Source organism: Manacus candei, unplaced genomic scaffold, assembly GCF_025592945.1.
Source record: "Manacus candei isolate 608988 ecotype Guabito, Panama unplaced genomic scaffold, ASM2559294v1 h1tg000039l, whole genome shotgun sequence".
Lineage (NCBI taxonomy): Eukaryota > Metazoa > Chordata > Aves > Passeriformes > Pipridae > Manacus > Manacus candei.
The window spans coordinates 2,338,933-2,594,292 of record NW_026138087.1 but is presented as its reverse complement, the minus strand read 5'-3'; the positions used below and the strand labels follow the sequence as shown (position 1 = coordinate 2,594,292).

Genomic DNA, 255,360 nt, shown 5'->3' with positions numbered 1-255,360 from the left:
GTAGCCAGAACAGATGTTTAACTGGATTCTCCTGGGATTTAAGAGTCCTTTCAGGAAAAAAAAAGCAGTACATCTTGAAGCAATCAGGCAAAGGATTGTAATTCTAATTTAAAGATAACCATTGGTAAATTAAGTCTATCAGTTAAACAAACTTTCCTAAGGAAACAATGCCTAGTTTTCTTGGGCTTTACAGGTTTATCCTCTTGCTTCAGGCCAGAACAGCTTCCATAGGCTGCTGCTCTCTGGTTTTTGAGATAGACTCTGCCTTCTTTTTTGTACTGCTGCTCTGCCCTGGCCTCTGCTCACACCTACCCCCCCCCCCACGACCTGCAGAGAATAGCTTGTACCTTACAGCTCTAGAAATAATGCAAGTTCAGAGGGACCTTTGGAGCCTGCTCCATAAACACTGAATTTGGCCTTATTCAGCATTATTCCTGTATGAACTTAAAAAGAGAGATAAAAGAGGTCTCACTGAATCGAAATTCTCCAAGCTCTCTCCAACAGAAGATGTACACAAAGTTCAAATGAATTAAGGCCAGAGTTCTGAGGATGTACACAAAGTTCAAATGAATTAAGGCCAGAGTTCATGTTCTCCTGAAAAGCCAAACCAAAATGACAGAAAGCCCCTTAGAAGCCCGAAGGAATGTAGGAAACCAGAAAGGCTACTCCTGTTATGCTTCCAAGGCTGTCAAAACCAGGAGTTGTGAGAAATCTTGTTCACCAGCAATTTCCAGCATGATTTCTCACTGAATAAATTTAATCCAGAGGCAGTTCCTAAATTATAGCTTGATAAAATATCTGTAACAAATATAAAAATAGCTTAAAATCTGTCATAAGCTTTAGAATTACATTTTCCATGGAGCAGCTGGAATGTCCGGGGCAACGTGGATACACTTTCTTGTGGAGTGTCTATAAAGTGGATTAAAGATTGGCCATGCATCCTTCAGCCAAGTTTTGGGATTTGCTGGATCTCTGCAGTAATATCAGGAATGGCACGTCATGTTGCCAAAATCCAGAGTACTACAGGAGAAGAGATGGGCCTTAGTAGTTTCTGTTTGAACCCCGATAAATAACAGTTCCCTTTTGATGCAGAGGGAACTTTAGGAATGGAAGAGGAGAAAACAGAGGTTTTCTCTATAATCCTGGCAGAGCTGTGGTCCTGCTCAGGCTCAGACCTACCACATCCCCAGCCTACCTACATTCAGAAGTCACCAGGAACAACTTACTATCATATTCCAATAATACTTCCCAAAGTAGACAAAGAGCCTGACTTACTCCTCTCTTCATCCAGTACAGAAACATTTCTTGCAGTGAGGTTTGGTTAAAGGCCAGTTCTTATAGACTTGAAAAAAAAAACCAAAACCCAACAAAAAAAGAGCCATTATCTGACTCCAACCACAGGAACATCTGAATGCTAAACATGGTGAAAAAAGGGCGTCTTAATAGCAAAAACATCTGCTCTTTATAAAGTGAGATTTTGTGCCAGCAGTGCAGAAAATGAGTGAAACACTATGGCAGTGCTACCAGTTCCATGTGGATTATGGAGGTCCTCAATTCCCCAAGGAAACCCATCCTAGAAGCTCTTTATTTTTGACTTGGAGCAACCTGGTCTAGTGGAAGGTGGCCCCGCCCAGGGCAAGGCCTTGGAACAAGAGGGGCTTTAAGGTCCCTCCTGACCCAAATCACTTTAGGATTCTATGACTTGAAGCAGCCTGGCTTTAAGCAAACCCAGCAGCACTTCCTTCTGAGCACCTACAGCAGGTGAAACCTCACTGCTTTGCTTTCCATGGCCTCTACCAGGTATAAATCCATCAGAGGGAACAGTGGATTGGAAGCTGTAGGAAGGAATGACCATTCCTGACCACATCGTATTTCCTTTCAACAGATTCTGGACAGATTTCCTTTTGAAAATGAACATTCCAACTAAAAGGGATAAACAGCACTGGAAACACACCCTTGGCATCACTAACATCCCTGGGATCAACAGGGGAATGAGTTCAGTGAGATTATTCCAAGTCAAACTTTGGCTAGGGATGCTGAGCAGCTCCAGAAGAACATACAACAGGATCCAATCGGAATTTCTGCCATCAAGGCCTTGGGATTTCCAAGGACAAGGACAAACCTGTCATTGAAGGTACCAAAACATAAAGCCCCTTCCTGTCTGCCATCCAACTGCCACACATATGGAAACCTGGGACACAGTCCTCCAAAATCCAGCACCACTCTCCAGACTGGGAATAAACACCCCCAGATGCAGAAGCCTTTAATAATTTTTAAAAGTATAACTTCATTTCCTCTGTTCTGCTTAATTCTGTTCTGGGTATGTAGTGGAAAAGGTCAGAGAAAATGAGATTTCATTCAGGGAACTGATTCATTCTCACAGAGTTTTTTACAGAATGGGGCAGAAAAAGATGGAAATGGATATTCCCAGAGGACAGTGATGTAATATTCTTGCACACGCTGATGAGTATCTCAAGAATCCAGTCCTTAGGAGGAAATATTTACTTTTTTCTGGCTAAACTGAAGTGGTTACTCTTTTGAGGACTACAAGATGCATCATTCAATATGACATTGCTTTCATGCTGACTTTTTTTCTCCTTTTAAAGCAAAAAATGCAAAATAAATACTTAATATCTGTTGGACTTAATAACCTCATTATGAGCAGGATTCCCTGTGTTCACCAGCACGTTTCTGAATCTGTGTCTGCCACTCCATCCTAACCCTGGCATGCCTTGCCTCAGAGGTAGCCCACTGTGCTCACATACCTTTGCTGCAGTCCTGAAGACCATCTGATCACGTACCGAGGGGGCAAGAATTAAAAAAACCCATGCTTTGTTTCCTAAGAAAAATTTATTTCACACAGGGGAACTTAGGATGTGGATTCCCTGTAGAAGGAGAATTTAATTTACAACAAGCCAGTTCAGGTGAAATCAGGATGCTCTGTATTCCTTTGTGGAAAGAAGTGAGAAAAATGGGTAATCAAATTTAGACTCGGAATTGAACTCTTGAAGTTCTGATATATGTTGTCAAAATTAGCAGAAATATCAGACCCTGTTAATTCCTCCACTCCTTAATTGATGTGGGCATGATAAACTGCTATTTTATTTTGTTCCTGTGACTGTGAACTTCAGAAAGACCCAAGCAAACAAGGTGCTCAGAGAGTGGGGCGAGCTCTGCCAGGTGAGGGTTCCCAGGGATTCTCCAAGCAGCAGTACTGCCCAAAGCTCCCTGATTTGTCTGGATGCAGCTCTTCAAGCATTTCAGGGAATGGCTTCTGATCTCAAAGCAAGAGAAGAGTCAGATTTAAATTGGTTTGATTTGCTGTTACGGCTGCTGGCAGACAATAAAACCCAGCACACCTGCAGAAGCACTCACCTCCCTAAACCTGGGACCTTTCCAACTCATGGTGTTCATTCAGAGGATATGCTGAATGTTCCCATTCAAACCCCAAAAGATGGGCAAGTGTAATTGTAAAATGTTTAAGTTTCTGTATGGAGAGACTACGGGAGATTGGAAAAGTTCACAAATCAAACCAGTTTTTCCTCAGATTTGCCTCCACACTGCTACCCCTTTCCAGGAACTCCAGCGTGTTGTTATAGAAGGAGATGAAGGAAAAACCGGGATGAATTAAAAACCCACACAACTAATAAGAAAACCCAACTTCAGCCAACCACCTGACACAATAAAAGAAGAGCCTTCCTTCTGCTTCTCTTGACAATTCCATAAGGAAGCAGCTGGCACATCACATCCTGTTCTCAGAAGACTTCCATCTCCCAAACTGTGAGATCCAGGACCACTTTTACCTCTTTTAATGGAACAGCAAATCAGAAAAGATTATCACAATGTTGCCTTTCAGCCTCTTCTCCTAAACATGGAAAAAAGTCTGGACATTTTCTGGGAATGTCAGTCACTGCTGAGAAAAAGTCATTTCCTCCCTGATAACCTGCACTCAAAGCCTGAAGTGATTAAAGTGATTACAGGTCTGCCTGGAAAATGGACATGTCTGTACTTTCTGGGAGAATTCTTTCCCTTTTAATTTGGTAGGAGGAGACTCAAATCCCAGAAAAATGAACCAGTTTTGTATTTCTGAATATAGTTCCAGAAATTCTGGTATTTCTGAAAATAATCAAGTTCAATTTGTTTTGTGGTTCTAGAAAAAAAAAAAAGTCTTAATTTATAGCTGTTAAATTCATGTACAAATACAACTAAAACCAACAAAATTCCTCCATCCAAAAGATGGGGGGAAAAAAGGGAAATTCTTAATTGAAAAAAGTCAATTATTTCAAAACAGATGACGTGCTTTTAAACAACTTTGGGGTTTGTGGATTTTTTGTCTCTACAAGCCTCTAAGATGGGAGGTTTGTCTGTAGTGTGACTCCCTGCAAGCCAGATTTAGCTGCAAGAAATCCATGGAGTTTAGTTGCTTATCTTAGATTGTCCAGACTTTAATGGCCTGGAAACACACAGAGCAGTTTTGCAAGATCAGATTTTTCAAAAATTCCAGTATTGGTTTTGTTTCAAGCTGGCTGGAAATCTCTCCAGCACAGATTCTTTTACACTGGTTTAATAGTTTGAGTTTCAGCTGAAATCTGGAATTTTAAAAGCATATTGCAGGCTTTTGAAATTTCTGCTTGAAAATCAGAAAGCACTTGGATTTGGGTGTGATTTGAGCGGTGACAAAAACATATAAAACTCAGCCATTTCTCAGTATATTTCCCTGTCACTTTGCTTCCAAGCTCTGCTTCAGGATTGAAGAATTTATCTTAATGCTGCAATGCCATTTCCCACCATAAATACTGGAAATGTGTCAGACCCCAAGACCTGTCAGCAGAGTGACAAACCTTTAAAGGTAGGTCTGAAAAAACTTGACAGTTCTCAATGTCAAACTTCTTTAAGTATCTTTAACAGTTTTTGTCCCATATACAGGACTCTACGAGGTCAGAAGAAATTATTTGCAAATTATACAGTTATGCACAAACAGAATGCCAGATCATGTTTTTTTTCATGATCCATGAAAAAGAGGTCAAAATTAAAACAGAGTATTTTTGACTTAGACTCCTCAAAAACCCAGCAGCTACCAAAAGTGTCCAGCAACAAAGAATCCAAGTAGTCTCTTTGCTGCAAAAATATGAATTAATAGGCTTTACTGAGCAGGCAAAACTGCATTTCAACATAAGAGCTAAAATTTTTACTGTACCTTCGGAAAAAAAGGGTTTCGATTTCACAAGGTTACAGGCCAGCTCCTTTCATCTCTGACCCACAAGGCACAACTCTACCATGGGGCAGCTTCCAGAAAAAACTGCAGAGGCAAGAAATCAATCCATCAGGATTCCAGGAAAACACATTTGATTCAGTCAACAGCACTGTTTGCAAGCCTCCTTTCCAATGATGAAGCTCTACTCTGAAAATATGCACAGGTTATGTGTGTACGTACCAGGAGAAGCGTTGGAGGAACTTGCCCAATTGTGTTAGGAAATGTGGCTGAGATCATTATTTAATTATAAACCCATCTTTTAACCACCCTTGCAGCACAGAACATCCAGGGTATAATGCACATCCTGTGCATCCCTCCACCTGCTTCTCATCTCTCAGGGACTCTGTGACAATAGAAAGAGTGAGCAGGAGCAAAGGCAGGGCTTGTGTTCAGGCATCCCGGCAATCCCAGCAAAACCCAGGCCCTCGAGACACATTCCTTTGGACAATTTTGGGACCACTGTGATCTGTGTAAAGCATGAGAAGATGGACTGTGCAACAATCACAGGACCTGTCTGAAAAATCTGTTCCTGTGTACAGGAACACCAAAGTGCCAAAAAAGTAAACAATAAGTTGCTAATTAAAGTCAGTAGTTGAGAATATTTGAAGTTAGTATTTCAGAACATCAGGTCATTTCTCCAGACTGTGTTCTACTGTCATCTAAAACTTCCTCTCAGCCGAGTTTTTAAATGTTTTGTTGTAGAGAGAAGTTCAGACTGCTTGGGATCACAGGACAGAAGGGCTCATGCTCATATAAAGGAGCGTTAGTGAGATTTTAAGTCTTCCCTAAGTATTTCCAGAGGCTGGATTTTATTGTGTTTAAAACAATGCTACTCCATTAGCATCTCGTTTGGCAATATAGACTGGAGCTGGGTGTCAAACAAAGGGCTAATGACTGAAAATACTTTGGACCAAGTGGACAGTCAGCCTATCCCCACAGAACCAGTCCCTCTCTAGCACAGTTTTCCACAGGAACACAGGTAGTGTTTATTCAGGGCAGCTAGAGGGGTCTGATCCACACCTTTGGTGGTACCTGGCAGCTGCTGGAAAGCACCCCAATATCACCTCTCGCCACTGCTAATGGCCAGAGAACACAGCAGCAATGTAAACAAGCCATCCTTGAAAAGCTCCCCAAAATGCAGTAAAAAAAAAATAAATCATTCTTTTAATGCACAAAGTGGTGCCAATCCACAAGAGTTCCCCTTTCAGCAGCTGCCAGGATAAATTTCCCCTTTGGGCAGACAGTCCGAAACCTGAGCCCGTAGTCCATGAGAATGTGCAGCTTGACTTGAGCACACAGGGAAAAAAAACCCGAGGAATTCTGCCCAGAGAAATTAATCATTCTCAGCACCTCTGCAGATCCAGTCTGTCCCTTCAGCCCTGACCTACATACTGCACACACGGCGCTTCAAAACAATCTGACATTTAAATCAAAACTGCCCAGCTTCCCGCTCCCTCCCTTCATTCCCACTGGACAATCGGTTGACTGCCTGCCCTTGGAATAACTTATTTAGTAGTGTCTCAGGACATTCATGGTCTCCACTGGATTTTTTGCACCCTGGGATTATCCTGAACTGAGATTAGAGTTGTCACCCAGTGTGGAGTTTGTTACACACCAGCTGGGTTTCAAAGCATATGGGAAAGGTGCTGAGCAATGGACAGGGAACATTTAAGCAGAATCACAGAATCCCAGAATGGTTTGGAGTGGGACTGTAAGGATCATCTGGTTTCACGCCGGTGCCATGGACAGAGAACCTTCCATCAGAATAGGTTGCTCCAAGCTCCAAAGCAATGTTGTCACACCCACCTGCTTTCTTGGAGCTTCCTTGAGAAAAGGGGCTGCTCAGAGAAGAACTTCACTGTGCAGAACCTCTGCAAAATCAAACAAATTTTCCAGTTAAGGTAGAGCAAAGCTGATTCAGGAAACTTTTTGTGATGAATAAGTCAAAGATAGCAGGCACAGACCAAGGTGAATGAAGTGAACAGAAATGTGAGCTTTTATTGCAAAGAATGGCAAGCATCAGAATATGGTTGTTTTAATTTTCTTTTTAGTTGAGACAGTAAAACTTAACACATTTACATTTCCCACTATGCCCACATGCATTATAAAACAAACATCATCCCAGCATTAGTGGGAGAAAGGTCCACTCTTAGCAAATCACTTCTGCCTCCTTTCAAACAGTTAACTGCAAAATCCATAAGGCTGGGGCCCATAAAAATGGGATGGAGCAAACAGTAAAACAACATGGAAGTGTAAGTGTTCAACTAGGAACAACTCCAGCCAATGTGGCTGTGATTTCACGCTTTTCCACTGTAAAAGAGAGGAGCCCGTCCCCATTTCATAACTCCAGGGGGAACGAGTTCCACATTTTCAGGATTGCCTGGAGCCGTAAGTGAATCACCCCTCACCTGAGACACTCAACAGGCAAGGGAAGCTTCTGGACTAACTGATGTACTGAGAGGAAGGAGAGAATCCAAGAAATTGGAGTGTCTGTCCAATGCTCTGATCACTCACCCTCTCCCCCTCCACTTGGTAATCATTTTATTCTTACACTGCTGCTTTGGGATTTATGATGGAATAATGCCTGCTCCTTTACCTTTAACTTGCAGAGATAATTGCTAATGGGTAAAATTTACTGTACCTAAGGAGGCTGTTTCCTTTCCTGTCCCACACTCCTCTCCCACAAAAGGAAAGCATTAATTGAAGCCCCAGCAGTCAGAGCAAGAGCAACGTTTTCCAAAACTGTTTCGTTCCCTTTGTTTCAGCGCTATTAAAACAACGTGTGGCACACTCCATGTGCAACCCTCAACAGTATTGACTGTTGCCTTCCCCCACATTCTGTAGCACGAGGAACGGCCCTGTGAGAGCCCACAGTTCCCCTGGTGTGGAGATGTGCTCACCCACACCTAGTTGCCTGCGCATTCCCAAGTGCCCGGAGAAAGTTCCAAAGGGATGCACTGCTGTTCCTTGACAGTGGGATCCGCTGTGGAATCACTGTAGTCACACAAACAGATAAAGCCTGGAAAGTGAACAACGTCCTACGTGCAACATTTGCTATTAAAGACCTGAGGATGAAAGTGGAACGAAAAGAAAATTCTATAAAAGTTGTGATTTTAATAGTCTCACTTACTAAGTTCAGTTTTCTGGAGACTTGGCAGGCTTTCCTGGAATGGACTGGGATATCTGAAACCTCTTTTGTTCTCTTTTTCCTTTTTTTTTAGCGTAGCTATTTGCAACCGTCAATGAGTAGTGGCAAAATATGACATTTGGAATTAACCCTGAAATCCTGGAATTGTCCAGTGACCAAAAAAAACCAAAGCAGAATGCCTCAGTCTTCAAGCAGAGTATCCTTAATCCTATTTTAATAACTGGGTTTCACTGTGTTACCATATTATTTTATATTATATCAACCTCTTGATGGCTGACACGCTCAAAGAGCACCAGGGAAAGGGTTTTTACTTCAGTATTTCACAAGAATTTTATATGGGCTGTGAACTCTTCTTGCAATCTACATCAAAACATTTGTGTGTTTTCATTCCAATGGAATCTGCATTAATATCTTTCCTTAATTACAAATTATCTGCTCGTCGCAGGGAGTCCAAGTGCTTTGGAGGTTACAAACCCAGAGCATTTTGATTTTAATAAAAATAATAAAATTTGCACAGTGCCCCTGCTATTTTTTTTCCAGCCATCAGATGTCTGGACTAACTGCACATTCCAACACTTTGGAAAAGAGATTCTGCCTCATGTAATAGCTAAAGGAATGTTCCAGTGTCATTGCTGGGGAGGATGCAGAGGGCTGAATGCATTTAAAAAACAACTTGAAAAACCTACTCTGTGTATTTTTTATGAAGTCACCTAAAAACCTTGTGTTTCCTGGGTATGTTTTAATCTCCAGGCAACACAGTTCTCCTCTGCCTAGGACAGATCCCTGGGTATTTCAATCCACATTGTGCTGCTCAGGCAGCCAAATGGCAGGGAACAGAGTCCAAAACCAGCCTCAATCCACACGATTTTAAGTTTGCCCATCACCAAAACATGTAAATATAATGGGATACAAACTCTGCCCTCAGTCACCTGACATTAGATATTCCTGCTCCATCCAGTAAACCTATTTTTAAACAACTTTTTATTGAAACAGGCTTCTCATCGATAGCAAAATGCAGATGATCTGAATAAAATGTGCAAAAAAATAGGCTAAAAATCTGAAAATTTGTTGATTAAACTTCAAAATACCAGGATTTATGTTGTATTTGGGTTTTGTCACTTCCTGTTGCCTTTACATGATAAAATCAATGTAAATTGTCTGTTAAGTGCAGATAGATCAGCTCATTTTATCCTTAGTAGAAATGCACGAAAGGACCACAGACTTTTTGAACAGACCTATGAGGAATGAAAGCAAGATGTTGTTCATGGGCTTTAATAAGGCTCTGTAGAAATTATGAAACCTTGACAAATCAAACAATTAGTCAGATCATGCCAGCTTTGAACAACATCCCACCAAAACTTCTGCCAAGGATCTCATTTCCTATGAAATTTGCCGCAGCAATGCCCACATGCAGGAAAGGTTATCGATTTCTCTGAGTGCTAAAACCTTTCTCAAATGAGAATCCATAAGGGAATATGTTCTAAACTGAGGGAAAGCTATTTTTAGGCAGGGTAAAATTGCAAACTTACTGTACGACGTTTCAGAGCATCTTTGCAAATATCCTAAAGCCACGAGGGGCTGAGGGGTAGACAACACTCTGTCCTTATCTGATCTGCCAGCTCAGCTCCTGCTTCTCCAAGACCAAAGGGAAGAGTGCCAGAGAAAATCCAGACTGCAGGTAGCCTGCATGTTTGCCATCATTTTCATAAAAAAACCAGTCCAAATAAAATGCAAATCAAGGGATTCTGTGTAGAAATGTCTCCCAGGCACAGAAAAACCCCCAAAGACCTGAAGTATCAGGAAAGGAGATGCTGGTCCTACCTTTGCTGGCACCTTGTCCTGCGTAAAGAACATGAAGGTGCAAAGTCCAGAAATGTCATTCTGGGGCTTTATGGCAAATTATTAATTGGTTTGGTGAGTAATGTCGAACTTCTAATGTAGCAGAAAACCAAAGTATTTGTAAAAATGTATACATAAACTCCATTTCTCCCTTAAGGGTATAATGTGTGATTGTAAAGCATTTTTGCAAGTCCTCAGCAGCTCCCAGCTCTGTCCTGCCTCCATCACTTATCCCAAGGAAAAGCACTGGGGTGAGTGCACAGGCCACAGACACACACACGGAGCAGGAATGGGCTCTGCCCCAGTTTTCCTCCCATTCCAGCAGCCAGGATGAGGCTCCACACAATCTGGCAGAGTGTGGGGCTGGGCACTGTGCTTGGCTGCACGGTGCCACCTGGGCTGGCCCACTGTGCACTGGGCTAGGAAAATAGCAGTATCACATTTTCCAGCTTCATTCCAGCTGATCCCAAGAGCAGCAAAGTTTCCACATAAAGCAAATGGCACTTTTTCTTTGTATCCTGCCAGTCCTTGCAAATGGTACAGTTGAGAGCAGGGGTGTTTAAGTGATGAGAGTCATTCTGAGAAGAAAGGAACCATTTGCTATAGACCTTTTGATGTTTTACCTCAGGCTGATGTCAGTCTCAGGATGAACAGATACATAAATAACAAGTAAATATACAAATAAATATACAAGTAATTTGCATGACTGTTTATAAAATAAGAGGCATTTTTCCTGTATATCTGAGAGAAATCAATAGGAAGAAATAAAGACCAGCCCCACAGTACCTAGTATTAACAGAATGTCTTATTCCTTCACTCTCTAAAGGTCATATTCCCAACAAACCTTGAACTTGCAGTTGACTGGTCTTGTGGACTTGACTGGAGCTGGGGAGGTTCAGGAAGCGTAGGGATTTTTATTTTAAACAGTGTTTAAACCAGCCATACATCCTGTGGAAGGGGAGGGGAGATGGCTGACCCAGGGTGAGATAACACTGCTTTTCATCACGTTTAATTGCCCAAGAACATCTTGCACTTATCAAATAGAGAGGGGAGGAAGAGGTCACCCCTGCGCTCTCCCATCTGCTTTTCCAGAAGATTCCTGCTTCCTCTCCCAAAGCACTGTGCAGTCCCACTTTCCTGCTGGGTTCCAGTCCCAACAACTGCACCAAAGAAGGGGTTGCTGAGGGTGGGCAGTACAAGGGGAAGTATCACCAGTCACATCATCCCTGCTGTGCCCATGAGGATGCCATCCCGGATATACAGTCAGGAATATACCAGGTGGGAGCTTTTGGGGCTAAACCTGCTACACAAATGCACATTACCGTGGCCAGCATTTCATTTCAAATGGAACATATTTGTCTACCAAACAACTGAGGCACTGGGGGACGCTGGAATTAAGTCAAAACATGAGATTCATGGCATGCTTGCCAATCCTAGTAGCAATCCGAGGGAGGGCCAGGTTTGGCATCTAAAAGGATTGGTTTTCACTCCGATAATAGCAATGAAAATGAAAATTGGTCCATCAAGTCCAAACGTGGCAATGGATCCCATGGCCCTGGGACTGAGACTTCTTCATGGTCTGTGAATGCAACACATGCTGGAAAAAGGCAAACAACTGAAGTTTGATCCCATCTCCAGGTCTGACAGAGAAAATTAGAGGCCTCCCATGTGGATCTTGTTTGGAAAGATAGAAGGGAAGGCAGAGGATTGAAAAACTAGGTACAAATAGCACTGGGCCCCATTTTGAGTGAGAGACATCTCCACTGAACCACAGTCCAAATTTACAGTGGATTTACAGTTCCTGTTGAACACTGGTTGCACCACAAAACATGGAAAGAGAAGAACACAATAAGGGCCTTGGGTCCTGATGGACATCCTGCTACAGGTTAAATCGGGTTCCCTGGGTTTGGAAACTATAGAAAATAAAAACCACGAGTGAGAAATGGTATCTGTTTTCTATTGGAAAGCCAACCAATGCCTGTCACAGAAGTTTGTCAACATTGCCAGGAACTGAAATTAGGGCCGTTTGTAACTATTTATAAATCAGATATCTAAGGTTCATAGACACAAGTCTGAAGGGATTCCTGCACAGGGACAAGGAACTTTATGAGGACATCCCAAAAAGCTCTTGCCTGCAGGTGAGACATGATAACTGTTGATACGGACATTCTCATTCCATTACATCAATTTTAAAAAAAAGGTGAATACTTTACCCCGAAGGCCCACGGACGCTGCAGCCACATCGATGGACTGCGTTGAATTTCCAGGTTGGAGGCAGCCAGGCTTCTCTCTTCCATCTTTGATCTCCTCCAGACAGCTGGAACCTGCCTGTGAAGTGCAATGACATGTAAGATATGGTTGTCACTGACACTTCTCTCTTTTCATCTTGGTGACCTAAGGCAAGACTGAAGTGGGTGCTGCCAATGCTACAAACAATGTTTTGATCCTGTTTTTTCTCTTACAAAGTCAGGACAATGCTAGATTCCAAAGGCATGGGGCCTTGTCCAACCCTACATTCCCTGGGAGATAAGGAAGGCATTGACTTTGGCTGAGAATATACAGATGGAACTGCCCAGATGCTTCAGCCAACTGACCACAAACGAGACAGAACCGAGTTCTGTTTGTCCATTCACATTCCAGCACTGGAAAACTCCTACCCAGACAAAGTGCCTAATAACCTGGACCAGACAACTGTGACCAGAGCATCATTTCAGCATTCAAACAGGGATACAGCACAAATGATTTACAATATGAGCTTAATGAAGATACTCATTGGGTCACAGCTGCTGCTTGGACTAGACTGGAAGGAATCCAAAAACCAGGAGGAAGGGAAAGCATTAGTTAATTAGAAGGGGAGATCAAGAGCTGGCTTCTGTAAAGAAATCTCAGCTTTGAAATCCAAAATATTTAATCCCAACTACCAGTGACTCTTCCAGACCAATGGAAGAACACCTGGAGTCTCTGTAGACCAACAAAGCCCCACCACAAGTTCTGTGTGTCCTTGAACTGAGCCAGCAAATAACAGGAGTGCTCATGCTCCTGGTGACTGCTCATGTTATCCACAAAATCAGAGACTTTTTGGAGTGAGGAGGAATATTGGTGACTGAAATTTGTACAGATGGAACATTGCCTGCCGTGTGGGGGGAAAATTGGGGTCAATCTTATTAGACATAATAGGACTTTATTCATTATGGATGAAAAGATTTGGCTCTTACCATTACATGAGAGGATCGGTGCAGCTGTGGTTTAACCAAACTCACAAGAGGGTGAATGAAGCTACCGAGACAAACTAGACAGCAAATTTCCAAAAGCTGCTGGAATATTTAAGATTCCACCTCGTCTGGTTGATGCCTGTAAAACATAAATGCAATTTCCATTATGAGAAGCAATAACTATCAAACTGCTGCTGGCTTATATAAGAATTATTGGGGCTATCAATCCATATCATCAAGGGATAAGCTGCTCACCAGCTGGGATCAGGAAGAAATCCCCTCTGCTCCAAGCCCACCATGGCTACAGTGTTGGATAATTAACAGGATATTGAGGAAAGGCAGATTAACACCTTGCTTTAAAGCATCCAGAAGTGGAATATTAGGCCAGATGGTCAATTATCTGTTCTACTAATGCAACTCTTCTACTCTTAAAAAAAAACACACCATTGCTCAACAGAAATTCCCAATTATTCCTGGGTTTGGTGCCATATGAATCACTAACCGCTTGAACCACTGACATTTCAGTGGTTTTACTACAATCTGTGGCTCCTGGGATGTCTCAAAGCCAGGATCTCTCCTGCCACCCTCACTAATCACCACTGCAAACCAGGGAAGAGCCACCTCTGATTGCCATGGCAAAGCCATAAACAGATTCCTGAGTCCCCAGGATGCACAGCCCTGGTTTCTTGTCCTTCTGAAATCAATCTGGATCACAGCACAGTGCTGCCATTCTGCTCCAAAGTGAGAGCCTGAACTGTCTAACAGAGAAGAGTCACCTTTTTTTTTGAGATGAGATGCTCATGTCAAAGAACTTAGAGAGAATAAGAGACAGCGAGTATTCAGCCCACATTAAATTATTTTGGCAACGAAACTGATGAAGAAAAACACAATAAAAATGCTGAAAAGAACTTTTCCAAATGTTTCTTTGAAAGAATTTGTACACAGACAAGAGCTGCTGGTCCCACACCAGACTCCTGGGCCAACCTTTTCTTCTTCCCTTTTCTTTTTCTAAAGATTTTATTGGCTCCCTTAAATTTTCAAGGTTTTTATAGGCAGAGAGAACGTCCTGCCAATTACTATTCCTCTACAACTCTGCAAAGTTTGTTTTCAGTGTTTTACCGTTATTTTTTGGTATTCTAAGGTTTTGAATGGTACTAAAACTATAGATCATTAAGACTCTAGTTGGACTTTGGCCTAATAATATTTGCCTTTAATTCTGTATAAAATGGGACAAGAGTTTCTGAGCTATATTTGCTTCTAGAAAAATTATTTTCTTTTCCTTAGGACAGAAGAAATACCTGCTTACTGCTATTTTACTCAAAAAAAGTGTTTTCAGAAAAATGCTTGGGAAATATTCAAATCATGTCATGTAATGGAAAGCTTTACCAGGATATCCTGGAAGTTTTGGAAAGTTCCAAGCTGTTTTGGGTTACACAGCCTACAGTAGGCTGTGAAATATATACAATACTGGGAAAGAGATCACGTTAGCTTTTAACCACTGTGCTGGATGAGCACAGGACAAGCAAAACTCATGTCAGAAGCTGAAGAGATGAAGTCATGTCACACTTGAGCTGCACTGAACTTCCTCAGCACTTTTGGGAGCTGTCCTGACCGGTCCCTAAGCTGCGTGTGCCTTCCCCAAAGCAATTCAGAAGTTCTTTACAGGACCAAAGACATGCTCGGACATTCCCTCGGGACTGGCCTCAAAGCAGTGGAATTCTCCTCCCTCCCCATTAATCCCTGATGTACAACAAATGACATCTTGCAGGGTTAGGAAAAAATCTTTTTTACCAAACAAACCCTATTGTCTGTTTGATTCTTGTGGTTTCCTGATGCTGGCTGCAGTTTGGGGACAGCAATAATTCCGTAGGCTCTAAATCAGCCAGTGGGCTGGTTTGGAGGCTGCTCTTGTGAGGACACCAAGGAGCCTCTAACCACACTCTACAGCAGCAGCTCTTTCACACACACACACAAAAAATCTTAAAAATCAAGAATGCTTTCATTAACATCCTGTGTGCCAGTCCCAATTCAAGCTCTCTCAAGGATTAGGAATGCCAGTATAATTCTATAGGAAATGCTGGAATCTACCCCAGAAAACTCCATGGTGCAAGTTAATACAGTAAACCTGTAAATTCAATACATCTAAATCCAAACTTTTAGTTATGCAATAATACAAATTGCAGGAACACTTTCCCTGGCAGTGTTCAAGGCCAGGCTGGATGAGGCTTGGAGCAACCTGGTCTAGTGGAAGGTGTCCCTGCCCCTGGCAGAGGGTTGGAATGAGATGACCTTCAAGGTCCCTTCCAGCCCAAACTATTCTGCGATTCCATGATAAAATTTACTGCTTACATTTCCTTGGAACTTGCTAAAGCCCATAAGAAGATGGTATATGTTTTATAATTGGAGCAGCACAAGAAATACTAATGAAATTAATGATGATCCTGTTATGCTAACATTAGACTAATAAATAGCTTGAGTCTGCTATTCCCCAGAACATGGTTATTTTTCTAAAGACTTGTTAGTTTTGGAAACACTTACCATGCACGTTGTGTATTTTTCAGGAACAGAACAACACTTCTTCTACCCTTTATTGGATGAGACATAAAATAACAAATGCTAAAGAGGTGTGGCCATCAAAAATCATGTGCTATCACTGGCGAGAGCTCCAGCAATCGAGCCAGCTCCCCAGGGTAGAAAGAAGAATTCTGTCTCTTATCCACTTCCCAGGTTATTCCAGATCCCGAGTTCAGGCAGATCTAATATAAAACTGCACTTGATGACACCTGCAGTTTTGAAGCCAAACCTTCTCTCTCTGCTACATCATAACTTTCCTTCCACAGCAAGGGGAAATTCCTGACTCTTCACTGACATCTGGCATTCACCTGTCACCCACAGTACTAAATCATCTCTATGGTCCCTTCCAACCCAAACCATTCTATGACCTTAAGAATTAGATTCTTTTCTATAAAAAATTATTGCTATTAGAAAGAATATTTATATGTAGAATATAAATATTTTTAAAAAAGAAAATCTCTTCCCGACATCTTCACTTGAGTAAGGGGCTTACGCCTACCAGACAAAAATGCCTGAACTATTTCTAATTGAAGCTTAATAAAAGTCCAGAATAGGTTCTGAATTGGTGATGATAATTTTAAATCTTGAACTTTATTCTGAATAATTTTGAGACACGTAAATGGTTTAAGCTTGACACCATATTACATAGAGAGAACTGTAGAGCACCTTGTATCTATTCTTTCTCGTTTTAATGTATATCAAACTGTTATCCATTTCCAACTTTATCGCCCCTCTTTTTTTCCTCCTCTGGCCAGTGATTTTTTCCCCTACAGTATGTAAATCTAATCCTCAGGTAGATTCTTTGTCCTGCTGAACTGAAGTCAGAGAAATACACCGACTACGAAAAGGCCCCTTCCAAGTTTCTCTTTCCCCATTAGCTGCCATAGCTCTCCCCCCAGGATACTCATTTATTTACTAAGACCTGCGAATTACAGCCCTTGACAGTGAAGTATTGGTGCTTTAAATAATTGTTACTGGAGACACATCAGCCAGACAAAGAGGCAAAACCTTGGCTGGGATAGTTTTGCCTCCTCACAACAAGATTTAGTTGCTGTGTCCTTTCTGGAGAGTGGTAAAACCTTGGAGCTGGGGATGTAAATATCTTGTCTGGCTGAGCTAAGTGCTGCTGTAGAATACATTTACTAAATGTTCTAGCAGAGGTCAGAAAATTGCTTGGAATGGCTTCGAAGCTGCTCTTGAATTAGAGACAGTTGGTACAGAAAACAGTTTCATGATAATCAGAAAAATATTAACATCCTGAATGCTTAAGAGTGTTACCTGGTGAGGGGAAAAAAAGGAGCAATTTAAAACTGATTTACTCACCTGACTGTAAGAGACAGTGCATTTTTATTGCATCATTCACAGCCAGGTGACATGCAGAAGAGAAGAGCCTGGATGTGCCAGCACTTCCCCCCCAGGTGTTTCTGTCATTCCTCGCCTCTTGCCTGCCTCCCTGTCATCTCCTCGCTCCCTCCCACCTGAGACAGCCTCGCCGTGGCCTTGTACTCCTGCTGCACCTTCGAGTCCATCCCTTTTCCACCTGAACAAACACAGTTTATTTCCATTCTGCAAACTGTCAGAATATCTACTGATTTCTCTCTACTTGTCTAGTGTGACTCTAGCAGAAAGTTGATCTTGGATGCACCAGAATATCTCCAAAAACTATAAATCACGGTGCTGCTTTTCCAGCTACAGAGCAGACAGCACTGAAGCCTTGTGGAACAAGTCTGTTCTCTCCTCACCTCAGCATGAAGGTTCAAGAGTTCTGGGTTATAATCTGGATAACTGGGTAAATTCTGGAAAATTCCACTGTAGCGTGAAATGGAATTTTCAAGTGGATCTTTTCTTTCTAAGTATTATACACACCTCTCTGCTCCTGCAGTGTCTGCCCCAAAATGGCGGGGACTGACCCAGGGGCTGCCCCAAAATGGCGGGGACTGACCCAGGGGCTGCCCCAAAATGGCGGTGATTGACCCAGGGTTTTGATAGCCCCAAAATGGCGGGGACTGACCCAGGGGCTGCCCCAAAATGGCGGGGGCTGACCCAGGGGCTGCCCCAAAATGGCGGGGGCTGACCCAGGGCTTCGATAGCCCCAAAATGGCGGGGACTGACCCAGGGGCTGCCCCAAAATGGCGGGGACTGACCCTGGGGCTGCCCCAAAATGGTGGGGACTGACCTTGGGCTGCCCCAAAATGGCGGCTGACCCATGGTCTGGTCCAAAATGGCGGACTTCATGGATAAAATGGATTTAAAAAGCAGCTAAGCCCACGTTGGATCCCAAGGGGGTGAATATATATCTTTCTCTCTCATTTTTCTTTCTGTGTTTCTTTCCTCTCATAACTTCTTCCCAAAATACATTGTAAGCCAGGCCAAAAAATTCCAGTCAATGCCTCAGTAAGGGCCTTGTTGTGTCTAGATAAATTCAAGTTTATGAAGTGCCCCTATTTTGTCGGGATGTTGTTTTAAAATTTGCCAAGTACCTTATTCTACCTTAATGTTCTAAAGTTTGCAAGTAAAAGTGTGTTACAGAATCTCCTGAGAATTCTGTTGTTTCTTCCACGCCTCCCCCTAAGCTTGCTGAGGGGCCCGGGGTTTAACGATCTTTAATTCTAAATTAGTTCTTTAAAAAAACCAACCAACCAATGAACCAACCAAACCAAACCCAGGTCTCCCCGAAAGGAGATCTCATCTTGTAAATGGCTCTTGATAAAAAACCCTGCCTTTTATCCCACTCTGGTGTTCCCAGGTGCACCATTCCTGGCTCCCCTGTGGCGCGAGGTACTTAAAACAAAGCCGTGTGGCTGTGGCACCTGGGGGACACGGGTTAGTGGTGGCCTTGGCAGTGCTGATCCTGGAGGGCTTCTCCAACCTTAAAGGCTCTATTTCCATGACAAAAGAAACTTGCGATGTATTCCTTGGGACCGCACCTTCAGGCTCCTTAGGGCAGGGGTGCCCTCTCCTGGGCACTGACTCTGCGCTTCCCACTCAGCTCTCCTCTACTCCGAAACTTCCCAAAACTGAGCTTGAAAAAAAACCAAAAAGGCCAATTATTTGCAGCTGGCTCAGAAAAGTCTGCGAAACAGTAGAAGGCACTTCATTCTATCAGTGTTTGTGAAGGGAAAAAAAAAATAAATCAGTGTTTTTGAGAAAAAACAGTTAGAAAACACTGATAGAAGGAAAATGTGGTTTTGGGGTACCATAAAATATTTGGAAAGTTGCTAACTCCTGGATAACCCATCCCTTACCAAATACTCTGCTCCGGCTGGGTTCAATTTCAGCTAAGAACTGTCTGAAATTTGGAAGTCAAGCACAGAAGAGTCTTAGCTAGAAACCAAGTTTTTTTCTAGAGCATTATATTAGGGCCTAAAATCAAAAAGGACCACGAGGACTGCATTTTTCCCCAGTACAGCAGCAGTATGGAAAATCTGGGAAAAAAAATAATTCAGGATTGCTCTTTGATTATTGAAAACCTTGAAAAAAAGATTTGTTTGTTCTAGACAGTGAAATACTTGGATCAAGTGTTGCTTACAAGATGAGCAGCCTGAAAATAAATCTGAGAAGCCACTTCATAGTCATTACAAGAAAGCCCCAAGAAAAAGGTTCAGAGTAACTATCAAAAAAGCTACAATTTACCTTCTCTACAATAGAGTTTTCCCTTGGAATTCTGGATAAAATAATTCTAAATAAAAACATGAGTTTCTACTACAGCCCAATTAAAAATCTCATTTTTTCCTGTTACAGACAGGAAATCACTAACTAGATCAGCAGCAGAACTGCAGATCATGTTAAAGCTCACACGTACAGACCCAGACTGAGGGGTGTGTATATATTTAGGCACTAGAATATACCTATTACACCAGTGTTTTCCAACTTCATTTAAAGCCCAGCCATGTCTCTCTCAGCAGGGGGAAGCTTTAGCCACCCCCGGGATGTTCTATTAGAAGTGGTGACACCTCTTTGCATAAAAACAATGCTGGAATGCTCAGCGCTGAGGGATCCATTTCCCTGAGCACTCAGACGTGGCTAACGAAGGGATTAATTCACCCCAGGTATAACTGCAACCGCCGCAATAAGAGAAAAAGAGGCCAAACACGTTTCAAGGTCAACGCAAGTTTGTTCAGAGTTTGCACTTTTTCCACCGCCCATTCTCTCACACGTCTTTTTACTGGTTTGTGTTGGGTTTTTTTGTTTGTTCCCTCCACCCAACAACTGCAAAATGCAGCAAGTTTCAGCAGTTAATTCTCCCGGGATAAAGGATATTTTCTGGCTATATCAAATACATATCACTGTTTCTCAACCCACCTTGCTGCATCTGGCAGAAGTCTGTCTGTTTGTCTTTCTAGGGAACGAAATCATTACAAATGTTTCCTAACCTGATGCTTTCAATCTGGACTTTACCAAAAAGTGGAGGTTTTTATGGATTTGAGAGAAGACAAATGCTTTTGAGCATTTCTTCACCTAGCAAGTATGAGGGAAACACAGAAAACCCTAAAATACTGCGGATTTTTCAGTAAAGAGTACACATAGAATACAGGGTCTTCTCTCACATCTGGCATCTCCAGGATGTTTGGATGCTTGAAAAATCCTAAGAGCAGAAAGCTGGAGTATGGAAGCTTAGCTAAATCTTACCTTTTTCTCCCTGAAAACTCTGCGTGCTGAGGTTTGGGTTAACCCTCATTAACAGGAAGATGGGAGAATCAATGGAAACTAATCCATAATTCCTGTCTCTGCCTTTACCTGATGCTGTATCCATATTTTTAAAGCAATTTCACCCTTTGGATAGAAGTCAAAAGGATCCATGCAAAAAATTTAATACTCCAAGGAGGAGAAAAAATTGGTGCTGTGCTTTTTCAACTTGCCAAGTTAAAGGAATGTTATTGAGGACTCTCTTACATAAATGTTCCTCGACCTCTGAATGAACCAACAGGTCTTAAAAACTGCATTAGCCAAAGCAAATTCCCACAGCAAATGAAACATTTAGCCGAGTGCATGGGGTTTTTCTCAGAGCAGCACAAAGGAAACTCCAAATGGCAAGTTAGTGTTTCCTGTTTGGGTCTAAATGAGCTCAATAAACTCGTGGTGAGCAGCTGCCAGCATCTAGATAGTAAAACTGGAATACACCACACTAATCCTCCAGGACGACACGGCTAAAGCTGATGGGAGTAGTTTAAGGCAAGTGTGGAATGCCTGAAGTCCAGATTGCTGCTAAACTACCTATTGCTCCTCAAGGAAGGCAGAGAGCATTAGGAAAACATTCCTCATTCAAACCTGGCATCTCATTCCAACTTCATTCCCCACAGCATGTCCCAGAGCCTCGTGCAGTCCATAAACCCCTGAACATCCATTATTCTGTGCACTGAGGCAGAGCTGCCAGGAGTGACACAGTCTGTGGCCATTTAACACTGCACTGTGACACATTTCCTCTTTGGGTCTGGAGTAAAATATATATCAACATACAGTCTATTACATAAAAACTAAAATTCAGTACAAACCAACCTCTGTGTGGATGTTACAAAAGAATTTTGCAGTCATCCAGATGCACCGATCCAGGGTGATGAATACACACCTCAAGAGGTGAATTCATGTCACATGTAACATTAATGAAGTTCCCTGAGTAAATTCCTCAGAGCAAAACTGTCTTCTGCACTCAGGAAAACAGCTCTTAGAAGTCAGGTCCTGTTTCCAGGGTTCAGTGAACTACTATGACATGCAGCAGAAAAACCTGTCTTATGGCTGTGCTCATGGTGTGAAGGAGCAAAAAACTACAAATACAACTTGCATTTCAAAATTCCTTCATTAGTTTTGATTATGCTCCCCTACACAAAGCTTTTATGGCATCGGAATCAGGCCTCTCCCGTGGCTTTGGGGTGGTTACACCCTCGGGTTTACAAAGATACTTAGCATCCCAACAGTACATTTCAGCAATAAAAGGTAACACAGGCTGCAAGCCTGGAACAGCAATTAAGTTTGTTCCCAAAACAAAATAAAGAGTCTTTGGGGATTTAATCAGTGATAAACTTCAGACAGCTCACACAGTTGACCTCTCAGAGCTTTTGTTCTGCAGCTTGAAGGATATTCTAAACTTTGAGAGAGCAACTGTGAGGAGCGGTTTATTTGCATAACTTCCTTCCATAAACCAGAAATATTTAGATGGAAACAGGAAGAAAGGATTCTACCAAGCATGCTGGAATGCTTATCCATAAATCTTAAGGTACGGGCAAAAACAACTGTTTGTTGTTAAATCATGTCAGTATTTCTGGCAATCATTTTACACAGGGAGCAGGAGAAATGCTTCTTTGCCCTATAGCTTCCAAATTGTGGCATCTTCAAAGGGTAAAAAAGAAACAATATTATTCTACTCTTTGGAGGGAGAAAATGGAGAAAAAGGACAAAAGATAAATGAAATCTTTATCCCATTGAAATCAGTCACAGAATTCCTGCTGGCAGCAGCAGGTTCAAGATTTCAGATTCTCTGGGAGGATGAATTTAGATTAATTCAATCAAGTGAAGCATAAAAATAAACACACTTGGCCAAAATTTGGAAAAACTTTGGCCCATAACAGGTCCAAGTGATGCTCATCCAAAGGGCAATGAGGAAAAACAAAACCCCATTCCAAACCCAGGGATTCTGACAGCACAGGAACACAACAGCTTCTTTGGTCAGCCCCCAAATCTGTGTTCGCACTATTTAACTGTGTAAGAACATCCTCTTGCCTCACAGGATGTGGAGGAGAAAGATTCTAAAAGCCTAAAGCACCAAAGAGATTTCATTTGGCCAGAATATGGGAGTTAGTTTTCCCTATATCCAATATTTCCCTATCTTTAGGATTTCTAAAGCCTATATTGTGGTCAAGGCCTCCCCGCTGCATTTCAGCGCCTCCCCGATTTCAGCCTGATCTTCCACCCACATCTTCAATCCAAACTTTGAATTGCCACAAGAGCAAACAGCTTCTGACAGCAAATAACATGCTCTAGAGTCGCTCCTGAGCCAGACTGTTCTTCTTTGGAATCCAATCCCTGGGGAGCTGGCAGCACTGGAAAAGCAAACACACTTGGAGCTTCGCTCCACGCTCTCGCAGTCTGTCAGCTACACTCTGGTCCGGTGTGACGCGCTCATGTCAACATCCCCATCCTGCAGCACTGGGAAACATTGGGAAACAACACAAACACAGCCCTGGGAATGGGAATTACCTGCAGCACCAGCTGCTATGCTGCATTAACCAACTCAAAGCATCACTGCTCCTATTTTCTCCCGACTTCTAGAATTAGTTCACTCCAAACAATCTGCATCAGAAAGGGGAAAGGCCACAGAATATATTTTTAAAAATTGCAGTCGTGTGCACAGTCAGTCTCTGGGGACTTATTGCAGAAACCATTACTCTAAAGATCTCCAAACAAAGCTTATCTCTCAGCCTTCCAGCAACAGCATTTAAAGTGGAAAAATGCAAGCCTAGCAAAGCTTTTATTAGCAAATTAATCTGAGCTTGTTTATGTTGTAAAATACAAGAGAATTATTGGTTGCACTCTGGAGCAAGCACTTAAACAGGCAGTAATGAAATAAAACCCATGAAATGCACAGCAATTACAGAGGAGAATCAGGGATTCTTGGCAAATGCCCCCACTTGGGAATCAATGGACCCACTTCCAGTCCCTCCCTTCCCATTTTCTTTCTGACAAAGCCGCACCTTCTCCGCTTACAAAAGTTGATAAGGACCTAGTGCTCAACTGTAATTCTGGCCATGCATTAAAGAAATTCCTAAAAATAAGGAACAGAAATATTTCCAAACAGTTGAGTGAGTATTAAGTACCTCTACTTTACAGAACCTTCAAAAAAAGTATCTTGTTTCATTACATGGCCAGCTGGACTTTAACAAAATGCACAAAGAACTCGAGTTCTAAACTAAATCTAAACTAAAATCCCTTTAGTTTAGTACCCACAAGATTTAGGCTACATTGATATGGAACCTCTAAAAAGTTGCTCTTTGCCAACTTCCAATTTCCAACTCCTCCTCAAAGCAGAAATAACATGCCTAGAGTACTGCCACTATTTGTATTTTATTAGATACATTTCTAAGCAACTGATTTCCCCCCAGTAAGAGACTTTATTGTTTATTTTCTAGACAGAAGGGGCTCGAGGTCAGGAATTCATCCAGAAGAACATGTTCTCTGCCTGCAGCAGTTCCCATTAAGGTATGTTTGAAAAGCCTCTGTCAGCCACCCCAGCAGGACAGGGGTCAGTTTTCTGTTCAAACCGAGGTGCTGAAAGAAAATCATTGCACTTAAGTGCTCTGGTACCTCCACTAGACCTCTCAAATCCAGCCCAGCCTTTCAAAATTTCCAGGAAATCCATATTTAAAATGTTATCCTATCAGAGACAGTTCAGGGTTCACTGTTTTCTAAGACACGCTCCCAAAGTGAAACACAACACACAGGGACAAATGGGAATCCAGCACAGCCCTCAAACAGGGAGGAGAACTAGAGCCAGGCAGATGATCTCCCCTGCTAAAGTTTAAGTGTTTCCAAATTGACCAAGTCTCTGCCTGAAGATTCCTGGCCCATCTCAGGCCATCTTAAAACACGAGAGCGGAAAAGCAACTTCTTGGCTGGCTTTACTTGGCTGCAGAAGCACATTTCAACAACTTGTGACAGCACCCCAAGTTCTCAGCTGGACTCAGTAACAAGTACTTTTTCACTGCTCAGGTGTGCGTACAAAAGTGTGGGTTCCCTGCAGGAAGACAGGGTATTTGGCACAGGGAAATGTGTTTTCCTTCCCTACCCTCCAAGCCTAAAAGGACCAGGTATTATTAAGCCTCAGAGCACACAGTACAATACTCCACATTTTCATAGGGATTTGAGTACCAGGGGTTCTGAGGGCTGGAAGATTTCATTCCAAAGCCAAATCCCTATAAATAAGGCAGCAGCAGTCTTTTTCTTTCTTCCTTGAAACAGAACTAGGGGATTATATTAAGTAAAGCAGGTTAAAAAATGTTATTTACCACTACTCTAATTGCAAAGTTAATTAGGCAGTCAGATTATGAGCTGGCGGCTTAACAAATGAGTCCACAAAGCTCAGCTCCTTAAATAAAGGAACATATGGATGTGTGCACTCACCTTAACCATGAACCAGGTTTACACAGGCTTCTTACCCAGACCCAAAGCCCACGGCCCAGAGGATAGATGTGTGCACCAAAAATTGATCAAAACCATTACAATGCCACTGATGAAAAGCTGCAATCCCTTATTCTCAATTTTCTGTGATCCCTCAAACTTGAAAAACAGAGCAAAACCCCTCACTCAGGAGAGCAGCAGCTGCTGTTGCTGAGTGCTACACTGAGCTTCAAAGGAACAAGGTATTTTATTTACTGCTAGAAATCAGATCAATTAAGTGCAGGTAGATATATAGATATAGATATAATATATATCAAGAGAATCAAGGAGGAGTCCTGCTGCCAGCTGGCCACATGGCTGCACAAAGGGAGGGCTTTGCAAAGACAACCAGGGATTGTCCTGACACCTGCCTGCTTCCCTTGGGCGTCCTCAGCCACAAAGAGGGAGCAGTGAGCAAGTTCTGTCCATTATTTTCAAGCTCAGCAGTGTTCAACACTGGGCTACTTCAAAGGGGCACGGCGGCGAGGTGGAAAAGCAGTGTACACTGCGAAGGACAGGCTGATTAAGTTCTGAAACAGCACCAGGATGAAAGACAGAGGAAGAAAAATGTTTTAATCCCATGCCTGCTTGCCCTGGATTTCAGAACCTGGCAGCCCCACAGCTGACAGGAGCTGGAGCACCCCCCTGTGTACAGCAGCACGTTCAACAGTACTTCAGCCCTTTTTTCTTTCCAGAAACCATGGAACCGTGCCAAAAACCACACTTTGCCCTCGAAAAAAATTCTTGCACCTCAAGGAATCCAACCCAGTAACTCGGCTTTGGGTGAAGAGTTTGGATTCCCCACTAAAACACCTCCACAGAACAAGCAGGTGGACTGGTAAGGTGCCAAGTTCCCTGGCAGACAGCAGCACTCCCCTCCAGCACCCTGGAAGAGGTGTTGGATCACAGTGACATCTCACTCCTCAATGGGACACAGACCAACTCCTCTCTCCTGCAGTATTTCAGGCTAATAAGCAGAGGGAAGTTAGGACCTCCTTTCTAAAACCTCAATTCTTTTATTACTACTGGCTTTGTATCATTTACTTACCATTCCTTTGTTTTTAGCAAAGCCAGAACAGGAAGCAAACAGAAGAGGCGGTGACACAGTTAAGCCAAACAGAGCTCTAGATCACGTTACTTCAGTGATACGGTGCCATTCACAAAGAATCCTGCACGGGCTTTCTCAAGAGCGTGTTTCTCAGACAACACAGCAACAGGTTTTTCTGATTTCTCCTCCAGAAACCCTCCTCAGCCCTTCCACAGCCAACCTCATTCGACCTGAGACAGCTCGTTACATTTTTCTTTGATCATTAATCCCAAATTAAGAAGTGTGCAGTGTGTGCTCTCCCACCTATATGCACAGAAAGGGATCCCAGCCAGGATATTTCAGCAATTCGGAGTTCTGTCACAACAGAACCCATTCAGGGAACTTGTACTTCACTCATTTCAGTTCCCCAAGTTCACGCTCCCTCCTAAGTACCTGCAGTATTCCAACAACCCTCTTCTAGAGTCAGGGTTCACCTCAAATAATGCTGTAAGAAATCCACCTCCAAAATACACTTGCTAGAGGAACCTTATTCCCTTTTAACTGGCACTGGCAGATCTCAGGTTTGGTTTTGTAAGATAAAAAGGGTGCAAAACGAACATAAATAAATGGAGAACTGCAAATCTAACACAGCCAAGTTCCTGCACTGAACATTCCCTCAGAGCTGTATGGAGCACCAGCTCCCTCTACTGACACTCTCCCAGATAAAAATTCACTCCACCTTTGCACCGACTTTTTCCAACACCTTCGGCGGAAGCAAAATGACAATATGACATTCAGAGAAACCCGTAACACCCTTTAAAAATCTAGAAAGCATTTCCTACCTATGATGCAGACCTGGAAAGGGCTTTATCACATCAATTCTGACCTCCTTGCCTGTGGGTTTTGAATTTTTAAGACACCATTAGATGAGACGCATTTTTCTGCTTGCTTTGACTCGCAGTTTCACATATGTTTTTCTTTTTGGTACAAGAATATCCTGCCAGCATCCAGATGTAACTCTAACACTGATGTTCTGAGATTCATAACCAGACAGTGAAAACATGCCCACAGGTAAAGGGCAGCATTATTAGTACCGTGACATCTGCACTTTTTCTCCAAAACTGCTGCTTTTCGTCAGAAACTTTATCTCAGCCCTACCTGTTGAGTTTCACTAAGCTATCACCACAATTCAAATAAATGCTTCCAAATCTGCATTAAAAATTCCAATCCCAATTTTTTGTTAGTTTACATCAAAATATTAACTTGGAATATTAAAAAACTTAAACAAGTATTTCATGAGCACTTTAACAAAAAAACCTCAAACAACCTCTTTACCTTTAGGACTTACAGTAAAAAAGAGGCAGGCTTATATGAGTCACGTTTTATTTAACACTCACCTGCACAGCTCCTTACAGTAATTCAGGAGACAAACCTGGAGTATTGGACTGCTGTAGTTGCAAAACAACCACCCTTGAAACAAAGCTTCCCAATGAGGACACATCTGTGCAGACCAGTACCCTCCCTATGGCCTTCAGTGCTTTATTTGGAAAATAAATACACAGCAAATAAGTACATCTCAGTAAAACAGCACTGCTTCACTCCTGAGACAGCTCTTCCTGCAGCTCAGGGATGTCATTTCTTAAAGCTGTACTTGGCAGCCAAGGCAGCCACAATGTCCCTGTAAGGAGTATCCGAGTCGGATTTGGTCCTTGGAATGCAGCAGAGCCGTCGGAAGGCGGGCGAGCGCAGCAGGAGGTTGTGGGAGAGCCCCACGAGGCTCGAGGACATCCAGTACAGCGCCATGGACTGCAAGGAGACAAACAGAGCTTGCTCAGCTCCCTGGACTGAGGAGAACACCAGCTTTAGGCAGCTCTTCCCCAAGCACAGCCATGGGCTACCCCCAGTTACTGACAGGAATAACTCACCTAAACCACTCCTCCTCTCAACAACAACAATGGCTTCTGTGTCAAATGTAACTGTCTGTGTCTCTGAACTCTTCTGGGCAAAAGTGTCATCTACACTGAGGCTTGCAGTTCATAAATTAAGGCATGTTAAACTTGTTTCAACTTCTGTATTCCAGACTATAAACTGATGAGAAAACAACCAGACACTTTGTTTTTGCTAAGAATATTCTGCAGTAGAACACCTGGTAAAAATGAGAAGTGTTTGAAGAAAACTCTGAAACATGTCCCCATTTAAAACTAGCCTGGTTTCCTCTTTCACTTAACAAACTCTTGCCTATATGACTTTATACATAGAGTTTTCCTCTCGGTTTTGAGACCACACAAAGGACATTAACTTGCTCTGAACATCCTTCCAACTTTGCAAATTCTTCCCTCTTGGACAAAAATATTCCAGAGGCATGATGAATTTAAACACGCTTGTAGACAAAACATCTGATGTGTTTTTAGGCAAACAGCAGCAGAAATAGAAACCCGTGAGGCACTCGGGCTGCCCTTTAGGCACCACAACACACCAGTCATGGGTGAAGAGTCATGAAAGTCACGTCAGTACTTACAGAGGGGACTGTGGCAGCCACAGGGATCATCGCCACGGACACCACGCGGAACAAATTCGTCACAAGCTTCTGGAACCTGGACACTTGCATTTTTTTTTGCGAAGAAAAGATCTGAAAGAGGAGACACTCACAGTTATAAACGGGTTCTTTTTGAAACGACCAAGCTGAGGGTTAACACCCAGAAAGCTCATTAGAACATCATTCTAAGAGAAATTTCAGTCAAAACTAAATTTTACCATGGCTCAAGTAAATCTGAGACATGTCACATCACAGTTTGTCATCTCTGAACAAGACGCCGACACATTCAAATGCACAGAACAAAGAGGTTATTTTCAGTTCTGCCCAGTGCATTTAAAGCAGTGATAATCTTATGTTTTAGAACTGGGTAATATTGTCTAAAAATTCCGTGAAAAGAATTATCCCTTTGCAATCACTGTGTTTATTCCACTAACGTACCTCCACTATCAGCAGATTCACCAGCCCCAGGGAAACGGGCAAAATCCACGTGGAATCAGGTGCCGTGAGGTCTGTAAACCACAGTGCTCCTCCTGATGAAAACTGCTCTTGAACTACAAGAACAATTTAAGGCAAGTACAGAATTGAGTAGGATTTGCTGCCTCAAGTGAGCCAGAACCGTCCCATGCATTACAATCCAACCACACAACTTTCTAGGTACATTTTAGCTACGGGATAAATGCTGTTAAAGCAGAAATCTGTGGTTCAACAGATTTTAACAGTCTGCTATCAATACAAGTAAAAACAGGTAGGAGATAAAAGCTGAGAGCCAGCTTAGCTCTCAACAGCCACTGAGAGGTAAACCCACAGTAAAAACTACTTTGATCTCAACCACCACTTTACAAGTCAATGAGGAAAATAAGAATTGTAGTAACCTACAGTGTTTATTTCATGTTTTTGAAATAATTATATATAATATACATATACTTATATATATAAATATAACAATTATATTTTTATTACTAACTGCATAACTAGCTACATTTTTGTTTAGAAGAACAAACTATAAACTCATCTCTAAAGAAAATATATATATTTTTTTTATTTAAAAGCCATCACACATTCACCTTGTCTATAGTATTTCACAAGGAAGAAAAATAATACAGATTAATAGTGAGTGTGCCGTGGCATGGGTAATATTACTTGCTAAATTGGATTATCAGGCTATATTAAGTTTAAAACTAAGTTCAAACTATATTAAGTTTAAAAACTCAGTAGCTGACTTTTTATATCAGCTGATACACCCAGTTCAAGAGGTCGTGTTCTGTAACCAACAGAGGGTCTGTGAAAACAGTAAATGAGTAAAACATGACAGTGAAAGAAGCCACCTGTGCACGTTAATCACCTTCTGAGCCCGCGGCACCGACGCTGCAGTTGCGCAGGGCCAGGGACACGCAGACCCACATGGGGATCTGCACCCACACCAGCAAGGTGGCTTTGAAGGGGTGGCAGTTGTCCCGAATGTACAGCTCTGTAACAATCCTCCGCAGGTTCTTCTTGAAGTGGAACCTTCGAGAGAGAAAAACAACAGCTCAGAGCTTTAAAACAGATAAAGGCTGAAAGGGAAAAGAGCAAATGAATCATAGGAGGGGAAAGGAAATCTAAGCTTTGGGCACAGTGGCAGAATCTTTGTGGGCTGTTCCCTCCTGCCACCCCTCGCTCTGGAATGGGTTTGTGAGCTGGGTACAATCCCCCTCGTACCTGGCCACCTTTTCAGACCAGCCCAGCTGCTTTCCTCGCACTGAAACCTCATAGCGAAGGCGCTCGGCGAGTTCTTTAATCTCAGGCTGCAAGTTTTCCAGCTAGCTAAAGAAAACGAGAAATGTTTGGGCAAAGTTGCAGGCAACAGCCACTTCCTCTTCTCTCCTCTGTTATTAATTATCCCTATGTAATTAAAAACCTGTACAGACATTAACCGTATTCATTGTCACTCTATACTATAACTTAACAACTGTACAGATGTTAAACATATGAATTACCACTGTGTAATTTAATACCTGTACAGGTATTAAACATGCCTGTGAACGACAGGGCATCTTGTGAATGTCTCGGAGACAAGGCAAGTGAACACCTTTTATCTTTAAACAATATAACCATGTGAAGATAAGAGTGGCAAGTGTAACAGTGACAAGTATTTACAGTAACAATCCAAGATACTGCTACATGAAGCGAAGACAGAATTTTATTAGATTTTATACGTTTTTAAGAAGAAAATTGTTTCTATCCCAACTGAAATCAGAGCAATTCTTAACAAGCATCTTTTTGCCTTCATTCAGGACTTGTGACCAGCTACTTTACTTACAAAGACCCACCACCTTCAATGCCACCTCAATGGTAATCAACAAAAGTACTTAAAAATCTCCGAAAACCGGCGGAAGAATTGTTACGTTTATTCCTCGCCCCCCTCACCCTCTCCCTCACAGCCCCTCCCGACCCTCAGAGACCCCTCAGCCCACCCCTTATAGCTTCCTCTGCCCCTCTGAGCCCCAAAAAAGCAAAACTCCCGCTGCAGTAAATGAATTGTTATTAAGAATTGTTTAAAAGACGCTTATCCCACGCCCCCTCGCTTCCCCCGCCCTCAGCGCCCCGACCTTGGCGAGCAGCCGCCCCTGGTGCGCGGCCAGCGGGAGGGTGACGGCGGTGCGCAGCAGGGCGGCCCCGCCGGCGATGGCGGCCCACCAGGGCAGCCCGGTGGCCGCCTGCAGCGCCGCCAGCCCGCCCTCGGCCCAGTGCACGGGCTCGGAGCTCGCCGCCCACTCATACCAGCCGCCGTCCCCTCCGCGGCCGCCCGGCCCCGCTCCCGCCGCCGCCGCCGCCGCCCGCGGGGCCCGCGCGCCCGCCCGCGCGAGCCGCCACATGGCCAACGGCGACCCCACACACCCAGGTGTGCGCATGCGCGGCCCGCCCAAGGGCGGAGCGTCCAACGCCGCGGCCGCCATGGCGGGTAAGGGCAAAGGGAAGGGCAGCCAGCGCCGCTGTGCCGCCACCCTCACGGGAAAGAATGTCTGCCCCTCCTTCACTTCGTACCCATCACTCCTTGTACAATTCCCCAGGAGTCCCGCGCCGGCTTCCCTGCAGGCCCCTTCAGGTACTGGAAGGTGCTGCCACGTTCTCCAGGCTGAACAGCTCCAGCTTTCTCAGCCTGAAAACTATATTCATTAATGAGCAATTACTCATTCCACATCAGCGGTGTTCTCCTGCCCAGCCAGGTTCTGAACTGTGTCTCCTCACCTCTTGTGTATCAAGGAGAGGTCTAAATACCCCTTAAAACCACACACTCCACACCATGTTCTCCTCTCCATGTTCATCATAACCCTGGTTGTTCCCTTTTCTCAAATAAAGAGCACCTACCAGCTCCCAAAAGAGCATGTTCCTTGGTTTATTGGACAAATAAAAAGCATTATATTGTGGAAGAATTTAAAAAAAAAAAATATCTATCTGAGAAAAAAAAAAAAAAGGTCCAATTCCCTCCACCCAGGATTTCCCACTGTCCAGCCACAGTGGTGGCATCAAGCCTGTGCTGCCCCAAACATGGATTGAGCTATCAGGTCAACAAATACTCTGGAATTCAGTCTTAATCAAGACTGAGTACTGTTTCTCAGCAGGATTAACAATTGGTAACCTCAAACAGCACTAAAGCCTTAAGCAAATGATGTAGCAGAGAGCTGCTGGTCACACAGCAGAGGGGAAGGACACAGTACCACCACAGTAAGGTGTGAGATGGAGTTGCGATCCTTTTTCTGAGCAGTTCTTCATTTCAGGATCCACGCTGTTCCCACTACATCTTCACAGGACGTACTTGCAGCTGAAAAAGGATCTTGCTTTTATTTAGAGCACCACCTAAGGGCAGGTATATGGACACGGGTATGTACAAGGTTTGTGCCCACCTCAAATACCACAGGATGTAAAAGGCAAGTGGGGAATTTTTTCTGGTTTTCAAAGGAGCACCATAATAAAAACAAATAGTGCTTCTTAAATCTGAGTTGTACATTTCCTTTAAACACTATGCACAGGAACTGCAGGGGGATCTTGACTGGATCAGTGCCACTGCTCACCCAGTCTGGCCTCAAAGGACCCCCCAGACTTTACCTCCTGGTACTGCTGTTCACACGTGACTGCTCCTGGCTGTAAGGGAATTCCCACCTGAACTTCTCCAAATAAACCTTCACAGGGCTTTTTCTGGAATAAACTTGCCTTTGGAGCTTTCAGCAGGGAAGCTCTCATTTCAAGCAGAGAATGTATGTATTCTCAAAAAAATCCAACACATATTTATTTGGGAAAAGCCCTCTGATAATGCCTAGGGTTTTTGTATTTTTATAACGTACTTAAATTACACAAGTAGAAAAGTTATGCTTATTAATAGTTTAATGTATGAAGGAAACATCCAGATTTCTGAATATGAAGGTACATATCTCACATTAATTTAAGTCTACATAAAGTAGAGCCTCTATAACTGACATATTGAAATTTACTTTCTGCTTAGCCATTTGTTATGTAAACAATTGTACATTTATTTGCCATTCTAAAACTTCAGGATCAAGTTTACATAATTTTGCTAAATTTCTGTGTTTGCTCAGAAGCAGTTTACAGTACTAAAACCAACCAGCCAAAGAACAGCTTCAACAGAAAGTTATGTCAGAAAAAAAAAAAAAAGAGGAGGAAAGGAAAGAAGAAAGTCTAACTAAGTTGAAACATATGATGGTGGGGAATGGGTGGTCACAATGTTCACAGAAAAAGGTCAGTTAGTAAGTTCTTCTGCAAAAAGCCTACACACTTCAGTCAAGCACATCAGTAGAATGATCTGGGAGCACATAAACTGTTTCTGCCATTTGTGGTTTCCTCTGCAAAACAAGGAATCTCAAGGCCAGCACGTTGATCCCACTCAGCCCAGTTGGTTCATATGCACACTGTTCATGTGAGGTGTCCAAGTTCCAGTCCACACCTGCAAGAGAGACCTGTGTTAACCCTTTGCTTGGGGCTGCTCAGAGCAGGGCACAGGTCACAGGGACACTGCGGGGCCCAGGAGAACTAACAGGACTCTGTGCATGTGCCAAAGCACTTGCAAGGCCTGAATCCCTCCAGCTCCCAGAGCAAGAGACTCATCCTCCTTTTCGAGTTTAGATCTGATATCAATCAATAACTTGATTTCTGGCACCTTATCTCCCTCCAGCACCCTCAGCTCTGAGGAAAGCCAAGTCTAACCAAGTGAAGCTTTCTCTGGGGGACAAAGTTTCCTCATTAAATCAGAAACCACCTCACTGTGGTCAGGAGCCACTTCAGAGCAATACCTGAACTGTGGCCAAACCCCCTCTTCCACACACCTATGGTCTGCCAGAGCTGGGAGCTGTTCCCTGGAGCTTGGATCATTCCCAAGCAAATTAAGCCTAGAAACATCTTTATTTAGTAACAGTGTAACAGAGCTCACTGTCTAATTAAAAATAAACACAGGATACAATCTAACAAGAGCCACTGATGTTCCATTAGAGTATTAGTTGCTGAGTAGGAACAAGAGGTTTAGGGGAATTAAACGCGCTGCCTAAATTATATTTAGTGGACAAGCCAGGCAAGATCAGAGCAGCAAAGAGCTACTTACTCCCTTCCTATTAGCACTCCTAACACAGTCAGGAGTCCAGCAACAACCCCCTGCTGTTTTCCATTTCTGGGAAGGGAAAGCTTCACTAACAGCAAAAATAAATGGCTTTTCCTACCAAATTTTGCCCCAAAATTTGTTTTCCCAAATGCACAACCGCACAGACAGGAATCACGATGGTTTTGGGTAAAATACACAGTGTAAAAAAAGGGAACAAGTACCGTCTGAGGCCCGTTGTTCTCTGTGGAATTTGAAACCATCTTTATCAGCGAGTTCCAAGATGGGTCAGCAGCATGAGGCCCGTTAAAGATGGGGCCTCCAGTACCATCTGTGATGGGGGCTACGGGAGGAATCATGGCGTTCCCATACACAGAAAAAGGCATTCCCTGAGGGCAAGGAAAAGCAACAGTCAGGATGTTTTTGTGGACGCTGCTATCCCTGCACAGACAGAAGGGTTAAGAGGGCTTTGTGCTGCCTATCAGGCACAAGGTCATTACCCCGACTTTTGGGAAGTCCATGTATCCTGCAGGAACGGGCTGATGGAATGTACCGGAAGGCGTGACGATTCCCGTGCTGTCCCTCTCCATGGCTTGGTGGGAGAACACGCCCGGGTCGGACATGGGCCGGTGGATCATGTGGCTTCCCATCCCGCTGTGACACCAGTCCACTTTATCTGACAGCACAGAGACACAGCATTACCCACACGACACCCCCCCCTCCTGCATCCCCCAGCCTCAGCTGTGCCCCCTGCTCAGCCTGCAGCTCCTGCACCCACGAAAACTCTGGCACGTGTGGGATGGCGAGCACCACACCGTGCCCCTGCAGCCCCCCAGCCAGAGCCCTGAGGCGGTGCCAGGAGCTGGGAACAGTTACCTGTGACCAGGGTGCTGCCCCTGCCATTCTCCTCCACCTCAACAGCAAAGCTGGCATCTGGGCTAACTCTCCCTCCTCCAAAAACCTCAATTCTTTGCGCCTTTGGTGCTGTGAAAAGGGTATGTATGCTACGAAGACTGTTTGCTCCACTTCATTACCATTCTTCCATCTATTATTTAATATTCTAAGAGACAGAGAAGTACTTTTGCAAAGCAAAACCAGAGAATGACCAGTTCCAGACACGTGCTCGTGTACTAATTACATGAATTCACCAGGGGGAGCTTGGTATTGGTGCTACAGTTCAAACCTCAGACATTCATAAAGCCAATTTTCAAAACAAAACATAAGGAAATTGTATTTGGAGAAGGGATACAAAAACATTTCTGAGACATCTCATTAGTCAAGAAAAGCCAATCCTGTTGTGAACTGAAAATCAAAATATTCAAGTAATTGAAAAAAGTAGAAAGCAAGAAGCACTCTGAAGACCAAGACAGGCACAAAGGACAACTTCTACAGCCAGACAATATAAACAAATATTACATTTCTAAAGCCTTACCTGGGAGAAGACCACTAGTGAAGTAAAATGAGGTTTGTATTTGGGGATAAACCCCAGGGCAGTCAGTCAGTTAAAACCTTAAGCTGCCTGGACTCAGTCAAGCAGCAGAACAGGTTACTTAGAGGGGCTGAGCAGTTTCCATTCCCGTTCCTGCAGGTTTTCCCAGGCAGACTGGATAAAGCCCTGAGCAACCTTGTCCAGCCTCATGGCAAACCCCATTTTGTGTGGGAGGCCAAGAGGACCTCCAGAGGTCCAATCCAACATGGTCTTATGATTCACACCTCCCATCCCAAGAAAAAACTCCCACAGAAACTAACAATCAAACCCAAACCCCCCCCATCAATATGACAAAAATTCATCAGTCTCCTCTAAGTTGCGTCCGAGATTCCAGGCGAGTTTGCTGAAGTTATTAATAAATTATGAAATACTGAATTCTATGTGACTCCAGGAGAGCCAAGAGCTTGTGTTGGTAAAATGCAAATGGCTGGAAAAAACAAAAAAAACCCAAACGTAGAACATTACCACTTAAGAGAAGCACCATCCTCAGCACAAAAAGCTCTACCTTGGCTACAAATTAAATATTATCTCCTACTGTACAAACCATCTCTTTCATCAACAGAAAACCCCCAGACAGTTATCTTGAGACACCTTAATTTCCCCTCTTCCTAAATCCAATGATCCTCACCCAGTTCACCCCTGTAAACCCTGTGGTTTTATTTTTCCTGTTACTTCTTACTTGGAGTACCAGATCTTCACAGCCAGGGCGTTTCAGAACTGTTTTCTGAGACCTCAGTAAAACACAAATAACTGGACAGCAGGGCAAACAGAAGTCCCCGCTCCAAATCCCTCGGGAAGAGCACTCCTGTATTTTGAGGCACTCACTTCTGCATCATCCTCCAGCACTGGAGTGAGTTTGGGAAACACAACACTGTGATCAACTCAAGTGCACCTATGAACACCACATACCTTGACTGCCACCTATACCTTCGAAGGACCAGATCCCACTATGTCCCACTGGAGCAGCCAAGTTGCTCCCAATAACAGAAGGAGTAGACGTTCCAGTTTGTCTAATACGTGCAGACCGTTCAGTCCCGATGGGAACAGGAACTTTTCTGTCCTGAGAAACATTACTGGGCTTTTCTGATCCCAAGGACACTGCTGAAGGGGTGGGAGAGGGTGCTCGTACTCCAGAGGACACGGACTGAGCAGGAGATTCTGCAAGGAGAGCAACAGGAGCACTTAGTGGTGGCAGCTAGATCCCAAAAACCCACCCCTGAACGTCCAGCAACTGACAGTGGGGAGCTGGTCAATGCCTGGTTCATCCAGCACACATTTCAGGATAAATTCAAGTCTTACTTTCAGATCAGAGAGACATTTACCATTGATTCAGTCCCTTATATCAAGTGCTTATCATGCCCTGGCAGCCCAGCCACTGGACACACAAGACAAAACTTTAAATGAGCATCACTCTTTATCAGAAGCAGAGGATTTGAGCATTACAACCAGAACCAGAGTTGAAAGAAACCCAAAGAAATCCATGCTGCCGTTGGGTTTATTTTTTTCCTCTTTTTTTTTTAATCTCCTTTTTTAAATCCTGATTTGTTCCCTGTGGGCTTTTTGTCATTATTTTTGCCAATAAATCAGACTAACTCATTCCCTGAATAAGCCAACACTCAACAGCTTCTTATTTTTTTGCCCACAAAACTGCCCCGCACAGGCAGAGCTGGAGGAAGGCACCAGAACCTGCCCCAAGGATTTTCTCTCGGAATTCCTTACACGGATCTGTGAGATCACTGTATTTACACGGCAGCTTCTCACCCGCTGCCCGCTGAGCAGAACTCACCGTTGGATGCTGATGAACACGGGGGCAACAAACTAAGAGGGGAAAAATGCTGTCTGTTAAAATTAGCAGCTGCAGGTGCTCCGCCGAGAGGTGCCCCGGGCGCGTAGATCTGCCCTCCCGAAAGGTTTGAGGCAAAGTTCCCCAGGTGTGTAGAAGAAGGTGTTACAGAAGCATAGGGGGAATCCATACTGACAATACCTAAGAGAGAAACGGGCACAAATGACTCCCAGGACTCCAGTACCTCCCTCAAGACCTTGCCATACTATGGAAATAAGAAGGAAAGAAGGAAAACTTTTATCCCGTGCATTTTGGGGGGGTGCGTTACTATTTTCCAAAGAAAACTGGGAGTCTCAAGCTTTCCACTTTGCAAGTCTGGACTGCACGTGGCAATTGTGCTGTACATAAAAACCAAGAATGATTCCTATTTTATTAACACCAAATGGCACCAATTAGCCAAGATATTTGAAATACAAGATTTACTGCTCCCTTCAGTCCTTTTCAAGGAAGAAAGGGGAAAATCAAATCTTAGGGGTCTAAGATTTATATTCTGTATATCTTACGGTTATTGTCATATATCAAAATGCTGACAAGTATATTAAACTGACAAAACTCCACACCATCAGATTCACAAAACAGGAAAAAGCCTGCTGTTGTATTGATTCATAAACAACTCAGAGGTCCTACAAAAACAGGCAAAGATGGCCCAAACCATATCTGTACTTTCTGAAAGCTACAGAACAGGTTCCATGACAACCCCCTGGCCTCTGCTTTGGGCAGAGGGCTCAGTGTTTCCCTACAAATTTCAGGCAGTGAAGGAAATAACATTTTTTGCTCAAATTTAGTAATTAAGAGAACACATCTCTTTTAAGTTATAAGTTCGCACCTAGAAGACACTGCATATTTTTTTACAGCCTCAGGACATGTTACCACAAACCAGAGCAGGCATTAGGTGGTGGTAGGGAAGAGAGGTGGAAACAACAGTGAAGTGTTTTATTATCTCACCTATCAGAGTAGAGCAGACTGCAATGGCAAAAAGTGACTTTTATCAAGCTCATCAGTTGCCACCCAGTTATTAGATTTGAGAGGGGGCACTTAAAAAGGAAAATGAGCTCTACTTGGCTTGAAAAATCCAGAATAAATTGCGTTATTAAGGTGTGGACACAAAACACACTTACCTGAGGGACTTGGAGCTGGCCTCTGTAACGGTGGCCTAAAACCTGGGGCTTTGGAAGTGTCAGACTGATGTAACGGATCTGAATTTGGCAAAAATGAGGACTTAGTGGAGAGCATGGATTCTGGTGGCGTCTGAGATGAAACGACAGACCCACCCCAGAAGGCATGAGCAGACGTGGGGCTGTTCTCAAACAACGTACTAAAGGGCCCGAAAGGCAGAGTAGCACTGAAGTTGTTCCCCATGGGCTTGTTCGCCGGGTGGGCTGAATTCTGAGAAGCACTTTGTGTACTTAAGGTAGAAGGAAGCTGCACTGAAGAAGGAACGCTGTGGGGCCTTTTGATGTGGTTCACGTTGAGGACTGCGACGGAGGAGTTTTGCACAGGAGCTGGATTCTTGTGGACGCTGCCGGTTGCATGGACAGGCGGTCTGATGGCCGGGGTTTCCATCTTGGCTGTGGGCTGGGCAGACCCCATGGACGTCTGGGACACGGGGTAGGTCATCGGGGTGTTGGTCGGACCCGCCACGGGAGCAGATGAGCTCGTCGCCGCTAAATTTGGAGGCACAACCAGCCGAGGATCTGGAGCAGGAACCTGAGGTTGCTGGAGAGGGGGCCTGGCCTCTGGCAGAGGAGCTCCTGGAGGCTGCTGATGAGCAGGATGCACGGAGGAGCTGCCGGTGCCGGGGTTGGGCTGCCTGCTGCCGGTCGAGCCGCTCGCTTCCACCGCGGGCGGGCTGCCCGCGTCCGCGTCAGACGAAGGCGCACCTTTGTTGGGAGAGGCCGCGGCCGCGCAGTCGGAAGGACTGCTCCTGGCGACGCCCGCGGGCTGCGCGGGAGGAGAGGGAGACGAGGGGGAAGAGGCGGGGTAGTGTTCTTTGGCAGTAGGAGTTGGATACGTGGCGTTGGTGGGCGCCGTGCTCGTGTTGCTCGCCGTGGTGGTCACGGTGGTCGTCGTGGCGTTGGACGTCTTCACGACCGTGACGAAGAGCTGTCTCCTGACCGAGGGGGAACTCGGGCTGCCGCTCGCGGAAGAACCAGGCACAGTGGAGGCCACCGAAGTTGTGGTCGCCGTGGGACTCGTCGTCAGAGAACTCGCCGGGTTCCCCTGAGCACCGCTGCTGTTCTGGCTGTTGTGGCGAGGCACCATGTGAGGTTTCGGCGAGTTCGTGGCTCTCGCGGGGCTCAGCGGCCGAACGGGAAACGGGCCCCACGTGGACTGGGCTGGTGGGAAAGTACCTCCAAAGTGTGTCATGGGCAACCGAGGCGGACGGATCTGCTGGAAGGTCTGAGCGGCGAGCAAAGCGTGTGCAAACTGCGGAGGAGGATATGCCAGCGGGAGGGAGACTTGGAAACCAGGCCGCACATTGTTCACGGGGTTCTTAATGCTCTTGTGAGTGGAGGCTGAGGAGATGGCAGGCACGGAGAGCGCGGAGGCAGGCTGGGACGCCGACGAAGCAGCTACGGTGGTCACTTTGATGCCCACGAGAGAACTGTTAGCAGCTGTGGTGGTGGCAGGCGCTGAGGACCCCATTTTGGAGTTTGCGGTCGAACTTTTCAAACGGTTCTTTGGAATAAGTTCATCGATTTCCTTATCCGGATCCTTAATCAGAGCGTTGATCAACTGCGTGGCCTGCCTGGTTGATTCTGTGCCACCCCTACGGAAAGGAAGGAAGGGGAAAGCACATCTAAGCATTTACATACATTATAGCCAAGAACCTCCAACACACGATCCACCATCCAGCCTGCCTTCTGTCATGCTAACACAGACAGGAAAATAACTCTCCACCTGTAAACTGAGCTTGGCAGGTTCCTGCTGCTGACAATTGCTCAAGAAGCTCAAGTTGAAAACTCTGACTCTCCCCAAAATGCCAAATGGTTAAAATATTTACTTCCCTAAACAAGTCTACCTATTTAACCATGTCCCAGCGTTTATGCTTTGCCTCATCTCACAACTTGTATTTAGTACCAACACACGGTGGTTGTACTCGTGCTTCCCCATTCACCTCCCCTGCCTCAAAGTGATCTTCCAAGGAGCAACCAGATCAAGCCTTTTCATTTTTCTATACAGGCACGTGTTCTACAATGAGAAGATCCCCGCAGGAAGGAGCAAATGAAGGCTCCTGCTCACCTAATGGTGATTATCCGATCTCCAGTTTTATCCTTCTGTTTGTCAATGTCTATGTGCGCTCCCGTGCACTCCCGGATCGCGTTGATGTTACATCCTCCTCTGCCAATGACTCTAGAAATTACAGTTGATGGAACAGAAACCTTCTTGGATCTGTAGAAAAAGAAACAATATTTAGTGGGAAACACTTCCAAGGCAAGAAGCTGTGGGCAGGTTGGTCAAAATAATCTTCCATTTCCTGATTCAAGCTACGTAGCAGCAGTTTTGTGAAATCTCAGCCCCCCTAAGAAGGTCATTCAGTAACTCCAGGGAGGGCTACACAAAGGACAGCAACAAGGGGAAATAGGGGAGAATGTTGTTTACCTTCTCACAACTTCCTTCCACCCTTCTTCTCTTTTCTGACCACGTTTGGGACTAGCAATGGTTAGCTTTCCGTTTGGAGAAGAAAGGGGAGAAGGAGTAGATTTTGTGCAAGTAGACAAGGAATTATTTGTCACTTCATTAATAACTTCAGACAACCTGTAAAAGAAATGAAATGCTGTTATTATGTGGGGAAGAAAAACAAAAAAAAAAGGATGACTTGTACTTTGCATGCAGGGTCCCAGGGACTTACTTGATGGATGACTTGCCAGGAGCTGCTTTCCTCTCATCCTTTGGACAAGTGACAAGCACCGATGGTTGCTTTTTGTTACTCTGAGTGTTAGTGCTGGCCGTGGAAGAATGATTGTCACTCTTGTGGCTGCTGTTGCTATTGCTGCTCTCATCGCTACAGCTGGAGATCCTCATGTTGTCACTGTCGCCACTCTCACTGGTGCTGCTGCTCTTGGATTCCCCGTTCACCTTCTCGGGCTGGCTATAGGAAATTGGGAGCTGATCATCAAATATAATCTGAACGTTATCAGGGGTTACTTTGTTTTTCCTGTTTTTCCTCTTGGAGCTTGTTGTGGTGATGGTGTTATTCCTCTTCCCATGGGATCCTGCTAGTGTTGTCCAGGTGGCAGATATACCTATGGTGGTGGTGGTGGTAGCACTGGGAGGCTCCATTGGGACTTCAGGATCATCTGATGGAAGAATAAAAAAAAGCAGAAGTTAGCTTGTGTGGTTTAGCTTTCCAAATCACACCTGTCCTATCAAACAACTCAGGAATAACTTCACAAGGCTCCAAACACCACCCAAACCCAGTAACTGTGCAGACATGCCTAAAACTATAGGATGTCATAACATGGAGCTTCTCCCCTTTTTCTATCAACTCATACAGAATTTAATTTTTTTCTTGGAATAAATGCAGTAGCAATTTAACGAATCACCTTCAGCTTTTAACTTCTCTTTCTCCTGAGCAGCTTGAAGTTCAAAATTCTCTTTATTTTTTGCTTCTATTTCTTCTAGTTTTCGCCTTTGTTCTTCTTTTTTCTTCCTCCTCTTCTCCTTTCTTTTCTCTCTTTTGGCAGCCAAAGCCAGTCTCCTGCTTTCTTCCCTCAGCTACAAGTCAAGCACATGGAACAGCATTACAAGATTGCCCATGCATTTCAAGAAATCCAAATGCTTTCTATTTCCTAGGATGTTACACTTGGATTTTTCTTTTAACTTCCTACTACAGTATTACGGTTTCTAGTAAATCAGTGTATTTTATTTAAGACACAAAACAGGGTTTAGGCCTAAAATCCATATGACTGGAAAATGCCCATCTGTCTTGCACTTGACAAAAACACATTCAGAAATCCTTCTTTTGGGTACAATATTATTCCAGAGGAAACAGTTATACTGACGTTTCCTGATACTATTTCTCTGAATCATAGCAAAGATGAAAGATTACCTGAACAACAAGATGCTCATCTGTAGACACTCCAATTATGGTAATTACACAAACCCCTATACACTCAATACCTACTTTCACTGACCTCATCATCCTGAAGGAATGTGAAACTGGAATTTTACCAAAGAAGTATTCCCAGTTCCAAACTCTTCCCACTTGCCTTCTCCAAGTCCAGTTCCTCCAGCAGAATGCTTGCATTTTTGTTGGCTTCTGCAGCCTGTCTATCTTTGGCTTGAACAATTGACTCCATACACAGGTGGCACTTCTTCAGCATCTCCTGAAATGACAAAGTACACCAACCCTCAGTTTTCCAAAGTGTTTGGATGCATGGTGTCCAGCCTACACTAATAATTTACTAACCATTTTTTTGCTATCTTTCTTCTCAAGAATCCCCATGGGACTCATCCTCTGGCTGAAAGCTGGTGGCCAGCAAGCTGACGAGAACTCACAACGTGGCCTCTAAAGCTGAGGCACAGCACTATTCCCCCTCCCATCTTCCCTCCCATCTTACCTTGTCAGTGATGGTTGCTATGTATCGCATGCACTCCGAGTCAGATGGGAACTGGTTCACCTCCTTCACCAGGTAACGCACCACCTTCACGTGCCCCTGCAAACACAGTGCAAGGATGACTCTTTCAGCCCAGCTGCCTCTGGTTTGCTGACAAACACTGCAGTCCCAGTGCTCTCAACCCTTCTTTTTTACACCCTTCTCACCTCCTCAACTAGTGGGGCATGCTTCTGCACACTTCTGACAGCAGAGAAGGCATGGAATTGCAGTACCTGTCATCAGATTGCCCTTGCTCCAGCTGTACTTCCACAAACTTCTGCTTCTGGGGTTTTTTTTGGGTGGCTTTCAGATGCCCAGCTCTCACAGCTGCAGGCTCCTACACTCATCTGCGATCCTCCCAGTACTGCAGCACCTCAACTCCACTCCCTGGCTAACAACAATCATCTCTAGACTCAAACTGGGCTAAACTGCACTTTTTTAGACCAAAGTCCTCATCCTCTCTTGCATAAAGAACCAATCCAATTTCCCCCCAGTTCTACCACACACAAACGCCCTGCAATTCTCACCCCTCACACACTCCAGAACCAGCCTCAGTAAACTGCCTATAAAGCAAATTCCTACTAGAATTTAACACAGATATTACACAGGTGACACACACACCTATTTTGGAATATTCAAGGCCAAGTACTAAAATGAACTGACATAGTGTCTGACAGCTACATTCTACTTCTAACAACTGTGTAGGGATGATCAAGACAAGCCCAGACGAGAGCCAAGCTGAACTTCACGTCCTACCTTTCGGAAGGCTGCCATGAGAGGAGTTATTTTCCTGTTATCAGCTGCATCCACGTCAGCTCCAGCCTGAACGAGCAGCTGGACGACATCGAGATGCCCCCCATTGGCTGCCAGCCAGAGCGGAGTATTGCCCTTCTTGTTCCGCACATCGATGTGAGCTCCCCTACAACACCAAGCACACCCCTTCAAACCCCTGCTTCTGGGCAAAAGGAAGCACTCTGACACCAAAGAGAACTTCATCTGAGCACCTGTGATAAATGCAAATTCACAGGAATGGTCCCAGACACAGAAACTTTCCCATTTCCTACCCTGGCATATATTAGGAAATATTATTGCATATTGGGAAAATTAGTCTAAGTAAGGGCCATATTTCTCTTTAAGCTGTTCATTTACAAATCCAGTACCTGCTAATGAGGAGCTCACAGAACTTGTAGTGCCCTTTGTCTGCTGCAATGGTTAAAGCTGTGTCTCTGGAGGAAGGTACCGGGGGAGCATTTACATCTGCACCTTTGTCCAGCAGGACCCTGCCCACTTCTGCGTATCCCCCTGAGGCTGCTTCCATCAAAGGAGTGAGACCAGTCTGGGACAAGCAGGCAGGAAAAAGAAGCAATTATTCAGGGGGGAAAGGGGGTTCACTTGACAGCAAGGATTTATTTCAACTTCCAGGAACATAATGGTTTATTATTCTTATGCTTATAAGTACCTTAAGATGAATTAAGGCTTCAGAAGAAACACACTTTTTGATGAACCGTGTAACGACAAAAACCCTCACCCCTAAGTGCAGCCATTTTTTTCTATACAAATTTTTTTTCTATACAGAATTTCTATACAATATACATTTTGTGTAGAACTGTAGAACTGTAGAGAACTGTTGTGTAGAACTGAACTAGAAAAGTTAACTTGCACAAAAAGGCAAGAAAATCAGGTAACAACAGCCAAGTGAAGACTTACAAAGCAGCACTTTTTGGAGACTTCTGCAGTGTTTGGTCCTTACCTTGGCTCTGTGTTCCACATTGGCTTTTCTGTCGAGCAGCAGGCTGACCACCTCAGTTCTCCCCTGGAAACAGGCCAGAGTCAGAGCTGTATTCCTGTTGGTCTCGATCTGGGCATTTATGTCGGAGCCCATGTCCAGTAACAGCTTGACAGCAGCAGTGTGCCCGTTCATGGCTGCCAGCATCAAGGGGGAAATGCCCAATTTGCTACCAGTTCTGAAAGAGAACGAAGAAAAAAAAATCCCAAAACTCTTTAAAAAAGTCATTTCATAAACGTGATTATGATTAACTAGTGAAGGTAGAGTACTTATACAAGACTGAAAAAATCAGCTACACACCAATTACTACTGAAGAACCTACAAGAGGTTCTCCACAGTAGCATCACATAGGACTAGTATTTCCACTTAGAAACACCACGCACGTCCCTTTTTAATTGCTTTAAATTTATGGGCATCTCTTATGAGGAGCACGACTTGTGCTTGGCCCTTCCCTTTGACCTGTGCAGTGCACACCTGAGCTGCTTTCTACCTCCCAATGGATGCAAAAGCATCACCTACACGCCCACACAGAGTAAACTATGCAGGGAAAACAAAGGGATAACACATGCTTTCTTCACATAACTCACAGCTAAAATCAGGAGAGGAGGGGTGCAAAGGGAACTTGCCTGGAATTGATTTCTGCCCCAGCATTCAGCAGAATCTTGATAATGTTCACGTAGCCACCCGAGGCGGCGAGGCTCAAAGGTGTGTAATCAGAAACATTCCTGTGCTCCTTGTTTGCTCCTCGAGCGAGCAGCAACTCCACCACCTGCAGGGTGTCAAGAAAGAACATCTGGTTTTCTCCAGAACTTACAAATCTATCCAGGACAAATGGTTTTCAAGCCTGAATATCCTGTTGGAAGATGTCAGTGGTAAGAAAGCCATTTCAGTCACTTGCTTCCCTACACTCCTCGCCTCCATGAACAGATGAGGCTGCAACCATGTTCCTAAAGCCCCTGGAAAACTTCCTGTAAAAAATCAATTGCTCATTGGCATGCTTCAACCATTCACACCAAATTGCACAACATAGCAAGAGAACCCTTTTTATGATTATTTCAGCAGTCTTTAAAGACTGCCAAAGCCACAGATTCAATGTGAACGCAGCCTACAAAGTACTCCTGCTTTTTGTCCTCCCCTGCAGAGGACTTCACAAGAAACTCAACTGTCTGGCAACTTAAAATAACAATGTACACCGAGGTGAAAACCCCTTGTGTTATCTCTCGTGCAGTGTTTAATTTGCTCCACTTTCAGTTCTTAGGCATAAAAAATGTTTAGATTAGACCTGCACAATTCTCAATCAGAATGTTTTCCCATGAAATCACAGGACAAATATAATGTCAAACACTAAAACTGGGGCAGGAGGGCATCCTGACATCACCTCTACTGCCCTAAGCCCAGTGTCTTCCCACTTTCTTTCCCAAAAGCCATGATGTGCCTCATATATGGAACCCACTTGTGTCTAACCCCTGCTTCTAAACAACACTCATCACATTCACTTTCACACCTAATTATGCTGGCAAAAGGCCCATAATGAGGCACTAATGACGGTAGTCATGAGGACACCTGCATAGTTATCAAAGGAGAGAAAGCAATCTATAGAAGACTTGGTTTAAAGTATAAATTGGAAAATGGGGACAATGTGAACATCTTAGCATCCTTCTAAACCACACCATCCTGAAATAAGAGTGCTGAATTAAGTGACTGTAACTTTTCTGGAAGGTTGCCTTGCTCTACTGACACAATATATAATTCACACTCTGCTTTTGAAGACTAAAGTTTTACTTCACCTCTTGTCTCCCTCCGGAACAAGCCAAAGACAAGGGAGTGTCCTTGGTTCTCTCAGACTGGGCTTCAATATCAGCTCCATTATCCAGTAAGATTTCCACAACTCCCACATGACCAGCTGTAGCAGCCAAAATAAGCGGAGTAAACCCTGAAATGGAAAAGGATGTTTGAAGAGTCCATGTTCATATCTCAAGTGATGCGAGTTAAACCACCTGAAAATCAAGCCTAAATAGGCTTCACAAAAGGACTGGGTTTACTGGGGATTTATTTGGGATGAGAGGGTGGAAAAGCAGAGATGGTCTGTACTGCCATGGTGAGACACCCACCTTTCTTGTCCCTGTGCTCGATGTTGGCTCCTCTCTCCAGCAGGGTCTGCACCAGCTCCTCATGGCCTCCAGCACAAGCCAGTGTCAGGGCTGTGTCATGGTTACTTTCAGTCTAAAACAGACACCACGTACACAAGATAAAGATTTGCTTTTTCAAGGACAGCCCATGTTATACTGTACATTAGCCAAAACAATAAAAAAAATTTATAAGCTAAAGATGTGTTTATTGATTCCCGTACAACTATCTTCTGTGTGCTAGTTCCTAACAGGATTCTACCTCCCGAGTCAGCTCTGCTGGGAGATTTAAGAAAAATCCTGACAAGAACTGAGATTCTTCAGGAACTAAGTTGTCATCTGTGCTCTCCTAACCAGATTAACTTCTTTACCACTGCTTGACTGTGACCTTTAGATGGTATAATGAAGGTAAGAATTCTATCTTTAATCTTAACACTCCAGTTCAACCTAAGGCTTGGTCACAGCAGAAACCAAGCCAAGTGCCACAGGCAGCTGAGGTACCCAGGACTGGCTTTCCAGAGGTTTCTCTCCCTTCCTCCACAAAGATCCCATGCCTTTCCTCTACTGCATGCTGCCCAAACCTCAGCCGTGTTATGTACAGCCCAGAGTTTTGCACACATGGATGCCCAAGCAGTATGTGCATGCTTTTTGGTGACGGCCAGCTAGCTCTAAGTCAAGACGAAGTCGCCCTTTTAACAATTATTTTCAGTGCAAAAAAGCCCTTTCTTTAGTGGAAATGAGAGCTTGAATTATTTCCTCTTGTAAAAAAAAAAATTCACGGAAATTATTAGTTTCAAGACTTCCATATGTCTGTGATCACTGGCCAACAACTTCAAGCACAACCAGAAAAATCAGTGTGCAACATTCTAAGGCTTATTTTTGTCTTAGCGTATTAGGCCAGAAACATATTTAATTTGTCAGTAGACAACTTTGCTGTTTCTCATAAGCCTGACAACAAAGGAATAAAAAATACAAGTGTTCAGTCATTCAGAGACCTTCTCTTTTGTTTGGTGAGAGCACAGAGTAGAGTGAGTTGCAACTCTCCAGGGAGTTGTTCGGGCTTTCCAAAAGCAGCAAATCCAGTCCCCAGACCCCAATCCATTATGCAAGAGAGCTGTTTACCACTGCTGAATTATTCAGGGTGCAGAGAAAAACAGCTCTGTGGCTCTGTGAGAGCAGCAGGCTCACCTGGGCATCGATATCTATAGCAGGGTAGATGGGCAGCATGGCTGAAGGAGAAATGATGGGACTCGGAGTCGGCGTCTGAGGTTGGGACACTGAGGTTGCAATGCTGTGGGTAGGAGTGTTTGACATTGCAGATGCTCTTCCACTCACTGCTGTTGGACAGAAGAACCACACTTAGTCAAAGCAAAACACCTCCAAGTTTGACGTGACAATAAAGGGAACTCCCACCGACAGACAGAGCTCCCTGAAAACTCTATTTTCCACCAACATATATATTCCACGCATTTAACCCAGTCTTTGAGCATTTAACTCTTTGAATTTAACTATGAAAAAGGTTTACTGTATTCAATCAAAGAAAGAGTTAAGTATCAGCTTGACATGTTTTCTAGAAGCCCACCACAAGAAAAAAATTATTATTTTTTTTTTTTTTTAACCCGATGATCTTTCCTCCAACAAATCAGCCATTATTTGGACCAGAGTTCCATACCTTTAGAAGCAGGGCTGTAGAACAACTCCAATCAACGGGTATCTACACATTTCTCTTAAAACAGTTTAAATATTTTCATATAAAGGTCTGGCCAACCTTCACCCTCCACCCCCCCATAAACACAAAGAAAAAGCAACAGGGTCAGGATGCTCACATGGCAGAATTTGCTGAAACCAGAGAAGTGGAAGCTTCCGAACAGCCAGTTTGCAGAGACTTTGGCCAAGGTGTTAGGTAAGCAAAGGTAACACCATTTACAGGGATGACAGTGTGTGGACATGACACAGAGAGCACTGACTGCCACACTCCCCGAAACTCATTCCATACACAGCAGGTTTCCAAGTACAGAGAGAACTTGAATCTAAAACAGCCTTTGGGGAAAAACTCCCATTTTCCTACTTCTCCTCAAAAGAACTCAGTGGGTTGTTTTCTCCCTGTCACTTCTCCAGGTGTTTCTCAGGTGTGACAGCAAAGGAGCAAACGAAGCACTGCTCACTTCTGTCCAGTTGACAAAAGTACCTTGAACTGCAAAATGAAACAAAGTTTTCCAACAGATGCCCCAGAACCCGTACCCTAACATTCCAAGTTGTGTGCTCCCATCTCTGCAAAGCACCTGTGTTTTACACTTATTATTAATTTCTGTACTTCCTACACAAAATCCCAGCAAAGCAGCTAATAAATGTCACTGTGAGAAACAAAGAACCCCCAACTTCTAAGGCAAAAAGTATCATTAACCTTATATTTAAGGGTAAATCAGAATTCAGGATTCAAACTCCCTTGATCTTTACATTCAAGTGCCTTTTGCAAACTTATCTCACCTTAGAAATCCCACTGGTATGGATTAAAAGAGACATAAAGAAGCTATGATGAAATATTTTGATGTAAGGTCAAAACCAGCACATGTGTTTTAAAGAGTTGCTAAGAATTCCTGTTCCTGTCCCAGTATGGGGACTGAGGAACATCTGCTATGTTACAAGAGACACTATTAAAGTTCTTAGACTTAAAAAAAAAAAAAAAAGTTAGTTAAGAAGGCCTTAATTCAGGTAAAGTCTATTCTTCACTTTTGCAGTGAAGGGGAGGAAAAAAACCCAACCCCTCCTTCCCCCCCAAAAAAGAGAGAGACACGTATGATTCATCAATAATCCACAAATATACTTTATATTCCTACAGCACATTTCACTAGGACACAACGTTTATTTTTATGGGTAATGATTTGATGATATTTATTTCAACATTACCTGTGCAGAGCTGTAATTTATAATAACCGTGCCAAGGGTGACGAACAGAACCTTTACAGTGCCCAAACTCAAACATTCCAAGTTTTCAATAAGCCAGATTTTCACGACATCCCTGAGAACTGGGAAGAGTAGCCAACTAGCCTGGTCCTCAAATCTAAATACACTGATAGTCCGTATTTATCTTTTCCCTCTGCTCTTCTACCCACTCTAATGGACTAGTGGCAAAATGGAACTCCAAGGCTGTACTCCACCATGAAAACATCATTACTTCATGCCTGGGCTAACCAAGTCTGCAAAGCTAGTTCACTAGCAGAGTGTTTCAGACTATCAGTTTTGTGCTAACTGATACTAGAGCTGCTGTTTATCTTGATTTCTTTCTGGGCACATCTCAACTTTCTCATAATTTAAATGAAAAAAGGTCACCTCACAGCAGCTCCCTTCTCCCCCTCCCGAGAAGCATTTGTCTTACACCTTTAGACTCCCCTTTCCTCTTCTGGAGGACCATTCCATGTCTCACTAGTGCTGTCTGACTGTGGGCACAGTGCTGTCCTTATGCACTCATTCCTTATCTCCTGGAAGGTCAGCAGTGCACGGATAAAGGCTGTTCCACACTGCACTGCAATAAGCCAAGATGAGGAACTGCATACAAAAACACCTTACAAGAAATGCACTGCACACCTCAGCTTTTTCCAACTGGTTTCAGGCCAACTCTCCAGGCCTGTTCCACACCAGCTCCTCCCGTGCCCTCAGTTCTTACAAGCCGTGTTCCTGTCACACAGGCTCACCATCACTCCAGAGCACTTGAGATGCAGAACATGCCTCGGATTACAACAGCCCAAGCTCTGTTCCGAATTCCAGTGCAAACCCAGCCTTGCTCCTGGGACTGAGGGCTCCAGGGGTGGTTATTAGTTCCAGCGTGCAAGGTGCCCTGGGGCAGGGCAGTCCCACACCAAACCAGCTCCTGCTCGGGTCCCAGCTGGCACACAGCCTGATTTTCCTGGGATGCTGGCACTCCACAGTTATAAGGACCTACAGTCAATGCAGACTCTTTGTCATGTATTTAGACAGGTTCATCCCACAAGGTCGCTTCCAGGAATTCATCTTATCAAGTGCTTCAAGATTCCTGAAGTTCTTTGTGAGGCTCTGGGACTCAACCCTTTCAATAGTTTCTACTTGGAAAAAAGTTCACTATTAAAAACAGGGCCTTTTTTTTTTTTCTATATCTTTACCATACCACTCAACAGATTAAATGTTTTCATTCAAGACTTACATAACTAATACTAAAAAATACTACTTCTTACAAGCCTCACAGCAAACAAGAACACCTGAAGCTCAAGAGTAAACTTTTTGCATGCCCTCAATTCCAGCAGGATCAGAAAAGTAAAAATGAAAGATTATTTACTACTTACTCATTGTTTGCAACTAATTAGGCACAGAGATGCACATTAAATCAAGTTTGCACAGTCAAGGTGAAGCTTTGTTTCCTGTAACTGGTGCTGTAATCACAGCTCTGCCACGGAACTAAACTCAAGGCATCTCAGAAACAGGAATTTAAATCCATGGCAACAGTCTAGAAGCTTCTATTAAAGCCACACACAGAGCTACCTATCAAACATTCAGGTGCTGTTTAAATGTTCTGTGTTACACAGAGCCCATTTCAGCTCCATGCTGAATTCTGATGTGTGTATTCAGGCTGGCACTGACTTTCTGTACTCAGGTCTGTGTCTGCTCTCACTTAAAACCCCCTGAAAATCAGCCCCTTCCAGAAAGTGAGCTGAGCCCTCGTTCCCAGGTGCATGTGTGCACACACATGCTAATGAGTGGGGCTGAGCAGTACAAAAACATTCACTCCAAGTCACAGGGCAAATACCTGCCATGCTCCAAAAGGCACGCACAGCAATTTGGGTACGTGGCAGGTGACCCGAAATCACGCCCTCTCAACATGTTACATGCAGTTAAACACATGGCAAATGTCCTAACTCCGGGTTTAAGTTATATTTAAACACAACTGAAGAGCATTGCAAAGATTCTTTATAAGTTACCAGGAACTGTAATTATCCCAACTCTTGAATTGCTATTGCCCTGTATCCCAGCATCTCCACAGGAAAGAAATTTTCACTATCAAAGCACGATAAATGTAGTTTTATATACTTTTTCATGCATCCATTTATTTTTATTCACTCCCAGTCTATGTCTAGGCTTCACTTCTAACAAGAGAATTCCAGTAAAGAATCTCCGCAGCTCCTCTAACTTTCTGTCATCTGTAATGAGGCTTTGCCTGGATACCAGGTCACTCATTAGGTGCCTAATTTAAAAAGTGTTGTTCCTCGTGTTTTAAACAATCCCCACCTGGTAGTTTAGCCATTTACCATACCTTCCATTCACTCTGCTCCATTATACTCCAACTTCTGCAGTACACCAGGACCAGGTCTGGGCTAAAACCTTTTCGGAGACCTGCTGCCCCTGGCACACATCCCTCATCCTAACATGCTTTGCAAAGCTGACTTGTTCAAACAGACAGCACTCGGGAAAACAGAAGTGCATCAGCTTAAGCAAGAGCACCTTGGTACATTTTCATCAAGTGACATCATTTTTCAAGACTGTCCTGCCAGTTCCTCTGTGTTCAGCTGAGGAGTCACAGTGAGCACCACAGCCACTGCTTTAGTGTGGAAAGGGGATTAAGTGCAACACAACTGAAGGTGTCAAGTAAGCAACGCTAACAACTCACATATAAAACCCGTTTCATTCTTTTATTTTACTACTCAAAGCCTTAAAGCACTGATGTCACTGGGCAAAGAATTCTCACAAGTGACGACAAGCCTCTGGTCAGGCTAAACATGGTTCTTGCTGGCAAAGCAGCCATTTTTATGAGGAGTTATTTTTACAAGTCATAGGATTATCATCTTTTTTTCCAAATAGGAGTAAAAACTTTGCCTAGATAGACTATTTAAGGCCTACTAGTGCAGCTCTTATTCAGAAGATAAGCTCCTCACACATTCTAGGTTTAATGTGGTGCTGCAGTTGCTCACAGCCTTCCTCCCAGTCAGCTCTCCGCTAGTCCAAAGTACTAACCAGTACTGTCAATGTGTTGTTTCTGAGCTACAATCAGATCAAAATACAACTGTTTGTACCTGGCACTGGCCCCCAGAAGTTACGAAGAGTTAAAACTGCCACCTCCACCATACCAACCTGACCATCTGGCACCATTAGCTCGGCCCTGCAAATTGAAAGGTTAAAGCTAGTTTTCCCAACTCCTCAAGACAGGGATCAGAGGGCGAGTGGTACTTGCTGTAGAGCTCATGGGAAGACACAAACACACACACACACACACACACACACATAGAAAGAAGTGGACATACCCTCAACTGGTCAAGCAAATATTATACCTGCTCATAACAACGTAAACCCACCTGCCATGATGTCATCCAGCGTGTCATTGAGCGTCTGAGCAGGGCTGGCTACCATTAACCCTTGCTGTGTTTCTGTGAGTATTCCTTGCCCCAGCCCTGCTAGTTGTGCTTGGCCCAGCACTGGCTGTCCAACTATAACACCTTGCAGTTCTGTAAGGTTTGCGATGGACCCTGGAGGTAAGGAACCTGCTGCCAGAGGCAAAGCTTGTGGCATGGCCAGAGGCTGAATTGGTGCAAAACCCGTCTGCGCAGCAGCTTGCTGGGGGTCATCTTTAAGCAAGATGGGGTCCACTTGCTGCAATCGTGCATAGTCTCCCTCTGAGAGTTGTTCTCCTACCCCAACGGGAGTCAGTAGTCCCAGATGCTGGCAAGACTGTTGCTGCTGCTGCTGCTGGAGCTGAATTCTTTGCGCTTTTACCTCTAGATATTGCTTTTTTAGCTGCTGCTGAGTTTTCAGCTGTAACTCTCGCTCCACTTTCTGCAGTTCCTCCAAAATCTTTTGTTTCTTCTGAATTTGTTCCTCTCTCGTTTTGTTCAGCTCCTCAATCTTCTCTTTGGTGAGCTGGTCAGCGTGTGCCAATTCCAGGGACTGCAGCTGAGCGTTCTTCTCTATGGCTTCTTTTATCCTCTGCTCCAGCTCTGTCAACTTGCCCTGAGCCTCTTCTACAATGCTCTCTGGAGACTGATTGGTGATGTAACCCTGTACATCCTGGTTGTTTGCTGGCAAATGACTGCTGGACTTTTGTTTAGAAGCAGCTGTGTGAAAAAGAAACCCCCTCAGAACCAATGGAAGTGCATACGAATGGCATCCTCATTACAGAGCTACTGCTGGGCCCTGCCCGGCCGGGTCCGCACCAAGGCACAGCACCCACAGGAGCTCAGCGTGCACTGAAGGCCCTCCAGGAACACCTACCCACTGGAACCCGGCAGCCGGACTGCAATTTAACAGGACCCACTTCTGCACATACAGCCCAGGTATCCCTGTGCTACGGTGACAGGTCTACTCCAACAATCGTTATGCTTTTGCCAAAGGAAGCGATTGTCTCGAGCCGCTGTTACCGAGTGCTGCTACAAGAAAACTGGGAGCAAAAAAGCAAGGGGATGCTGTCTCTTTACTTGGTGTTCTGTGTCTGGTGTGCTGTTAGGTCATGAACATATGCTTAGGGATGAACACAGCCCAAGGGATGCAAAAACATCTTGGGGACTGGTCTGGGCCACTGGTTTTGCGACTGACTCGGTACATTTTAGTACTCGGTACATTTACACTTTCTAGGACTAGGAATCCTTTTGCTCCAGGTATCCAGCTTTGCTCAGGTGACAAACAGCGCCAGAACCCAGGATAGTCATTTAGATTTAGCAGGATCTAACAGGGTGTGTTTAGCCACTACATTTTATCCACAGCAGACATGATTTTGCCTGTGTCAAAACTCAGCTCTCTGCCCAAGCAAGGCAAATATTTCAGCCTTCCTGCAAGAACGAGCGATGGACTAATCCAACTGGTCTTTTATGCAGAAGTCCCCAGTAACACAGCTGACATGCTCTGCCATACCAGGTGGAGAAGCAACAATCGGTTAATTTTGAAGGGCGAAAGGCAAATCAAAACCCAGGATCTGAGGCAGTGGAGGTGCCCGGCTTCTTCCAGCCATCCTCGCTGTATCTCCAGAACAATACAAGTGTACACACAGGATTAATTTTAGGACATGCACGCCTGTATTTCCTACTGCTGATCCTTGATAAAAATTGGTTTTGAAAGAGAATTCTTACGTACAGAAAGCGTTAAGTGTCAAAATGGCAACAGCAAAATAGATGCAAATTTAGTCCTGGGAGGACCTGAGCCACATCAGACTAAAGATTTTATAGCACAAGAAATTCCGCCTTCAATCCAATTAGTCAAACCCACTCCGAGACTGCTAGCCTAAGGAAACACAAGTTATCAAATCAACTACAATGTGGAGATTAACATGATTTTTGCAACTTCCATTATCCAATTTCTATAGCCTTCTGGGTGACATTTTGCATTAGTCCAGTATGTCAGACTAATAGAGATTTTAACGTATTTACTTAGGCAGATTTCTTGACGCTTTGTGATTACAGGGTTAGATGACTGATACTTGGTGGATAAGCAAATCCTTACAAAAATAAATAAATAAATAAATAATTCAAAATTGCAGTTTCCTTGACTGAATCCATAAACACTCTTCATAGGAACTACTCTGCTACAAGTGCAAGTCTCTACCTTCTGCCTCGGAAGGATATGTAGAAAATAAGCTGCAGAACTACGACTGACCTTTATTTCTGATGGGAAGGGTTGTGGCGACATTAGCAGGGGGTTTGTCAGGCTCCTGGGGTGGGACGACCATGGGCAGCGCCTGCACTGGTACTCGAGGAGCCTAAAACGTCGGAGACTAACAGATTACTTTTCTCATACTCTATGCTAGTTATAATGCAACAGAAGGTAAACAAAACCTGTTAGAAAAGCAGACTTCAATTGTCACTAAGAACAGTTCATACGGTTTTTAATATGCTGAGTTCAATAATTAACAACTGGAGATCATCTGATCTCGATACACTTTGCATTTTTAACCTAAAAAATTACTTGCCAAACCACACTCAGCATGGCACAATGCTATACTGTGGTACAGCAAATACAAGCCACAACGGGCCACAAATTAAATTCTGAAGAGCCTCATTAATGCAGACCTTTACTCTTGCTGTTTTTCCCCCCCTCTCAACACTTTTTCTAATAATATCTAGAGACTAATAATAATTATGAAAGCACTATGTGATAATGCTCAAAAGCCTTCCCCATTTTCATGACAGCTCAAAGTAATTTTTGGTGTGTTCATGAAATGACATGACTGACTCTTCTCTCATCTTTAAACTCCTGAGTAAGCTGCAAAAAGAACTGCAAAAAAGCCCAGAGCCCACCGGCCCTGAAATCTTACCCTGTTTAGATCATGGGATGGTGGGGTCAGCTGAGTGGCATCGGGTGGAGGAGCAGAAAGCAAGTTGTTTGGGTAATCTAAAAGGTAACAAACCACGCTGGTGTGACCACCTTTGGCTGCCTCGATGAGCATAGTGGATCCATCCTGGAGAGGGGAAGATCACGGAGTTAGAGAAGAGCTCCAGCAAAACAACACCGACATCACCAAAACAACACCACAGCATTTTGGGAGACACAGTGCAGTACCTAGTGCCTGCTGTCTGCCTTAATAAATGTTCACTCCATCTGCAGCAAGTTCACATCTAAACCTAAGGCCTCGATGAACTATTTAAAAAAAAAAAATTAGTACTTTTAAAATGTTTCCTTCCTCTTCCACAATTGCAACCTTGCAACTGGAGATCAACCTTTACATTCATGGTGATCAATGGACCTGCACTCCTAACCCCGACTTCTATAAATATATTCATGAGCACAACACCTGCTTGTGGAAACACCGGCTCTTGCATCCTATTTCCATTTAAATCATGACATGCTGCATCAGTTGCAGAGAATACAAAAGGAGAGAATTCGCTTGGGTATCCTTAGTTTTAAGATGGATGATAAATTATCTAAGAGGAGAATGAGGGAGCTGAAGGACAAACCTTCAGTCTGTGTGTGGGATCAGCACCATGAGCCAGCAGTAACTCCACAACTGCCAAGTGACCTCCAGCACAGGCCAGTGACAACACTGTGTGATCATTGTTAGCTGTGGTCCTGTTCACATTTGCTCCTGCAAAAACACAGGGGGAAAAGATCAGGTAAAAAAAAAAAAGACTTCAACAGTTCCATCAAAACAACTCTACCAAAAGCAACAGAATTTAACTACTCTGCAATCTACACGGGGAAAATTCCATCTTGGTGGCTTGTCCTGCTCCATACAGGGCAGAGACAAGAAAAAACCATCAGAATCAGCTCAAGAGAGAGTAAGAAAGAATTCCAGGCTCTGTATTAAAGCATCAAGCAAGTTACAGTCCAAACCTGGAAACCTACAGGCACCTGAAGCTAAAACTCCTCAAAACAGTGCTCCAAGGCTGCACCGGGGGCATGGAGACCCCAGTAACCTCTAGTACTGATGCTTTTACCAGGAATTAAAGACTGGAATACACTACTTTTATCACTAGTTGCATTTGCACTAATCTCAGCAGAAACAGAGGTGATCATTACATGCCTCATTTGAGAATCAATGACCTACTTAAGACATTTGAAACAAATCCAAGGAAGTTACACTAGTTCTGACATGTTCTTAACTCAGTATTTCTAACATCAGGGGAACCCAAACCTTTCCACGCTCTTACCTTTGCTAATCAAGAACTGAACAGTGCAAACATGACCTGCCCTGGCAGCTTTCATGAGAGGGGTTCTTCCACCTTCCGATTCATGCTCCTAGAGCAGACAAAGAAAAGCTTCAAAATCCAAAGTACTGCATGTGAAAGGAGGCCAGTGAGTCCCGGGGTTTTTTGAATGGAAAGGTCTCAGACATGGAACATCATTTTTTTAGTGTTTCACAAACTCAGACGTAAATGTCCAGCTAACATTTGAACTGAGGGTATCTTGAAGGCAAGTGAGCCATCTACCACCTGTCTCTGCACAGGTGTGAGACTCTTGGACAAGCAGCACTGAGGCACATGGCGGGGATTTTAGTTAAACAGGATGTCTTCTGCCACATTTAACTGAGCTTTCTGGCAACACACTGACGTACAAGCCTACTGAAATGTATAAATCAATTTACCTCCACCATTGTAACTCTGTTACATTACACCAAATAGACCATATCCAAACAGAACTGTCTGTTGCATAAGGAACAGAACAAATTTGCAGGTAAAAGGACTAACCCAGAATCAGCTCAACAATTCGAAGCTGAATACCGTGACAAAAGAACAAAATCCCCTATTTGCCTGTCCAGGCAACCTTGAATGGCTTGGAAATGCTTTAGACATCAGTCATCAGAGTAACTGGGTAGTGCAACAGACCTCAGCACTTTAAGGTAATTAAACAGCCTAAAATACATTAGAGAACCATCACCATTTCTCAGTTAGAAGAAAAGGCTAAAAGATAATTGCTATAACTGTATTCAAATGTATTGCAAATGTGTAAATCTTAAGCAGTGAACACAAAAACAACAACAAAAAAATTAACAAATCATCAGACGTCGATCATTTTATTTCCTAATTCGATTTTTTTACAAAGGTAATGACTTACCAGATCTGCACCTGCCTGAAGTAAGACATCTGCTACATCAGTGTGGCCATTTTCACAGGCATATGTCAGTGCCGTGTCACCTGTTGCTGTCGTGGCGTGCACGTTAGCCCCTGAAAAAGTGGTGGCAAAACCATGAAAGCTTTATGAAGTTCAGTACAGAAAATATGCAAGTCTGCATAATCTTTACAAGATCAGACAGCAAATTAAACTTCCCCCTTCCAATCCAACAGCTATTAAACTGTTAATTTCATCGTACTCCACAGGAATAAAGAAATAAACTGTAAGTCCAGTCCCAAGCAAGTTCACATCAATTCAATCTTCAAAAGCTAAATTAAGAGTTCATCCAGTAAATTATTTAGGGCTTCACAGACCCTTGCAGTCAACTTCAAGAAGCTGCTAATGAAAATGTAATGAATACTGAAAAAGATATTTTTCTCTTAGAGTCAGATTAAGCCTTTACAAAACCATTAACAAATTGACTCCATACCTGCAGCTAATAAATATTTAACGAGCTCCAAATGTCCCTCTTGAGCAGCCTCCATCAAAGGTGTGGAACACCCAAGTTCTATATCAGCTCCTGCTTTAATGAGGAAATCTGCCACTTCCAAAAACCCTCCGCAGCAAGCCAGAGTTAAGGCGGTTTCTTGCGTCTCCTCTGTCTGAGCATTGATGTTTGCTCCTAAAAACAACAAAACCCCCCAGTTAGAATAAGCAGAATCAGCAGACAAACCATTTCGTAGTTCACGAGGCACCCTGTCACCAAAGCAAACGAAAATCCCATAACTTAGTGCTTTTCCCCCCAGAGCTGTACAGCTGCCTGGGGAATTCCAGCCCCCAGCAGGCCCCCCAGTAGTTACCTTGGCCCAGTAACAGTGCCACCATCTCCTCGTGGCCTTCTCGAGCTGCCTCCATGAGTGGTGTGTAGCCCTCGTCGTTGACCTCCTCCAGGTTGGCCCCCCGCTCGATCAGCAGAGCCGCCAGCTCGACGTGCCCGCCACAGGCTGCCAGAGTCAGCGGGGACTCGAACGAGTCCGCGGGCATGTTCACCTGGGCACCGCTGTCCAGCAGCAACCTTGCCACTTCCACATGGCCGTCCTGGGGAGTCCAGAAACCAAGGTCAACACACTGGCCAACAGAACAACTGCTTTTCTCCACAGCTTTGTCACAGGCTCAACTTCCCTCCGCACACACAGAAGGCAAGGGGTGAGTAAAACGAGTCCAAAAATGTAATTCAACTTGCTTAACAGTTTTCCTGTTTTCTCTGAGCATTTGGATAAAGGCTAAAGATCTCCTCTTAAACGAGCACCTGAGGAAACCTCGAGCACGTTTTTACTGAATATGGTTCAATTCAAAACTAAAATGCCATGAACCTCATATCAAAACTGCCTGTCGATGGTGCAAGTGACAAGCTGGACAACTTCTTCATATCAGATTCAAGTTCAAGTGTTTGGGATCAACTTACTTGAGGGGGGAGACCCCAAAATAAAGCCCAGAAAGTCGAGAGGGAGCTCACCACTATTTTAGAAGCTGGCCTCCTCCAGAAGAACAACACTGCAATCTTTCTGCTTCCCTCCTTTCTCAGGAAGCAGCCGTGTACACTGACCTGGCCTGCCTCTTGACTCCTGCAAAACTATTTCACTGTTCAATTTAACAGCAGAGTCAGGACCTACTTTCTCCCTCTAAGAGAAAGCCAAACCAAAACTATTTGTCACAGGTTTCTCACACATCCCAGGAGCCACCAGAGCAACAGCCTTCCCTTGGCAGGATCCTGGCAGGGTTTTCCAGGTACCGTGACCACGCTATCAAACTCGTTCTACCAAAAGGTAGCTCCTAAGTTCTTTCTTCCTTCAGAAATATTTGAGCATAGGATCTCAGTCATGTTTTCAGTATGCCATAAATTCAGGAGCTATTTGAAGTGGCTTTTCAGCTCTGTGTTTACACTGGAGGCCTGACAGTGACACATCCAACTGCCATTCCATTCTGCTTCTGTTCAGACAGAAGCAGAGACCAGCCTGGTCGCTGTGCTCCAACAACAGCACAAACCCTCCAAGCTGGTTTTCTCCATGAGGAAATTGCCATCATTCCAACTTGGAGTAACCACAACCTGACACACCAAACAGGGGAGGGCTGCAGAGAATAAACAGCTGCTCCCAGGAACCAAGGTTGTCTCTGAACAAGGTTAAGTACACCTTGATCTCAGATTAAGTCCTAAGAGGCAGCAAATCGCAGCCACTGCCGTCCTTGCCAAGCTGGAAACCACAACTCCAAAAAGTTCTTTTCCAGACAAAATACCAAACTGCATCTGACATTTTTCCGCTTCATTTTCCCAAGTGTTTTATACCTTCTTCTGATATCCAGGGAGCAAAACACGATTTCCTCTTGGAAAAATATCTAGGACATTAACTAGGACATATTCACCTTTTACATGAAATGACAGTACTATTTTAGGGAGAAACTCCAAGACTCCATAAAGAATCTTTCCTCAGGGAATTGCAGAGACGGCTCCTCAGCCATCAGGCTCTGGCAAGACAGCTCAGTGCTCACCCCGACCCCGGAGGAGAACGGCACACAGCAGCACCAAGGTTGGCTTCAAAGCTTCCTATGTGGGCCAAGCAGCCTGGAGGAGAACTGCTGGTGCTTCACCACACAAGGGAATTGGATCCATGCTTTCATAAACCTTGCCATGGGGTGGGGCCGTTCAGCTCTCCTACAACAGCCAGGAAAAGCCTCCCAGCTGCTAAAAGAGCAGAAGAAGTCCCTGAGCGAGCTGCACAAGAGCACCAGGTGGATTTTAGAGACGAAGCTCTGTGGGCATCGGTGCTTCGGCGAGAGGAAACGCAAACCAGACCAACCTGCTTCTGGCTCCCACAAGGCAAGTGCCATTGCCCAACACCTCATTTGCATTAAATCAATATTAGCTGTAGTTTGTAAAAACTCTCTTCCTGAACGCCCTGTAGGACAAGGTTTAAACCCTCCCTCGCTACGCCACAGATAAACAGTTCTGCAACACACAGCCATGTTCAATGCTGTCCTAGAGAAGGAGGTTTTCTTGTGCTATTGGACAGCAGTAACCGTTTCTGCTTAAAAAACATGCGGAGATGGGAGTCCCTGCTCTGCTTGATTTCACACTGCAAGCTCCTTAAATACTGGTGGAGAAAGCTGCCTCCTCTCTGCAGCAGAACTGAAGGTATGAGACTCTCAACTGTCTGCCAGCTCTGAGCAGCAGCGTGGAAATGCCTCCCTAGGAACAGCTTCCTGCAGAAATGAGAGAACAATTTTTTCCTGTTGCTCAGTAATTCTTAATAAAAATTAGGTCTCAATGTTTTCGTGAGTCTTATGGCCTTTTCTTGGTCTGTTGGTGGAGGTAAAAGGGGGGGAAACAGTGGCAAGGAAAGGAAGGCTTGATCCATAGCTGTGCCAAAAAGATGTCCTGATGAGAATATGACTGACACATCAAACAAGGTAATTTTATCATCACCTGCCAGGCCAGTGCCCAGGATATTTATGTGGCTGCTCTAGTAAGATTTCAGGGTGAGATAAAGGACAGCTGGAGTCCTGTTTATCTACGTGACTTTCTTTCCAACAAGTTTGAGAAGTATAATCGTTTCTGTTAATGATTCCCCCATCCAAAGCCATTACCTTCCCTGAATAGACACAACTGGCTGATTTTAGAACCGCTGCAGTTGTTTCAGGGAAGGGCAGGCTAAACAGGGATTTACTGCCCTCTTCCATGGCCACGGGTTCACAATGTGACACTACACAAGGCTAATGGCATGAAAAACCCAACCCATGAGCAATCTCTTTGGAGAGAAGGAGAAGAAGGAAGTTTAAGAGATGAATTCTCAGTTTAACAGTGAAATTACATATTCAGATGAATACAATTGCCTCAGATGGACAAAGCAGCAACATCAAAGTACTGATTAGTAAGAAGTTAAAAATTTCCCCTTCCACTTCCCAGTTGCTTCCCAAACAGCTTCTGATTGTATGTTTTCAAGGAGCACGTGGCTATATGAACCACATTGAAACATGTTACATGGGTAACCACCTACACTGACAGACAACTCAGCTTACATATTCCTTCCACATCATCTAGGTATGTGAAATGCCTTCAACAGCACATCCTGTTTAGCACATTAGAATTCTAAAAAGTATTTCAACAAATACTGACAAAAGCTCCCACTTGAAGTTCTGTAATTTGTAAATTCCATGGTCTCTTACCATGCAAGCCTCCATGAGAGCAGTGTGCATCTCGTCTGTCTTGTGCTCCTGGTCTGCACCAGCTTCCAGCAGAAACCTCACCATTTCCAGGTGGCCTGTGTGGAGAAAATAGTTCACAGAGAGAAACTGCTTGAGAAAGTGCGTTTCACAACTCACAGAAAGCGTCTAAAGCACATAATGAAGGTAATGGATGGCCACACTGTAACACAAAATACCCACTTCCTCTGGAAAGGCGTGTTTGTATCTCTGCAATCGATATGTAGAGGGGTTTAACAGTGTAGTTACTATAAATGTGATCCAATTCACTGCACACACACAGTCTTAACTTTTCACCTCTGCTTTCCAACCTCACTTCAGGCTTCAGAGGCCAAGAACACTTCCGCAGGGAGGAAGGGTTTTGGGGTCTCACTTCTCTCTTTCGAACACTGGTTGTCTTTGCTCTGATAGCCACCACAGAAAAAATCCCCCCCCCCCTTTATGACAGCCTCCAGCAACAGTGAACCAAGAATTTATCAAGGCAGACAAAAAACATGAATGAAATGCTAAGACCCAGCTTCTACACAGGTGCCACACAGGTATCTCTGCTACCAACATCAACTACTCTGTGATGCCATGGGCCACCCTAATGGTTCCAATAAAACATGTCCTAAGTGACTATAACAGCAGTTGCTGAGCTGAGGGAACGTATTTGGCCTCTTAATTAAACATCTTCATCCCTTCACTGGGTGATGCAAGATTGCGGCCTAAGGGAGACAACAAAGGGCTGTTGCCTAAGCATTGACACCTAAAAGGCAAGCTCTTTGATTCTGCATGTTTTTCACGTCCTAAGTCCTATAAAATTAAAAAATTTCTGTATCTCAGCAGAGCTTTCTTTATAATACAGCTACAATACAGAAGGTCTAGCATGCTTATTCTATAGTACTAGTTCCCTGTCTCCTAATTCATTTCACAGAGCATCTTTAAGCATCATAACTCAGACCAAAGGTTTATATCCTGACACTTCAACTCTCCACACGGACCATTTTATACATGGCACACACACGCTGTGGGATGTCACCGCCAGGGTAAAAGCATCACAAAGTGTCTGTTCACAGCCTTTAAATGCACTTGGTCCTAGACACCGGGGCTGAAGGACCCCGTGTTGGAGACGAGCTCTCGGGCTGTGCCCCCGTACCTTTGTAGCAGGCCAGGGTGAGCGCGCTCTCCTTGAACTCGTTGGAATGCGTGTTGATGCCCGCGCCGTTCTCCAGCAGCACCCTGGCCACCTCCACGTGCCCGGCGCTGCCCGCCTCCATCAGCGGCGTGTGGCCGTTCTCGTTGTGGTCCTCGATGCTCGCGCCCGACTCCAGCAGCACCTTCACGACGTCCACGTAGCCCCCGGCACAGGCGTAGGTCAGGGCCGTGTTGCCTAAAGCCGGACAGAAGGAGAGTTGGAAACACAATCTCAGGGTGTTCCTACAGTGGGAACTTCACCTGATGGTCCGTTCTGTTTTTACCTAGATATCTGAGGGAACAGGGTTTTCCAAGCTACAGGGAGGGGAAAATAAATAATGGCACCAAGCAGCTCAGTGCTGACAGACTGAGGATCTCCTTGTGCCTCTGCTGATGCACCTCTCTTCGCTTTGCCAGCCCAGCTTCCATCACAAAATCCCATCCTTTTTCCTGTTAATCAGCAGGGACACACTGTGCTCTAAGAATGAAAGCTCAAAACAGGGAGCAGAATGAACTGCTGCTTCTAAATCAAGTTTTAAACACCTCTGAAGGGCTGGCTCCAAAATGCCCATCATCTTCACATCTCCCTAGACAAACCACAAAAACGTCAATCTGAACAGAAACAGTCCAAGAATCTGCCTTTATGAAAGATACCCTGAAAAAAGTTAAAGGTCAAGGCAGTATTGTTACTGAGACTACTTCACTGAAAAAAATACAACAGAAGTAAATAAGGTGTCTTCTGGTACCCCTCTCCTCCTCACTCAGGGCCATCTCTCCCTTCGTCAGTCACTGCTGACTCCACACCAGCTCTCCACTTCCAGGTTGCAGAAACTTAAAACAACTTCCCAATTTGGTCACTTCAATACAAATGCCTACCAAATTCTCACAGGAAGAGGGGGAAGGGGGCCATTTTCTCACGTTTCCTATTTTCCCCTTGGTTTCCCAGACCTGTCATCAAATAATTTTTACGTGTATACACAAACTTACCAAACTGTGCTTAAAACGTGACAACAAATCCTACATACTCAAACACTTGTCAGTTACTAAGTGACCCGATCCACCTTTGTATGCCTGCATCCAATAGTATTTTTTCTGCATCCAAGAACATTTTAGAGTTTCATTAAAAAAAAAAAGAGAAGAATTTAAACAGTAAAACCACAAGGAAGCATTCTGCCTTGCTTGGCTGAGTGCCACTCCTCCCAAATTTCCAGGCCAAGCTCCCCAGCAAGCGCAAATCCCAGCTTTCCAGGGGTTCCCAGCACGCTGCTCACCTGTGGATGACTGTGCGTTCACATCAGCACCATGAGCTAGCAGCAGCTTGACAATTTTGACGTGCCCACCGTTGGCAGCGGCCATGAGAGGCGTGATGTCTCCCTTGATTCCCCGGTCCTCCACATTGGCATGCATTGCCAGGAGAACCTGCCAGCACACAGGGATCAACAACACCCGAGGGACAAACCGGAGTGCCTCAAACACCACCCTGAGCCCCCACTTTCCCCACGGTGTTGTGTGAGAAACCCCTACAGAAAGTAAGCACCCAGAACGCATCAGCAACATCCAGTTTATGTGTGAGACTCGTCTGCCAGCAAACTGACATTTCCCGCTCCATTAACACCCCCTTCCAGGTGCCCAAGCCTGGAATAAATTCATTTCACACTTCTTCTTGTACGACACACACGTACTACAAAGAGCCTGGAAACCAACCTGCGCAAGCTCATAATATCCTGCTGAGCAGGCCAGACAAAGGAGGCTTTCCCCTTCTTCCGTGTGCTCATTCACACTCCGGCCCTCAATGAGCAGCTTCCGCACGGCATTTACATCTCCTTCGGAACAAGCCTCGGCCAAGCTGCGGCTAAAGACAGAGAGCATTCAGCAGTGAGAGTGGACTGGGCTTGAAATGCCTGGAATCCAACCTGCCGTGAGGACACAGTCAGCAAAAAAAGGAAACATGAGCTAAAAACCTGCCAACTGCTAATTAAAGAGGTGCCAGTTTTACACTTGAGGTTTCCCAGCTAACTCGGCTGAAAACTGTCATGTCCACATCCACTCCTGTGATTAATTTTTAACAGAAGCTTCCAGGAGAAACACTTCCAGGAGACCCCAGGACCAGAGGACATGGAAATCACCTGTCCATTTTAGGAAAGCTTTATTTGTTCAGCACTGTAACTGGTAATGAAAATAAAACGAATCATCCGCATCACTCTCGTCCTGGAAAAAAATAAACCACTTCCCCTCTGTGCTGTGCTGAAAACACCAGAATCTTGTAACCAGACACAATTTTAATATATGGAGAATTAGTTCTCAAATACGTCTGTGCACAGCGTGTCGATGTTTATTTTTATTTCTCAGATCCTCTGTCCTGGTAAAAACTTTGGCAACAGCCACTGCTCCCAAGAAAGAAGAGGTTGGGGAGAAGGAGGGATGCACATAGAACAGAAGCAGCCACAGCCCAAAATAATTCTGCTTTTCATGTGTCATGTCCCCTCATCAAGGAATGTTCCTTTGGAGTTACTCGGTGTAGATGGAACAAATGTCCAGCCAGCACAGCAGCACTTGTTCTTCCTACTAACTATGTTTCCACTTTACTTAAGCTTAATGAAAGCCCAGAAGCAAATAAATTTTTTATTTCCCCCCTAAACAACCCAGTAAGACAAAATCCAACTACTAAAGCCAAGGAGTCCAGCATAGGAGTAGTGAATCCCTGTCTGAGCCTCTGTCCAGGGTCCTAAGTGATGCTGATCACCACGAAGCCCCAGTTCCTCAAGACTGTTTTCCTCCCTCAATTAAAAAGGCATTTTTTGAAGTTCCCTAAAAGGTGTTTTTTGATCGTAAAGCTACTCTCATGCTGCCACTGAATGACCCATTCTAGGATCTGCAACTTTTTGGTACAGTTCTAAGGCCCGTACTATTGAAGAGCTTAGAAATGCTTTTACAGCTGGTCACAATAAATTCCCCAGAGCGTGATTCCTGAATTCAAAGTGGCTTTAATTGCTGCTTCACTCTCCACTGCAAGACCTGCCAGTCCAGAAACGTTTAACAGGAGAATCCCAGGTGATAACCTGGTACCCATTCTGCTTGAGTAAGAGTTCCACCCCCCCGTGAGCAGCAGCGACATGAGCGTGGCGCGAGGCCCGCGCAGTTCCCGCCCCGGGGCTGCCTTGGCTGCCTTACTTGTCGGTCTGGCCGGCATTGGCCGTGCTCTCCGCCCTCATGCGGGTCAGCGCCGCGGCAGCTTCATCCAGCGCACAGCTCACCGACGAGGTCAGCCTGCGCAGCACCTCGGGGTCTGCGAAGGCCTTGCCGTCCGCTGTCGACAGCTTCCCGATTCCTGCCGTTGCAATTCCAGCGCCAGGCGGGGAGAGGGAGAGAACAGACAAGTTCAAATTGAGCCTGTGAGATCCCTCGGCAGAAACATTCCAAGCACAGTCAACTCCAGCTTCCACCACGACAGGATTAACCATTTACAACAGAATTTTAAAAGCTGCACAAGATTAAAGCCCTCCAATCCACAGAAGGCAACACTTTTCAACTAATGACAACTACTTAATAGAAGCAACTACTAAAGCTTTTCATACAGCAACTGTTACAAAATAAACCCTCGCTCAGCAATTTAGGGTTTGATACAAGGGTGCAAGCAGAGGTCAGGTGTTCATTTTGACACAGGCTTTTAGCAATCCGACACTGGAGCAATGTGACGCGAAGCACCTTCGTCCAAACCTGGAAATGCTCTCTGTGAACTCCTTTCCCCTCTCTGACACCCCTGCCGAGCCCCCCCCGTGGTACAGCTGCAGCTGTATCATGCTCCCGTGGATTAGCCTTATGCAAGCGATTCCAGGATGGACTCGGGTAAGGGCTCCGGGGTTAAACCCGTACGGGACATGAGGACTTACCCGCAGCTTCAAGTAAAGCTTCTAATCTTGCCTGGGTTTCGGGATCTACTGTTCTCAGGTCAGCACCATCAGCAGTACTCGACAACAGCAATTTGGAAGCTGTTTCCAACATGGGGTTTTCGAGGTCATCCTGATCCAAGATAAATGATTCCACCTGGAAAGTAACAGATTTGGTTTAAGAATGATATAACTGACCAAAATAGACCTAATTATCCTTTAAGCATTTGCTTTTTAAGTACTTTGTTGGCTTCAGCTATCTCACTTCAAGTCTGATGCCTCCTAAAGCAACATCCAAAGAAAACAACCAAAAGGAGCAGCAGCACTTTCCACATACCATCAGCTCCAACACAACACACACGAGCTTCGCAGACTCTTGCTCAAGAAAACCCTGATTTAAAACTTTGTCTACAGAACATGCAACCCATCATATCTGCCTTTTTCAGAAAACAGACGCTGAGTGGTCCAAGTTCGTCGCAAGATTCCACTTCCCTGTGCCCTCCATTTGTTTTGCTGTGAAAGACGTAGAAATTAAGGAAGAGAAGGGTATATTTAGAGAGGGAAACCCCTAATATCCAGTTGTGCTAGCCTGCCTGTCAGAGGGGGCAAGCAGTTTAGAGAAGACTCTTCTCTAAGCGTTCCACAAACACACTCTAAAGCCTGTGAAGTAGTCATTGTAACATTTATTAAATTATAAAAACCTATCTTAATCACCCCTCTATAAACTCAACAGCTTGCAAAATTCCCTGTTTCAAACCCCAAAGGAATTAAAAAATAAAAGCCAATCCCAATCCAAAATCACGATCAATCCAAACCCCACTCTGCCTGACAGACAAACCACGTGTCCCAGCCACCCCTACAACTGATTACACTTCAGTACCTCTGCATAAAAGCAGCACTGTCTGTAGTACAGCAGCCATCTATTTCCACACGGAATACTGCTCATCGAGACAGAAATACAATTTATTTTATTTCTTCAGCTTCATGTGTGTCTCTAAAGTTTCAAAGCAGTCCCATGAGCATCACAAGTTGAGATTCCTGCAGATAAATGCCCCAAGAATCCATCTGTGTGGGCAGATGAACCAGAGAAGCGAGCGGTTCATCTCAGGCCTCCCGGAAGGTCTCTCCAGCCTCCCATCCATTCTCTTGTCACAAGGGCAGAGTTCAGACAACTTTGCCTTCTGTCTCCTGCTCAGCACTTCCTAGGATATGTTCAGCTTCAACCTTTTTCATTAAAGAAGGCAGGCTGAGAACTACTTCCCAAATTTCTTTTTTATCTCTTCAACAGCATCACTGAGAAACAAAACCTCTGGTCAGCTCTTGGCAATACACAAATACTCATCTCAAGGGCACCTCTGAAACCTCCCTCTGCTGCTCTGCAGCCTCTCTGCCCTCCTCCTCCTCCAAACCTGGGAACATGGAGCTGAAGGGGAGGACTTCCAGCTTCAGATTCAAGTGGCTCTGATGCCAACAGTGGGACAGTCCTGCAGCATTCCTTGTTGCTCCTCAGCACTACTTTTTCCAAGTGATACCCACACAGGCTGCTCTTTCCAGTTTGGCAAACTGATGAGAGCAATTCCTGGTTTCCTGCCCGGTCCTAAGAACTTTCCATTGCTGCCTAACCAGGGTCCTTCGCCCATCACTGCTCCCTGCACCTACACCACCAATTTGAGGCCAGTTTTGGTTCATCTGAGGACTTGCCATTTGTCTCCTTCCAGAGGACAGGCTGCTGCAGCAAGGGAGAGGAACCGCTGTGCTGCTCGGGAGCCAAGTGACAGATTTTCACCACTGGAAAGGCGAATCCGGAGCCGTCGGAAGGATTCTTGGCTCACCCAACTCATGCAAAATCCCAACTGCTCAGACTAACTGAAAAAAACCTCCTCCCAGGGAGATAGTGAACAGCTGGTCGTGGTTCTTCCTAACACTATGAAATATTTGCTAAGAACGAAGTCAAAATAGGAAAATGTCTCTCCCCGACTCACATCCTCTCCCCAAAATTAGGTCTTTTATGCAGTTTAAGTTTCGAACGGAAAAATCTTCCAGTCCTCCTTCCAGCTAAGAATATGAGCGTGGTGTGATCAAAAATAAACAACCCAAGGAGAACGAGGAGAAGCAGCAATCCACCCACAAACAACACAGCACCAAGACACCCACGAGGGACCAGGAGAAAACTTCCTTCCAGGAAAGTTTTGAGAATGTTTGTATTATGTGCTGCCATTTAAACCATTTCAGAACAACATCAAGCCATTCATTTACTGAAAAAAAACATTTTAGACTATTTTATAGTATTAAATATAGATTAAAAATCTTTCCTTTTCCAAGGTAGAAGAGATCCTCCTTCAACCTGCAGCTTGCAGACTTCTCACCCAGTGGTCCAGTTACACTCCCCTGTAGTCTCAAAGTTGCCATTTAGATTCAGAGTTTTCTTACAGTTACAGTTTTGCCTTTTCACCTTTTCAACATGACACCAAATACCATACAGGGGATAGAGATAAAAGACACAGTGTCTAACAGAAGGGGAAAACAACTGTGTTTTGGTAGAAAACTCCTCTTTGGTTTCTCAGAAAATCCTGCCTTCTCCACAGAAGCTACAGACTGAAGACAAAGCATTTCCATGTACCAAGCCAAGTAAACAGACATTTCCTTTAAAGGGTTTCAGATGTATTTTATTTCCCCTAACTAAAAAAAAAAAAAAGTGTAGAATAGCACACAAATGCTCCACCTCACATATCACAATGTTTCATCTGCGTTCTCCGTCAGTATTCCTCCGATCCAACAATGCTCTGACATAACCCAATTGTTCAGACAGGCCTCAACACAGAAGTCTTTTACAAGACTTCTCCTTTCTCATCCTGCAAAAAAAAAAAAAATCTTGTGTTCTGTACTTGCATAAGTTTACTTGGTTCATAATCACTTCTAGTGTACTTGATGCTTCTACAATCAAACAGAACAAATTTCCCAAGTACCTGAGATGCTCTCAAGCAGGACTCATGTCTGTACACCCTGAAGACAGCCCTGTAAGATGTCAGTAATTTTACACTTTGGCTGCCAAACACAAAATACTGAACATGCCTTTTAAGAAATGCCAGTTAGGACACAAAGACAAAGCACACCTGAGCTGCTCTGACATGGCTCTTGCCACCACGCAATGCTCAATCCAACAGACACAGAACTGAGTTCTTGATGGGAACTCCACCTTCAGCCATCTCTCTCATCAAGCCAGTCAGAAAAAACTGCCATCAGCACAGATCCCACCGTGGACACAAGTCCATACAGAAGCTTCCACATCATCTCACAGAGATGTGAATTAAGGTCAAACAAGAATCTTCCTTCCATAGTTTCTCTCACAATATAAAACCCAACAAACCCCCAAATAACTACACACACAGAAAAAAACCAACCAAACAACAGAAACAAACCCAAAAATAAAAACACCCACGCATTAAGGGCTTGAAGAAAAGCTTTGAGCTACCTATTGATTCCAAATTTATTACTTATAAGGCTAAACATGGATTAGCATTTTCCCAATTTTACATCACGCCAGGGAGGGAGGAAGGAAGAAACATTTCACCTACAAACAACTCTCTCTTCACATGGGAGATAGAAACCCAGTACCCGACACCAAGCAGCTCCTCTAGGACCACACCATCAACTAAGCTATCCAGCTAGGCAAGTCTCCTAAACACCAAAACGGGTATACAATGCCTAAATTAACATAACAAGCTTAAAATGACAGCAACTCTAATCTTATTATCAGAAGAACCTGCCACCATTACCACAGAGCTTTATGATGAGCTGAACTTTATCAATACGACAGAACAATAAAATCAACTCTTTCAAATGTCCTGTATGACTAATGGCAGAAAACACTTGGTTTCCAGCACCCACCACCCTCACTTCAAATGCCACAAGCCCATTATTTATCCACCTAATAAACACATGGCTCTGCTCATTAATTTACAGAGCATCTCTAGTATCAGGTTATCATCGATTTACAGTTTTGCTCAATCACAGCTGTGCTGTAAGGACAACCCAGAGCCATTAAGAAAAGGCTGGAAAAAGTCATTTTCTGCTTCTTATCTCAGGTCCCCTGCCTGATTCCAAGTGCCCATTTTGCCAATCCCATTTCCTGCTCCTTCTCCTTCAGGTCATCCTGCAGTCACACAGTATTGCTGTGCTCCTGCTCTCCAGCATTTAGCCAGGAATGAACACAGAGCAATCACTCAAGACCCCACATCACATACAAACTACGTACAGACTCCAAAAACTAAAATAACATGGCTGTAACATGTGCAGAGGAGCAAAGAGTTGCTTAAATGGTACACCTGGGCACACAGTGTCATGACCCAGGCCAAACACTTGCTCAGGAGACCCTGAAAGGCACCTCTGGCCAAACATCCAGTGACATCTCCCTGGATTTTGGCCATGTGTAATAAGAAAAGAGACAATATAATATTTCTCTGTCTGGAAGACACGCTCCAAAGCAGCACTAAGCAGTTCTTGAGGCAGCACCACGGCAGCAGAGCACTGCAGTGAGGTGTCTGGCAGTCAGGCTCACAACAGCTCTCCACAGGCTGGGAAATAGCAACTCGGGCTCATTAACATAACAGGATTTATTTCTTAACCTTCAGTGTTTTTAAGTACTGTGTTTTTAACACAACAACAGCAAATGAAACCCGATTTGGATGAACCACACTATCCCAGTGTATTTTAAAAGTATTTTAAAACACAAAAAACCCTACCTTTCATGAATTTTTTTTTTCCTGCAGGATTTGTCCTTATTCCCGGCGCTGGTCCCTATTTTTCAGGTTTACAATCCAACACAGTTTTTCTCAGATGACTCCCATAACTTCTGCCTTATATTAGGCACTGAATACAAGGTAGAATTTGCTAAATTTTTACCTTGGCACTCAGGCCTTTGGTGTTTTGACACCCACAGGGTGCCAAATGGATCCTATAAGCACCAGTACAAAGCCCTTCCAAAGAACCTTGTGGACAAGAAACAGCCAGTGGCTATTGCCAGGTAGCAAACTGCACCTCCTCAAACAAACCTTACTTGACACTGCTTTTGGATTAGTTCTTCAGGAGGTACTCACTCACTGCCAATCAGCAAGGGTTGCAACAGTCGATTTTTCCCAGCTCCCAAATTTTTGTAGAGCGGCAAAAAGTTTTTGAAGACATGAAATTTAGTAAGGATTTTTGAGGCCATCAGGTGTTGCAAAGCCACCTTCAGACCAAAAGCACCACCAGGTCAGCTAATAAACTTCAGTCCTACTATGCTGACTTTAGTCCCACACTCCAGATTCTACCCTTACTCAGCTAAAAGTGACTCCCTTCGGGTAAGCAGCTTTAATCCTGATTTCCATGAGGAACTCCTCATGCCTGACCCCCAGCCACGCTGCTTCCCCTGGTGCTCCAGCAGCTCCTGTCCAAGATAATCTCAGCTTTCACTCCGGAACAGTTTTAGCTCTCACACCTCCAAGACACTGCACCGAAAAAAAAAAAGTACGTATCTCTCTCTCTCAGCCTTTCATACAACTTTGATGAGCATTTCTTTACAACAACATTTTTCGCTGTTCACTCCAGGAATGCACCCTATGACTGTTTCCCCCAGAAATAGCAACGTTTATACCATTATCCTGCAACTGGAACACACGGGAGGAAATAAAACCCCTTTCCCAGTGCAAGAACAAAGTCCAGCTCTGGCTGGTAACTAAGCTCCTTTTGCACAACACTGGTAGGTATTTTTAATGTCTTATATCTAATAATTTGATGCACATCAAGGGATTCCTGAGGCAAGAGTGGATTAAAACAGAGAGATGATATATTTGGAACGTGGCAAACCGGGCCAAGTATTTTTCACCTCAGGATCCAAAACCCAACAGGAAGATAGGCAACCCAAAACCTGCAAACTGTGATGTATAATACACCATACTAAAGCAAGAACTTCATGCCTGCTCTCCCTCACCCTGCTACCTCTAAGCCCCCAGAACATCACCTCTGATGCTTTCAAAATACATGAACCTATCTCAGTCTCAAGACAGCTCAGCAGAAAAAAATACTCTGATTTGAAACATCAACACAGAGAAACCAACTTAACATGTCTTCAAATAAAACAGAGGGGATGTATTTGGGCTTTCCCATACTAAATATTAAGGCCAAGCCTATGGCTCTGCCTTTTCACCTCCATGTTTCCAGGTGAAATTACCACTTAGATACACAGGTTTCAAGGTGTTTTAAGATGCAGATCTTCACAGCATTAATAATGTTTTATAGAAAAAATTCTATCCAAGCTTTACTGAAGCCAAGGCTCTGGCAGTGCCTGCTATTTCTGTGGATCAAACCAGAGCGTCACCACCAGCCACTTTAGATGACATAGCTCTGAAGTGAAAGTGATGGTTTCCTGGCTCCTTAAGACACCATTTTCTTTATCTAAAGACCAACTCCCTGGTCACTGCAAGGGAAAGGAGACAGGGAAGCCAAGTGCAGCAGATGATCCTGCCCACTCTATTTCAGCCTTGCAGATTTGGTGGGTTTTCCTCCAATCTATTTTCCATGAGGAACAAGCTGTGTGGTTCTCACTTGCCCTTCCCCGCTACTACAGCAGCACTGTCGGCACAGACTCCGTCTGACAGCACCATCTCTTCCCTGCACAGTGAGGATCACTCCCATTTATCTGGGATGCACAATCACAGCTGTTGTCTTCCCAATGTGGACTGACCCTCCCCAAACCAAAATGCCTCGTTCAGCAGAAATCTGAAGTCTGGCAGCTGGAACATCTCGACAGTATCTTCTTTCATTTTATTCCTTCAACTATACACTCCATTTCTCTCACTGCTGCCAAAAAAAATACCAAGGGGGAGGGAGGTGAGAGGAGTAACAGTCCTTGCTGCTGAAATGGCATAACAGAGTCCCCAGACTGGCACCAGCCGAGTCTCTGCTGCAGGGACACCTGCATTAGGACTGCAGTGTGCTTCTGATGACGAGACAGGTGCTGAGGTATTCACAGGAAAATTCCCTCTCTCCTCCGCACGCTGCATCCCCAGCAGCACACACAGCAAGGAAAACAGAGGCAGGCAGGCTGAAAGCTGTGGCTGTGAGAAGGCTGTGAAACTACAAGGAATAATATTCTTTTTTTTCTGTCTCGAATCCTAATTCCAAGCACTTGGCACACTTCCACATTAAGCAAATTCGTGCATTAGCTGGTATTCAGCTGCAACCATTCGTGCGAGAAAAATTTCATGCCAATGTAAAAATAACAACACCTCGTCTCACCATTGTTTCAAGTTCCCTGCCCCAATTTCACATTCATGGAGGGGGGGGGAACATACACGTTTTAGTCTCTGACATGAATAATGAGACATAAAAATCACAATTAAAAAAACCCATTTGAACACGTCCTCATGCTTCTGAAAGCTCAGCTTCAGATAACACTGTTAACTCAAAAATAAAAAGCTGCCACATTTCTGATCCAACCCCCTGAACACAGGTTTGCACCTTCACTCTCCCTCCAAACCCCACAAAAGCTGAACTTTTGAGAGAAACCATCTCTTCTGGAGGGGGCTTGGAAAGAAGTGACCACAAAGCAAAGCTCAGACAGTGTATAAATAACTCCTACACAATTATATATATATATATATATATATTTCAGCCAAGACGTGGTGTTGTACCTCAGAGCCACAGACAAACAGGTAACACCTTTATTAAAGGCTGTTCCCACGCTGGTGCAGAACCAAAATGGAAACTGCTCTCTGCAAAATACCCCTGACAACTGAGGCATGCTAAAGGGACAGCCTGAGCCTGTGCAGGCAGTTTTTGCCACCCTTAGCAAGTCACCTGTCACATCTTCCTCACTGCTGAGTCTCTTTAGCAGAGACAAAGCAAAGGGAGCACAGAACCACGAAGGAGGAGATGGTCCAACGGAGCTTCCCAGAATCACCCCCTCCCTTCGTTGCCAAAATCCTCCAATGTCACACCTGAACAGCAATGGCAGCCCCTCAAGACTCTCTCTCAAGTACCTGAGTTAAGCATCACTTAAGCTACTTACCAAGTTACTTATAGGGTCACTAAACTGGAGTCTCCTCACCACAGGTGTGAAAAGCTTAGAGGGGTTACACTCCCTCTGACCCCCCAGACTTTGCCATGGGCTTGGTAATAAGAGCTACAGAAATGGCATTTTAGAGTTTTCCTCAAGGACAGCTCAAGGACTCTCAACCTTCCCGGACAAACACATCCCAAGGACCCACCACCACAGACTCAGACAGATCCTCACTCGTGACACAGCCAGCTCTGACGGATCCAGTAGTAAGAACTAAGGACTGTAAAGAACACAAGGAGTACAGAACAGTGCTGTTGTATGAAGTTGTTCCAGTTTTGTCACTCAATATGTAAAAATTGGGAAGCACATCAAGCATGACTCTGCTCCTAACAGAAGATTCTGGGCATCCACCCGGAGCACACCTCATTCACAGCAACACCAGCACCTCCAGACGGTGAGTGCACTGCTAAAAAGGGACTGAGGAGTCCTGCTGTGCACTGTTACATCCTATTCCTCACTGCCCTACTTTCAAGGGACTAATTATTCTCTTAAGCCTTGTTTAAGGAAGGTGAGCTCCCAAGAAAGAGAAAATCCTTCTCTAACAGTTGATCACGTTCCTTTTCCACCGGACTCACCTTTTGCCTTGACTGTATATTCCAAGGCTAGATTTAATTAATTCTCAGTACAAGCACTCCTAAGCCTGCAGTGAAGCACCTTGCTGCACTGACAGATCCACAGTGACTGACTTGGATCCTTGGAGCATCTTCCTGTAAAGTGACAACTAAGCCAAGGGTGAAGACCTAAAAGAAACTCCCCAAAACCCTGCACTGTTAAAAGCACAAATGCATTGTTTCTGTGCTATCTCTACAGGAGCCAAGGTTGAAATACCAATGATAATCTATTATCTTTATGTGCTGGTTTAAAGATAAACCAGCAGGGGAAATGAACTCAACTCAAAAGAGAGATTATAAGTCAGAATAACAATTTAATAAAATAATACAATAAGTACAATTATACAGACAAACAATTGGTTTTAACCCACAAACCCCAAATGTATAACCCAGCACCCTGGGGCATGAACAGAGTGGTGTTCTTTGGGCCCCCTGAGTCCAAAGTAAAAAGGAGAGGGGAAAACCTGTTGCTGAGAGTGCTGGTGCAGCCTGGTCAAGAGTGATGGTTGCAGTCTGGTTGAAAAGTGGTGGTTGCAGTCCGGTTGAGAGCGGTGATCTGCAGTCTTCCTCTGGATCCCACGAGTGGTTAAAAAAGTTCCAAGACTCCAAGACTATATTCTCCAGTTCAGGCAGGAATGCTCAGTACTTCCTTCAGGGCACCCTTTGTGGAACTCCCCACAAGAGTGTGAGGACAGAAGCACCCTCCTGTCTCACAGGCCTCTTAACACCTAGTTTATAGCCTGATGAGTCAGGCTGCTCTGGGCAGAGGGTGCAAATAGTCTATTGATAACAGTTCCTGGGAAATGGCATGGAAGGCTATAGAATAGCAGTTTTGGGTTACACCCACCCAGTGATGAACTGGTCCCAGCTGTTCTAACTAGGACACTATTACTGATTAACTTCAGGGGGCTTGTCTACACATTTGTCGCCTGTGGAGTCTTCAAGGAGAAGCACCTTGAGCTTTCTTTTCACAGCTCAGTAAGCAGCCATTTCTCTGTTACTCTCAGCCTTTGTTGTAACACACCAAGACCCTTCCCTAATCCTTAGAGAAGGGAGTTTACAGCAGCTTTGCACCACTAAAAGTGGCCCAACTTCTCACAAATGCTTTTTCCTGGACTATTTTTCCCTTCTTTGCTTTCCCTGGCCCGACACACTGTGTCGAAGTTTCAGCTCAGAACTGTGCACACCCATCCCTTTCCAGCCGAAACAAGTTGTTTTTCTAAGGACTGTAGCTCAGCCCAGCTGAACAATGCGAACACGACATCCGAACTTGGATGTGGACAAAGGCAGCAGCAATAAAGCCCTGGGCAGAGAGAGCTGTGGGGCCTTGCCCTCCCCCAGGTTTGCTCACAGCGAGCTGCAGTGTCCATGCAGGAGTGGCTCCGATCCGAAGGCACGCTCTCTCCTCACAGTGCAGCTGGCCCCCAGATGACCCAGAGCAGCTCTTCTGCTTGGGAGTCCATGCCAAGGAAGCTGCTGAACTTCGCAATCCATGCAGATCCAGAGGTTTTATAGCTCATGGTGTCAGTCACAGGCAAGACCACCCCCCTACCCCTCAATCTCAATCACCTCTATCTGTTGCAAACACATTTCCCCCAAGGAAGCCTCCACATGGTGCATTTCCCTGACAGAGTACGCTCCATTTCTAAGGTTAAGCAGAGACAAACCACGGATTTTCCCAGTCTTCACCAAGAGATGCTTGAGATTTTTACACTAAATGTGCCAGAAAGCATTTCGCAGCCAGCACAGACTTTCAGCAATCAGCCTAGTCAGCTTGGCCACGTTCCTCCTGCGGCTGCAAGGACTACAGCAGTGGGACAGCAGCTATGATTCCCACCAGGAGCATACTCCTGGGCCCTAATTGCTGTCAAATGACTTATTTCTTTCTGTTTCCCAACTCTGATCTAAAAGCCAAATTTGCCTCCAAAACAGAGGGCAGCTCACATGCTCATTTACACCCCAAAGCTTTTCAACAGAAGACAGACAGATGTCCATTCCATGGAAGTTTTGACATGCAGACAAGCTACAAAGCCAACAGGAATTTCCTTCAACAATATCAGAAGGCAAGTGATCCACGTTTGCCCACATATTTTCACCCCCAAACACAGATGCTGAGATATACAGACTGATAAAATTACAGGACAGGAGAAATAATAGGAACAGAAATAAAGGATTAAAAACCTTGTATTATGTCACAAGTTATTCTGATTCCTAATGCTCTCCTTTGACTCAAACACCATGTCCCTTGTCTCTAGGAAACTCCTTGCCTTACCTAAAGGTTTCCAGATAACAGCTCTTTTTTTTTTTTTTTTGGAGTGTAGCCCCCATGACAGTGTCTGTAGGAACCCACAGCCTGTAGCTGTGTCTGTAGCACCCACAGCCACCCACCCAGCAGGACCAGCTGTCCTTGTCTCTACAGCGATGATGCTCCCATGCACTGCTGTCATGGGAAAAGGAGCCCACAGTGCCACCATTCCACAAAAACATGATCAACCTTTGTGAATCCAGCAGACACCTGAGAGGCTCTGTGCATCACACCCATTTACTGCTCAACTGGATCCAGGCTGCACACAAACCTGATGCTTAGGAGACTTCCCCTTCCCAGCCACAAAGCCCTTCAGTTACCAGCAAAACTAAGGGAACCCATTTCCCTGCTGCACAAACAACTCCACCTTCACTGCTGTAGCAGCACCTCGAACACCTTCTCATGTCCAAAAACCACCTGGAGAGTTTTCCTCAGAACACTGAGGGAATCACCCAGCTGTGGTGCAACACATGCACCTCCCTGCACCTCCCAGCCCTCTCCACCACCTTGCTGGGAAGGGCACAAATCAAAATAGAGAGTCCAAAATAGCAGCAGGGATTTAAGGAACCCCGCTGTGCTCTACAAAAAGCACTGTCACACAGCATCTCCCCAGCCCTCCCTGTCCCCTCCAAGGCAGCACACCGTCCCTTTGCCTGTGCTCAGGAAGGTGGAGATCCACTCTGGAGGAAAAGACACGTCCCTGACAGACATCCATCCATCTCTCCCACCACTGCAAGGAAGAAAAGCTGTTCTCCTCCCACTCCAGTCTGCCTGTTTTGCCCACTATGTATAACCCATTCTCCCTCCAGAACCGTTTCTCTCCTCCAAGAAAACACTGCAGAATAAAAGCCTTGAAAAACATTACTGCAAATGCATCTAAGCTGCCTATTTCTTCCTCAGTGTTCCTGCTACAAGGAAATCCTCTCAGACTCTCAGTTCTGACCGCTCTTGCCCATACTCTGCCATGTGCAGTTCAGGCAGCAGTCACCCAAAGGACACACAGATTTACTCATTCACTCGCTGTGGCTACTGAGCACAAAACGCAGTGAGCGAGCGGCCTGAACTGCACACCACCAGTTGGGCTTGAAACAGAAATAGTTTTAAGCTGCCCACATGTTTTCTTACACAAATTTGGCAGGGAATCTTTCCCTTCTGTAAGTAGTTTTGGTCGGCTGCTCTTCACGACAGCAAGTGCTCTGCACCGAAGGATGAGGCAGCAGAAGGGAAGGAGGACATGTGGAGGAGGGACAGGATGAACACACAAACAGCTACTCTGTTCCAGTCCAACTCAGAATTCCCTCTGGCATGAATGAAACACTGACATGTGCACGGGTTTCTTCACAGCAATACAGTATCTACTGGGGAGCAGATATGTAAAGCAAAAAGCAGCAACGTGAGAACAAATTCTTTTCCTCGAGCAACGCCATGTGTTGCTTGGCTTAATCACAGCTTTGCCTTCCCACCACCAGAGCAATTAGAGCATCAGTCCACTGACACAGCACCCCACGAGACAACTCCACCCCTCCCTTCACAGTCCCAATGCAAAACACTATTCCAGGGTCCAGAAGAACCAAAGAAATGTGGTTTCTTTGTCCCACAACTTGTCTTTCTTGATGGCAGGTGCTAGCTCCTTTACCCAAGCCATGCTACACTAAGTGACCGATGGACAGGACATGTGGACACTGAAGCACGTTAGAAACAAGACAAACTACACAATGCAAAGGAAATTATTGTTCCTGGAAGGACAGAGATGTCAAACATTTCTCTACTGACAAAAAAAAGATGGAGACTCGGCAGATGCACATTTTATTTCCAGCGTGCCCAAAGTTTAAGTGAAATGGCTAGGTTGTTTAGCTCATGCAGGTTTAGCTCCCATTCCCCTCACCTTAACTTCCCAAGGCAGGAAACAGCAAAGACACCAGCAAAGCTGCTACTGCCCAAGATTCACCATCCAGTGGAGCCTGGAGACTCAGGAATGGCTCCGTAAGGAAAGTGTTTTAAATGGAGATCAGGAAAAGGGTTCATCGTAAGAAAACCAAATGCCAAGTGCCATTCAACTGCAGAGCAAGTTATAGAAATCCTTCCCCGCCCCCCCCCCCCCCGTGCAGATGACAAGAATTTGCTTGTATCCTGCCTCCAGAAGTTCTGCAGCCCACATTCAATTTAACCCACCAGGATCAGGGAGGGGACAGTAGAAACCAGAGGTCCTTAGAGGACCTCTACATTTCTCCATGTAATTATCTTGCTGAAATAATTACTGTTAGTAATAATTGCTGGTATCTCTCATCATGCAGCATAACCAAGTCAAAGTATTATGTAGAGATATTTATAAAGTTAAACCAAAAGCAGTTTGGGAGGATATGACTAGTTAGGTCAAGAGCTTTGACATTACCTCGAGTTATTCTCATTTAATTCCTCGGTATTTCTTCCTGCCCTGTAAAGTTCACTGGATAAACAGCTGTGCCACTGTCCCAAACCACAGACCACACTGACACTGCCCAAAACTGAGCCCAACAAAGCACTGCAATGAACCAGCTGAAACTCAACGCGGATTTCCTTCCCTTTTTTGGCATTTACAATGGGAGGATTTTTTTCAATGAAAGAATCAGTATGGCCTAGTTCACCAACCTTCTCTTCCACAGAGAAGCAGGAGGATAAAGTTACAGCAGGAGACAGTTGGATTCAGTATCTGATTAGAATTCCTATTGTTACCGCCTGGGGAACTGAGCACAGAAGGAATTATTTCTAATAATTTTGACTCATTTGGTTAAAATTCTGACAAGCCTGACAGCCACTGAATTCTTCCACCAATACAAACTACTGTTAGGCATACCTAATAAATGAATTACAATTTTTTTTTTTTGCTCTATTTGGCACACCCAACTGAAAGCTGCTGCATATTGAACAGATTTGAACAGTTTTTGCATATGGTAAATGAACAGACTTGTGAAGGTAGCTAAAGCAAGGCACAAGTATGACTATATCCAAATGTATCTATTTTCCCCATCATATCAAAACCAGGCTCTATTAAAAAAAAGTAAGTCAAGGTTTAAGGGCAAAGAAAACAATTTAAGTGGAGTCCTTCCTTTCCACTGTTGGCTTCCCATGTTAGATATAAACATCACACGCCAAGTTACTTCAAATTACCGTAATTTTGATGTCTACTCTCCTCTTAATACTTCCAATCACAGTTGTTCCACAAAGATATTTTCCCATATTTATTCCATGTTTACACGGGCATAAAGCGACAAGAGAAGCACTATTTATACCAGGCAGTTCCCTGGGTTTCCTTCCCACAGGATTCTGATGCTGAGGCAGTGCAACAGGTTGTTTTGAGTGTGGGTTACAGCTTTAGAGCATGTGACTTCCCATCAGTCAACACAGCCAGCAAATTCCAGCAAGGCAAAGATCTGAAGAGATTTCAGGCACATGCAGGAAAAAAGGAATGAGTACCTTAGCCATGAAAACAACCTTTTTACACATTTCCATGGAAGTTTAAAGACAGGATATACGGAGGGTGCAAAAAAGGGGGAAAAAACCTAAATAAATCCACGTCTGAAAGACCTCTCTCAATTCTCTCCATGTTTTTCATTAAGGACTCAATCTGAACAAACAGTTTAAAAGATGAAGAGCCTGGGTCCAAAGAGACCTTTGCAAATCACGTAGCCCACCCACTAGTCTAGGCCTTGGTTAAGCTTTCCCAATTAGCAAGGCCCTCACTGGCAGACACGACCACTGAATAACACTGACCTTTCAACAGCAGTTACCAAGCATGAAGTTGCTTTACTGCCTTAGAGGTTTCTCGTACAATAATTGCCTTTTCATATTACTGCACCAAGAACAAACCATTACTGAAAAAGATAAAGCAATAAAGCATAAATAACAAGAATGGTTCCAAATTATACCATCAAGCTTGTATCCTCTTCCTGCAAGTCAAGGAGAAACAGCTTAAGATCTGGAGAAATTCCATCTCCCAGATTTTACTTCCCATACAAGGGAACCCAGCTCCCGCTCCCTGCCCTGCACAACAGTCTGATCAAATCAGCTGGGAGGGGGCAAGTAACAGAAATCCAAGATAGGATTTGTTTTTCTACAAGGTTCAACACATGCTTGTCCCAAGCAAAAATGGGCAGATGAGGCAGTTTGAGCAGAGCAGCTCCAAAGGACCCGGAATCACTCAGGATATTCTATGATGGAAATCACCAGGGAACGCTGGAGCACATTAGTGCCTGATACCAACTTCATACAGGTAGACTCTTTAACAAGATAGGAAAACAGGTAAAAAGTAAACCAGACAAGATTACCAAGAGAAACTGTGACAAAGAAAACAGGGAAAGGATTAGCCTCTTTAAGAGCTGGAACGTGGGAAAGCTACTAATGCCCAAATACTGCAATATAATGCTGATTTTAATCTTCAGACTAAGAGACTACAATGTTTATAAATATTAAAAGCCTTGGCCTGTTAAAGAAAAGAAAAATTGCATTGCAGAGGCCTCCCTGATCTCTGAACGTGCATTGTAGACATGACTCTGCTATTCCATGTTTGCTCTCCCTTCCATCGGTGTTCCATGGAGCAGTCAGGAAATACTCCCAATATCACAGTAACAAATGAAGATTTTTTTTTGTCTGATTTCATGTTTCAGCTCAAGGCAGGTGGGAGATATTTACCTTACACCACAAAGCTGAAGGACATAAAAGCAGTTAGTAAGGACACAAAGGAAGTGCCACATACGGGCTTGTGCTGGACTCCAGTCTGCCTCCCTAAAGCTGAGCACAAACCAGCTTTCAAAAGAACCTGAAGGTCAGAGCACGTGGCTGCTCTCTTCAGAAGTCTCAAATCAACAGAGCAAATACAAATTTACCCCTCCACTCTCCTAAGCTTCCTAAGTGGGTTTCTGAGCTGGCAGCCCGAGTCCAGCACACAATAATGCAGACCACATCCTCATCTGTCAGGACAGAACCTATTCTCCCACCCCAGAGAATGTTTCTGTTGACTGACTCAAGCAGCAAAAGCACAACTACAGGTTTACACCCACTCTGAATACCATACTGAGGTCTCCTGTAATGTAATTATTCCTCCACTGGCACACAAAAGCCAAAACCCGAAAGGTTACACTAACAAAAAAAGCCTTGTGTCAGTAAGGTCACACATCAACCAACAAGCGTGGCCAGGGTCCAGGAGCAGAAGACCCAAGTGAACGGAAGCTGACTGCACATTTACCCCACGGTGCTGTAATTTCACTCAACTGTATTCCCACACAGAGCTTTCAATGCCAGATTCAAGCGCCAGAGCCAGGACAATGTTCACCTTCAGCTGAGAGCAGCAAAGCAGCTCCAGTTCCGCACCAAGTGCACCTTCTTTGAAGGTGGCCTAAGCACAGGGTGGCCAGGACGCCGCATGAAATCCTCTGGGTTGACAGCCATACCTGCCTGCAGCTGCATTACATTTGCTGAAGCCTTAGTTCTGCTTCATCCCTCAGAAGGGATTTTGGCCCCAGAAGCACTCACACCCCCCTTGCAGGAAGGGCCTCAACAACATCTGAACCTCGGTCTCTGCGCTAACTCAACAGAACTAGCACTCTACAGAAAACACCTTTTTTTCCCTATTTTAAATTATAACCAACTTAGAGGGAAACCATTCTTGAAGATTTTGTGAAGAGGCAAGGTCTGATCACTCCAAATTTAACCACATACTACATAATTCCTGGTATGTTCAATGCAACACAGGTGACAGATCCTGCTGCATAAGCAAGAGCAGGTCTCTCAACCTTCACGCTGCTGTCTTGGAATGAGCACCAGAAACTGCTCCACGGGAGATAAAAAGCCCTGAAATGGGAAAATAAGACACACACCTTAAACACACTGCTCCAAGTTACAACAGGAACGTGTTCTGAGGGAATGAAGCTGTATTTCTGGACACGTCCTGGAATGCAGGACAATTACTTCGCCTCTACTGATGTGCTAAGAAATTATGAACAGCTTCCACTGCTACCAGGGATTCATGGACTGATTCAACCCCTCATTCACACACAGCCCAGGCCAGACAAGCCATTCTTGATTCCTGAGGATGTTTTACCTGGATCCGGTCGGTCTTGTGACCAGGAAGAGAATGTGACGAAATTATCGAAAGAAAAGCCACCACATCCACTCTGAGAAGCAAAGACGTAATTGCTCAAGTCACACAACAACCCCAAAATTCTGCTATACTGACAAAATTAACTTCCCAACTGCCTTTCCAAACGGGACTATTAATAAGCACCACATACCTTATTAATTTGACATACAATAAAGCTTCACATAACAATTGTGGTTAAAACAAAGAAAAAAAAAAAAGCTTTCAGTATGCAAGGAGACAAGTGAAGTACTGAAATATTTGTTTGGTGGCACAAAGCCCAGTTCACTCTTGCTCTTCCTACCTCCCCACACAAGCCCAGCCACACAAACAGACGCTGGTGGAAATGCCTTGCTCACACATCTGCGCTGGTTTCTTCAGCACAAAGTGAACAGCTGAGTTAATATTCTGGATGCAGTTATGCCAAACAGTTCCAAGGGTCACACGGAAGTTAACACCAAGTATTCACACTGATTTAAAATTTTAGAGCAACCTAAGTGTGGCCACTAAGGGAAAAAGCCTACAAGCTCAGCATCACTGGAAGAACTGCTTCGTGTGAATTCTGACAGCAGTTAATAAGGTAGCAGCTTCTTGTTACAATAAAGAATACATGCAAATATTTTGACAAGTCATCTGGCAATGAAATCATGTTTTTGCTTGCAAAACCTGAAAAACCACAGGAACAAGAAAAAGGTATTTCATGGAATGGTTTGGGTTGGAAGGGACCTTAAAGCTCATTTTAGTTACAACTCCCATGGGCAGGGACACCTCCCACTAGACCAATTTGCTCCAAGCCCTGTCCAACCTGGCCTTGGACACTGCCAGGGATGGGGCGGCCACAGCTCCTCTGGGCAACCTGTGCCAGTGAACACTTCTTTGAACTATTACAGTGAATATAACCTGGAATAGAGACCTGTGTCACTTGGAACATGAGTTTCACTTTACCATTTCTAGGTTGGCCTCTCCATTTGGCTGAAAGGGCATTTCCAACTCAGCCTCACAGGAAGGGATAATGTCATTTATTTCATGACTGCTGCAGAGGGAGATCTGCTTCTGCAGAGGAAGCAAGAGCAGGCTATGCTTGAGACAACTGGAAATGCAGTAACAGAAATTACATGGTGCAAAAACGTGCCCCTCTGCTCTGGTGAGACTCCACCTGCAGTGCTACATCCAGCTCTGGGGTCCCAGCACTGGAAGGACATGGACCTGTTGGAGTGAGTCCAGAGAAGGCCACCAAGATGATCAGAGGAATTGAGCAGCTCTACTGTGAGAAAAGGCTGAGAGAATTGAGATTGTTCAGCCTGGAGAAGAAAAAGGTTTCAGGGTGACATAACTGCGGCCTTGCAGTCCCTGAAGGAAACTTAAAAGGGCCTGAAGTGACAGGACAAGGGGAAACAGCTTCAAATTGAAAGAGAGGAGGCTTAGATTGAATATTAGGAAGGAAATCCTTCCCTGTGAGGGTGGGGAGGCCCTGGCACAGGTTGCCCAGAGAAGCTGTGGCTGCCCCATCCCTGGAAGTGTCCAAGGCCAGGTTGGACAGGGCTTGGAGCAACCTGAGATAGTGGAAGGTGTCCCTGCTCATGGCAGGGAGCTGGAACCAGCTGACCTGGAAGGTCCCTTCCCACCCGAACCATTCCCTGATCCTGTGAATCCATGAAAATGAAACACTGGCTCAAATGAGGATTAAAAAGCGCGAGTTACGGCAGGCAGTGGCTGAAATCCCCGGTACCGTGCCCACAATGTCACCGCCGGGGGTGCGCGCCCCGGAGCCCTCCCGGCCCCGTTCGGCCGCGCTCCCGCCCGGGCCCCAGCGAGCGCCGCAGCCCCAACGGCCGGGGGGCGGCCCCGGGCGCCCCACGCCACCCCCGGCCCCTTTGTTCGTGGCCCGGCCGTACCTCCAGGATGTCCTCCAGCACGTACGCCTCCATCGCGGCCGCCCCGCCTCAGCGCGCCGCCGCCATGCCCCGCCGCCCCCTCCCTCACGGCCGGGCCCCCCCCGCCGGCGGCACGGGAACAGGAAATGGACCGTTCCACCCCGTGCGCGCCCGGCGCGTACCACCCGCGCGCGGGGGGGGCCCCGCGCCGCTCCACAACGCCCGCCCCGCGCCCCTCCGCCGCGGGCACGGGGGAAGGCACCGACAGACGGGGAAACCCGAACGGAACCGCCGCCTTTTCACCTCTCTCACGGATCGTCTCACCTCCTTCCCCGCCGCCAACTCGCAGAAAGCCCAGCCCTCGGATGAGGCAGATCCGTGCCGTGGCACATTGGTTTCTGTGCTGTGACCCGGCTTCCCATTACAGCAAAACCTAATCTAACTAACCTGCTTTTAAATGCTGCTCCATCAACTGCTGCGCTTCCAACCGCCCCATCCTTTCCTCCTCTGCTGCTCCAGGGTGGCAGGAATTCCAGAAATAGGCTGTGACACCAATATCAAAGGTACTGACCCCATCTCCACAGTGTAGCTTTGAGGACCGTCATCTATCCACCAAGACGGGCATCCACTTCTTAGCGACACTGCTTCACCCAAAACATCAACTGGACCAAAAAAATGAAATTTTATATGTTCCATCAACATAGGAGACAGTGATAGCCATTCTGCACACAGTAGGTCAAAATCACTGAGCAGTCAGATGTGTGGCTGTCAAAAACAATTCATTTTCCAGTTCAAAACATGCAGCATAAAAAAAACCCCAAACTTGTCAACCCCACAAAAGTCTCCTCTCTTGTGATCTCATTTTAGCAGAGCACAAAGGGGTCTAATGGCCAAAGGAATTAAATTCACATTCTGACTTGAAGAATTGCTCACAGCAATCACTTAGTTTAATCAACATCATCTTTTCCCAAAAAACACTCTAATTCCAACAAACACTCCTCAAACAACAAGAATATTCTTACCCAATTCCTAGAAAGCTGACTAGATTGGCTAATAACATCCTAAACAGAAATTCTAGTTATCAGTCTAAATTTTAGGCGTAGATATGTTCTTCTGTTAAAAAAATAATGTTATTTAATCACCTAAAATGGGAATTACATCCTACTCACCCATCACAAAGTACCTCATATTATAGAAATTCAATACCTGCTCAGGCTGCCCATACTATTTTTCCACTTTAGGGAACATCCCAAATTTTACACTGTTTACTAGAATTAACTCAAGGAAATCCCAGGATAATATTTTGTGATTCCTCCGGAGTCCCGCTTTTAGGGCAGCATTTCTAACATCCCCAGCAGCCCCTTGCAAAGGCTCCTGTGTACACACAACCCAGCAATTACACACCAACGTTAGCCCAAGCACAAAGCTGTCCCTGCCAGCTTGAAGGATTTCTTTGTATATATATAAAAAAGAAAAGAGAAAAACCAGCCACCACCTCCCACATAACACTCATGTCTCAAAAGACTAGTTATTCAGTCTTCTGAGCCTCAGAAAGAATTAAGAGATACCTTATATCACACTGAAAAAAAGCATAAAACACACAAGTTAGCGCTGAGATCGAGAACCTCACAGGACACCACTGAAAACATTTTCAAATGGAAAGACAGCCTAACACAGGAACAAAAGCAGCTGTCTGCTCCACACAGGGTCAACTGATGGCATGGGCTCCTTCAGCTCCACAAAACAACTTTGCAAGACTTTCAGGAGGAAGAGGAACAAGCCATGAGGGCACATCACCCTCCACGTTCGTTTGAGGGTAGCAAACAAAACACTCCAAATTTCACACTCAAAACCCCCATGCCCCAATCCCCTTTGTGCCCCTGTTGTTCCCTCACCTCCTCCCCTCTCCCGGCCCACCTTAATCCGCAGCTCTCTGGTCCTGCCTTACAGAGAAGCATTTGTTTGCCAAATGACACCTCATACTTCCCTTTGTGCTTCAAAAATATTTACAGTATGGAACACCAAATTCCAAAAAAAGCCCATCCCCAACTCTGTGTTTTACTGAAGATCTCATGGTGCAAAGTAAAGCCTTTAATGCAGGCTTCCATTCTGTTCCTGAAAAAAAAAGAAATAAAAAAAAAAAAAAAAAAAAAGAACTTTCTAGGGGAAAAACCAAAACATATTTTGATGTCTATGATTAAGTTCTGTCATATATCTATTGTGTGTTTCTGGGTTTTACACACAGGCCAGGAATACATCTTCAAGTTCTGCACAGGTAAACACAAACCCATTTCTTCCTCACTTTCAAGTCAAGCTCTAGGAATTACTTGAGGTGTTTGATCAGAAAAGATAAAACACCTTATCTTTCTGAAGCATCTCAGCTTTACTCTGAAGGGCACAATGCAGTCTGTGCCCTCATTTATTACCATGAACTACTAAAAATCAGCCTTTTCTCCTGACCAAGAGGTACCTCAAACCCCCACAGCTGTCTGAGCTGCCCCATCCATCACGTCCCTTACAGCCTGTGAGCCTAAAACACACAAACCCCTTCTGTTCCCCACACAGAAGGTGGGAGAGGCAACATCTGAAGCGCAGCTTGAGGAGACAATCTTAGCCTTAAGAAGAGAGGGAAGGAAGTCCTATTTCAAGCTACACTGAAATGTGTTAGACCAGAGGGAATCCTGAGAGTGTTCTGGGAGAGGCAAAGTCAGGGACGGGTACAAATCAAGGTTGGTTTACTCTGAACTACCCAAACAGCACTGGTAACTAAAATAAAAGTATTTGTCCAAAGGGAGAATAAAAACCTCCACAGGAACACAGTTGTTCACACTGAGCAGAGTTGTAAGTGCTCAAGAGCTCAGACAGTTTTTAAGCAGATTCTTCATTCCGTCTTCCAGTACCACACAGGCCACCAGGAATTCTGAACTGGCATCACGTCACCCTGAAGCACAAGCATTTCAACCATTGATCCGAGACAGATTCTGGCACCCAGAAATGTGAGCATTGAACAATTGATCAGACAATTCCCACTCTTATATCACAAAAGCACATTGTTATCTATTTCCAGCTGATCGAGCAGTACTGGTCACCAACTGTCCCAAAGCATATAAACACACTTTTTTGTGTGCTTTCAGAGCCACAGAGCACAGTGGCAAGGTTGGGATGTTTAAACCCTGTCCCACACAGCTGGTAACACCTTATTCAGCAAAATCATGAGGTGCATTAATTACTAAAAAACCAAATTATTTTGAGATGGAAAATGCAAAGAGTTAAAAATAGCCCTTCAATATAGGACAAATTATCACTCAGTTATCCCCTCCAACATGGCTTTTCCAAGTATTTCCCTTTTCAGCAGTAGGCAGGCAGTCTGCAGAGAATCCAAAAGTTCCCGAGACAGTTAAGACCAAAAAGCAGGGTGGGTTTCCAGCCCCAATTTTGGGACATTCTGTTTATCTGCTAAGTGTAGAGTGCAAGGAGGCAAACTTCCCACCACTGTCATATGGAATACCTCGAGAACTTCGGTACCTATCACAATAAAAACCCCAAGCAGGAAACACTTGCAAAGAGAAGACTGACATTTCACATGGATTAGAAATACCCTTGAAATTATTAATCCCTAAAGGGGAAATTTCCATCATTAAAACGTTCAAATGACCAAATTTCCTCTTCTAACATAAAATAAAAACCCATGATAAGATATGGGAACAGTTGTTTATATGCAATAAAACACTTGATGGTGCAAGGAATATCCAGATATTTTTCAAAGGCTGCTTCAAACTTGTGCTGGGCCCAATTCTTCCCTTTTTAGAGTGATGATACTCCCACCCACGCTCATTTTGCTGGACCGAGCCCAGTTCTTCCTATCTGCTCCTAGAATAAAAACAGTTTTTCAAAACCCTCTGCAACTAAGTCAGAACTGAATGTTTCCCCAAACACACCCCCCCTAAGGGTACTCACTGCTCCAGATAACTGCACTAGGATTTAACAGCCTTCATTAGGAACTACAGCCTAGAGCTTTCAGCACTCCATCATATCACTATAACCACCAAGACACTACAAATGTTCTTCTCTGCTACTTCTCGGATCATCTTTTTTTTCTGAAATAGAAAAATCATGTGATACCCCAAAGTGTGACCTCTGCTTTGTAGAAGTTTGCATCAGTCACCACTTGAGCAATTTGCAAGGTCACTTAGTTCTACGTCAATACAAACCAAAAAGAGTTTTAAACCTACTGTTCCAGCTCCTCTCTCCAGAGAGGTTCACCCAACTCCCTCCTCTAGATCCTCAGTGCTTAGTGACTATATAAAAACCAGTCAGTTCAAGTCTGAAGTCACGACCTTCATCTGCTTTTTCTGTTTTCAGACTGAATATTGGTTTCTTTTCCTTCACTTCTCGCAGCCATTGCAGCTCCACAGTTGTCAGCCTGACTGAATTTCCAACATCCTTCAGGCAGGCGCTTCGGCGAATTCCAAATAAAAGGAACCTACTTTCTCCCTTTATTTTCATTACTGGGGTGGGGGCATGCAGGGCTGATGGGCTTTAACCCTTCGACACATACTTTTATTCTGTTTTCTTTTTATTCCCTTATCCTTATAACTTGGTGTCTCTTTCTGGGCCTTTCCGAGTTCCCTGCCAGAAGCTGCAGCGGAGCTTTCACGTGAGTTCTCCAGTCACGAGATGATCCCTGCTGCCCATTCCCACTATCACACCACCCTTGCTTCAGCTCCGTTACCTCCCACAGACAAGGAAACTCCGATAACAAATCCACATATTTTTCCTTCTCTAACAACCATGTAGCAACTCCTCTGACCATCCGAGATGACTTCCCACTCAAAAACACACTTCTCTGCCAAGACAGATCTTTCATTTCTCTCCAGCCTATTCTTCCCTTGGCCTAGGGCAGCAGCAAGGCATTCCAGACCCTTCTGACACATTCAGTGTTTTCTGTCCATTTGGTGTTACTCGTTTCAGGAAGGAGACAAAGCTGGAGAGGATGAAATTCTATCTAGGTTTTCCACAGCTCCAGGGAAAGCAGGATCTTTGAAATGTGTCTGACTTAACTACCTTTGAAAGTGCCATGATTAACACATCCTGGGTTTTTTATGTCCCTTTGAAAGACTGCAAAGCACTACAAAGGTTGAGACTGACTATTTACAAGACTCTTGTATGGTTGTGACCTGTCTGATGGAACAACCTGCCCAGTTCCCTTCATAAACCCTCCCTCAGATCTGTTCTCTCCTGACAAAGCACTACGGCTTAGAGTTGACATGAACTATCTGGTTGTGGTGGGACTGGGGAAGGTGAGGACTTGACCATGTCCAGAGATGCCTTCCCAAATAGGTGTCATGTCCTTCCAGTAGTAGCTGGGGAACTGGGAATTTCAGCAGCCAAACTGCGTTACCATTTCACAGAAGATTTCTCATTCAAGGGTCAGTAAAACAGGTGACCCATTCCACAACTCTATTAAGAGCCAGCACCATCGTGCCAGGAAGTTAAGGGAAATATAGGGATTTACCAACAGACTATACAAGCTCAAACCAAAAGCATTCAGTTTATAGCACTTTTCCCAGGAACTGGAAGACAAGGAATGTCAAAAGCAAGCTCTGTCTGGAGTGAGATGGCAACATGCCAGTCAAGAGTCATAAGCTAATCACCTTCAGTTCTATCAGCAGCCTCTTATTCTTACCCCATCCTCTCCAAACAGAGGCTGGATGCACAATGCAAAACCACTGCTGAAATAAGTGCTTATCTCTGCCTAAACGGAGCTGACACCTGAGCAGTTTTATAGCCCAGCAGGCAAGCAGCACCCTGGCCCAGAGAGAGACAGGCCCTGCTCATCAGCCAGAGCCTTCCATCCCAGTCAGTGCTTACGTCAGCCCTACTCTTTCACATTTCACTTCCCCAAGGAAAATCAAAGTACGGAAAAAGGAGGAAAGAAAATATCTTTACTCATCCCTTGCACTGCCCTGAAGATGAACTGGACTAGAACATCATGAAAAAGCCATAGTGTGAAGATACATTCCTGTGGTTCCTATTTGTCCAGTGGCTTTTCTCTCCTCTTCAAGGAGTCCCTATGATTTTGCTGCACAGAGGAACTGCCCAATGCAAATCCAAATGTACCTGACACAAAGGTGAAAAAGTGAGACAAAATTATATAAGCATTTCCAGAAGTGTAAGATTACTGCCTCAAATTTTTGTCTAAGGGGAGCTTTCTGTAAGAGATCTTCCTTTAAGTAATCCATGTTTTCACTGGGTAATACAACACTCAAGTCTTTAGTCCAAGGACTCTGAATGCACTAAAGAATTCTGGGCTTGGGATAAACACAAGTAAGACTGGAAACATGTTCAGAAAAGCCAACTTGGGACAGGGAAAATCCTTTTTCAAACAAATGAATATTCCTTTCCCATTCCACATGTGAAATATTGGTGACAGAAAAGCCATGTATAATGTAAGCACCATGTACAGCTCAAAAACATTCATAGTAACACCTCTCAAATCCTAAGGCAGGTACCAATCCAAGAGATCTCCACATTAGCAGGTGGAAATTTGAGTGCAAGCTCTTGAGTAGTTTAAGTGCAGACACATTCCCTGCCAAGAGTTAAAAAACCCTTCAACCAGAAAAAGTCACTTTTTAGAACAAAGCCTCCTCCTCCTCCTCTTTGAGTGGCCTTGTCCATCATTTACTTCTATGCATAAATTCCAGCTAAGTGAACGTTATATCCAGTATTTCCACCTCACATTCTAATCCAAGATCTGCTGGATCGGGATGTCCCTGCCTTCCTTCTCCTGGCGGTGAACCAGGTGGTTGTTTCAGCAGCTCTACATTCAGATATGCTGTTTGCAATGAACTCAGACTTGGTTAATACCAGATTTTGAATGCTATCCCAAAGGCAGGAATCCTAACAATGTACTTTATGTTTCCTTCTTTTACAAAGCACTCGATAATCAGAGTTACTTGGTTGGCATCTTCAACTTCACGGACCAAAATGGCTGGAAACCCTACTCAATTCACTGACAGTAATATCAAGCCTGGACTTTAACAGAGAGCAAGCCGTTAGATAAGGCTAAAGAAGGAAAAATACATAAACTGAATTACAAAAAAAGAGATACTACTGTGATCTTTATTTTTTTTAATATGGTTGCCCGCTTCTGGTTTCATCTGAGGTTACCTGGGGACCACAGCACAGCTCCAGACATTTCCTGTCAGTGCAGCGGCACCAGCTGCCAGATGGAAACACTTCCAGCTGCACACTGGAGTTCAACACCTCCTGTTCCCCCATCTCTTCTGCACTGGGTCTTCAGAAATAAAATCACAGGTTTGGTTTATTTCAGGTTACCACGTAATACAACAATTACCCCACAAAGGTTTGCCCTCAGTCCAAGACGTGCTTGCAGCAAGAGCCTGCTTTTAGCCCAAGACTAACCCTAAAGACTTTCTAAAGTCCAAACCCAAAATCTCCAGGAGTCCTCCAAGGCATAACTAAAGCCCTCAGAGCCCCGACAGGTGAGGCTGAGGTCCCCTGTCAACCCAACACTTGTGCATCCCCTTCCCACAGCAGGACCTCTTCCCCTCCACCACATTTAAATTACATCACACACACAGAGCCTAAAGAATTGTTTCAGTATGACAAAAACTTAAGAAATGCTTTGGAAGTTCACAAAAAGTAAAGAAAAATTAGACTGGGTGCACAATACTTTTGTTACAAATCAATTGCTTCAGTTACTTCTATTGACAAGTATTCCAATGTTTTCAAAAGGCTGCATAATCCGTAGCAGCCAACTCTGGATTACAATGAAAGCCGCCACCAAAGACATGGGCCTTTCTTGAAAACATTCTGGGGCAGGGTTTTCCTAATGTAAAATATACATTTTAAATTAAGAGTTTTACTAGTAACCTTACCTCAAGCCTAATTCTCACTCAAGGAAGAGCTGAGTGTGTGTCACTGGGTGTTACTACTTCACACACTCCTCCCAAAGCAGCAACAATAAAATCACCCGAGGCCTAACGGAGGTCTTGGCCGCGCTCTGAGGGAAGCGAGCAGTGCTGGGACACAACACAAGTGTTCCAAAGCACGGGAGGAATTAGCATCCATATCAGCTTTCATAACAAACACCACACTTGGCACAGCTGTTCCAACAACGCTCGGCTAAAGGGGGCACAGAGGAAGCTGTTACACAACTCGTCGCACTGTGCCATCCCGCATCCCAAGGAACTCTGCAGAACCCAACTGTGGCGCAGGGACTGGAATGTTTATAAAACCCACCTCAACTCCAAGACACAAGTGCATTTACAGAGTGATTTTACACAGAACTGTAGGCATTCCCCCTGCATACAAGCTCCAGAAAAGCCCTCTGCCCAAGTTCAGCACAGAAAGTTGGCCACTATATTTATCCCTGAGGAGATCCTGGATCAAGCTGATGCTTCACAAAAATACCAGAGTGCTGTTATGCCAACTTCCACTTCTGTTAGTGGCGGAGATGGACAGAAGGCATATGTTCATCCATGGAGCAGACTGCTATGTTCAAAGTGCTCTTTTCCTCTAAACCAGCTTGTTTTGTGTCTTATGGTTATCGTCACAACTGTGCTTTGTGACTTTTTCAGTCAGTGTTCAAAGTGACTCCTTTGCTGCACCGCACTAAGCAACGCAAAAGAGAGGGTCATAAACCAAGATGCTGCAATATTGGAATAAAATCCTGCTTTGTTCTTCCCTTTCTCCCTATTCTTAATATGCTGCTTTCAAGAACTTGAACAAATACCAGAGACAGAAAGTCAGTGCTGATTTTATCTCATGAAGCTTGAAGTTTTTGAGCTACATGCAAAAAAAGAATTCCGTGTGATTTATCTGTGCCAGCCACTTCCAAACAGAAGATCCAGAGGAAGTGTCAAGAGGACTGGTTTGCCCTTGAAGACAAAAATTGTCCCTGCTCTGTACCATTCTTACCAACTGGAGCCCTCTGAGACAATGTAAGTGTTTCTCTGACAGGCCTTTAAATGAATTATCACCCCCGAAAGAGGCTGTGCTCATCCTCCTCCCTGCCTGTTCCTTGGCTCTTCGCTGTGTCAGCACAACCTCTTGTGCCTGACAAACTGGATCCAGGAACTGATCAACTGGAAATGTGGTTTTTCTGTTGCTGAGGGTTTTTTTTTTAAACGAGATCATTTCCCAAGGGGCTGGGAGGAGCAATGAATGCCTTTCTTTTTTTCCCTCCCCCTTCCTCCAAGCCCAACTCCCCCAACTTCAGTGGGATTAGTACCCACGCTGACACAGGGGCTGAACAACACTGAGCACTCCGGGAAACAAAAAAACCACTAAGTCACATCATGACTTGAAATGCTCAACTTCATTAAAGCACTGCTCCCCGTTCTGTGGAGGAGAACAACTCACACCTGCAGAGCAGCATCCAGAGGAAAATTCCGCTGGCAAAGCATTTCAGGACAAGACTGAAGGAAAGGCAACAAACATCTGAAGTTTGGGAACAGCAAAGCTCCAGGACAGGAAAACATGTGAGTCACCTGCCAGACACAGATGCAGGAGGGAGCTTCTCCTAAAGTGTTAAGTTCTGCTCTGGTGTGTGGGAAGAACTGGGAGGTAAAGCCGGGAGGATAAAAACGACCTTCCTCCTCTTATCTCTGAATCACTCCCTGCCCTCCAGAGAGCTTTCACACACTCCCTTTCTGCTGGGGCTGCAACCCCCACGACTGCTCCTGCACAGCTGGACAGATGTGCAGTCTTAGAAACAAGCATTCCTTGCTCATAAGGACAAGGGGAATCCAACCTGAGCCCAAACACAGGGCAGCCCCCTTAGCAGCAGTTAGAACTCATATCACTGTGTGCAGGATGCCTTCGATTTTTACTTCAAAAAAAAAAAATAAAATCTAGCACTTAACTTTTTGACTGTTTCAACTTGAACTTGAGGAGAATGGAAGCCAAAACCCCAAACTGATATTCTAAATAGCAATATTTCATCATATTTCTTAATATTCCGACATTTTTCTAGCACCTGAGCAGCTGCCTATTTGGACATGTTATCCATTCTTGATGATTAACACCACATAAACTACTGGGGTGGGGCAGGGAAGACATAAAATCAAGGTTCATTTCAGCTCATTTCCTAGAATACACCATTATACTCCTAAGGCTTGAGGATGCAGCTTGAAGGACAGCAGAGGAAAACCGGCTGTACATCAAACACCAGTAATGTGAATTTGTCAAAAACTGCTTTGGGCAATGCCAACAAAATCACCCTAATGACAACATGCAGCCTAAAAGAAAACACTGCAAGCACACACAAAGATGTATTAAAGGCATGCCTGGCTTCGTGGCTGATTTTTAGCCTGGTGTACAACTATTACCTCATGTGAAAATGAGGTGACACAACAGTTAAGTAACACCTCCACGTGGTTTTGGATAGTCATGAGCTCAGGATGGCACAGGGGGGCAATGTGGCTGACAAACGTCTGGAATACTGAGATAACCTCTCTAAGCACTGACTTACAGAAAGCACTGCCTGCTGAAAACAGAGAGGAAATGCTGCCCTTCATTGGTCAAGAAGGGATTTTTTTTTACCAGAATTCCTGTGGACGCTGCACAATGACTGGATGGAGGTCACCAGAATTCCCACACAAACACCAAGACATTGATATTCCCTGGCAAAGGTAACCTCACTTTTCCCTTGAGTACACGTGTGAGCTGAATGACCTCGCCCAGAACATTTGCCAGCATTAATCCTTCCCCGGGATTTCTTCTGTTAAGGAAGTTTTCTTTCTTAACAGATCAAAGGTTATGGACGTGACAAAAAAAGCCCCACATTGGTGTAGAAGCTCTACAGACACAGCACATCTTCAGGATGCCATTTCAGTTTAGTCACCTACAAAGCCACCCCATCACCAAATCAGGAGAACACCATTTCAGAAAAAAAACCAAGGCAGAACCCAGCAAAGATTCTGTTCAGATGGCCTAAAACCACTAATATCAAGTTTGGGCAATTTTTATTTGACACCAAGTTAAAAGGACTTGTTCCCTTTAACCCCAGAAACAAAGGCTTCTTACTTGTCTTGGACCTGCAGCATTGATTTTTCAATTCCCAAATCCAACTGCCAAATCAGCTATATCCTAAATAAGCACCAGCAGTTTTGGTTTTAAAACACAGACAGAGGGGAGAAGAACCAAACACACATAATCCCGTTTGCTTTCAACCTTGACAGATGAGGAAATTCTCTCAGCCAAATCTCTTTCAAAGAACCTATTCTCTTTAAAGAGCTGAATTACTGGCTTAAAATATGGGGTGTTTGGCTCCAGCCTGCACAGTGGAATTATGTTTATAGGGACATTTCCTGAAGAAATATCTAAGGAAGTAAACAAATTCACATGGTGCCACCAATACTGAACTCCACCTTCGGCAGTGGTCACTTCACACAGGGTCTTTTTTTTTTTCAACCCAGATATTCAGTAATTACTTCAATTAAGTAGAGCAGACAAGAGAAAACCCATAATATTTATGACTTCTTAAAAAACTTATGTGCTAGGTGTACTCAGACTGATTTTCCTGGAGCCTAGTCTAGGAACAGTAAGGAAGGGACGATAAAACATTTCTGCCTAACACTTCCTGGGGTCAGTGGCATTCACTTTTTAACAGCCCTGGGATCGGCCCTCATACCTCAGGGATTTTTGAGAACCATCCTGAGGGATTTCACTATTATTTTGTCTTTGGAAGGGAGGAAACAAAGCGGTATGGGTAAAAAATCAGCCAAAACAGACAGAAAAAAAGAGAATTCCAGCATAAACGTGGCAGAGCCCGAGACTGAAGTGCACCTCGGGATGTCACCCACTCCCAAGGACAGGGCCCAACAAGCTGCACGCTCAGTCACCTCCCTGAGACCCAAGGACACCAAAGCAATGGCAGCAGAGCGAACACAGCGGTCCAGCCAGACTTACTGGCCCTGCAGAATCCAAAGGCTTTATTCCAGGACTCTAATTAAGAGAGTTGGGGCTAAGAAAACCAGAGATACGTAACATAAATTCTGTGTTCCCAATGAGCTCACTTGAACACTTAAGCTCTGCAAGCCTCTCCCAGTGTAAGTATTACACCCCTGTGCCAGTAACGCTCCTGAAACCACACCAGGAAGCCCGAGTATTCAGATTAACACCTTAAATCTGAACCTAAAGAATCAAGAGTAGTTTCTTCTGTATGAAGACATTTTAGAGGACCTGTGGTGTTTTGCTGTTCTACTTCCTTCATCTTACTACCTCAGTTCAATTACTAATTCAATTGCAGCTGAAAAAACAAAATTGACCTTGTATTTACAGCAGGCTCAAGTGAAACCAAGAATGCTTAAGAAACAGCCAAAGCATCTCAAAAAGCACCCTTTGCCTAGGACAGCACTTTCAGGTAGTTAATGGAGGATTGTGTCCTGGGAAACTAATTTGCACGTGATGTAAGAATCCAGTGACAGAATAAAATGGAAGAGAGTACAGACATAAACACAAATCCAAGATGGACCTACACCTTGGATCATCATGAAACTCGGGGAGAAAACTGAACTTACAAACCCTCAAGATGGATAAAACATTGGAAAGAGCAATTATAAACCTGATGCCAGCAGCAAACCTCCTCTAAGTTCAAACACTAGAAATCAGCTTGAGAACAGTTTTTATTATACAACCCAACCTTTCTGTGTTCAGAAAGAACATTAGGGCTTCAAGAGAAGCCCTAATGCACTCTGGACATCAGATTTTCAAGTAGCAACTTGCTACCAGAAATTATTAATACTTTTTACCCTTTGTTGAAGACAAATAGGGAACAAAATCAGTATGTATAAGAACACCTGCAAGGAACCTGCAAGCTGACCTCCCCTGCTACGTAACTCCTACTGTCATTGCTCTCATACTTTAAGATTCCTTTTTCTGTGTACTGAGAAGAGCTGCCATTTTTTACTAACTCATGTTCAGGGAAAAGGCAATTTGCCATTTGCAGACAGCACCAGACCGCGCTACCTAAGATCTTGGCTTTTTGCAGTAATTTGCTGCAGTTTGGAAAAAAAAATCCACCTTGAAGGTTGCCATGAACAGTGTCATAGGAGCTCATTAAGTTGCTGGCTTGAAATTTCCATTTAACTTCTGCCAAAGCTCTCTCCAGTGCCTGTGCTTCCACACGGACATCTGACGGAGTTCAGACACAGAGATGAAAACATCCGATTACAACTCTTTATTCCGTTCCACCAGCTCAGCAACACGGGAGCCAAACCATGTCTTCCCACTCCTGGGGTTCCTGTGACTTCAGATCTGCCAGGTTTCCCCTCAGAAAACCTTGGACTTGTTGCTACTGTACTCCTGATTTTTAGAAGCTGCCTCACTAGCAGTCAAATCTAGAAGCACTTTGCCTCAGAGATTAGAGAAGTCTTAATGTATTAGGCATGGGAAGGGCAAAAAATAGCTTAAGACAAACTGTCTTAAGTTTACAGAGATAATGAAGGGAATGGCTGGGAGGGAACACCAGCGCCTGCAGTGTTCCCACAGTAGTTTCCACTTACAGCAAAACCAGAAACTTATATTTCTTTTTCATTCTATGTGCCATGTTTTTCATTCTATGTGCCTTCCAGACTGACAGTGGTCAGAAGACCACAATCCAACTACAGAGCTGGGCACAACTTAAGTAAATCTGAAATTAAAAAAAAAATTTAACCCTCAAACAACTAAAACCCCCTTTGTTTCTACTGTAGGATTTTTTTTTAAGTTTCTAAAAGCCAAAACTAACCATGAGGTTGCTTCAAACAAGGAAACCTCCCTTTTGCTTAGAACACTCAAAACACATTTCCTCCCCAGGAGCTGCTGGGAACAACTTTGAAGCTGGATGCTCTGCTCCATTAATCAGGCCATCCCCACGTTCACATTCCCAAAACCAGTGGCTTCAGCTGTGCATGTTCTACAAGCTGCATCATTTTATCCTGAAGTCAGTGGGAGAAAGACTAGAACAGATTTTTGCAAGCAACCTGCATGATCAAGAAAAAGAATGATTACAAATGACGCCCATGGCATACATTTTGCCACAAATCCTGAACTTCATAAACTCAGTATTATCCACTTGCTTGCTTAGCACTGCTTAATATTTTATCCCAGACCACCCAGTCTGGCAGAGCCTCCACTTGCTGTATGATGAAACCATGAGGGAAACTTCCAGATGCCCCAACTGCCTTCCCAGCTATCAGTGTCTATAGCACATGTCATACTGTTAAAAAAAAAAAAATAGATCCAAGCATTCTGCCTCATGATATTTAATCATTTGTTTTTTTTCATCTCTCTGCAGGTCTCAAAGCATGCGAGGTAGGTCCCTAAGGCTCTGTAAGGCACAGCACGAAGACAAAGGCTCACCTTATGCAGGGAATTCCTCAACAACTACCTGCACTCCTCGGCTGTCTCCGCCCTTCTCCTCACGCTGCACAAGTGATTCCACCTGAGAGCTCCCAGTATAAGAAGCCAGTGGGAAGAATGGCCACGGACCACTAAATAAACCTGTGATTTTGCCAGTAAGTCTCACTCGACACAAATTCTGTTTCCATCACACACAACTCATCTCAGGGCTTGCCAACAGATACATCAAAGTCACTCAAGGGCCAGACACCACCACAGCAAAACTCAAAGGATTCTGCTCAAGAGAGAGCTCTCCAAGCATCTGTAGGACTGCTGGACACCACAGTTTGGCACCAAAACAGTTATCCTACAAGTTTTACACCTCAAGAACTTCTACCTACACAACGATGTTCGCTTTCCTGAAACTCAGCACTACAGAAACAAAATGCCGGGTGTGAGAACTTGTTGTGACGTGCCTGTTGCGTGCAATTTATCTCAGAGCACGTGGATAAAATGCTTCTTGTATCAACTTCAGCAGGGATAAAATGCAGAGTGCTGCTTGACCGGGGAAAAACCTATCAGCATCTTGGCCCAGCCCTTCCTCGAACCTATCAGACTCTTCCTTCCTGCTCAATTTTTAACTGAAATGCAGATGTACCACTTGAAAGTCAAACCTTTCTGAAACTGAGTTCAAAGAAAAGCCAACAAACTTCAAGTGGACGTTTTTGAGGACACTACTCAAAGAAAAAAAAAAAAAGCAGAAGTGCAGGTCCAGCTGAAGGGGTTACAGAATTAAAACCACCCAGCAAAGACCTGTGTGTGAGCATGGATGTAAATCAGGGCCTTCCAGCCTCGCCTGGCCTTTCCCGGAGATACCTACCTGAGAAACCGAGCATTAGACAAACCCGAGTTATTAATGCTTTCCTGGGCTTGGCTCTGCTTTACATGGAGGCTGCTGGCAGCTTTGGAGGGGGCGTTGGAACGACAGCGGGACACCCCGGGCTGTCCGACGGCCTTCGCCTTGGCTGCACCTTCACCTGCACACTCTCTCCAAGACGACCTATTCCCACGGCTGGGAGCGCCCACACCTTCCCAGACACTCACCCAGCGCTCCGGCCTATCCCCGGAGCCCCATCCCGAGCGTGCCAGCAGCATTCCCACCGCCCAGCCCTCGCTCTCCGGGCTCCCATACCCATCGCGATACGGCACATGGCACGCAGCACGGCGGCAGAGAGCACCTGCTGCAGCTCCCGGGCCTTTCCCTTCGGCATTAAGCCACACCAGGCTGGAAGGTGGCCTCGGGCTACCGCTCCCAGGGAGCCTCCAACCCCCGGGGAAAACCACGGGGGGCAGCGGGGGCCGCTGCCGCGGCGGGGGTGCCCGGGGGCGGGATGGGCCGTGCCCGCGCCACGAGGTGCTGACCCTTCTCCCCGGCGGTGCCGCAGGGCCGCGGGCGGGAGGAGCCGGCAGCGGGCTGGAATTATGAAACCGGATCATCCGGGAAACCCCCGGGGCCTCCCCCCACGCCGTACCTCGGAGACCTCCTCTTCCTCCTCCTCCTCCTCCTCCTCGTCTTCCTCCTCCTCCTCCTCGTCGTCGTCGTCGCTGCCGTTGTTGCTGCTCTCGCTGCCGCCGCCGCCGCTCTCGCTGCTGCTGGCCGGCCGGGCCGCCCGCCCGCCGCGCTTCGCCTTGCCCGGCGCCGCCTTCTTCTTCAGCAGGAGGTCGCACACCCGCACCAGCCCCGCCGCCCCGGGCCCGCACGGCGAGGGGGGCGCGGCGGGGCCGCTCGGCCCCTCAGGGGGACCGGGCCCCGCCGTGGCGCTGCCGGCCTCGCCGCCGCCGCCCTCACCGCCTCCCTCCTCCGCCGTCACCGCCGCCGCTACCGCCGCGCCGACCGCTTTCTCCATGGCCGGAGAGGAAGGAAAAGGAGGAGGAGGAGGAGAAGAAGGAGGAGGAGTAGGAGGCGCCCGCGGCCGCTGCTGCCTCGGTCACCTCTAGCGCCGGCGCCGCCGCCGCGCCAACTCTCGCGATACTTCCTGCGGCCGCCGCTCACGCCGCTCCCGCTCGCCGGCGCCGCGCGCGCTCCCGCTCTGCCCTCACGCCGCCCGGCCGCGCGCCCACGCCCCTTATGCCCCTCTCCCGTTCCCGGCAACCAGAGCGCGGCGGCGGCGGCGACAGCCCCTCCTCCCCCGCTTCCTTCCTTTCCTTCCGCCCGCGCCGCCGCCTCGGTCACCGCCCCGGCGCCGGAACCGCCGCGCGCGTCATCACCCTCAGCCCTCACCCTTCAGCATTCAGCCTTCAGCCTGACCCGCCTCGGTGAGGGGAACGGCACCCCCGGCCAAGCCTCCCCCCCACCCCGGGAACGTCCCCCGGGAGTGCCCCCGGGGGCCTCCCGCGGTTGCGGCGGTGCCCGGGCAGAGCGGTCTGTGGGGGCAGCGCTGCCCCCCGGGCGTGAGGGAGCGCGCGCGCGCCCATGGGCGGGAAACCCTCCTGAGGGAGCGGCCGGCGGGGACACCCCACAACACGCACAATTCCGGTTAAAAGCCGTGTTCCCTCGCAGAGTGCGTGCAACATGCGTTAAAAGGCAACCTCCCAACCCCCCTTTTAAAAAAGAAACTGTTGGGGCGTCGCTGAAAATGCCGGAAAATAAATTAGTACAAGTGCGGTGGTGAAATCACAACGCGCAGAATTCCAGTTAAAGGTGATGTCCAGGGAATGACCGGACGTGCCCTGGTGTAGACAAGGTGGTGGTCGGTCAAAGGTTGAATTCGATGGTCTCAGAGGTCTTTTCCAACCTGAATAGTTCTGGGGTTCTGTGTTCTTCCATCCAGTTCATTCACACTGGACACTGTGCATTCAAAGGCAACCTCCAAAACCCTGTTTTAAAACAACACTACTGAAAATGCCAGAAACATCAAAATTCCTGTGTCAATTGGACCGTGTTCCTTTAATGACCCCTGTTAACTGTATCACTACACCCCGTTTCCTCCCTCGGGCCCCCAGCCCAGACTTTTCATCCTTAAAATGTCCTCGGGATATTAACAGCATCACCTCCATTGGGGCAGATCAAGTCCTGCAGTAACAAAAGTTAAACATGTTAAGTATAAACGTTAGTTAAATATATATATATCTATATATCTAGATAGATTGATATAATATATATAATATATAGTTAATTTAAATATGTCAGATATTTAAATTTGGGCAGTCAGTGCATGCTCATTGGAGAAATGGGCTTTTTTCCATTGTTTTTTTTTAGACCTGTTGGAAATAAAAATTATTCTAACCAGAGAAACATGTTGGAAAGGTCAGTCATAGCTCTAATGTACTGGTACGCTACAGACGGTTTGGAATTGGAGTTTCAACCAGAAACACCAATTCCAGTTCAGAAATAGAAAGACATTGTCGTTATTTGATTATTTGTTACCTCTTTTATTTGGCTGGTGTTGGAGAGCACCACTTTTTTTTATTTTCATTAAAAATAATGTAAATGCATTGATTTTTTACTGGTTTCCATTGAGGTACAAGCACAGATTAAACATTTGCTATTATTATATATGATATATAAGATATTGTATGTGTTATTTAGCATTTATGTTGTACATTATTGCTATTTGTTGTCATCACAAGAAGCAGAAAAAAGAACTGTGAGTATGGGTAACCACAGCCCTACCACCTGAGATTCACTGTGTGGTGTGACAAGGATAAGCGTGGAAAACTGACCCCGTCCTCATCGTTCAATCCAAGAGGTGACTGACTTCTTTGAGCAAAACACATCTTGGATTCCTTTGGCTGTACAAGCAGCCAAACGGGTTGTCCAAATGCACCGAATTGACCCAGCTGGATTTGGGAAGGGCAGTTGCAGGGCTGGGTTTTACCCTTTGAGCCGTTGGTTGCCCTGTGTCTGTTTGAAGGGTGGCATAAGGTGGAAATGACTGAAGCGAAGTTGTGCCATTAAGCTCTGTTACACTGTGTCACAAATCTGCCTTTAATACTGGGGGCATTTGCACCTAATTCCAGGTATCCATTCAAGCTGTTAGGCTTGGAAAGGGTCCAGTTTCTTGCTAATGAAAGCATCCGTAGAATTTTCTCTCTCTGCCTGGTATTCCCAAGCCCCGGCTGAGATGGAGGAGTTATTACCAGCACCACTTGTGTTGGCACAGGCAGCGTGGCCTGTCGGAGACTGTTTGTTCCGTTTCTTTTATGGGATGACCTCTGTCCTGTTCAAAGAATGGCACCTCCTCACCCTGTGCTGCAGAGCAAGGCCTTTTCCTCCATTTTTGTAAGATCCAGTTTATCCTTGCTCTCCTTGCCACCCTCCTTGGAGCCTCCTGCACTGGAATGTGTCCAGAGAAGGGCGAAGGGCCTGAGGAAGGGTCTGGAGGGTAAGTCATGAGGAGCAGCTGAGGGAGCTGAGGGAGCTCAGCCTGGAGAACAGGAGGCTCTGTGGAACAGCCAACACATTGAAAACCTCTTCTGTGGTGTAATTATCCACAGGGATCTGCTTCCAGTTTTGTATATAGCTGCTGGAAGCAGTGTCGTCGTCAAGGTCAGGAAGCAGGGGGAGTGAATTTGTTTGCAATTAATATAGGAACTGGAAAAAGTTTGTAAGTTCTTGTATTTTTAACCCAAACTCATGGCTGCTACATCTGCCACGAGGCTACCAAGAGGATTAATCAAATAAACTATGAAGTTAATCCAACACCCAAAGCCTGCCATTCTCACTGGTGAATGCACTGGTTATCTTTGACACATACTGTTTTGCAGCTGTTGTTTTTATTCATATCATTCTGGGAATTTTGAAGCCCAAATTGTATTGTTTCAACACACATACCAAAGGGACTGGCTCACTGGACCTCCTTGGTGCATAGCATTGTCTCCCAAAAAAAAGGAAGACCCATCTGAAATGGGAGGCAAAATAAACTAAAGTTAGACCATCGTGAATTATTTTTAATGGAAATAATAAAATCAAAGTTGTTCAGCAATGATGGACTGCTGCCCAAAGCAAAGGGAGAAAGAAGGAAAAAAGCACAAATGTCTCTACTTCAGAAAAGTACTGTTTTCTGTGATATGCAATTTAATATTTGTCTAAAACACTCTAATACCTGTAAATTACATGTGGAAAAGAATGATTAAAAGCTGATTTTATGTAGCCATGACATTTGCTTTAAATTCTATTTTTTTACCATCTCTATTTCTGCATTACAGCAAGGTTCCTGTGAGCGTCTCAAGTGCTGTGGCCTTGAGAGTAAAGAAAATGAAGACAATCCAGACAGACTGAGAATTTAAGAACAGTGGTGCTGGCTGGGGAGGAGTGCCTGGAGTTACAGCAGAAGGTAAATTTACATGACTGTTACCACTCAAACTCTGCATTTACATTCCAATTAACACACAAACACTCCCAGTCGGAAAGCCTGGTTCTGGATCACCTCTGCCTGCAGTTTGGTGTGGTAAGCCAGGTGATTCTGCCTTTTGGTATACTTATCCATCATAAATGCCACTTGGAAATACACCTATATGTCCTGCTCCCATGTCTTGAGAATCATTTGTATTCCACCTCAAATACCAGTATTACATGTTCTGATAGTTGCCCTTAAAACATCGTGCCAGCTTTGACCACTTCCTCACAGGGAGAACTGGGAAAGGAAAACCAAGTCCAGAAAGCAACACTTTTAACAACTGATTTGCTGAAGAAACCTGCAAGTGCTCTGTTAAAAAATAAAACATTTGTTCTGTAATATATTTAGTTCTTTGGGAGTCTTAGTTAAGAAATGGCTTGAGCACTTGAAATCCTAAAATGCATTAGTACTCTGTGAGACTTATATTTTAACATGCACAAATGGTTTTTCAAAGTGTGCTTCAGGCTCCTAATTTGCTACACAGGCTTTCAAACTGTTTATCCTTTGTGAGTATACAATTGAAAAACACCATGTCAAATTGAGGCAAAAGGCATCTGGGTGAGCTTCTGGATTCTTTCTCATTCTCTTCAGATGCTGTCAGAGGTAAAAGTAGAGACAAGACAAATCATAAGATAAAATGTTTTGGTTTTTTTTTTGGTGCATTTTATGCATAAAGGATCTGTAATGCAAAAGTGTAAATGAGACCTCTCAAGCCAAAGCCACCTCGCCTGTGTTTGAATATCAAAGTTTATGTGTCAAATTAATATTTTGCTCTTTGAGGTTTGTTTTATTGCTGGCATTTAAGGCAGCATCAACTGTGGACTGCCCAGGAGTCAGCTAGGAGGTTAAACATTTCTTACACTTTGTGTTTTGCCTGAGTTCTACCAGTCCATAATGATAATTTCTATAGTAACCGCTTTTTAAGTAAACAATTGATTAGTTCTGAAATTAGTCCTTGAAATGGCTTCTCTTAGAGCAGCCTGGGAGATCTCGGTGCAAGCAGCCTTCTGCTGACATGCAGAACAACGAGGTTCAAACTGTTTTTTTCTATCTTCATATAAAGTGTGCCTTGAAAATATTTATCCTCCCGGGGTAAGTTATCTCTGGACGAGGAAGGGAGTGAGAATCTCCGTGTAAAACTTGGTAAGACCTTGGATTCAGGGGAAGCAATGTAAGAAATGCCTGTGATATCTCCAAAAGGCACGTCAAGTGGAATAAGAACATTTTTTTACGGAGTTCAAATTAGAACTAGAAAAACTGTCTACAAGCTTTTAGTGGTCTATAATTCCATAACCCCCAGGGTCCCAGGGAGTCTCTGGTTTTCCAACAGAGCCTGCCCTGCCTTGTTTACTGTGTGCTGTTCTACTTACTGGCTCATGCTCCTTATTGCTGGTTCCTGGTCTGTGTTAGGGGGCAGTTGGGATACATTTTTTTTAGAAAAAGATGAAAGCTCGATGTTTCTGCTATTTCAGTTTGACTCAGTAGGTGGAGCTTGAGGCCGGCAATCCACTCACAGCTAAAACTGTTCTCCCTTCCCACCACTATGGAAAAGAAATTTTACTAAAGCTTTTGAGTCTTAAATGTACATGTCCTAAAACAGCTATGTATATTTTCATTCTACAGTAAAAATAAAGTGATTCTTTTTGTGTGATTTATTTCAGCAGGCTATACAGGGATTTTTTTTCCCGTATGACATTTACAATGCCATTGACTTTAATGCAAGATAATTACAACCTGAGGAGCTGCCTTCAACAGCTTCGTATTCCTGAATGAGTGACCATTTCAATAAGGAGAAAAAATGCTGATGGGGTGAATTTTCCTTTTTGTCACTTGTCATTCTCTTATTTTCTCCTTCATGAATATGAATTAATTTATATTTCTAAAGGAGGAAGTACTTCAAAAGCCAACCAGACATTTACCTGTAGCTGTCTGGTGAGTGAGCCCATGAGTGTGTTGAAGGGTAGGTCTGGATCTTTTATTCTCATTCATAAATTCTGATACACAGACTCAGCCTGAAACATCTGATTTGTTTTCTCAAGTGTGTCACTTTCAATTATAGACAAGGTATTAATTTCCAGTACTTAACATTGTGTTCCAGAGCTCAGTTTGAACACAAATTCCCAAGCTTACCTTCAGACATCCCTACAGTGTCTCCATGTTCACCGAAGCTCTTAAATGCCACTTAACTTGAGTGAGTTTTAAACCACCTTGGATTCAGCAAAGCGCTTCACATGTAGCCTTTAGGTACCTTAATTCCAAATCCTGCAGACCTCTTTGTTAAATAGTGACAGTCACTAGCCAGAAAAGCTGTTGAGAATTTTTGGAATGCTTTATCAGCATTACCTGGTATCTTAAGGAACTTCTCACTTTCTCTATTTCAGCTGTCTTTCTTTAGTTTAAAGAGACCCATGTAAGGACAATGAAAATATTTCTCAACAAGAGTACTTCTAAAAGCCTTACACAAATACTTTGCAATAGGAGCACCAAATAAATCCCACATTAATTATTATTAATCAGCAAGTCAAGTTTTCTCTCCCATCACCAGAGAGAGCTGGTCTCATTTTTAGACACATCATTATCACAAATTCTCTAAAACTGGCTCTTTCTTTGCCCACAGGAGCATTAAATTTTTTTCAATTTCGAGGTCCACGGCCTCTCTGTGCAAATAGTTTGGTCAACAGTAGGTGGCAGACATATCCCACGTGAGAGCTTGGAAAAGGCTTCATCAGGCTAGTTCTTATGGAATGCTGGTGCCTGTTTACTCAGGACACACCGCAGCTTTCCCTGCCAGAGCTCTCTTTTAGGAAAGGATTAGGCTTGAACATCAGTTTTAGAGTCATCTCAGTATAACCTGAGCTAGACCTGCTTTTAGCAGGTACATTTCCTGCTCTTCCACTAATCGGTCTAAAAACATTTGTGTGATTTGGTGAGAAATAACTTTCTTAAAATATTGTAGAAATATTTTATGAGCACCTTATGAAAGGATCCAAGGTCCAATCTCCCTTTTACTGAGCTCGCTTTCCAGTGAAGTCAGGCGAGTTTTGGCACTGACTTCGATGTGAACAGAATTAGGCCAATGCTGAATATATTTCAAAATCCTTCACTGAGGACCTGAAGCCGAGTCTCAATTTCACCACCTCCACACAATAATTTTCAGTTCTGATGTTGCATCGTTCTGGACTGAATTTTATGACCAGCTTGAGCATGAAGTTTTCATTTGGTGGGTGGCCACATAAAATAACCTCAGCCCATGTCAGTGGAGGTTCTGTTTTGTGACACTGGGAATATAGCATGGAACATTCTCTAGCCACGAGTCTCTGGGGCCTGATGACATGCATCCCAAGGTTCTGAGGGAACTGGCTGGTGTGGTCTCTGAGCCACTCTCCATCATATTGGAAAAGTCACAGCCGTCAGAGGAAGGCCCCAGTGACTGGAAAAAGGGAAATGTCACTCCAGTTTATAAAAAGGAAAGAAAGGAAGAACAGGGAACTCCAGAGCAGTGAGCCTCACCTCTGTGCCAGGGAAGGTCATGGAGCAGATCCTCATGGAAGCAATGTTAAGGCATATGCAAGACAAGGAGGTGATCTGGGACAGCCAGTATGGCTTCACTAAGGGCAAATCATGCCTGACTAGTCTGGTATCTTTAAAATCATCAAGTCCAACCATTAACCAATTGGCAATTGCACCAATAAACCATGTCAATTAGCTGTATCCAAAATGTTTCACTGGAAACATCAGAGTTCTGATAAACTTTCATGAAATCCGTGGTTATATTTCCATATTGGTTCTGACAAACCCCCAGGGAAGCAGGCCCTCTGCTTGAGGGATTTCTGTCAAATGATCCAAGAACATTTGTGTTCTGGAATGTCAAAGGATCCATCCCAAAACTCTTTCAGTGCTAACAGCCACGAGGCTGCAGTGCCCAACTGTGCAGCAGGGCCTTGGTGACTGAGACTTGTGTTCAGGTCAGGCTCTCAGCATCTTCAGCCTTGCTGGATTTATCCGGGATGGAGTCTTGAGTCCTGGCTCAGTGCTGGGCTCTCCTCTCTGCCAGCGAGAAATGTGGTTCAACGCCTAATTTGCACAGCTTCCAACTTCCATGCCCAGGGAGCCAGGAATCTGGCAGTCCTAGGCAACCTGCCTAGATCTGCACTGATTTTAAGGGAATTCTCAATCCTGTTTGCATGGAATAGCTCCTGTGCCTGTACTGTAGACCCTCACTCTGTGTTTCCAGCACTCAAAAGTCAAGGAGAAGAGTCAGAAACCCAAGTTCACTCAAAGGTGAGGGTGTCAGATAAGGGCAATTCCAAATTAATTTTTACAATTGAATTTCCTGAGTTACTTCTGAGGCCTGTGGACAGGTTACAGATATGCCTGACTGGCAGTATTGCAGCGCTGCTGGTATGAGCAGGAAAGGCCTTTGGGCAGAGAGCAAATATCAAGGACTGTCAGTGGGGCTGGAGGGCACCACAGAGGAACGGCCTCGCGAGTGTAGCCTCGGCCTGATTGATCCGAGAGACAACACTGAAAGCCTCATGGGCAAAGAGCTTGGTAATATTTCTTTGCATGGCTTGAGAAGGATTCTCGGGTTAGTGTTCAAATTTAAAAAACCAGACATCACAGCTGGTCAGGCTGTGCAGAGCCACTGTGCCTGCTGCCTTTTTATAGTTCCCTGGATGTGTGGGCCCATGTTTTTATTGCTTATTTAAGAGAACCACAGGGACCACACAGATCATTGCTAACCTCAATCACAGCTTTTGGTCTCGGATGAGTCCTGATTCTGGGAATATACTGAGGAGCCTCTCTTTTAAAATCAGCCTTGAAAAGCCTTTCTGGAGGCTTTCAAATTCAGAGAGACTGAATTTCAAATCCTAATCACTTGCCTCCTTTGAAAATCAGAGTTTGGGAGTACTACTCTAAAGAAAAACAAACAAACAAACTAACCAAGCAACGTTTCCTCTGTTTTGTGCTATTTTTAGTCCTCTCCTTAACTCTGGGAATCCCAGGCTTCCGGTGTTACATGTCATAGCGTAACAAATCCAGGTAAAGGAGAATACAGGAAGGAAAACCAGAAGCAACCAGAAGAAAGACAACGTTTTGCTGCTGCTGCAAATCCAGTTCTCTTCTAAGAGATGGTTACATCCTGGTGATATCACTGGGAATCCAACTCACAGTTAAGGGAGTACTGGACCTGGAACTACAAGGCAGAGCTCACCTAATAAATGTGGTCTGGTTGAATGCTGCTTGAAAAACTTTGAGCTGTTAAAAACAATTGGTATTTACAGCAGAAAAGTACATGTTCTTAGGTTTGACTAACTGACCGTTGTTTCTGAGGCTCAGACAAACATTTGGAAGTACTTTACCGGGCTTTTGGATTTCACCTGGGGAGACAGGAAGCTCCACATTTCATTCGTGGAGTCTCAGAATTCCTTATAGCAGTATAAAACTGGATTATCTTTCTATCTCAGTGAGTGAATGACAGTGCCAATTTTAAAATGTCTTAATCTGCCTGCTCCAGTAACAAGAACTTAAAATGGCTTTACAAACTTCTATTCTCCTGCTAAGGTGCCACTTGAGTCCGTGACTCTCAGCTAAAGAAATACTGAAGGCAGTAGGGAATATATGAGGTAGAAAATGCTATTCTTGCTCCAGGACTTAATTTAAAATAACTATCTTTCCATTTTTCAAAGTTGTCAGGGCTTTTTCTTCAGGAGTTGTTTGCTCAGGAAGAGAGTAAAGAATAAGAAAAGAATCACTCTCTTTTCTCCTTAATGCTTGAGCATTTACAAGTTGTCTTAAGTAGATGAACTGGTATCTTCCCAAGAAAGAAAGCAATATTAAAAAACCCAAGGCCATAACAGAAAAAAGCAGCACAAGAGAACAATTATAGCAGCAACACAGATTCTGTTTCTATGGAGATGGACATGAAAGAGAAAATATTTATTTAGCTTGGGAGTTTTTAGACCAGAATGGGAAAACTGAGAGTTTACAATGGAAGTAAATGAAAATAGGACAAAATAAGAGTGTCAGCACTGTCAGTGATGCAGTAACGTCAGGGGGGTCACCTGCACAGTAGCACAAATTTTCCACAAGTCCTACAGCCCCTCTAGACATACAGCAATGTTTTCAACTCTGGAAGTGTTTCAAGTTGGGAGCAAACCCAGTGGGGCTCCCAAAATCATTGGTTCATTTTCAAACTGCTTTGCTTCTGATTTTAGTAAATACACCTGCTTACACTTACAAGAAAAGTTTGTAGCCATGTTTTTAAATAGATTGGAGATCCTGGATAAATGACTTAAAGGAATTAGAAACAAAAAAACCTCTCAACATTTCCTTCTCAAAACTCAGAAGTTTTCAGTGTCTCTTTTATTGTTAAACCTGAAGTGCATCAGACCTAGGGAAGAAATATTAACAATCTCCTGCCAAACAAAAGCTTTCAGCCTTGGCTCTTGACTGAACCACGTCCCGTGGCTCTTCTCTCCTGCCAAAGGCCATCAAGCAGCACAGCAGAGCAGCAAAGAAATTGGAAATTGAGTGCCAAAAAGTTTCTAGGGCACAAGTGAATGCACTGGACTCCAAAGGCCTCCGGGCAGTTATGTAAGAGGGAGAAAAAAGATCCCCAGCGACAGTGGTATCATGAACCGAACATCAGTCACACCACCACAGCCACTGCGGTTCCAGAGAGCCGATCAAAGGCTTCAGAAGGAACACTGGAGCAGGAGACCTCCCTGAGAAGGACCTGCTGAACTGAGCAACACTGCACCGTGGGGGTTTCTTTGCCTCTCCTGTTTTGTGTTCAGATGCAATATTTGGGTACGCCCATACCAAAACATCACACTAGTTTTGTTTGAGGGACCTTGTAACTACAGATGGATAAAAAGATCAAGCCACTACTCCCCTAGTTTGCGGATTACCTACTTATGCTGACAGCAAAAAGAGTCATGGGGGTGTGGAGAGAAGAGAGATATTCTGACAAGTCCCAGAATATGCCAGCTGACACCCTCCCAAAGCACCGAAGGCTCTAAATTTGGGTACATTCAAGCAACTGGCTGTTTAATAGGCAAAGCAAAGCTGTACTTGTACCTGCTGCCAAAGGATCATGTTGGCAAATGGCACTTGATAAGGAAAATAGCCACCATCACCACACTATGGACTTTTGAGACAAATGGGTAGGGATGGTAGAATTCCCTAGGGATCAAATGTATAGAGTTAGCAAGAACAGTCATTCTGGTTGATTCAAAAACCCTTATTTTAATGACCAAGAACTCTGTAAAACATCAGATGAGCGGCTGATGCCCCAAGATGAACAGTTTAGCCTCAGAACTGAGGATGTGCCCAGGAGATACACGTGTATCTCCTGGAGTGCTGTTAGCTACACCTGAGCAGGGCTCTGCCTGTTCTGCCACAGTGATCAAACCCTTTCCATCTTCATGGTTGCTTGTTTTACATTGATGAGTCCATCTCTGTTCAAATAAAAGCCATATATCTGAGATCTTTGGCTCATTCTGCGTGGGAGCTAAACATCGGTGATAAGAACAGCAAACATCATGCACCAGAGCAGGGAAAAAACATGATACCTGATACCTGTCCGTGTGTCCAGAGCTACAGACATTTATTTAGAAAATGCTGATCGTTACAGTTATTAAAAAATGAGCTACTGTCCAATGGAAAAAAGAAAACAAGCAAGGCTCATGTCTGTAGGCACGGGGCTGGAAATGTGAGCTGGCAACACCATTTCCAGCATTTCTTCACCTCCACCTGCAGACAGGTGAAAAGGAACATTCTTTTTGCTGGTTCCCTCTGCTTTGGCAGAAGAAAGTTTTACACTTTGAGGAAGAAAAAAGATCACTGGCTGGCTGCCCTCCTTCCTGTTAGCATGAGATATGTAAAAAGCCAAAGCAAAGCCAGGAACAAAACCCCCTCCAAAACAGAGCTGTGGTTACTGGCACAGTATGTCCTAAAGTGTCTCTGGGTTTGGTGTGTGTCTTGTGGTCCACTCACACAAAAAAAACTTTGTGTCTTGAAAACAAAGAAGAAACAGCAGTAAATAAAATTGAGGGGGTTACTTGACGTTCTTTTGGTTTTGAGACATCACTTTGGAAAGGACTTACTTTCCAAAAGGGCTCTGGCAGTTGTTCTTATGATGATATATCACATTTGTTAACTCGAGCCATTATAGTACATTTTGGTCCACTTCTTATCTACTCTTTCACTTAGCACAGGCTGGTATGATGGAATATTTAAAAATTGTGCATCCTTTTTGTCTCAGGTCACTTACTCTTGGAATTCCTGTTCTTTGATCCCCCACACCTGGAATAACACTAGTTACCACCTGTAATGTGTGTGAAAATGGATTCATCTTAAAATGCCATTGATGTATTCCTTTCTCTACTAACAGGACAGCTTTGATGGAGTGTACACCACACAGAATTGTGTAACAGGAAGCTCAGTAGAATATTTAATATTGTTAAACAAACATGAGCACTGGAGTTCAGCTCCCTCTCTGCAGGTATATGAACCATTGGCATGAAGTACAGGACAGACAACAGAAGATATCTAGAAATAAACATGGACCCTGTATTCCAAACTTACATATTAACTCTAGGGGAACAGGAGTGTTCTTGCTAACACTGCATAATGCTGCAGGGGAAAATTCCAGAGAGCTTTCAAGATGCAACATTTCATTGAGGCTTTTTCTTGGCCCAAATTTCAGCCTTCCCCTCCAACCTTTGACTGTAGTTTTCTGGGGAGTGCTTTGGTGCAGCTTGAGAGCATCTCAAGAGCTGTTCTAAGTAATCACTTGCCACTGCCACAGTTTTTTGCCACTTCATGGTTGTCCACAAGACTTCTAAACGTCTGTTTCTGTCTCACTGAATGCTCTGTTAAGATATGAAAGGAGATGGTTCTTTGATATACGGACAATAAAATAATTACAGACTGAATCATTTAACCAGCTCTTTCCTGGGATTTTGTTAGGTTAAAGCAGCACAGGCCTGAAAAGTCCAAATTGTTCATCGTAATTCCCATCATTCTGCAGGAAGGTGGGATTTTGCTACAATTACCTGAAAGTAATCCTAATGTCTAATATTATGACATTTCTAACATTGCTTTTCTGCCAACCTGGCTTTCCCTCCACCATCCTTCATGTAAGAGGTATCCACATAACCTTTAATTCCCAAAACAGAGCCTTGTTCCTTTAAACCACTAGCAGGAATGCTGTTCTTCACCTACAAAAATCTCAGGAGCAGACTTGGCAAAATACAAATCTCTTTTGAAACAGCAGCAGCCAGTAGAAATTTCATTGTATCAAACTGTTCTGTGAACTCATTTAAGGTTCGTGTGGTTATTCCTGGAGAACAGAACGGCCTTTCCGAAACACAAGATGCATTGCCCTGGTATTTTCCTCAGTGGAGGTTGCCTTCAGGTATTTTATGCTCAGACATGTCATTTGATGTATTTCGGGCACGTTTAAAAGTTTGCTCTCAGGAGCAAAGGGAAGTATTTTTTTAATTTATTTTTTCAGATTTCCAGAAAACTGAAAATTGATCTGTTCTTGCTACTTCCATTAGGAATAAAACAGGGTTACAGCAAAAATGCCCAGCTGAGGAGAGAAACAGAGTAGAAAAGGGAACCTTAAGGACAAAGCAAGAAGCTGCAAGACAGAACACAACCTCCAGTTGTGTGGGTTGACATCCAGACACTGGGGAGCTAAATTCATTAAATAAATCCTAGTATTCCCCACTGTGGAACTACATCACTTTGGATCAGTAAGGATCCAACCTTATACCTGTTGGGGTTTTTTTGAAGCCTCTCACTGAGTGTTCTAGAAAAATCATTTCAATTTTATTCCATGTCCTGGAGCTCTGTGCAAACTGCACAATTCTTCCTGTGTCTGATCTCCTAAGCTACTGACTAATGAATAGGACATTTTCAGAGAGGAAAGTGGGGCTTAATTAAGAGATTACTCTTGGGAGGATGTCAGTACAAATGAGGAATTGCAAAAATTCTGAAATGACAGCCCTTGCACATCTACCCATGTGTTTGGCTGTTTTTATGGACCCTGGTGAGCAGCAGCACCCACAGAAAACCAGAACATGACCTAACAAATCAAATGCTCAGATCAGCCCTAGATGTCTAGATGAGCCATCTCATCTTCTTAAAGTGATTTAAAATTAAAATTCTCTAGTTTCAAGTGGACAAAGTCCTGTCTGGGTGAGTTGTTACTGCACAATACCAACCTGCTTTGCTTCTGAACAAATACCAGCAAAAAAAAAGGCTATAGGATTAGCCCTGATGACTTTTTCGTCTGATGCCTTGAACTCCTTGTTTGTCATTTGATAAGGAAATTTACGCAAAACTTTATCTTTTTGGGTGCTGGAAGGTTCGACCTCTTTGGGACAAAAAGGCCCAGAGTAACAACACCTAATAAATAACTAATATCAAAATCATTTTTGGCAAGGGCAGCCCAGGTTTTGTAATCTTCTTTGGGCCAGATGGAAATGTACAAATGCCAGCTCAAGGGTTAATGTTTTACAGGCACAGCTAGTAAAGGGTATATAAGCACATGCTCTCCCTTTGCTCTTCCTAGCAGTTCTGAGCAATTTTGCTCACATCATAATCTGAAACCATGAAGTGGTTAACATTAATTTCATTTATTTTCCTCCTAAGTTCGGCCAGATCCAGGAATCTGCACAGAGCTGCACGAGATGCAGGTAAGAAAGGACTAATTAGTTGTCTCGGGAGTCTTCGTTCTACCAATTTAATGCCTTTAATGCAGTTTGGCAAACAAGTAAGAGTTGGGTATCTGCAGACAAATGGACAAGAAAGGTTGCCTCGGCCAAGTATGAGCTGAAGTTCTTATGCTCTTAAGTGTAAAAGCTGGGTGAATGCTGAACTCTTGTGACAGTGTGGCCCGTGGTGCCCAGAGTGTGCAGCACAGCCAGAGTGGCAGAGCATCACTGTTCTCTTTGCTTTCCTTCCTAGACCACAAGAGTCAGATTGCCCATCGCTACAATGACCTGAAGGAAGAGACATTTAAGGGAGTGTAAGTGAGCGTTCAGCTTCCATTTTCTGCTTGTTTTTTTGTCTCTGTTGATATTGTCCCAAAAAGGGAAACTAAGACACACAGTATGAGCTCGTGAGGAGTGTGGATGTCTCACTGAAACACTGAGTTAGCCTCTTACTGTTACTATGCAAAGCCTATGAATATTCTAAGACCTGCAAAAGTCATGATGACTTTCTTGCTCTCTGGGAAAAGAACTCCCTGCAAACCTTAGGAAAAACCTCTGTTCCTTATGTGAAAATAAAATAGACATGAGGAATATAGGTTGATATCCTTAGAATGAAGAGAAATTATGCTGGATTGAGATGCTGCCAGAAATATCACAAACAAACCACCAATCTCAAAAACCGAACCTGCAATGGGTTTTCTGAGACAGTTCAGTGATTTCTGTTTCAAACTGGATTTGGGAAAGGCAGAGGGCTCTGCCAGGAACATAAGTAGTGAGAGAAGACAGCCTGAAGATCATAATTTGTAACAGTGGCCAAATCCAGTTTAGGTTATGGCATTTATGAATATGCTGGTAAAAGTGGCAGAAAACTCCAATCAACAGTCTTTTCTGGTTTATTCCTAATCTATTATTCAGGATTCTGGTTTTGGGATGTAAGGTTAAAAACATGTTCAGAAGGGAGGTGAGAAGAGAATGGATGTGGGATCTGGCAGGATGCTCTTCCTGGTACCCTGGTTAACCTTTGTGCATGTCATTTGACCAAACAATTTTAATTCAGAAGCACCTTTGAAAATCCTGACTGAGATGTTTCTCAGCTTCATATTCGCACCTGTGTTTTGTGTTTCAGTGCCATGATCACATTTGCCCAGTACCTCCAGAAATGTTCCTACGATGGACTGTCTAAGCTGGTGAAGGATATTGTTGATTTGGCACACAAGTGTGTGGCCAACGAGGATGCTCCCGAGTGCACAAAGCCGCTGGTAGGCAGTGAATCCTTCCATGTTGTGTTCCTCCTCGCTCTGTGCAGCTGCCAGGATCACCCTTGCTGAGGGTTTATACCTGAACCTCTCAGGTGTGGCTGCTGGCATCAGCCAATGCTCAGCTTTCAGTGCTCAAATAAAGAACTTGGTTTTGTCGGGTTCTAAAACTCTGCCTTTCAGAAGTGCCCAAATGATCTGTGGCACCTTATATTGGAGACCAAACACCACAGTTTGGCACATTAACTTTAGCATTGCCTGGAAAGAAATGTTGGCATTTAGTACAAAATCCTGACCGTAAAGTACAGGCCTAATTCTAGGTATTAAAGTGACCCAACTGCATGGGTCACCTAGATATTGGTTCTCCCTAAAGGCTTCCCAAGCTGCTCATTACACAGAATATCAAATACTTTCCTTGATAATTCTGAAAATTCCTTTTAGTTGGATTATAAGTAAAAGAGATCATTGTCTTGCACAGAGTATTTTAGATTATAATTAACATTTTTTCAAAAAAGCATTGGAACAGTTTGGATATCAGATCACATAAAACTTCATAAGATTGTGTGAAAATTGATTATTTTGATTTATGGTCTAAATCTTAAACAGTACAAACATATTTGCTGTTCAGCCTGGCCTTTCTTTTGCAGATAAACAGAACATACATCCCCCTGTCTGTAAACACTAATTCTGACCCTTGGCATCTCCCTTGCAGCCCACCATTTTCCTGGACAGAATCTGCCAAGTCGACCAGCTCCGCGACTCCTACGGTGACATGGCTGACTGCTGTGGGAAAGCTGATCCCGAGAGAAACCAGTGCTTCCTGTCCTTCAGAGTTCACCACCCAGACTTCATTCCTCCATACCAGAGACCTGCTGCCGATGTGATTTGCACCCAGTACCAGGACAACCGGGTGGCACTCCTGGGAAAGTAAGGAAAATGGATGCTTCTGCTTCCTTACACTTATCACATTCTCTCATTGCATACAGGCTTTTCCATTCAGAATGGGGGTTAAGGGATCACATTTTATACATCTTGGGTGACTTTTCTTCTCCAAAACCCCTGAAAGCCCACGGCCTTTCAACATTTATTTAATAACTTAGTTACTCCAGCTTCCCACTACCCCCCTTGTAATCGGCAAGAATGAAGAAAGATAACAGTACAAAGAATAAAAATTGGCAGTAAAATCTTAGTGAAAGGGCCACAGATGAATTTTTCACACTGAAAATCAGAATTTTAAAATATTTGACAATGCATTTTTTAAAAAGCAGACATACATGAAACCAGGTGGCAGACAACATCAGGAGTTCACTCTTCCCTCACTTTACTGAGTCCTATGGGGTTTAGCAGAGCATTTCAGGCTTTATGTCAGGAAAGTAGATTGCATATCCAAACTGGGAAAAAAAGTTAGAGAAGCTGCAAGAGATTTAAGGCTATTTGCTGTTGTTGTTGGCACATGGAACTTAGGTTTTCCTCTTCCTTCTAGTTTCGTCTACACTGTTGCAAGGAGAAACCCCTTCCTGCACGCCCCAGCAATCCTGGCTCTGGCTGCTGAGTATGAAAATGCCCTTAAAACCTGCTGCTCAGAGAGCGATATTGGTGCTTGCTTGGATGAAAAGGTACGGCAGATTTGTCTCTGTGGATGGACACTAAGCAACTGAGTGAGAGACAGGCAGGATTTTGCTGTTCATGCAAGTCTTGGCATGAAGAACTCGCAGAGACAGGTCAGGAGTGATCCCACGTGTTGGATGCGATCCGTTGAATGTGACAATGTGCCCCCTGTCCCCACAGGCATCTGCCATCAAGGACAGAGCCAAGATAATCGGGGTGCAGCAGCAGCACGGGTGCCGAGTGCTCGAGAAGTACGGCGAGAGAACCTTCCAGGCGGAGTAAGTTCCAGTTGCTTTTCACCTCTTTATAAAGAGTGGGCTTGTCAGCCTGAGAGTGAGGACTAGGAAAAAGCTCAGCTGCGGGAGTTGCAGAGCAATGAAATTGTCTCTGGAACAAATCCAGGAGATGCAGAGTTAAATGACGGAATGTCGCTCAGAACCAGAGATTCCGGTGTGTTTGATCCATATTTGTTCCAAAGCTGTGCCCCATTCCAATGCCCACAGCTTTTAGTGATGGGTACATCACTGTTCAGCAAAGTAGGTTGCTGGTTTGAACCTTAAAGCAATGAGAAAGTCAAATTTGGCAGAATCACAGTTGTTAAAAGATTGAGAAAAACTTTTACAATTAAGAAGTGGATCCCCTGCCTGAGCAGAGAGAACTGCTTCTGTGACCAGCCTGATACACTAACACTGACTAGGATTACCTTATAGATATGGTCAGCTTTGATTTAAAGGTTTAATCAGGACTATATCCGTCTGTGCCAAGAATCTGGAGTGCTTTCCAATCACTCAAGAGCAATGGGGAATTCTTACACAGACAAGAACCACCAGAAACCTGTTTCTTTCTGGCTATATTTAAGGAGTTCTGGTTTACTCTAGCAGCTGTCGGTGCCCTTTTTTTTAACCACCAGAAATTAGATAAGAAGAATGAATATTTCATTGGAAGAATCCTGACCTACCATATCATGTGTTAGTGACTTGCAAGGTTTCTGTTCCCCACGCTGCTTTAAAACAAGGGTATTTCTCTCCTTTTCTCCCCAGCAAACTTGCTCACATGAGCCAGAAATACCCCAAGGCTTCGTTTGCAGAACTCATCAAGATGGTCCAGGAGGCGAAGAATGTCTACAGAGAGTGCTGCGAAGGGGACATGGTCGAGTGCGTGGATGACTGGGTAAGCTCACTAGTTCAAACAAATGCTTACATACTTGAAAAATGTTCAGAAAGATAACAATTTGTGCAGGCATTCACAGTGCAGGGAACTCACACTTGTGCTCAACACTGCTGGGAGGTTCCTCAGGCACTGAAAAACTCAGGGTCAGCTCAGCTGTTCCTGGAAGTAGGTTTTGGCCCAGTTCTGGATCTAGCCCTTAAGGATCATGAGGGCAAGGAGCTGTTGCTTGCAGCAAGTGTGTTTGGCTGAAATCAAAACATTTATCAGGGAAGTTGTTTGATGGTATTTACTCCCTTTAAATCAATCATAAACAAAGGAAAAGGCAGCAGAGGCAAAAGGGCCACAATTTTTTTTCCTGTCCTGTCAGGTGCACTGCCATTAATCCAGCTTTCCCGTAGTGCCAATGAATGCTGGAGAACAGATTAACAAATCTGTGCAATAGTGACATGATTTCAATATATCCTGGCTGACTGAAACTTGGGCACACTTGTTGAACCAGCTGGTGTCCAGTGCTCTGGGATTTTATCATGTTTTGTCCTCTGCCAGAGCTGGGCATCTGTCAAGACTGACAAGATCCATCAGATGTCCTTGTGACAGAGCACTCAGTGACTTGCCTTGGTTTTCCAGAGTCTGTGAACATTGTGTTTAGCACACACAGGACGTGCTCCTCCCTCTTGTATGGAGACAGCATTTCTTTAGGAAAGTGCTAAGTACATAGGTGACCTGAATGAAAATGGGAGAGTCCAGAACAGAGAGAGGAGAGTGATTAATTAATGTCTTTAAATTATTATTTTATAGCTTGTCTGATACTATCTTTTAATTTTACAGTCAGAGCTCATGAACAGTTTGTGCTCTAAACAAGATGTTTTCTCAAGTAAAATCAAACCCTGCTGCGAGAAGCCAGCTGTGGAACGGACCAGTTGCATCGTGGAAGCAGATTTTGATGAAAAGCCTGACAATCTTCCTTCACTGGTTGAAAAATACATTCAAGATAAGGAAGTGTGTAAAAGCTATGAGGCAGGCCATGATGCATTCCTGTCAGAGTAAGTAGTGCCAAAAGCATTCCAAGCTCATTGCCTGACTGGATCCCACCTGCAGAGCTGTCCTTGTTACTGTGTTGTGCTTGATGCAAGCAGCCAGTTATTCAGGAGCTCTAATTCTGGCTGCTCCTGTGCCTTGCAGGTTTGTCTATGAATATTCACGGAGACACCCCGAGCTCGCCACAACAGTGATTCTGAGGGTTGCTAAGGGATATGAAACACTCCTGGATAAGTGCTGCAAGACAGACAACCCTGCTGAGTGCTACGGACACGCTGTAAGTGTAAAGCTTTGCTTGCAGATTACTGGAATGCTTGGTTGGTACTTGCCGTGAAAGTACTCAACTGGGGTTGAGAAGCTCCTATGGAAGAGCAGACAGAAAGCTTTGGAGAGTCCAGTCCCAGGGGAAATTAGGCACTCTGATAGGACATGAAGCAGACCAGGGCCAATGGCAAGAATACAGGGTTTTTCTCAAATCACAGAGTAACATTTCAGACTAGTGTGATTCAAGTGCCTGATGCCTCTGTCTCTCTAAAGTGATTCTACTTGTCTTGAAGACAACAATTGATAGCTGAATTATTCTATGGGCTCCATGGCCTGCACTGCTTATGGATTGTGGCTGCTCATGGATTGTGATGGGAATGTGCAGGACCAGCTCACATAGAGACACCTAAACTTAGGTCTCTTAATCTTCAACTCAATCACACACAAGACACGACACAAGTTGAGCCCCTGACAACTTTGGCTAAGAGATAGAAAGAGTTCCCTTCATGGCTGATAATCCTATACTTGAAAAATATTAACTTGATTTAAACAAACATAAAACCCCACTGCTTAGAAAGTAAGTCCAACAGATAATTAATATAAATTAAATTTCAAAAATGTGTCTGCTTTCTTGAAGGGAATTTCTGTTAGAACAGGGAATCAAGTCCTGCCTATGCCATCCTGGCTGTACAGAAGTGATCAACCTTGCAAAATGAGTATTTTGTAGTTAATAAGGCTTAGAGGAGGTATTTGTATGACTTTTACCAACAAGTCCTGCTCCAGTGTTACTGATAAACTTGTGCTTGTTTGCAGGAAGAGGAACTGAACAAGCACATCAAGGAAACTCAGGAGCTTGTGAAGACAAACTGTGACCTTTTCAATACCCATGGCGAGGGAGACTTCCTTAAAGGGTGAGCATTTCCTGATAAATATTCTGGAGTGTAATCAGCTATGCTGGCAGCTTTGGGCAAATTGATTTGTCTTCAGAGGTTAGCTCTGCTCACATTTGAAGAATGCTCTACTAACAGTCATTTTGATTTGATTTTGTCAGAATTCTGGTCCGCTACACTAAGAAAATGCCCCAGGTATCAACTGACACCTTGCTTGAAATTGGGAAGAAAATGACAGCTGTGGGTGCCAAGTGCTGCAGCCTTCCCGAGGAGAAGCGCTTGGCTTGTTCGGAGCGCTACGTGAGTCCATGCATTTATTCTTCTCCCTTCTCCTCTTGGAGATTTCAGTTCTCAAAAGTACTGAGTTCTGGTGAGCGAGCAAACTCACAGTGATTTTTCATCATCACCGTGCTAAGCATCTACCTAGCGGAATTCCAGGTCTGTTCATTTCTAATGGATGAGAGAGCCTCAATAGATGTTTGAAGGTAGCTTGGGAAAATTTTACTTAAACTTTTCTCTCCCTCAGAACGCAAAAGTAAGTTCATAAAATCATAGAATCATGAGTCACAGAACATGAACCCATCGAATGGCCTGGGTTGGAAGGAACCTTAAAGATCATTGAGTTCTAACCCCCTGCCATGGTCAGGGACATCTTCCACTAGACCAGGTTGCTCAGAGCTCCATGATTGAGTCTGGGGCAGGTTGCATTTGGAAAAGCAAAACAGTTTCTTAAAAACCCCAGACTTACTGGTTGTAGCCCAACACCCAGACTGTTAGCAGATAGGAAATGCCCAACTCCAGGAATATCTATTTATTTTAAATTTGAAACCAATGCCATTTCCCAGCAGGTGTTAGATCCGACGGCTTCCACTTCCAGTGATGCTACTGTGACACAAACATCACCGAGTTGTTCTGTTTCTGGGGAAAGTGTAACTCACCTTTGTCCTTTTCTTTTCAGCTGAGCATTGTGATTGAAAAAATGTGCAAGAAACAGGAGAGCACACCCATCAATGACCAGGTCACACAGTGCTGCAACGAGTTCTACTCTTACAAGAGACCATGTTTCACTGCCATGGGCGTGGATACCAAATATGTGCCTCCCCCATTTGACCCGACGATGTTCAATTTTGATGACAAGCTGTGCAGCGCTCCTCCTGCCGAGCGGGAAGAAGGCCAGCTGAAGTAAGCTCCAAGAAACACTTTGTGGGAAAACCTGGAAAGCGTAGCACTTTGAGGGGGTGCAGAAGGAAGCTCCACTAGTGACAGAGAAAAGCAGATGGAACTCCGTGTCTGCACTGACCTGGTCAGTGTGTAACATCATGCAGTTTGGAAGAGGCAAAATAGGGTTTTTTTTTCAAATAAAATCACTCTCTTAACTGACAAGTTTTAGGTAGGTCCACTGCCAGTGCAAGTCTTAAGATGTACTTAGATAAGACAATATACAGATCATTTCCTTAAGTTTTTCTGCCCCTGTAGGTGGGTTAACACAAAACAAAGAGATGGTTGTGTAAGACTGGGAGTTTGGAGTCACCAACAGGCACAGGCTCCTCTAGGCATGACCAAAAAAACCCCATAAGTGAGCTGTACCTGGTTAGAATGGGGTCTTTTGAAAGGGGGCACCCAACTACAACAGGCAGCATTAACTGTGTCCTGTGGCTTTGCTTCCAGATTGCTCATCAACCTCATCAAGCGCAAGCCCCAGATGACAGAAGATCAAATAAAGGCAATTGCTGGGGGTTTCACTGCCATGGTGGAAAAGTGCTGCAAGGCAGCAGACGTTGACACGTGCCTCGGGGAAGAGGTAATTCCTATCTTCTTTTTTTAAAAAAAGCCCAAACCTAACCACAGAAAAACCCCAATCCAAAAACACATATGGAAAGCTGGAAACTGTGCACTGGAAAAGTGGTTCTGCAAACCGCTCTGGCCACTTGTCTGCGTGCCCTTACAATACATGTGCAGAGCATAACATACACCTTGGCTGTGCAGATTGTAGTCATTGAAGAATTTCATTGGAAAGGTTGTGTAAGGGTAATCTAGTCCAATCATCTGCCCAAAGCACATCTAAATCTTGGATTAGATAAAGTTCTTCAGGACCTTGTCAGAAGAGTTGAGTATTTACAAGCTACAGTTGAAAAGTATCCATTTAAATTTAAATATCCATTCAATTTAAACTAGATCTCTAGCATATATAAACTTCCTTTTGTGCTGCAGATCCTTACTGAACTCTGGGATTACCAGTAAAAATTGCATGTGGATCAGTTATCAGAACTGCTTAGCAAATACAGATATATTGGCAGGGGGAGTTCAGCTGATTATGCCACAGGAAAAGTTTTATATGGAGCCATATTGCATTCCCAGGAAGTATAAATGACAGTTTCCAATAGCACCCTCATTATCATGGAAGGCATAGAACTCTACTACTAATATCTTAAACTGCTTATTGACTGAATCCTCTTTTATTTATATCCAAAGTATTGCATAGGTAAACATATTAGGAAGACTCAGGAAAGAATTATTTTGTCTCTAATCCACTCCAAAAGCTTCTTTTCTACCTTGGCAAAAACGAAAGATACCCAACATCCAGGAGCAGATAGATTATAGGGTCAGGAGGTACCATTAGAATGATCCTTTGAACCACAATTCAGGCACAAGTTTAAGTTTATAGCAGTTCCTGCTCTTGGTTTCTCTCTCATCACTGTGTGTGTTCCTTTTTCTAGGGTGCAGCCCTAATAGTCCAGAGCAGAGCCACATTAGGAATTGATGCTTAACCCAAGGTAGGCGACAGCAATAATGCACGTTATCTTTGTCTGTCTGTCTGCCCCTCCCTGCCCACCCTTCCATCCACTTAACTCCTCTGTCCCCAAAAAGTACCCAGCTTCCCTTTCACCACTGCCTTTGCTTTCTCTAATGGATGTTTTACCACCTGCCATTGCACAGGACACAAAAAGTTGAAGTACTGCCAGTATGCTGCCATTTTACCAAATACTCCTCTTTGTCTCTCCAGTCTAGGTCGCCAGTGGGAAAAATATGAAGAAAAAAAATCCCTTCTTTGTAACTTCTCCCACCCCTTACCCTTTTTCCTTCAGTACTGAATGAATATTTCATGACTCTTCTGGTTTTTGTCGAACTATGTGCTTTTCCAGAAACTTTTCAATTCCTTTACTTTGAAAAAAAAAATAAAAAATAAAAGCTTTATAAAACTGCATCTGACCTTGTCTGTTGGTGACTACCATAAGGCAAAGCTCTGCAGTGCTCCCTACACCAAATGGTAGCTCTAAGTAGAATATATGAGCAGGGATTCCATATTCCAGATTTTTGTTTTCTTTATTGCTCTTGGAAAGTTTGTAAGAAAGAATATGAAAGGTGGTAAGATATTTAGCCAGACTTTAATACTCTGATTCTACTGCAGATTCATTTTAGGCTTTACTTCAGCCATTATAATTACATACTTAAGGGAAGGTTCAAAGGTACTATTTAGTCTAAATAAATGTATTAGCAAGGAGCTCTTATTAAAAAAAGGATTATTATTACATCAGCCACAAATCAAGTATCTCTTCACTTGCAAAGAGTTGCAAACAGCACTGATTTTTAAACACTTTTCATGTCTTAACTTGTTTTTAAAAAAACTTCTAAAATTTTCTCCTGAAAAGCCCACCACCTAAATCATGTCCTTCATTGCAGGAAGCTCCCAAGGGAGACATTTCCTGGTTCCATGCCACCAAAGCAGTGTGATTTTCTAGTACATATTTCTTGTCAGTCCATGACCACAATCCCCCCAAGTCTTCAACACTTTAACAGGGACCCTTGCACTGCTAAAAGAGCCCTTTGTGTAACAAGGCATTTCACAAGGGCAGGTTTCTTGGCCTTGAAATGCTTTGTGCCTGGAGTTCTTGAACTGGGAGTGCTCTCCAGGCCATAGGGTTAAATATTTAAGGCACTGGCTTGAAAATTGAACAGAAAGACTCACCAATCTTGTTACAGTTGAGAGGTTTGAACATTCAATCACTCTGAGTCAGTTACGTGTTGGTTTAGAGAGTTGACGTGACCCCAAGGCATTCACAAACATCAAGATTCCAACTTTTGTGTGTGAATTTGAGGAAGAATCATTTGGCAGTTTCAGTTCAGCTTTTCCCCTTGGCTTAAAGGAGCACAAACGGTCCTTATAAAGACCATTCTCATATCTAATTAATCCAAAAATGTGACAGTCATTCCCTGCAGCTAAAACCAACCTGCTCTAGGATGGTGAGGCTATAGTGAAGTGGGACAGGTTAAGCCTGTTGGTGGCAGGGGTTCAGGGAAGATTCTGAGGCCCAAAAATCAGCACCAACCCCACAAATCTGTCAAAAACCTTGAGTTTCTCATTAGATTTCCAGCTGCTCCTCACACCATTCTACATTACGATTCCTACATGTGCCCCTTCCTTTCCTGTCACAACTGGTGTGGCTTTTCAGCTGATCAATTCCAAATGCAAAGCAGGTTAAGGATTCCATCCAGCTTTAGTAATTGAAAATGTGTTTATAATTCATGTGTCTGTCATTTTACTGGCTCCAGAGAGATACAGAATTAACAGAGAGATTCTTTCCAGAGAAGGAGGAGGGCAGGGTGGAAATCTGAGTAGTGAAACTCACAGGGTAGAATTCTGTCCTCTGACCAAATTGCACTTTAAATGAAACCTTGGCATCCCACAGAACAGTCCTCCTGGAACACCTGGCAATTTATTCCTAACACCGGGGCCACGCCAAGCACCCAGTGCACTTTCCACCCACATGCCATTGGCACAAACCTCATACCCAGTATGTCCTCACAAGCCAGAAACAAATGGGATCGAGAGAAGCACTGCCAGAAAAGCAGCGAGGAAAGTTGTTTCGTTCCCAGCCAAATGACTCCAAGGAGCCAAAGGACAGAGGAATTTGCTGCCAGCTTACAGCAGCACGTGGGTGTGCGTGGCCTGGGCACGCTCCCTCTGGTGCTGCCAGGGGTTATCCTGTCTCCTGTGCCCGTACATTCACGCACACCCGGGGAACGCTCTGCCACTTGACATCAAACCAAAGGGCCCCACAAAACACCTCAGAGTGACTGAAGACAAGGGAGAAAACACACATGGATGAGTCTTTTTGTTCCCCGAAGTCAAAAGAAATTGAACCGGATCCTTTTAGCGAGACAAACGATGGTTTGGATTACACCACGTACAGCTTTTCAGCATCCATCTGCCCAGAGGAGGGCTGGGGAACAAGGGAATTCTTTAATACCATGTCAAAAATTGCCTGGTTTTCCTGAAACAAGTCATACTCTGTCCTGAGAGTCCATACATTTATAAAGCTTTGTAGAAATAACAAGGTCTGGGTTACACATCAAGTCAGAAACAAGGTTGAGACGTGCACTTTTGACGAAATACATTCACTCAGGAAATCACCTCTGTGACAAACAGAAGTTTCCAAGTGATTCTGGTAGAATTAATCATTGACAGGGGCTGAGAAGAGTAATTCTTGCCATCAGACTCCCCAGCACAGCCAAGTAATCACAGAATCATTAGCGACAGTGAAGTGAACAACTTGGGATTTCCATCCTATATTGCCTGCAGGCCACACAGTCTGGAAAAGGTTTCCTGAAGAGACAGGTAATGAGGTTGCATAGCAACATCCCTGCCACACCTTAGGTTTTGAGGCACAGATTCAGCCACTGTCACACTGTCCCAAGTATCTGAAGGGAAAACCTTCCTCTCTCTTCCATAAGCTCCCAAGGAGACCCTAAAAGCCAAGCAGAAACCCCTGCTGTGCCCCAGTAAGCCTCGAGTGGTAACACTGCAGCCAAAGGAGTGGATTAGGCTGGATCTGACCCAAACTGCCACAGTGTGTGGAAAGTCAATCCCATGTATCCAGTAAAACTGAATCTGTCCATGCAGTTTCTGCACTTTGAAGGACAATGGCAACTTCTTGATGATGAGTGAGTTCCCCATTGGATCTCATTCCTAGTGTTGGCCACACTCCTTTCCAGTTAAGCACTCCACACGTGTCCCTCCTGCAAATGAGTGTACACTGGACACAACCTGATTGCCATCCCAAGAGTGGCAAGGGTTTTCCAAGGAAAGTGAAAAGCAGTTCCCCATCCTGCTGAGCATGGAAAGGGACGCTGGAGACATTGAATTTAGAGGGTTTAAATGGGTGCCCCATCCCTGGAAGTGTCCAAGGTCAGGTTGGATGGGGCTTGGAGCAAGCTGGTGGGGTGGTATGAGCAGAAAGGTGCCTCTGGGTGCCCTGCCCACGCTGCAAGTGCCCCCCACAGTGCCCTGGTCCCTGGCAGGGCCGTGGGGACACTGGTGCCACAGGTCTGGTGGAGTGCACAGAGGGGGTCTGTCCTTCTGGGTACGCGTACAGTGTTGATTTGGAGTCAGATCCAAAGGTGCTTTACAGCCACAGCTGCCAGTTTGCGGGGCTGCACTGGGCAGACAGAGCCTGCTGTAGTGCCACTGCTCGTCTCGTGCTGTGTTTGGGAACCTGCCGGTTCCTGCTCACGAGGAGGCTGATACACCAGACTTACTGCCTGAGGTACAAAACACTCTCCAGAGCAATCACCCCAACAACTGTATCAGATAGAAACACATACTTAGAAATAACAATTGTGATGCCAGGGTTTCATGTTTTAAATGTTCTGTCTCTCCCTCCAGAGTTCTCCTGGGAATGTAGGCCAGCCCTGGCACTGCAGGGATGGTGTTTAATAGCAGCATAAGAAGAACTGACAGTCACTGTTTCCTCCCACATTTTTCAGAATAGCAACACACCCAAACTGAGCTTGTAACATAGACACTGCCAGGATAATTTGTATATCACGTTAACAAGGTTTGACACTAATGCTAATTCTTCATTAGAAGAAATATGACAGGGAGGCTGATTTCATATGCATTTAGCATTGAAAGATTTCCAGCACATGCAGTGAGACTTGCACTGCTGTCTGACAGCTTTGGCTCTCTTGGTCTCTGCTCAGTCAAAGAAGAGGTGCAGCCAACAGTGCTGCTGTCCCCTTCTTTGACTGTGCTGGGGTCCTGGTGAAGAGAACGAGTCTTTGTGTACAGGTAGAGACAGTTTAGTTTAGGTTGGGGTCTTCCTCCACAGACACTGCAGAGGAGCACAGAAATGGGAGGATGTGGCTTTGCTGGGGTGTTGGATGAGATTTTAGAAGCTGCCTGTCTCCGGGGATGGGCAGGGAAACAGAGATTTCCTGTGACTGGGAGCAACGCAGGGCCTTGGCAAGGCAAGAAAATCACTCTGGCTTCAGGTCACCGTGTGCAATTCCATATCCAGGTTGTCTCACACAACAGCAGGTTCTTGTCAGCCAGTTCCCAATATCCCTAAGGCCCATATCTATCAGCCCAAATGCTGCACAGCTGCAGCTGTCAGCAGGAGGGTGGATTTCAGCCTCGAGGTGCCCAGTGGTGAGCGGGTAGGAGGCTGCGGTGTCAGCCTGGCACAGCCCTCGGGACCCTCCCTGGGCCCGTGGCAGGGAAGGGGCAGGTCCCTGCTAACGTGGTTCTGCTTCCAGTTGGGCTCCAGGGCTGAGCCAGGGACAAACATCCAGGTCTCTCGCCACAGGGAACAGCGGAAGGAAGCCCCGTGTGCCCAGCTGGAACGAGAGCAGGTGCACCCTCCAGGACCGACTGGCTCTGATTTCTCTTCCTGAATTCTCTCCAGGCTCAGGAGGGGCACACAGCCCCCGGCACAGGCCACGCTGGGCTTGTTCCTGCTGAGCTGGATGGGAGGCTGTGCCCGTCAGACCCGCGGGTGCTGGGGACCTTCCCGGAGCCGTGCAGGGGACAGGGACAATCCCTGATGGAGGTAAAAGAGCCCCCTTTTCCCTGAGGCTCTGAGCTTCCCATCTCAGCTGCTGCAGTGCCCCGTGGGCAGCTGGGCTGGGCTGGAGGGGCACATGGGGGGAGCAGGAGGGCGAAGGCTCCAGCCCTGCTGCTACAACCTTCCATCACTACAGCCAACAGAGGAGCCTCTCCAGCCCTGCCTCCCAAGGCATCCTCAGCAAACCCAGCCCAGCTCCACAGGACAAACTGCTCCCTGTTTGCCCAGGCCAGTCTAATCCCAGAGGCTCCCAGGTCATGCAGAACAACTGCCCAGGGGATCAGAGACTCCAGTCCATCTCTTCCTAGCACAGGTTTGGGTGAGTTTGGCAAATAGACCAACTGAGGAATTCCCCAATGTTTTCCCACTTTAACCCCTGTCACACCAACCACCTTAACAGTGCCAGTCCTTAATTCTCCCTCTCTTGGGTTAAGGACTGAGCAAGTTGGACCTGTGTCTGAGCAGGACATGTGCAAACCAAATGCTGGGGACTGGAACACACACCTGGCACTCCTGCAGCTCTCACAGTCACATTCCAGAGAAAACAGCCAATTGGACCCTCACTGCTCATTTCTTAATCCCAATCCCACACTTCTTTGGCACTTGGAGCACCACTTTTATCACCCAATTACAGCCCATTAGAGAGCTCCATGTCTAGCAGGGACAGGTACCCCTGGGATACTGTCAGCAATGCCTGAATCCATTGCAGGGACCTTGCTTTGAGCTCCCCAGGGCCGGGCACCCCGAGGATCTCCCCGAATAATCCTTTCGGTGCGCGCTGGAGTCCTCGGGGTGCCCCAACCCGGGGGGCACCAACAGCACTGTCCCTCCAGGGGGCCCAATTTGGTCCCAAAATGCAGGGGGATCTTGCCTGTGTCCCAGACTGGTCCGGGGATCTGAGGCCCTTCCCGAGAAAATCTCGGTGCCGGCGTGAAGGGCCAGAGATCCCTTGGAGCCACGGGAGAGCAGGCACAGAGTCCCTCCTGGGGGGGCAATTCTGCTGCCTGAACTCAGCTCTTCAAAGGAACCTCTAAGACTAAATTGGTGAGTTTTAGAAGCCAGGCATTCCTACACACTCTAACATATTATAAGAGCTTACTGAGCTAAACACATAAAGCTTTTATCAGGGACATCTGACCTCCCACAGACAGCTCTTTTCCCCTTTCAGTATAAAATTATTTTCATGGAATCATTTAATGGGAAGTGCCCAGGAACCCCAGAATGTGCTTTCCACGACAGAAAATAAACAAAGGGAAGGAGCTCTGCACAAGTGTAACACACTCCAGAACAAACCTGACATTAATTTTACTCTTTATGTTCAAATGTAGGAGAAGATAAACACTCCAGCAGGAGAGCTGGTACATGACCCATGGTACCCTCAAAGTCCCTCTCACGAGGGCTGTAGGAAAATTGCAGTTGTACAAGTGCCTTGTGCCTGCAGATGCCTGGGGATCCTCTCCATCCACCTCGTGCTCTTCCAACAGGAGAAAGGGTGACCTCAGGGACACGGTGGCACTCGACATCCTGCTGAGAGAGCAAGGAAACCTTTAGCAGAAAGGTGAGTTGAAATCTTATAAACTTCCTTTCCTGGGAGCTTTGTGAAGCCTGCAACCAAGAAGGGGAAAATTTGCATCTCCTTTGGTGCAGGTGTCAACAGAGGCCAACAGAGCTTCCACCTTTTTCAGACAACTGTGCCCTTTTTGGCTCCCTGGCAGCTCCAATGGCACCAGAACCCCCTTCCTGCACACCCACGGCTGTCACACACAGGCACCCACACACCTTTGCTCCAGCCCACACGTGGCCAACATTTCCTCACCCTGGACATCCCAAGGGCAGTATTTTTGCTAGAGAGCACAGCAACCCCCCTGTCCTTGCAAACTGCCTCCCTGCAAAAAAGGAACCATTTCTCCTGGACACTTCTCCCACAGTCAAGGTCTTTTCAAACTGCTGTCGTGCCACCAAACCTGCTCAGGGTCCCTCCCAGCTTCTGCCTGTCCTTGCATTTAAAGGCACGGGCAAATTCTACCTTCCAACAGCAAACCCAGCTCCTCACTGGCAGTAGAAGCCCTGCTCTTACCTGGACAGACTGCCGGGCTCGGCACAGCTGTGGCTCATGGAGCAGCTTCCCAAGCCGTTCTCTCTCCCAGCAGGAAGCACAACTCGCCTCCACTCCCCAGCACCAGGGGAAACCACGAGCCAGGCTGCAAACTGACACAGAACGAGCAAAAAGCATTAATGCAGCACCAAGAAACTGAGACCAGTCTTCGCCTCGTAACGCTGTACGGGGAAAGCCTTTGGGATTCCGAGGCAAAGCCTGAGACACCCAGAGAGCACCAGCCCCGCAGTCCTGCCACAGCTCCCCCCGGGGTCACCCGGCAGGTAAGGGGCTTACCCGGCCCCCGCCGCCCAGCACAAGGCGCCCCTAAACGCCCCCGGCTCCCCGGTGCACAAACCCCGCGGCCAAGGCGCTCTCCCCTCAGGCAGCAGCGGGGCCGCACCCTCAGCCCTCACACACAACCGCCCGCACCTGCCCCGCCGGCCCTTTATACCGCGGGCCGGCAGCGCTGCCCAATCAGCACTCGAGCGCCTCCGCCCAATCCCAGCCCGCCTGGCCCTGCGGCCCCGCCCCGCCCGCCCAGCCCGGCCCCGCCGGCGCTCGAAAAAAAAGAGCCGCGGGCGCGTACTGCGCATGCCCACGGTGGAGCTGCAGCCGACCGCTAACATCTGCGGCGCTGGGGCGGCAGCGCCCCCTGGCGGGCTCCGAGCGGTGCCGCCTGGCGAGTTCCAACCGGTACTGCGGGCGGGGGGCGTCCCGAAGGCGCTCCCTGTGGAATTCCATCCGATCCTGTGCCTGCTGAGCACAGCCCATCCGTCCCCGACCCCGGCCCAGCGCTGCCCGCGTGCCGCCTGCAGGAGCAGAGCAGCAGAACCTGATGTGCCAGGGAAAGGCCAGGCGCTCCCTCCTGCCCGGGGAAGCTCTCGCTGCATGTCCTGCGAGGGACACTCCTCTTGTTTCTCCTCTTTGCTGAGGGGCTCTGAGCCAGAGTGTGGACTTGGTCCTGACCATGGAAACAACCACCCACCCTGTATCCCAAACAGACCCCTCACCTCCCTCACGTGCACTCCAGGCAGAGCACTCCATGCTGGCAGGTCACAGTGGCCAAGAGGTGACACGAGAGCTCCAAGTTTGTGTGACACGAGAGCTCCAAGTTTGTGTCCTTGGTCCGTCAGGACAAATGCGGTGACCACACATTGCCAAGAGCAGCATTTGTGTAGCTACACTTTGGGACTTGCTGGCCGTGAGGGCTGCAGGGCAGCCCCTGGTCCTTGGTGCTCAGCTATCCAATAGATCACTTTTCCATGCTGTATTTCTCCACATGAAATGCACCACAAAGGTGTTTGTGAAACCACAGGACTCTCTAACCGGGCCTGAGCATGGGCACTGCCACGGGAACAGGCAAGGCCTCAGCAGCACAGAGCAGGTTGCTGCTTTGTCACATCCCTCAGCTGCTCTGGCATTTCCTCACATTTTCCTGCCACTGCAGGCCTAAACATAAACTCTGCTGCTGATAAAAGGTGCTCCTGAAGAACTTTAAAGATGCAAGACTTTGTGGCACAACTAAAACCAGGCCCTGGCTGACCCTGTTTGGTTTCGGATCCCATGATGTCCTGCCCTCCCCCTCAGCCCCAGAGAACACAAGTCTGCACGATTTACCTCACAAGCCAAGACCCCAAGGCCTGAACACTGCAGGCCCCCAGCAGTGGCACAGGGGATTGTGCTCCTCCAGGCATCTTTGGTGCCAGCAGATCTTGTACCTGTCGAGGCTGCTCCTCTGAGGACTTCTTGGTGACTCCAGATCTGGGGCTTCTATAGGATCCTGGTTTTTCATTCCAGTGTTTCAACTCACACAACTGCACCACTTTTCAGACACTTCCCAACTGCCATTTATCAGGAAATACTACTGCCAAGACATGCCCTTGGCAGGACACAGCAGACAGCAGCTACCAGGAATTTCACCCAGAGCAGAAGAGCTCCAGATTCCATGACTCAGCCACACCTCATCTATGAGCAGTGTGAGAATAACCCTTTTACCAACCTTTTTGGGTAACTTCTAACAAACACAAGAAGTAACAAAACAGGGACAATCACTTCTGCACCATCAAGAGTAAGAAGCCCTAAAGTGCAAAGCAAGCAATTCCAGTTGATTTTTTTAAGACAACTCAGCTCACAATTCTCCCAGCACCACCACAACATCCACGGAAGCTGTATCCTGTAGCCGGATGCTGCAGCCTGGCAGGGTGTGGAGGAATACCACCTGGGACACCTCTGAGAGGAGCTTGTGTCCTCCCCGGGCCACACATACCCTGAGGTGAGAGAAGCCACCGAAGTCAAATACTTCAAGGTTCATGAGGCCGCAGTACTGTGGGTTCCCACTGTCACTGGCCAGGTCAGCACCAATGTTCTTACAAGCTTTCCTGTAAGCCAGGGGTGACAGTGCTCCACAGCACCTGCATGCAAGAGAATTAGGGACATGGATAAATGCTGCAGACATCAGTAGTTTATTGGTATGTTTAGTCAAAACACATTCAGAATGGAAACTTAAAAATACTTTCCACCTGCAACAATTAAACTAGAATCTACTAGCATATAATGCTTGACACGTTACAGCAATAAAGATGGTAATCCACTGTCTTGAATACCTACTAAAGCCAAGATGGTCAGCCAAGTTTGTTGAAATGGAACCGTAATGACAAAATACTCCCACCATTCACAAATCAGCAACTAACAGTAATGGTCAGTGAATCCCTTCCTTTGCTCTGAGATACATTTATTATTGAGAGGGTCGAGAACACATAAGAGTCCACAGTACAGCAGGTGAGCTATCACCATGTAAACTTCTCTGGATGATGTTCCAAGGGTTCGTGTCATTTAAACAAGAAGCAAGCCAAGAAGCAGAATGGCTCAGTGGCTCTTTTTACTACTCTGTTTTTGTTCTTGATTATTTCCAGTGCCATTTGCCATACGAATGAATTAGGTGGCAGCAAAACACCACAGCACTATAGAAGGAAAAAAAACCTCTAGGCTACACAAACCACACTGGTGGCAAATTGCTAACTGGTAACAGCAATTTGTCCGAAGGCTTCAAACCTAGAGAGTGGAGTTGTGTGGCCAGCAGTTCAAGTACTACAGATTTCCAGGTAACAGCTGAAATTGCGAGACCTTCAACAAAAAAACTGAAATATGAAAATGCAAACTGGAAGAAATGCATCCCGGGAAAAAAAGCGTATGAAAATAGTGCAAGACTTACCATGGAACACAGAAGACCTCAAGTCTGGCAGAGAACAGACAGATGCCACTCCACCTCGCCTAGCGTAACAGAAAATATGTGCAAAATCCTCCAGCTTACTGGAAACCAGCAAATGATTGCATAATCCAGAGACAGACTGCTAGCATGCCCTCTCTGCTTCTGCTTGAAATTGCCAGTTTTGTATTTGAGGTCTCCCGTGCTCAGCAGCAGCTTCAAGTGGTCACACTTTCGCACAGACGCACCCCCCCTCTGCTCCTGACACCTTGGAGCCGGCACCGGCCGCGCGCCCTGGCAGAGCCCAGCTGTACCGTCTGCTCCAGCTGCAGGTTACAGGAATGTGCTCCGCAACATCAGCCAGGAACACAGCTCTTCGCTGGAAAACTCACCGGTCAAACTGCAGAAGAGGAGGTCTCCTTGCTATCCTTCGCTCCAGAGCCACATCAGTGCCAACTTCAGCTGAGAGTTATGTGCAACATGAGTACGAGTTTTTAAAAAAGTGCAACTGGAAAATGCAAGAACTTAAGAGCTGCTGTTTAGTTCTCTGAAAATTGCAGTATCCCCGTTTTAGAAGCTCACCTTCACAAAAGATGCTCAGGTCTACTCACTAGGAGCTGCCCAGAAGCATCCACCGTTCTGGACTGACTTCTGCAATTCATGTCCAAGAGATTGCAACTCTGCTTCCTTTAACTCTGACATTGATTAAAAAGAAGAGACAACCTGGAGTCTACTTGGATGCCTTCTTCCTCCCTTCCCCCCTCTGCAAAAACACAGGCGAACTTGTTAATTGAAGAGCAAGGTGGATGATCATTTTAGCAACGTTTACTCATTGAAAGATACTGCAATTTTTTTAATACAATTTTCCAATTATTTTCTTTAAATGCTTTGCAGCCACTTGGCTTTGCAGCACAGTAATTCATACACTATACTGTACAAAATCACCAGCAAGACTGGAATGATGTATTCATAGAAGGCACCATCATGCTTATTACATTACCAGAGAACTCAAATACAGTCAAGACAAGTTTCACTGTACAACGCTTCTCGAAGGGGAAAGGGGAAGGAGGAGTGTGTTGAGCAGCCATCCCTGCACTGAAGAGGGGCAGATAGAAAAATCTGACGTGAGCTATCAAACTCGTTGCGTACTCAGGGCTACGACTTGGAAACTCTGGGTTCTGGTTAGTTTACAGCTAAATGGATTCCTTCTGGAACAAAGGTGTAGTCTCGTTAAGGTTTGTGTGTGTACAGAGGTTGGTCACAGCAAGCAGAGCGGACGCCCGCACCGTTCCCCAAGCTATTCTGTCTGAGTAAGAGGATGAAGGCTTTCCCTCCAATGCCTCCTGCAGCTGTCAGTATGAATGAGTTCAGAGGACCCATTAGTGCATTTTGATGAGTGCGTAAACACGAGTTGGTTTGGAGCCGAGTGTTCTAAGAAGGAAAAAAAAAAGGCAAGCTTCTCCAATTGCACAAATTGCACTATTTGTGTTTCCAACAGTAGTAGGCAGAAACGGCAACACTTACACAAAATGTGCAGCAGAGGGTTTTTGACTGAAAGGACCTGAAAGCTACTGGGCGTGTCCTTTAGTTCACTTTTGTTGCAGATAGTTAACCGGTCTTTTTTTCTTTTCTTTTTTTTTTCTTTTCTTTTTTTTCAGTCCTCAATTCTCCAAGTCTACATTTATAAATTAACAGTGTGACTCCTGTTGTGAAATTGGGGAAAGAACGTCCACCTCAATTTAAATTGGAAACCAAAGGATGCTTTCACATCAAAGAAATGATCAGAAGGGCTGTGTCACATTCCAAAGCCAAAAAAAATTAACAAGAATGCAAACACGATGGATAATGTACCACTGACAAGACTGTCTGCCCCCAGTGGAGACTTCAGCGGCGCTGTCCAGTGAAACGGCCTTCCATCTGCCCGGTTCCTCGCCCAGAGCCGAGTTTCTGTGCCATGCCCCCCCTGGGGGGAGGTCCTCTTCCGTCCCGGTCTCTCATCATGCCGCCCCCCACGATTCCGCGGGGCCCGCCGGGGCCTCTCTCATTGCGGCGGAGATCCCTGCGGTCGTCGCCCCCGCCGCGGGTCTCTCGCTCCCGAGCAGCTCTGGTTTTTTTCTCTTCCACATTCAGGCGCACCTCGCCCCGGAACATAATGGGCTTATGGGGAAAAGGGGTCAAGGCACACGTTAGTCACCGCGTCACACAGGCCACCGACACAAGGCACGCGAAAGCTCTGCCTCGGCTGCACGCCTCGTGCCCAGCACAAACAGCACCTGGTCAAGGTTCCCTGCAGCACGCAGCCTTAGCCCTGCACAACACCACTTTTACATTCACTTGGCATGCAAGGAATAAAGTGTTTGTCTCAAGGAAAAGCAGGGTTGTCTTTAGCCTCTTTCACATCCAGCTTTAGCCTTTTCACTTTAGGGTTAAGCTTCCTGAAGAATTCTCTACCAGGTCTCACTATCACATCATAGAAACGAAAACTGCTGCTTTCTCCTCTCCAGTTCCTCCAGTGAAAACTGCAAATAACCCTGCTCCTTTCTCTCAGACCCAGAGTGCAGAATTCAGACATCCAGGTGATACCCTTTGAAGGGTTACCTGCTCCACTTTCGTCTCAAAAGGATCTCTAAGAGCAAGCGCCGAGCTCAGTGTGGTGTCTATGTGCGGAGGTAAGAGACCCAAATTCGTATGATGCGGTTTGAGGAACACTGGCACAGCTTTTGTGAGCTACACAGCACTTCTGACACAATGAGAATGACAAAACTCTGGTTTTCTTACAGCTGTTTTTCGAATACCAGACCCAACAGCAATACAAACTAGGATGGCCCACGTTACTTGGGGTTTCAGGCATTCAGTCCATCCCTGGAAGGGGCAACTCAGTGCCAATACTTACTTTCGCAACTAAAATTCGCTGGACCGGCTCAGAATCATCAAATACCACGAAACCAAAATTAGGCAGTTTTCCTCCCACTCCTTTAGTATTTATGCGAAGTTCTACCACATTTCCAAAGCCTAGGAAAACACAAAGGAAGAGGCACTTTACCAAAACCCACAGTGCCAGCTGTATGACTGCTCTGCTTGTTCCAGACCTCTGCAGAGCTGCTCCCCGTGTGGCCCTAAGTCACTGCTATGTGCCTTTTTAACACAGCTTTTTGTCTCAGTCTCTGCAGCTGAAATCACTACTTACTCATGAAGAACTCTTTCAGTTCACTCTCATCGATATCATGTGGCAAGTTCCCCACAAAGAGCTGGTGGCTGTCCGGATAGCGGATTATCCGACGATTATCCGACTCGTTCTGTTCCATGTCCCCTCTCCCTGTGCTCAACAGAAGGAAGGCAGAACCACTGGGATTAGATGATGTGCATAACCTCGGATGAACACATCTACGGACAGCACCAAGCACGCACAGTCAAACCAGCCTGGACTCCAAATCACATTCCCTCATTTCTAGTGGAAGGCAGCAGGAACAGGCAGTTAATTGTCAGCCAAATACAACACAGGCCTGTCCAGGAGACACCTCTCATTAACTAGTCCCAAGCAGACATGCAAGCTGAATCCACATTACCTGGTCGAGGTCCTCGGGGTGGAAAACCTGGTCTTTCCCTGGGACGCTGCTCACGAACGCGAGGAGGTTGAGACTGAGCTTCAGGTTTAGTTTCCACTCTTGGCTAAAACAGGAGAAAGCGCATTATTTAACACTGGCCCAATAAAAACCAACCCAAACCCCCAAGCTCACCAAACCAAACCCCCCCACAAGGCAAGGCATAGGTAAGTGGCATGCACAAAACAAATTCCAGAAGATATACATCCATGTCAATGTGTTTGGGAATATGTTTTTTTTCACCTCTATAAATTCCTCTGTACCAATCCAGGACTGCAGTGTTCAGTTATCTCTGTTAAAAGGTGCAAAGCAAACATCTCTCCACCAGAGCATCTCCCCAGAACATGGCTAAGGTGAATTTTCCATGTTTGACCAGGCATTGAGACCCCAATGCTTCGTTATTCACAAATCCCTCAACCTGACTGAAATCACAGAGGACATAAAGCTTCCTCATGCCAAGCTCAAACTTCACAGATTAGGAGGCAGTCCAAGATGAACACCGAGAGATGGGAAAACCACATTTTCTGTCCAAGTTCCTGAGGAATTCTCTTCCTTCAGTGTAGAACAACTATATGAAAACTACCCAATAGAAAGAGGAGAACAAAAGAAAAGTTCTTGGAAGTGTAATAAGTATTTCTAATACAATAAAGACACCTGAAATGATTACCCTGCTGAGGATACTGTTCAACTTTGCTGATGTCAACACCAAGATGCTCAAAGTACACCCTTCATATTTGGGTACTAGAACACCTATTCCATTTATATTTTGCCAGGAAAATTGCTTCTAGAGATAATTTGAGAAACAGAGACAGAACAATAAAAAATATTTCTATGCAGTCTGCTGGTCACTGAAGCAATTCTCAACATTTTTTAAATTCCATTTTCTGTACAACAGTTAAGCAGCTGCTGCTGCGCTGGGTTCTTATCTTAGAAAAACAAAATTATCCTTAGGAGCATACAAATACAGGACTAGCCTGCAAGTAAGATTAAACACAAGGGGAACAGCTACAGGTCCACACTGCTGGGGAGAAGTAGTTTATGTTAAACATCTCCCTTATTTTCCTTTAAGCACTCAAGACAACTGGCAGTTCCAGCCAGACAGGACCTCCCAGGGGAAAAAAGAGTGGATTTTACAGGAAACACGCAGGTATTGCACACCAAATGAATGCTTCAGCCCTCCTATCGCTTGTGCTGTACACAGCTAAGCCTTATTCTGTCCTTAAAATGCTTCTAGGATCACTTCTTCAATTCCAAGAATAAGCTAGAAAAATCAGCCTTCCTGTTAAATCTTGTTCCATTATATTTCCTCATGGGTCACTGGAGCTCCTCTGCCATCTTTTACTGACACATCTTTAATGTATTATAAATTATACCTCAAAAGCAAAATTTAATACATTCAGACTCCCATTCCTTAGATACTTAGTGTCCTCCTATTAAATCCTGAGTAACAGTTAACTTGTACCTGCTTGCTTTGCATTCCACTGAACTTCTCATCTAGCACACAGGTAATCTCATTAGTTGTTTTCTAATCAGCATCATCCCTTTCTACAGAGGAAGACTGCCTCAGTGCTCCTTGGTGCCAAACTGTGCTCCCCAAAACCCTGCCACTATTAGCAGCATCCCAAGATCCCTGAGCAGGGCTGCCACTCACAGCCCAAGCAGCAGCCAACTGCAACTCCCATCTGCCAGCACAGAGTACACCCAAAGACACCCAGAAAGGATTTCTGCAGACAGCTACTAAAGGAGCCAAGTGCCACAAACCCCTGCTTGATGGAGCTTTGACAACAGTGAAGGAAAAGGTGACATTGTCTCTTTTCTTCAGGAGCTCACGTGGGGAGGGAAAGGGACTCACCCTTTCTGAGCCAGAAGACAAGAATCAGGGAGCACCCTGCCTGCCTCTGCTCCTCTGCACCCCTATGATAGCTGGTATGTTAATAAAAATGGGAGATAAAAATACCTGAAAATGCTATAAAGCAAAGTGCCCATTTATGAATGCAGGCAGGTTGATTTCTAATCATCCACAATCAGAGAAAGGACAAGAAACGCTTCACTCCACAGCTGTAAATAAACAGAACTGAACTGGTTTATATCCAGAACAGTACATGTGCAGTCCTTGGAGGGGTTCTCAGTTAACACTACGAGGGCTGTATTTTTAACTTGACAGAAGAGGGGGGGAACTGGAACAATGCAGAGAAAGGAATGAGAAGTTAACAACTGCTTTGTAACATCCCCGACACCAGCTAGAACTGCATTCCAAAGGAGCCACCCACCCAGCAGTGCATCTTCTGTCCTCGTTTACATGCACACTGTCTGGCACTAACGGATCCATGAGAACAGGAAAAATCTGCTCCTGATTTGCAGCCCCTTGCAGAAATGGTTTAGGTGCCTTTCCTACCAGACTTCTGTGTCCCATTTCTGAAACGTGTGCAAGAAAAGGAGCTCAGAACTGAGTAGTGCTGGCCGCAGAAGAGCTGAGAGTTGCAATGCCTGCCATGTCAGTATTGTTCAGAAGCTTTCACACAGGACTACTTGAACATAAAGTCACAGCACAAGTTATCTAAAAGGGCATGATAAGCAGCAGACGCAACATGTACGCACTTAAGGGACATCTGTAAGCTCTCTTCTGCTCTCTGGCACGCATCATTTGAAATGATTTTTGCAGGCACATTACAAAAATCCACCCTCTCTATTGCAAATAAATTAAAACTCATTTTGGTTTTGCATAAGGAAAATCTATTCTGTACTACAAACCCCACAGTTTTTACAGGTTAAATACCACCTAAGTGTTCAAAGCCCCGTTTAGGCTGATGAAGACAGACAGGCTTCCCAACTCATTACACAGCCATTATCTGATGTCCATGACAGTCCCAGAAAACCCAAAAGCAACACCATACAAGGTGCTGGAGTTTGTTTGAGTCTCTTGTTTTGTTTTTCCTGTTTTCTTTTTTAACATGCATTTGGCTGAAGGCTAATCCCAGATAGGTTCCTCTCTGTCAGTAAAAAATTGAGAAGAAACCAGTGCAAAACCAACAGCTGCAGTAACCCAGCTGCTCTACTGAAAACTGAAGTCTTTTAAAAAGGTTGGACATGAGCTACCATGACATAGAGCGCTCAGGCACACAGTGCCAGGACCAGAGGTTAAAGGACACACGTTTTCAGGATTTCTATATTTCAGGAGGAAGCTGAATTGAGAGTCTCTGTGTCTCACATCAACTTGGCATGTGCAGGACATGAGCTGTCACCCGGTCAAACTTTCTTTCCTCTTTCCCCTCCTCACCCAGGCATCATAGGAATGGGAAGATAGCATTGTCCTGGCAAGGAAATGTGAATCCTTCCATTCCTTACACAGTCATAAGTTGGTACAGGGTTCTGTGACAAGCTAATTACACAGGGGTAATGAAATCCAGCATATTTCTGTGGATGTTAGCCTTGCAAGGCAATCTTGCACCTCAGAAATGGTGTTATCCCTTTTTACTGCTGGGGTAGTTCCACCAAGGCCCTTTTCAAACATACTTCAGAAAGCTAACATTTTGTGGGGAACTGGTGTTTTGTTTCCCCCTGTAAATCAAACCATATCCCCTTAACACAGGTAAAAAAACCCTTCAGCAGCGATTCCTAGTCATGATTCCCTATGAACAATTTTAACAATACCACCACCCAAAGTTACACCTGTTACGTGCACGTGCCTTCGCTTGCGACAAGGAGGTGAGTGCATTAACATTTAAGACACAATTAATTTGTGCAATTTAAGTCAAACAAGTTGATCTGTTAATTTAAAAAACTGAAGCAGTTTGCAGAAGTAATGAGACAATCCAAGGTGTTCACAGATGGGTTACCTGTGAGACTGGTGCTTTAACATGGGGTGGAATTCCAGAGGAAGAAACAGTACCACTAGGAGGCAGGTTTTTACTGGTCACTGAAGCCCAAGAGAAAGCCTGCAGGAAATGCAACAAACCTAGGCTACTAATCATGGCAAACCACTGACATTCCTACAGGGAAACTCGTCTGCTGAAAATACACTTTTGGTTCACATCTGACTTTTAAATCATTGTTGTGCAAGCATTACAACGGAGAGACAGGAGGCTGTGCAGTTCTGTGGACTCCGATGGCGTGGAGCAAGTGTGTACCGCGCTACCTGAGTGAGCCCCGTTCCCTCAGCACTCCCAGATCACTGCTTTCCATGATGTAACCAAACCTAGGACTGAAAACCCTGGAGTGGTAAGTGTCTTCTGCACGAAGAAAGACAGTGGATGCCAGAAGTTACAAGTGAAAATGCAAAAGAGAAAAAGAACTGGGAAAAACAGTATGGGAGACATGCTGGAGCTAGAAAATGACCTGGTCCAGCTTCCACTGGCTCTCCCAGCACTTCCAAGCCTCCCAGGTGTCACCACGGCAGATGATGCACAGTGTGCACTGTGGTTTTTAAGATTAGGCATCTCACCCCTAGAGGAGACAGTCAGTGCCCCCATTCTCATTTTGAACCCACAGTGCCAGCAATTTTGCATGTGTTAGTGTGTTATGTTTTTTTTTTTCAAGGAAGAGCAGTGGTTCCTACTGTAGGAGATTTTTGGTGGTGGTAGCTAGAGGTGTTTTCTTAACATTTAAAAACGTCTACACATGCATAAAACCACACACACACACTTTACAAGCAGAGCATAAAATTTACAATAGGTGATGAGCAGCACTTAAAAATACCATTTTTTCCTTTTTTAGTGAAACTTCCCATTTTTACACGTTCAAGGTTCATGTCTAGCTGTTCATACAGCATGACACTGAAGAGAGGGACCAGTATGGCCACTCAAAAAGGCAAAGCTCAAAAGCAAATCTGTTTTACCATCTGCACCCAGTAGCACAGATATGACTTTTAACTAACCTTCGGTGGTTCTTGTGGTAGTGAAACAGGTTCTACAGGAGGTGGAGACGGAGACTTCTCTTCTAGCTCCTCGAGGGTCTTTTCTTCTACTTCAGCTTTCAGCTCCTCGGTTTTTGTTTCAGATTCCAATTCTGGCTCAGGTTCATGAGATGATTCTTCCAGTGCCTCCTCTATCCCATTGCTACAATAATCAAATGCATTTGATGAGCTTTTCAACTGCTTTGTATTTTATGACTTTTTGTAAGCCATGCTGTGGTAACAGCTGGTATTAAAAAGATCATTGATGGACTCAGCAGACGTTGTCTAGTGATGTCATAACTGGTTTTTTTAACAAGGGAACCAGGAAATCATTTCTGGCCCTTATGAAGCCATTCCTACACTTCAAAAAAAGCACAATGGTTTGGTGGTGTTTGTGGGGGTTATTTGTGTGTTTGGTTTTTGCAATAAAATGTATTTTTCTAGTAAAATGATAATTTTTTTCTTTAAACTTGTTGAGATTTGAAGACACACAGGACAGAGACCTATTCTTCCAATACAGCTGTACAGCAGCTTCTCCAGAAGTAGATCTTCCTCTCAGTTTCAAGTGATACCCAAATTTGAGGAGTAACACTCCTGCTCAGTGCAGAGGGGTTGGACTAGGTGACCTTTAAGAGGTCCCTTTCAACTCAAACTATTCTGTGATTCTATGATGAACCACCCTTTGTCAACTCTTCACATTAACTACATCATATCTGAACAACCTTGGTCCCATTAAGTGTGTACATACACGTAGTTGTTACCTTTTCACCTCTCTTTTGAAACTAGAAGTAAAAATAACTAACAAGCATAAGAACACCTTCCATTTCCTCTCTCCAATAAAGCAGCACTGTTTCAAAATAATGTAACACTAACATAACACACAGCCCTGTACCAAGTGTATTTTCCTGAACTACCTGTTAAATCACATACAGAATCCAAAGCCAAAGCAATTTGGTCATTTTTATTAAAAAAGCAAGGTCATGTAATAAAAAGGACTTCTTACGTTACAGGATGGTTTTCATAGTAAGTACTGCTTGCATTCTCTTGCACAGGTTCAGGTGATGGTTGTCTTTCCTCCTGCTCTTCTTCCACCTCTTCCTCAGACTCTGACACAAAACCAAAAACTTCCTTATACATTTCTGCAAGTGTACACAAGCTGCACTCAAATAGAAGCATATTAAAATAGTAGCAATCAAAATAAAGCTTCATCAACGTGAAATAAGTAAAATTAGCTGCAAGAAAAGATGGAAGACCCTTCCTCTCATTCAAGAGGTTTGGTTGCTCATGATTTTCACAAAAAGAAGAAGCTGGAGACAGCTGTGCACACATGCCAGAAGAACAAGAACCACACAGACTCTACTCGTTCAGTCCTTCTCACCTTCGTCAAGTTCTCCTTCTGAATCCCCAAACACTTCATCTTCATATCTGAAGATATCATTATGGACATAGAACTTGTTTGGAACAGATCCCTGTAAAAGAGCAACATGCAGTGTTTAGCAAATACAGATTATTAGCAGTCCACAAGAAGGATGGGTTAGAGATAAGCTGTGGGTACACACCAACATTAGGCAATAGGACTATGTCCCTACAGCTGTTTTTCAAGCAGCACCTCTTCCCTAAGTACACAATTGGGCAGTAACTTCTGCCCAACTGTGACACATGTAGTGACAGCCTCCAGACCAAGTTTTAAAGCCAGATCATCTCTTTTGTCCCAGTGTGACAAATTGTAGCTACAGGTCAGATTTCCATCATCACTATTCGAAGTTTAACACAATCTCACACACACTTACTTCTGGAGCAAGCACAAAAGTCTGCATGAACTTCCTCATGGGCTGCCCATTGTTTGACAGCTCCCCCATGACCTGCACGACCACGCCGTCGCTCAGAGTGGCGTGAGCGTCCACGTGACGGATCTTGGTGTGGCACTCGCTGAACTGCAGGGACATCACCTTCTTGTGTATCTCCTAGAAATGCACACAGACACTTCAGCTACAGGGAGTTTTGTACAGAGCTGTGGAACACCTTTGAAATACCTGAGCTGGAACTAACACAAAAAGGAACTCCCCTGAAGCTCAAAAGATAAATGCAGGAACTAAGAAGTGTCTTCCACTGAGAAGAGTCTACTTGAGCTCATCTAACTTTTAATCTGAGTTTTTCCACTAGGATTCAAACACTTCTCAGAGTAGTCAAATAGCATACAACTTGCTATCCAATTTTTCCTGCTGCATTAAAACCAATGACATCTTTCATGGCTTTCGTTTTTTAAAGGGCCCGTGAAAGAGACCGAATTTATCTTGTGTTAAAAAATAAAGAAACCCCCAAAAAAACCCCAACAACAAAATCACCCCAACTCAACCCTCTATCCATTGTCAAAGTACCCAAATGTCACAGGAGGGGGGAACACCTGCACTGCAAAGATTTTTGTGCTGCTAAATAAGCCACACTGCTCAAAGACGTGGCTGCCACACGAACAGATGTCACTAGGTGACAAACATTACTGTGATAAAGAGGTACAACCAAAGCAACCCTCACTTCACTTCTTCAAAAAGTTTTATTCCACTTGAGCAAAACTGCACCCACAGAAGAATTTACTGCAATTCACAAAAATCAGTCCCTTTCCCAAGGAACCACTTCTAACCAAAATAAGATACATCAACAGCACAAGTCTGTCAGGTCCTCTTGATTTTGTTTCCCATCCCAAATGCACTTTCTGCATCCTAGATGCAAAGCTGATGAATCAAACATGACCCTCAGTAAAAGCAGAAATAAGCAAACAAGAAAAGTCAAGCTACCAAATTCCTATTTGTCTCTGAACAGGAAGCAGTACCACAATACATTATTTACCAGATAAGAAAGTCAAAGCCACTGGTAAAGAAAAAACCTGATCTATTCTGAACATTAATGAAGATTACATGACTGATTTTGATACTCACAGCTTGACCATACACTGCCTCTTGCGGCTTCCCGCTGGCATCCAGTCCTCCGTGGACATAAGAAGAATTCCTGCCATAAAACCTGCAAGTAGAGACGTGAAAGTCATAGAAGTGAAAAAAAATAGAATCAAACCCAACAAGTATTTTAGTCAAAAATCGTAGAGCTCAATGCAACAGGAATTTTCAGCTCACGAGTGCCTATCCAGTCTCCCCAGCCTCAGTAAGGATTTCTGGGATCTGTCCACATTACCCTTTTATCAGCTGAGAAGCAGCTCGCTTTTCCACAGAGGGAACACCTCGATAACATGCCCTATATCTGTACGATCACACTTGGTTCCAGAGGCTAAGGAATTTTCAGTAAGAGTTAGTCAGGTCCATTCCCTGCCATACTCAGGAATTAATGTACAAGGAACAGGACAGACTCTCGTTCAAAAGCACGAGTCCCTTAGAGTGTGGAAGTGTCACCTGTGGAGGAAGTCAGGAGCTTTGTTCAGCAGGGTGTAGTACTGTCTCACGAACTCCCGCCCTACGAGCAGGGGACTTGGCTTCTCCATCACCATTTCTTTGGTACACAGTGTCAAACGCTGCAACCAAAAACAGGCACCTTAGTTTGAGGATCACAACTTCCATACAACTTCCATACGTCACAACTTCCCCATAACCGGATGAACGCAGAGATATTAGAATTGAAACAATTCTGTGAACAGGGGCTTAATTCATCAGAAACTACCCACCAAGTCAGGACACCCTCCCAACCCTCATTCAAGTAAATAAAAAGATTTCAGTCAGTTCATGTATTACTTTGATGAGCAGGGAACAGTGGATACAAGGTCCCTTACAGAACGGGTGCTTAAAAAACCCCCAAACCTCAAACAACCAAGCAACAACCCTGTTAAAAACCTCTTGCACCATTTACTTAAGCCTCTGGCAATAACCTGATGAACATTTAAAAACCTGAGTTCCACAGCGCTGCAAAGCAAACAGGAATACACTTTCTTAAGGCAGCTGGTACCATTCCTTCCTCTTAAAGCACATCTGCTTCAAAAGGTCACTGTCACATGCGTAACATGAAGATGGGAGCACCAATATTCTGAAGCAATTGTGTGGGCTGGATTCACATCCTCTGAAGACTGGGGAGGGAAACCCTCAGTCCTCAGAGATGACTGAAGTCTTAGGTACTATTTGTCCAACCAAACTGCATTTCACATTTGTCATACAATGACTGGAAATAGTTGGAAAGGACTTCTGTGGATCACCTGGTTCAACCTGCTATTCTCCTACCCATTCACACCGTCTTGCAGACCATCCATGTCACAAAATGATCTTCAGTACCCTGGAAGATATTTTGATGGTTTGTCAGCAGCCAGCACATTGTTTTTTCCAGCTCACTTAAAACTGCCAGTGTCTCCAATCATGAAATTCCCTCCAGTTCTCACACTGAAGCTTAATCTACTTTCCCTCTCCAAAAACTAATGTGCAGGCGAGGCAGCAAGCAAAGAAGACCAAGTCAAAACCCCAAGTTTCCAACTTCAGAGATAATCCTAGAAACAGATTTTTGGTTTCTCACCAAAATAACCTTGACCCGTCAATCTACACCAAGGGCCAAGGGACTGTTCGCAATTCCAGCCAGACAGGACATAAAGCACGTGAAGTGAAATTGGGAGATTAACCTCAGCTCAAGAAGGGCCTGTAATAAAGGTAAAACACACACAGGAGCAGTGCCACAAACATGTCAGATCCTGCATCATAACGGAGCTCACAAGGAAAAAGCCCCAACATGTAGCTCAAACAGTTTACACTCACTGGACAGTCAAACCAATCTCAAACCAGCAATCCAAGACACAAGACAACAACAAGAGCTGTTCCCAAAGACAGTTATCCAGGAACCACACCTGAAACAACAATCTCACAGTCTTATAAGTAAGGCAGAAGGCAAGGCCTGAAAGAAAAATCATGAACTTGGGGATAAAAAAATCAGCAAATTTATTTTAGGCTTATCCAAAATTGTCAATATAACCTTCCAAGACTCTGGAACACAGTATTAGTTGTGCCTTACAGGAAGCCCCAGGGCAAGTAATTGTGCCAATAAGACCCAAACCCAAATGTCAAGAATACTAAGGGACATTAAAGGTTTGAGCCCTGAGCATGTTCGAATGGGGAACAAAGGAAAGAAAACAAAATCTGAGCAATTTGAGGATCTTCCCAGTATGACTCATACTACAGCAATGGCAGCACATGGGAATTCTAGTGAGACACCAGCCTTAAAAGAACAAGGACATCTCACTTTCTACAGGTGAGACTATTCTTTTTTTTCCTCCCCTGTCCCCCTTGCAGATGATGAACACAAAATTGGTGACAGGATCTTCACCACAAGTCCTTGAAAGAACACACAAGGATGGAGTTTCATCATGGTTTTTTTTTAAGACCCTATTAAAAAGCAGATGATAGCCACCACACATTCTTAGGAACGCAATAAGCAAAGTACATTTGTTAACAAATTGCTGGCATACCTCAAGGAACACTGAAAATGCCCCCGGGGACAAAACATAATAATCTGTGACAAGTCATTACACTCCAAGAGATCTGTATCACACTACATCTTTTCTTCACTGGAAGCTGTCCTGTTTCAGGAAGGGCTGCCAAAACCTTTCAGAAAATCTGGAAGAGGCAGGTATGCAATGATCACACACAGCCGGTTCTTCCCTACTGACTTCAAACAGAAGCTGGTTTAAATGCTCACAGACAGGAGCGCCTGTCCACGCTCTTCCACGTTGCTCTTCCACGTTTCCAGTGACAGTACTATCGATTTACATCACACAGTCACAGGATTTTACAGGATGCCTCTACAGTTCCTCACCTGTCTCAGTATTATTTCATTCTCTCTTCAGAGATCCCAGTAGGGGTAGCAGAAGCTTAATGAACTGTTCAGGTCTCCCAGGTCATTAAAAGGCAGTAAAATAAAACAGCAGGTACTCCTTGATAGCAGCACGGGCACCATGAAACCAGGTTTCCAAAAGATTAAAATCTCCACGTGTCCCAATTAGTAAAGCGCCTCCCTAAAGTCAAGAACCTGAGTCTTAGCAGGTCCAAGGGGGTTGGAGGTAAAGGTAGCAGTGAAATGTAAGCCAAACCTCAAGGCATGACCCTCAACAATTTACATAGGCCAAACTTACAAAGAACTCTATTTTCATGACTTACCAGGCACCACATATGCTCTATAAAAAGTTTATTTCCCCCTATCTTCAGTACATACTCAAGAAAAAAAAAATTAGTAACAGCTAAAAAAGAACCTGAGTGCTCTTCTCACTGAAATGAAACGAGCCACATTCTTTGATCAGCCTGAGCAGCCACTGGGAAAGTGTCTTAATGAGAACTTATGGCTCAAGGCACTCGTGTACACACTGGCCAGAAACAAAATACTGAAACTGGGATGGCAATCACCAGAAATCGAATACATTTATCCACTCATTTCTTTGTAGTGCAAATGTACTGTCCAAAACTCCCTCCACTATGCGCTTGACTAAATAAGCTACACACAGAGAATAACACAAACAGCCCTGCAATTGCTGCCTGTCCACAGGTAATCCTGCCCATGTCCTGCTGTCATAATTCATTGACAAATGTCATTTCCAGCCTTTCAGTACTTCTGGTTCCTGTGCTGCCAGGAAGGCACACAGGATTTGCAGTATGTTCTTGATCCAAGGAGAACCAGCAGCCACAGGACAGATCTTGCAATAAACTGGCAAGCTGGAAGACTAAATGAAACATGCAATCTCTTCCCCAAACAAGACTCAGAGGTGAGGGACCCAACTCCAAAACTGAAGGAGCATGCATATGTGCCAGTGCAATGCTTCCTGCAACTTTGATAGGTGTGACTCAAGTTCAGAACAACAACTTTAGCCTACAGGTGAGATTTCTTTCAAGAGAACAAAAACAATGGGAGAACTGGTACAGACAGGAATTATTTGTTATTTGCAGGCAAAGATAAGCAAATGAACAAAAGCAGAAAGAATATTTTCCTCCAAAGACCAACTGCAGGGTAGTGCTGAAATTTATTTAACATCTTTAGATGGCCATGACAAATAAAGCACAAAGTCAGCCCTTGCAAGGATATGAAACTGCTGTGGGCTGAAGGGATGACACAGGGCTCACTCACATTAGGATCTCTGTGCTGAGGCATGGGAGAACCAACTGCTGCAATAATCTCTCCCGTCTACACTGAGGTGAGAGTGTGCAAATTCATTCAGCCTGTAATCATCTCTATACACGGAACTTTATTAGGCTGTTTGTTCCTACAACTAAATAAAAAACCCCAACCAAAACCCAAAGCCCAACTCCTCAGCCATCGGTTTGCACAGGGGGGCAGCCCTGCAGCTGGCTCGGCAGTGAGCAGTCAGTGTGCCCTGGCACACCCTGTGCTCAATAAGCAGCTCTCGCTCTGGAGATGCCTTTTCCCCTATAATACACGTAGGCATTCCCGTTATTCTTTCCCCTGCCCTGGAGAAAGAAGAAACGTGACTGGTCCTCTGTGGCAAGGCACTGTTACCTGAGGCAGTGACTGAGCTACTGAATGGTGCCTACATGCTCAAATTTAGGTATCCAGAGAATAAACTTTGGCACAAAGTCTTTGGTTGTGCCCAGAGAGGTAGTTCAAAACCAATTCCATCCTGTTTCAAGACAGATCAACAACAGTGATGCTGCCTGGACTTCACCATATTCTACTTGGGGAAAAAAAAAAAAGAAAGGTTGAACTGGGTTGTGACAGCAGCTCAAGGAAGTGTCACCTGAAGCTGAAGGTAACGTCCATCAAGACAAACCTCTAAGCTTTGTGAGGGAGACGTGGGCCCCACCACTTGTTTTAATAAAAAACTATAAGCAAGTAGAGTGTTTTGTTTTATTGACAAGCAAATTTTACCCTCTGAACAGTTCATCCACAGCATTTGTCATAACTAAAGACATGCAGACATAAAGCTATACTTTTACATAAATCTGCAACAGTGTGGCTCCTGTCCAAGCTGCTGATCAGATTTGAATTTACCATTTAAACAGAAAATAAAATTGGGTAAAATGTTCTTGCAAATCAGAAAGATGCTCCTCACACCATGAGCAAACCAAGCAAAGCCACAAGAGCCACCGTGCTACTTCCCACACCACAGGAGCCCAGGGAAAACAGAAGGGAAGGGGAGAGCAGCTTTAACCATCTTGGACAGGTTTCTCTTGAACCCAGGTTACTCCTTGTAAACCGTGTTTCCTACTGCAGACAAGCCAGTAACATGTTACAGTGTGTTTGCTCCTGCAACCCATAAGCATGACTGAGGTCCCACCACTGCCACACATCGTATGAAAAAAGGTAAAAATCCAACTGGTAGCTGACTGTCCAGCTGGCATCCGAACACAGCCCTGCAGAGACTGGCGGGTACCCCATGGAAAAGTAAAGTTAGCATCAGCTGCCAGGAAAAGAATCCAGAAAGAGCAATCAGAAGTCCCAAACAGCTCATTTCAGTACTGAAACCACCTTCCCTCTGTCATGGCCTGCAAGGTAAGATCATCCTCCACCTGCAGTAAGGCCCAGCAGAGCTGAGTAATCTACCAGAATCCCTTTTACTTTATGATCTCCTTTACCCAATCTGCTACCACCCGAGCTGGCTGAGCCCCAAGGCACAGCGTGTAGCCCTTTCAAATCATGCTGTCCTGCAAGGTTGGTTTGGGTTTGGTTTGTGGTTGGGATTTTTGGGAGGAGTTTAACAGCGCCCTGTATTTTAGGCCCATGACTACCATAGGGGACCAGCTTCTGGGCAGTTCAGCTGTGCCATCCAAAAGGGCTGATACCCACTCGAATTGCAGCAACAAGAATGACCTGTTCTGGGGAAGCCACTCCATCTCTGTGTCATCATCCAACACTAGGTTCAGTGCCTTTCTTCTAGTATCTCATCAGATACATCTATTAGTTTGACATATTCACCTTCTCGCCTGTTATTTGAGTTGCAGTGCAGTCCTTCATTTGTCAAACGCTCTCAATAGCAACGATATCCAGTACCACAACTGCTACAGTAGAAGGAAGACTCAAATCCAACACTGTGCATTTAAGGTACTGCATTTCCTCAGCACATTTCCAGTGCTGTGAAATAATCCTAAGTGTGAGAGCTGATGCCTAATTTGAAACCTCGGTTCCATGAAGGAAAACGTGTTATTCCCACGGGCACCAGCAGCCAAGCAGATGGATGGCTGGCTCTTCAGTTTAAACCAGTTTGCACAGAAAAGATGTCACAACGGACACAGAATGCCTCCTTAATGACAAATCAACTCCAGGAGCTAAAGCAACACCAGTTTGTCAGCAACCACAACTTCTCAGCTCAGAATCCAAGTTGACAAATCCTGTACCCACCTGCAGTGCCACAGTAACAGACACAGTACCTCAAGAAACCTGGGTATGGATAGATATAACTTACCCTATTTCTCAACAGCTCAAAACTACCTTAGGTATCTTTACACTCCTTTCTGTACCAAAGCAGAACATTTGCACACTGAACTTGAAGTATCTAGAACATACAGAGGGCTTGGGAATTGCCAAACCAGAATGGAAGGCTACAATAACAAAATCTGTATGAATGACTAAGTCTTTCTGGTTGAAATCAAACAATAATCTCCTATCCTGTTGTTCTCTCCTGTGACAGTTCTTTCATGCAGTGGTACTCGGCACCAAGCTCAAGACCCAGGTTCACCCAGGTACCCAAGGGATTTAAAAGCTTTGTTGTGGAGATGCTCCTGGGTACCCACACTGGAACTGCAGTGACCTCTGAGGGGAAGGGGGGCTAAAGCCTGAGAACACACTGAGCTCAGCTCAGGTGACAAATGAGAGCAGCTCAGAGAAGATCTACTCAAGGCATCCAGCTCTGCAGAATAAAAGGTGCTCAAACAACTTCTGCCATATTACTGTGTGAAAACAGGGTAGCCCGAGTTATGAGTGGGGAAAGGGGAAGCGGAGAAGGGTGAGGTCTGCAGAGCTGGAGGAGCCCTCGGAGCCAGAGCTGCCATGGCAGTCTTAACTTGCAGGAGAGCAGAGGGCCCGCCGAGCCGAGGACGCGAAGCTAAGGCTGGTTCCGCAGTCCGAGCGAGGCCGACGGAGCGGCCCCGTCCGTGCCGAAGCCCACATACCTGCGGAGGGCCCTGCACGGCGATCGATCCCCGCGACGAGCCGGGAGAGGGACCGCAGGGCCCAGCGCCGCAACCCGCACCGAGCACCGCGGGCTTGGGGGCGCCTTTCCCCGGCGTCCCCGCGCCGCCCGGGGCGAGGCGGAAGAGCCGCCAAGGTGACGGTGAACAAAAGCCGCCACCCCCAGCCCCGAGCGGGGCCGATCCCGCGGGCGGGTCGGGCGGCGCAGGGCACAGGGGGTCGGGGGCGCTGCTCCCTCAGCCCTCAGCCCCGAGCCCGCCGCTCGCTCGGCGCGGCGCGCGCCGTTCCCGCCTCTCGCTCAGCCTCGTTCCCGCCGCTCCCTCCGCGCGGCGCGCGCCGTTCCCGCCGCTCCCTCCGCGCGGCGACCGTTGAGCGATCACCCCCCCACACACACACACACCTCCCACAGCCCGCGGCGGGGCCTACCCTGCCCGCGATCCCCCGCGCCGCTCACTCACCTCAGGGACAGAAGTCTCGGTGCGCGGGGCCAGGGGGCGTTTCCCCGCACGCCGCCGGGAGCTGCTCGGTGCCGGGAGCGGCGAGGGTGTCGGTGCGGCGGCGCGTCCCGGGCGGGGGTTGCGCGGGGCGGGCGGGGCGCGGCGGCGGCGGCGGCGGCGGCGATGTCACAGCCGGGCGGGGGAGGGCGCGCGGCCGCGGTCCCGTGCGTGCGTGAGCGCGCGCGCCTGCGCGGGGCAAGCGCGCGGGCGGGGCCACGAGGGGACGGGAGGGGGCGGAGCATCCCGGTGCTTTCCGCCAATCCGCGCCGGCTCCGCGCGGTGACGTCAGCCGCGCGCGCGTATTTCTCGGCGGCCGGAGGCCATAGCGGCCCAGGAGCATCGGGAACAGCGGCGAGGGGGTCACGGGCGGTCTGCTCTTTGCTCCTGCTTTAACTGATCTGCTTTTCTAGGTATGCCTGAGGGTCCGAGTCCTCCTACGGGATCAAGGCACCGCTGTCCGCCGTGGAGCCCGGCGGGCGCGGCACGAGTTCGCCGGCAGTGCATTACCTGGGGAATTTGGCTCCCGACACCTCCTCGGCTCGGTGCTGCCCGACCGGAGCTGCGTTTCGCTCGGACGGAGGTCTCCAGCCGCCTGCAGAGCGAGGGGTGCGGTCAGTGTTGGGATACCATGCGGGTTCGTGCAGAGCTGTGCCACTGTCTGTAGCTCAGGCTGAAGTTCAGGGCTTCTCGCCGAAAGAGCAATTTTCTTGAATTATGCTCAGATATTAAATAATCCAAGGTTGCGGGTGAAATACTAAATAATTCTTTCCCGCCGTGGCAAAAGCTGCCTCTTGTATTGTTTTATCTCCAAGAGGGCAGCTGGAGCGTGTCAAATATGTCTTTTGCAAATAACTCACTTTTGTATGGGCTCTACGTGTAAGGATGGAAATATTTAGAAACAAATAAATTTTCTTTGGTGGAAAAATCTTGCTTTGGTTGTTTCTTTGTTTCTTGGTAAGGAGCAGAATCTCCTTATGCCTGACTTGAGTGTGTCAGGTGAGTGCTGATGTGTGCACTGGCCCAGAAAGGGGAGTACCTTCAACCATCCCTGTTGGGAAGGCGGGGGGATCCTTTTTTAACTCTGTGGTGTCTGAAGCCCTTGGATTTAGGAGAGGAACTTAAGTTTTCTTCGAGGAACAGAAAACATATATTTTGCTGCTACTGGACAACGAAGTGTAAGAGCATCTTGGGAATTTCCAGACTGGGGCAGTTGTGAGTGACCTGGCTCCAGGTGCCCTGCTGGGAAGGGAAGTGGAGAAGCAGAGCCAGGGATGCCCAGCCTAGTTTTGGTGTGAGGTGACTGCAGGCTGGAGTTGTCCTGCTGTGGCTTACACAACTGCTGACTAGCTGTGATTGCTGTAAAGCACATGGTTACTTGGTGACCAGACTTGGCTGAAGGTTTCTTTGTTGCCCAGCAAGATAAAAACCCTCTGGGGCCATGTGCTGGATGGTGTCTGTATAGGTGAAAAACAGAGGCAATGGAAAAGCAAAACTGGCCAGCTGTGACATTTGGGTGGGTCCTGAAGGGCTGGAGGTGCTCAGACCTTCATCTCCAGATGCTACAAGAAGTGCAGTTAGAAATTAAGGTAAGTGCTTGACAAATTTTGTAATGACTGCTGTGGTGTTTCATCTTTTTAAACCTAATACGTTGGGTTTTGGTGCTTGTCTCCAGATAGAGGAGAAAGCTATTAATTTTAGAATATAGAAAGAGTAAATGTTCTCTTTCAGTTTCATATTTCATATTAAAGTATTGATTTTGTTCTTTAATTGGGGAAAACCAAATCCCTGAAGCTCCTGATTTAAATTGTGATGTAAGAGGGGCTTTCTCCCTGGAATGAAATTAACCAATTTTAGGAACTGATCATCCTAATTGGAGCTTTCTGTGCTCATTCACTGTATTTGGAATTAAAATTGCTTTAATTAGATATGTAGAATAAACCAAACACTGCCAAACCCTACCAGTAACCATCAGGAGAGCAGCATCAGACTGGGATCTGGTCTGTGGATGCAGTGCCTGAAGGGTTTCAAGTGATGGTTCTTGGCTGCTGCTCTTCAGCAGGAATCCAGGAAGTGCTGTGGTAGCGTCCAACGTGGGGAAAGTCAGCATCTGAAAGAAAATCAACTACTTGGTGCTCTTGCCTTGGACTGAGCTGTCAGTGTTATTTGGGTAAGTTTCTGTTTCTCTCTGAGTGAGTTAGGGTTAAACCTAATAGTGTTTTTCTACTTGTAGTTAAAATAGAAAAGTGATAGCTACTCTTAAGTCATATCGATTTCTGAATTCCAAGTCTTGGGGTTGTTGTGGATGCACAGACCCCTGAGAAGTCTCAGGGAACTGGGTTACAGGGGTGTGTTGGGTTTGTTTTTCAGACAGGTTAATGCCCCCAGCATCTGCCCATCTGTTTGTCACCGGGAGCCAGTACACAACAAAACGTTCTGCGAGCTGACCCTGCTCTTCGCACCCGTTTGGGATGGTTTTTTTTCCTTAACGAGAACTGCAGGCCAAGCAGCGGATCCGGAACAAGGCTGGGAAGTGCGCTGAGGGCTGGGATCTCTCCTGGAGCGCAGCTGCCGCTGGCCGGGGCCGGAGGTGCCGGTAGGGCCGGTTTCCCCGCTGTTGCCGGTGCTGAGGAGCGCGGCCGCCCCGCGGTGTTCCCGCGGTGTTCCCGCTGTCCCGCCCCGTCCCGCCCTTGCCGCGTCGGCGCCACGTGGCAGCGCAGGCGCGTCGGCGCTTCCGCGGGGGTTGGCGGCGGAGCGGGAGCGGCGGGGCCGGGCCGGGCCGGGCCGAGCCGCCATGAACTTCTTGCGGGGCGTCATGGGCGGCCCCAGCGCCGGCCCGCAGCCCTCGGGCGCCGACACGGTGAGCGGGATCGCCGGGGGGCCGGGCAGCCCCGCGGGGCCGCGCCGGCCGTGCCGGGGCTGGCCCCGCTGACAGGCCCGGGGTGTGCCCGGGGCCGCGGGGTGGGAAGGGGGCACCTCTCCCGTGCGGTGCCGGAGCCCGGACCGGGTGTCGGGAGCTTTCCCCGCGGTCCTGCCCGGCCGCCTTAGCCCCGGTGTTACGTACCTTTCCAGATCCAGAAGCTCTGTGACCGGGTGGCTTCGTCCACGTTGCTGGATGACCGGAGGGACGCCGTTCGTGCTCTCAAGTCGTTATCCAAGGTAAGTGCCAACTTCCGAGGAGCCGCATGGATTTGAAGTACCTTTGCCATGTACTGCTAAAGAAGCTTTGTTTGGTGTTCGGGCTTCGACCGCTGACAAATCTGGTTTTCTCCGAACAGAAATACCGGTTGGAGGTCGGCATACAGGCCATGGAACACCTCATCCACGTTCTCCAGACAGACCGGTGAGTGCTGCAGCCTCCTCTGGCTGGGAACGGGACCCCCTTCTGCTGAAACAACAAATACGGAATCAGTGCTCTGGACTGACAAGACATAGAGGGAGCTGTGTTTCTACTAATTCCTATCACAGTGGCTTTTTGTGATGATCAAGTTTATCAGAGCATATTCAGAGGGGATAAGGACAGAATTCCAGGGTCTTGGATGAGGGACAGAAACACTACTTCAAGAGTGAAGGTAGTACCAAAGTGCCTTCATGCTTCTCAGTGGTTACTTTTCACTGCTGTGGGAAGGCGAGTCCAAAATGACCATGTATTTAACTAATAGAGGGTTTGAAATAACCCAAATCAGCCTGTTATTGGGAAAAAGGTGAAGTAGACACAATTAACAGGAAGTGAATGAAGTCATCAGGTGTGTACTTTTGCTGCTGTGTTATGAATTGGTAGAATAATTCTGCCTTGGATAGTAATGCAGGCACTGACACTGAAGGATTCAGGTGAACAGGAGAGCAGGATGCCAGGGCTGCTGCTGTGACAGATGACATGAGTCTGAATGCTCTGTGGGGACCAGAATGTAGTATTTGTGGAGTCCAGTGTTTGAAATATGTTATCTGTCTCTGCAGCTGATTGCATTGCTGTACTTGATAGTAGGCACAGGTTGTAACATGGAACCTGTTTGCAGTGCTTGGATTGGGACAGTCTTTTTCTATCTGGGTTTGAACCATTAAGCTGATAAACTGATATAAAACAGCCTTAAGGTCTTATGTGGAATACCTAGATGTGCATACATGGGAAGGAGGAGTGTGTCTCTTGATGTCAAGACAAAGGACAGTTAGGAAAGCAGCAGTTGTGTGTCTGGAAGGAAGCCTCTTGCTCCTCTTATGGATGTAGGACATGAAACTCTTCAGTGCTCAACCCAAGGCTGCTGGTGGAGGCCTTGCTTGCCCAGCCAGTTATGCCAGCTGGGAAGAAGGTGTGGGGCTGCTGTCTAGGTGAGTCCATGTTATTCATCTGCCTGGATAGTTAAAACTGAATGTCTGACCTGGTGCAAACAGCGAAAGGGAAGATTATAGGAGTAACTGTCCCTGATATGATGGGGAAGCACTTCAGAAAAACTAGGTTAAGGAGCCTTGCCTTCATCTGCTTCTCTGCTCCTGAGGGCAGATTTGAACTTGGAGAAGGGAGGTGGGGCTCTATTCTTCTCTTAGCTGAGATGCCAAGCTGAACCCCTCAGGGCAGGGACTTGAGGCTTTTCTGTGCTTTTTGGGCTCCAGTTGATCCTTGGGAATTTGTGTATCCTGGGCCCCTGTGGATGTTTTCTGTGACTCAGGCTGCAGTTCGAAAAACCATTTAATACATGTTTGTTTGGGTTTTCAGCTGCAGAAATGCTGTCTGCCACAAGATATTGGTGAATTGATTTGCTGTTGCCAGCATGTCAGCCACCTGACACTGTGTGTCCTGGCTTACTTGAGAGAGCATTGTAGGCCCTGTGGCCGACCAGTGCAGGTGCTAAAGGTGCTGGGGTGCTCTGTTTGCAGTCAGCGATGGTAGAAGTGAGAGGGGTTTAGGATTATTTCAACACAAATCCGAGCCAGCTCATCTGGATAACTGGTTAAGTGACTCCCAGGCTCAACTGTCCCCTGTGCCCAGTGTGACAGGCATATTGAACTGAGGCAGGTTGGCTGCCAGAGGGCAGTGCTGTGGTTGCTGTTTCGGTGTGTGACCTTTGGTACCTCTCCAGTGTCCACCTGAGGCACCCTAAAGCTTTCTGCAGCAGTAGAAAATGTTCTTTTCCACCTGTTGTTCACTTGCTTGAGGTGCAGCTGCATGGGATGAGAAAAAAGAAGTCAATGGCTGACTCAAAGTGTCTTCTCACATGTCACTGTTTTCATGTGAGTCACTCATGCTGGCTGTGCACACTGACTGTGTTGCTGTGAAGTTTAAGATTACAGAAGGTTTAATTTGGTAAGTGAAGGTGTTTCTTGTGTCCTGTTCTCACTTCTGTCCTCGGATTTTGGGCTGTTGTTTCAAATTAGTTACAGCCTTTATCCTGGAACAGCAATACACCATTTCCTAAATGGAAGACAGCATTCTACTCGTTAAAACAGTTTTCGATTGTCTGAAGCTCTGTCTCCTGCTTGAGTGTTTAAAACGTGTTCTCTAGCAAACTGGCTTCTTGGACTAGTGTTCCAGCTCTGTGCATCAGCCATCCTGGAGCCTGAGTCAGCTTTACATTTTCCAGACTCTTACACACACCAGAGTTCTTATGCCATATGTTTATTTTGTAATATAAAGTAGGATGTGGTAGAGGACTTCTACTGACGAGCTGTCTAGATGTTGCTACATCCCACCAGGGATTATTTTGAAAGAAACTTGGCATTGAGTGTAGAACAGGCCAGTACCACTGAACGGTTGGTGTGAGAGAAGGCATAGGAGTGAGAAGCCAACTTGATCTTTAACTGTTTTGTCTCTATGTATATTAGAAGATTTTTGAAATTCAGTCTGACATTGGAGAGAGCTTGGAGCCTAATGTGTGGCCCTAAGAGAGCTGTTTTTCCTAAGGCACAGACCATAGTTATATTTGTGTAGGACAGCCCATACATGGGTGCCTTCCTTTCCATGTGGTTCTGCTCAGCTGTGGTTTCTGAACTTGGAGCACTGCCCTGACATCTGGGTTGAATGCCATGTCAAGTCACAAATGGCAGAGGCAGGATGGGGAAGGTGGCCTGTCCAATGCAGCAGTCCAGCACAGGGGCTGCATCTTTTATGGATGCCTGACAATAGAAGTGTTATTTCTTGACCGATTGTCACTCCAGAGGAGAAGCTGGACAGCTTCAGTCCTAGGAGAATAATCCATGAAATGTGGTGTGTGCTGAACAGCAGAGGTGGGACGCTGCTGTCCTCGTTTTGTGATGTGTTCTCTTTCAACTACAGAAACGTGTACATTAAATTTGCTTATTCTTTTGTAGCTGCTGTGATTTCCTTAACAATGGAAAGGAAAAGCAAGGCCACAGCTTGGTGGGTGTTTTTAGGTTTCCAGGGAACTTCTGGGTGTTATTAGATGTGGAATTGTTTCAAGTCTATGAAAAGGAAAGCATAGACTTTGTAGTAGTGTATTGAAGAACTAACATGACACAGGGAAAACATGAGCAGGCTGGAGATGTGATCATACCTGCTAGGTGAGACCATTTCCATGGATTAAAAGGTGAGGTGGTTTTTCAGGCCTCTGCTCTGAGCCAACCTAGCAGCCTCTTAAAATGCAAATCTGTCTTTGGTGTGGAGCCTTATTTGGTATGCCTTGGTATGCCTTACACAGTGCAGGCAAGCACTTAAAGTCAGCGTGAGATCTTTTTTGACAATGTGCTTTTCAGATATTTGGCTAAGTCATGCCAGTACTGTGAGGTGTCTTTGCAACCAGAGGTACCTTTGTGATCTTAGCTTTTATTTTCCTTTGGTTTTTGATCAACTGTGCTTTGTTTCCTGGTTTAAGAGCAACAAAGCAAGCAGCAGCAAAATGGCTACACTCAGCTCCTGGACTCTTGGCTGTGTCTTGGTTGTAGTGCAGGGTTTACAGATGCTTCAGTCTTGGTAATGCAGAAGAAACAGGTCTGTCCTGAGGCAGGTCTGGGTGTGAGCAGGTGGATTAATGCTTTAGGGTTAGCAAGGCTGCCCTGCAACTTCATGGGGATGCTTGGAATTCAAAACCCCTTAATAACTGGGTGTAGCTGGAGAGGCTGGCCTGTTTGGAAGAATCCACAGCTGGTCCTGCATTCTTCCAAGCTTTGGCTGGGGTTCTGGCTGACATCCTGGGATGGTGCTGAAGCTTGTCTGCAGCTTCCTTGGGTGACTTCCTGGGAAGTGGTCTGAAGCCTTCCCAGAGCTTTTTCCTGGTACACTTGAGGAACAGGTTGGAGGGAATGACTCAGGAAATAAGACACACCTACAGGGAAGCTTCCTGTGGTCATCTTGTGTCTCCAGACTTACTGAGGCTCGCCTGGGGGAGCAACCTAAAGCTGCAAAGGGAACTACCTGGGCAGAAAAGCAATCTTGTAAGAGTAGCTGGAAATAAGTCATTAAAGAAAAGTGGTTCTCTCATTTGCAGTTCAGATTCTGAAATAATTGGCTATGCCTTGGACACTCTCTACAATGTAATATCGAATGACCTAGAAGAGGAGGAGCAAGGTAAGCACTCAGTAGTAATAGTTGTATTAACTGTGGGGCTCCTTTCCTTGGGGCTTCTTCAAATCATCATCAAATGTGATTTACTAATGCTGAGACTTGCTTTGTTACTGTGTAGCTGTTAGGACAATGCTAAAAATCTTGTATGCAGCTTGCATTAAAATAACACTGATCTCTTGCTTATTAATTTTAAAAACTATGTTCTGTGAACAGCAGTCAGGTTGGAATGGGATAATTGTTCTTTTCTAGTCTTGTAAGTTAAAAATCAAGTCATGGTTTGTTATTGTGAAAGGATAATTTTGGCTGTTACTGTCAAATGGGACCCTACAATCTGATGATTCAACAGAGATGTTGAGATGTAAGATCTCAGGTACCTGTGATAGTGATACCATGTAAGTATGAAGATGTTTTTCAGCCCTGCTGTGGCACTTTGCAGAGTGACTGTGCCAGTCCTTCCCAAGATGTCCAAGCAGCCACTGTACAGCTGGGCTGTGAAAATCCATGCCACTTCCTTGCTAGGCCATCAAAGCTGGTCTCAAAGGCCTATGAATGTTATTCTGAACGACTATCAGATTGTTGCTTGGCTTACTTGCCTTTCTTTTCCTTGTTCATCAAGTTCCCTGATCTTAATGAAAGATGTTTTGAACAAGGTCAGAGTCTTACAGTGCTGGTGAATCCATGTTTGTGGTAGTGGCTTTGATTATGGACTGGACTAGAGTGTTATTGGCAGTCTCTTAAAATGAGCAAAGAATTGTCAAACTGGAGTTGTGTGAGAGATCACCACTCCTTTAAGAGTAAGGGGTGGTTTGGTTCAGCCCCTTCCATAAGAACTTCCCAAAGGAGTCAGGGCTCCTGTAGGAAGCTGGGATGGCTGTTTGGGAAACCTCAGCTTATGCTGTCATGGGTTGTGTGGTGTGGAAAGCTGTTCAACTTGTAAACCTGTCTCTTCTTTCTTTTTATTTTATCTGCACTGACAGATGACTCTGAAGGTAAAAGAACCTTTACTTGTATGAATATGGCACTTTAGCCTTAGTTGCTACTCACACCAGTAACACTTGCTGGCACTTAAAAGGGACACTGTAAAAACCTGAACTGGAGCTCAGGGAAAGCACTTTGCCTTCTGCTCTGCACTTATTCCTTGGAGCTCAAGTGTTTCCAATTGGATTTCTCCTGTGATTTGGCATGTTGAATGCCAGAATATCTCTACAGATTGTATGATAAGTTTTTAATAAGGATGTCATGAAAGTGTGCAGCTCCAGAACTGGTAGGATTTTCATGGGCTGAGATCTGTGAACAGGGTTTGTTTGCAGGAAGCCCTGAAGTTGGACACAAATGCACGAGCTGCACGTGAGCATCCTTTACAGTGTCTTTTTTAAGCAATGCATGTTAAAATAGTGTTCACTTCTACTCCAAGTCACCACTAATTCCTTCCACGTTCTTCTTTTTTAAACTGATTTTATCAAAATGCACTTCATCTGTTTATTTTGGGATTAAATTCTAGTTTACTGTGCTGCTTGTTGGTGAATTGCTAAGAACTGATCTTACCAGATGGAAGTTTGTCTTTTATTTGAGAACCCTGTGAGTGTCTAGATTCAAAGAGCAGTTATGGGTAGAAGGCTGATTGCAAGATCTGTGGTGTATCCATGTCAGTGAAAGATGCACTTTCCCTTTGCCTGTTTTTGTCCAGCTCCCTCTTTTCCTTAAATGTAGCAGAAGAAATACTTACAGAAAAAAGCAAGAGCTGAGAGAGAAAAAAGGTGATTTGGCCCTTTCATAGAAGAATCCTGAACTAGAGTAAATAAAGTACAGCAAAGCTGAAAGAGGCTGTGCAAGCTGTGGGTACTGCTCAGGTTTTGCCTTACCACCTGGAACTTGTGCAAGGACAACAGTTGGGATCAAGAGTTCAAACACCTGTTATTTGCAGCTGGGCTTGGGAAAGGGACAAGATGTTCAGTCACAGCTCATGGAAAAGTCAAAATGAGATATTTTGACTTAATTTTAAAAGGAAAATATTTAGGGTTTGGGGCTTTCTCTCCTTGGCTTGCAGCAAACTACAGTGTGCAATCCATGTCTGGTTGATTGCCAACTGAGTTGCCTCTTACTCTGCAGTAGCAAGTGCAGAAGCTGAACTCCTGTGGAGTTTTTATTTTCATTTATGTAAACCAGGAGTGTGCCAGACTTGCTAAGACCCTCAGCTTCAGAGAGCTCACTATGGGGTTTATTGTGCTAGGTGCTCCATGCCTAGGCTGCTGTTATTTTTGCACGCAGTCTGTCCTCTCTTCTATCACTTCTTTGTAATGTTTCGTTGTTTTTGCAGCAAGAAACTTACAGGAGAGTGTTGCTGCTTCTCTGTCCCTCTTGTAAGCTCTGTGCTGCTAAGCCTGCTGAAGGGGGAAATGCAGCTGTATGACATGGGAAATGATCAGCTATTCTGTATGGAAGGCCATACAAAAGACTTCTGCTGCACTGGAAATCCTTAGCAAGTAGATGTTACTGATACCTTGCAGTGAATCACCATGGCCAACAGTTTGAATTAGGTTTATTGAATTTAATTCATGTTCTTGGCACCAGGTTTGTTTTGCCATACCCCCCAGCAAGTGCAGAGCTTGGAAATGGTGTGTGGTCTTTGACCCTTTTTATACCTGCTCAGTTGTTAATGGTTTATGTCTCCTTGATAAGGCTGTAAATCCTGCACTTCAAGTAGGAGAAAAAATCCAAAGACTCTTAGATTTAGTCAGAAATTCATTGGCTTTACTGTTTGTGTTCTGTTAATTTATATTATAAAAAAATCTGTTTCCCTTGGGATTAGAGTTGCTCTTCCTGAAGTTTTTCAGCTGACATTGCCTTAACTGTGCCAAGCAGTAGTGCCTACATGCCATTGCTTTGTGGGGCAGTTATGTAAATTGTCACTCAGCCTAGAAAAACAGCAGTGGTGCAGAGATGCTGTCTGCATGTTTTTGTCACTTTGTGGGATACTTCTGCATTTGCTTTGTGTTCATGCAGCAGTGGTGTGACGTGTACTTTGCTTTCACACATCAGTGAGTGGTCCTTGTGGGGAGCTGCTCTCCTGCATTGGTTGAGCTGCATGGGGATGTCCTGCTCTGAGACTTCAAAGTTACTCTTACAATAATGTAGGGGTTTTGTTTTGTGAAAAGCTTGTTTTGGTGTTTGTCCTGAAAATAATTCCATTAACATTATACCAGTGACTCAAAGTCTTTTGGTCACCCCTGGCCTTATTTTAATAAGAATAAAAATCACAGCTGCTGAAGTTGTTCCAACTGTGTTGTAATACGTTGTTTTTTACTATTACAGAAGAAAACTTGGCAAAACAAGTTGATGATTTGGGAAGTCAGTTCACAGAGATTTTCATAAAACAGCAAGAAAATGTCACTCTGCTGTTGACTCTTGTAGAGGTGAGTAACAGTGTTGTACCTGGGCTGGAGAGAGCCATGGTGTTGTCCCAGTGAGGCCTGTGTGAGGTGTGCTGGCATCTAGTGACTGTGGGGTTGGAGGGGACTCAGGACTGGCCTGGATGAACACCATTAGTGCAGCTTTTCAAACAGGGTAACATTGAATAGAATCACAGCATCTTTGAGGTTGGAGAAACCCCTAAGATCGTGGAGTCAACTGTTGACCCAGCACCACCATGTTCACTGCTAAACTGTGTCCCAGAGTGCCACATCCACATGTTTCTGAACACTTGCAGGGGTGGTGACTCCACCACAGCCCTAGGCAGCTGTTCAATGCTTCACCACCTTTTCAGTGGTGAAATTTTCCCTAATACCTAATAATCTAAACCTCCCCTGGTGCACCTTGAGACCATTTCCTTTCATCCTGTTACTTGGGAAAGGGTTTTAGATACTTGATTAGAAACAATAAAAATTATTGCTCCCCAAACAGCAGCAGCTGTGACTTGTGCAAGGATAATTTTTGAGATAATTAAATGATCATGAGACAGTAGTGTCTGAGATGCAATTCAAGTGGAAAGGGTGACTGCTTTCCTGCAGCATGGTATGTTTAACTCATTTTCCAATGGTTTTATCTTCCAGAATTGCCTCTTCACTTGCAGCTGTTAAAAAATTTTGTTCCTAAACTAAAAGTATTATGCTTGAAGAGAGCAACACAAATACCTTCTTTTTTTTTTTTTTTTTTCCCCCCTTGGTAATCCAACTTCATTATGATGCTGTGCTTTTCCCACATGGAAGCCATGTTAGGCTTTCAGCAGTATTAAGCATCTGTCAGTGTATCTGAGTTAAATACTGAGGGATGGATTCCTTAATGTACTCCTCTCCATCTCTGCAGGAATTTGATTTCCATGTCCGTTGGCCTGGAGTGAAGCTACTTACATCTCTTTTAAAGCAGCAAGGCCCCCAAGTGCAGCAGATCATTCTTGTCAGCCCCATGGGTGAGTGGTTGAATTCACTGCTGATAACCTTGGAGCTGGAAGCTCAGCAGACATGGCAGAGGGCTTAGAGGAGTCTTGAGCAGGGGGTCTTGAAGACCCCCAGCACAAACAAGCTGCACCTTTTAATGCTACTTGTTAAAAAGTGTGTTTCTTGCAGGTGTTTCCAGACTGATGGATTTACTGGCAGACTCTAGGGAGGTTATACGGAATGATGTAAGTACAGAAGGAACTTACCCCTCTGTTCTGTGTGGCCACTTGGCATCCTCGGTGTTGTCCACGAGGGAACCACTGCCTGGTGTCCATGGTGGGGTTTGAGATGTGCTGACTTGCAGGGCATGAAGTCCAGGCTTGTGGTCCTGGCTGAGGATTATGCTGTTCATTCAGCATCCTTCTGAGAGCTGTGACTTGAGAAAAGCAATGGAGTTCTGGAAAAACTAAGCTGAATTTTTCCTCTCCCCCTCCTGTCAAGGGAGTCTTGTTGTTACAGCAGTTGACCAAAAGTAATGCAGCCATACAGAAAATTGTTGCCTTTGAAAATGCCTTTGAGAGACTTCTGGATATCATAACAGAGGAAGGAAACAGCGATGGAGGTAAAGTCTGAGACTTGGTCTTGTGCTTCTGCACCAACTATTAGGAGATGTTTACATTAGGTTTACCCCTACCTACAGTGGGTAATCGGACCTGGGTCAGTGGGTAGAAGGAGCAAAACTTACACTGGTTGGAACAAACCAAGCAAAACCAGATGGACCAAGTAGCAGGGCTTCAGTGTCTTGTGAAAAGTGACAGTTAAAACATCAGCCAACCTCTCTGAGCACGTGTGAGTGAGTTAGTGTGTTCTTGCCTGGCTTAGGCCTGGGAATGTATGTGCTTGGAATGGCAGCGTCAGATGTGTGTGCTGCATTTGTCACTTAGTTAAGCATCTGCATTCCTCCTGTGAGATCCTTGGATGCTTGGAGCGGCTGGAGGTAACAGCTTGCTGAGTTCCTTCAACTGCTCTGATAACTTGAGTTTTCTGGTCAGCTCCTTGCCAAGTGATTTACCTGTTGGGATAAAGGATAAAAAAATATGAGCAAAAATAGTGCAGCACTTTGGGGCTCTTTTTTTACTAGCAACACAGAATGAGTTTACCATCAGTTGTAGTTTACTACACAATCTATTTCAGTAACATGACAGGCTGCTGTTGATGACCTTTTTGTGGGCTGCAGGAGCAGCTAATGCTTCTCTTCCAGCTCAGTTATTCCAGGTATGTTGGCATGGAAATATTAAGCAAACCTTTGATTTAAAGCTGCTATTTTCAGGCAGTTAATAATTTTAGGAGCCTTCGTATGTAAATTCCTAAGTGCTAAAACTTCTCTGCTTCCCCCCCTACATATCTGTTCCTCTGATAGGAGGAACCTCTATCTGAGGATAACACGAACTAGAAAGTAGCTTTGAAATGGGTTGAAGATGTAGCCAGTGATTGAAGAGAATGAATGTGTAACCCAGGAAGAAACTGCTGCCATGGAACCACAATGCAGTTCAGGAGGAACTTCATTTGAGTGCATATGATAGAGACAGTGTAGTCTGACACTCAAGTAGGTGAACTTCAGGACACAGAGTGATGGTGAGGTTTTGTTTTAGGTCTTTCCCATTCCTACCCACTTGACTGATGAGCTGTATATGCTTTGGAAATTTACTCTGGACTTGTGGAAGAAAAACGACTATGATTTCCTTGGAAATATGCTGGATCAACATCCATGTGTTTAATTTAGAGTGTCCTTGGATTACTTTCTTAGTTTGTGAGGTTCCCAGTTCTTGATCCAAGTGTGACGTGTGTTCAGAATGGAGAGCTCAGAAGTGTGTGCTCTCTTCTACCCAACACATCCTGCCTGCAAGGGGAAACTAGTTTGCTTCCATCTTTTCACTTGTACTTTGATTTTTATTTTTTTCCTCTCATCAGGAATAGTGGTGGAAGACTGTCTCCTCCTCTTACAAAACTTGCTGAAGAATAATAATTCCAATCAGAACTTCTTCAAAGAAGGTTCCTACATTCAGCGTATGAAGCCTTGGTTTGAGGTGGGAGATGACAACTGTGGGTGGTCTGCACAGAAAGTAACTAATCTTCACCTAATGCTGCAGGTAAAACCCTTCCCCTAACTCCTAAGCACCAATGCCAGCACTTTGTCAGCTCCCTTGTGGTGAAGGGTCATGTCACAACTGTGAGACTCATGTGTTCCCTTTGGCTCAGAACTAGCTGCCAATGCTCATGAGCTGTGCTGCTTTCAGCACCAGCACTGCCAAAGGTGGACCTGTAATGGCTGGTATATCACACAGCTTCATGTAACCTGAGCTGCAGCAGTGAGTTAAGATGAAAACATAATCAGGGATGTTCTGTGTAAAGAATCCCCCTGTATGGAACTCAAAATGAAGCAACCATAGGTAGCAATGAGATGAACATTCTGTTTTTCTCCAGTCTCCATTCTGAGGAGCAATTCTATTTCATGGTCAACCTCAAATGAGCTTGGTTTTGCGTTTCAGAGTGTCTTGGGCTCTCCTCACGTGGAAATGTTTCCCTTTTTTCCAGCTTGTGCGGGTGCTGGTGTCTCCCACCAACCCTCCTGGTGCCACGAGCAGCTGTCAGAAGGCCATGTTCCACTGCGGGCTGTTACAGCAGCTCTGCACGATCCTCATGGCAACTGGGGTTCCTGCCGACATCCTGACAGAGGTAAGAGGGGCAAATGGATGGAGGGATGGGGGCAACCAGAGGGGTGGTAACAGCAGTCTACAGGGAGAACCAGTTGCTGCAGAGACAAACTGAATATTTGCTAAGCAAGTATTTCAGATGCCAGACATATCAGCTTCCTCTGTGGGCAGCACAAACGGGAGAGTCACTTACATTGTGTTCTGCAAGCAGAAAGGATTTGGATTTGCTTACTTTTTCTGCTGGATTTTAGCATATCCCAGAGCAGCTGAATTGATCTCTGTTTTCCTGATTTGGGGGTGGGTTTTTTTTATTGTTTCTCTTTTGTGAGAGTCTTCAAGTGTTCTTTTTGGCAGGCTTCCAATGATGAGGAATTCTAGGTTCTAGAAAGCCCTGTCAGCAGTGGATTGAGTGTGGGCTGGTTACTCTGTTGCAGTTTTTTGTTTCATAAAAAGTTTCACCTTTTCACTTTAAGTGTCCAGTTTAACTGGCTGGCGCAGCAAAACTGATCTGGCAGAGAAAATTAAGTTGGAGGTGACTGGGTGTGGTAGAGCCCCCTGAGCTCTTTGTCCCTTAACCTTAGGTCAGTGTTTCACAGCTCCTAAATGCTTTGATTTCATGTGCAGTGGTTTTACTGAATTGATCTGTGCTGAGGCTTGGTGTGTGCCTTTACATACTGAGCTGTCAGGGTCGGACTGAACAACTTGAAGTGATCTAGGTGGTAGATTATGGCTCACACTTCAATTTCTCTTAAACTTTTCTCTCTGCCCTTTCCCTAGACCATTAATACTGTATCAGAGGTCATCCGAGGATGCCAGACCAATCAAGACTACTTTGCCTCTGTAAATGCACCTTCTAATCCACCAAGGTAGGGGAAGAAAAGCGTTGAACTCTGGTAGTAGTGTATTGGTATGGGCCATGACAGTCTAATCCAAAGGACTGTTTAAATTCAGAGCTGGAATTAGGCTCTGGAGCAACACCTTGAAGTTCATGTGGGGTGTATTGGGTACAGCATGAAGGTGTCAGGTGTGTTTGTACAGAGATGAGGCCTAGAATTCATGTTTGGTGGCACCTGAAAACTGAATGAGCAATAGCAGAGAAATTCCTGGATTGGATCAACTGCCCCTGTCAGCCAGAGGACAGTCTACAAGAGCATTTGGAGGCAAGGAAGATGGATAATCCATCTGCTGTTCTGTGTTTTAAGTAACTGAAAAACTTGAGTAACACCTGGTATTTTAATGCTGTTGTTTAAAATGGCTATAGATGCAGTGGTAGGCCACGGTATCTTTCCTTATCTGTATAACACCCTTCAAATTGTAGCTGTGGTTGTCTGCATTCACAGCTTTGTTCTGATGGCTTTCCCTTCCTTTTCCTACAGGCCTGCCATTGTTGTCCTGCTGATGTCCATGGTGAACGAGAGGCAGCCCTTTGTGCTACGCTGTGCTGTTCTCTACTGCTTCCAGTGCTTCCTCTACAAAAACCAAAAAGGCCAAGGAGAGATTGTGTCCACGCTCCTGCCATCCACCATTGACGGTAGGGCAGGCCCACATGGCTGCAGGGAGCCCTGAGCTGGCACTGTGCTAATGCACCAGCTGCTGTCCTGGGGGGAGTCAGTACCTGCTGTTCAGTGTCTGATCCAGGCAAGGCAGCTTGGCTTAGAATTGCTCTAAAACCTCGTTTGTTTGTTTTCTTCATGCAGTTAAAGTCTTTGCTGTCCTAAATACTTGGCTGGTTTTGTGGCTTGTTTTAATCTCTTGGCCTCTCTGGTAGCTACAGGTAACTCTGTCTCGGCGGGTCAGCTGCTCTGCGGGGGCCTCTTCTCCACAGATTCCCTGTCCAACTGGTGTGCTGCCGTGGCCCTGGCCCATGCCCTGCAGGAGAATGCCACTCTCAAAGAGCAGCTGCTGAGGGTCCAGCTGGCAACCAGCATTGGCAACCCACCCGTGTCCCTGCTGCAGCAGTGCACCAACATCCTCTCCCAGGTACGGCTCTGCCTGCACCCTTGGGATACAACTCTGGGTGTCCTGGGGAATGCAGCTCCTGGGCAGGGGCATTGTGAGGATACAGGTGGTATAACGAGGAGGGTTGTCTTTTGCAGATAGTTTTTAAGCACTGCTTAAAGCACTCTGTGCTTCACAGGGAGGAGAAGAGCAGCAAATCTTGCTTTTCCATCACATGGCTTCTTGATGCTGCCTGCTCTCAGATGCCCTGAACTATCCAGCCCCAAAACTTGGCTTAAGAGATAAGGCCAACTGGCAGGATCCCCAGTGATGATGTTTTTGTGCTCAAGAAGTGCCTGTTTGGTGTTTAACCTGGGCCTGCTAACTAGAAACATCATGAAAACAGCAGGCTCTCATGTATTGATTGTTGGCTTTGCTATGAAAGGCTAAAAGCTTTTTTTGAACTTGTTCAGCATCTTAATACCTGGCCTGGCAAATGACCAGTGAGTGAAGTTCCCCTTCTAGCCCAAATTTCCTTGTGACATTCCCCTCTGTTATAACCATGTGGGGGGAAAAAGCATGTGGAATAGTAAGGAGCTAGTTATTCTGGTGGTAATTAGACTTTTCCTGCAAGTGCAAATAATGGCTGGAATTTTGAATTCCTTCATGTGACTTCTTTCAGCTACTGTAGCTGAAAAGAGCCAGTACTCATTTTTATCTTGTTCCTGGCATTTTTGCGTATGGTAAATTTGAGTCAGTAAAACTGCTTTAGGCTCTTCAGTCCTAAATAATAGAAGAGACTCAAACTGGGGGGGATGTGTCTGAACTGTGTTCCACTTGAAGGTTCTCCAGTAATGTGTGTGTAACTTGCAGGGTGATAAGATCGACAGACGGGTATGTATTTTTTGGCACAGCTTGGGCATTTTCTTGCCAAAAGCAGGCCTTTCCCTCTTGTCTGGGGTTTGCTGGGGAGGTTTTCTTTAACTGCTTTTTTTTTTGTGTTTCCACTTACAGCTTTGTGTTGCAGTGGGTTTGGGTTTTCCCTGGCATAACAAACTCCTTGTGTCTCCAGGGGATTCTCCGGGGGTGCTCCACAGAACTGTGGCATACAGGGCAGCACGGGTGCTTCTTTTGCAGTGGGGTGGACTCATGGACCATCTGTTCCTGTAACAGATGTGCTTTCTTGTAAGGAAAACTAAAACTGTTGGAAACGCTGTTTTCTGACTGGCCTGTAGCAAACAGCTGGGACCGTCTGAAGTGGGAACATGCTGCTGGTGTCCTGGCTGCTGAAGGAAAAACTGTTTAACCTGCCTTCCAGACATGGGGTGTGTTCTACTTACCAGCAGCTACTTTAACCTTGGCTCTACTGGTCCTGAATAGCTGGGTTCTCATTCTGAGCAAATGACCCCTGAAGAGTTGTTTGACTTCCAGGCTGTTAATTGAAGCACAAAAAATAGTTTCATTTACTCTGTTGATCACAGCTGTCCTGAGGGGTGGGATTGTGTTGTTCCCAAGCCTGAACTGTAGAACAGCAGCCATGGAGCACTGTCATCTGAGTGGGTGTTACCACAGTGTGCCTAGAAAATAACTGTTGTTTATAGAGGGTGTTTGGCACTGTGTGAAAATCCTTAGGCAGAGCACATCAATTTGACCTCAGAATAGGAAGCAGTGCATGAGAATAAATGTGGTTTGCAGCTGCTTCCAGCATAAATTGTGTGTGCTAAGTGCTGCACATAGTAATTCCATGTAAACAAGAGTAATTCCATGTTTCTGAGTTAAGGGTGTGTGCCAGTGTTCTCAAGAAGCTTGAGATGTGCCCACGTGCTGTAGGGCAACACTGCCAGTTCCAGGGGTTATTCCCAGTATGGACTGGTTGATAGTGCTGGGCCAATCAGAACCAGTATTTGGAAATGGAAGTGAGGGAGCTCTTTTGCTTCCATCTGACTATTGACTGTTGGAAGAGATGGATGCCTGTTTTAGCACAGCTGGGCCCAAAACCCTGCAGCAGAGACAGAAGTAGTCATTTTGGAGACAAAACTGAATTTTGTCAAGTTGACAGAAATAAAGTACTGCAGTTAGCATTCCTGTCTGAACTGAAAGCCACTCCAGTATTATCTTTCTTTGACCTAGAAAATAATAGGAACACTTGGCAGTTTTTAGTCAGCAGGGCAAGTCTTGGTGATGCATCTCTTCCAGGGAATCCTTACCTGACTACATGTACACCTTGTTCCTTCTTTACAGGCATTGTGTGTATGTTCCTTTGTGTCACCCTTGTTTTAATTACAAATGCAGAACTAATGTGTTATGACTTTATATTGGTGCTAACTTGCCTTGAATCATTTTTCACATATGTGTTGCTTGCTGGTGTGCTCTGAAGACAGTTCAATATGAATGGTTTAATCTCTGTTTGATCCAAGCACTAAAGCTGTTGCCAGAATAGCTAAAGAATGGGTGGTTTTTAAAGACATGACTTGCTTTTAAAATTATGAGGTGGAAGTAGGTGAGTTCTGATCCAGTACAGCTTTTATTTTTTTTTTTTAGTCATCCACTGTGTGAAGGTGATGATGGGGAGTTTTATTCTTTGCAGGGCAGCAAAGTGCAGACCAGGGTTGGACTACTGATGTTGCTTTGCACTTGGCTGAGCAACTGCTCCATTGCTGTCACCCACTTCCTTCACAACCCAGCCAATGTACCTTTTGTATCCTTGACCTGCTTGTGGATAGAACCCCTTGCCTAGACATTACCTGGATTCTTCATTTTCAAGTCAAAGGTTTGTCTAGATGAGTTTACAGGGATTCTGCATGACATGAAAGAAAATGCAGTGGACCAAGAGACAAAATGAGCCTTTTGTTGCCAGTGCTCTGCATACCCTGCCCTGTCTGTAGGATGCACATACCACAGTGCAGTGGAAAAGCACCACAACTGACCAGCCAAGTGGGGTGTTACTGCAACAAGCCCAGTGATGATTTTAGTGTGAATTAAGCTCATGCTCAAGTGGCAGGAAGAGTGTTCATACTTCTGTTTAAGAAGAAATTCTGTGCTTGCTTTTCAGGATAAAAATACTGAAGTCTGTAAGGCTAAACTGTCACCTTATCTACACTGCAAGTCTTTAGTTTTGAAACAACTAAATCTCTTGGGTTAAACAGTTACTGAGAACTTACAGGGAAAGCACTGATTACTCAAGTCCTTCAAAACAGGAGTTAACTTGGCAAGGGTTTTACCAGCTCTTCTGTCTAATTCTTAATCAAGCTTGGCCTTAGTGTGAAAATAAATGGGAATGTATACAGGGAGAAACTCATTGCATGTGCTGTGATGCCGAAATATGTCCAATGTCCTTAACAAGAGCTCCAGCTCACAGGGCAGATAGCTGAGAACCTGGGAGAAGAGGAGCAGCTCGTCCAAGGCCTGTGTGCACTTTTGCTTGGCATTTCCATCTACTACAATGACAATTCCCTGGAGAATTATAGGAAGTAAGTATGACGTAGGAATAAAAGGACCGTAGGGAAAGGTTCTGTGAGTGGCAGGTGGTGGTTTAAGAGGCTTTTAACTGGGACAGGGCAGTGGGGTTGAGACAGATAAGAGTTGCAACTGCAAAACCTGCCATGAAGGAAGGAGGGGTTCACTTCTCAGTTGTTGCACTGGGATTGATTTGTCTCTTGCTTTTAGAGAGAAGCTGAAGCAGCTGATTGAGAAGAGGATTGGCAGGGAGAACTTCATTGAGAAGCTTGGCTTCATTAGCAAACATGAACTTTACTCCAGAGCTGCTCAGAAGCCCCAGCCTAGTTTCTCTAGCCCAGACCACATGATGTTTGACCATGAATTCACCAAGCTGGTAAAGGAATTGGAAGGTGAGATGTTGCGCTCGTTTCTCTAGTTTATGATGAGCTGGTGGCTACCAAATATACTGAATGTAACTATCTTAAAGCAGTGTGATGACATGACAAGGCTACAGGAATAGCTGGAAGTCATCATATACCTGAGCTTGCACTTAGTGTTTAGTAAAAATACTTGAACTGGATTACTTGATGTTCTTAGAAGAAATGATTCTTAAATTCTTAATAGATTCTGGGAGTTACCACACTGGCCAGGAGCTGTTTACCTGTGCTCACATGGAAACTCAAGTACTGAGCACATGTGATGATCATAAAGGCTTGATTTGTGGAAGTACACAATCCAAATGTTGGCTGTTTGCAACTGTTTCGTTAAGAAAACTTAATGCTGAATTTCCTGGCTTTCTAGGACATGATGGACACTTGCTTTAGTCTTTTCTGTCCTTCACAGAATAGACAGGTTGTCATTGTTCTTAACATGTAACTGGTGTCCTGTTTATTAATATTATACTTACACCTCAGACTAGAGAAGGAAAAAGCCTTAAAGCAGCGACTGTAAATATGGGTTTGCCCAAGCAGTTTGATCTACCTTTTGCCACTGTAGTTCAGAGTCTTGCACTTATTGTACAACCACTTGTGCTGCAGTTATAGTGCAGACATAGTGCAAGTAAAACACAACTTTTCTGATAGGATAGGCTCAAAGCACCCATTTACTTGTCTGAAACCAAGTAAAGCAGTTAAGTGTGCAAACCCTGCAATAAAGAAATCACCACTTGCTATTAAACCTTTGCTTTTTTTTAATGTGCAGGTTGAGTTTATCAAGCCATGAACTCAGACTGTGAGGTTTTGGGACTCTTTTGAAGACCAAAAAAATTGAACTGGGCTCTAATTGACAAAGACTGTTTTTGACAGGTGTTATAAGTAAAGCTATTTACAAGTCCAGCGAGGAGGATAAAAAGGAGGAGGAGGTCAAGAAGACACTGGAACAGCATGACAACATTGTGACTCACTACAAAAAAGTCATTAGGGAGCAGGTAAGAGGACATTACCCTGTACATGTGCCTTTACAAGCTCTTTGTTTTGTCTTCCAGAGGCACTGCAGTGCAGTTTGATACCCTGTTCCAAAACAAGTGACAAGGAATCTTGCAATGCAGAAACACTTGTAAAAACACTTCTGCCTAGGTTTAACTGAAATGTCAGTGTTTAGAACACCGGATAAGTTAATTTTCTTTTTTCTTGAGGGGCATCTGTTCTTGTGTTGGAGCGTTTCTTCTCAAATGAGGAACTGGAGAACTTGCATCCCCTCAGAGATGCAGTTCTTAATTCTGTGCTCTCACCTTTGGAAAGGCGACAGATGAAATGGGGCTGAAGGAAGAAGTGGTTTGTTGGTGTAGTTTGAGTATTATACCTACTATGGGTGGACTCTCAAAACCTTTTTTCCAGTGGTAGTTCAATTGTGTGGTTGCTGCAGCAAGTAGAGGAACAAAGGTAATGAACTTGAACTGAAAGCAGGTGTTGAGTTTAGGGATGAGGGTCTAGGGGACATGTGGAACTCAGGGGCACTTCTGAACCATCAGTGAAGCTTTAGTGAACATAGGATGTCTGCAGTTGCTGTGACTTCTTTAAAGATTCTTGAAGTGGACTAAAGTGCAGGTCCTGTTAAGGTTTTTTTGTCTTTATTCACCTTCCTGACAGGATTTTTTTCAGAAGTGTTATTAGTTCTAAGTGCTCTTTTTTTCCTTTCACAGGACCAGGAGCTTGAAGAACTAAAGCAACGAATCAACACTTTAACATCTCAGAATGAACAGCTCCAGGCAACTGTCACACAGCAAGTGTCCCAGATCCAACAGCATAAGGACCAGTATAATCTCCTCAAAGTGCAGCTAGGTAGGCTTCATGAAGAATAATGTAAAATATTAGGAGGAATGATATAAAATCATATATAAAGTCTGCCTTGTGCTGAGATGTTGTGTGAGTTGTGGCAAGCTGCAGCAGAGCTCCAGCAGACATGTCTGTTGGGGAACTGTGGCTAGCAGGAAGCTGCTGGGAGAGGCTGCCTCTGCTCTGCTTCAGGTTAATCCAAACCAGTCACTCCCTGTTCAGGCTCGGAACAGGTGGGCCACAGAGTGTGCTGAAGTTTGGATCTGGAATGAAAGCAAGAGTTGGGGAAGATGTCAGTAGGGCAGATGTGCAAGGTGAAGCCTGTTGCTGTCACTAGAGAAATTGCTGAGTGTTTAAATCAGGGCAGTATGTTCCAGTTGATTCCAAGGTCAAGATGCCTGATAAGCTGGTTATGACATTATTTGAAAAAACTCTAAATTATCTATGATTGGAAACAATTATCTTCTCTCTATAGAATTTGTCATGACCTTACTTTGGATGGACTGAATGGCTGAAGCAGCATAAATACCTGAAGGAATGGCAAATTAGAGCTCTTTATCATGTGCTTTTATTATTATTAAAGAATTCTTACATACTGTGCTTTGCTTCCTGAGTTAGAATGGCTTGTATTGCCCTGTGGGGCAGAAGGGGAACAGGCAGTAAGGACTTGAGTGTGTTTGAAACCAACTTTAGAATGATGTTTGTTTCATCTTTGTAAACTCCTGTTCCTTAGGAAAGGACACCCAGCATCATAACTCCCACAGTGACACGTTCCAGATGAATGGCATTCAGACAGAAGAAGTGAGCAAGTTGAAAGAGGAGCTGGAAGAATGGAAAAACAAGCATGAACTGCTGCAAGGGCAGTTAAGGGAAAAGGATTCTGTGATAGAAAAACTAGTAAGTGCTGTCTCAGCAGAACTCAATCCAGCTGCCAGTTCCTGGTTTCAAGTGTAACTTGCCTGAAGCTGTGCATGTCCTCATGGTGGTGGCAGCCAAGCTATCCTGACTAATGGCATGCTGGAAAGAGGGAATGTGGTAGGAGATGGCTTGAGCAGAGCCTCTGCTGCTTAGCACTGTTGGCACAAGAAACTTGTGCATCTTTAGAACCAGTAGTCTTAGTGTGTTTTGGGTGGGGAAAAATGGTGGGCATCTCCTAGGAGCTTAGTGGGGGTAGTGCCCCAGACCTGCTCCTGGTGGCCTGCCTGTCAGTGCAGGCTGACAGATGCTGCTGTCAGTGGTGTCTGTCTCCTGCAGCTGCACTGGGGAGGGGTGCTTTTGTACCCACCTTAGAGGAGCTGAGGTCCCTCTGAATGCAGACCTCTGAATGCTGCTCTCATGTCATCAGAGAGCTTTGATGTGCCTTTCTGAGTCTATTTGCAGCTTCTCTGCTGAGAGTTTTGATCATGCAAGAACACTTTGCTTGCTCTTTTTTTTTCTGACAACATGACTATATTTAGGGTTTTCATTCTAAGGCTGATTTTTGTGTTGCTCTTACAGAATTCTTCCCAGTTGGAAATGGGAACCACAGAACAGTCTTCACAGACTATCAGATCTGCTGGCTTGGAGCACAATAGTGAGCTGCAGAAGGTGAACTTGTGGCATTTCAGCAAACCTGGGCTCAACAGGGGTAGCTTGGGATGGGAAGGGAACTTTGTCACCCTTCAGGGAGGAGCACTGATTCTTGAATGTGTTGCTGTTTTTAATCATCTGTCTTTGTAATGATGGTCCTGATCTTGGAGCATCAAGGTTATGCATCCAAAAAAAAAAAATCAGTTTTCACTAAGCAGGTTTCAGGCAGGACAAGACACTTGACTTGTCAGACTTGCAGAATGTGTTTATCCACTGCAAAGCATATGTTTAAATGTAGCTATGGAAATTTCCAGGTATTAGATGTACAGCACAGACTAAGTGTTTAAATGACTGCAGATCCAGGAATTTAAGGTAGCTGTTGTTCAAAAAAATACCTGGCAGAGTTTGTCTGATCACAACTAATTATGCCTGGATTAGTAAGTCATAGTGGGTTTGTGCTCTGAGAGGGATAATGGACAGAAGATGCTCATGAGAGTTTAGGTGGTGTTAAACACCTTGATAAACATGACTGGGGCTCAGACAGGTGCCTTGGTTGGGCATTCCAGAGAAATTGGTTTGTGAGAGCAGGGTAGAAAATAGTCTAGTCTCCTAGGGAAATGGTTGCTGTGCTCCCATTGAGAGGGAGGCAGCTTTCCTCACATACATGCTAGTGAGGCAGTGAGTCTGGTAGCATTGAACTTGAGAAAAATATGATTTGAATAACTACCTTGCCTTATCAAATTAACTTTAAGTTTTTGTCTGTTTCCTAAAGGAATTAGAAATGCTCAGGAGTCAGATACAACTACAGGCTGCAGAAATCTCCAAGCTTCAGATGGAGAATCAAAAGCTACAAGTAATGGTACCAGTGCACAAGTTGCTTCTGTTTTTACTGGGGACTAAATCTTCAAGACCTGCCTTGCTGCTTACAGTGTCTGTAGCTTCTGTCCTAAACCAGTCTTGTTTTAAGAATACACATCAAGTGATTCCAGCAGTGTTTTAAATCCAGTAATGAGTTACTGAGACAAACCCCTCATGAGAACAGAGGGGACTGGTAGTCAAGTTAGTGCTCTGGGAGGGCACTGTTCCTTGGTATTCTTAAAAAAGCAAATACCAATTACTGGGGGTTTAAGCTCATACTCTAATGAAAGGAAATAGTTTTGTGAGAGACAACTGTGATATCATGTACATGGAAGGGATTATTCTTACAAGCATTGGAGAATGCTGACTAGAAAGTTGAGGTACAGCTGAATGGCAAATGGGAGGTGCATCTGTCTGTGCAGGCCTCCAAATGCTGCAAAGCTTTCCTTGGCTGGGTACTGGAGTGATAACCCAGTAAGGCCTTACAGAATGGCTAAATCAATGTGACTGTCCTCAGCACTAGCAAACAGCTTTAGGAAGTGAACACTGAGCTACAGAACTTGAACAGCACGTTGTAGGGAAGTGTTACAGACATTTCCACAGCCCACTGCACAGATGAAGCTGCAGGAACACGGGCCACGCAAACAGCTGCCAGACAAGTGTTTAATGTACAGCTGGTCAGAGAGGAAGGCTTTGAACACTGCTACAGTCACAAGTGTCAGCTGCTCTCATGGGAGATGCCACTGCATGTGTGTTGGCCATGTGTGCTCAGGAGGCAGAGGTGTGTCTGTGTTCCATTGTGCCATCAGCTGTCAGGCCACCTCACTGCCATCCTACATCTTCCTGCCTCCCTTGCTTGGAGCATTGGCTCAAGTGTGGTACGACTGGGAAGGCAACTGTCTGGAATTTGTGCTGTGTGGCCGTTGTAGCTGACAGACAGTTGCCACATTATGGACACTATAACTGGGCAGGGCTGGCTGAGGTTTCACTAGTGCTATTTTTTAGTAGTCACACACAGATTTGGGTATTAAATCTAATAAAAGCATCTTTGGCCCTTCAGAAGTGTCTAAGTGGTTGGCTTTTACAGAGTCTGCCTCGAAGAAACCTGAACAGTCTGTTTCAACTCTAGCTTCTATGTAACAAAGATTTGCACCTTGTGATCTCTTTGTGTGAACATGTGCATGTGCATAGGAGTTCACTGAGACCCCACAATCACAAATCTGTTTCCTGATGCTTTGCAGCATGGGCTATGCTGTAAAAAGGAAAGATGCTTTAAGAAAATGACTGTAATAGCTTACTGTGTTGGTGTGTGAGGCACTGATAGTGAATTCCTTGTCCACAGAATGCAACTGCAGATCCTGTGTTAGGAGATAGTGGTGCAACAGCAGCAACCAGCTCTGAATTGGAGGCACGACTGGAGCAAGAAATAAAAGAACTGAAGGTTGGTAGTGGGTGAACACCAAACCAAGCCACTACATAATCAGCCTTCAATTAGGAGGGCTTCTACAATAGCAAAGGTTTTAGGTGGAAGTGGTTTGTTTCCTTAGCATCCTCAGTGTCTCAGGCCATGTAGGGGAAGCTGGATGTCTCCTCTGTTTTTTCCCTTGGGAAATGTAGACCTTGTCTGCCTTGAAGGAGTTTGTAAGGACAGTCTAGGAATGAGCTGTACTCTGGCATGGCCAGTGCAGTTGGGCTGGGCAGAAGGGAGCCCCAGTCAGTACTTGTCCTGGTAATGGTTTGGGTAAGGGTGTGTAGGTGTGTGTGGGAGCAGGGCCACCAGGCACAAGGTGGGTTGAAGCTGTTAAAGGTATCGTATGGAACGTGGTTTTAGGAAACAGCTGTTCCTGTGTTTGTACTGTAACCTGATGTGGGATTTTTCCTGTTGCCAGAGTGAAGTGAAAACCCTCTCTGAGGAGAAGGAGTCGCTGAAGCAGCAGCTGGACTCCTCCAGCAGTACGGTTGCCATATTGCAAGATGAGAAGAGCAAACTGCAGCGAGAAGTTGCAGAATCCAAGAAGGAACAGGATGATCTCCTGGTGCTTTTGGCTGATCAGGATCAGAAGATATCTGCACTCAAGATCAAATTGAAGGATCTTGGCGTACCGGTACGTGAAGGAATGCAGCCAGTGAGTTCTTGGGTCTGAGGCAGATATGACCAGTCTGGGTATGGCAAAGCTTGATCCAGAAAGTCTGGTGAGGCCTCTTTCTATGCACAGAGGGGTGTTAAACATAACAGAGTTACTTTCTCAACTTAATTTGGCAGCCATCAGTAAAAGATGACCCCTGCCTCTTGTCCCCAGTACTCAACCACCTTTAGCAGAGAAGTAAAAACTGTGACATTATGACAGTTGCATGTATGAAGCATTAATTGATCTGGCTGATACTCTGAGGGTAGCTATAAGCTTATCTGCACTCCCTAAGCATTTCTCTTGTCTTCCACTGGCTGGATAAAGTCAGAGGGGTTACTGCTCACAACAGATCTTCTATTAATTTCAGGTTGAAGATGAAGATGATATTGAATCTGGAGATCAAGGGGACGAAGATGAGGATGGGGATGAAGATGAGCAGGACTAGAATGCTTTTGTGTGTTACTATGAAAATGAGATTGCATTGTTATTGGGGAAAAATCTATTACTGCTGTACAAAGCAAAATATCTGCTTATGGGAAGCAGATGGGAAATGGCAACCGTGGGCCTAGTTACAAGTTACTGGAGTGTTTGAAAACCCTTCGTACTAGGTAAAGCAAACAAATCACCGTTTCAGTTCTACATGAATATCCCAAGTTGTACTTGTTTAGAAGTTGCTTTAGACACTGTTTAAAGCAGGGACATGACAATGCTGATGCCTCAGTTCATTGTCATTGATAGTCCTCTGCATTTGTCTATAATTAAATACAAAAGTATTTGGTTTAACACCTGTCACATGGAGTCGTTGCCCCTGCCTTGAGCGTGGAGCTTCAGGGTAGTTTGTGGCTTCCTCTAAAGAGCAGTGGGAGGCAGAAGGGCTGGGGTGGCCTCTGCCAGCCTCGGGGGCTGGTCCTTGGGGTGCACCTGCACACACGTGTGTGCCTTGACACCTGCCCTGGCTGCAGTCAGACCCTCCTGGGGAACCACAGTGTTCTGCTAGTACCACGGAAGAGTTTCCCTTAAAAGCTGTGCAAGAAAGGTAGCCTTGTGGAGAAGAATCTTTGTGGAAACCCAAGACCAGTACACTCTTGGAAAAAAACTAACATGCTACTGCGTCAGCATAAGAAGTTAAAATCTTGTTGACTACTTCATTGAGGAAATGAAAACTGCTCTGATTTATATAACTTATTTGGTCTTGATGAGTGAATAAAAGATAACATTTTAAAAGAAGACTGAAAATGGTAAATGCATCAAATTCTTCTTTTGGTAATAAAAATAGGTATGTCTACTTAGCGCTCATTTATTCTCTTGTCCTGTTTTAATAAAATATATTTTAATACACATAAGAGAGTCTAGAACTCATCCACTTTGGCACATGCAAGTACTGAAATACCACCTCCTGAGGCTCTCTACCTGAGTACAGAGAGTGCACCCGGTTCACTTTTTGAGTTTTGGAACACTGGATTTTATTAAGTGCTTAAATTCTTTGGACTTTTTTAAAAGTAAAATCATTGCTTAAGCAGGTGACAGTATGAAGAACAGCAGGAAAGACAGGCATAACTGGTACTCATGAGCTTTGCAGGGATGTTGTTTTTACTCTAACTCTGAGCATAAGTGGGGCACAGTGAGAGTGATGGGCAGCTGCCAGGCTTGGAAAGTCAATTTTACCAACACCTTTCTTAAGAGCCCTGGCACAGGTGACAGCTTCAGTACCCAGGTGTCCAGCAAGCACTGCCAGCAGTGCCACCCCCAGGGAGCTGGTGACAGTTTGCCCATCCCTGCTTGGACAAGGCAGACCTACTTACTTATATCTGCTTGAACCTCTTCCCCATTGCTGTCAGCTGTTCCACGAGGCTGCTTTTCTTTGGAAGCGTTGGATCCTGCAGGAGAGAGCGAAGAGGACAGTGGAGCAGGAGTGGTATCAGCTGTGTATGTGGCTTTGTTGTGTATGGCAAACCTGGAAAGCTGATGTGCCCTGTAGGGTTGGACCAGTGGGGACATTGCTCCTCCCTCCCCGTGTCCTCTTGGGTGACCTGTGACCTTGCAGTCTGCTCTACACACCTTTCACACTGCCCCAGCTGCTTTTACTTTATTGACTTCTGGGAGCTGTTCTGCGAGGTCTCTGCAAATGCTGAGGGCAGAATGAGCAGGTATTCCTGCAAGTTGGTCAGATTGTACCTGAGGAGGCACGTGGGCCTCTAGAGAAACAGGGAAGGGGGACGGAGAAAGGCAGATGGGAAAAGGTAAAGGAACCTTTTCCTTGCATGATGAGACAAAATCACACGAAAAATAACTCAGCCTCAGTATGTGAAAGCAGAAGGCACGTGAGGGATGGTGTGGCCTGACCCCAATCAGTGCCCTCCCCAAAAGGTGGGATGCTACAACATGGTTTGTGTTGCCGTTCTCTGCAGTGTTATGCTTGGGAAGTTCAGCCCTTTGGATGCAGCTCCAAAATGTTGAACATTGCAAGAAATGAAGGAAGAGATAACTAGGTGGGGTAGGGAGTTCAGGGTGCAGACACACTGACTACTAACAGGTTTTAAAGCAACCTGCGTGGCACAATTGTGCATGGAACAGCCTCACCAGTGCCCCTTTGCAGAAATGGGTGTTGGGAAGTGGTTCCCTGCCATGTTCACCTGGCATGCTGATCCAGCTAAATTGACTTCTGAAAGCCCACAGGCCTCTCTGTGGAGGCAGATGGTGAATCTGTCACTACATAGGTAGTTGTGGCACGTACAAGCTGCTCTACTACTTCTATAGCCCTGTTGTGCAGGCTGTAGGTTTTACTGTACATACCCAGCTCCTTTGCTCCAAGAAGCAGGTGCTAGAACATGGCATTTATTTGAACTGACATTTCAGAAACAAGAACTGGGTCTGGGCAAGCCTGTGGTCACCTCCTATCACTTCTATAAAAACTCAATAATCTTATGACACTGTTCTTGATGAAGGACATCCTACTGGTGATGCAATGGTTTTGAACCCTGAGGCTCGTCTGAAGGTCAGGTCAAGGCCCAAAATACCGTTGGTGCAGTGCTGTGCCTCAGGGCTGGAAGTGTCACAGCCATGCACGGAGGGGACAGTCAGCGGTCATTAAGGGCTGCTGGCAGGACACTTTACAACTCCCGGGGCAGACAGCCTCTTGATTGAGGGAGATAGAGTGCCAGTCAGGAAGGGACGTGGCTCTTCGGGCTGCTGCCTTTACACATGGGAAGGTCCTTGAGAAAGCACGTGCTCCAGGGTCAGTGTTACAGAGGGGCCTCAGACCGGCCCCGGGACAGCGAGTGACAGATGAGCTCAGCACCAAGAACATGAATTAGCCCTGATGGTTGGCGAGACCTGAGGCACAGGACAGCTGGGACACCCCAGCCATGTGAGCAGGCACAGCCCCTGCACCCAGATCATATCTCTGTGCTGACCCCGGGTGTTCAGGCTACGTGACAGTCCAGGGGAACAGAGGGGCTTCCCACCTCCCAGGGCTGACACCGAGTGCACAGGTCACAACATCGGGCCCGTGCTACAGCAGTGAGCCACTTCTGACTCTTCTGTTGCTGTGTCTCCATTTAGGCATGGGAAGAACAGTCTGACTTTTACGCAAGTCCCTGGCTGTGCCTGGAAGTGTCACCATGAAAATGAATAGGGCAGCATGGATATGTGTCCAGCTCAGCAGTCTGCCCTCATCAAAGACAGCACAGGAGAACTATGCCCCATCATCACACAGGGAAAGAAAAAGCTCTCATCTGAGTTTCACCACCAAAGAGGGGTTCCCATAGCTTCCTGCTGAGTTCTCTGGTGCAGCCGGGGCTCTAGGCAGGGCAGGGAATCCTAAACACCCTGCCTTACACCAGGGAACCATGTGGTGAGCCCAAGGAAGGCAAATTCTGCATCCACAACAGGGAATCACCTTGCTCTTGAGCTTCTTGACTCTACATTTGAGCCAGGTAGAGGCCAAAGACAGAGCTGGTGCTTATGCCCTCAATTCTGTTTGTCCTAGTTTTCCAAATGGTGGAAGTGCACAAGTCTAAGGAGAAGCTTTGCTAGCACTTGCATAACTTAATCAGCTTCTTGAAATCCCAATCACCCGTTCCTCCCTTGCAGACAGATTTACTGCCTACATCTGAACATGCTCCCATGGAAGTTGCCTGAAAGACATTTCTTACTCATTCTGTACCTGACTTACTCCGAATTTCAGCCTGTCCTGTCTATTCTTACCTCCTCTTTCAGAACAAAGTGCAAAGTGGAACAAAGTGTCAGCACAGCTGCTATTTGCAGCTTAAGACACAAAATAGGTGCACAGTGGGAGGATCTCTGCTGCCTCGGTGGCAGAGGGGCCACATTGCTGCACACTCACATGTCCCACTCTACAGGCTCCCTCTGTGGGGTGGGCTTGCACCTGTAAATCCATCACGGATTTGGACATGGCACTGGATAAAGAACTTCTCTCCCCAGGGACACATATGGTCCAAAGGCAAAAAAGAAACGAGGCTTCCCCTCTAAGTAGGGGACTCCTGAGACGCTCGGGTTTAAGCCATTAGCACAAGCCCTCCTGGAGCCTGTTTGGTGACATGTTCTCCCTGCTGAACTTTCTCAACGACACTCAATCTAAACTGAGTCTGGGCCTGCGGGTTTGCTGCAGGCTGCATTCTTCTCCCGGCGGCTCGGGGGGACACGAGTGAGTCTGGAAGGGAGAAAGATGCCAAAGCGATTATTTAGCCCTTGCTAATGCTCCAGCATGGTTCCGTATCCCTGCCGCAGTGGTCCCAGGGCTTTGCTATCAGACACCATGATGCTTGCAGAGCTCCACTGTGGCCACCAGCTGTCGTGGTGTGCCCCCAGACGGGCTAAACCCAGCCAGAGCTGCAGGCCACTGGAGTCGGGGGAATGGAAGGGTTTCCCACACATGGTTCCATATCCATCGGGGCTCACCGCAGTGATCCCAGGGAATGCTTTGCTACCAGACGTCCCTATGTTTGCCAAGCTCAAGTGTGGCCACCACATGACACGGTGTACCTACAGATGGACCAACCCAGCCAGAATCACAGGCTCACAGAATTGGGAGGGTTGGAAGGGACTTCTGGAGATCATGGGGTCCAAACCCCCTGCCAAGGCAGGGTCACCTCGAGTAGGTGACACAGGAATGCGTCCAGGTGTGTTTCGAATTTCTCCAGAGACCCTTTGCTCCCAGAGGTCCTGACACTTGCAGAGCTCCACTGTGGCCACCAGATGCCGTAGTATACCCACAAATGAACCAAACCAGCCAGAATCACAGACTTGCAGAGCTCCACTGTGGCCACCAGATGTAATGGTGTGCCCGCAAATGAACCAAACCAACCAGAATCACAGTCACAGACGCACAGACTGGCAGCTCGAGTGTGGCCACCAGACATCATGGTGTACCCACGGATGGACCAAACCCAGTCAGAGCTACAGGTCGGAACACAAGTAGTGTGGCTGCTGAGGTTACACGCAGGGAAGGGTTTCCAAGGCATGGCTCTACATCCATCTGGGCCTGCCACAGTGATCCTGGGGAATGCTTTGCTACCAGACATCCCAGAACTCACTGAGCTTGAGTGTAGCCACCAGATGTCATGGCCAGCCAGAGCTGCAGCTTTGGAATCCAAGCGCTGCAGATGCAGTGGTTACACGAATGGAATGGTTTCCGCACTAACTAGATGGTTGCTTTTGGTTTTAAACAGAGCTGCTGGCAAACAGCTATAATATAACTTACTGTCCTGCTGCCTAAGTTTGGTAATCCTCAACCTGAAATAGTTCCAGTAGCTGGCTCAGTGTCAGGACATAAGTTTATTTGAAACAAGGGAAAAACACTTCCTGAGGTGGCTAGAGAAGAGAGCAGCTGGTAGGATGCCTGGTGAGGAGCAAAGGGCTTCTCGGGCCTGTCACAGCCACGAGTGAGTACAGGAATATGGGGGCTGCCAGGGGTCTGAATTATGGCAGCTGCTGCTGGGAGGAGGCAGTTGGTTTTGGCCCAGAGGAGCAAGCAAAGACAGCAGGTATGGCATTCCAAGGCGACAGCAGCAAGATGCAGGTTAGTTCTCCCCTGCTCCCTCCTGCAAAGCTGCCCCAGAGGCTGCATAAGGGCTGGGGTTGCTGCAGCAGAGGTGAGGACAGAGCAGGCTCTAACACAGTATTTGTGAGGCAACTGCTCCTTTACCACTAGAAATGGATGAGGCTGTGTCAGCCCGCCCAGATGTACAGGCATATGCCAAAGGTAGAGTGGAAACATGCCAGGCTCACTCATCGCTCCAGGAAATCCGCTTGGATAAGAACAAACTTTCTCTGTTGTTTTTTTTTAAATCTCTCAGACACCTACACTCAACTTGTCATCAGCTGTCTGGAGCCAATGCTATCTTGCATGCCACATGCTTCACTGGGAAGGAAGGGGGTGATGGTTAGGCAACCTATACAAGGCTTCTACTCTGAGCAGCTCAGCTGCAGGTACCCCATTACTCACTCCTCTTGCTGGCAGGCCCCAGGCATAGCTGACCCCCTCTGGACACACTCCCATGTGTGGGAACCAGTCCACAGCAGTGTCTGCACTGGGTGCAGCTGTGTCAGATGCCCCCTCCCCAAGGCTGAGTACTAGCTGTGCTCTCTGAGGCACTCACATCATCTCTGTACTCCCTGACCTGGCCACCTAGAGTTGAGTGCCCCAGCTCTGCACACAGGGCGTGCGAGGGCCTGAGCCGGGCCTGGTGCTTGGGGTGAAGTGCTCTGATGTCACAACTGTGGGACTTGAGACCATTTCCTGGCAGTTTCATGTACACTTGAGTCACTCTGCCCTTTGCTCTAGAAACCTCCTGTTTGACCTCAACAGAAAAGACCAAGCGAGAAATTTCCCCCCATTTCTGCTCATACCCCTGCAACGCAGCGTTTACAATGGGGTGGTATGCAGAAACTTTCTTCTGGCTTCACCTCTGGTTTAAATGTTCCTGGTGACACTCCCAGCTCCCCATCAGAGGTTTGTGCAGACTTCTGATTGTGCAGATAACTGTTATTCCTTCTTCCCAGTTGCTTCATGGTATGCAACAGGACATTAGTCAAAACAGTTGTTCCTCAGGTAACATGCTTTTTGACCTGTCTACAAATATCTGTTACCTGCAGATTTTCTGCTATATTTCCCTGAAGAATGTCCCAACTGAAATGTCAGGATAACAGGATGGATGATGTAGCACATCTTTTCATCTCTGAGATGACAGGACTGACAGCAGCTATAAGTCAATGTGAGACCAGGATCTGCACAGAGGATCTTTGCTTTTTCCCAAAGCCCTTCCTTATGTCCAGTCCCCCCTGCCAATAGTGGAAAGCAGTGCTGCTTTCCTTGGAGGATGCTACCAAAGATGTGCTCCCAGTGCCTGCTGTGCCTGGCATTCAGCCGTGTGTGTGAGCTGGCTGAGGCCTGGGGGCTGCCTCAACTGTCTGCTCCCGTCTGGTGCCCTGACCCAGACCTGCCAGAGGCCAAAATGCTGCCTGGGAGGAAGGAGCCCATGCTCAGCTTCTCCTTGCATCTCTAGCTGTGGTTTTCCAGGCAGATTTCCAGGTGTGTGTGTGTATGTCTTGCATCCAGGCCTCCAAAGAAACCCCCAAGTCTCAGATTCCCCAGGAAAGAAAGAGAGGAAGGGAAATCCCCCTTTGAAATGGCTTCTCTCTCAAGAGGTGTCAAACAAAGAGACCAAGGGGACAATGCATGGCTCTGCACAGTCTCTTGGCAAATGAACAGAGATAACTTGGAAGCTGTGCTTCTGTTTTGCTCCCTTTCTTTCCGTTTGTTTTCCATTTCTACACTATCAAGGTAACTTTTGGCAAAACAAAACTGAGCGAACCCTCTGGCTCACAGCAGGCAGAAGGCAGCACAGACTCAGCTGCCAGGATGGATTGCGCCAGTTGCAGAAGTCAGGCCTCACTCCCCCAGTTGAAAAATTAAAAACGAATTAAACATGCAGCAGGTGTTAATGGAAGGCATGAACCAGCTGGCAAACCACAAGCCTTGGAAAAGGTACAAACCAAATGCAGACAGGAAATCCCCCACCCAGCCAGGACCTGGAAGTTGTCTACACCTGAAGGAGAAGTAAGTGGGGGTGGTTTACTTTAGGTCGATTATTTGCAGATGACTGAGCGTGAGTGACGTTTGTTCCCTTAGTTCTACAGCAGTATTATCAAACAAGTGAAAAACCAGCCCTTGCTAATTCCTGTGACCCCTTTCCTCTGAATGGTTGCTTCTCTCCCCTCTGAAGACCTGATCCTGACCTCCTTGAGTCACTGGCACTTAATCATGATGTAGGTGTCAAAGGAGCACTCCTGCCAGACAGTCTCTACACAGCTGGGTCCCAGTTTTAGGGCATTCAGGCCTGGCTGAGGGATGAGGAAAGGGAATTATGTCCATGAGCTGCAAGGAAGGCTAAATTTCTTGGTGGAACCAGACTGCAGTGTTTCAAGGATTGCTGCTTACATAAAGTGTGTTGGGTCCCACCTTTACTATTCCCTCATGGAGATCCAAAAGCTGAAAAGATTACAGGGCAACAGCCAGAGGTGAGGATTTTACAGATAAGGCAAAACGGTCTTAAACATGGCCAATACTCACAAAGAGGAAGCTGGCTGAGACAACAGTCCCATACTTTTCTCTCTGGAAGGCCAGCTCACCTGGCCTGAATCTTTGCTAGAGTTATACACCTTTTCTGAAACCCACCCACCCACCCTTGTGAGCAGTCCATTTTTCATTTCCCCATTCCCACCCCTCCCCTGCCCCGCATGCCCTCGTTACTTCGCACTGGCTCCAGATAACTCTACGTGTATTTATCTTGCAGAAACAATCCATCACTTACGTTTTCTGCTTTATTGACCTTCTCCCATGTGGCACCTGACTCCACTGCAGCTCGCTGTGGTACGTGACCTACCCGTCCTCCTGCAGACTCTGCCACGGCTCCAGCTCCGCCGCAGCGACCGCAGCCACGGCTCAGGCCCTGCAACGCAACGGGGAAGGACTGTCCTCACAGGGGCCAGCTACTCCTTTGGTTGGGAAATGGGAATTCATTTCAACTGTCTGCTGGCAAAGATGGACTGGGCTGGGTGAATTTTGGAGTTCTCTGTCTAGTGGTAGAGATGGGACACAAAACTGATCACAGAGACACTAAACATACACATTTCCACATGGATTTTTTTTTTGGCAGAGAAACCACTTGTTATAAATAGAAGGAAAAGAATAACTCAAGGCCTCTGAGAGGCTGTGGCAGTGACAAGCTCTTTTCCTAAAAGAGGTATGAGTTTGTTATCTAATTCTTAGTGTACCAAGGGAGCATATTTACATTGCAAAGTGTTCCTGAATTAGTAAGTATTTTTAAAGCTTTCCAAATAAACTTCAAAGCAGGAGCACTTCCCTTTGGTAGGGAAGGGCTGGCTATGAGTGGGAGCTCTGAATGTCACCTGCTAACCACTTCCTTCCTGCCATCAGACCTCTCCCCACGGGTGGGCTTCTCCTGCCTTTTTTTTGTCCTACCAGAAAAGCCTCATGAAATACAAGAAGTTCCAGAGGGGGCTCAGAGTAGGCTGCTGTTCATCACCTCTCTCCCAGTCAGTATTACTCATTTTAGAAGCAGGACTACTACAAGAGGCAGAGGGCTCAGCTCCTTGGCAGCCTGTGGAAGCTGTGGAGCAGCCATTAGATGCAAGGAAAGGCAGGCATCAGCAGAAGTTGCTCAGGGGCTCCCAGCCTGCTGTCCCCATCCCCACCACATTTCCCAGGGCAGGGTCAGACTGCAGGGTTTAACTGGACACCCAGTGTCATTACAGAAACACGTGTCTTTTGGAAACACGACTGACCCTTTGGAACTGACACACCATGAAGGTGAATTCAAGAAAAGCAACCACACATGGCAAATACTTGGGCAATTTCCTCTTGGTACATAATTGCTTGTTTTGTGACCTAAAAAACAGTATTCTTTATAGTCCTTCACAGGGGACAGGTTACCGAAACTATTTATAGCTGCTTTGATCCCTTCTGCAGTGGAGGTGGTGATACATTGATCAACCAGACGTGACATAATTCCCGATGCTGCCATCCCCAGCAATGCCCCGTGTGACCTACTCCTCAGCGTTGCCGTGGGCACACGTTATCAGCCCCATCTATTGCAGACATGGAAGAGGTCCCTCCCTAGCAGAGGACGCTTGGGAAATGCAGGATACCAGGCATGCTACATTGTGTCATTGGCCCTTGATGAGGGGGTGAGGGAAGTCCATCCCGGCAGTACTTTTCCACTTGCTTTCCTACCCAGGAGCTGGTAGCGGGGCTGTTGCGACACAGGAGCTTCACATGTCACACGGAGGAGCTCCAGTGAGGCTGATCCTTGCAGAGCCAGAGGTCACATGTGGCCTGGAATTCCTCAGTAGTTTGGTGGTGCTAATGCACAGGGAGTTATTCTCAGGGATGAGAGATCTCAGGTGTTCCTTCCTTCCAGAAAGTACCTGCAATTCAATTGCAATGACTCTAGATAATACATATTCAATGGTTTGTGTTAATAGTCATTGGAAATGTCTGAAAAACAAGAAGGTTGAAGTATGTGGAGCCTCTTTTCAATCAGCAGTGACTTTGTAGCTTTTTCCATGGTTGGATAGGAGCAAAAGTCTGGCAATTTCCCAAGGAATGGGAATCCTAAAGAACACAAACCTGTTGTTTTGATAATGCAACTGCTTTGTTGCCATAACATTTGTGTTTCCTTTTGACAATGGTGACAATACTTTTATGTCAAAAGGCAGTGATGACACATTGCATTTAAGATGGTCATAAACACAACCGGAAAAGCAAATTGTAACACAAAGAAACCCACGGAAAATACAGGTATTCTTTGGAGGTAGGATAAGGGAAGGGGAGCAGTCCCCATGGAAAAGAAACCTGAAGGAAAGAAAGAGGGAGAATACCCTGCAGAGGAGCATGGCTGGGAAGCCAAGAGGCTGTCTGAGGAGCAGCAGCACCATGCCTGGGCACCACTGGTGCTCAGGTCCAAGGAGGCTGAGGATGTCTAGAGGCCTGGGACAAGCTGCTTTCTGGAACATGACCTACTGGAATGAGCTAGTCAGATTTTGATCCAAGGCAAAAGAAACCTGGAAAAGGCTCCTCCTCTTAGAGATTGTATTACCACTGCAACAGTGAGAATTAACCTGGCACTTCCCCCATGGATCTTCAGCTTATGAAATCTTGGCCTTTTCAAAGTCTTTATTACCATTTGAGCCCCTACCACAGTTTTATTATAAAGAACTTACAGTTACATATACAGGGAAATCCCTCTGTCTCCTGCCTAAGAAATCATGTGACATATAAGCAAAAGAGCCTCCAAACAGAGCATCTGAAACAAACTTTGCTAAGTGGCCTGTTCCTCAAAAATTCCACTTCCCATAAATATTTTCTTCTCTCATTTCCTGTGTTCTACTTGTTACGTTGTTTAAGTCAAATCACTGTGTGGCAATTGCTCAGATGCAGAAGGTGACTGTAAGTGCCCCCGGAGCAAGTGCAACTGCATGGATGAGAAGGACAAGTGAGTGATCATGGAAACCACTGATATGGCAAAGTGCAAACTGATAAAACAATTTAAAATCCTCTCCTTTCCTGACTGGCAACAGCCTCCTCAGTTAAACTGGCCTTTAACATGGGTGCTTTAGGAAGGGTTTCTTTAAAGACCAGAGGGCACAGGTTTGGCCTAACGTGGCTGTCCATGACTCAGGGCCTCTGACGTCATTCTGCTCCTGGTAGGAAAAGAGAGAAAGGGCAGTGAGTTCAGATAGGACCGAGGCAGCTTCTAACTTAACACGGGACATGTGCCACCCACCAAACCTGAGTAAGGCAGAGGCATGCAGATGCCCCTGGAGTAACGTCTGCAAGCACAATCGGGGGAACAGCATCTCTAGAGTAACTCCTCTCTCTCCGGTCCCCAGGATGTTAGGGCCTTCTTCTGTTGTCATCCTTGCTTCCAGTGGTTTCCCTTCTCCCTTTTTCATGAAGCAGCATTTTCCCCCCCACATCAACACATCCTCTGCAGCCCGAAGGCAGCATCAAAGAAACCCAGGACAAGCTGTGGCCTGTCCCCAGGAATGCCATCCCCAGGCAGAGGAGCAGCGGGAGGCACATGGGGCTGACCTCGCTGGAGGAGGCAGGGAGCTGCACAAGATAAAATGCACCTGTTTTATTGAAGGCGTGTTTACACTGAGGATCAGATCCTGCCTTACTCTGCTAAAACCGTACAGTGGAGTGGCTTTTCTGGAACAGCTCCTGAATGGGCTTGTCCAAACATCAGCAGGGGAACATCAAAAGGTGCAGTGATCACCCGCAGATAAGCACCCAACTGTCTGATCCTGAGTGCCCCCGGGCACGGCTCAGCAGCTTGTCTGCCCTCCATGAGCTCTCTGTATGGCCCTCCCCTGTACCAGAGCCTCTTTCGGCAGTGACTGCTCCACACCTGTGGCAGAGGAGAACTGACTGCCAGTCACAAAGCTCTGATCTCCAAAGAATAGTTAATTACTGGTCAGATAACTCTCGGTGGGAAGCCTTTTGGACAGAGAAAGGAATGGGAACACAAGCTTGGGTCAGTGCTCGAGCAAGCAAGTGACCCAGCCACAGTGGGAAGTGTGTTTGCATCAACCATGGCTCAGTAATTATAGCAACAGATGACTCGAGATCAAAGTGTGCTTGTGAATGATGTGGCGAAGTAAATCGATGGAAATCTGAGCTTTTTTATCTCTGGATCTGTCTTTAATGCTGACTTCTGTCCAGCTTTAACCTGCCCTGGGAAATCATCTCATCTGGCAATGCAGCAGTGCTGGCCCGGGCACACCCTGCAGGCCACCCAGCTCCCCCAGGGCTCCTGCCCTGTGCCCGGTGTGCCTGGGGCCAGCAGGGTGCCTGTGGGGCCAGCAGACACTGGGCTCTGGGGCTGAGCACGGGGTTCTGTCCCTGCAGAAGGGCACGTTTGCTGTCACAGGGAGTCAACAGAGCCAGGTGCCCGGGAGCCTTGAGCTGACTGCAAGGTGCTGCTGGTGGTTGCTGCTTCCAGGGGCTGCTCCTCCCATTATGAAAACCCCAGGAGGCATCTGCTCCTCCACTGGATGCAGCCCAAGTGCTCCAGAGGTAGGTTCTGACCCAACTGCTCCCAGCCTTGCCCACCCATAAGGCTAAAGCCCAAAGAAGGTTGGACAGGACAGCCCCTTCCTTCAGGGTGACACAGCCCACAGAAACCATGGCTGGGCAGCACATGGGAAGGATACCATTTGCACAGCCCTGTGAATAAATCCCATGATCACCCTTCACCTAGGTTGGATCTGTCTCCTTTCTGTCGCGTATGCTCCCATCAGCTTCTCTCCTGTGTTTATCCTGAATTTTGGACAGAGTTAATTACCTTGCTAGGATGCTGAGCTCCAGACACTGGCCACACCAGATGTTCTCTTGGTGCCAACCATCGGTAAGTGCTCCACTGGGATTGTGTCATCTCTGCTCTGGTTCTCTAACAGGGCTTAGCAGAAGTGAGGCAGGGAGAGGTTTTCTAAATGTGAGACACAAAGAAAGAAGTTATTTCACACACTGGTCTCTCCTGTGGTTGCACACTGGCTCCAGACACCTTTCCTGCACGGTTCCTGGTGTTTGAGTCAAAAGTGGCAGAGTGTGGAGAGAAGGTCAGGGTGGCTATGGGTTAGGTGGAGAGAACAACTCCTGACTTACAAAGTGTTCCCCGGGTGTCTCCGAGACAGTCTTGATCTCTGTTGGTGATCTCTGCTGCTTTAATTTGCTGGTTTAATTCCACAGGCAGTGCCTCCTGCACAGTCACCATGCGGCCCATGTTGGGTTAAGTTTAGAGTTGCCCCCTGGGATTAGGCACCGATGCCACCTATACATGAGATTTCCCAAATCACATCAATCATCGGGGTTTTTCCTTGCTTATGCTGAGATGCTGTGCTGCTCCTACATGATGATTTCTCAATAGAGCAGAGAGGCTTAATTATCGGGTTGCGAAGTTCCCAAGGGTCTTATGAAAGTTGAACTGGAAGAGTGAAGTATCATGACATACTGGGACTCCTTAAACCATGATAAGTTGTTACCCAAAAATTTGCTGTGATCCAGGGGAAGTCTGTCCCCTAAACCAGCTGCCCAACGTGCATGTGTTTTGGTTTTATCATCAAAGTCCACAAGATGAACACGCAATTCATTATCATTTAGGGTAGTGCTTTGAATGTTATCATTTGAGCTTCTTAGAAGGTTAATCTTTCTGTCCCTGGGATCACATCTTCCCGATGAGGAACAATTAGAGTATCCTGTGGTGAAACACTGGATTATTATTAATGAAACCTATGCTGCCCTGGAGTTTTAATTGACTCAAGCGTTTAAACACAAGCCTGACTTAAAACATGTGGGCACTCTCATTCCTGCCACAGGAGCTACCAATGCTTTTCATACAATGCCGAGAAATGTTAACTATTAAAACCAGGTTTGATTATTTATTAACCTTTGTTCCTCACGTCATACCCCAAACCCCTCATCAGAAAGTGCTGAGCACTTAATGTGCCCTTGAAACTAAGCAGGGGTTTAACTACATCTTTCTTTCCCTTAAGTCTTGCAGGAAGAAATGTCTGGATTCTGTCAGTGCAACAGCTATCCACCTTTCCAATTCTCCTTTCCCACTGCAAGCTCTTGGATGGAGACAAAAAGTTTCCAGGCCCAGCCCCTTTGTGCTGCCTGTGTGTACGACCAGGATACAGCTGCCTCTCAGTTCTGCATGGAGACTCCCAGCTATTCCCACAGGACTCGCTGAATTTCCCAGGCCATGTGCTGGAGCAGATGCAAGCTGCTTGCACAGAAAGGAGCGGAGCTGGCTGGATTTGGATCTTCATGGGAGCAGGCCCACAGGGAGCAAAGGCACTGGTTGCTGCCAATGGCTGTCAACGAGGAGCAGTTCATGCAATTCCCATCTGCTGCCCCGCTAAATGTCATAGTCCAGGAATGCAGCTACTGCTCAGGCAGTTGCCAGCTGGCCACAGCAACTGCAGGTGTGTATCTTTTTATTTGTTTATATATGTAAATCGAGTCCAAAGTCTCAAACGATTAAGTCATGCGATGCAAGGCATGTGACAGTGGTTAATAGTGAAGGGCAGACAAGGGTGACAGGAGGAAAGCATTTCAAAGTGGCAGCTGTGAGGTAAATCATATTGGAATTGGGTAACCTGGATTTAGGGGAGAGGTTGGAAAGGAAGGGCGTAGCACTGGGAGAGGAGCTCTTTCTTTTTTTTTCTCTGTGGAGGGCCCTGGTACTGAGGCTTCGGCCCTGATTTTTGTTTTACATCTGCTACTGCAGTGCTGATGTGCACCCACCAGCCTCATCAGAGAGGGGCCTGACTGACACCTAGAGAAGCCACAAAGTACTGGGGCTGGCTGCAGGTTTTGGGATATGCTCTTGGTACCAGAGGAGGCTCTCCCTCTCCCTCTTCCAATTCCTCTCCCTCTCCCTCCCTCTCTCCTTTTCCTGGGCTCTCCGTAGCACATGAGACAGGGCAGAGAGATGAATGAAATGGGCTGATGGATGGAAGGAACTCTGCTGGACTCACGCTGGATCACACGGGATGTGGAAGATGCCCAGTTGAATAGCAACTGGATCTGACCCCGTAATTACCACTGCCACCACGTGTCTGAGCTGCAGCTGAGTGCACAAACAAAGCACTTGCCCATGCACTGACTGTTCTTCATATTAAGTGTTCCTGGGTCCTGGTCTTTTAAAAAAGAACATAAAACCTGGTCTGATCCTCCTGGAGCTGAGTAGGGACCTCTGTACGGACTTCAGGAGAGCTGTACCCTGACATACAACTAGCCTTGTGGCAGACATCAAATGATGTTGTTCCCCAGCAGTCTGCTGATGTTATCACCCTTTCTTTGAGGAGTGAGAACAACAAGATCCTACAATGACAAACCACAGTGTTTGTTGTGGTAGCAGACAGGTAAAAAAAAAAAGAAAATAAAAGAAACCTTCCCAAATAATTACAAAAAAAGAGTACATTTCATGTCTCATGTCCTTTGTGTTTTTCATGGACCAAGCACCTTACAGACAATTTGCTCATGATCTGCCATACAAAGGGGACAAGGAACCATCATGGAACACAGACATAAGCCAACCGGAGAGGAGAACAGCACCATTACATTATCTTACGCATAAAACTCTAAATCAGCGCCACATTTCAGGCTCACAATTCCAGGGAACAAGGAAAAGCTTATTTTACATTAAGTTTCTTGCTGGTGGGTGCTTTCACCCAGAGACTAAATGTTGTTTAAAGCACTGCCACACGGAAAGCTCTGCAACAGCCAGAAGTTGTTTCACCTTCACCCACTGTTGGCTTGATAGGAATGAAGGATTTGCATTTTTGCTACAAGTATTTTTCTTCTAGGTATAAGGCTACTACAAAACCAGCACAATGAATTAGGTTTGAGTCTCTGATAAGCAGGAGTGTCAAATATTACAGGCTGTTGTGGCTTTGGGTATTGTTTGGGTTTTTTTCTTCAAATTCATCAAATTCTCTGAGGTTTTGAGTCTATAATAAACCAGCCAGGTGGATACAAAACTTGTCAGAGACCAAACTAGTGCCTAAAAGCAGTCAAAGGGAGAGTCAGAGCTGTGCATGCACCCAGCAGGATGAACCCTGCTGTGGCCCTTCAGCCACTCCAGGTCTAGAAAGATGCCAAGAGGGTTGAGCAATGTGCCCTTAGACTTCTGTGCCCTGTCATCACGAGGCCGTATGATTTCACTCAATTACCAAGTCCTAATAGGCGCGTGGCACCTTGGCCTGACTGGCCGTTGGCTTTTCCAGAGTTGCTAGAGGGAGGAAAGGATTTTTCCATCCATGCTATTTGTTTGTTATTCCACTGTGAACTCCCCCAACTCCCTGGTGTCAAAACACCTGGCAGCGCTGCTTGTTTGTCCTGTTACTCTGAGTGCCGTGGCGGGTGGGAATTTGGCTGGCCCTGGGAAAGGAGCCACATCAAACACCTGGGCTCCGAGTCCCATGGGGATTGTGCTGCCTGGTTACTTGGGAAGATGATCCTCCAAGAAGATGTCGCTGCACTGATGGGGATGATGGCAAGGATCTCTACAAATGCTACAGGGTTAGTGTGAGGAGCACAGTGACTCTGGATAATACCCCAGTACCTCCAGTACTGGCCACACTTGGCTTTGGAGAAGTGAGCTGTAAGTCTGAAGGAAGAACCATACAGCAGGGAAGTGCTACATCCCTGTGTGCATCCCCAGGTCTGGGTGCCCTGTTCTCATGGTTATCAGAAGGCCCACAAACTCTACCAGGTCAGCTGCAGCCCCTGCTACTGTACAGCCTCACACAGAGAAACTCTACCAGCACCTGCAAATCCAGTTCTGTCCCTGGAAAAACGTGAGTGGAGCAGTGCTATAGACCATACTTCAGGGTGGAGACTCTTCTCCTCAAACCAGCTGCAATTGTTTGTTGTGTAATGGTGCCAATGAAGTTTTGTAACTCCCTCACATACTGGGAGGATTCACTTGATCATAAGAGCAATTTCACTTTCTGGCATCTACCATCCATCAGAAATTCCAGGCCAGAACTTTAAAGAGCAACTAATGACTTAGGATCTTATGACTGGTAAACGTTTCGACTGAGGTACCTCAGCAGGCAGGTACAGTCCTCCTCCTGAAACCTCCTCCTCAGAACAGGTATCAAAACTGTGGCTCGCTCCAAAAGCCCCACCTAGGCTAACAGTTGTCCCAGACAAGTCACAGAAGCTCCTTCTGAACCAAAATGTCAGCTCCAACTCCCAGATGAATCTCTGTGCAGGATTTCAGGGAGCACACGCACCCTTCCCTCAGTTCTGGGAAGTTTTAGGTGCAGCAGAGCCACAGGCACGTGGGGCACAGCTTAGGAACACTCGAGGCCACCTGTGGCCACAAGGCCTGGCAGTGCTGACAGGCTTAAGGTGGCACCAAAACACGACCACCCTCAGCCTCCTGTCAGGCTTTGAAGCGCTTGCAACCAGCTGGTGACTTGTGAGGGGAGACATGGGCAGAGGGCAGGATTGAACACAAAGGGTCTGATGGAAGTTGGTTCTACTTTGGACGTGATTTGGACATGATTAGGCTTTCTTTATGAGATCCTTCAGATAGTTCCTGCAGGGCAAATCTAGCTAAGTAGTTTCATGACCTTCCCATACAGTAAGACTGACCCTATTTGGGAAGTCTGAATCCAGTGAAGCTTGGTAACTCCCTCTTACAGCTAAAGATGTTCAGTTAAGATCTGAAAAAAGCATCCTACCTCCCCTGAACCCATCTTGAACCCTGCCCTACACCAGTCCCTAGCAAAATGGTACCTGCATCCGTTCCACCCAGGCATACAATCAAAGGGTGACTCACTGTCACAATTCCTATTCATGCATTTATTGTCCAGATAACTCTCCATTAAGCTAATGAGTCATTCTTTTACACCCACCAAATGCATAGTTCGGCTGCTGCTGCCTTCTGCTATTCATAAATTAGAAGGAGGAGAACAGCCTTGATCCAGAAAATTTATCTCTACTGGTGAGCTCCATATTCCAAATTTAAGGAACTCAAGGTTTTCTGCGTGTGTTACAGGGAACAAGCAAGGCCCAGTACCTACTGCAGACCAGAGACACAATATTGCTTGGTGAAGTGCCTCACACCAGTCTGCTTCCGGAGCCAGAAGATGTTGGCCAGGGCTCTGCAGGCCTTGGGTGCCCAGGACTCATGGGCCACGTTGCAGCAGCTTCACTGAGATGAGCAGGCAGCTTCATTCCAGGCATCATTAAATTCCAAGCAGGGCAGGAGACAAAATGCTTGGCATAGCATTAAGTGCTGTTTTGTGATTTCAGTGCATCCAATGAACTGAGAAATGAGTTGGCAAATAAGAAAGTGTCTGTAATACACATTTTTCTGAGAATAATACAGTGTCTAGGCAGTGTCAAGATGAGGAGGTCCAATCATTTATTTTTTACATGCCTCATATGGTCTATAACATAAAGCTGTAGCCGAATGCTCTTTTGACCACTTTTAGCTGTGCTTTGCAGCTAAGATGAGCTGCCTGAGCCTTGTAAATAAAACAGAGAAAAAGGTGACTACTGGCCTTGTCTCTGGTTTGTGCTGCCGGCCCAGGCCAGGAGTGTCAAAGCAGCCCTTGGTCTCACACTGTCCTTCCCCCTGCCAGACAGTGGTGCCCTCAGACAGCGCACTGACAGCTGCATACGTCAGCAGCCAACCGGTTCAGCTTCCCAACGCTTAGCAAACTGTTTGCATAAGCACTGGGATCAGAGCAAGAATGAAGGAAGGATGGGCTTGAGCTTTAGAAAGGCTTTTTCCTACAGGTTTCTTATCTTCTCTCCTCTGTCTGTCCCCTTACTGCCTGTTTAAAGGACTTGCTCCCCAGGAAGGAGCTCATGATGCCAGGTTTCCTCTGGACCGATGTCTAGAGCTGGAGCCTGCGGGGTCTCTGAGCTGAGCTTGCACTGCTCTGGTAGTTCCACTGAACATGGTTCCCTCTCAGGTCAGCTCAGGTTTGAATCCCAGGAGACTGCTCCTGCAGGGAGCAAACCAGTCCGTACACACACACAGTGAAGCGGCTCCCATGGTTCCCCTCTGCCTCCGAAAGTCTCGGCTCCCCACTGGACTGCCAGAGCTTTGGAAAATATTCTGTGTTTCTTTTTCTAAACATCTTTTTTTCCCATCTGTTCAAAAGGGCAAGGATGTGACATTGACCAATACTCAGAAATGTACTCTCCTGCTTTCAGAGGCAGTTATTGGAATGTGCTTGGTATTCAGATGATAACTTACATCTGCACCAACTTGCTGAGTGATGCTTTGAATCACGTCGTGATAAAGGGATGTGTTTGAAGTTTCTGAAGGCAATACCTCACTATCATTCCCTTTCAGTGCTTGGCACTCAGAGCTCTTCAGCCTTGCCTCTGTCAGCAGGTAGTCAGACCAAACTAAACTTCCCATCCAAGTAAACCTAAACCCCATTTGGGCTTATGTGATTATTGAATAAAAATAGGCAACTGGAAAAAACAAGGAAAACAATCTTTTTCCTGAACATGTTCACTTAATACAACCAGCAGCAGTGTTTTCCCCCAGCAAGTGTGACCTGAAGGGTAAGACCCTTCCAGGCCCCCCTCAGAGCCCAGCTTTGCACGGGCCATGTCATGGGATTTTTGGGGTGTTGGCTTCCCTTGTTTCGAGGCCATCTCCTCCAGAAACGGGCTTTAATTGCTCCTGCCACAAAGCCTGAGAGAGGAGTGCTAACACACCCACTGGCTGCGAGCAGGCCTGTGACTGCACATCAAAGCTGATCCCACCTCACAGCAGCAGCCATGAGCACATTCCAGGGAAACGAGAGCCCTGCAAAAGGGAGGATGGGGAACCCTGTATCCTCACAGTGCTCCCCACCCACCGCCGACTTCCATTAATTAATTAACTCTGCAGCTTTGTTCCCTTATCATAATCCTCCCAGCAACAGCACCGTAAATTGTATTTGCAACAGATGCTTAAACAAGATGATCTCAGGTCTTTGCAACTTGACTCAAGGGTGGGAAACTCACAGCTTTGTGGTGATCTCCAATTCATTCATTATACAATCGGATCTTAATTGCTTTAAGAATGTGATTCTAGTAAATCTGGCCTCTAGTACCACTCCTGTTAAAGACTTCTGTTGCTAAATCTCTGCTGCTAAACACAGTCAGTCCATTTCTTGGGGTCTTTTCTCCTTCAGTGGACTCTGAAGTATTGAATTATCTGCAGAAATTCACAGAGTGTTCACCCAGCCCATATTTACCCACGAATAGGCACCAAACCTATTGAGTTGTTCTGAGAAGCAGAAGTTTTCAACAGCCCCCATGCTATGAACAGGTGACACAGAGTGACATCCTTGGGGTGGTTTTGAAGATGATTCTTCCTTCAAAGGAAAGACTGCACAGAGCAAACCCATCCCAAAGTCCTGCTATCCAAACGAAATGTGTCTAAATACAAACGCGGTGCAAGAGATTGATGCTGCTTGTGAAAACTTCAGCTCCAAGGGTCCCTGACTGAGATCCTCCCCTCCAGCACTGCATCAAGCTGTGCCTGCCTGCCAAAGGCACGCTCAGGTGTCACCAGAGCCAGCTCTGGGGACTCAGTAGGTGGCAGCCTTCACCTTGGCTTTGCAGGGATGTGTCACCCTATGGAAAGTGCTGGGGGGTTGCTGGGCACAGAGGACACTGACATCCCAGAAGACACGTGGTGGGCAGCCCCGGGAGGTACTGCCCCCATCTCTGACTCCACTGTGCTCCAAAGGAGCAATTAAAAAGGTACTTTGGAAGAGCTTTGGATCAGTGGAATCACTGCTCATTCATAGGGTTGACAGGAAGAGGGAGCAGTATAGATTTTCCCTATTTTTGGGGGAGAAATTTAGTACAGGGATGAAAATGCAGCCCATGAGAGCCATGTTTTGGGACCAGGACAATTTGGGCACTAACCAGAACCTAGCAGAGCTTTATGGGGCATATAACTCACATGCCCACAAAGAGGGGAACACTTTTCCCATGCAAGTCAACATTCATCCCTCAAGGAAGGTGGAAGGAGAAAGTGGGGGGTGGGATCTGGCCACAGAGGAGGTGAGACAGGCTCCTGCAAGAGACTGAAATTGCTGCTTTCAGCCTGCCTCCTTCTGGAGCCAAGATCAGGGACCAGCCCCAAGGCATCTGTTTGGTGGGGAGCAGCATCCTGCCCCTGGGTGGGGTGGGCTAAGTGATAGGGGCAGAAGCCTCCTTATGTGGTACAGCTGCAGCTGGAACGGCCTAACTGATCCCAGCCTTGGCCCTCGCATCCCCACAAACCCAAGGTGTCCCTAAGCATTGCAGTTCAGATTTGAACTATGATACTGGACCTCTTTCCCAAAGCTCTTACAGTTTCAGGCACTGTCAAACTGATTTTTTTTGAACTGTTCACCTGAAAATGGGAGGAGGAGCCACCGCTAACGTGAGAAAGCATCCCGATTCCCCCAGTGGATACTGGCAACGCCTGCCCTACTCCTCAGCGTTCCGCCTGCCTGCCCTTCTCTGTCCCCCTGAGCGAGCTGCAATGACATAGCAAGCATATTTTCCCTCTTACCCAAAGGCAGGTGTATATTCACACTCCTGCCCTTCTCTCACAGCTCCTTACATAAATCACCGTTGGTTTTGGAGAGATGCCAACACAGTCTGAAGGAATGTGCACAGGACCTACCAGAAAAGGGTTTCCCCGTGTTTCTGACTCTATAATCCCCTTATTCAGAGTTAAACCAACAGGCTCACACCTCCTGCACTGAAAACCTTTTCCAACTCCATCCACTGCCTTTAAAAACAAACAAGGAAACCCACAAGCTCATGCCCAGCTATTACTATGAAAGAGAAAACAAGAAACACAAAGCAGAAGAATTTGCCACATGCAGCTCTGTAAGTGCTAAGTCCATGAGTGAGGAGACATTTGCCTTTGTTCCGCATAGTCAAACATGTCCTAATCTTTAGAACACCTTCACTCCAAAATTGCAGCTGATTGCTGAGTCAGAGGGGATTTGCTATTTAAGCAAGGGCCAGTGCTGAGGCCCCAAAGTGGTGATACTGCTAGACTAGGAATTTAGGCAGGGGCAAGGTCTGGGGAGAGGCTTCCGTGAAGAGCTGCCTGAAGTAGTGGGGGTGGCAGGACTCACCTGAGACCCCTGTATTGCCACCACAGATTGCAAAACTCAAAGCTGCAGCTCCGAACAGGCTCTGCATGGCGAATGTCAGGTATGGAAACCATGGCGTGTCCAGTAAATGCTTTGGTGACCAGCTTTGGGGAAAGGTGCTGAGGAAAGGCAGGGTTCCCTCCATGCTGCTGAGCCCTCTAAAGCAGAGCAGCCAGTGACACCAAGAGTGACAGAATTTGGCTAAGGCCAGAGCACCCTCACTACATGTTCATAATAACAGCTAAATATCTACCTGGAAAAGACCATAGTCCCTGTGGGGCCTAAAGAAGGTAATTAGAGCAATGCAGGCCAGGGGGCCGTGCTCACGGCATGGTTTTTGGAAGATGTTTCCCCTAACCCAAAGGGCACAGGCAAGAAGCAGAGGATGTTAGGGAGTCTCCTCTAAGCAGTACCTACCACAGCTCTTCATGAACCCCCTGCTCTGAGGCTTCAGAAAATCCCCCAGCTATTCTTTCATCCTCAAATCTCTACAAAATCCCAAAGCAGCACAGGGTCCTTGGGTGGCACAGACCAAGGTATGTGCACACAGCTAAATGTGCTTTGGCCGTCTGGCTATGGAACAGGATTACTCAGGCTTGCAAAACACCGTGAGAACGTGTGAATGAAGTCTGCAGACTTCTTCCTTGTTCCCAGTTTACTCTGGAACAATAGTTTACTTTACTCAAGCTCTTCCTGATCCATATCCACAGATCAGCAATGGGCTCAGCACTGCAGCCTGTCATGCAGACAGCCGAGATACCACGGGGCAATTTTCTCCTCGACACCGGTCTGCGATAGCTTTGAGGATGTCGCGGCTTTTTGGCACAAGGCAGCGAATCAGAGGCTGGCCCTGGGTCTGAGTCCCTGCCTTTCAAGCCTGAGCATCTGGCCAGCTGTTTGACCCCGACAGAGTGCTGCCATTTTCCAGAGCAAGTGTGGCTGTTCTGTGGTTTCCATTGTTTACGTGCTCGAGAACCCTGGCTTTTATTCCCTGGTTCCCTGCCCGCCTCCCACCAGCCTTTCAGGTCTCGTGTTTGGCCGAGAGCATCCCGGGAATCTCCAGTCACATCTCACTGGTCCCAGCCATGTGGCTGGCCTGGGCTCCTGCCTGTGCCTGTTTGATGTGTGCCCCATGCACAGGCTGCCCCTTACCCAGAGGCTCTGCTCAAACGAAGGAGGGACACGGCTCTGGGTGCCACCCAGGGGGAGGCCACGCTCAGACACCCTGTCCTGATGCCAATCACCCGCCTTTGATCCGGCTGCCTTTCAACTACAGCTTCCATCTTCTCCCTGTCTCCCTGCAGGCTCCAAAGGAAGGCCTGTGCAGATGCCAGGGCACATGATAGGAAGTGCCACATCCAAGCAGATCGCAAATCTCAAGCCCTGGCCAGGATTTTCGAGAGGTAATTGAGGGTGTTTGCATTTTGCACCAGCAAAATCAGTACCAGTTTGTGCAGTAAGTCCATGGCTGCACTGCTGCCTAGTCTGGATGTGCAAATAGTCCTTGCTGAGAGCAAGCACAGCCTTTGGAGAGACAATCCAAACCTGAGATCTGAATTTCATCCATGTCAGCCCCAGAAAACTGGGGTTTACTTTGCTAGCCCAAAACCAAGTAAGAAATTCAGTTGCTGGAAACCAGTGCCAATCTCTTGATTTCAGTGATCTATTAGAGATGGGTGAAGCTGCATTCACAGCCCTTGCAGACCTTCCTGCTAAGGTACGAAGTTTCTTCTAAGTGTATTTTCTATGCATCAGTACTAGAAATGTTAGCATTTGACAGTTATTTTCATCTTACTCATAACAAGAATTAACTGAGATTTCCATGGGCAGGTTATCTTCATGGTCTGGGATTAATTTTACTTTGGTTTTTAGTTAGTAGGTTTTAAATAGTTGCTTTTCAATTTCTCCCCTCGATCCACATCAGGCTGGATATCAAACTCACAACCATTTGGGAGACATTATTAGCCTAACCAGAATCCAGGTTTGACTCCAAATAGAGGCAGATTTTTAATTTACTTTGAAATCCACAGCTCAAGCCCAGACTCATGTCTGGGTTTGGATCCAGGTATCCCATAGAGCACCAAAGTACAGAGGTCCCCCCTCCTCCACCTAACTCTCCAAACTAGTCCAAAAGAGTGCATTCCTGGGTAGCCTGTTTCTAGGAACAGTATCAGTATATGAGCCTTGTAACTCATTAATGCTAATAGCAGTTGCATAATGCACAGTTGAAATGTGACTGTACAGCGAGCTAAGAACATATCCCAGCTACACGACTGCCTGGCAAAGTTTCTGATGAGCAGCTTTCCTCACCATTACAGCTGGTAATTTACCTTTGATTATAAATGCTCTGGAGGGGCCACATTTCAAAGTATCACAAAGTCATGCCACTAACTGTAGCATAATCCTCTGCCTAAATGCTGCCCACGTGGCCACGGTCTGGAAGGAGGCGTGAGCTCACCTTGTCGTTGCACTCTCTGTGCAAAACCTCAGGAGATGTCCAGAAGGGTCACCCAGTGCACCTCACTGACAGGGAGCTCAAGCATCAGAGATGGCATGTTGACCTCGAGCCCTGGGGATTTCAGTGGAAATCTCCACCTTCCCAGGACCTGCTAACACCTGGTGCGCTGCACACAAGCGCACAAGTGATTTCTTTCATATCCTGCAGATTTGGTCGGTTCCCATGACCCAGTGCAGCTGTCTCACCCCGTGCCTTGCTAAGAGAACATTAACTATGCCCTCCTCAAGGCCCTGTTTCTCTTCTGCCATAGTCTCATTTTAATGTCCTTGACTGCCTTTGGATAAAAAAGCTTTGGACCGTATTTAAAATCCAAGGCCAGTTGTGTCCTAGGCTTTGAAGAGTATTGAAGGTTGCTCCCTCCCAGCTTCTGTGTCTGCTGCAGTGTCACTTCCATCTGGGAATGTGTTCTGCTTGTGGCTGAGTGAAATGAATGATGGGGCTGAATTATGACGACCTGGGGCTGTGGGAGGATAAAAAGTGCTGCTGCAACTTTGAAACAATGGAAAATATGAAATAAACCTCAATTCCCTGCTGGCACATATAGGCAGTGTAAATAAATCCCATAATTATGTAAGTAACAGACAGCTCCTAGGAGCTGGAGCACCCTCTGGAATAGCAGGCAGAGGAGTCTGCTACTCTGCAATAGAGGGATCATGCTTGGCTAAATTACACAATTCATTTAAATGCATGCTGTACAGTAGCACAATTTTTGAAAACCATATTGTTTGGCCCACCAAAGTGATTCCCAGAAGTAATTCCTGCGAGGAGCACACACCCAAGCCAGTCAGAATTTCTGGAATGACATTCCAGTTGCTCAACACCTGGTTATGCAGATAGAAGAGAAAACAGAGCGACGCCTTAGCCAGTGTAAGAGATAAGGGTGTGAGAATCCAAGCCTGGCTAGCACATGAAAGTGCCGATGACCTCGCCCCACGTCCAGGATTGCTCAAGCCAGAGGAGATGCCAGTATCAATACACACATCTTCTTTCAGAGTCACAGGACTCTTCTCAGTGCTGGCTGCTGCCCTCAGATCTTAACCCCAGAATGGAGGGAAAGTGCCACGCTTGCTGAACAACCTGCTCACAAAGCTGTTTGTCTCTTCAAACCGACTGCAGAGAAGGATTAAGGAAATTCTCTTTTATTATTCAATCTAGTGGAAGACCTTCCACCTCTTCAGATAATCTCACGTGCAATTAGAGGGAGGTCAAAGTAACGGGTTCTCCGTTTTCTTCAAAACGAGACCCACGGCTCCACTGTATTCCCTCCCATGGAATGACTGGGTAACCTTCCCTGGACCTAACAGAAAGCAGCTCCTCTGGGTCAAAGTCCCTGAGTGTATTCACCTTCTTTCTTATAAAACAACTACTAGCTTGAAGCAAATACCATTTTGGATCTGTGTCCTCAGTATCTAGCAGGAACGGGCTGAAAATTCTCATTTTGCATCCCTAAACAGAAGCAAGGATGTGTATCAATAGCAGTCAGTTAATTCATTGACTAGCAGATTTTGGCAGCTGTAGCCCAAGCCCTGAGGTAAGGTAGGAGGGGTAAGGGGAGTTGCTTGATGTGGATTCCTCCTTGGCCCAACTGAGGTGCAGAGACCACTTTGCAAGAGTGAGAGGCAGGGGAACTGAGGGTGGGTACAAGCTGGGGATAGATGCTGGGTGAAGGGGCACCTAAATCCTCATGCCAGTGACACCCGGGGAAGTTCTGGAAGGAGTCCAAATCCAAGCAGCCTGGTGCTAATATAACAGGCCCAGCATGTGTCCTGCAAATCCCTGGCTGAAATAAAGACCACAGGTATCTGGTTGCAGGGCAGCGGTTCACATTTCAGGTAAAGGTTTCCCCTGAGCCAGAGGGAGACCTTCAGCAGCTGTTAGTGCCCCTCGTGCTACAGTTGGGTTCCTCACCTGGCTACAGCTTTGACCAAAGTGGTTAATCCAAACCTGCAAAGGCAGCTTTGGTAAACAAAGACCTGTGAGCATGAGTAGGCAGGATTAGGTGAGGGAAAAACACAGCAAGTGGTGCCTCTCCCATAGGAAGAAAAGATGCTTCCAACAGGTGCTGGTAGCTGTCCCAAAAGCACTAAGGAGTCCCTCCATCAGTGAACTGGCTGGCAACTTCTGCTTTTCCTTATTAGCAATGAATCAAACCCTTCATTCCTACCCAGGAAGTTCCTAAGGTATATGTTTTTCTACTAACAGATGGTAAAGGTAATAAAAGGTAATAAATTAGGAAAAACTTTTTTTTTTTTTTTTTTTACCTTTCTAACAGCTTCACAATAACTGACACACACAAAAAAATCACATGGGAGCCTTCTCTGACTTGAGATATGAGGTTATAATAAAGCATGTCTGGGTGTCTCCAAATGGTGGGCAAGACCCTTAATTCTTCCTGGAAGAAAAGAATCTTTTAGTTTCTGGATCTGGCTGTCCAATGTCCTCACCTAAATATTTCTATCTGTAACTTGTCACAGTTTCTGTAACTTTCACAGTAACAGACAGATGTGAGACACTGCCCAGCTGAGGAAACCCCCTTGGCCAGCACTAAAAAGTCTTAGTGCTTGTTAGCCAGCTCTCTACCCAGAAGGCAGAGCATGGGGCAAGTGACCAAGTGTGTTCATTTTATCAGACAAACCTATGCCACTGAGAACAGATACATTAACAATTCCTTTGATTTAAAATGAAATAAAAGATATGAAGTCAATAAGAAGGTTTGGGTTTACCTCAAAGCACTGCTCTGCCTGTTAGCTGAATGAGTGTGCCAGGGCAGCTTCCCTTCAGTATCACTTTGGTTCTATATGCTTTCTGGGAAGAGCAGTGGTTCCTGGGCCATTCAGTATTTGCCTGCATGGCTGGCGTGTTTCCCTCCTGCTCCCCTGCACTGCTAACGCACTTTCCCTGGGAGATGGAATGTTTGCCATACCAATATAGCAACTAAATGAATGAAAGTTCAAGCAGGGCTATAAATAGAAAGGGCACCAGGTTTTCACAGTGCACATATAAGCTACTCCACACCCACTTCCTTTTGTCTGCCATTAACTCTGAGATCTGAAGCGGAATAACCTTTCTGCACTTTGGAAGAACAAACAGCAGAACAATTAAGAGACCAAACTGTTATGAGGAAGTCACTGAAGTGCAGTGTAGGAAAGATGGACAGTCTATTTTAAATAGATAGATAGGTAGATAGATAGATAGATAGATAGATAGGCCAGAGTTGCCAAATAGTAAATTTTAGCAAGACTTACAGGAGAATGTGGGGACGGCTGAATAAAACTGCTTTGGGTGAAATTTCACTCTGCCCATCCTTCTTTAGCCGACCCTCTCCTGCATGGTGTGGAGCAGTGCCAGAGCTCAGGCAATAATGGGAAAGGCACAGTGGCCCCTCGTGGTGGAAACCAGCTTCCAGGGCTGTGGGCTGCAAAGGAGGGAGAAAGATACTTGATGAGATGCAAAATAAGAAAGAAAAGCTAAACAAAAAGAAACAACTTTTTTTTTTTTTTTAAAGACAAAACCTGTTTGCTTTTCCTACCAAAGACAGAGCACACTGGCACTATCCTAGCATTGCTTTTCCATGTAAATAAATGCCTTTTCATGTTGGCACAAGACATGTTTAGGACAACTATGGGTGGAAGGGTGGGGGTTACAAAGGCAAAAGAGGTGGGGAGGTGCTCCAGGAGGCAGTGTCAGCTCAGGACTCAAAGCTCACAAAGCCTTCCACTCCACTGCATTTTCTCATGCTTCCCCTGGACTGGAACTGGCTAGTTCTCTCGAGGAAGGCTGTTAGTAGTCAATAATTGACACTGAGATAAAAACCAAATAGACCTGGGAGAAAGTAGCTGAGTCACGCAAGGTTAGATTAGGTGGCAATTTACTATTTTTAGTTTTAGCTGTTGGATACCAAACAAAATCTTACTGAAAAGAAACTCTTGCCCCAAATGTAGGCTCATAAAAAATGTAACAAGTTCACAGGTTGGGTTTATTATGGTTTCGGTGTGTGATACGAGAATTGCATGTACAAAGGGAACCTTTTCTCTGTTTAAGGAGGTTCTATGGAGGTTGGCATGGCCAACACTCAGCCTGGTGGGAGTTTCACAGTTTCCATATGCAAGTGCAATAATGAGTAATAGAACAAAGTATCACAACATGTTCCAATGTGTCTGGTCGCCTGCTGAGAATTCCAGGGCATTTCTGCCCAGCTGTCTGAACAGAGTTCCTGGCTGATCCTTATCGTTTCGCTCCTCACAATGGAGGTGGCTGTACCTTTTTTTCTCTTTAAAACTGTTGAGGAAATTAGTTTGAAATGCTGACAGAACAAATTCCTGCCTTTTCTGAGCCACTGGCCATGCCAGATATTTTCTGTCTCATCCCCTTTACCTCAGTGTGCACTGTGCTGGGGCTGGCTGGAGAGGTGACTACTGTTCACACTGCTGAGCGGGTCTCTCCTGCAATGCCCTGGTGCATCAGCACTTGTTATCCCTGGGTCTACATTTACCCAGTCGCATGGTCACTGCCAGTCTGTTTTCTCTCCCATCTGTCCCAAAACAGCCCTAAAGGGAAGTGCCCTCCATGAGAAAGGAACTTTAGTTGTGTTTAGAAAAGTGCTGCAGCGCAAAGCTGCTTATCCCAGGACTTGCACGACTGTACACAATGTGAGCAAGGGAATAATCTGTCTGGGAAGATGCTGCTGCACATGAAAGCATCTGCCTGCAGCTAGATTCCATCAAAGAGCAGATCTGCGGATTGATTTTCCCAGTATGACATCTTCCATCTGCAGAGCACTCAGAGGCTCTTTTATTGGCCCCGCTGTTGTTCGTGATTCAAGCAACATGATGAAACAGCTCACAAAAAGGCACTCAGCTCCCAAACACTGCCCCAGCAGCACAAAAAGGCCCAGGATGGGGTGATGGCAGAAGCAGAGCCACGGTGCAGGGGCAAGGGAGGAGCACAGGAAATGCTGTGAGGACAGGCAACGGGAGCGGTGACGTCCCACATTGGTAATTGCATTTCCCAGCCTGTGTGTTTATGGAAGCCCACCCCATGTTCTGGGGACAAAGACCAAGAGAAGCCCCTTGTGCCAGCGCAGCTCACCTGAGCAGGGCACCAGGAGCGCCGCAGCTGCTGGCAGTGAAAGCTGGCACGTTCGGTTCCTCTTTCTGTCTCTGTGCTTGAGCTCTCCACACGCTCGGGCACATGTTTGTGCAGTTTTATTTTATTTGCAATGATGTCACAGGCAACCTCTTGATGACTTGTGACCCACAGCAGGCCAGGTACCACTGGTTTATGAAAGGAGAAGAAAGTCACGAAGAAAGCTGCAATAACAGTAATTAAATAAACTCAGCAACTAAAAGGACAGAAGTGGTACATAATTTCACAGTAAGCTGCCATGGATATTTCAGGAGGAGACAGTGAATAAGGGAGGCTTTTGGTGTACCTAAGAGATTTGGACACAGCAGAATATGTTCCCTGGGGCTGAGCACCTGAAGCCTGAATAGCCACATCAAACATTTTTGGGGCATAGCACACAGCATGTCAATTTGCCAGGGACTGGGCTCTGCCACGGGATATGCTAATAGTGCACAAGAGGTCTGAATGCATCCCTGGAGTAACCACACAAATTTACATATCCTTCTTCAGAAATGGATCTTATTAGACGGCCTGAACAATGTATTTAGCACAAGTGTGCTTTTATGTCCTCAACCTACCAGAAAGCCCTATTAGATCATTATGCTGCTGAAATGTAGTCCCTCACATGTCAGATAGAAGCTATTCCTGGGACATTCCCTCTGCTTTTAATTGATGGGAAAGGAATATGTCGTTCCCCAAAAGCATTTCTTACTGATTCACTTTTCTTTATCATCTGATTTACAGGTCTGATCTTGACTTCTCACCACACCCAGATCTCCCATTGACTTCAAGGAACAGGGCTCTGTGGGGGCAGTGTGAAAGTCACTCAATAAAGGTTTTCAAGAGGAAGCTGCTGAATTCATCAACACCAGAATTTACATAGATCTAAAAGATGCCAGCAGGTTCGCTATGGCAGGTCTGATGGGCTGTGTCAACAGAAGTGGCCCGATGCCGTGAAGAGGGGCCGTGAAGAAAGGCCCATGTGTTTGCAGTGACAGCCCTTCCCGCTCCCCACAGGCTGGCACGTCCAGTGCGTGCACTGTCTGCGTCAGCAGGGACTCCCCTCCTGCACTGCTGGGAGGGGAAGCAGCTCCAATAAACACCACTTGTTGCTCAGGGGTGACTGTGATGTGTACAGACACAACACCCACTGCACAGTGACACCAGAAGCCGAAGCCTCTAAGAGAAGCCAGAACGCATTGTGATTATTTCATTTTCTACACGAAGAATTTGCCAGACACTCAGCTAATACTCAGCTCAAATTAGAGATCTCTTGTGCAGGATGCTCCATAATCACAAAAAGCACGAGCTCCCTTCAGAGATGGACAAAACCCAGGAGTTACAAAGAGCTACACAGAGCCACAGGCAATGCTGCAGCAAGGGAAAGCCTGATCTTGGAGAGACACTGGGACACACTGAGGCTTTTTCATCTGCATCCTTATTACCTAGCACATCCACAGCAGAGTGGTCTTGTGTCTGGATAAACCTAATACTGCAGTGATTACTTATAAACACTGCTTCTGTAAGATTTGGAGGGGAAGAAATCTTTTCCTTCTACTGAGGAGAAAGAGAAATGACACCCTAGAACAGCATAATTTGTATAAACTATTGTGCATTTTACCCACGGCTCATCTGCCAAGTTCTCTTGTTTGGGAGGAGCCTGCGTGCGTTTTGATGTGCAAAGTAGGATAATGGATCACCATTATTAAAGGGCTTACAAATTGGGCAGGCAAGCCCCAGGTGAGAGGTCACTCTGACTGTACCAAAGGAAAGCTTGAGCTGAATGAGGAAGCTTGGGTTTGACTGAGACGACAGGGAAAAGAGGTGTGCTCTGCAAGACTGCAGGTCTGTGTGTCTGCACAGAAACCAGCTACAGCTCTTGGGTTTGTTCTCAGTTTCTCACTCTGCCCTTTGTGGAGTGCACTGAACACGTGTGACAACACAGTTCTGCCCACCCCGGGCTCCTAATAAATCCAGCTGCTGAGAGAGGAATGGGAAACAAGCTCCTCATCCTGTGGGGCTGGGGTGGGGTAAGGAGCAGGAGGAAAGCTCTCTGAATGACATGGGAAGCTTGAGCTGTCCTTCCCAGAGGGTGAAGTCCTGGGATGGAGATGGAGCCACAGCTTCATTTGTTCCAGAGAAACAGCCCTACACAGACGGCTGGTTGCCATGGGTGTTTGGCTGAAGGGTCACATCATAATAACAGCAACGATACTTGTTTAAAGTAGGACAAGTGTTGCAGCTGAAAGGGGTGCCAGCCCTTAGGAAAAAAATCCACCGTTGTGCCAGGGCAGGCAGGCAGAGCTAATAAACAAGACTGAGGTGTCAGCTTACCTGCTTGGAGCCTATTGCTGCTCCCCAGTGCTCAGGCTGGCATTCTCACCAGTATCAGGGGTGGAAAATACAGGCTTCAGCCACAAGAGAGAAGTCTCATGAAACAAAACTGGAAAGAGGAATCAACAATTTGGGTTTCCTAGAAGGCTGGGGAGGGCCTTAATCCAGCAATTCCCAGAAAACAGTCCGTAGTGTCACTGGCTATGGTGACAGCGCTCTCATCTCAGAGCAATCCTTGCCTTTTACAGATGAAAATCCTGCAATTATATGAGATTCTCACCTTCCATTTCAAAGAAAGAAAGGAAAAAGAACTGCCTCTGTAGCCCACAGGATTACAGAAAGATATTGAAATGGTTGACCCCTGAATTCTGAAGGCTGATCAGCAAAAAAATGCAGTTCAAAATACGTAGGCTAAAATACTGTGTCATATCAAGTTTACACCAATTCTAGGAGCTTTTTGAGGGCTCTACTTGTAATTTCTGAGTGTGAGGGTTAGTTACATTGTGCTGTATAACAGCCATGCTTGTTGTCCTAAAAATTCCCTATTAATTACACTTCATTTACAAGCAAAGAAATGCAAATCTAACTCCTGACTCCTTGCTCTTTGGCCCCAGCCATGCTCTGACAGCAGTAGTCTAGACAGGACAATTTGGGGTGGCAGCCTTACTTAAGGCCTCTGGAGGAGCCTCAGGTACACATAAGCTTTCAAGCTCTTGTGTTCAGCCCTACCTTAACCCAAACCAGAGAGGTTTCATTTAGTCTTTAACTCCTTCCCTCCATGGCCCTCACACAGATGTCTTCCTAGAACAGAACACTCTCCTCTCCACCCCTACACATCGCTGTTCTCCAAGCTGCCAAAAGCTTTGCCTGTTTTTCCTTTACATTTCATCAGAGTGTGGCAGTGAAGACCCTCCTCAAACTCTCTAGCCTGGATGCAGCACAAGTCTTCCTCCTCCTACAGAGCATCCTGCAGAGGTCAAAAAAAGCCAGAGGGATATTAGAAGGTATGAAGAAAAAAGGCTTGTGCCATGGGGTACTTGAATAACGTGGTACTATCTTGACCATTTGCAGTCTTACTCAACCCACTGCTATGACGTCCTTTTCCTTCAGAAATAGGGAAGTCTAAGGCGACACTGCTGATGAGGGATTTAAAACAGCTGCAGCAGCAGGAGAGATGAACAGATGGGGCCCCTCTCACTTGAAAAGAAAACAACTGGATGGGAACATGCTGGATACTTGGAGTGAAGCAGAGAATGTGATCAGGAAATGATTTTTCACTTTGTCCCGTAACGCAAGAAGTAGGCAAAAATAATGGCAAATTTTAGAGCGCAGGTGTGAAAGAGAAGAGCCTGTTCACCCAGTGATGTGTTCTGAGGCCACTGTCTGAATGGGACCATCATTCTTTCTTGGTGCTTCCTTTACCTGTGGAACTCACTGTCACAGCCTGAAGTGAAAGTCAGAAATATAAACTGGTTCAAAAACTACCTGAAAGAATTCAAAGAAGGATCATCAAACACTAGTGGACATAATGGTGTGAATGGAACGCTATTGTTTGTTTTCTTTTTTTCCCCTCAGTCTTTTCCACCTATTTTCCTTTCTTCAACCCATCTATCATTTGCTGTGACACAGTTTTCTGTATTACTCCTGCGCTTTTCTTTGCCTTTCAGTCATAGGGTGCAATTACATTTCACAATATTTAAGAGCCAACAATAAGGTTTTAGGATGTGATGAAATGTTTTTCTTCAGAAAACAGATTTCAAGGTACCAGAAAGCTTGGCAGAACCATGCACTGTCAGCCAACAGAGAAAATTTGTTGTCCCAAAAGGATGGGCTCAGCCCCGGAAGTGTTTCCTTAGTGTTGCAAGTTTTTGTTCATTGGATCCTTTTTTATTTTTCAACTAAATGCGTCACCGTAAGTTGGATGTCAAGTACTGCTGATCACTAGGAAGGCATGTGACCATGTCACTGTAATGTGTTTGGTGCTGGATCCATAAACTCATAAACATTTGACCACTGTCTCTGCACCGACGTGGTCATGACCAGAAATGATCCATGACACACAAAACACTTGTGTCTGGCCCAAGAGAGAGCTGTTAACTGCTGTGTGGCAACATGGCTTCCTGTGGGGAAGAGGATTCTCATAGACCCAACAAAATCAGCAACGATTGCCTGTGAAGTCACTAATTTATTTATCTCTACTTCCAGCACCCCCACAGGGTGGTTTATAGTTTGTGAAGTACTAAACAAACACTGAAATACACTTGGGTTTTACATCAGTGACATTAACTCTTCTCCATCCCCTGCTCCCCATCACTGTTCCAGGGGTTTGCAGAGATGGGACTGGCTTTAGGAAGTTATAATAGAGGAAGGAAAGGGCACAGGGAGATTGCTTGCCCCAGGGAAAAACTGTAAATCCTTCAGACAGGAGAAGGAAGTAACATGCCAGAAAACAAGAAAACCTTGTAAGACCCTCAAGTGTTTTGTCTGAGGCAGTGTTGGAAATGAATGCTGTTCTTTTCCACAGCAGAAAAAGAAATAGGGTGGGGGAAGAGCTTTCTGCCACCAATCAGACACAGGTGATCTGTGAAGGTGCAGCTGCACGGCCTGTCCTGCCCCAACAGCTCGATGTAGTGGAGAAGCCTCAGCAGTGAGGGGAAGGGACTTGATGCTGTTTCCCTCAGCTGCTGAAGGACAAGTCTACATTCAGCACATGCTGTGGCCATGAGAGTGACTGTGGGTGCTGCAGCCCTGCAGCATTCAGCACGGTTCAGTCACTTTACTGCTGGGGCAAGAAGGTCCCACTGTGCGGAGAGAAAAAATGTAGAGAGGTTTTTTTCCTGGGAGGTAAACGCCTCAGCGCAAAAGAGGAGGAAAAGCAGGGGATGCAGTACCAGTCCAGCTGTGCTGGGGCGCTGCTTCCCAGCACAAATCCAACAGGTCCTCAGAGAAGGCAATGATCCCCCGGCAAGAGTCAGTGGGGAAGGAAAGCCAGCCAGGGGGTGCAACCTTCCTGTCAGGGCCTCATGCCTCTCAACTGAGCGTGAGCCTGCTCAGCCAGAAAGACGGGAGGGAATTAGAGAGCGCTTTTACCTTGCATTTGATGAACAAATCAAACAAACCCCTAAAAAGCATGTATTTCTCCAGGAAATGTGAGTGCTCAGGTCTGCAGACACAAGTGCTTTGTTTCCATTGGAAGGCCAGTAAAGACTTCTCCACAAACAGGCACACATGAAATAATGCCAGAACACAAACTGATCTCTTGTTCTCCTCACTTCTAAGTCATAGCCAAGATTAGGGTGGATATCTAGGAAGCTTCGTGGATAATCTGGGTACTGTACATCCAACACTAGCAGCTTGATGTCTAATTTATTCTACATCTTAAATCCAAAACCTACACATTGAGCTGACAGGTGGTTTTGGTTGCTATGTGTGTCAATATATTTTATTTATGCTCTGCCAAACTTCCCAAATGGTTACAGAGCTATGTGGATCAGAAGGTACAATACAGAGAATATAGAGACCGTTGGACAGATTGGAAGTTTCTGACAGAGAAGGTCACTTTGAAGCATCTTGCAGCACCAGGTACTTACCCTACCTCCTTTCCCATCCTAAGCTACACCAGAGGGAATAGGAGATGCTGCTGCTAGCAGAAGTCTGCAGGAGGATGGGAGCCTAAGTTCAAGGTTCTGTCTTCCCTCATGCCTAGGTAAAGATCACAAATCTGTGTTTAATCATTCCCTACACCACAGCAATCGCCCCTCTCAGTGCACTGTTCAAGGGTCTCTCCCTCCCTGTCAGGACAAAATACCTGCTCTTGTTGCCTCGACAGCCTACAGGTGCTGAGAGTTGCAACACGTGCCAGAAGCCAGCACTGAAACCCTCACTCCCCTGATGGTATCACAGCACCAGCAGAAGAGCTGGAGGTGATACGGAGGAAGGGGAACATGACCTGGGAGGTCAGCAGCTCCATCCCACTGAGAGGTGGCTCTGGGAGAAATGAATCACTTGAGACCCAAAACCAGCAGAACAGGACTTGAAGAAGTGCTTTATCTCAGGCAGGTGACCCAAACAACGAGCCATAAACTGAGTCTTTTTCTCTCTCCCTCAGACTCTTCTGCTGGAGCTGCCCTTCCCCATTAGTTGTCAGTGGTCTATTTTACCCCTCTGCCTCCGCAGTCCAACAGAGCTGCCAGGAGCAGGACTGCTGTCACAGCCAGCACCGTCCCTGCTCACTAAAGAAAGGAACAACCTGCTCCTTTCACAAACGTGGCATTCTCAGAGCAGTATCTTCTGATCTAACTGTTCCTCTCCACTAATATCAACCTGAGCTGAGGGTAAGACTTCAGATGCATGTGGCCCTGGTTTGAGGGCACATGGCACAGCTTGTTCTTACAAGTTACCCTGGGGAGTGACCCTGAGCATTTCTCAGATCTCACAAAGAGCTGATGAAACCAAAGGAGAAGCACTTCAGTGGGAGGGTAAGAGATGTAGAAGTGGCTCCTGCTGGCTTAGCAGCCTGCTCATAAACATGTTCTCAGCAGAAACAAGAGGCAGTTCAAGCCTCAGTTTGCACCTCACTAAGGACATTTTCTGGAGGGCAATCCTTGCAGCCACCACCTGTTCCCTACAATATGATGTTCCCTCTCACCTGTACCAGCACACTTGCTAGTGCAATGGAGACCAGTTACAGTAGTATGAAAAAAGTGATATCAACTGAGATTAACCCGGAGGAAGATCCTCTGCTACAACTTCTATAATCCAGGCACAGGTTGGATTTAAGAGCCAGTGGTTTGGAAGAAGCCTCTTCTAGGACTGACCAAGTTGAGCTGATGGATCCTTTGACTAGTGTCCAGGGCTTTTTCAGTTCTGACCCTCTCCTTTCCCCCTGGGACAAGTCACAGCATCGCTACACAAAGGCGTGGCTACTTGAGGAAAGGCTCAGCAATCCAACACAACCACCCTCACCCACCATGCTCACCCCTGAGCTGTTCAGACCGCCAAACACAAGCCAGATTCACCCCAGAGCTGGCTGGGTCACAAATCTGTGCAAGTAGGAAGCTTCATTTATTTGGGTACCTTTGGAAGTAGTTTGTCTGTACAACCCTCATTTGGCTCTCTTGTGTGAACGCATTATGAAACAGCCTTGTTATACACGCAGGTAATATTGTATTTTTGCCTCCTTTCCTACACAGGACAGGGCCTGCTCTAAGGATGAATCAGAGAACACTATTGTCTGTAGCATCCCAACTTCAACATCTGCTGAATTTGGACAAGAGTGTGTAAGTGAAGCAGGAAACTGTAGGAAGAGGAAGGATTAGGGCAGCCAATTGCTGCCCTGAGGACCTGGCAGCTCTCCTGCCCTGCTGGGCGAAGGCATGAACCGGAATTGTTCATGTTCACTAAGGGTTGCTCACTAAGAATGTGTGCACGCACCCCTTTTCTGAATGCTCATCTGCACAGCCTTGCACTAGGCCTGCAGAAATGCAGGAAACTCAGTTCCCGAAAGGAAAGAATGGAGGCTTTTTAAGCTTAGTGTTTACCAGCCTCAGTTTAGTCCATACAACGTGGACCAACATCTCTGAGTTTTTCAACAAGAGACTTGCAAAAGACAGAGGTATCACAGGGATGGAGAACACAGAAAAGCTCAAGGACAACCTAATAAGCTTAGGCTGCAAGGTACTATTTAAAGAGTGGATTGCAGCAAGGTCTCGAGATACACTCACATGGAAAATGAGAGAACTTAGACCAGATGCTGGCTCAGAGCAACCTTCTTCCACTACAGCTGTGTCTTGCTCACTAAAGAATGAGAAGGAGAGTCACTGGAGCATCACAGACCTATAGGACAGCCGGAACCATCTGCAGTTCAGGTTGCTACACTAGCTGAGGAAGGGAGTGTTTTGTTTAGCTGTAGCCAGGGTTACAGTCACCTATAACTGCACATTTCCGTTTTGGAGCATCGGTGGGGTAACACAGATTTCCTTGATGCCACAGGCCTGTTAAAACACAGTACAGTTATTTAGTGCACTGGTGACATAGTGCTCTCCGGCATGGCCGGCCCTGTGTGGGCCAGCGTGCGAAGTGTCACCAGAGGTTTATGGGAGGAAGGAGTCCTGCTGCTCGCCTACTTAGGAAGGCAATTGGGTAAGAGGTGTTTGACTCTCAGTTGCCTAAGCACAAAGAGACCTACATTCTCCACACACAGAAACAACCAGGCCCAAGAGGGCCTGTGTGAAAGCCCCGTAGATTTGAGGGCAAACCACCCAGCACCTACAGCACTGAGTTTCTGTTTTACATAGGGGGGTGAATATACTTCAGTTTGAGATCTCTGGCTGGAATTACCCAAAGCCTTAAAAGACACAAAAAAATGACCAGCCTAATTTGTGGCTTCTGCCTTTATTCCATGCAGGTCGAAGCTTGCTGCAGAGCTCTGATGAGGTAACCTGCCAAAGCAGAGGGTGAAGGATACAGTAAGTAGAATATAACGACTTTATTACAGTAATGATCCAGCCAGGCAATGAAATTGCTGCAAGTGGTTAGTTCTTTTCAGTATCTTTAAAGGACAACTCCTTGAGCAGGTGCAAGAGAGTGGGCGTAGGCTTTGCCCCACTGATGTCAGTGGGAACGCCCAGCTCCTTTTGAAGCAGCTCCTGTGTGGAAATGCTCCTCTGCTCCCCTCCTGGGAGCGTGTGAATTCTCAACAATCTGAGCTGCCGTTTAGCTGCAGAGGTGACTGATTTACACAAAACCGGATAGCAAGAACTTCCTGAGATGACCCTGTTTTGTGAGGAGATTCTAATCTCATGACAAGTTTGTCTAGCCAGATAATGACAGTAATTAGCCAGGAGGCAAGAAGGTGGATCTAGGTATTCTGCTTCATGAGTAAGAAGGACGTTTTATGGGAGTGGAATCAGGAGGAGGATGGAAACTGCTAATATCCTCCAAAACGGAGCTGGAACAAAGAACACAGTGCGGAGGGCTGCTCTTGGGACTCCCCAGCCTGCTCTCCTCCCAGCATGGAGACACTTAGCAAGGAAGAGGTCCTCTTCCAAAACGAGCCACTGCTGAGCTCGTGCTGGCACTTGATATCAGCAGCATCACCTTTGTCATTCCTCCTGCAGCACAACCGGGTTTGAATGAAACATGGAACGGGGGACAAAGAGGACTAGTGCAATAAATAAATAAATGCCAGCATTTCAGATACTCGAAACAATTTGCAGTGGATAAATGAGTAAACAGAAGAGGCAGGCTCTCAGAAAATACCATATTCCTTCTAAGATACAATAAACTGAAAAATATCCCTGCAGTTCCTGTGTAGCTTGGTAGGGGCTTGCCTGCTGCAGCAAGGGCACATTATCACCTGTCCTTATCTCTTGTCATTTCCATTCAAATATTTGCAAAGCGGTAACATACGGGGTAGATAAGAACCCACAGGAATGGAGAGAATAGAGTACTTAATTCGTAAGTGCATGGATTTTTTTCTCCTAGAAAAAAAAAGGTCTTTATAAAGCAAAGGTGAGATGTTCCTTGCAAACAGGTAGCTCTGGTGGTATCAAGTGATGCACTTTTTTCTTTCTGGGGTGCTGCCAGACACCCTGAAATGATAGAGTGGAGAGGAATGTGAGATTTCCCCCTTTCATCATAATGGTTACTTTGAAGCCTAATTACAGCCATTTAAACAGCAGCCTATTAGCCATGCTACTGCTGATGGCTGCATCGAAATGCACAGCCTGACGGGAGCTGGCTGGGCAGCTCACACATGGCACTGCAGCTTGGAAAGGGCAGGGAGCAGCGACAGCTCCGGGGCCTGGCAGCCTCTGCCATGCCTGCTCCAGGGCTCTGCGGAGGGCAGGAGTGCCATGGGATGCACTGCAGTGGGACCCACGCGAGGTGACACTTCACGTGCCACGAAGGCCAGTGCCAGGCAGGAGCTTGGTCACTGCTCCTCAGAAACTCTGCAGGCCAGAGCTGTGTCAAAGGATGGCTACAACGGTACAGGAAACCAAGAGACACCACATCACCTGTGGCTCTCCCTGAAAGCCAAGCACCAAGAGCCCCTGCTGACCCCCAGCTGCTGACAGACACTCTCATTAACCTGATCCCCACCACTACCGTAGCTGTGACAACCACAAGGCCTGGTCACATTTGGTGCTGCTTTTCTCCTGCAAGACTTCTCCTCTCCACTATGTTTCACATTTTTGCCTCTGTGCACCCCAAAAACCAGGCAGCTCGGCTTAAATCTTGAGTGTCCAAGCACTTTCCCTTTTCCTGAGAGAACTGTGAGTGGTAACCCAACTCTAAAATAAAGGCCTAGCACAATGGTGTTCCTTCAACAGTGGAGAAGGAGCAGAGAGCTGAGAACACCAACCCTGTTACAATCTCATCTTCTAATACGAGTTATACCAATTTCTGCACAGTTTCTCATGTGCTTCTCACAGGTAGGCCACCCAGCACAAGGGAGGTATAACTGGAACAGCTGTTTCTACTTGAAGTCTGAGGGGGACATTCATGAGCTGGAGATCTGACACTAATGCAGTTGTTGTGCGTCTGGTCACACTGTGAGGTAAGTGAAACCAGCACGGTGCTACTTTACTTGTTTGGTTATAAACTGTGGCAGTTCAGCTGCTTCGTGACCGACCGAGACACCCCTGCAGCGGAGGCGGGATCCTCTGAGGGCTGGAGCAGGGAGCTCGGGCAGGAATAACAACAGCTGTCCCAATACAAAGTGTTCCCACTTGTGAATCAAAGCCCTTACTAAGATCCTGTCATGTCCAGACATGTTTAATTCTTATTCTTGCAGACATAATATGAAGGTAAGGATCCATCCTTTTTCAAGTGCATCTTTTTTTTTTTCCCTTTTGCAATGGGAGAGGAAGGCAAACATGCACTTGCTGAAAGGTTGGAAACAGGAAGTTCTGTTTGATTTGCACATTCCCTGTTTCTGATGAAAAGTAGGAAATATAAATCACAGCCTTTTATTTCAAATTTGGCACAAAAATTTGCCTTCGAGGTAATGTCAAATAACAGACTTCACACTGCTTCGAATTAGGCTGATGAGGAGTACAAGGCAAAGGCTCAGTTCTGGGAGCGTTTCATTTAGTTACATTTCCCCATTCAAATCTCATCTTTGAGAAGCCCATAAAAATAGCAGTAGTAAGATAATAAATAATAGCTATTTTACATAATTTTTACCTATAAAATGCATCTTCCCTCTTAGTCCCTCACATCATCTTAGGGCTGGGGAAAAGCACTTAATTGAAATATTTTTATGGAAAGAAAACAAACTTTTTTTAAAATTATTGTTTTCCCCTGTTTTGCTTTTCTCCCCTTATATAATTTGGCCTTTAATCTTTTCTTGTCTCCTGCTACTTCCATCTAGGAACACTTCTGGTTATACTGGAAATTCAGACAAAGACATTTAGCAATCCAGAAAAAAGTGTCAAGTGACTTTTACGTTTTGAATGTGAAAGAACAAAATCAACTTGAACAATTCAATGGAACCGTAATGAGTCCAACAGACCTATCAGGCCCTATGTCAGGTGTGTGCACAAAAGTTTTCCTGAAAAAAGTGGATTTTGTTAGAAGTGTTATTTTTTTCACTACAGTTATTCTGGTCAAAACTGTATCTCATTTATCTGACTCAGACACAGAGGGATTCTACAGCAGACTGACACTTCCCACATCTAGTGGGAGGAAAAGAGGCTACACGGACTTACCTGAGAAAGGAGAGGTTACAAGCTTGCAAGCCATGACCACCTAGATCTGTCCTCATCACAGATAAACTTTATCACAGATAAAGTTTTATTTTACTCTGGCCTTGAGAGCGGTTGTGCACAAGCAGCACCTGAGCATAACTGACTCTGTTGTTCTCCTGTCACTTTGTGAGCAGTGCTCCCTCCAGAGTGGACTGCTCCTGCCATGTGAAGTTAAATCCCTGCTTTATTCCCTGCACACCTGATGTTTGTGCAATGACAAGGAGTAACTGGGCTTCACATAAAAACTTCATGCCATCACTCCAAATGTGTGACGCTGGATTTAAAAGCAAGTCCTTCACATTACTGCTCTTAAGTTTCCACTTTACGACTGCCACTGTGTTGCATATTTATTTGGGAATCTATACTGTTGCAGACAGGGAGAAAGCCCAGAGACCTGATCACCTGCTGTCTTGAGAATGGTTATGAATGACTTCATGGACCTGAGGTGAGAAACTGCTCTGTAATGTGACCTGAACCCCCTTGGAGGAGCTGCAAACTATCAGGAAGCCTTACCCCATAAAATCAGTCTTGTACTGTATATGAAGTGCTGTATTCTGGTTATTCTGCTCCCGTTCAAAGGCATCTCCTTTTGACTACCTCCATCCTCCAAGCTGAAAAAGAAATATTGGATTTAATCTTGAGGGACAGGGCCTATACAAGTTCTATCTAACTACTAACAGCACTTAGGATCGGTGGTTTCTAAAGATTAAATGGAGTTGATGTGTGGCTGCACTATTCTAAAAATCAGACTAGTAGTTCTGGATCTGCCCCATCTTCTGAACACAGCACTGGTCACAAAGTGCCTCCTCTCTGAAGCAGCTCAGGAATTTTGATCTGATTTGGCTTTTCAAAACTTAACAAACATATAAGCGCAGACCTGTTTTGGAAGATACAGACAAACGTCCCTGTCCAGCAAGCTGAAACAGAACAATTCCCAGCATTTCAGTAAAACCTTGTAACAATCACCATGTAATTGCAGGAAGGTTTGGTGCCAGTAAAGGAGCATTTCCTGAGGTTAATTCCAAACAAGCTGTTCTTTGAGTAGTGGAATTAATGTTCACTGGGCACATCTGTCCTTTGTCCCTTAATCTCCTCACCACAAAAACCTCTGCCCCAGTGTCAAATGTAGATGAAATTTGTCAGTGCCTTCAAAAGTCATTAAAAGGAGACTGATAAATGATGTGACAGATAATACACTTGTGCAGGCTCTCCTCCTCCAGAATCCAAGCTCAAAATGACCCGCACAGCTTCTGCCCAGCCCAGCAATTACCATTGCTCACAGTAAATAGCAACACAATATAAACAACCTAAATTCATTTGCATGCAAATATGACACTGGTGTTCCATGCACAAGCATAATTCATGTTGTTGGGGCTATAATAATTCCCTGATTGATTTTAATAACTATTCCTCTTAGTGATACAGGATCTAAGGCTCCAGGGAGAACTTCCAGTACCTAAAGGGGCTACAAGAGAGCTGGAGAGGGACTTTGGAAAAGGTATGTAGTGACAGGACAAGAGACACTGTCCCTGCCCATGGCAGGGGTTGAAACTGTGTGGGCTTTAAGGTCCCTTCCAACCCAAACCATTCTGGGATTCTATGATGACTGCTAAGCCTAACAAAGATTACAGACAAAGAGGAAACGGTGAGACAAGTTCTAGAATCAAATACCAGAAGAGTTCCTGAGTCTGGCCATCTGCAAATAACACAATGAAACTGCTGTCACCAGCAGCATATGGGTCTTCCCTCCTCTCATACCCAGGTATTGTATAAACAGCTAAGTGAGAGGGAATCATCCAGAAATTGTTCCCTCAATGAAACTTCAACTAAAAGAAAGCCACCCAAAACGAGATTTTTTTCTGAAGAATTTGCCCAACTCCTGTGCAGGAAACATCTAGGTCATCAGCATACAATACAAGTATGTGGTTAGGGAGTAACTTTAATGACCTGGCTTGGCAGACCCACAAAAGCCTGAATATATCTGAAAAGGTTCACTTCTAAGCTATGATTCCATATCCTGAAAGGGGAAACCACCCTTTTGTGTTTCTGTTCTCCTGGTGGTTGCTCAGAGGGCTTCTTTCCCTGGATTTGTTTTTTAAAAGCCTGTGTGTTCACACTTCCCTTTTAATGTGTATCTATGAACTCTCATCTACACACTGCTGTGGAAATGGTTGCCAAGAACGAAGAACTGTGACTTCAAGGAGGAAACACATAAAGGCAGACGTCCATCAGCCTGTCCACTCCTGTCATCATTACACAAGCAAATTGCCAACACTTATGCCACGGTTTCGGAGTTCTGGACCGAGATTCTACAGCTGAAGTTGCTGAATTTCAAAAGGCTGACTTAAAAGTGCATTCCTAGCTCCAAGCTCTTGAGCTAAGGAATATGTCCCCTTCTGCATACATTCCATATGAAGACCCTGGGGTTTTGTTCTACTTGACTCTAGCCAAAGGCTGGTATGACTGATCACCTCCCTGCTGCTCACGTTAGCAGAAACTTCTGCCCACGTCCAAGTACAGGCTAATCTTGGGGCTGGGCACAGTGCAGCTGGCCTTGGCCTTTCCTGCTCTAAGTCCCTGTCCCATGCTGAGCCAAAGCTCTTTGTTTAAATTTGGGTTTCCCGAGGCTTTGGTGTGTGTGTGCTCCACCTGCCAAAGAGAATGCAAGCAAAATTTGATTCCCAGTACCTGGCATTGCTGCCCTAACACAGCTCAGCCGGCGTGCATTCACAGTTTCAGCAAGTGGGGCCATTTGTCCTCCTCCAAGTCCTTTGCTGGCTTGGGTGTTTTATTTCCCTTTTCCTGTCACCGTGCAAAGCTTCATTTTGATGGTTTAGGTAAAGACTTGCCAGAATAAAGGGCCTGCTTTCATGAACAGCTCACAGTGCCCAGGTGGGAAGAGCCACGAGTGCTCGAGAGGATGAAGGTAAAGAAATAATCAGGTTTATCAAAAGGAAGAGTACAAGGTGAGGAATGTTGATGTGGAGGATTTGCCCCTGTGCAAGCACTTAGGTGTGTTTACACAGGGGGAGACAATCTTCCCAGTGCAAGAGAACAAAAAGGGCAGTTCTAAGGATACGGATACAAAACCAGCCCTTGGAAGCATAGGTAATCTGTTCCTGTTCCTCAGTACAGCTTCTGAGTAACAGCCTCCTTGCCACATATCAGGTGTGTTTCTTAGCACTTACACCTCTCTCCACTCTCATCCTTTTCCTCTTCCAGGAAAGAGCTTATAGGACAAAGATGATTAATCTCATTTTACAGACACAGAAACCGAGGCAACAAGGAAGCTTAAGCCCTCAGTAATAAAACCTATGCCAGTCAGTAGGCCTGGCAGTTGCATTTCCCCTCCTGCTGAAGGTTTCTGTGCATGGAAAACCACAAGCATGAACAAGAAGCACCCCCCTCCCAGGTCCCAGGAGAGAGGATGCTTGGATTTCTCACTCCCAGAGGATGGTGCAACCCAAAGACACAGAGTCACCTAGACCCAGCAGCCTTTGGAAGAAGCCTAAGTTAATGAAGTTAGCTCTATCTGTGATCTTTATCTAAGTCGCTCTGATCTCCCCACACAGCTGCAGGGCCAGGACAGCCCTGTCTGCAGGGATGCTCCGGGGATGAGCCCCCAGCTGCCAGCCAGTGGAGAGCAGGGGCAGGGGTGTGTCTGCCAGCACAGCCTTGGCACAGCTGGCCACACTCCCTGGCCCCAACCAAACACCAAACCACGCTGGACTTGCAGGCCTTACAAAAGGAAACATCAGTGTCACCGGGTCAGACTACAAGGCAAGAGGGCTGAAAAGTTCAGCTTCTCTCCATTTCCCTATTCCCCTTTGTTCAAAAATTCTTCATGCTTACATATTCAAAATCCTGATGTTTTTGCAGTTGCCATTGCAAATGTAGTTTCTGCAGATTCACAAACTTCCATTTTTCCAAGGAAAACAAGAACTGATTAGTTTTGGAAAAGAAAACAGATTTTTTTTCCCCTTCTGAGCTTTTACCTAACAGAGCAAACTATGCCACTGGATCTCCCTGTTGGACTTTCTTTAATTGAATAACAGAGCAGATCCTCATTGAACTCCATCACCCCTGAGGGCAACGTCCCCCAGTGTGCACTGCCAATCCCCCTGCGAGGTACAGCACAGGAACACAGGACTTTGGGGACCTTATCACTGCTGTGGTCAGGTGCCTTAGGTCAGAGAGGATAACAAGGAGGCAAACAGTGCTCATAAAGCAGTGTACTGCTGTGGGAAAACGTGGCTTAATATTGACCTACACTGAAGTGTTTCCTGTTGGGGTAAGGAGCAGTCTGAGTCTAGAGAGGCTGTGCAGCTGAGAGAGAATGACTTGTCTCCAAAAGCTGCAGCCAATGGAAACAAGTGGGTTTGTACAAATGGGGCTTCAAGAGATGATTGTAACAAAAACATGAGACAGCACCTAACAGGCAAAAGTACAAACACACAGGCAAGCACTTACGTAGGGATGCAAGAGCTGATGGAAAAATCAAAATGGAAAAATGTGGTTTCTTCAGGCTCAAGTGAGGGAGAAGCTGCTCTTGTCTTTCCTGTGTTAACAGTGCTGAGCTGTGCCTTGCAGCATGTCCCAGCTGAGAATCCATGGAGCAGCTCAGCCAGCATGCTTAACCAGATTTTCCACCACACCTTTGGGCTGCAGCACACTGTCATTATATCATGCATGCCTGAAATATCTCAGTGAAGCTGGGATGAAGGAACCAAGGGACCTGTTTCTGACTTTGGCCGGAGCTAGGAACAGCTCTGTGTGGCTCCTGGGGAGGGGCGACGCCAGCCAGTCCCCCAGCCCCTACCTGCTGTCTCTCTGTAAGCAAGGCCCAGCATCTTGGCAGAAGGGCTGAACCATCGCAGGGCAGGAAAGCGTCCACATCATTATGGGGCACACAAGGCCTTTCCTTCGCTGGGTTCAGCCTGTGACACAGAGTCACGTCTGCAGACACGTGTGGGACAGAGCACGCGAGCATCCAGATACACAGGTGCTCCTGGAATTCCCTTGCAGACAGAAAGAGAAAAAAACCCCAAACCCAGACAGCTGCAGAGTCCTTGGCCAGTGCAGAATCTGCTGGGCTCCGGGAAGTGAAACAGCAGCAAAAACATGGTGACTTGTGCACAGCTTGAGAGTTGGCCTTCAGCAGCGATGGGTACCTGCACACCTCGGGAAGTCCCGTGGAAGCCAAGCTCCTGTACACACACCTGCATTAAAAAAAGATCCCATTGTCTCCCTGCTCCATCACCCACGTTCTGAATGGCCCCTTGCTTCACAACAGTTTTCAATAACTTCTGAAGAGTTTTGGCTTCTTCCCATTCATGGAGAAAAGGGCTGGGGCTTTTGCAGCTCATTTTTTGCCCAGCCTCAGCTTCAATTATTGACTTGTCTTATTCTCCCAAGACCCAAACAATCTCCTCAATGGAAGAGCATAAGTGTTTCTATAGGATGGGCCCTGTCATTTATATCAGGAGATCATGTCTTGCACTTTCCTCATTCCTTTGTCCTGAGTAATACCTTCTCCTGCAAATAGAAAAGGGAGGGAGGGAAAAAACGAAGTCAAGCAACTCCTTCACTGCCTCACAATATGTTAATATTCCCTGAATATTTCTTTGGGGCTAGTTTGAGCCCAATCCAATGGCTTTGCTTGACCAGGACCAAAGCCTTATTTAAGCCTACAGCTGGGCTGACACAGTGCCTTTGATCTCCTTGTAGGACGTTCAGACCACTCGTAGCTCTCTGGCTGCAGCCCTGTAAGAAAGAGCCCAGCTGATCAGTTCAACCCTTAGAGCAGAGGAAGCTCAGGCAGCACCTCAGCAACACTGACACGTCCAGGTTAGTCCAGCATAAACTACGTGTTTTGGCATCTCCAGGTAGAACTTGCTGGTGCACAAAGCACCATTCTTCTCCCATTCCCAAGCTGAAGCCAGTACAAAAGCCCAACTTCTGGGTTGCACTAGAGCAGCCCTGTGCTGACAGAGCTATCATTCCTGACTCTGCCTATCTCTGCTGTCTCCACTTCTCCACTACCATACTCTTTTTCTGTGGGCTGGCTTTACAGTGCCTGTTATTGCTCCACCTCAGATGTACTTGACAGGTGGCTTCATCAAGACCCTACCAACTCTACCGCTGCTTTCCTTGCTTTTCAGTGGCATCCAGCCCTGGCTCAGAGTCTCGACGTATTTCCTCCACACCCAGATTCATGGCAGTTCCTCACTGTCTCCTGCTGAAACCAAGAGCCCACTATATCCTGCTTCTGTCCTCCCAGCAGGGCTTGTTCCTCTCACTCACCACATTCCAAGAGCATACCTTAAAAAACCCCAGGGATTTGCACACAGACCCAATCCCAGGGGAAACAAAGAACAAACAAACATCAGGACTCAGTACACTGCAAACTGCCCAGGTAACCCCAAACATGAGTGCAGTTATCTACCTGTACTTTCCTGCCTTCCCAACAGAGAACAAGAACTTAATGAAATTCTGACACTCTTTGTTATTAAGAGCAGTGGTCACTTCATTAGTTATGCTGTATATTTAGTTCCTAATGGGTATCTGTTAAGCACTTACGCTGGAGGTGAGCAGAGCTAGCAAATCTTGCAGTCTCTCAAGTGGTGAGACAGTGAGTTCACAGGAGGTGACGGGACCAGATCCACGACTGCAGAGCAGCATTGTCAGAAGCCTTCAGCAGGGGCCCAGCTCTGCCCTGTGGAGATCAGTGGGGAAACACCACAGTTAGTGACTTCAGGGTGTGCTCTCGGCTTCGGAAAACAATCCGTAGATTTCAGCAGGATTTCTGATGTCACTCGTGAAACTGGGACCAAAGGACGTGGATACGCTGGGCCTGCCTTTTGCCTTAAAGGATCCCAAACTATTTATAGTCTCTTGCATTTTACTTTGAGGCGTGTTTGGGTGGATAAGCAGCAAGGACAAAGCCATACACCTGTGTCACCTTACTGCAAACAAAGATACCTTCAATAACGTGCAGCGTGGAGGGAATGAGCGGGCAGGTAAGGGCACACACATGATTTGTGTCCTGTCCCCACTGGGCAGCCTGGAGAACTCTCACCTCACAGTGGATGTTCTCCTGCCACCTCAGCCAAGCAAAAACACACCCAAAGACAAAACTCCAGGTCAAATAAAATGTCTTCTTTTATTTGGAACAAAATACTGTTTCTGTGAGTGATTTTTTCATTTTACAAGAAATGAAAAAAAACAAAATTTAAAAACTGAATAATAATTTTTAAAACAAATTAAATATTTCTGGATTGAGAAGGGTGAAATTAGACCTTACTGCAACATTTCTTTTTTCCCGGACTAACTTCACAGATCTGCTAGACAGCTATTGAGATCAAAAGAAAGAAAAGCAGTATGGTCCCCAATAAACCTCCCAGCTGCAATCACTGTCAGACCAGCAGCCAGGTACTTTACTAATAACACTCATTGCTGATCCTAGGGCAGAATTTCCCTACAGAGTCTCCCCATGTGAGATTATACGTTAATCAAAGGAAAACAACCCAAGTATTAAACGGTGTTTCTTTACCTCTAAAACAAACACACAAGCCTTCAGATCACACCCATTGTTTCACATACCTGAACATTCTCACGTGAACTGCAGTATCTCCTGCAGCTGCTGGCAGCAGGGAGGTCACTTGGGGTCCCTCTGCTAACCCTGAGCTGCACAGCACACTGGCTGTGCTCCCTACGGGGCTCGTGGCTGCCCCATCTGACTAAACTTCCTCATTTTGCATCATGTCCCACCACTGAGAAAAGGTGAGAAATCCCAAATGGTACCTCTGATATTGTACAGCAAAGGAAAAACCAAGCAAGAAGCCCCTAAGCCCTTCCTTCTCCACCACAGGCTTTCCAGAGTGGTTCTGAACCACCTCTGAGATCCCCCTACCTTCAACAACCAAACAGCTTCTCTTACAGCAAAGGCCATTCTGAAAGGTGCCCTGGATCACAGACACGCCCTAATATGACAATGGAGAGAGAGATTTTGTTTGTTATTTACACTAAAGGACTATGAAAAACCAGATGGGGAAAAGTCACCTCTGTATCCGTTAAATGAGGCAAAGTGACAGAACAAACAGTGCAGGGCACAGTAGGTCCCACTAATTCCCAGGGTTTCCATAGTTTGTTCCTCCTCTGCTGCTGGGAAGTGGCATTCAGTTAGAATATGAGGCCTCTGGATATTTGCCCAGGATTTCTAGATGTCCTCCGGACGAGCCAGGGCATTAGTTCTTCAGAAATCACAGCCATGTCTGCAGCACACATACAAGCCAGCAGCCAGACTACCCATTTCTGAGTCGCTGTGAGAGACCGTACCTGTTTTATTTATGTGGCTCTCACTTGGGTGCCAGATGGAGTCCCTGGAAGCACACCCCTTTACTGGGTGCTTGCAGAGAGCAGGGACCAAGAGAGAAGCCGGGGATCCTGCCTCTAATGCTGCCTGAAAGGAAGAGGAATGGTTCAGCAGCAGTGTAGAACACTGGGCTAAAGAGCCTACACGAGTCAGTGTCTGCCATCATGTGTCTCAGGGTCTTCTTTAGGGAAGCTGTACTTTGATCTTTGCAGTCAGTGCCTTTCACTGGAGTTCTCCTTTCACTGGCTCTTTGATTTTAAAGCCATTTATATTCCAAGCCAATCCGTACTAAAAATAGGATTCCTTACTAAGAATGGCACTGGCATTACTCACTTTGTGCTCTGTTCTCATCTCAGGCTCCGTTTCCACACCTCCGGCTGGAGGAGTGTGCTGCAGTAAAATCATCCACAACTATGTGCTTCTGAGAGCAGGTTTTGAACCTCTGCCATCCTTTGGAAGCTCCCACTGCTTTTTCTTTCATGTGCTAATACAGTTCAGTGGCTTATCTCCTTTCACATCCTTGGGGCACACCTCTTCCAGACTGTATACTGACAACCCAACCAAGTGGGAAAAACGCACAGGAGATAGAGCCATCCCCTTCCTCCCCCTTGCAGTTTGGGCCAATCTGCAGCTCTCAGCTGAAAGGGATGCCATTCTTACTTGCACTCAGGAAGAAACAAGTTGCTCTCCCTGGAAGCTACTGCATCCTTTGGCTTTGACCATCAGCTGCTCCCCTCCAAGTGCTCATCAGTTACCGGCAAGGAGGCCTTCAGGCTTACCTAATGGCAGGGACATTTTTCCAGCTCAGTTTCAGGGATGCTGAGCATTTCTGCCCGGTATCACTCCTCCTCAACATGCCTGCAAAGCAAAGGGTGTGGGAGGTGGGACATACCTCTGGTCAGGTCTAGCTTCGTGCTTCAATGAATCCTATATGGGGCTTTGGGGTTTTTTCCCAGCTTTCTCTTGAGTTTTGCACATCACTTTCAAGTGTAAGAACGTGTTTCCTCCTGCCATCCATGTCAGAAGTGCAGCCAGTGCCAGAGCTGACTGTCACTTATTTGCTCTGATAAGGGGTTAAATATGCACAGGTAAACCTGGGCGTATGTTCATAATGCAGGTGGCAGTGATACTTTAAAGGAGGCACCTTTCTTTGTTCCCTTAATGATTCATTCATTGGGAGTGTGGGAATTAACCTATATAAATTTTTGCTACTAAGGAGATACACCTAGATCCTGAAATAGTGGATGGGTGAGAACCAGTTGCAGGGACTCTGCACCTTGTCCTGGTAGCACAGAAAGAAACAAACCCACGGCAGCAGGCTGGGAATAGATGACTGCATGGTATTTCCCAGGGCAAATTCTCTTTACCTCCTGTTTTCCAGTGACTCACTAAAAATCCTACAGGACTGCAGAAGACACCTCTGAGAAAGGCCTGACTTGACTAAGACCTTTACTGGGACTCTCTCTTCTGGAGGCTAAACTCTGACAGCCGGAATTCTAACCAATATGGCTCAGACCAGGCAGTGAGCAGAGGCAGCCAGACTTTGGTTGCACCAGCACTGGGAGGCAGGTGTGGGATTGCATCAGGAAGACAATATGAACAGGGAGGTTGGCTTTCCAAGCCTGGCTCAGTGCCCCCTTTGTACACTGCAGCTCATGCCTCATCAGCTGGGAGGTGGAGAAGAAACAGTTCTGTATTGAGGACACATCACCAAGGGAGAATTTGGCTCCCTCCCACCTAGCCAGAGGGGGATAGAAACTTTTCTGGGAGGCTGCGCAGAGTGGCATGAAATCTCCAGACTAACTCCTGTGCTCCTAGTGTTTTCTGATTCTGTTGGAAGAATCTTGAAGGCTCAACGAACAAAAGTTGATCAGAGTAAGACTGCACATGAGCAGGAAGCACGAGGCACTGGCCACTGTCCTGTTGCTGGTTTCCTACAGCTCTGAAAGGAGGTCACATAGTGCTCCTGTTGCAGTGGGATGAGGTCTTGCTTGCCTAATCTCTTCAAGGAAGGCTCCACAGCCCATAGCGAGAAAACACCCCAAACACTGCAAACCTGCCTGCACCTTGCTGGAACCCCCAGCCAACCTTCCCCTCACCACAACAGCCATGAGCACATCGCTTTGGATAAAAAGCAGGGAAGAGCGTAGAGAGCACAGGCCTGAAGGAGACAGCGAAGATGTCCAGGAGAGGCATCCCCATCCCACTGTGGCTGGGCCAGGACATCAGAGAGGTGCTGTTACACTAACAGGACTCTCAGTGGTCACAAGTGAATCACACAAGCTAGAAATGTGCAGGCAGAGCTGAGGCTCGTGGGAGATCCTGCAACTGTCATGTCTTTGTCTGTGTCAGGGACGAATTCCCCACTTACCTGTGCTGGTTCCCTGACAAAGTGAAGTACATTCCACAGATCTGACAGGGGTGGTGAGAAGATGATGCTTAAAGATGTGAAGCACCATCAGTCTCAGCTTCCCAAGGCAGGGAAAGCAGAGGGTTGGCATTCGTGAGGAAACACACTGCAACACATGCTCAGAAGGGCACATGTATTGAGGGGAACAGCTATTCACACACATGGCAGTACCACACTGCCTACAGGACAGAGCATAGCTAGGAGGAATGAGAGGTCCCAGGAGACTACACTCCAGGCAGAATGACCCCCTCTTGGCAGAGCAGCACAGAAAAAACCCACTACCAGTAGTTCTTTCCTGCTCAGTGCCCAGTGGCCCCAATCCCCTTGGCCAGGCCTCTGCACTGCAATCAGCCAGGTGAGCACAGCCCCGTGTCCGAGGGCTGGGAGGAGTGTGCTCTGGGGGGCCAGGCAGACACGCCACGCCAGGTCACGGCAGAAGGTGTGTGGGCACAGCAACCCCATGCAAAGCACTCTCTTGTGTGGCATATCCTGTTTCTCCCCAAGACATGTACAAGCCGCGCTCAGCTGCGCTCGTGGGTGATACCATCTGTTTAATCAGTGTTCTCTGTGCTACAAAGTCATCCCAGATACTTTGCATTGGAGAAAGACTTTCCAATAGTCATTAGACAAGTAGGGGGGTGAAGAAGCAATTGTCAGGCTTCTTTTGGCATAGGTCATGGCATTAGCAAACTGCCTCCCCACAAGCCCTGCTTCCTCCTCCCCTGGTAACTGTGAGCCTTCCTACATTTCACTTTGGGAGCTGCTGCATAGGAATATTTCATAAACAGGCCTGAGGGTTTGTCTGCTTCCTGTCCTACTTCCTTCAGAGCACACGAGATCAGCTGGGCTGGAATGTCACCCCATATCCCACTCCTGTGCTGCCTGCATGGGAGATGGGAACTTACCTGCTGAGGATGAAAGACGACTTCTCACTCACGGTCTCAGGCTCCCAACTTAAGCCATGCTACAGCTGGCAGATGGACCACCCAAATCATGACGTTGACTCTAAAAATCAGGAGAGGGAACAGAGTTAAGTCTTGCTATTTCCAAAAGTCTTCAGGGTAACATTTAAGTCGTATATTGAACTTCATCCCTTCTGGTCCTAGGGGCCATAAATGTCCTTGCTCAGAAGAGACATGTGAAACTTTAGGTTCCCAGGCCATGCCTCTAAGCTAGAAGCCAGGCCTTTGTGTAATTAAGCATCTCCAGGGACTGGGGCCCTGAAGGGAGTGGCCTGGTCTAGTCCTTTCACAGTGCTAAGCAACTGTGGATACTCAGACCTGATGCACACATGTACAATTACATGCAGAACACACTTTGAGCTCCCTCCAAACTTCATACTGAAACAGTGCTCATACAAAAGGTCAAACACTAGCACTGAAGCACCATGGCTGATGGACAGGTTCACGGTGCAGTCACGAGTGCTGATAACCCTGCACAAAGCAGTCAGTCTGAGACAGTCTTTCTGAAAGGCTGGAATGCTTTCCATAAAGTTATCTGCAGCATCAGCTGTTAATCAGCACAGACCTATTGATTTCATCTTCCACTAAACAAGGGCCTGGCTCATCCTTGTTTTGGTAGATGTTAGTCTGCGATAGTCCTATAGCCATGACGGTGGAAGACAGTACAGCTTGCAGCACTTCTGTGCTGTTTCACTTACCATTCCACTCTGTCACCAGGCTTGGAGCCCAGGGAAGGGTTAATCCCTTCCCTGCTTTTGCCAGGTAACAGCTGTTCTACTTTCAGGATCCCTGGATCACCCAGGTTTTGGTGAGGTAAGTGGATGTCCTTGTAGGAGCTCTTGTGGGAGGAGCTTTGGAAAACCAGTCAGGACTGGTCCCGCCAGCCCTGGGAGCATTCCTGCTCCCATGCTGATGCAACTGGATCCAATCTCCTGGCAGACCAGCTGGCTTCTTTCCAAAGAGCTCCCTCCAGACTGGCTTGCACACTGAGCCCAGGGGACAGCTGTGATGAAATTTGAGCAAGGGGACAAAAGGCTTTCGGCCTTCATTAAAGTTGGGAACACCTGATGAAGATAAAGTTTGTTATTAATTGGCTCCTCCCAAGAAAACACAAGCTGCCTTGTTTTGCTGTGAGTTTCCCATTCTGTGGAGGATCTCCCCAGCACCAGCGAGACCGTGGATGTTGAATCACCGTGCTGAACTGTAGCGCAGTCGCTTGGGATATGGAAGAGGGATTCATTTAGGGTCTGTTGTGCAACACTGGTGTGAGGTGGAAAAGCACAGAGTAATTTCAGTGGCAACACATCCTGCTCCCACTTAGGATTCAGCATATAACAGCTTTATGTGTCCCCCAGCTCTGCAGCAGAGTGGGGACTTAAACACATCCTGAAGACGAAACAGCCTAACAGTGAGCATGGTTTAAGTAGACTCAGAATCAGATAAAACCAGGAATTTTAACAGAGAAAAGGATGTAAAGTCAAGCCATGTGTTCAAACTATACGCCAGATGCACCAACAAGGCCTCAGTTAGCCATGTATGTCTTCTGAACCAAAGGTGCTTTCAGCACAAGCCAAGATTATCTCAGAAAAAAGAATTATGAAATGCTTTAATTGTGTCAAAGCAGAATTTTTCAGACCCCAGCAAAAGAATATTATCTTCTGAACACTGCTCTTTTCCTTGAGCTCCCCCTAAATCTGCAACAAACTTCAGGCTGGGATGCAGGTGTGACAGGGCTGATGACTACCAAACATCCCACCATCACTGCTCAACACCCCGTACCAACTTTTGCAGTGAGTTTTGCTAATAGATACACATTGTTGTGTCTTGCACTGCTTGCTCATTAGCATTGCAGTAAGTGATTTCTTATGTAAATCATGCCAGCCCACAGAAAAACCAGTTCAATTCCAGTCTGCACTGCTGGGATGGACATAGAACAGAGAAGAAGAAGTGCTAATGATCTTTTATTTCTGTTTTTTTTTTGTTTTGGTTTTGGGGGTTTTTTTTAAATAGAAAACGAAGGACCAGGCATAAAAGCAGTCATTGCTCATCTTCCACCTCAAGTAGAAACTCCCTCACATCTGCACAGAGACCTCTCCAAATACAAAATTTCCCTGGCTATCTTTTTGCAGTCACCAAGCTCGCACCTACAACAGCAGTTTCTGTGCACCTAATTAGAGGTTTGAAACTGATGAGCATTTTTGTCTGTGGATCTCATGCCTTCTCTCAAATCTTTATTGTCTAAAGGCACAGATATGCAGCTAATGGCAACATATCTTTTTTACGTGGTGTCTCGTATACTCAAAAGACTAAATGTGACTGAGAACAAGAAGTGTGCAGCCATGCTAAGGGGATCCTTTTCTCCTTACTGCTGCTGCTAAGAGCAGCTTCTCAAAGTCCTGGGAAGGGTTTCTGGCTTTATGCACACCACAGAGTGCATCACTGCATCAGTATTCCCCCAAGTCTCTCCGCCAGCACAGACAGGGAAGAGGTGCTTCCTGCTGAGTCTGCTAAAGGCCCTGAATCTGGTATGCACTGGCACTGTGATATGCACTTGCATAGCACATGGGCCATTCCTGAATATGCCTCACTGTGCTTTAGTATTCTTTGCTATGCCTTTCCTTAATAGTTGTGGTGATATGAGAGGTATTTATCAAATGTAGCTATTAAAGAGCTCCTTCATAGGTGATAACACAACTCATGGCAATTATCCCAGGTAAGTCTTTAAAACTGAAAGGGAAGTTACTATTTTTCCATGGCAGGGGAATCTGCTGGGGAGTCATGATGCCGAATCCTGTCCTCATTCTGGTCCATTTTGCTTGACTCTGCTCCCTTGTCCTTCCACCTCACTCCCCCTTCCAACTGAAATCCCAACTGCTGCTCTCTTTTCCAGGCAATATGCTAACTTGTCTACAACAACCTAAAGGATTAAGACACATCGCTGCTGTTCATGTTCTTGAAAAGCTTTCATCACAAATGAGAGGGCCTGAGACCTGACAGGACATTCGTTGCCCTAAGCCCTGGGTTGGTTTTGTTCCGCTCTGCTCCACCCAGGAGGTGTCTGCCTTTCATTCCCAGCACTAATCATCTCTGGGCATAAGACGGGAAAGTGCCTTCTAACTGGAAGGAGCCAGATTAAGTCTGAAGGCAATGCAGACAGGTATCAGCCACACTAACTCTGTGCCTACCCAAATTACACTTGGAAGTTTCACTGGGAGCTCTTTCTACCTGCATTTGCTGTGTGCACCTTTAATCATTTCTGAACATAAACCACACCACTTACAATGTGGGGGCAAACAATGCAAGAGGAAGGGAAGCCCTGTGGGTAACACTGGGCACAGCTAGCAGGCTCAGTCCTTGTTCCATCACCAGCAATTCCCATCACCATCCCAGCAGGGATGCCAGGAGAGGAAGGCAGATCTGCCAGCACATTGTACAATCTGAGATTCTTCTGAGATGCTAAGACTCTGCACTGACAGGGGCTGTGCATGCTCTAATGGAGATATTTTAAAATATATTCATCACTTTAAACATGTAAAAGTAATTTCTCTTTCACTGGGTTTTTAACTGGCTACCTGCAGGTTTCCTTTCCTAAGCAAAAATAATGTAATTGATGACAAAACATGTACTTCCTTACGCTTTGGAAGATTAGCAGGTTTCAAGCATCACACGTGATTTAATTCAGCCTGTGACTTCTATCTGATGCCCAAATAGGAAATTCATTGCCAGCTGTGTAAGGAAAATCACACCCAGAGAAGGAAGCTGGTCCAAAGTCTGGACCAAAGTGTCAGTAGGCATGAACCCAAAGGCAGTTAGAAGCAATGATGGTGTTATCTGAATTAGGATGCGTGATGCTGGAATGAGGGTATGATATCTAGGTTAAGACATATTGGGAATGCTGGATTAAATCAGACTCTCAGACTACTTATCTTTGCTTTTTGTCCCAAAATGCAAAGAGAATGGGCTGTATTATTTCAGTCAAAAAATGTTCAGCTGAAGATTGGCTATCTTTCTGATTCATGTCTTTCTGACACAAAAAGCCTATGAATGAAGACTTGTTCTTCCTCACAAAAAACCGTTACTCTCCTTACTAGGAAAAGGTATTTTGAAAGCATTTCTCTACCTTGGACTTAGGATGTGCCACCTCACAGGTTTTCTTCGGTTGAGAAAGGCACAAATCCTGCTTCCTTGGCTTTGGTCCTAGACCCACAGAAAGCAAACAATGGCTGTTTCCCTCTGACATTCACAGGCGTAAGTCACAGGCAAAGCCAGACCTGCAGCAAAGGAGGATTACTGGCTCACGGAAGGTGTAACCAGCACAGGAACGATAGGTATGCACAGCTTTGTGCACGAAATGAGAAGGAATCCAGGTTTGCTTATTAAGGACGATCTGACCCTTCCATCCACTGATCTCCCTCATGTGAACAGAGCCCGACAGAGACAGCGACAAGCAGCCCTGGCTCTGGCAGCACTCACTGCATTCAGCTGTCACCAAGGACAGCCATGGCTTCCCATACAGGGGAATGCCTCAGGAGCCAGGTGACTGCAGGATTGCTCTCTGGAGCGAGACATACCATTAGGGCATTGGGAAAACCTCTTCAAGAAGAGGTAAGCACATGTCCCAGTTCACAGCCTTGACTTCAGACCTGCCTGCTCAGGTAGAAGTATCGGCAGCGCTAACAGGCCAGGTAAGTACACTGCTATAAAAAATGCCCAAAGGTACTTTAATAACTCAAACCTTTACACCAGTTACTCCAGTAACTGCAGTTACTGGAGAGGGCATCAAACAACTCAAAGGCGGATGAGGTAAACTGCTGCACAACATCTACTTGTGGCCAGTCAGTACAAAAACCTTCAAAGATGTCCATGTACATCTGGATTTACCACGGAAAACTTCTTAAATTCAAAGCACCATCTGCTACTGCTCAGAGGGAACAGGGGCATACTGGGAGGAGGGCAGCAGCAGGGAAGTGAAGTCCCAAAGTAGACAGGAAACTGCTCTGATCATGGACAACTGCAAAACACTCAAAAGCCCCATAAATACACAACAGAGCACACCACCATGACAAGCTATCGTTCTTTCTACAATAGTCACAGAGAACAAAACATTCAGGAAAGAGGAAGGAATTGTGCAAGCACACATGACCATCACATTATCCCTGGATACTGATCTGGATATCGAAAATACCTTGCCAAATCAGCCCTGTGTGCACAGAATTGTGCAAGAATATCAGACTCCTCCTCCACGTCTCAGCTGAGGCAGCCACAAGTGACAAGGACACAGATGCTCTCCTGTCAAAGGAAGATTGCCAATGGAAGGTCAAGAAAAATCTGGAGGCACAACTTATTAATAAGATGTGGGACCAGAAACCCAGGCATGCTCAGGGAAACGCAGGTAACTCCAGGGTGAGGGGAGAAGGTCAAAAGCCAGGTGATGCATATCCTGAAGAGCAGACCTGGCTGTGCAGGATCCACAGTAAAAATTACCTTTGGCCTTGCCCTGCAGTAGATCAGATTCTTGCCATAAAAGCACAGCATCCTTGGACAGCAAGAGATTTCCAGACATATAGTTCCACCCATCTGTTGTGGTTTTTTTTTAAGCAACCAATCCACTGGACACTGCAATGTCTGGATGGTGCTTGTGCCTCACAATTCTATCAGGAAGCTAGTAGCAAGCTGTTATTAGCCAGGGCCACAGTTCAAGTAGAAAAAATACATCACTTCTTGTGAGAACTCATAATTGATTAAAACACAACCAAGCGAATTTTAACTTTTTTCATGTACATCAGTGCTGGATTTACAAAGACCAGTGCCATTCCTAGACAGCCAGATGAGCCCTCAATCCCCTGCACTAAATTTCTCACACACAGCAAACACAGAAAACATTTCAAAGTGCTCAGCAAGTCAGCACAGGGAACACGGGCAGTTTCCTGCCCAGCACAGGACAGCACTGTCTCTCAGGCACACAAAAGCCCTGCTCTGCTAGTGAGCACTGGTCAGTCCAGCCATCCAGCAGTGCTGGATGTGACTGACCCAGAGCAAAAGTCTTGTTTGCAATGGAGCTGCTAGCTGCTCTACCTCTCAGAAAACCTGGCTGTAACATAACTACTTAGCAAGGAACAAGTCTTCTATGAAGTCTGCCCTCCACTGTTGCCTTTCCAGTTCCTAATTGCTAATTTTTGGAAAATACCCTCCAGTCCACTCAGTAAGCAGAGTATTAAAAGTACACAACAGACGGAATTGACAAGTTACATTCATATTTTCACTCCCGTCAGGTCTGCAAGCTGGGGAGGAAAGAGGGAGAACAGCTCCATTGCCTACACTAGCATTGGTTTAGCCTAACAAATAGAAAACCTGGTGCTTCCCCCAAAACACAGACTGTAGAGAGAAAGGTTTCTGGAAGAAGAGGCTAATGGCTTTCAAAAGGGAGTTGTAATCCATCCCTAGTCTCACTAGGCCATGGCTTGGTTACCACCAAGATTGAGCTTGTTTACTCCAAAGCAAAAAGCTTGGCAGGACTGACAGAAACAGCTTTTCTTGCCAGAGCTCTAATAGCCAATGTCTGTGGAAAAGCCGCTTGGAGAAGTGCTGTTTACTTTGGTAATGAAGCAAGTTCCCTGGAATGAAGTCTCGCAATCTTCCCAAGAGATGTTGCAATACGTTTACCTGTACCTCAGCTACATATAGTCCTGGCTGCTCTCAGAGCCTGGGAACTCCTTGGCCAGCTCAGGAGGACAAGGACAAGGCACCTCAGCAACTCCAGCCAGGACTAAGCTCTAGTCCTACACTGGATACACAACCTGGCTCCTAATTGCCTTCTATTTCCTTAGCTCTGCTTCAAGCTAAGCCACAGCCAACAACACCTCTTGAAGATACTTATGAAAAAAGGGCCTCAAAACAAAGTTCTCTATCTCCTTCTTTTTAATCGTGACTTGAAAGCCAAACTCACCCCCCGACACTCATTTTTTTCAGGCAACTCTGCGCTTAGACCCCAGCTCACTGCTAGAAGTGCTTAAAGAGCACATTAGCACACAGTTGGACTAATAACTACAGGGGAGGAAAAGAAACTCCAAGCAGACTGTAGAGGTCAAGGCTCCCTTTCTGCTTAGGGAGTCAGTGGCCTGAGGCTATGTTGCTTTTCCTCATTTATTTAAGGCCGTGTTTCAAGCCGCTGTCCAAATTCTCTCTGACCACAGAGATGAAAGGCTCTCTCCATTCAATATTCCCAGCTTCGGAGTCAAGTGCAAAGGGATACCTGTTGGCTCAAACTTCAGTCTGAGCTTTTGCTTCCAGTGAGGTGGCTCACTTAGCCTCTCCTGAATCCAGAAAGTAGAAGATCCCTTGGTAGGTGAATGAAGTGGACTTCCTACCGAAACAGGCACTTGCATTTCTACACCGTGTTAGTAAGAGCACCCAGACTTGACACAAGCTCCTCACAGCCCTACTTTGTGCTCCTAAGCATTGAAATTCCTGCTTTGAGGAGAAACCAGGCTCTAATTTCAAGTGTTTACTATGTATTCCCAAGAGCAAGAAAAAAATCTTACCATGATTAGGTTATGTAAAAAGTTTAATTATAAAATAAATAAGTTTGTTATGGAAACATTAAATATTAAATACAGTAATAAATATTTACACATTTACAGATATGACTTGACAATTAATGGTGTTTCTCTGCTACCAGAAGAATTCTGCTCTGTTTATACAGAACACAATCACTCTTCCAAGAAGAAACTGAACTCAAATAATACTCTGTGCTCAAGACTGCAGTTAAGAAACCAAGGACACTTGGGTCAGAAAAGATTGAGGTAAGATTCCTTCGCACCAGAAGGTAAAGCACAAGAGACCATTGCTTGCAGAGTGCCAGTGCCTGAATTTAGTTCTTCAAAGGAACAGGTTCTTGGTCAAGTTTAACTGATGGGATCTGATGTGAAGCATTTTATACTTTAAGCACTGCTTAAAGCAGCAACAAGTATCTGGGTAACAGAAGTACCTTTGTGTTTAGAACACAGGGCTCCAAGCTTATCAGCTGGTTTGAGCATGGATCTTTTCCTTCAGATACAAAGTTCAGGTCTTGCATTTACTGTCTCAGCATCCTGAGGAGACTGATTTTACCCCAGGCTAGCACACACACAAACGGATAGCTCCACTCACACCACGAGTCCTACAGAACTCTGAGGGATTGCTTCCACACACACAGTAACAGAACCCAGATGTGGCTGACAAAGATCTGTCACCAACGCCCTACAAGTCACAACTAGAGATGAAGCTCTTGGAAGCCAGTATCGACAGGGAGCACAGTGACAAAAGAATTGGGTTTTTTATCCACTGAGGTCTCGGGAGAGAAGCCATCCCAACCTCTTCCCTTTTTCACTTTGGTAGAAAAAAATTTTCTCCCCTCCATCCACTCCTGAAAGCGGCAACAGGCTCTCTCCCCTAGAGCTAGAGCTGCCAAAGGAAACTTGCTAAGAGAGCAAAGTCCATCCACACCACAGCAGAGACTGGAGCTCCAGCAGGGACAGGGAGGGCTCAGCAGCAGTAGTCTCTTGCAGGTCTTGACAGCAGGTCTGTCCCCCACAGTGCCAGCTCCTTCCACGTGGTTGTGCCAAGATGCAGCAGTAACTGTCCTCCCCAGCAAGCGATTCAGCAGCAAGTGGCCTGTTGACATCTCCTTGGAGCAGCCTCTGTCTTGATGAATCAGGGCTTAGTGGCAACAGCTCCAGCCCACAGTGTCCAGGTGGATGTGTCAGGTAGCCAGAGGTACCCTGCAGGTTGGCAATGGCCACTTCAGAATTGTTCTGTAAGGGGTAGACCAGGCACATTAATCACCACCCAAGACATGAGCACTTTGTACTAGAAACGTGGCAAACCTGCAAGCAAGGCAGGTAGGTTAAGGACATGCACACACCTGAGAACACTGCCAGATACTCTTCAGCTTTGAGTAAGCTTTGAGCAAAACCCTCCAACTGTCACTGGAAAAGTTGGAAAATGTCTATGGCTGACACATGGCAAAGCAAAGCTTCACAGCTCTGCCAGAACTTCTCAGGGCTGTATTTTATGGCTTCCTCCTTCAGCCTGCAGCATAACTCCTATTCAATAAGGGTCCTTGAGTCTGCTGTTTGATATACTTTGGCTCAAGAGAGACTAACTTGCCTGCTCATTAAAATCCACTAGATCACTCTCAGAAGCAATTCATGCAGGCCAAGGAACTTTAGGCCTCAGTTGCTATGACAGCATGAAACTTGACTGAGAGGCTATCTGTGGTGCTCACAGTTGGCAGCTTTGTCTTGCTCTACAGCTTCTAAGCACCAGAAACTTCCTGACACTCTCCTTGCACAGAGGACATGGAAATGCTCTGCCCTTCTCTTCTAATAGGTCATGACTCACTTGGCTGCAGCACCATCTTCCATGATGGAAGTCTACCACTGTTTCTTGCAATAAATCTGCCTCTGCCAAGATATTCAGGACTCTTTCTTCTTAGCTCTCCTTTTCTCAGTACAGCTTCCTATCCTCACTTGGTCTTTAAGACAGCAGCCAGAAATTTAACAGAGCTGTTGAACAACTTGCACAACTCAGGTGGTTTTGAGAAACCAGAAAACCAAGCCAGCTGTTCATATGTAACCTATGTGTTTCAAGGTACTTGGAGTGTTAAAAGCGAATTATTAGCTTTGCAAAACAAGCATGCAATTCTCGTACAGGTAACTGCAGCCTGGAAGGGTTGAAAGGCATTTAAAGTCAGCATTCATACCTGCTTTCTCCCCATTTACACACCAACATGGCCATTTCTGTTTTCTTGTCGGAGTTTTTTCCTTTCTTCTTTCTCTTCATACTGAGGACACTTTTTCCTGACCCTGTGGAATTATGGCATGTTAGAGATGATTTGGAACCCCGACATATGTCCTGTTGTCACCTGCCTCCACATCCTCTGCAGCATTTAGACTCATGTTCTTTGAATCCTCAAACAACTTCTTGGCACCAGGGAGTTCTCAAGACAGTTTTTAAGCATTCAGCATCAAGCAGTATCTGACAAAATCAGTAAGCCCCCAAGTTGGACACTGGCAGTTTTGCCTCACAGAGACAGGGCTTCTTGGCTTAAGACGGATTAGGGAGCAAAATGAAGAGAGTTTATCGCTGGGACTGAGCAAAGCACCAGCAGACCTTCTGAGTGTCAGATTTCCTGGTGGCTTTAGCCAACAGCTGCAGAGACCAGATTGCTTTCCTCCTCCCAGCTTGTGAGGGTTCCTAACACGAAGCAAATGAACCCCAAAAACTACTGATGATCACTTGCTCTTAACAGAACTGGTTATCTCCCCTAGCAGCAAGGAATGAGGCAGTGTTCAGAGAGCAAGCGTTCATCCCAGCATTCCTCAAGTTCAGAGCTAAATATGAAGCAACATTGAAATGACAAACGCACACCTTGTTTCCTGAATTGCAGGAAAGGGTACAGCACGTACCCAATTCAGCTGATGTACCTCATTAAGATCTAAAATTAGACTGAACCTCTGAGATTCTGTAGCATCCCAAGCCTACAGTGCTGGAGCTGCAGTGGCAGAACTGGAGGGCTGCTCTAATACTCAGTTTGATATATCACTTGAAACACATACCCAGAAAAGCTCTTTGAATTTATTTCCGACAAAGTCCCAGATTCTGATGACCCACCACACTGAACTGTCAGCAGCTGGTTTGGCTGGAATAGTTGTTCCCCCCATCTTAACAGCCAGCAGAATTTGGGACCAACAGCATTTGTCTCCCTATTTGCTTTCTCCCAAGTTTAAGTACTGAAGCCCAGCAATCTCCGTTAACAGATGGATTCCCAGAGCACCATTTCCTTCCCTCCAGCTGTGTACCCAGCTGTTGGATAACAGCCATGCATCAGGCTGTCACATGGCCGCATGCAGGCTTCTCCACAGGGATTAGGGAAGGCACTGCTGTGTCAGCATCAATGCTCCTCAGCTTCCTGCTCATGTTGTGCAGCACTGTAACTATCCTGGTTGTACCAAGAGTAGAAAGGCTCTTGGTATACAAAGTAAGGGTCACAGACCTTGCTTCTGCCCTCCAGATCTATCTGAGCTGGGATAAGAATTCAGCTCTTTTGGATGCTTTTCACACAGGTAATTCCGATGAGCCACGCACATTTCAGGGTTATTGGGCACAGCACCACTCACACTTCAGGCAGACAGACACCATAGAGGATAATACTTACTGCACTATCACAATGATAAGTACAGTAATGAAGCTGATGCTTGAGAGCAGGACAGCTACCACTACCAACACAGTCTTGGAGTAGTCTGCCACATCATTCTTCCTTTGAGTCTTCATGAACTGTTCACCACAGCGCTCACCAAAAAAATCCTGATGACACCTGCAAGTAAATATTAACACATGTTCTTATCAGCTCTGGTGCTGTCTGGAGCCAAGGACACCCACACACAATCAAACCCGACTTAGGCATCTTCCGAGTTTCCCATGAATCTCAAGATGCTCCCTTCAGAGCACGTTCATGAAAGGCAGTCACTGCTCTAGCACAAGGTTTGTCAGCATTTCAACAAGTCGAGATTAGTTTGGGTGTGATGTTCCAGAAAGACACGCCTTTTCATTCTTTTGGTTTGAGTTTATGACCAACTGATGAGTTCAGTGGCTTGTTATGCATCTCAGATTCCATCATCACTTAATTTACATGGCAGAAAGATTCTCAGTCAAAATACAGCAGGAGACGGACTTAGGCCAAGTTGACACCGATTTTTCCTCTGAGCCCTCATACGCCACCGGCTCATGGCAATCACACCTAATTCACAAGGTACAAGTAACTTACTTGCAGGTCACCATCTGGAGATGTTCTAGGTATATGCATTCTCCGTGGATGCAAAAGTTTTTGTATTCCATTTCACAGGGAGTCCCTTTTTTCTTGTTTTTGCCTCTGTTTTTCTTCCTTCTTGATTTGCCAGCACTCTTCTCACCCCCCCTCTTTGTAGGCTTGGGTTTAACCACAGGTTCAACTGGAAAAAGGACATGATGACTCTATGCAAGTGCTAAGAAGCACAATTCTGAGAAAATTGAATTAGAGAGTTTGGGGAGAGGAAGGAGAACGGTCACTGCAAGAGAATCTGTGACCAGGAAGCACGGGATGCAAGTGAGCATATACCTGGGCATCTCACACCCAGCACAAAGGCAGCAAGCTCAGCAGCTCATTAAAGCACAACTCTGCCACCCTTAAGTCCTGTGCCATGCAGAGCAGAGGCCGTAGGAACAGACGAGCTGACAGCCACCACAACTGAAGTGCAGCAGAGGTGAAGGACTGCAGCATTTCACAGCACAATATGCCTGAGTGCAACGCACAGGTTCAAGCAAAGGCCTGTAAAGAACAGGCTGATGCTGAGCCAAGCCATCCCCTAACTTTATATTGACTCAGATACAAGGCTAATGGCCTCCATGGCTCTAAACTCTCCATTTGCATCAGTGATGAAAGGCATTGTAACTCGCTAGATAGTCCTGGCACTTGCTGAGGGCAAGAGAGCTTGCTATCCTGGTTAGCATACTTGTTTCTCCTCAACAACCTGCACTGCTGTCCTCAGCAGGACAGAGTTCCTTTACAGTTCTGCTTAGTGAGAGATGCCAAGCGCAGGGAAGGAGTGAACGCAAGAGAGCCTGTGAGAGTCAGGTTATTTGCTCTGCCGCTTACTGCTGCCCCTCATTATCTCAATTAAGACAAACCTCTAGAAGAGTGTGGTTTAAAACCCTGGTGACTTAGTAGCCTTTGGATTTAAGAAAGGGCAATCATCTTCCCTTCGCTGAGGAGAACAAGCCAGACACTTAGAGTCAGAAGCTCCAGAGCTGCCCCCCTGCAGCAAAGTTCGGTAGTGCGGTTTTAGAGGGAATTGGCAAAAAGTTTTTTCTGAAGAACCCACCCCGTCACTGCTACCCATGGCACAAGTCTTCTCAGAGCAACACGCTGCTACTCAGGACTAACAGTTACCCGGGAGAGTTTGAATAGGACTTAGAAACAGCCCAGTTATTTGCAACACACTTCAATTTCCCTCTTGCGCTCTGCAGACCTAACGAAAATCATTTTTGGATGATTAACATTTCACCCAGAGCACTATGCACACAGGCAATCACCACAATAGGGCACAACTGGATCTAACTACTTCCTAACCCTGTATTTCTGGTGCTGAGAGCCCACACAAAGGAACGAGGTGTAGTTCACTGTTGTCTAGACAGCTGATCATTTTAACTTCTAGGGCAACAAGCCTGGCTTGAAGTTACTTAAAAGCAAAAATGCCTTCAGCAACCAGAAGTCTGATTAAAATGGTATAAGCTATATTAATATGTAAACGAGGAGCACTGTTCCTGCAGCAAGGTTTCCTGTCCCTGGAAGTGTGAGCTCACTCCCGACAGCTGAGGCCCCTGTTCTGTCCCGTCCAACTTGATCTTTAGGTTTGCGCTTTCATAATTGAGGCCGCTTCCCTTCCTCCCTCTCCCAGGCTCAGCTTGTCAGCTTGATCTCCATGTCCCTGTCTGCAAGCTGCATGGCCAGGAAAGCCATCCCAAGCTGAATCATAACAGCTTGGAGGCTCCACAGATAAACCTCATGCCAAGCAGAAGAGCTGGTCTACAAACCAACCACCTTCAGTAACAAGTCTGGTTTCTGTGCAGTTAGACAACACTTAAGTCACCCAAGCCAGTAGTTTTACAGGCTGAACTGCTTGATAACACTGACAAGCCTGTTTCCCCTGGAGGTCCTCATGAAAACTTTCAGCAAAAAGTCCATAAATTCTCTGAACTAGCCCTCTGGAGCAAGGTCCCCCCCTCCTCTTTAGTCTCATTCATGTCGCAGAGCGTTCCCGCAGAAAAAGCAGTACTCAGATCCACCCTGGAGGCAACAGGACCAGCCTACTCACACCTACTGAGGTTCAAATCACTTGTAGATACCTGGCTTGTACTGCAATTGCACTTAGCGCAGAAACAACAAAATACTCCCATCCCCACAATCAGCCGGGCTACTCACAGCCCTGTTAAGTAGGCAAATTACAATAAATACACACAACAGCTATTGGCAGCGAAGCATTGCTCTAAAGCTGCTTAACAAACTTTCCTGCAGCCACTTAAGGAGTTTAAGTGTCTGCTTTCCCAGGACATTTCAGTCGACTCCAACCCAAATAAGCCACCATGAGAAAACACCCAGAAAATTCTTGGAGCAAGACAGACAACCTGGAGTAAAACAAACCTGGAGGTGCTGCCAAAGAGCACTTTCAAATGCCACTGATGCTTCCACGCTAAGCAGGTGGTTGCTACCTCACCGCAGCCCTCCTGCCAGGTTTATCAAGACGTAAAGCTACACACAGCAAGTTACCAGCTAACCTGGAGCTTTCACACACCCTGGGCACACTCACGCTAAGTTCCCACCCCTGACAGCTATTTCTAAAGCAGTAGTTTCAAGCACAAGCACGCTTTTGCTCCGTACTCCACGAGCTAAGCACAGCAGCCTTTACAAGAGAAATAAGGCTTAAGTTGGGGCTCGTTAGTCGCGAGACACCAGCCCCGGCGCCGCCGACTCACCTCGGATCAAGTCGTCCACAATGTACTGGTGGACGGGCGGCGCCTCCTCGTACTCCTCCTCATCCTCCTCGTAGTCGGGACCCGGCACGGGCTCGCCCTCACGGCTCTCGGGCTCCCGCTCCGCGTGCCGCTGCGGCTCCGTGGCGTTGGGCGAGGACCCGGCGGCCGCACGGCTCGCTGTGAGGGAGGGGAAACGGCGCCGTGGGCAAAGGAGCCACCCCAGCCGAGTCCCCTCAGGGTCCCTCACTCGCCTCAGCACCTTCCCGCCCGCGGCGCGAGACCCCTCGCCTCAGCGTCCTCCCGCCAACGGCCGTGCCGCGCGCAGGCTCCCCTCAGGCGCGAGCCCCCCTCGGGCGCGAGCGCCCCCCCTCCCCTCGGGTGCGATTCCCCGGCCCTCAGGTGCGATATCGCCCCGTCCCGCCCCGTCCCGTCCCGTGCTGGCCCCGCACGCACCTGCCAGCACGGCCAGCGCGGCGATCAGCGCCACAGCGCGCATCGTCGGTCCCGTGAAGGGCGGCGACGGAGGCAGAGAGGGAAGGGGAAGGAATATCGCGACAGGTGCCGTCGGCGCGCAGCGCTCCATGAAAAGCCGCCCGCCGCCACCGCCCGCTTTATGGGCGGCCGGCGCTGGGGGCGCGGACGTGGAGCGGCGTCAGAGGGGCGGGGCGAGAGGGGCGGGGCGGGAACATGGAATCACGGAATCCCAGGATTACAGAATCAAAGATTCCCAGAATAGTTTGGGGTGGGAGAGACCTAGATGACCATCTGGTTCCACCCCCTGCCATGGGCAGGGACACCTTCCACTAGACCGGGCTGCTCCAAGCCCCGTCCAGCCTGGCCTTGGACACTTTCAGGGATGGGGCAGCCACAGGTTCGCTGCGTAATCTGGATCCGCCGTGGGTCACAGCGCCGGGGACGCGCCGCGTTATTGCGGGCACACCTGTCTGTCTGCGGGCTCCCGTGCTCCTTGTTCTCCCCGCCTGTGTCCCAGAGAAACGTTTTCCAGCCATAAACCCATCGATCACCCACCCCTTGCCGAGATGCCTGTGTGTGCCTGCTTGAGCAGCGCATGAGTAACAGCTGAGTAAGTGGTGGCATCCACCCGGGCAGGGACAAATGCGCTCCATGGGGGCACTCTGGCTCACAACTGCCCTTCCCGGAGGGCACCTCACAACGGACATCTCTCCGAGATGCTGTGTGGGGAAGCGGGAAGCACACCCACTTTAGAATCACAGAATCATCAAGGTTGGAAGAGACTTTTAAGATCACCAAGTCCAACCATCGCTGCCACTGTAACCCCTAAACCACATCACCCAGCTCCAGAACCAGATGCTTCTTGAACACCTCCAGGGGTGGTGACTCTACCACCTCCCCAAGCAACCTATTCCAATGCCTGACCACCCTAACACTGAAACCATTTTTTTTCTAATACCTAATCAGAATCTCCCTTGTTTAAGGCCATTTCATTGAGTCCTCTCACTGAAGGCATGGCAGAAGAGACGAGCCCCCACCTCATTACGACCTCCTTTCAGGAAGTTGTAGAGAGAACTACTGCTTTGAGGGGAAAAAAACAGAACAGCAGGTGGGCTGGGCTAGGGTGGGAACCCAGAGAAGCACAGGGGGATAAGGATGAAGGGACTGGTGTCCCTCTGCTCCAGTCCTGCAGCACAGAGGGGCAGGAGGGCAGTGGGTGGCAAAGCTGCCAAGCGTTGGGAACGGAGGACCTGGACCTTCTAACTGAGAGGGGCTGGAACGCTACTTACAGCTCAGGAAGCTGACAGAGCCTTTGCTCGAGGTGACAGGGATCCAGGTCACTCAGTCACTGAACCTTCTCCCTTCTTCCACACACACACAGATGCTCCCAGTGTCTTTGCCAGGTCGTGCTAATCCCAAGAAGTGATGCCCAAAAGGTCTGGAAAAGAAGATGCTGAATCAGTCACTCGGATGTTAACCTGGGACACACAGCCCCGGCAAACCTCCAGCAGTCCCTTTGTGCACGGCGCAATTAAAACTGACTGGCAATATCCAACAGCTTTACTGGTGGGAGTTTTGTCATGTTTCCCCTCATTTCCTGTGCCTTTCCTCAGAGTGGCTGCAGCAGCAAAAAGACAAATCCAGCCTGGCTGCCACAGTCCCAGGACAGAGAGCACTGGCAGCTTCTGGGCTATAGCTCTATGTGGGGGCAGGCAGGTGACCCATGGGACCCCTCCTTTCCCCCTCGGATTGGAGTTCCCTTCCCACAAGTCCCCCATAAGTCCCAGGGCCTGGCATTCACAGAGATCATTTGCATGTGAGTGGAGTTTCTCCAAAGGCAGAAAGGGATTTAGGGTCTCTTCTGCTGAACTGTGGGGTTGGTGGTGTGAGAATGGCCAAAGGGAGGTTTGGAAGCGAGGAATTTTCCTCCTTCCTGCCTGCCATGCTCAAGGCTGGCACCTCAGCCTGGCACTGCAGCTTGCCTCATGAATTTCCTTTTTTGCAGGTGTTAAAATATTTCTCCCAGCTTTTTTATCAGAGATTCACTGGAAACATTTCCAATTAGCTTTTTAAAATTCAGTCTGAGGAATATACTGAGCACTGAACATTCCAGTCCTGTGTGCTGCACTTGGCAAACTGCTGAGCAGCTGGAAGGAGAAGCTTAGCAGGGGAAAGGTTGAATGCCCCGAGTGCAATTGCCCGTGTTACCTGTGCTGTTTAGAGACCAAACACGGCATATCCAGCATCTGACTCACACTGTGTTCCCTCTCTCCTCCAGTCTCCAGCTGATGGCTCCATCTCACTGACTGCCAGTAGTGAGGAATTTGGCTTGGGATGCTTTCAACCATTTTACCAACTTCCTCCTGCTGCTCCTGTGTCCTTCAAAGAAGGGGCAGCCCGGCATCCACCAGCACAATTCCTCGGGGTCCAGAAAATGCAGCACCGGTTGTGCATGGAGAGGTTCAGGGGAGCTCTTCCCAAATGGCAGTGTCCTAGCCAAGTCCTGCTTGGCTGCTTCTGGGAGAAAACACCCTCCACAGGCCACATGTTTCAGGGCATTCCAGGTGGAATTCCATAGGCCTCACTGCAGTGGGGCCGGCTGGGCAGGGCTCCCCTTTGGGAAGGTGCTGGTTCCCCGTGGATGCAGAGTGCCACCTACTGAGCCACCACTCCCAGCAGCACCAGGGGTTTCCTGGCAGGACATCCAGGCTGGGGCTGCTGCTCGGGGAGTGCCCTTGCTCTCGCTATTCCATCAGGACCGTCCCAGGGGACAGGGAGCTTCCTCAAAGGCTCTTGAGCCAACAGGGTGCAGCTTAGGGATGAGCACGGAACACGTGCAGGGAGCTGCACTCATGGGCACAGCCAGTCTTTCCTTGGCATCTGCCCTGAGCAGACCTCGTTTTCCATGGGCCAGCAGTGCAGCGGCAGGAGATGGGCTGCTGACTCTTGCTGGTGGCAATGTGAGCCTCGAGAGACCAGCTGGCCCTCCCTGGGCCTTGACCATCAGCTTGAAAACCTCCAGCACAGCCCAGGCTCAGACAGCACCCGACAGCACCCAGCGCAGGTGACAGTGGTGCCAGCTTTTCGCCCCTCTGATCCCTGCCCATGTTTGGGGAATAGAGGGTGGCCAGAACACAGCCATCCCATCCCCAGCCATGCCATGGCGACCCAGGGTGTAGGCAGGGATTCGTGGAGGCGAAGTGACATCGATGCTGACAGCTGCTGGGCCTTGGTGGAGTGCGCTTGGACATCGTGTCTTCCAGGAGAGTCCGAGTGCCAACTGGGATCTTATTATTCACTCTCTTTACTTTTGATAAAACCCCTGAGAAATGCGTGAAGGGAAAGGAAGTATCTTAAATACCATCCCATTAATTTTCTTAACTGACATCAA

The 255,360-nt window shown here is 46.0% G+C and overlaps 7 protein-coding genes and 2 long non-coding RNA genes across 33 annotated transcripts; 3 read left to right on the top strand and 6 right to left on the bottom strand.

Annotated features, from left to right (window-relative positions):
* Positions 1–27,720: 27,720 nt before the first annotated feature.
* Positions 27,721–31,688, bottom strand: LOC127474086 (cytochrome c oxidase assembly protein COX18, mitochondrial). Its single transcript, XM_051794529.1, has 6 exons — positions 31,326–31,688; positions 30,436–30,536; positions 30,080–30,243; positions 29,176–29,288; positions 28,720–28,830; positions 27,721–28,007 (listed from the first exon to the last, which is right to left on the bottom strand). The coding sequence occupies exons 1-6, from the start codon at positions 31,671–31,673 to the stop codon at positions 27,834–27,836; spliced, it is 1,011 nt and encodes a 336-aa protein (XP_051650489.1). The 5' UTR covers positions 31,674–31,688; the 3' UTR covers positions 27,721–27,833.
* Positions 31,689–33,081: 1,393 nt separating this feature from the next.
* Positions 33,082–104,012, bottom strand: ANKRD17 (ankyrin repeat domain 17). Of its 8 annotated transcripts, none has more exons than XM_051794494.1 (35): positions 102,863–104,012; positions 67,985–68,138; positions 67,266–67,422; positions 65,799–65,946; positions 65,366–65,513; positions 64,057–64,290; positions 62,883–62,977; positions 59,522–59,759; positions 59,152–59,343; positions 58,665–58,774; positions 57,761–57,848; positions 57,068–57,195; positions 56,428–56,571; positions 55,770–55,872; positions 53,483–54,238; positions 48,354–48,502; positions 47,151–47,262; positions 46,827–46,972; positions 45,666–45,808; positions 45,004–45,217; positions 44,414–44,589; positions 44,010–44,172; positions 43,218–43,313; positions 42,867–42,983; positions 42,201–42,372; positions 41,507–41,954; positions 41,257–41,412; positions 40,897–41,046; positions 38,772–40,423; positions 37,597–37,794; positions 36,720–36,968; positions 35,198–35,305; positions 34,822–34,997; positions 34,546–34,710; positions 33,082–33,676 (listed from the first exon to the last, which is right to left on the bottom strand). In XM_051794494.1, exons 1-35 carry the CDS (start codon positions 103,235–103,237, stop codon positions 33,617–33,619), a joined length of 7,920 nt encoding a protein of 2,639 aa, XP_051650454.1. In that variant the 5' UTR covers positions 103,238–104,012; the 3' UTR covers positions 33,082–33,616. The 8 variants fall into 8 exon arrangements, with proteins under 8 accessions (XP_051650454.1, XP_051650455.1, XP_051650458.1 ...); XM_051794495.1 differs by having other exon boundaries at positions 48,354–48,499; XM_051794498.1 differs by lacking the exon at positions 102,863–104,012 and adding an exon at positions 87,003–87,101.
* Positions 104,013–117,276: 13,264 nt separating this feature from the next.
* On the top strand, positions 117,277–126,890 carry ALB (albumin). The gene is made up of 15 exons (XM_051794517.1): positions 117,277–117,441; positions 117,713–117,773; positions 118,586–118,718; positions 119,428–119,642; positions 120,199–120,331; positions 120,504–120,601; positions 121,364–121,493; positions 122,322–122,536; positions 122,676–122,808; positions 123,609–123,706; positions 123,847–123,985; positions 124,644–124,867; positions 125,354–125,486; positions 126,403–126,459; positions 126,690–126,890. The coding sequence occupies exons 1-14, from the start codon at positions 117,357–117,359 to the stop codon at positions 126,451–126,453; spliced, it is 1,848 nt and encodes a 615-aa protein (XP_051650477.1). The 5' UTR covers positions 117,277–117,356; the 3' UTR covers positions 126,454–126,459; positions 126,690–126,890.
* Positions 126,891–132,823: 5,933 nt separating this feature from the next.
* On the bottom strand, positions 132,824–134,159 carry LOC127474097 (uncharacterized). Of its 3 annotated transcripts, none has more exons than XR_007905737.1 (3): positions 134,079–134,159; positions 133,607–133,730; positions 132,824–133,056 (listed from the first exon to the last, which is right to left on the bottom strand). It is a non-coding gene; the product is annotated as an uncharacterized LOC127474097 (long non-coding RNA). The 3 variants fall into 3 exon arrangements; XR_007905736.1 differs by lacking the exon at positions 134,079–134,159 and adding an exon at positions 133,983–134,021 and having other exon boundaries at positions 133,607–133,737; XR_007905735.1 differs by lacking the exon at positions 134,079–134,159 and having other exon boundaries at positions 133,607–133,909.
* Positions 134,160–136,073: 1,914 nt separating this feature from the next.
* G3BP2 (G3BP stress granule assembly factor 2) lies at positions 136,074–156,101 on the bottom strand. 2 transcript variants are annotated; one of them, XM_051794518.1, is made up of 12 exons: positions 155,891–156,098; positions 148,724–148,842; positions 148,259–148,340; positions 147,116–147,289; positions 146,704–146,794; positions 146,329–146,431; positions 145,308–145,488; positions 144,271–144,369; positions 140,399–140,501; positions 140,020–140,148; positions 139,726–139,844; positions 136,074–138,989 (listed from the first exon to the last, which is right to left on the bottom strand). In XM_051794518.1, exons 2-12 carry the CDS (start codon positions 148,816–148,818, stop codon positions 138,717–138,719), a joined length of 1,449 nt encoding a protein of 482 aa, XP_051650478.1. In that variant the 5' UTR covers positions 148,819–148,842; positions 155,891–156,098; the 3' UTR covers positions 136,074–138,716. The 2 variants fall into 2 exon arrangements, with proteins under 2 accessions (XP_051650478.1, XP_051650480.1); XM_051794520.1 differs by lacking the exon at positions 144,271–144,369 and having other exon boundaries at positions 155,891–156,101.
* Positions 156,102–156,738: 637 nt separating this feature from the next.
* On the bottom strand, positions 156,739–236,975 carry LOC127474088 (uncharacterized). Of its 7 annotated transcripts, XR_007905729.1 has the most exons (10): positions 230,019–230,565; positions 225,713–225,810; positions 211,235–211,404; positions 196,123–196,266; positions 193,008–193,201; positions 191,566–191,703; positions 173,805–173,896; positions 168,753–168,884; positions 168,079–168,248; positions 159,219–159,311 (listed from the first exon to the last, which is right to left on the bottom strand). XR_007905729.1 is itself a non-coding variant. In XM_051794531.1 (5 exons), the coding sequence occupies exons 1-5, from the start codon at positions 230,096–230,098 to the stop codon at positions 196,209–196,211; spliced, it is 627 nt and encodes a 208-aa protein (XP_051650491.1). In that variant the 5' UTR covers positions 230,099–230,565; the 3' UTR covers positions 196,137–196,208. The 7 variants fall into 7 exon arrangements, 1 of the variants encoding a protein (XP_051650491.1); XR_007905727.1 differs by lacking the exons at positions 159,219–159,311; positions 168,079–168,248 and adding an exon at positions 156,739–158,036; XR_007905728.1 differs by lacking the exons at positions 159,219–159,311; positions 168,079–168,248; positions 230,019–230,565 and adding exons at positions 231,779–231,914; positions 236,889–236,975 and having other exon boundaries at positions 168,441–168,884.
* Positions 158,648–184,031, top strand: USO1 (USO1 vesicle transport factor). 9 transcript variants are annotated; one of them, XM_051794508.1, is made up of 26 exons: positions 158,648–158,786; positions 158,999–159,085; positions 159,205–159,269; positions 163,363–163,442; positions 164,417–164,428; positions 166,752–166,852; positions 167,742–167,844; positions 168,002–168,057; positions 168,314–168,434; positions 169,784–169,962; positions 170,408–170,548; positions 171,304–171,392; positions 171,903–172,057; positions 172,295–172,506; positions 173,338–173,358; positions 175,052–175,162; positions 175,816–175,934; positions 176,131–176,312; positions 177,207–177,328; positions 178,043–178,181; positions 178,909–179,072; positions 179,673–179,762; positions 180,517–180,597; positions 181,945–182,043; positions 182,492–182,707; positions 183,099–184,031. In XM_051794508.1, the coding sequence occupies exons 1-26, from the start codon at positions 158,721–158,723 to the stop codon at positions 183,174–183,176; spliced, it is 2,889 nt and encodes a 962-aa protein (XP_051650468.1). In that variant the 5' UTR covers positions 158,648–158,720; the 3' UTR covers positions 183,177–184,031. The 9 variants fall into 9 exon arrangements, with proteins under 9 accessions (XP_051650468.1, XP_051650467.1, XP_051650466.1 ...); XM_051794507.1 differs by having other exon boundaries at positions 158,649–158,786; positions 172,301–172,506; positions 180,517–180,603; XM_051794506.1 differs by having other exon boundaries at positions 158,649–158,786; positions 180,517–180,603.
* LOC127474099 (uncharacterized) lies at positions 194,474–200,757 on the top strand. Its single transcript, XR_007905739.1, has 3 exons — positions 194,474–195,854; positions 196,039–197,764; positions 198,070–200,757. It is a non-coding gene; the product is annotated as an uncharacterized LOC127474099 (long non-coding RNA).
* Positions 236,976–244,498: 7,523 nt separating the features above from the next.
* Positions 244,499–252,113, bottom strand: AREG (amphiregulin). Its single transcript, XM_051794530.1, has 6 exons — positions 251,949–252,113; positions 251,496–251,672; positions 248,752–248,935; positions 248,143–248,301; positions 246,688–246,790; positions 244,499–245,737 (listed from the first exon to the last, which is right to left on the bottom strand). The coding sequence occupies exons 1-5, from the start codon at positions 252,076–252,078 to the stop codon at positions 246,703–246,705; spliced, it is 738 nt and encodes a 245-aa protein (XP_051650490.1). The 5' UTR covers positions 252,079–252,113; the 3' UTR covers positions 244,499–245,737; positions 246,688–246,702.
* Between the last annotated feature and the right edge of the window lie 3,247 nt (positions 252,114–255,360).

What these genes read in the sequence shown, in the direction of transcription:
- ALB (XM_051794517.1), top strand. Translation starts at nt 117,357, where the DNA reads ATGAAGTGGTTAACATTAATTTCATTTATTTTCCTCCTAAGTTCGGCC. An exon ending in GAAGAGACATTTAAGGGAGT is followed by an intron (nt 117,774 to 118,585) that starts GTAAGTGAGCGT and finishes TTTGTGTTTCAG; the next exon opens with TGCCATGATCACATTTGCCC. An exon ending in CGGGTGGCACTCCTGGGAAA is followed by an intron (nt 119,643 to 120,198) that starts GTAAGGAAAATG and finishes TCTTCCTTCTAG; the next exon opens with TTTCGTCTACACTGTTGCAA.
- AREG (XM_051794530.1), bottom strand. Translation starts at nt 252,078, where the DNA reads ATGGAGCGCTGCGCGCCGACGGCACCTGTCGCGATATTCCTTCCCCTT. An exon ending in CGCGCTGGCCGTGCTGGCAG is followed by an intron (nt 251,673 to 251,948) that starts GTGCGTGCGGGG and finishes CCTCCCTCACAG; the next exon opens with CGAGCCGTGCGGCCGCCGGG. An exon ending in TGTGGACGACTTGATCCGAG is followed by an intron (nt 248,936 to 251,495) that starts GTGAGTCGGCGG and finishes TCCTTTTTCCAG; the next exon opens with TTGAACCTGTGGTTAAACCC.
- LOC127474086 (XM_051794529.1), bottom strand. Translation starts at nt 31,673, where the DNA reads ATGGCGGCCGCGGCGTTGGACGCTCCGCCCTTGGGCGGGCCGCGCATG. An exon ending in AGGGGCGGCTGCTCGCCAAG is followed by an intron (nt 30,537 to 31,325) that starts GTCGGGGCGCTG and finishes TTCTTTAGCTAG; the next exon opens with CTGGAAAACTTGCAGCCTGA. An exon ending in TGAATCTGCTGATAGTGGAG is followed by an intron (nt 28,831 to 29,175) that starts GTACGTTAGTGG and finishes CTCCTCTTTCAG; the next exon opens with ATCTTTTCTTCGCAAAAAAA.
- LOC127474088 (XM_051794531.1), bottom strand. Translation starts at nt 230,098, where the DNA reads ATGATGTGGACGCTTTCCTGCCCTGCGATGGTTCAGCCCTTCTGCCAA. An exon ending in TGCTTACAGAGAGACAGCAG is followed by an intron (nt 225,811 to 230,018) that starts GTAGGGGCTGGG and finishes TTTCTTTTTCAG; the next exon opens with CTTGGAGGATGGAGGTAGTC. An exon ending in AGCCGTCCCCACATTCTCCT is followed by an intron (nt 196,267 to 211,234) that starts GTAAGTCTTGCT and finishes TCTCACATTTAG; the next exon opens with AAAACCTCTCCCTGCCTCAC.
- ANKRD17 (XM_051794494.1), bottom strand. Translation starts at nt 103,237, where the DNA reads ATGGAGAAAGCGGTCGGCGCGGCGGTAGCGGCGGCGGTGACGGCGGAG. An exon ending in AATGCCGGCCAGACCGACAA is followed by an intron (nt 65,947 to 67,265) that starts GTAAGGCAGCCA and finishes CTCTGTCTTTAG; the next exon opens with CCGCAGCTTGGCCGAGGCTT. An exon ending in CATCCCATGATCTAAACAGG is followed by an intron (nt 55,873 to 56,427) that starts GTAAGATTTCAG and finishes CCGACGTTTTAG; the next exon opens with GCTCCTCGAGTACCAGTGCA.
- USO1 (XM_051794506.1), top strand. Translation starts at nt 158,721, where the DNA reads ATGAACTTCTTGCGGGGCGTCATGGGCGGCCCCAGCGCCGGCCCGCAG. An exon ending in ACAATAGTGAGCTGCAGAAG is followed by an intron (nt 179,763 to 180,516) that starts GTGAACTTGTGG and finishes TGTTTCCTAAAG; the next exon opens with GAATTAGAAATGCTCAGGAG. An exon ending in ATCAAAAGCTACAAGTAATG is followed by an intron (nt 180,604 to 181,944) that starts GTACCAGTGCAC and finishes CCTTGTCCACAG; the next exon opens with AATGCAACTGCAGATCCTGT.
- G3BP2 (XM_051794518.1), bottom strand. Translation starts at nt 148,818, where the DNA reads ATGGTGATGGAGAAGCCAAGTCCCCTGCTCGTAGGGCGGGAGTTCGTG. An exon ending in AGAAGGAGAACTTGACGAAG is followed by an intron (nt 146,432 to 146,703) that starts GTGAGAAGGACT and finishes GTTTTGTGTCAG; the next exon opens with AGTCTGAGGAAGAGGTGGAA. An exon ending in ACCCCGAGGACCTCGACCAG is followed by an intron (nt 140,149 to 140,398) that starts GTAATGTGGATT and finishes TGTTGAGCACAG; the next exon opens with GGAGAGGGGACATGGAACAG.